The sequence below is a fragment of the Paramormyrops kingsleyae genome, chromosome 18 (genome assembly GCF_048594095.1).
Source record: "Paramormyrops kingsleyae isolate MSU_618 chromosome 18, PKINGS_0.4, whole genome shotgun sequence".
Taxonomy (NCBI): Eukaryota; Metazoa; Chordata; class Actinopteri; order Osteoglossiformes; family Mormyridae; genus Paramormyrops; species Paramormyrops kingsleyae.
In genome coordinates, this window is record NC_132814.1 from 1812926 (window position 1) to 2101283 (window position 288358).

At 42.9% G+C, this 288358-nt stretch overlaps 4 protein-coding genes and 4 long non-coding RNA genes across 11 annotated transcripts; 5 read left to right on the forward strand and 3 right to left on the reverse strand.

The window, feature by feature from the left end:
* Positions 1 to 4451: 4451 nt before the first annotated feature.
* On the forward strand, positions 4452 to 10395 carry LOC111840046 (uncharacterized). Of its 2 annotated transcripts, XM_072702293.1 has the most exons (3): positions 4452 to 4571; positions 4952 to 5105; positions 5295 to 10395. In XM_072702293.1, exon 3 carries the CDS (start codon positions 5358 to 5360, stop codon positions 6228 to 6230), a length of 873 nt encoding a protein of 290 aa, XP_072558394.1. In that variant the 5' UTR covers positions 4452 to 4571; positions 4952 to 5105; positions 5295 to 5357; the 3' UTR covers positions 6231 to 10395. The 2 variants fall into 2 exon arrangements, with proteins under 2 accessions (XP_072558394.1, XP_072558395.1); XM_072702294.1 differs by lacking the exon at positions 4452 to 4571 and having other exon boundaries at positions 4950 to 5105.
* Positions 10396 to 79019: 68624 nt separating this feature from the next.
* On the forward strand, positions 79020 to 83421 carry LOC140579541 (uncharacterized). The gene is made up of 2 exons (XR_011983519.1): positions 79020 to 79827; positions 80142 to 83421. It is a non-coding gene; the product is annotated as an uncharacterized lncRNA (long non-coding RNA).
* An 18200-nt stretch (positions 83422 to 101621) lies between these two features.
* LOC111842963 (uncharacterized) lies at positions 101622 to 196990 on the forward strand. The gene is made up of 22 exons (XM_072701873.1): positions 101622 to 101882; positions 102081 to 102425; positions 120740 to 121090; positions 121929 to 122030; positions 122281 to 122376; positions 125418 to 125510; positions 134034 to 134105; positions 142056 to 142169; positions 143035 to 143154; positions 166780 to 166887; positions 167569 to 167661; positions 168292 to 168372; positions 184487 to 184591; positions 186711 to 186803; positions 187206 to 187295; positions 190033 to 190125; positions 190309 to 190404; positions 190758 to 190776; positions 192085 to 192139; positions 193866 to 193934; positions 194279 to 194347; positions 196161 to 196990. The coding sequence occupies exons 1-22, from the start codon at positions 101822 to 101824 to the stop codon at positions 196251 to 196253; spliced, it is 2418 nt and encodes an 805-aa protein (XP_072557974.1). The 5' UTR covers positions 101622 to 101821; the 3' UTR covers positions 196254 to 196990.
* Positions 156389 to 157632, reverse strand: LOC140579749 (uncharacterized). Its single transcript, XR_011983621.1, has 3 exons — positions 156921 to 157632; positions 156632 to 156747; positions 156389 to 156478 (listed from the first exon to the last, which is right to left on the reverse strand). It is a non-coding gene; the product is annotated as an uncharacterized lncRNA (long non-coding RNA).
* A 12708-nt stretch (positions 196991 to 209698) lies between the features above and the next one.
* Positions 209699 to 214167, reverse strand: LOC111835405 (uncharacterized). The gene is made up of 4 exons (XM_072701905.1): positions 212283 to 214167; positions 211896 to 212063; positions 211705 to 211800; positions 209699 to 210694 (listed from the first exon to the last, which is right to left on the reverse strand). The coding sequence occupies exons 1-4, from the start codon at positions 212382 to 212384 to the stop codon at positions 210377 to 210379; spliced, it is 684 nt and encodes a 227-aa protein (XP_072558006.1). The 5' UTR covers positions 212385 to 214167; the 3' UTR covers positions 209699 to 210376.
* A 736-nt stretch (positions 214168 to 214903) lies between these two features.
* On the forward strand, positions 214904 to 226414 carry LOC140579397 (uncharacterized). Of its 3 annotated transcripts, XM_072701902.1 has the most exons (6): positions 214904 to 215074; positions 215245 to 215406; positions 215740 to 215867; positions 216020 to 216182; positions 216643 to 216936; positions 225397 to 226414. In XM_072701902.1, the coding sequence occupies exons 2-6, from the start codon at positions 215312 to 215314 to the stop codon at positions 225851 to 225853; spliced, it is 1137 nt and encodes a 378-aa protein (XP_072558003.1). In that variant the 5' UTR covers positions 214904 to 215074; positions 215245 to 215311; the 3' UTR covers positions 225854 to 226414. The 3 variants fall into 3 exon arrangements, with proteins under 3 accessions (XP_072558003.1, XP_072558004.1, XP_072558005.1); XM_072701903.1 differs by having other exon boundaries at positions 214905 to 215406; positions 224439 to 226414; XM_072701904.1 differs by lacking the exon at positions 225397 to 226414 and adding an exon at positions 220380 to 220763 and having other exon boundaries at positions 214908 to 215406.
* On the reverse strand, positions 223535 to 224147 carry LOC140579399 (uncharacterized). Its single transcript, XR_011983457.1, has 2 exons — positions 224026 to 224147; positions 223535 to 223843 (listed from the first exon to the last, which is right to left on the reverse strand). It is a non-coding gene; the product is annotated as an uncharacterized lncRNA (long non-coding RNA).
* Positions 226415 to 248640: 22226 nt separating the features above from the next.
* On the forward strand, positions 248641 to 257711 carry LOC140579626 (uncharacterized). The gene is made up of 2 exons (XR_011983559.1): positions 248641 to 249305; positions 256945 to 257711. It is a non-coding gene; the product is annotated as an uncharacterized lncRNA (long non-coding RNA).
* Positions 257712 to 288358: the final 30647 nt, after the last annotated feature.

Below are 288358 nucleotides of genomic sequence, written 5' to 3' on the forward strand. Positions count from 1 at the left end.
GTTCTCCACAGCGTGCACTTTCAGATCTCCCGGGAAAATGAATCCGTTGTCAGACGAAGCTCTCTTCCATCCAGCCAATCAAAATGATTAATGCTAATGTGAGCATGCGCATTGTTAAATTAGCGCGTTGTGTATAATGTCCCGCGCTTGTGTATAATTTCCCGCGCCTGTGTGACGCTGCTTGCAGGGACCATGACAACAGATAGGGGGCAGTGGCAGACACACAAATATACAACATATGTCAGGTTTTTGGTATACAAAGACTTTTTAGAAAACCACTTTTTGGGTATTAAAACATGCTGAGAAAAGGTTTTATAAGGTTTATTTTATGAGGATAGCCAACTGTCCTCCTATACCAGAGGGTCCTCATTGCTCTTTGAAATGTCTTGAAATCTGTCCTTCTATCCCGAAAAACAAACACACACACACAAGACTTAAGTGTTCTTTATGTTTGTTAGGTTGAGTTCAGTTGAAATTTCCTTTCTGGAGGAATTTGCCAGAACCATGGGTCCTGTTATTAAGGTGTATTCCTTATCATACACAATTCAACCCCCTTAAAACTTCATATAGCATACGTGTAGGAAGTTAATGTGTGCCATTAGTAAAATGACTAAAAAGAGGCCTTTATGAACACATTGACCAAGAACACAATAGATGTAAGACCGTCAAATCATATTTAACAATTAAGTATTGGGATGCTTGTTGTTATTGTCATTGTCTCAGTATAAATGCACGCTGTAAATGTTGTGATATTGTACTGTATCAGTTTCTTTCCCCCACCTCTAATTCCAGGTACTGCAAACCTTTGGTGGATGCAGTCCTAGAGGGACTACAAAAGCGCTTTAAAGACATGATGGCAGAACCAGAGTATATTGCTGCTGCCATCCTGCTCCCAAAATTTAAAACAGCGTGGACATCTGGGGGGTATTCCAGAAAGCTTGGTTAACTTACCATTTGGTAAATCTTAACCTCTGGGTTGATATACCCCAAACCCGCATGCCATGAGTATGTCGGTTCCAAAACACCTGAGAAGAGTAAGTTCAATCAACCTCCTATTGGTTACCCAGAGTTAATGCGCGTGCACCGTGCATACATAAAGATGTTTTCAATTGATCGCCGATTTCACGAGTCAGAATGGAAAATCAAAGTGAAAAAAAGAGAGCGGCATACTTCACAGAGGCGGAGTTGGACATTTTAATGCACGCATATGAGGAAGTCAAGCCAATAATAATGAAAAAAAGCAATACGGCTGCAACGGCTAAAGAAAGAGAGTTGGCTTGGCAAAAAATAACGGACAGAGTAAATGCGTGTGTATTAAATTGCAAATTTGACATCACCTCCCCTTTTAGTATAATGCAAAATAATTAAACACGTACCCCTCCGCATCCTTTTGACTGTTAAATCACTATGAAAGCATTTACTTTTCCTGCCATTCATTTCTTTAGGTTAAAATAACAATGTGTATCGACTAGGAATATATGTTTTCTTACATAATCCTTCTGGAGCTAGAAGAACTTTGAGCCAAGTCAAAATGAAACACAAAAACATTCCGCAAAAAGGTCATATTTGATTACACGATCACTGAACTATTTATTAAACACGATTTAGTATATTCTTTCTGTCATGTAGCTAATAGAAAAAAGGCTGAAGCCCATCTAACTGGCGGGGGCCCACCACCACCTCCCCTCACCCCATCTGAGGGCAACCAGTGGTAACCAGCATTGTACTGTCCTGTAATGATTACCTACACTCTTAGAAGGAATGTGTAGAAAAATGACACAAATCATGTGTAGCACTTTAGTTTACACAATTTGTGTTCATGTTTAAGAAAATTGTGTTGGAAAAAGTCAGATCTTTCACACATGTCGTGTGTAGCTTTAAAATCTTCACAGCATTAAACACAATATGTATAGATTTATGTGTTTTACACACAAAGTGTCAGGTTTTGAGATTTTAGGTATTTTTATTTTGCTGAACAGCTGCCAGCCTGTCTCTTACTTTATTGGTGCATAAGGTGAGCAGTCGTCCTGTTTTCCCCAGACATGTCCTCTTTTTGAGACCTGGAAATTGCGTCTGGCCGGGGTTTTAGAATTGTCCGTTTTTTAGCTGCCTAATTATTTTATTCATTAAGGACAACATTGGTCAAAACAAGTTATTATCTGAAAGATTTTGTGGAAAAAAAAGCCAACAAAGCTCGTTTCCCCGGACAAATACTCCAGCTCTACTTAGTGCTGCCCCCTGCCTCTCCCCCTCCCCCTCCCCAACGGTCCGTTTGATTCTGGCGCCGGTTTACTCATGTCGCATACAGCACCTTGTTGAAATCTGTTTCTAAATAATAGTATTAACGGCTTTCATAGACAAAATTTACGTTTAATTCAAAACCTAAGTAGCCTTTTCCGTTTAATATGACACTACGCACGAATGGGTTAATAATGTGAAGAAAGTCTAAGCGGCGGGAAAAGCATCACGACGTTTTTGCTAACAAATTAGCACATGACGCCAAAACGCCAAAGAGAAAATCCACGCTGTTGACCGCTTGCAAGTCTCTTGAGGTGAGTAAAATTCAAACAAACATTTTCTTAACTTATGTGTAGAACATAAAATGAGTATTTTAATAAGTGGAGTTTAGATAACTGTTTTTCTCTGTATTAATAAAAAATATATTTTGCTGCCATTGGTGCAGGCTAACTAGGATTTTGCTAACTTAAGTATGTTACCATTGTTTAACAGCAAACACAAAGTAAAAATATAGCACATGCACAAAAAGTATTTATTTAAAGTATTGTTTAAGAGAAATTACCTTTGTTATGTTTTAAGTGGTTGTAAGCCATTTTTCGGAGAACTTAGTTTGGATATATTGGGGTACTAGTCTGTAATTTGGTATCCTGAGGCAGACTTTTTGCCTTTTATTGTTAACGATTATAATTTGCTCTTTTTATTATTCAGGACCAGAAAATGGACCAGTCTGAAGATGAATCTGGGCATTTTGCCCCAGGACAAATTACCAAAACTGTGCTTGTCAGTATCTATAAGGACAATACAGAAACAATCAAAAAGATTTTCCATATCAGTGATGCCTCTCAGCTTTTGGCAAACTGTTACTCAGAATTTTCCCATCCTGTTCAATTAGAACGTTTTTTGAAATATAACAAGGACTTCAGTGATTATGTTGACTGTGACATTACCACAGTGTTACAAGACTATGACAAATTTCAAGTTCATGTGGCCACTGAAGTCCACTTAAATGTCATCGCTGTTCAGCCTCTCCACACTGAAGATTGTCAGGTGAGCATTACAGTAAAAACTCTCAATCATTCATTCATACTAATTAGACATTTTAAACATGTTTATTGTTGTGATGTTTTATTAGGTTGAAGCCTCTGTGCCATTACAGTCATTTTTGGACAAAAAAAGCACCTGATGTGATGGCTGAATATCAGAGCACTGGTCTGTTATCTACAGAAGGCAGGAAAAAGATAATCACTCTCAGCGTTGGTGATCTTGTGGCAAAACACGGATTGTAAGTTTGGAAAGATGTCATGCACTATGAACTACATTAATTCAGATGTTTATTCTAGTTTCAGTTATGGGTCCCAATTAGTGCTGCACAAATAATCTAATTATTTCGTTTTCTGACTAAACGATTATTTAACTGCAAAAGGCTGCAATTTAATTAAATAAAAGAAGTGCGCACTAACGTGATGAGTTGTAGTACTGGCATTCGCAATATTGCTCACAAAACTCCATTTCATTCAGTCTTACCCTTTATTACAGAGAAAAGTCATATATTGGTTGATCAGTAACAGGCAGCGTTCCACTCACAATAAAAATATCAAGATACACACTTAAGTATATTATTCTCAGAAAGAGAGACTATATGGGGATATATAGTGTGTATCTTGATATTATTTTAATGTTACATTGCCAAACTCTAGTCCTAATGTACTTAAAGCCTATATGGTTATAATCTGCAATTATATTTAAAATTGTATATATTGCATGCTATTTGTTTCTTGCTGACTTTTCTTGTACTTTTTTTTTCAAACAGCTACCCCTCCACTGCAGAAAAGTTAAATTTGGCAAAATGCTTAATTACAGTCTTTCCATCCCTAAATCTAAATGTTTCAGAAGAAAACGAAGGATATGTAAGTATTAAAATAAAATCTGTCATAATGCAGTTCTGCTGAAATATTACTATGGGGAAAGGGTAGATGCTTAACAAAATACAAATATTTTTATAGGAGCATCTGTATGACCCTCTTTCACATAATGGATTCATAGAAATTAAGCTCCGAAATATGAGACGGCATCTAGAAGAAGGTCAGCGTCGCTATCAGCGAAAAAGGAAAGTTCCCAGTGTTTCAACAGGACCATCAACAACTCAGGCAGATGACCCAAATGAATGGTTGACTGTCATCAAGCGAATGAAGCCATCATCTGAGAACATCACCACCATCAGAACTGCCATGGACAAGACTTTTAACCACCGGAGGAACTGGATCAGCGCACAATCCCCAGCAGTCAGTGAAATTGCCCAACAGTACCCCCGTTTCATCGACATGCCATCTCTGGTAAGAATTTGATTTGCATTTCATCAAGTGTTATGATTAGTTGAAAATTTGAATTTAGTTGAAAGTCAGCACTGGACACGACTGCTATTTCTGCTGGTTGGAGGGCCGTTACTTTGTTTACACCAGGCGTGCTTCATGCTATACTGTATTATAGTGTATATTAACAGTGTACTGGTATTTTCGTTTGTAGTCTTTTTGTGGATATTAGCCACTACAGACTTAGTGTCGGAAATGACGGACAATCAGCAACAGCAGACCAATGTTCCCACCTTTTTGTCTGTTAAACCGAGGGTTGAGTGTAGTATAATAGATATTCAACAATATTGAAGTTCTAATTGTTAAAAATACCTCTCCTTCTGCTTCTGTATACTAAACATTAGCTAGATGTAGAATTTGGAAAGATGTTTGAGGGAAAGGGAGAGATGTTGATCCGAAAATGGGAGTCAACAGTTATGCCAAAACTGGAAAGTATTGCTGCTTTGGAGAAAGGAAGTATAACATCTCTGTTACACCAAATTACAGACTGTAATGACAGTAAGTAATAATTAAAATTGTCAATTTCAATTTGCAAAATGTTGCTTTTATATAAAACTAACCTGACATCTTTAAATGAGTTTGAGTTGAATTTTTCTATTCAGTTCAACTAATTTTAATGGGTAGCAATTTGATAGAGAACATTATTTCAACATTCATGGAATTAATAAAATCTTTTTTATTACTCAGATGATCTCTGACCGGAAATGCTGTAAGTGACGTCAGACGCCGGAGACTTGGCGGAAAATCTGAATGAACAGCGAGCTGAGCGAGGACAGCGAGGGGAAGTTGGAATCACTCGAAGAATACATTGACTGGTACTTCGACACTACAGTCATGAAGAAGAACCTCAATACATCTTCCCCGGGAAAAAGCGAGACGCCGTCATCCAAAAGAAGTCGCCCGGCAGACTCCCCCGGAGCAACTTCGCCGACTAGTAAAGACTTCGCCGACATACTGGAGTCAATCGACAAGCGATTGTCCAGCTTCGACGCGAGGTTGTCTCTGGTCGAGATTTTGCATCAGGAGTTCACATCCCTGAGGGAGTCTTTGGAATTCAGCCAGCAACAGGTGGAAACACTCGCTGCTGAAAACGCCTCACTACGGGGCTCGGTCAAGTCTCTAACTGAGAATGTGACCAATCTAAAAGAAGAAAATAAAAAAATAAAAGAGACTGTCATCGATCTCCAAGCCCGTAGTATGAGAGATAACCTGGTGTTTTCAGGCATCCCGGAATCTGCTGAAGAGGACGCAGAAATTATGGTTAAAACATTTATCAAGACCCACCTGAAGCTTCCAGAGGACACTGTGGAAAGCATCTGCTTTGACAGAGTCCATCGGCTGGGAGCTAAGAGGCCTGGTGCCCTGAGACCGCGTCCTATTGTGGCCAAATTCGGGAATTTCAAACAGAAGCAGCAGGTGAAGAGCCGCGGCAGGGAGCTGAAAGGAACGGACTTTGGCGTAAACGACCAGTTCCCCAAAGAGATTCTGGAGCGACGCAAAGTTCTGTTCCCAATCCGACGCAGCTCCATCCAGAAGGGCTCCCGAGCTGTCATCGCCGTGGATCGGCTCTACGTGGATGGACAGCTCTACCGCGACCCTAACATCACTCCCTGGTTATATTAACGCCACCCCAGATAAGAACCTGTTATATTTTTCTTCTTTTCCCAAATCCTCTTCTGTTTAATCTAGCTTATACATGTTAATTCGCTAATTTAATGTTATGTCATAACAAATACACTGCCGTCAGTCTCCGCAGCGCTTCAGTCCTAACAATGTTTTCGTTTCTATGTTTCTTACTTACACCCTTACTCGCGTGCCCCTTTGTATGTCTTTTTCACTTCTCCCTGCTTTCCCTGCACCGATCACCTGCTTTAAATTTCTACTCAATCACACACAACACACTCGATTTTTACACATCTGCACGACATGATAATGTACATATGTACTTAGCTTCACCACAACCACTCCGACCTTATAGTGCACACAGACATATAGGATACACACGCACACAAGCGCTCACACGCTCGTTCGTATCTGACTCATTTGCACGTGCAATATTAGCTACACACACATGTCTATGGGCACACTAAGGTTTGTCTCATGGAATGTGCATGGAGCTGGCTCCAGAGAGAAGAGGTTAAAAATATTTAGCCAGCTTAAAAAACTACAGGCAGACGTTGTTTTATTACAAGAGACTCATAGACCTGCCACAGCTACAGATGAACTTAAAACACCTGAGTTTCCTAATGTGTTCTCAGCCTGTTATAACTCTAGGCAAAGGGGAGTAGCAATTTTAATACATAAAAATGTTAATTTCACATTACTCAACACAATTATAGATCCAGAAGGTAGATTTATAATCATTAAATTGTCTATACTTAACAAGAAGTTATGTATTGTTAGTATATATGGTCCAAATGTTGATAACCCTTCATTCTTCCACGTTTTCTTTACCGCACTCTCTGAACACCTAGATAGCGCACTCGTTCTTGGGGGCGATCTCAATTTCGCACTAAATAAAGAAATGGATAGGCTCAGTACAGCTGCTCAGCGCAATTGGGAATCCATAAATATAGTTAAGCAGTACATGAGTGACTATGGTCTTCGTGATGCATGGCGTTCTCTTCACCCCAACCGTAGGGAATATACTTTCTTCTCACACGTCCATCACTCTTACTCTCGTCTGGATTATTTCCTAATCAGTAGCTCACTGCTGAGTGACATTTCAGACACTGAGATGCACCCTATAGCTGTCAGTGATCATGCTCCTGTATCTTTAACCCTAATAAATAAGAAAGCCATTCCACCAATTAGAAACTGGAGATTTAATACATCATTGCTTAAAGATGGAGATTTTATTAACTATTTCAAAAAAGAGTGGGCTTTATATTTAGACTATAATGACCTGCCTGGAACATCAGCATCTGTTCTCTGGGAAGCAGGCAAAGCTGTGATGAGAGGTAAAATAATCTCATTCTCATCACATAAAAAGAAAAGAGAAAACAAGTATATTCAGGAATTAGAAGAAAACATCAAATCCTTAGAAGAAGCTTATGTATCATCCCAGGAACAGGAAATGCTGAATAAAATACGTAAAGCAAAATTAGAATTAAATGAAATTATTCATAAAAAAACACAATTCTTAGCACAAAGACTTCGCTGGCAAAATTATGAATATGGTAATAAATCAGGTAGATTTTTAGCTAACCAGTTAAAAATAAATAAAGAAAAAACAACTATATGTGCTGTTAAAGACTCAACTGGGGATACAGTATATGACCCTGAAAGAATAAACAACACTTTCAGGGACTTTTACAAATCTTTATACTTACCACAGATTAACCCATCTAAAGACGAAATTGATCAGTTTCTTGATAGTATAACCCTTCCGAAATTATCAGATAATCAAACGATAGAACTGGATTCTCTGCTGACACCAGGTGAACTCCAGGAAGCTTTGAACAGTATGCCCAATAATAAGGCTCCAGGCCCAGATGGATTTCCAGTAGAATTCTATAAAGAATTCTGGACAATTCTGTCACCAACATTCTACAGAATGTTGCAGGAAACCAAGGAAAATGGTAGACTACCACCAAATATGAATTCTGCCAACATTAGTCTCTTGCTAAAACCAGGCAAAGACCCTATATTGCCTACCAGCTATCGTCCAATATCACTTATTAATGTTGACCTTAAAATAATCTGCAAAGCTCTCTCAAAAAGAATAGAGAAGATAACCCCTCACATAATTCATCCTGACCAAACTGGTTTCATAAAAGGGAGGCACTCATCAACAAACACACGTAGATTACTCAATCTGATAGACTATTCGTGCAATAAAAACCTTCAAATCATAATATTGTCTCTAGATGCAGAAAAAGCATTCGATAGAGTTAGTTGGAGTTTTTTATTTGCAACATTACACAAATTTGGTTTTGGAACCTCTTTCATAAACTGGTTAAAAATATTATATAGTTCCCCAACAGCATGTGTTAGGACAAATGACCAAACATCCTCTAGCTTCTGTCTCAAGAGGGGCACCAGGCAGGGATGCCCTCTCTCCCCCTCACTGTTTGCAATTTTTATTGAACCACTAGCAGCAGCAATTAGACAGGCTATAGTGATTAAAGGCATCAAATGCAAGAATGTGGAACATAAGGTCAGTCTTTATGCGGATGATGTGTTACTTTTTCTCCAGCATTCACAAACCACTCTCTCTGAGGTAATTACATTAATAAACTCTTTCTCAAGAGTCTCAGATTATTCAATAAACTGGTTAAAATCTACAGTTCTTCCAATTAACTGCTCCTTTCAGAACTCTTCCTCCACTCCACTGCAATCTGGGGATATTAAATATTTAGGTATTAATGTTTCACCTAGGCTGGCAGACTTAACTAAATTAAACCACATCCCACTTTTAAAGAAGGTAGAGGATGAGCTGGTTAGATGGAAGTCCCTGCCCATATCACTCATGGGAAGGGTTGCATCAATAAAAATGATGGTGTTACCAAGAATTAATTATTTATTTGCAATGATTCCAAGTAAACCATCACCTGACTGGTTTAGATCTCTGGACTCCGCCATCTCTAAATTCCTTTGGAAAGATAAACCACCGCGTATTAGCCTAAAAACGCTGCAAAGGACCAAGGACAAAGGAGGACTAGATCTGCCTAACTTTCACCACTACTTCTTAGCCAACAGGCTTCAAAACATCTCAGGATGGCTAAAACATACCTTCTTAGATGAACCTTGGCTAGACGTAGAACAGGCTCTATGCAATAACATAGACATTTCGGATCTACCATTCATTAGCTCAAACATTAAACGACATGAATGCTTCAAAAGCATCAGTATCAGCTCTTCTCTGACAGCATGGTGGGAGTTTCTTAAAATGACTGAGTCTTCATTAATCCCATGCAAACGTACTCCCATCTGGAACAACCCTGACATACTACTAAACAATAATATCATAAATTTCCCGGATTGGAGTTGTAAAGGTATTAAATACTTGGAACATATATTTGAAGAAATAGACTTTATCCCCTTTGACTTATTAGTTAAAAGACATGGGATTAACAAGAATAGATTTTTAGAATATCAACAAGTTAAATCTATAGTAAAAAGGAAATTCAAGTCTACTCAAATCAAATTACAAATACCACCAAGGGTGGCAGAATTCCTTAATCTCAAAACCCCCAAATTACTGTCTAAAATATACAGGACACTTTCTAAAATGGATGATTCAATATCCCTTCCTATTGCAAAATGGGAGGCAGATTTATCAATCAGCTGGAACCACAATTTCTGGTCTAAGACATGCTTAAAAACCTTTGAACTGATTAGAAGTCCCAATTTACAATTAATACAATACAAAATCCTGCATAGAGTGCACTATACAGGGCATCGGATGTTCAGGATGGGTTTTACATCTTCTAACAACTGCTCACACTGTCAAGGGGATACACCTGACAATTACATCCATGCTCTTTGGTTCTGTCCACCTGTTCAGATGTTTTGGCGCAGGATTTGTGAGGACTTATCAAAGTGTCTGAAATGTACCATTCCAGCCTCTCCTTCAGTCTGCTTGTTGGGTGACTTAGATGGTGTCACTACCGAGATTAACACAACCCACATGGCTTTCACCGCTTTATGCATTGCTAAGAAGACTGTCCTCATGAACTGGAAAAATAAAAATAACCTTAATATCAACCAATATAGAGAGAGTTTGCTGGACCATATTAGTCTTGATACAGCTTCTGCCGCCACATTAGACCAATCTCTCTGGGCTCCTTTGATCAGCTCCATCACCTAGTGGCGGTGGGGGGTCGCAGGTTTGTCCCGCTTCGGTCTTTGTTGTTGGTGTGGGGGGGGGCCTATGGGCTTGGGGTGTCTGGGGGTTCCCTGGGGGGGGGGGGGGTTTCTGGGGGGGTTCGGCGCTGGGACTGCGGTCCTGGCCTGGATGGGGCTTTGGTGGCTCTTGGGTGGCGTCTTTCTGGTGGCTGCATGCAGCGCTGCTGGGGTAGCCTGTGCCGGCGGACGTAGGGTACCAGCCTGGCGGCCGTGCTGCTCCTGGGTGGGTCCGGGGCGGGCTTGGGGTTCTGGGGGCGCTCTGCCTCCGGGCTGGGGTTCCGGCTGGGCTGGGGGGGCTTGGGTCCTGGTGGGTGGGTCGCCGGGGTGTGGGCTGGCGCGTGCACTGGGGCCTGGCCCCGGCGCGGGGACCTTCGGCGCATTGGAGGGGCTGGGGGCCTTTTTAGCTGGTGGGGAGGTTGTTACCATCTGCCCGCAGGTGGTCCCTGCCTTAGGGGTATCCACTCTGCGGGGGTGGGGGGGAATCCAATAGAGTAGGAGAATGGACCAAACCTGGGTGTCTGTTGTCTTATGTAGTCTGGGAGTTGACTGAATGGTGGGGTGGGTGTAGTTTTTCCCTCTGTGGTGGGGTCTGGTTGGCTGCCCCGGGCTCTGTGGTGCCCGGTGGTGCCGCTGCTCTGGGCCCCCGGACTGGATGGGCCTCGGCTCTCCCGCCCTGGGTGGATTTCGGGGAACGGGGGTGCTTATGGGGGTCAGCGGGGGGGCTGGCTCCAGAGGGGGGGTACTTTGCCCCCCCCGATCCTTTCCTCCCCATCCCTAAATGCTTCCCTCCTCCCGCTCCGTCACCCCAACACACATATAGGGCTTTGAGGTGCAGGTGCGTCGCTGGGATGCAGGGGATTCCTCCTCTGTCCTCCCGTGGCCACCTGTGTCTCAATCACACATCACAACTTAGACACTCTCATTACTTACTCTCTCATGACACATATATTTAGGGCCTTGGGGGTGGGCACAAGGAATGGCGTCCAGAGGGCGGTCTGTTCATTCAGCCTTACCTCTGGTGCCAGTGCCCACTTCTCAATTTTAAGTTGCATATAGACATTGAGGGTTCTGGGGAGGGGCCGAGCTGACACCAGCTGCTGATTGGCAGAGGGTGGTTAGCACCATGCCCTTCCCCTGTTTTAAAGCACTTTAGAACAACACGCACCAACACCACATATGAGCGGGCGGAGGGAAGCATGGGGTCTTTTCACACCCCCGTTCTCTGTTCACCATCTGGGGCCGGGGGCTGGGAGGAGCTGGCCGTCCGGTCGGGGTCTGGGCTGGTGGGCTTCTCGGCTGCTGTGGGGTCCGGGGTGGTCTTCTTGTCCCCATGCCAGAGGAAAAAAGGGATCCATCTCCGAGGTCTGGTGGCGGATTGCCCCTCTGGGGGCGGTGGTGCCTAGATCTCGGAGTATAGAGTATATATGGGGAGTGTGACTGTGTGTACGGCGTTCATTTCTGTGTCTTCATGTTGGGCGAATGGGTGAATATTTGTTTATGTGTGCATGAGGGTGGGAACGTATGCTTGTGTATGTGTGTGCCTGTCTGTCTATACGTATGTGTCAGGTTGGGTCTTAGACTCCACCTGAAATAACATCTCAGGCTCTATTACCCCCCGCCACACTCCCTGCTGGTGGATGAGGCCCCCGGCCGCCGATGCGTTGGTGGTTCTCGATGTCTGGGGCTGGATGCTCTGGTGTGTGCTGGCTCACTCTCGGCGGTTGCCTGCCGGGGCCTGGCCCTTCCGGCTCTGTCGGGGCCCTGGCTGGGGGGTGGGGGGTCCCTTGGATCTCTGGGCCCGGGGTCCGGTCTGCCCTGGTGTGGCCGGCCGCCGGCGGGGCCTGCGTGCTCGTCGCCATGGCCCCCTGGGGCTCCTGTGATGTGGCTGCCGGATGGCCCCCCTCCGGAGCGCTCCTCTGCCCTTTTCTCGGTGGGGGCTGCAATTGTCCCTGCGTTGGTCCTCCTGGGGTTCCCGTGCCCTGGGGGGCCTCTGGATATCTGGGGCCCGGGTCTCCCCCGTGTCGACTTCATGTCCTGGGTGGGCGGGGCTGTGGCTCCCCACACACACTACTAGACAATTACTTGGAGAAACCTTAGGAACACCAGCGCGCTGACACACAGGTGTGCACACAGGTGCTCACGGACACGTGCTCACGGACACACACTGTCTTGATCGGCTGTTGTTTCTGGGCATGGGTTGTAAGGCTGGTTGTGTGTGCTGTTCAACAACATTTAACGTTTGATGGTCGTTGTGATTAGTACAGATGTTGTATGTTGTCTTTCTCTTTTCAACAGACATGGAAGCAGATTATCTGTTTTGTTTTTTTCTTGGTTTTTTTGTTTTTTTTTGTTTTTCTTTTGTTTTTTTTTTTTTTTTCTGTTTTCTTTCCATTCCTCTCTCCCTCTCTCTCTCTTCCCTCCTTCTCCTTTGTCCCCCCCCCTCCCTCTCCTTCTTTTGAGGAAGTAAATAAAAATATAAAATTAAATAAAAAATAAATAAATAAATAATGATTAAAAAAAAAAAAAAAAATAGATACAGTCCCCCGCAGAGGGGGGGTGGAGGAGGGAATATAAAAAAAAAAAAAAAAAAAAAAAAAAAAAAAAAAAAAAAGAATTAATAAAATCTTTAATTCATTCATCTTCACTTCTTGTCTTTTGCATTAAATAGATGAGAAGTGCTATACCATGCTGCGGATCCTAACACACTTGCTTCCACCAACTTCAGGAAGAGGTGCTGTGTCAAGCCACTGCAGTGTCAAATCTGCAATTTCATATCTGCTGGACATTGTACCGGTAATTTTTTATTGATGGTTTTTATTCAAATCTTCTATCTTGTAGGGTAATTTAGTAAGAGCCCATGAACTTGTGCAGCATGTAAAAAGTATTTTTTTTATTATTGTTTTTGTGCTTCTGCATTTAGCTGTTCCATCTCTACAATAACTCTCTCTACTCCTTTTATATTAGATTTGTTCCCCTCCTTGTCTACTTACCACTTCATGTACCACAATGTCTTTTGATAATGATACAGTTCTCACCACCTCTTTTTCTTAATTGTTCTTTATAGTGTGGAACCAGCATTTCCTCTCTCTGTGATTCTGGTGACAACGCCACAAAGGGCCAGCAACCACGACTAGTCTGCATTGGAAACCTGACCAGTGGAACTCACCAGTTTGCCATTGTTGCCAGAAATGACAGAGTTGTAATTCCATTGGAAGATGAGAGCCTAACCTGTGCCTTGGATAAACTCTTCAAGTTTTACTGGGTCTTCAACCTTGTGTATCCTGCCCAGCTGACATCAGTTTTCATCTTTCTGGAGTATGTATATGACCTACCAATGTCTAAGATTGCAAGGCGATCTAAAGTCTTGGAGCTCATTAGCAAGCTTCAGGTTTTATCTTAAATCAGCTCGTCATGTACTCTTGTCCAGTATGCAAAATGTCAGTGAGTTCTGAGATTAGGCGACTTCGCTGGCATCTTCGGGCTGTACATTCCCTATCTGATGGACAGGACTACACCATAATTTGCGGCCAAAATGGCTGTCAACGGACATACCATAACATCAACTCCTATTCTAAGCATCTTGCAAGAGAACATTCAACACAGGAAAGCTTACTAAATGTTTCTTCTCAGTTTTCTGAAACATATATGTCAGACAACTGTACAGAGGACAAAGCCAATCCTACTCACACCACGTATTTCACATCTGCCCCAACGTCAGATTGTGTGGAGTTGTGTCCTGCTAAGTCTGAGGATGTATTCTCTGTTAGCCATCATGCAGCTACGTTTGCTGCAAAGATGTACTCTTGCTCTAATATAACATTAACTGATGTACAAAGAAGTATAACTTGCACTAAAGAACTTTTGGACAGAACTATTGACAGTCTTCAAGCATCTACCTCTGCTTTGCTCAAAAATTTGGCTGTCCCAGATGACAATGCAAGGGTATGTTCTTTAATGAAAGAATTTGAGACTGCTAGGGAATCTCTTGACAATATAGAAAACCCTTATAAAATGGCTAAAATATTTGAAACTGAGTATTCTCTTGTTAAACCAACTGAGATTTTCTTAGGTCACAGAGCTGAAACCACTAGAAAAAATGGTATTAGACAACAAACACTTGTAGCTGATACATTCCAATATATTTCCATCCTTGAATCACTAGAGTTTATATTTAGTAATGAGACATTCCAGACTCTGTATTTACAATCTCATAGAAGTACAGATGGTAAGATGCGTGACTACTGTGATGGTGCTCATTTTGCAAAACATGAACTATACAAAACAAATCCCAATGCACTACAAATTCAGATATACTTTGATGACCTGGAGACAGTAAATTCTCTTGGGTCAAAAACCAAGATTCATAAAATGGGAGCAGTGTATTTTTCACTGAGAAACCTAAAACCTGAGTATAACACAAGCCTCGCCAACATTCATCTTTGTCTTCTGTTTAATTCTATTGATAGAGAAAAATATGGCTTTGCAAAAATTTTTCAGCCTCTTTTAGATGACTTAAAAGTCCTAGAGAGTCAAGGCATTGGCATTAAGATAAGAGGAAAAACACACATAGTACATGGGACTGTCTGCCTTTTGACTGCTGACAATCTAGCTTGTCATGCATTGTGTGGATACATGGAAAGTTTTTCAGCTAATAGGTTTTGCCATATTTGCCTTGTTGATAAAACATCTTCACAAAGTATTTACAATGAACATGAACTTGAAAAAAGAGACAGACACAATTACCAGCGGCATGCTATGCTAAATGATGTAAGTGCTACAGGTGTCAAAGAATACTCATGCATGAATACCTTGAAATTCTTTCATGTAGCTGAAAATATAGGGGCTGACATAATGCATGATGTGCTTGAGGGTGTTGCACCTTTAGAAGTCAAACTTTTACTTCGACACTTGATTTACGAAGAAAAACTACTTTCTTTGGAACAGCTGAATGAAAGAATGGCCAGCTTGACTATGGATATTGAAACACAAAAAACAAACCAAGTGTCATCCTTAACTTGAAGTCTGAGACAGCCATCAAACAAACAGCAGCACAGATGTGGTGTCTCATACAAAACTTGTCTTTTCTTTTAGGAGATATTGTCGGTCCTGAAAGTCCTCACTGGCAGTTATTCATTTTGTTATGTGAGATATGCAGCATTATATTTGCTCCTGTTGTAACAAAAGGTCTTGCAGTGTTTCTGAAACAACTCATAATAGATCATCATGAGTTGTTCAAAAAACTTTATCCTTTTCAACACCTCATTCCAAAACACCACTTTATGACACATTATCCTAGCATGTTGATTCAGTTTGGACCTTTGTCAAAACAGTGGTGTATGAGGTTTGAAGCAAAGCATAATCCCCTTAAACGGCATGCACATGCTGTTTGCAATTTCAAGAATATATCAAAGACTCTGGCTTATAAAAACCAGGTGCAACAAATGCATTGTTGGAAATTTGGGGACCCTTTAGGTCTTAAAATAAGTGTGCCAAATGTATATCCTGTTGTTGTTCGTTCATTGGAACATGGTGACCAAATAAGTGAAGAGTTGTGCTGTTATACAGATGAGTCAGCAGAGACAGTTCATGTGTCAAATACAGTCAGTGTAGGTGGACATACATACAGAAACGGAAGTATTTTGTTATTGTCAGCCAGTTCAGAACAGGAACCAAACTTTGGAGAAGTTGTTCATTTATTTCCAAAGGTGGACAGAAACATGGTGTTAGCTTTTGTAAAGAAAGTTATTGTTAAATATTTTGATGATCATCTTTACTCATATGCTGTGGAAAAAAGTGAAGAGTACAGACTTGCACAAATTCCGAATGATTTGTCAGATTCCCGTCCCCATGACATTCAGTCAGGTTTTTCATCTGATCAACTTTACATCAGTCCGAGATACATCATTTTAAATAAATGAATAGTTTATGTAATTTTGCCTGTGCGTTTTAAAATGGTTTTGTCCTATGCTGGACATGTTTTACTGAAATCCTGTAGATTTTCATGAAATTCTTTTATGACATGAAATTCTTTTATGACAATTTTGTATTAATAATTTTTGAAAATTGTCTTATATTAAATGTCTTGATCATATATTGTGTATTTTATTTTTTCACATTTTAAGTAACACTTATTGTGTAGGTTTTAGGTACTTTTTGACACAATATGAGTAACCAAGAACAGCACATTTTGTGTTAACATTACACATGTTTACACATCTTTATGTTACCTTAATTGACACTTTCACCGTGTCAAAAGTGTCAACACAGTAAATGTGTTAAAATTAACACAAGACGTGTTGTCCCAAAACTCACCGATTAATGTGTAAGAATTTAATACAGTTTGTGTCAATTTTAACACATCCTTTCTAAGAGTGTATAGTTAGTGGAAAAAAGTAATGAGTTTGATGATTTTAGGCAAAAAATTAAGGATACAAAATCAAGTTACCTGCACATTGATACTATGAATAGATTTCCTATTAACATAGTCTCCCTCATTTATTGAAGGAGCTTTAATAGGAATGTAGGTGCCATCAATGCACCCAATTATGAATGAATGAATGCCTTTTATTGTCACTATACATGTATTACATGTATTCCAAATTACATTTGGAAACCCTGAAATAGAAAGTCATATATGGAAGTATCAAGTGTGTGTGTGTGCAGGATGAATACAGGTATAGATATAAATAGTATGACTACATATTAAATATGAATCATAGATTTTACTACAAAGGACAAACCTACCACTCTGTGGAATTTCTCTTTAATAACACGCAGAGCTTTATGGACAGGGAACTGTACAAACGTGTGTAAGAAGCGTTAAGTACCAGACATACTGTACGAACGGCTCTACACACAGTTGCCTTTCCCACATGCTCTGCGTCGCCCATATTGTACAAAAAATGCCCTGACGCAAAAAACCGAAGTGCTATGTAAAGAATGTTTTCTGTGCTAAGCGCAGACCCGCGGTTTGGGTTTGTGACATTTGCAATATGCGGTTTCAAGAGATGTTAAGTAAATTAACGATTCTTTTGAAAACTGATAACGTTTTTTCAAATAATCATTAGGAAATGAAAAGATATCAATACGTGGTCTTATAACTCTTGTAGGAATTTAACAGCTCAAATGGGGGTGGTTTTCCACCAATGTTCAGGGGAATTGATTATGAATTAATTAATGATTAATTCATACACAATTAAATAGGGAATATTAGGTTTGAGTTGTTGTTCCGATATCACAGTCTTTATATTAGTCCCACTTGGTAAAGAGCTGGATGATTTAAGTCCAGAATGTGAATGGAATTCATTCGTTGGTATCACTACTCAGTCTAAGATAGCTGCCCGTCCACCGGGTCAGCTTCTCTCTGTAACCTAGCGACTCAGCTCTTGGCCAAAGAGAGAGTCTCGCGATACTTGAGGACGCGAGTGGGACTTCAAAGCTCAGTAACGGGATTCAGACCAATAAAGTGACTTATTGTAAGCACAGAGAGGGAGATTTAAAATGTGAACAGCATGCGTTTGTTCTAATACTACACTAAAACAGGACAAACATTACACATAACCTAATACATACAAACACAATAACGGAATTACGGAAAATGGATTTACAGTAGGAAACAGTGATAAGCTTTGATTAAATACTGTTCTGCAACGGCAAGCCTAGGATCTAAACAGGCAACCCAGATTTCAGTGTAGATCAGCCGGTACTAGTTGCCTATGAGAGAGTTGACGGTGAGTTTACGTGATTGCAGCGGGGATCAGCTTTGTCTTTTGTTGAAACTCGCGGCGAAGAGGCTTCGTAGTTTCGATGGTAGATTTAATCTTCTCCGCGCGTAGTTTCTTCCGCAGTCTTGGATTGGAGGCTTCGTGTTTTCTTCTTCTTTTCTTTTGATGTTTTTTCCTCCTTTTCCGGGTGTGAGGTTTTTATGCCCCGTGGGCTCCATGAATATTCATGACCCCGGGTCCGACTCATATCCAATGAGAATTGGTACCTGGATCCGAAGGGCCGGTTGCAGGCTCCCCGAATGGCACCATAGATTTATGGTGGTCTTTGGCCAAATTTTGTGCTGATTTTAATTAAGTAATTTAGCTTTGGATAGGTTCAATTGTGTAATAATCCGTCCCCGGATTCACATTCGGACATAATTTAGGATGACATCGATACCAAACATGATATTCCACCTTCGATCCAAACCTTTGCTAATTTTCATTGATTAATTTATAATTCCTCTTACGAGGTGCATGCTTATTATTGCCATCAATGTACAGAATACATGGCTAGGTGGCATATCTCACAGCTGTGACAAGTTCAGGTATATTTTACTGAAGCTGTACCCCATTGCATACAGTGTGTCCTAATTAAGGATGGCCTGGGGTAACTTTCTTTACTTCAGTAAAAGAACAGTGTTGATTATACATTGCCAAATTATAAAATGTAGCAAATCGGGCTATTAAAAAGGGTTCAGTACACAAGTTTTCACATACATTGCATAGTCTCTTTCAGACAAAGGGAGGCAGAAAAAGAGCGCGAATCTCTGATTTACGACTGTAAGGCATAGATAAGCAACCGCATTTCTACCCCTTCCCCCCCCCCCTTTTGGTGAGGGGTGGGGGCCTTCCGGAACATTTCTTCCTACTTGGTTACACCACTTAAACTCATTTCCCCTATTCTCTGAGAGAGGTGTGAGCACATGGTTGGATAACCCCAGTGTTTACCTATCTGTGCATATTAATATATATATATATATATATATATATATATATATATAATTGTCCAAGTGGTGAAGATACAATGGGACATTCATAAGAGGAATAGAAGACAATGGTGACTGACACATACACATCCACCAAGTTTACAGTAATGATGCCAAATAATAGTGAGGATAACACACAGTCAAATACACAATAGATGGCATATGATTTTTGCTTTGTCCCACTCCAGAGAGATGCAGGATCTCCCCCCCTTTCCACTATCTGGGTCCTCCGTTTGAGGGCCATAAACATTGGAATGCGGGCTTCGGCTTCCCTGGAGAGGGGCCCTGGGTCAAAGAGGTACGGAGGGAGATCTTAGCATGGCCGACTCACTCCCTCAGCGGCCATAAAATACTGGCTGTGGGGCCTGCGTGATCCTACATATCCCCCCTTTCGGCTGATTATGGCACTGCCATCATTCAGGCGACAAAGAGCTAAAAGGGATCACAATCACGAGACACGACACAGAAACTTCCCGTCTTTTTGACAGCCTGGGTAGTGTGGGAGAAGGGAGTCGACCGTTGGCATCAGGCTTTGGAGACATGAGTGAGTGGGGACAACACCGGTTTATGGCGGTCAGGGATCGCGGCTCTCGAGCGTTGCCTAAGGGTCTATAATGGGCAGGTTCACAAGGAATGCTACTTACCGGAGAATGGGATTAACGTATAATGGTATAGCGCTTCCCAGTGAATAAGCTAAATAACAACAACAACAAATTTATTTTTGTATAGCGCATTATCACAACATTACATTGTCCCAAAGCGCTTTACAGCATCCCCACCCAAAGCCCCCAGTGAGTAAGCCATAGGCGACAGTGGCAAGGAAAAACTCCCTAGAAGGGAGAAAGACTCAAAGGGGGAGCCCATACTCCAGGGGCCGGCAGGGAGAGTCAAATACAGTTTAGTCTGAAACACAAACGGGGAGCAGGGGGGAGATGACAAGCCGGTGCCAACATTTCCTCCAATCGCCAGGCAGCCAGAAGGCAGGGAGCGGGTCATACAAGGAAGATGACACTGGCAGAACGGCGAGCTGGATGCACGGTTGTCATTGGCAGTGGCGACGTCACATGTTGCAGGGTGTGCTGGACATCTTGATAGATTGAAAGCTCCAGGTAGCACCACCCAGGAGAAGGTGGTGGAAATAAATGCAATTAGTGGGAGGTGTTGTCCCCACTCACTCATGTCTCCAAATGGGCTTGTATGGACTGTACAGCTCCCCGCGTGGCCCCGGCCAGGATATCTTGCACTAGGCGCAAGGGCACCAGGTACGGTGGTATTCTACCCATGGCCAAGCTATCCAAAGAGGAACTTATCTCACGAAGCATGTCCCCCATCAACAACGAAACGACTTGCGTGTGCGCATAGTCGTTCTGAAGAACGTGAAAAAGTTGGTTTACGGCCTTCACTGTCTGGTTGAGGATGACACTATGAGTGTTTACCACAACGATGGTGCCCTGCACGGTTTTACCGATAGCTTGGGACGCCTCCTTCTGGGCGCGAATCTGTTTTTGAAGTTTGGGAATTTCGTCCTGCAATTCGCTGACGTGACGCCGTACGGTGGCTAAATTTATGGCATTGACTGTGGTAAACCCAATATTAAAAAGGGTGCCTACAGCTGCGGCAGCCCCTAGCAGCGCCCCCAGGAACCTCTTTGGGCGGGGATTGGAACCGCTTAATTCGGCTTGGGTCACAGTCATCTTTTGTAACTGCTGCAACATATAGGTAGTGTCCGCAGCAGCATGGTGAAGGGCGTCCTGAGTCCACTGGATACCCACCCAACTAGCCTGGGGCTTTTCATTGGGGTAATGGGTTCGGTAGACCTCGTAGGGGTCGAGACGGACAAATACCCTCTGCGTGTGGGTATTGCAGTAGGTAATCAATAGGCCCGGTTGTTCCCTCAAGACGATGCCTGATGGAGGCCCAGGAACAACCGTCTCAGACTGGGTCCTTGCTCTTCCCATCCAGAGTAACGTCAGGAGCAGGGTCAGCACCCTCCTAGTGGCAGGGGGTAGACAATGAAAGGTCGTGTTATGAGGGGCACTGAGCTAGGTCAGAGCCTCGGGTGGTTGAGCTTGCGGAGTAGGGTTAAGGAGTAGTGAAAGAGGGTAGGATAGTGAGAGGATTGTGCACACCGGTGCAGAGGGGACAGAGAGAGTTTGAAAACCCTAACACTCAGCCAGGGAACGACTGAAATCAAATAAACGGGACAAATAAAAATGCATAACCATATCCTCTTCAGTAATTTCCCGGGCACGCGTGAGCCACCCCAGGTCCTTACCAAAAACAACAACCAAATGAAATAAATAGTTAAAAGGAAAAGTTAATGTCACTCAGATACCAGTAGTCAGGCTCACCACCTTAGTCTACCCATCTGAGTTTCCTTGTCCCTTTGAGCTTGGGGACATATTTAAGGTTGAAGGTTGGCTGTGGTTTATTTGGAAAGGCTGGCTTGATCCTGACCACGGTCCACTTGGGAATGATCAGTGGGTCTTCCCAGCCTTCCTTGGGTTCGGTGTTGCCTGATTTGGTTTCGGTGAACCCACTTGAGGCATGTTTCTGGAGTGCCTCGGCTCATTCTAATACGGTAAGCTACAGGGGACAGTTTGTCCATGATTTCATGCGGTCCTGACCAGCGTGGCAGGAGTTGTTTGGAATTCCGACTGCTCGGCTGCACGAAGTTGTAGTACCAGACTTTGTCCCCCACTTGGAGTTCTTCCTGTGAGGTTTCCTGGTCATAGTAGGCTTTCCTGCCTTCTGCTGCCTTCTGCAACTCCTGCTGGGCGAATGCGAAGGAAGCTCTTAGGTGCTTGTGCAGACTGTCCAGATACTGCTGCGTGGTGTAGGCTGTGACAAGGCTGTAGTCACCTGTTTGGTAGAGGAGGTGGAGAGGGAGTGTCATTTGTCGTCCTGTCATTAGTTCGAAGGGTGACACTCCCGTGGACTTGTGGGGTGTGGCCCTGATAGCCATGAGTACCAGAGGTAGCTTTACATCCCAGTCCTTCTGATTTGATGCCACGTATTTCTTGAGCATACCGACTACGGTTCTGTTGGTCCGTTCTACTTGGCCGGATGCCATAGGGTGGTGGCTGATATGGAACTGTGCTTTGATGCCCAGAAGTTTCCAGATGTCCTTCATCACTTCGGCAGTGAAATGGGTGCCTCGGTCTGAGTTGACCTTCAGTGGGAGGCCAAATCTGGAGAACACATGGTTCATGAGCAGGTATGCCGTTGTCTGGGCTGTGTCATTGGGTGCTGGTAGGCATTCTACCCACTTGGTGAACTGGCAGGTGACAGTCAGGAAATACTTGTTTCCCCAGGTCGATCTCGTCAGGGGTCCTACCCAGTCGATCTGCAGATCTGACCACGGGAAGTTGATTCCTCGGCGCTGTAGAGGGGCCTTGTGGTTTGGGTTTGCTGGCTGAAATTGGCAGCAAACCAGACACCCTTTCACGTATTCTGTCACGTCCTGCCGCATGTTAGGCCAGTAAGCTACCTGACTGAGGGCTTGATAGGTTGCTTTGGCATTGCGGTGTCCCGCGCAGGGTGCGTCGTGGGCGTAGAGTAGCATCACCCCCCTTTGGTCCCGAGGGACCACGAGCCTTGGCGAAGTGTGATCCTCGGGGATGTACAGAAGTACGCCCTTGACCAGACACAGAAAGGCGAGGAGTTGGATGAGGACGCGGAGATCTGCGGAGGCGTCGAGATCCGTAGCCGAAATCGGGTTGGTGGCGGGGTCGTGGAGGTGATCGGAGATCTTGCTGAGCACAGCATCAGCAGATTGGAGGGAGACAACGTCTGAGTCAGTAAGCTGAGGGCCGAGGTCCAGGAAGGAAGATACTGGAGCCAAGGCCAGCTCACGAGCTTGGCGGCGAGTGATGGCATGCACAGCAGGGTTGGGTGGGGGGGCTTGAAACTCCCACGGGTCTCCGTTCAACGCTCCAGCTTTGGCGAGCGCATCTGTTTGGTCATTGTAGGTCTTGCCCAGGCCTGGGAGTCTGGAGTGACCACGGACCTTTTTCCAATAAATGTGCATGTCGTGCGACGTTATCAGCGCGTCACACGTCTGCAGCAGTTCCTGGTGTTTGACTGGCTTGTTACCTGATGTCTTGAAGCCATTCTGCTGCCAGTGAGGGAGATGGCATAGGAAGCTGAGTCGTGCATAGTTGGAGTCCGTGCAGATCAGCAAATCCTTTATGCCCTGTTTGGCAGCCAATTCCAAGGCAATCAAAATTGCTGCTAGTTCCGCATACTGTGATGTGCGGGGGCCCAGCTTGAACTGCTGTGGTGGGAGTGGATCGTCTCGGAGCCATGTGAGACCTGCCCCGGCTTTCAGGTTTCCTTGATGGTTGAAAGCACACCCGTCCACATAAACGGTGGCCATGTCCTTACAGACGTTCTCATCAAAGTAGTGATGGTGAGATGGCTCCATCACCGTCTGTGGGTCAGGGACACTGATTGCTGATGGTTCATCCTGAGAGCAGTTTTGGCAGCTAGCTAGTCCTGTCCCAAGGGGTAGCTTTTGGGTTTGGGCATACCGGATGTCGATGTCACGGCCCTGGAGTGTCATCAGCCAGGTGGCTATGCGTGAATTAGTGACCACCCCATCTCTGATGCGCTGGCTGTTGAGGAACGTGACAGGTTGATGGTTAGTTTCAATGATGGTCTTCTGTCCCCCAATGTAGTTGGAGAAATGCGTCATTGCCCAAACGGTGCAGAGTAGTGCCTTTTCACAATCGGAATACTTGTGTTCTGGTGCCAGAAGGGTTTTGCTGGCATAGGCAACTACACGCCTGTCTTGGTCATAGATTTGATACAGCCCTGCGCTCAGACTGCTTCCAAGTGGAACTCCTTGTCCGGGTTTGGGTAAGCCAGGCAGGGTGCTGAGCACAAAAGCTGTTTCAGTTCTGTCATGGCCTCTTCTTGTTCTGTGGTCCACTGAAATGGGATATCCTTCTTCAGAAGGGTGGTCAGTGGTCTGGCAATGTCCACGTAGTTTTCGATAAACTGTCTGGAGTAGTTGCACACCCCTAGGAAACTGCGCAATTCTGACAGGTTAGAGGGCGCCTTGATGTTCTGGATGGCCTGGGTGCGGCTGGACTGGGGCTCAACACCGTTTGGGCCCACCAACAGGCCAACATAATTGACCTTGGTTTTGCACCACTGGCCTTTGTGGAGGGCAATTTTAGCACCTGCTGTAGCCAGTTGTCCTAAAACATGGTCAAGTTCAAGCAGATGAGCGTCCATTGTAGTGCTTCGGACCAGAATGTCATCCACGTAGACGAGGTTTCCTCGAGCTCTTGCATCAGGTAGTGCCTTGTTCAGGAAAATGTTGAACTCAGCCGGCGAGTTGGCATAACCGAAGGGGCACCTGGTGAAGATGTATTGTCTGTTGGCAAAGGTGAACGCCAACTTATGTTGGTCTTCAGGGTGCACTGGGATGGTCCAGAATCCTGAGGCCACATCCATAGTGGAGAAGATTCTGGCACCCCCGACTCTGGGGAGGTCTTGTTCCAGCTGTGTCATGGGCCAACGGGACAGAGGCACTTGCTGGTTCAGTTTCCTGTAGTCGATGGTGGGGCGCCATTTTCCATTCGGTTTGAGAACTGGCCAGATGGGGGCTGAGTATGTGCTGTTGCATGGTCGGATGACCCCCTTTTCCAACATGGCATCGACGATGTCCTGCACAGGCTCGTATGAAGCGATGGGTATCTTGTATCATGTATAGCGATGGGTATGGGTATCAACATTGCTTCACGAATGTTGGTGGGGCCCCTGATCGAGTGGGGATGCGGACCATGTGAATGTCCGTGAGTCCACAGTCCAGAGAATCTTTGGCGAAGAAGTCCTTATACTTATAGATGACTTGACGAAGCTTTTGACGATCTTCATCACAGTCAATAGCGTCGGCGTCTTTGAGGATTTGCCGTACTTCCACCTCAAATCCAGTGTAGGGTTCACTGATTTCCTCTGTGGACTTCGGCATCGACTGATTTGGGGGTTTGACCGCTTCTGAGTCTGTGGTTATGGCACAAATTGTGAGATGTTGCTCATCTGTGAGTTCAACTCTACATACCGCCTCCTTCGTCACCGGTACGGTGGAAGTAATGGCGATGGCGCCGGTCGGTGCTGTGAACAGCCGATCTCTGTCTAGCTGGGCTGTCAGCAAGTTAGTGGGGATCTGACCAATCACCGGAAGTGCTAGGTCAAAATCATGGAACTGTTGGCTGATGAGCCACCCTACCCTGGTGTCCCTGGGTACAGTGATATCGGCTGCCGTGCAGTTATTGACGAGCACATACACTGTCCGACCTGTTACCTCCAGGAGCGGCATGGCCTCCAGGGTGAGTCCCAATTCCGTTGCTTGGGCGGACGGCTGGAAAAAGGCCATGGAGTGGTCTAGCGTTTGGCCTTTCTGCATGTTCAGGCGCATCGAGATGCCTTTCCTGTATGCGGGGAGTGTCACAGTTCGTTCGGTGACCATTGCGCATGCTTCCGGAATGGTCTGTCCTGAAAACAGGTTGTCAAGGTCCACCTCGGATTGGTGCTTTTGTCCCCGGAGGGAGGTCCAAAGGACGTTGTTGATCGTGTCCACTTGGATGGTCATTCTGACCAGTAGATCCGCACCAATGTGGACCGAGTGTGGAAGACTTGGGATGATCGTGAAGTAATGCCTCAGAGATCGCTGGTTCCAGATGAGGTCCAGGGCACAGATGCCTGTGGCTGAGACAGTGGACTCCGGGTCCGTGCTCAGCGGGAACCTCGAGGCTTTACTGGCATGTGGCACGGGAACGTCTCTTTGCCTTAGTTCCTCGTACAGTTTCTGGCTAATAGCGGATTTCTCCACCCCCAAAGTCATCACCACGTCCATGACTTCCATGCCTTGGAGCCGAATGCCGTCCCTGACCTTGGGACGATAGGGTCCCGGCGTAGGATCCAGGCTGCACAGGAAGGAGTCATGTCGCTGGTATGGGTCTCCTGCGTTGAGATGCTTATCTGGAGGGGAGTCTTCTCCTTGGTGCGGAGTGAAGTCTGGGGAGACAGCCAAGGTTTGGCATTCCCCCATGACGGTGTTGGATGCCGGTAAGGGCAGTGGTTCTCGGACCTGAGCCCAGATTTTTAAGCGCTGCAGGTCCAGCAGTGGCTCAAACCGGTTCAGGTTCCAATGAGGAGAGGGATGGATTCGAGTTGGGAAATGTATATGGGGTGCATCACGTTCATTGGGCCAATGGACAAGTTGAGTGGCATCACGTGTTCGATCCTGGTGCCTATTGGTGAATAGGCCTGCACGTCCAGGGAGCACTTCTTGGGCTGGAGGGTTTTGTTCTCCCAAGCAGCTAGGTGTTGCACCTGTAGGAAGAGGCTGGTAGACATGAGCGTGATGTCTGCTGCCGTGTCGATGAGGGCCTCCAAGGTGATCACATCCTCTAGGGTGAGGGATAGATACAGCTTCTTGGCAACCCCCCTTTCCACCAAGTCCCCCAGGAATCGCGGTGCAGGGGCCTGGACGGAGATTGGCGAGGTGTTGCCATCGTCGGGTTGGTGTTCCGAATCACGACACACCACAAGAACAACGCTGTCAGGCACAGGCGAGGGCTCATCTCCCTGGTCGGGTTCTGTGGTGGGGGCAGCAACATCAACTGTGACAACGAGGTGTGAGTCCGCAGGTTTTTCTATTGGAGGCAGGGCTTCTTCCCTGGTTATGATAGGAATGACCGGTGGGGTTCGAATGTTGCCTGGGGTTGAAGGCCAAGGCAATTCACGGGTATGGTCAGGTGCGGGTTCAGGTGACGGCTGGCCCTCTCGTCCTAGTCACTTGGGATCTTTCTCTCGAAAATTCCCGGGACTCTTGGGGGAATTCCGTTCGAAGAAGTCGCGCAGCATTTGAAGCAGGGCGGACTCCTCCTCTTTCTGGGACGGTTTCGGCTTTGCATCCCGTTCCAAATCCCTTGTTCCATCGGACTGGTTCCGTGGTAGGGTTCTTCGCGGTCTCGGGGGAGAGCCGGAGTTAGGACGCCGGTCTTCCTCCTTGTTCCACGAATCCCGTGCTTGTGGCTTGCCCTTGTTATGGTGGCGTTGTTTCTCCCACTGACCTGGCTGGGTCTTTGCCTGCTGAGGGCGTGAGCTGGGGTATCGCTCTCTGGGGCCCGTGGCCTTCCAACCATGGTTACGGGTTGGAGCAGGGGCTTGAGAGTGGCCACCTTCTAAGGGTAGGCTGGGGTCTTGCGTCACCAGGTTCAGCACTGTGGTAGCCTTGGGTGGTTTCTCTGTTGTTGCTGCTCGTTGCTTGTTATAGGCCTTGATTGCCAAGTCTCGCAGCCGCTGGCTGGTCATGGTGTGGGGGCACGCCATGAGCCCAATGTGATGATTCACGGTGGGATGGAGATTCCGGAGGAAGAGAATCTTGAAGTTTACATCTTCTTCCATGCCTGGCTCATTTTTGGACCCGAAGTAGGCTCGCCGTAAGCGGTTGTAGTAGACTTGGGACGTTTCCTGTCTACTCTGTCTGACGTCGAGTGCCGTAGTAAGACCTTGTTCTGACTCTGGATCAGAGAATTCTCGAGTCAGTGCTTCATGTAGCAGCTTGGGGTCCATCTTGACTTGATCTGGCTGTCGATCCAAGAAGCTGCGGACCTCTAGGCTGGAGGTGATCCTGATGAGGTAGAGTCTATCTTCATGGGTCACATTGTCCAGCCTTTGGAGGTGGAAGTTAACATCTTGTAAGTAGGCATGTATGTCGTGGCCGCCCGTAGGGTCAGGGGTGAACTTGTTCACGTTCCGGGCTACCTTATCCAGCTCTTTGGTGGTGAGTCTGTAGTGGTGAGGGACTGGTCTTGGTAGGCTCGTGCTGTCTGGGGAGTCTTCCTTGAAATGGGCCCTCCAGGCGCTTGGTTCCTTGAAGTTGCTGGATAGGTGGGGTGGTCCTTCCACCCTGTGAGTAGTTACTGGAGCCGGATACAACTGCCTTGGGGGCGGCAGTGTGGCAGGAGGGGACCCTGGTGCTCTTGCTGGGTTGTACGGCGTTTCATATTCTGCCTTCGTTGCGCGCGCCCATTCGAGTTCTTGGCTCAACTGGTCAAGTTCCGTAGCATCAGCCTGGTGCTTCCTCTTAGCATCACTGAGCTGTTCTCGGAGGTCCGTCACCTGGTGCCTGAGCTCGCGAACTTGCCTTTGGCCTTCAACCCGATGGTCCTCCAGGGTTTGGATTCGGTTGTTCCTTTCATGGAGCTCTTTGTGGGCTCTATCCAACAGGGTTTCAACCTGGTTGAGTTTGGCCGTGAGGTCCTCTCGGGTGGCTCTGGCTTTCTGTTCTCGTTGATCAGCCTGAACTCGGAGCTCTTCCAGGGCCTGTTGAAGCTCTTCAGTGAGTTTATGTGTGTCATCTTCTATGGTCTCCTCCCCCTCTGGGGATGGGGTCCTCTTTTGCTGGAGTTCTTGCTCCAACTTCTCGATGCGATCTTGTGCTTGGATAGCATCTTGATGACTCTCGGCCAGTAGTCTTCGGGTGTCTCCATCCCGTTGCTTGAGGATTTGCACCTGTTCCTGGAGGCGGGATGTTTCTTCTTCACCCATCATCAGCCTGGCTAGAAGCTTGTGTGCTAGGGAGCCGAGTACTTTGGTTAGCTCTTTGCTCCCGGGCTTCTGAGTAGGTGGTGTGGACATGAGTTCAGCAATGTCCTCATCAATTTGGTCCATGCCTTTTTCCTGTATGAGCTCCGTGTGACCGGGCAGGAAATCACCAGTCATGACGTCCAGCCAGGTGCCTAAGGCTTTCCATTGGTCCAGGGGGCTTTCTCTGTGGGCCATAGTGACTTGATTGACTGAAGGGTGACACTAGAGGTCTGTTGCTCTCAGGCGGGTATGGGCTAGGCGGGTGGCCTGCTACCTGAAACTGAGGTGACAAATCAAAGAAAGTAAAAAAACAAATAGGATTAGGGCCGGTCAATGGGTAACAGGGCGGGTGTATTGAACCACGAAACTGGTTACCCAGACAAAATAAATAAAGAAAAGTTGTTCCCTGCGAGCGTCTGTGGTAGGAAGAAGAAACGACAGCTAAGTCTGGAAGGAGTCACACCACTGGCTGTGGGTGTGACTACTGATGGGCTGTCAGGAGAGAGAAGGGAAGTTGGGGGAACCAGGAGAATTTCCAGCGGCAATAGCAGTGGGACCGCGTTCTAAACCTGGCTTGCTGTTGCAGATCAGATTTAACCAGAAGAGGGAAAATTGGCAGGTTCTGTTCTGCTTGCCTTTATGCGGTGTGTCGCGGTGTTAAGCTATTTACTGGAGTGGAGGGGTTTGAATGCTGTCAGGTGTCTCTTCCGGACAAGGCACGTCCCACAGCGCAATCTTAGCCAAGCAGGCCCGAGCCCGGCTCCCACTCCCCCGATCCCCAGCAATGTCAACTTGGAAAGGGCGTGTTCTGTACGCACAACTGAGACAACCCAGGTGGGGCTCAGCTTATCGGGCGCACTTTTGGCCCTGACTCGAACAAGAGACGGCGCAACGGCACTCGGGTGTCACCCAACCGATTGAGAGTCCAAGCTAGGGCTGTTCTCCTGAACTTCGCCCTAGGCGAGGTCCTGCTCAAACTTGTAATGACCTCCCGAGATACCTGCCAACCTTGCCCTTAATGAGTCAGCGGGTGCAGCCCAGCTGGCACGCTTTTGGGCGTCCAATTGCTGAGAACTTCCCTTTCAGTTCTGACAAACTGTAAGATCGCACGCAGTGACAGCAGCAACTCGGACAAGCTCCACCAACCAGAGCGGATGGTACACCCAGTGCCGGAAGAGCTTGACTGATCACACTCAGAACCCCAACCGCTGCCTGATTTGGTTGGGCAAGTAACTGATTTATTATTATTGATTTTATGTATTTAATTCAAACCCTTGCCTAAGTCCTTGTGTTAGGGAAGGGAGTAATTAAAATCATAAAATGTCAAAAGCCCAAATTAAAATGAAACATGAGATTCTAATTAATTTATCATAAACCTAAGTTGATTGTGTAACAATTAACTAATTAGATGCCACCAAGTTGAATAAAAGTAGTCCTATGGTTGACTTCTGCTCAGAGTACAATGCCTTGGGATCCAATTCAATGTTTTCGGAGCTGACCACTAGAGGCGCAATTTAAATGGCGTGGTACTTCTATGGTTGACCCCTAGAGGCGCAATCCAAAATGGCGTTACTTCTATGGTTGACCCCTAGAGGCGCAATCCAAAATGGCATTACTCCCTCGGTGGGAGACGTTTGTGACCCTTGCAGTGGTGTCGGGGCAGGCCTGTGGCCTTATCCGACCCAGATGTGATTACGGTGGCGTTCGTGGACGGCACTCGTAATCGAGGCGATCGCTAGACAATGCTGGTTTGCCAATGCTAGAAAATCGATCTTTAATGCAAGCACACTATGGTCTGCGCGGTGCACGGCTTAAGACCTCTGAACCTTACTACCACAGCAAGGCGGCGCTTGCCTTTTGGCGACGGATCCAAGCAGCGAGTGTGCTGTCGCGTCACGTCGCGAATGGTGCTTATACCATGGCGGGTTTTCTGCACCAGACTCCCGTTAAATAACACACACACCCTCCGGCTATTTGCCCGTGGTGGCGTTAAGCTTGCTCTTCTCTAAAGCAGGCACAAACGTGTGAGTAAGAGGATAGTTAGCTACGCTATCGGTCTTAACTCAGGGAATCTAAGCACAACAGAATTCAGGTTAGAATCTCGTAACGGGAATTCCTGTTGGCTAATTTAGAGATCTCTGGCAGGATGTTAGAGACGGAGAACCTCGTCCGAATCTATCCTGGAAACAACGCACTATACCTGAGAATCTCGTCAGATATAGGATAAGCGTTTACTGCAGTTAAGAAAACGAAACCTAAAATAAAATGCTGAAATAAAACGCAAAATTTAAACAAACTATTACTAGTAAGGCACAGTAGGGAACCCGCGTAGTTCCGTTCTGATGCCTTTGACTGCGGTTCGCTCAATCGTCAACCAATGCAATCCGTTAACAGTAATGCCTATTCGACTGTTTGCTTGTAAAAAGTTTAAATTTTGTGCTCACAATAAGTTTAAATCGGTACCCGCAATTCTCCACCAATTATGTAGGAATTTAACAGCTCAAATGGGGGTGGTTTTCCACCAATGTTCAGGGGAATTGATCATGAATTAATTAATGATTAATTCATACACAATTAAATAGGGAATATTAGGTTTGAGTTGTTGTTCCGATATCACAGTCTTTATATTAGTCCCACTTGGTAAAGAGCTGGATGATTTAAGTCCAGAATGTGAATGGAATTCATTCGTTGGTATCACTACTCAGTCTAAGATAGCTGCCCGTCCACCGGGTCAGCTTCTCTCTGTAACCTAGCGACTCAGCTCTTGGCCAAAGAGAGAGTCTCGCGATACTTGAGGACGCGAGTGGGACTTCAAAGCTCAGTAACGGGATTCAGACCAATAAAGTGACTTATTGTAAGCACAGAGAGGGAGATTTAAAATGTGAACAGCATGCGTTTATTCTAATACTACACTAAAACAGGACAAACATTACACATAACCTAATACATACAAACACAATAACGGAATTACGGAAAATGGATTTACAGTAGGAAACAGTGATAAGCTTTGATTAAATACTGTTCTGCAACGGCAAGCCTAGGATCTAAACAGGCAACCCAGATTTCAGTGTAGATCAGCCGGTACTAGTTGCCTATGAGAGAGTTGATGGTGAGTTTACGTGATTGCAGCGGGGATCAGCTTTGTCTTTTGTTGAAACTCGCGGCGAAGAGGCTTCGTAGTTTCGATGGTAGATTTAATCTTCTCCGCGCGTAGTTTCTCCCGCAGTCTTGGATTGGAGGCTTCGTGTTTTCTTCTTCTTTTCTTTTGATGTTTTTTCCTCCTTTTCCGGGTGTGAGGTTTTTATGCCCCGTGGGCTCCATGAATATTCATGACCCCGGGTCCGACTCATACCCAATGAGAATTGGTACCTGGATCCGAAGGGCCGGTTGCAGGCTCCCCGAATGGCACCATAGATTTATGGTGGTCTTTGGCCAAATTTTGTGCTGATTTTAATTAAGTAATTTAGCTTTGGATAGGTTCAATTGTGTAATAATCCGTCCCCGGATTCACATTCGGACATAATTTAGGATGACATCGATACCAAACATGATATTCCACCTTCGATCCAAACCTTTGCTAATTTTCATTGATTAATTTATAATTCCTCTTATGAGGTGCATGCTTATTATTGCCATCAATGTACAGAATACATGGCTAGGTGGCATATCTCACAGCTGTGACAAGTTCAGGTATATTTTACTGAAGCTGTACCCCATTGCATACAGTGTGTCCTAATTAAGGATGGCCTGGGGTAATTTTCTTTACTTCAGTAAAAGAACAGTGTTGATTATACATTGCCAAATTATAAAATGTAGCAAATCGGGCTATTAAAAAGGGGTTCAGTACACAAGTTTTCACATACATTGCATAGTCTCTTTCAGACAAAGGGAGGCAGGAAAAGAGCGCGAATCTCTGATTTACGACTGTAAGGCATAGATAAGCAACCGCATTTCTACCCCTTCCCCCCCCCCCCTTTTGGTGAGGGGTGGGGGCCTTCCTTCGTTCTATTAACTAAATAACTATGTGCTCAAACATTTCTTCCTACTTGGTTACACCACTTAAACTCATTTCCCCTATTCTCCGAGAGAGGTGTGAGCACATGGTTGGATAACCCCAGTGTTTACCTATCTGTGCATATTAATATATATATATATATATATATAATTGTCCAAGTGGTGAAGATACAATGGGACATTCATAAGAGGAATAGAAGACAATGGTGACTGACACATACACATCCACCAAGTTTACAGTAATGATGCCAAATAATAGTGAGGATAACACACAGTCAAATACACAATAGATGGCATATGATTTTTGCTTTGTCCCACTCCAGAGAGATGCAGGATCTTCCCCCCTTTCCACTATCTGGGTCCTCCGTTTGAGGGCCATAAACATTGGAATGCGGGCTTCGGCTTCCCTGGAGAGGGGCCCTGGGTCAAAGAGGTACGGAGGGAGATCTTAGCATGGCCGACTCACTCCCTCAGCGGCCATAAAATACTGGCTGTGGGGCCTGCGTGATCCTACACTCTCTCCCGGCGAAAAAAACCTTGTATAATTTGTGCCTCCATGTCCACAGGATCGTCATCAAAAGGGCACGCCATGCTCAGTAACCTTCTGCAACAAACTGACCCTGGAACATAACCTGCTCTGTAGCAGGTTATCTTCAGAGAGTAAGCTGCTATGGTTACGTACATACCCAGAAAGTTAACCTCCGTTTTTGGAACCGAAAGATGAGGTTATCCACTAACTTACCCTTAAACTTACCCGGGTATGTCACATAACCTGCTTTCTGGAATACCCCCATGATGAGAACCTATTAAACCTAGGTATGTATCTATGTATGTACATATGTTTTGTGGCATTTTTATTTCAGATGTCATGCGCTTAGTTCACAAAACAAAAGTAAACAAAAAAACTAAACAAGCACATTTATATAAGTTTATTTACTTAAAAGGGTGGGGGGTGGGAGGTTGTGACCTGGATTCATATATATGCCTAAAAGGCAAGTTTGATGTAGATGGACCCCATAGCCTTATTGTTCAAGGTACTACATGCTGTTCATGTTGTTCAGGAAAAAGAACAAGGACATTTGACACAACCTAGACTGAGTTGTGGCCAGGGAAGTAAAGCTGATCTAATGGGGCATAGAAACTGATCTTTGCCCTCATATGTCAGCTTTAGCTGCCTATCCATAACTGTGCATGTTGCTCCAAATTAGTTAGTTCATTCTTTTTCCTCTGTACTGTACACCGGAATTGCCCTATCATTTATATAACATGATTTCTGGCATCTGTCCCAATATATGTTGTATATTAGGACTTGCCTACATCAAGGACCATCTGGAGGAAGAACGTTCACATCAGTCACCAGCCAATGGATCGAGTGCTTCAGATGACGATGACTTCTTTTCAAGCATGAAAAAAACTCATGGGCAGGAAAGTGTTAAACGGCTAGAAGGGTACCTTGCCTCTAAAGTAGACAATAAAGAGATACTGCAATCTTATCCTGCGGTTTGCAAATTGTCTCTTAAAATCAACACTGCCTTACCAGCTTCTGCTGCATGCAAACGTCTCTTTAGCACTGCTGGATTGATTTTCAGCCCAAGAAGGGCAAGATTGGATGCCAGAAATTTTGAAAATCAGCTCCTTCTCAAACTAAACAAAAAATATTTTAGCTTTAGGTAGGTCATACAGTTAACAGTGCTATTTCTGTTATTCTTCTGTTATAGCACATCACTACTAGTTAGTAGTTCTACATACTACGTAAGTCTTCAGGGAAATCTGGTGGTGTGTTAGTTTCTGTTTTTGTGTGATTTATGCAAACACTAACATTTGTTTATAGAGTGGACATACAGCTGTGTTGTAAGGAGTCATGTTTAGTAAATTGGAAAAAAGACATCCTTTGTAAACTTTGTAAACCTTTGTAAACTTGAGTAAATCCGTTTTTGCAAGTTATTGCACAGCTCAGCTGTGATGTAGTAAAGGAGCAAGGTGCCATGTGATAAAGGAATAAGATTTCTACATTACTTCAAACAATAAATTGTTAAAGAAATACGTGTCTAATGTGGTTTCCCCCCACCCTATTTATTCCTAATCATGTGGTTTCCATTTAGTAGGATGTGCTTATGATAATTTCAAAAGATATCAGTACCAGATATCACAAATAGAAAACATTGTATTTTCAGAGTGGTGTTAGTGGGCTTTTTTTTTTTTTTTTACCTTGTATGACTTGATTGAGTGTATAAAGGACATGACAAGACATTGGAACTACATTACACCAAATTACTTTTACTTTTGATACTTAAGTACATTTGAAGTCGAGTACTTTTATACTTTTACTTATGTCGACGTTTAAAGGGAGCACTTCCACTTTTACTGGAGTAATATTTTACACTAGGTATCTCAACATTTACTCAAGTACATGGTCTGTGTACTTCGTCCATCACTGCTGGAGCGTAGGTGATGTCCACTCCTCAGGCGTCGGGATCCTTTTTGGCGACCGCGCCTTTGAAGAAGTAAGATCGTTTACCGTTCTTCAAGGCAGGGTTTTAGGAGTGGACGCCACATGGAGGGGACAGCGCCTCCGGGCCATATGTGTCTACGCTCCAGTGGAGGCCTCATCCCGTATAACTCTCTTTGAAGAGTTGTCCCCGTTCTGTGTCACAGATCGACACTTGATTTTAGGAGGGGACTTTAACATCGCGTTGGAGGGTAGACAGGATGTCAGCTCAGGGCATTTTCGCCATTTTATTCATTCCTTTAAACTTGTTGATGGTTTTAAAACATGCAACCCCAGCATGCCGGGCTTCACTTGGCATAATAGTCGCGGAGCCAGCAGTTGCATCGACTACATTTTCGCTCCCCCCCCCCGTTGTTTTTAAAAAGGTGTCCCTCTCCCCACAGTGGCCCACTAACCACTTGGCAGTGGAGGCCACTGTTTCCATAGACGCCCCTGTATATGGGGGCGGCTATTGGAAAATGAACCTGCAGATCCTGGAGGAGAGCGATTTTAGACACCTTTTTTTAGATCACTTCTCCGAGTGGCAGAAGAACAAGCCTACCTTCCCCTCCGTGGCCGGATGGTGGGAGAGTGTGAAGGACAGGATCCGAACCTTCTCCATGCAGTATAGCAAGCAGCGCAGGATGGAGAAGAAATTCTCCATTCTGCAGCTGGAGAGAAGGTTGCGGGATGAATACGCCGCTCACAACAACGGGGGCACCATCGATCACGAGCGACTGCTTGATATAAAGGGTGAGCTGAGGCGCCTGCATGCACAGGCTGCCTTGGCCCAAATGCTCCGTGACAGAATGTTCTTCTTGGAAAATAATGAAAAGTGCAATGCTCATTTTTTCCAGAGAGCCAGGGAAGCCCGGGAGGAGAAGAGCTTTGACTCTCTCCGTGCCTTAAACGGTGACAGGGTGTCAAATACATCTGACATGCTGGAGGTTGCTAAACTGTTTTATCTTTATTCCACTTTTTGGGATGTCCTCGGGCCGGAATTACTGCAGGTTGTAGAGGACGTTCAGCGCCGAGGTTTGCTCACTAGGAGCATGAGGTCAGGGGTCCTTTCTTTGTTGCACAAGAAGGGCGATCGGGCCGACCTTGGCAACTGGAGGCCCCTGACCATGCTTTGTGTAGACACAAAGCTCATCGCAAAGACCCTTACCGAATGCCTGAAGAAGGCCATGGCTCATCTGGTTCACAGCGATCAGACGTGTGGAGTACCGGGTCGATCGGCGATGTGGAACCTCCATCTCATCCGCGACGCCATCGCCTGGGTGGAGGACAGGAACCTCCCTCTCCTGCTGGTCAGCTTGGACCAGGAGAAAGCCTTCGACCGGGTAGATCACCGCTTCCTGTTTCAAGTATTGGGTAAGTTTGGCTTTGGACCCAATTACCTGGGGTGGTTACACACTTTGTATAACGAAGTTGGGAGCCATGTTGTTATCAATGGCTTCCTGAGTGATTTGGTGCCCCAGCTGAGTGGAGTGAGGCAGGGATGTCCCCTCTCCCCCCTCCTCTACGCGCTCTATATAGAGCCACTGGCGTGCGCCATTCGCGCCCACCCTGGGGTCGATGGCCTTCTTATCCCAGGAAGTCGGGGGAAAACTGTTAAACTGACCCAGTATGCAGACAACACCACCCTTTTCGTCTGCTCGGATCAGTCTCTCGGTCATGCCATGAGCCTTGTTCATGTGTTCGGTAGGGCCTCCGGCACGATGCTCAACCTCAGTAAGTCGGTGGCCAAGTATTTCAGCAGCTGAAAGGTGAGGGAGTACGTCGCAGGTGGTCTCACCCTCTGTGACGGACCTCTCAAAGTGTTAGGGGTCAACTTCCTCTCGGATGGTGCCGCCCGTTTGAACTGGGAGGAGCGGTTGGCGATCGCCAGGCGGAAGATCAGACTGTGGAAGTCCAGGTCCCTGTCCTTCCAAGGTAAAGTCTTAGCCTTAAAAGTGGATATTCTTCCCACCCTGTTCTACCTTGCACATGTGTACCCTTTGCCCCGCTTCATGCGCAGAGGCCTGACGAGAGACGTTTTCAACCTCGTCTGGGGGGGCAGGTACGAGTACGTGCGTAGGGAAGTGATGTATCTCGGAAAGGACAGTGGGGGGAGGGATGTTATTGACTTTCCTCTCAAGCTTGACTGCCTGTTCTTCTCGCAGCTATGCACGCGCCTGGCAGCTCCCCTCGAGCACCTCCATCAGCACTTTGTGCGTCTGTGGCTGGCTCTCCCCATGAGACGCCTGGTGGCGTCGTGGACCAACCTCGGCTTCAAGGCTGAGACCCTGCCGGCCCACTACAGCCATGCTATTCCGGCAGGTGTCAAGACAGAGGCCCTGACCAAGCATAGAGCGCTTTACAGGGCTTTGCTTGTGATGCACCTTTCTGAATCACACAGGAGGTACTTCGGGTTTTAGGTGAGTGTGCTTTATTTTTTTTGTGCGTGTGTTTTATTCAAAATGTTTTTATCTAACAGCATGTGCATAATTAATTGAGCACGGTTTTTGGTTGATCATTTTTAGCACCTATTTCTTAACATTAACAATAACTGTATTTAGTAACATATTAGTTTGCTTTGTTGTGCTGCTTATTGGGTGATTGACCATGTTTTATTCCCGAGGTGCTGATTTTACGTGTGTGGAAATGTGTATGACCCTGTCGGAGAGGTTGGAGGTCGGCGGGTGTGCTCCTCTTTTAAAGGTTTTAGTTTTTAATAGTCGCCATTTAAGGTGACATTTTATTTGTGTAAATGGCCATTTAATTGTAATTGTGTTTTAATTGATATTGTATTAATATTTATTGGTGGTTTTATAGTTTTGTGTCTTTTTGCAGTTCTGGAGATGTTTTGTTTAATATTGTTTTAATAATGGTCTATTTTGTATGGCATATACTGTATAAGTAGCACTGTGTGTCGAGAACGTTTTAGCCTTTTATAAAGTATTTATGGATATGTACTTATGCTAATTTGTGAACCTAAAAGGCTGTTTTATTATGTTTTGATGACAGTGCTAATTGATGTATATATGCTTTGTGTATTTGTGTGATTTTAATTGTTGCGCAGAACTGTATAATAAAGATCGGGGAAAAAAAAAAAATCTGTTCTTATCAGTGCTTTTCTGGAGGGATTTTTACTACCAGGTTTTTTTAGTGGAGGCAACAGTGAACCTAAGGCGTGACCAGCAGGCGGCCTGACCACCGCTGCCACGGGGCTAGCTGTTGTCTCCTTTTAGCGTTTTTTTAATTTTGGGTAGCCCTTGCAAGCCTAACGTGCAGGTTCGGGTGGCTTGACTGCCGTTCCCGCAGGGTGAGCTTGGGGTTTTATTTCTAGTTTTCATTAGTTTAGGCACCCATCTAGGACACGTCGACTCCCTGCCCGGCTCCCGAGGACTCTCTTGCCCACCATCGCCAGGATGTCCGGGAGCCCAGCCAGGACCGTTGTAGTCATCCAGCATACAGCGGCCTTCAAGTGGACCCACCAGGAGGAACCGGAGAGTTTCCCCGAGAGACTCACCTTCATCCGGGAGGTGCTCTTCGGCCTCCTGGGTCTCACGATGGAGGACATCATTTGTGTGCCGCGTAACCAGTCTTCAGCCTTGTTCTATGTGACTTGCACTACAGAAGAGGGCTACAAGAAGATGTTGGCTGCATGCAGTCGCTTGGAGGAAGAGCTTCGCCGGATGTACTACGACGTGGAGCCACTGTGGAAGCTGGATCGGAGAGTCATCACCGTCCACGTCCTGGATGTCCTGTACCACCATGAAGTGCTGGAGATGCCTGGACGTCGGTCACCAGGCGAAGGACTGCAAGGGCCCCCTCCGGTGTAACCTGTGCAGTGGTGAGGACCATCTGGCTTGGAGCTGCCCTCAGCGCAAACCGTCCTGGGCTGACGCCATTGCCCGGGGTACGGCTGTGGACGGGGCCCGACAGCAGGCACTGCCGGGCTGCGCTGAGATGCACGGGGGAGCCGAGAGGGGGGCTGAGAACAGCGAGGACCAGCCCTTCGCCGGTGCCAATGGGGAGTCCACGGCCTCCAGCGCTCTGGTGGAGTCCCCTGGTAAGGGTCAAGTGGCCGTGGCTGAAAAGCACGCAACCTCTCCCTCCAGATTTGTCCAAAGCAGGAGGAGGAAGAATACTAGGAGCTATACTGTACAGCTTGCAAGCACTCCTGTGAAATATCTACACTATTGTAGAAACGTGGTTGCCACTCTACAAGCCATTTTATCAGAATTAATACACTAAATAAATAAAAGAAAAAGGATATTGCAAAGCATCTGTTATATTGAAACATGGAAGTGCTACGTAGAAATCCTGCCCCGGGACATGTGATAGGAAGCTCGCAATTTGTCCTATACGAAAATGCATGACAGTGGCCGGGGCAGGATTTCTAAATGTGCATTTCACCCTGTACACTGTAACCATGAGGAAGCTGCCATCCATTATCTTAAACTAAAAGTCCATGGAAGTGGCACGTAGAAATCCTGCCCTGGGACATGTGATATACTGCCCGAAAGCTTGCAATTTGTACTATACGAAAATGCATGAAAGTTCCCGGGGCAGGATTTCTAAATGTGCATTTCGCCCTGTACACTGTAACCATGGGGAAGCTGCCATCCATTATCTTAAACTAAAAGTCCATGGAAGTGGCACGTAGAAATCCTGCCCTGGGACATGTGATATACTGCCGGAAAGCTTGCAATTTGTACTATACGAAAATGCATGAAAGTTCCCGGGGCAGGATTTCTAAATGTGCATTTCGCCCTGTACACTGTAACCATGGGGAAGCTGCCATCCATAATCTAAAACTAAAAGTCCACGGAAGTGGCACGTAGAAATCCTGCCCTGGGACATGTGATATATTGCCAGGAAGGTGGAAATTTGTACTTTACGAAATTTCAAGATTGAGGATTCAAGATTCAAAAGGTTTTTTCGTCACGTACTCAGTTGTACACACACAACATGTAGTGGAATGTAACCCTGGTCACTCTGAGCAGCTGTGCATGATAAGAGAGTAAGAAAATATAGAAAAAATAAGAAAAATAATAAGATAAAAAATATATGAAATGTTCAGCTGTACATAATCTATACATAAGTGTTAGGTAAGAGTTATATAAGTGCAATGTGCAAGAGGCCTGAGGTATGTGCCAATGATTTGGACAGTGTGAAGCAGTACCTAGAGGCATTGAGTATTGTCCTGATTTAGGAGCATTATGACCTGGGGGAAAAAGCTCTTCCTTAACCTTTCCATTCTGGGGTGCGTTTCCCAAGACCATAGTTCGAACGAACGTTCGCAAACACTGTCGTTAAGTTGCGTAGTTCGAACAACTCACGAGCTGTAGTTAGAAGCTTAGTCCCGGGTAAATACGTCAGCGATGGTGGAAAATGCATTCTAAGAAGAGTATAGTCAGAGTGTAAGGAAATATTTAATAATCTTTCATAACTAATAGGGAATAATTTTAGGTATGTGAAGAAAAATTTAAAAGTCAACCAAATTAAATGCCAATGGTACCATTGGAAAGAGCTTGAATAAACAAAGACAATGACACCAAAATCACTCAGATATCTTAACAAATAAGGAAAATATTGGCAAAAGAAGTTCGCTAATTAGCCCTATTTTTTAAAATGGAATGTGTGTAGAAAACTGTGACCAAATACCTAACTTTTTATAGAAAAACGCTTGTAGTTTCCTTAATAATCAAGATATCTCAATGAAACTTTCAGGGAAGGTGTATCTCTTTATATTCTTCAATCTGAACGAATAATATATATTCCAAGTATGTCCTTAGTGTGAAATAAAATTGATACAAGGTGAAGACTGGAATGGTGTATCAACAGGCGCCGCTGTTGGTTTAGGTCACGTGACCATGTGAATATCTCATCTTCTGCTTAATATGCTGCCTGTCCTGGTCAGTAAACTTTTTTTCTGATCCATAGAAAGCTATGAAACTGCAGGATTAGAAAGATGAAATGATAAACAATATGTCAATTTAGCTTTCAAAAGCGTCACTTAATCATTTGAAGTGGTTTTTGTATGTTGAAATCGAGTGCATTTTTCAACGTTTCCGGAAAAGGTCTAAATGTACACAGAATTGAACAATTCAAAACGGAGGACGAAGAGGGGTTCCCCATCTATGTTATCAGTGGGAATACCGCGGAATTCCACAATGCGATATAATAAGAATGCGTATTTTCCGGGGTATACCCAGCGCTCAGATGACCCGATGGTGGAACAGGAATCTGGAACAAAAAAGGCGGCCATGTTGGTCGCGCTCTTCACATACCTAATAATTTAGCTCTGTCTGAAAATGTAGTTTGAAACGTAATTGTTGTGTGGGTCTCTGGTCATAAGTACGGTAACTGTCTGTAGTGAGCAATAGGGACACCTTGCTGAGTGATGCGGGAAGAATCCTCTGTGTGACCCATCTGTATGTTGATGTCAAACTTCAACTCACCAGTGGCACCTGCACTCTAGCATATATTGTATGTTCTAGTCACTCTTTGGCTTCTTCTCATGTTTAGAAACATGTTTGAACAGTTTTGAGTCATTGTGTTAAAATGATGACTACTGTATGGTGGCTGTGCTGAACTTCTGCAGCCTGTGTTTTCTATTTTGCATCAAAGTTCACCACGGTGCAAAATGTGTTTTGATGAATGGGAATGTGTTTAGAGTTAAAACACCTTACCAATTGTAAATCCTATTCACAGCCCCCCTCCCGCCGAACACCTACCTCATACAGGTACCCCCCGTATACAATTCCCTATTAGTACCACAACATTTCCCCCCAGCCTTTAACGGAGGCACAGGGCCGGCTACCCTCAACCCATTACATTATAGCGTGCAGGAGGAATACCACGATTCGCCCGCTGGGGGTACCGATGATTACTAGGGTCATTCACTACAGTAAATTCGGGGGGTGACCCAATGCACTCCTTCAGCAAGAGGCTGTACCAACAAATTAGATCCAGAAGCCCGATGTCCACACCCTGGGGATAAAGGGTACCAGCTACAGGGCCAAGTGGTGCCCCCAAAACAGGCGCAGGAGCTAGTTGGTAGGGGGATATGCACTGGGGTGGACCAGTGCCGTTGCGGGGGGGCCAACTTGCTTTAATTCCCCCCCTCCCTTATGTTGAGTCCCCCCTCATCCGTTCTCCCCTAGCCAATCCCCCGGACAAGGCCGCAAATTATTGCGGTGAACTGTTCGAGTTGGGCCTTCCCTACCGTCTGGGCGAATGCTAAAGACTGGTTGACCAGGTCGTGGCTGTGTCACCACGACAAACGGTGTCGGGAGCCACCACGGCGCGAGCTTCCCTTGAGCCCTACGATGGAAATTCCTCACTAACACCCTCTCCCCACCTTGATCACTCAGAATCCACTCTGGACAACCGAAGGGGAGGATGAGTGCGGTCCACAAGGCCTTGGTGGTCGTGGAGGCAGTCTGATCCCGAGCAGGGATGGCCAAAGCATATCGGGAGAACACATCGGTGATCACAAGGACATACGGGTACGTATCATGAGGCCTCCCCAAAGATAAAAAATCCAGTGCCACAATCTCAAAGGGGTAACTAGTAGAAATTGAGCACAATGGTGCCGGCCGATATATTGGGCCGATATTTAGCATTTTTTAATGTATCGGCATCGGCCGATATCCGAGTGCACTACGCCGATTTTCAGACAGGCACGTCTGCGGGCAGCCCAGTGTTATTGTTGCTGTGGAACACGTGACCCATGCTGCTTTGTGCAGGACCACAGCCAGAAGTTTTGGAAGAGTCCTGGGATAAAACGGTAAGGCTTAAATTCTGATCTTTCAATGACCTGTTTATTTAAGTAGTTTGCTATGAAATGTTGCTTTAAAAGAAAACGCGAATTACGCTATTGGGAAATGGGGTAATGATAATGAGCCTTCAACCAACTGTAGCTTACAGGTAACATTAAGGATCATTGATTCTAATAGAGTTCGTTTTGTGCGCTTATTGGTTTTTAATCGTTAAAAATCATTTTAATTGTTAACATTTTAATTATTACCATATCAGCCCGATGTTATCAGTTATGTTTTTTTTCTTGTGTCGGAGAGTTTCACTCTGTGAGTGTGTGGGGCGGAGCAGGCAGCTCTCAAATACTGCGGCGTGTGTGAGAGTTGCGTTACTCTGCCCTGATCACAGACAGCGCCGTCCTCGGAGACACAGAGCTGCTAAGAACAATACATGGTGGAGAAAAGTGTTTGTTCGAAAGCGTGTCATACCATTTACTTGAGCTGATGCTGACAATGGTCCTTCTGTGCAACTTTTTTTCATTTGAGACCGGAGATTCAAACAATTTGTCAGACGTCTAGATAAAAAGTGCATGACTTTGCGCAGTTAGTTTCCTCATTAAACATGTCTATCCTTTATACGGGCTTATACGTAGACAACGTCACAATCACTAGGGGCTTATGTTGTCCTTGCATACAAGGCTGTGCAATACGACAGTTATTTTATTTTATTTTCCGGGATCACTAGATTCTGATTGTGAATTTGGCTTTAAGCTATCTGTCTGCTAACAACAGAAACAACATGTTAGTCAGTATTCAATAAATGCTAAGTTGAGAAATTTTGTGTATCGTTTGTTATTATTAATGTGATATTTTATCATGCAAATAGAGGGAAAAACGTCCAATTTTCGGCCAAAAAATATCGGCAGCATATATCGGCCATCGGCTGACCCTGACTCCTAAATATCGTCATCGGCATCGGCTATTGAAAAACCCATATCGGTCGACCTCTACCTTCGACTGTGCCCCTTGCTTCCCTAATATGCAATTGCGGCACTCAGTTGTCCATGCTCGGGCACTCCGGCTCATCCCCACCCAAAAAAATCTTCTCCGCAGGAGTGAGACCATCCGGTGACCACTAGCATGGCCTACCGCTTTGTGGTACCCCTCCCACACCCTCCCACAGCGATCACCACCTGCTGTACTGGGGCCCCAGTATCTGGTTCCGTAACACAACGTACCAGATGGGGGACTCTGCCATCTGCCAGTGGTAGGGCCCTCATACCCGAACTGCACCCACTAATTTTAATGCATTGTAGACATAAACACACAACTCTCTCACACATATACATGAACACTTCACACCAACATGGGTTGGGGAGCGGATGGGGGCTGAGGGCCCCCCCCTAACTCTGTCTCTGGCCCTGCGCGGGTGGGGTGGCCCGCCAGGTGTAAGATCCATCATGGGGGGGTTCGGGCGGCCTCCTCTCTTGGGCCGCGGTCCGGGTGGTGCTTGGCTCTGCTGCGCCGTGGTGGGGCCCTGGTGGGCAGTCCGGGGAATCTTGGGACGCTCTGGGCCCTGCTAGGCGGATTGGGGAGTTCGGTTTGGGCTGGGAGTCTGCCACTCCCTGGTCGCCGCGGGTCCGCTCCCGGGTGGGGGGGGGGCTCTTTGTATGGGCCCCCCTTGGATCATCCTGCAGTGTTGGGAGGGAGGCATGCCGGGTCGCTGCGGTGGGTGACGGTCCATCCTGCTGGGGGACGGGCTAGGGGAGCTGGGGCCCCTCCGGTGTGCGGGGGGCCGTCTACCAGGGGGGGGGGGTGGTCTGGGGGCTGGGGCTGCGGGTTGGGCTGGGGGCCTCGCCGCCCGTCCTCCCTCTGCGGCCCTCCCTGTACGGGGCTTGGCACCCCCTTAGTTCCTTAAGTTTTTTTTTTTTTCTCCCCCTCTCCCCATGGTGTTTGATGTATGTTATTGTTACGCTTCTTGTTTCTGTATCCCCCCCTGTTTTTCTTTTTTTTTTCCTTTTTCCACAGGACGGGTGAGTTCAGAGCAGCCACACTCTTTGCTCTTGAATGTAATGTAAAATAAAGTTGTCCTCCGAAGAGGGGGGGTGGTGATGGGCAATAAATAAAATAAATAAATAATAATAATAAAAAAAGAACTCCCTCCCGCAATTCCAGACGATCCCATTCCTTCAGCAAACACCACAGCTGCGGAGATAGAGTCAAGGGATCACTCACCCTTGGGGGCTCCCCCTGAGCCTTCCAAACGTGCATTTGCCATAGGTCCAGGTCCTCCTTCTGCTGCCTCCCCCATCCTCCTGGCCCAGCAAGGGCCTCCGGCAACATGGTACCTTCCACCCCATACATTACCACATCGGCGGGGTCTCCCGGTAGTCGAGAGAGGACATCCTCAATTTGGTTCCTCGCTCCTGGCCTGTAACGGATGTCATACGAGTAGTTGGCTAATTGAGCCACCCACTATTGCTCGGTGGCCCCTAGTTTTGCAGTCTCCAAGTGGACCAAGGGGTTGTTATCAGTAAATACAATCACCTGAGCCCCCCACAAACTTTTCGGTGATTGCCCACTTTAGAGCCAACAATTCCAGCTTGAAAGAACTAACGTTTGGGTTGCCGCGTTCCAACCGATGAAGGCTGCGGCTAGCGTATGCAATCACCCATTCCTTTCTGTCCTGGACTTGGGAAAGAACGGCCCCAAGCCCATCGAGGCTTGCATCCGTATATAATCTAAAGGGAAGCTGGAAATTAGCATAGGCCAAAATAGGAGCAGTAAGAAGTGCCTGTTTGAGGGCATCAAAGGTGGCTTGGCACTTGGGTCCACTGGATGACTGAAGAGGGTTGATTGGCATTGCCCTGTAAAAGCTGGTTAAGTGGGGCAGCCACCCTTGAAAATGCTGGAATAAATCACCGATAATACCCAGCAAACCCCAAAAATGAACGAACCTGCCTCACGGTCACAGGGGTTGGCCAGTCCCAGACAGCAGCAGTCTTTTCTGGGTCTGTAGCCACTCCACGCTGACTGACCACATGTCCTAGATAGGTCACTTCGCGCTGGAACAGACAACATTTGCGAGGCTGCAGCTTTAGCTCATGTTCCTGGAGTCTACTAAAGACTCTCTCAATGTGCTGTAGATGGGTGTTAGAATCAGGTGAATCATCCAGGTAAATCAAGAGGGAGTCATACACCTGGGACCCCAAACAACGCTGCATTAATCGCTGAAAAGTGGCAGGGGCATTACAAAGGCCAAACGGCATGCGTTCGAACTGGTATAGGCCAAATGGGGTAGTGAAGGCAGTGTTCTCTTGGTCTACTAGGTCCACCTCCACCTGCCAATAGCCACTGGCTAGGTCAAGAGTCGAATACCACTCGGCCTTAGAAAGGCTAGTGAGAGACTCCTCAATGCGTGGCAATGGAATGGAGTCCTTGTGGGTCACTGCATTCAGCCTCCGATAATCCACACAAAATCTCTATGACCCATCCTTCTTCTTGGCCAGTACAACCGGGGCTGCCCATGGACTTGAACTCTCTTTCACCACCCCACTGTCCAACATTTCCTGCAGTAAGGCTCTCAGATCTGGGTAGAGGTTAGGAGGAACAGGCCGATACTGTTCTCGTACTGGGGGCGCTGTACCTGTAGGGATCTGGTGGGTGACCACTGCAGTCTTCCCGAAGTCCTTGTCATGGGCTGCAAATACATGGGACCACCTCCGCAGCAGCGCAGCCAATTCTTCTTGCTGGTCATCCAGGGCCTCACCCCGCAACGCCAGGGCCGGATGATCCCCGCTTGGGGTCCGTTCAACCTGCTGGACATCCACCTCCACTACTCTAGGCTCAATATTCCGCAACACCAAATGGGACCGCCCCCTTATATCCACCGGGTCAATCTGGGTCACTGTGGCCAAAGGGCATCGCTGGGGCAGCTCTAAGGGAAATGGATTTGGATTGCAGATGCGGAGGGGTACTTTCCCACCCTGAATCACCCCCACAGATTGTGCTACACACCAATCCCGCCCCTGTTCAAGATCCTCTATTAAAACAAACTGAAAAGGTTGGTTAGTGGCTTGAGGCATGGACGCCCAAACAATCATCTTGGCAGCTAGGGGTACCACCACTGGGGACTGTCGCTGTAGCTTGGCTACCCCCTGAAACCCCACTTCGGCCGCTAAGGCTTTTGTCTGTTGGCAGGCTGCATCCCACGCCTTCTCCGCTGAATGAGGAAACACTGACTTAAAGGCTGTGACCCCTGGGTGGCCACCCAACACAATACCGGCCCAACAGTCTGTCACAACGTTCATGCCTAAGGGGCCATATTCGGTGTTAATACAATCATCCTGAACTATAACAACCCCCTTATTTGGCACCTCCACCCCCCCCCACATTGATGTCGAGAACTGCACACCTCACATAAGGGATCCGAAGACCATTAGCGGCCCTCAGCGCTAACCAGGATATCCAACTAGGATCTTGTATACAATCCTCGCTAAAATGGCGATGAAACAGCGCTTCACTAAACAGAGTAACCTGGGACCCAGTATCTACTATACATGGAATCTGTCGCCCTTGTACTAACACCTCAACTACCGGACAACTACCTACCATAGAGGGCCTTTGAAGGGGTGCCGTTAGAGAACCCTCCCGGTTCACTCGCCCTGCTGTGACTGGGGGTGCTGAAAACCCTGCCCAGGGCGCTGCCTCGGGCAGAACCGTTGGATGTGTCCTGCCTCCCCACAATCATGGCAAATAGCTCGCCCCTGGGCATCCCATCTATATGGCTGCAACCCAGGGGGGGCCGATGACGCTAGGGGGCCAAATTAGAATGCTGCCTCTGAGTAGGCGCACCGGCCAAGCCCAGGCCACACTGTTCCCGTACCTCCGCAGAAAGGGATTTCCCCAACTCTACCAATTGCTCCTTTAATTCCTGCTGTAACTCTGTCTGCAGGGCATCCTTCATCTGTTGCCATGCCACTAGTGTTGGCTCCTGTTCCTTTGCCTCTACCGGGGTCACTGCGGGGCTGTAAAAGTTGGACAAACCTGAAACTCCTCTTTTTTTTTTTTTATTTTATTTTTTTTATTTTTGGGACAATGCACATTAATGAACAAACACTACAATGACATAATCAAGTAATGCTTGTAAATGAGCCAGATTGTAGCACAATCGCTAGTTTACATCTGTAGTCCCTACATAAGAAAACATGACATACAAAGACGACATGAAATCATCCAGAAAATTATGACAAACACACAAAAAAAAAAAAAAAATTAAATTAAAATTAAAAATGACAGCACAACTGAGTACTTTTAAGATGTAATTTAAGATGTTTTTTAAAAGTGCTGTAGGTTGGGCATTCTCTAATATTTTTCGGGAGGTTATTCCAGAAATGACTCCCTCTAACTGATAAAACCGTTTGTCCAAAAGTTGTTTTCCTATAAGAGATCTGAAGCTCTCCTCGAGAACCGAATCTAGTTCCATAACCTATATCTGTTTTTTTTTAATATATGTAGTAAATGGGGAAGGAGCTAGTCCATTCAGTACTCTATAAATTAGACAACAGTTTTTAAAATTTATAAAATTTTAAAAATTAAGCAGATCATATTTTTCTAGGATTTTGCAATGATGGAACGACATAGGCTTTTGATCAAGAATTTTTATAGCTTTTTTGAATAATATCTCTAATGGTTTTAACATTGTGTCTTTAGTGAAGGACCAAATTGTAGTACAATAATCTATATGTGAGAATATCATGGACTGTAAAAACATTTTTGCAGAGATTAATGACATTGATGGTGTCACGCCCCACTCCGTCTGCTCCCGATGTGTGCCACGCCCACCTCATTACCTCGTGTTCAGCCCTAATTGTGATCGCCTGGGTCCTGTTAAGTCTAGCTTGTCTTTTGTATTTAGTCCTCGTCTGAGTCAGTCTTCCCCAGACTTGTCATTGTTGTATTGTCTCGTTAGATGTCCGTGCCTGTCCGTCCCTCCTTTAATAAACCCCTTTACCTGAGCTCCTGGCTGCTACTCGCCTGCTTCCTTGCTCGCCTCCCGTCTGACGTTGACAGAATGACAAGTCTCTTGGAAAGCACGAAGCAGCAGTCCGAGCACCACCGGCTCGGACTGCTGCAGGACTTCGTGTACTGGCATTCCCAGCCCGAGGTACAGGAGGACCCGGTAGCCCTGGAGCTGGCTGGCCAGGGCCGGGACCTGCTCCGGAAGGAGCGCCCGTCGGGGCAGGACTACCCGCTTGGCAAAGCCCGGAAATGCCTCCGTCGGCTACAACGCCGGCTCGCCGAGCGAGGGGAGAAGCTGCAGGAGGAGACTCCGTCGCTCTTCCTGGGAGCCTGCTATCTCCTCCCTGCCTGGGATGACACCATCGCTACGAGCCTGGCCAGCTCTCATCCGGAGCAGCCCCCTCCGAGGGAGGCTTATTACTATCGGCCGGAGCGTCTGGGGCAAGGCAGAATTCGCGCCGCAAGAGACGGCGTTCCCCGGGTTCCCAAAGCCCTGAAAGGGAGGGCGCCCACGCGCTCAGCACCCTTCCTGCCGGCTCCGGACCTGTCCGATCCGGACCTGCGTGTTCCGGATCTGCCCGCGGCACCGCCTGCTGCTGATGCCGCCGCTCGGCCCGCGGCCCGCTCGGCACCGCCTGCTGCTGATGCCGCCGCTCAGTGGCATAAAAAACATATAAAATTAACAGCCAATAAAATTAAATTTAATTTGAATAATTTTAGACAAATTAGACCATCTGTCAACGTCAGGCGGGTCAGGCAGGACAGGCGGGTCAAGCAGGTCAGGCAGAGCTGCTGGTAGCGTGGCAGCAGCAGCATCAGGCGGTGCCGCGGACAGAGCGACGGCGGCTGCGCTGCCTGCTGCCGCCGCCGATCTGCCCAGGCAGCGCAGCCGCGAGCAGATCGGCGGCGGCAGCAGGCAGCGCAGCCGCCGTCGCTCTGTCCGCGGCACCGCCTGATGCTGCTGCTGCCACGCTACCAGCAGCTCTGCCTGACCTGCTTGACCCGCCTGTCCTGCCTGACCCGCCTGACGTTGACAGATGGTCTAATTTGTCTAAAATTATTCAAATTAAATTTAATTTTATTGGCTGTTAATTTTATATGTTTTTTATAAGATAATGTCTGATCCAAGGTGATGCCTAAGTACTTAAACTCTCGTACAATGTCCAATTCAAAGATGAGCCAACTCCTGTTCCAACACCTTCGACTCTCTGCATGCATCAGAAAACATCAACATGGGCACCCGTCGTAGTTGCCTTGACAATTCCTGCTTCACGGGGCCTGGTCGCAACCCTGTAGCAAACTGGGTACGCAGCAGCTCATCATCTGTCCCATCAGTAAGGGGATCCCTAGCTCTCCATTTCTGATGCACCTCCCGCAACCGGAGAATAAAAGCCCATACTGCTTCCCCAACCTCCTGCCTACAGTGGAAAAATTGCAGGCGTAACTGAGCCACTGACTGCTGGCCCCCATATAACCCGGCTAGGGCCTCTAAAATCTTAACATCAGTATTATGTTCCCCTCCAGGCAACAGCTACACTTCCCTATTGGCACCCCTTTCCAAAGCACTCAATACAAAATCTACACGCTGTTCCACATTCAACCCCTGGGCCCAAATAAAAGCCTCAATCTGCATTCTCCAGTCCTGAAATCTAGGTGGCTCTTCCTCCCTGCTAAATTTTGGTACCTATGGCCCACCCATAAACCAGGGCATTAATGTACCCACTAATTGAGGCTGCTCCCCGTTGCTCATATTGCCTGTGTATACCAAGGATCCCACCGTCTGCACCAAAAATGTAACGGTACCAGCACAACCCTCCAACCCTTGTAATACACAGGGAATAGGCAAAGGGAGACAGCTCGAAGAGTAAAGTTTATTGGTAAATAAATCACACACACCCAACTACAAGAAAGACAGCTCACGTCCCACTCGTACAGGTTACACCCCCCCCCAGTTAACCAAGTCCTAGTGGACACTCCCTCACAGCCCAGCCTCAACCAGGGTCCCAGGCGAATACCACAACCCACTGGGGCAGCGAATATGAATTAGTCACTCTTTAACACACTCTTGGTAGTTGCACCAATACTGTTATCCCTTAGAGAACGCCTGGCCTTTATCCGGGAGGTGGCCTTCGGGGAGCTGGGCCCCCGCATGGAGGACATCCTTTGCATACAGCGGAATGGGCCCTTCCAGTTCTTTGAGGTCACCCTGTCCACCGACAAGAGCTACAGCAAGGTCCTGGAGCGGAGCAAGGAGAGGGCCCAGTACCCTCTTCTGGGACGGTACACCATCGAGCCACTGTGGTGGTCCGACAAGCGGGTAATAACTGTGCACTGCTTTAACCAGCATGTGACCACCAAGGCCGTCCGCCAGTTCTTGAATAAGTATGTGGACCTTCTTCCTGGCCACAAGGATATTCGGGATGAGCTGGGGATCTGGACTGGCCGACACCAGTTCCAGGCCCGCCTGTGCCCAGACGCTAATGGGGCGGGCGGTTTTAGCCATCCCCCAGCCTATTTTAACTTGCAGGGCAACAAGGCTTACCTGTTTTATTCTGGACAGCCTCCCTTCTGCCGACAGTGTCACAGCTTCGGACACACTCTGGAAGGATGCGCCAACCTGCGCTGCCGCAACTGCCCCTGTCGCTCTATCCACTGCAACGGTGAGGACCATCTGGCGCGTTCCTGCCCACAGAGGAAAATATCATATGCCGACGCTCTGTCTGGCAGCAGAGCAGTTGGCACGGAGAGTGGTGGGGGAGTGAAAGCCCCCATGTCAGGGCAGGAGCAGCTGGCGGCGGGGGCAGGAGGAGAAGCCCTGGCCGAGGTGGAGGAGGCGACAGCGACAGCAATGCAGAAGGGGTCTCCAGGCGTCAGCAGCAGGAGGAGGAAGAGTGGCGCATCCCCCCGGAGGAGGAAGAAGAGCAGAAGGGAGGTAGAACCCGACGCATCCAGCCCTCTGGCTGCCACCTTGCCAGCAGTGGCGGCTGGGGACCAAGGCCGAGAGAGTCCCCAGAATGTCAGGGGTTTGAGGAACGTTTTAAAATGCACGTCTGTTTTTAATCAGCTGGCATCTTCTACCTTCAGCATTTGTTTTCTGCAGGAAGTCCACCTCCGGGACCAGCGGGACGAGGCTCTCTTTTCACAACAATGGAAGAGGGGTAGATCCTACTGGAGCGTACAGTAGGTGGTGTCCACTCCTCAGGCGTCGGGATCCTTTTTAGCGACCGCGCCTTTGAAGAAGTAAGCTCGTTCACCGTTCTTCAAGGTAGGGTTTTGGGAGTGGACGCCACATGGAGGGGACAGCGCCTCCGGGCCATATGCGTCTACGCTCCAGTGGAGGCCTCGTCCCGTATAACTCTCTTTGAAGAGTTGTCCCCGTTCTGTGTCACAGATCGACACTTGATTTTAGGAGGGAACTTTAACATCTCGTTGGAGGGTAGACAGGATGTCAGCTCAGGGCATTTTCACCATTTTATTCGTTCCTTTAAACTTGTGGATGGTTTTAAAACATGCAACCCCAGCATGCCGGGCTTCACCTGGCATAATAGTCGCAGAGCCAGCAGTCGCATCGACTACATTTTAGCTCTCCCCCCCGGTTGTTTTTAAAAAGGTGTCCCTCTCCCCACAGTGGCCCACTGACCACTTGGCAGTGGAGGCCACTGTTTCGAGTATGCTACACGAAATTCAACAAATTAACCTCAGAATAAACAATAGTCACCTTATACATTCATTTCCTTCAGACTAACACTAACGTATGTGCCCTTTTGATGAAAAATAACCTTCTACCTCACTACAATAGCCACTGTATCCTACATGCAGCATTAGCAGCACACACGCGCACACACATGCTAAATGGCAACAGAGGCAACTGCCGTTAGCAACATTAGCATAGCGCGACTCACCAAGACAGTCCGAATCCACAAAACCCACATCCACAGGCTTCGGTTGCCTCGGTCACTCTCGTACGCCTTATAAACAGTTTTTTTTTTATAGTTAGCACCAACTTTTGTGCTATCATCCACAAAAGTTTGTCTTGATCTCTGTCAGTTATGTGGATTTCTCTGGTTGCTCCAGTGTGCACGTATGGGTGCAGTACTCCAACCTGCTACACGAATGAGGGCGGGATTTGCCCCTCCCCGCCTATAGTAGTGATTTGGCCAATTACCATAAAATGACTTGGCAGGCAACTAAATCAACCAAAAAAATAATTCAAATAACCATAGTTTGGTTCATTAGAGATAAAAAACAAATACGTTTTGCATGAAATAAATAAAAAATTCATTGTAAAAATTACTTTCTACTGTGTTACACTCTCCCCTTTTAAATACCATGCATGTCCCGTTGCATGTTCATACACTGCTCAAAAATTAAAGGAACGCTTATTAATCAGATTATAGCATCAAGTAAACTAAACTTCTTGGATATTCATCTCGTCAGTTAAGTAGCAGAGGGGGTTGTTAATCAGTTTGAGCTGCTTTGGTGTTAATGAAATTAACTGACATTTTTCCGTCCTAATTTCTTCTGACTGTTTTTTCACTAGTTTTGCATTTGGCTACAGTCAGTGTCACTACTGGTAGCATGAAGCGATACCTGGACCCTACAGAGGTTGCACAGGCAGTCCAACTCCTCCAGGATGGCGCATATTGATGTGTCATTGGCAGACGTTTTGCTGTGTCTCCCAGCACAGTCTCAAGGGCATGGAGGAGATTCCATGAGACAGGCAGTTACTCTAGGATAGATGGGCAGGGCCATAGAAGGTCCTTAACCCATCAGCAGGATTGGTACAGTATCTGCTCCTTTGTGCAAGGAGGAACAGGATGAGCACTGCCAGAGCCCTACAAAATGACCTCCAGCAGGCCACTGGTGTGCATGTCTCTGACCAAACAATCAGAAACAGACTTCATGAGGGTGGCCTGAGGGCCCGACATCCTCTAGTGGGTCCTGTGCTCACTGCCCGGCACCGTGGAGCTTGATTGGCATTTGCCATAGAATACCAGAATTGGCAGGTCCGTCACTGGCACCCTGTGCTTTTCACAGATGAGAGCAGGTTCACCCTGAGCACATGACGTGAAAGGGTCTGGAGAAACTGCAGAGAACATTATGCTGCCTGTAACATTGTTCAGGAGGTGGGGAGGCATATCCATGGAGGGACGCACAGACCTCTACAGGCTAGACAACAGCACCTTGACTGCCATTAGGTATCGGGATGAAATCTTTGGACCCATTGTCAGACCCTCCTCTGGAGCAGTGGGTCCTGGGCTCCTCCTGGTGCACGACAATGCCCGGCCTCATGTGGTGAGAGTATGCAGGCAGTTCCTGGAACATGAAGGAACTGATACCATTGACTGGCCCCCACGTTCACATGACCTAAATCCAACAGAACACCTCTGGAACATTATGTTTCAGTCGATCCAATGCCACCAGGTTGCACCTCAGACTGTTCAGGAGCTCAGTGATGCTCTGGTCCAAATCTGGGAGGAGATCCCCCAGGACACCATCCATCATCTCATTAGGAGGATGCCCTGACATTGTTAAGCATGCATGCAAGCACATGGGGACCATACAAACTACAGAGTACAATTTTGAGTTGCTGCAATGAATTTTCAGCAAAATGGACTAGCCTGCTGCATCATGTTTTTACTTAGATTTTCGGGGTGTCTTTGAATTCAGCCCTCTGTAGTTTTGTAATTTTCATTTCCATCAAACAATGTGGCATCCTTTCACTCTTAGCACATCACCCAGTTCATATCAGTATAGATATCCAGCAGGATTTTTTCCCCATTGAAATCTGATGCGTGTTCCTTTAATTTTTTTGAGCAGTGTATATGTTGGTGGTGGGGGTGGTGTTGCAAAAGATCTATCATCATTGCTTAGATAGTCAACAAAGGCAGTATTTAATCCTTGGAACAGGGACTTCACCACACTGATTAAGGGATTTCCAAGATCTGGATAGTCAAGTGTAGCCCACCTCAGCTCTCACTATTAATAGTATTGCTAGAGCATACAAGTACCTATGCTACTATGTGTTTACTTCCTGGACCAGCACATCCAAAGTTTAGATTCGCCACTGGAGAAAGGAGCATCAAAATTTTCATTGAGCAGAAGAGTAAGAACGCAAACTACAGGTAAATGTTACATATGTTGTATTAACAGAAAAAAACAAACAAAAGAAATAAATAAAATGTCCTTCAATGCATGAAATATACATATATCTCCCAAACTGATAACAACACAGTTCTTATCTCCAATTAGGTTGGCTCGCCACAACCACTGGGATCTACCTCCACCTCTAAAGAACTGAAGTGATCACAGCGGAAGAGTCCATGTGCAGACTTCGGGCTTCACAGAAGATGGGAAACCATACAAAAGAAAAGACCCGTACAGAGATTCAAATCTTGTACACACATACATGGTCGCTACGATGAACACAGCTCACACCAGTCCAGGTTCCAACCAAACTCTTCCAGTCTCATTACACGAAATCTTCGCGCAATCAATCGGCCAGAATAAATTTTGTTCTGTTGGCACTTATAATAGCAGCATAAAGAAAGCAAAACGACAAATTTTCAAGTGCCAAATCTGCCGCAAACTTCAGCAAGTAGCCGCCTCATTCTCGGTCCGTCAGGAAAGAAGAAAAAAAAAAAAACGCGCCAACTGTGCAATGTCACTGACGACTTCTGATTGGCTCAGCTCGAGCATATGAACTCCATATCACCTACGTCTCTATCACAGTCGGGAAAAGCACTTTAGTCATTTCCCCCCTTTTTTTTATAAAATGAAATGCCCTTTCATGGGAATGTGAATACATATGTGTGTGTGTTTATTCTTTAACTATTTATTGCCATATTTAATATTTTCATCCTATCCAAATTATTCATGTTATAAGGAACCATATGAATTTATCTATTTAGATATATTAAGAGTTCTATCTGTGTCATATGAGCTCAATTATTTAACATATATCCCATAGTCAACTAGACTAATGAATAAACAGTAACCAGGGTTACACCAGTGTCCATGGTGGTTGTCGGTTTCTCTCAGACCTCCTCAGGAGAGGAGATGTTACAGGTTCCCCATTTTGTAGAACATCAGGTTCTTCAATGATCTGGATTTCCATTTCAGATATGCCAGCAGACTGGGCTGGACTTTCAATTATGATGTTTTAGTTTCCATCAGGTTCACCATAGATCTGCAGAGGATCTCCATCCACAATTTCAGCTGAGATATGCCCGTCGGAACCATTCTCTGAAAGTAAATGGTCATCAGCTGTTGTTTCAGGTAATTGAGGTTCCTGTGAAGATTAATTAAAGGTTGCTCCAACAAGACGTCAAGATCAGACTGTAGGTAAGTATTCGCGTCATTCTCTTGTGCAGCTGTTGGATACTCCAAGACAGTAGTTAATCTAGTGGTACTCTGGGCTTGAGGGTCCTCAATCCAAGACACTACATACTCATCCTCAACATCACTTGGATCAACATCATTTGGATTCTCAAGGACTGTCATTTGGCATGTTTGAGGCTGCCGGACAGATTTGGGTGGAGGTGGCTCTCCTTTAGTCTGTTCAGGAAGGAAATCACAGGGAAGCAGGAGATCTCTCTGTAATGTACGGACAGGGCTATCCTTGCCCTCTGGATTTACAGTGTAGATGGGCAGGTTCCCAGCACGTTTGATCACCACATGGATGTCAGTATCCCATGTCTGCTAGCTTATGTTTTCCACGTAGTCACATTTCTTACTAAGACCCTGTCTACAGGTTCCAGATCGGAGATTGTCAAATTTATGTCAAATCTGGTCTTGTTTTTCTCTGCAATTTTCTGTGCATTTCGAGAGGCTAATTTGTAACTTTCTTCCAGGGGGGATTTTAGATCCTGCACATATCGTGAATGAGATTTTTGTTTATCTGTTTTCAAAGGTAGTCCAAAAGCTAGATCTACAGGCAATCTGGGCCTGCGTCCAAACATGAGCTCATAAGGAGTGAACCCTGTAATGTCATTGCGAGTACAATTATAAGCATGTACTAGCGATTTAACAAAGTCTCTCCAATGTGACTTCTGCTTGTTCTCCAGTGTGTCTAGCATGCTCAATAATGTCCTGTTGAACCTTTCCACAGGGTTACTCCATGGGTGGTATGGGGTGGTTCTCATCTTTTGGATCCTGGAAACCTCACACAACTCCTTAATCAACTTGGATTCAAAGTCAAGACCTTGATCACTATGAAGTTGCTCGGGTAGGCCATAATGAACCATGAAGTTGTCCCACAAGCACTTGGAAACAGTCTTTGCTTTCTGATTGGGGGTGGGAATGGCAACTGCATATTTGGTGAAATGATCCGTCATTACGAGAATGTCCTTGGTGTTACTGCTATCAGGTTCAAGGCTTAAGAAGTCCATGCATACTAGTTCTAAGGGTCTTGAAGTCCTGATGTTCATAAGGGCAGCTGCCCTTTCAGGGACAGTTTTTCTGCGTGTGCAGCGATCACATGTTCTCACCTTTCGTTCTACATCACTAGACATTCTAGGCCAATAGAACCTGGTTCTGACAAGATCTAGAGTTCTGTCAATGCCCATGTGCCCCATATCATTATGCAAACTGTGCAGCACTGATGCTCTGAGCTCTTCAGGAAGAACTAATTGGTAGGTGATTCGGTCAGAATCTTGTCTTCTCCGGTATAGCACCTTGTCATGCAACTCCAAGCGATTAAGCTCCCTTAACAGAAGGGGAAGATCAGGGAGTTCCCTTTGGGAAGTAGGAGGTGTCTCTCCAAATTCTGCTTGAGCCATCAGTTCTCTGATAGTAGGATCAGCTCTCTGTTTCTCCCTGAGCTCCTCAAGGGACAAGGAAGGAATGGTCGGTAAGCCATGATGGTTCTCGGAAACATAGCTTGCAGGGATATCATCTGCAGAGATTTCAAGGGACTCCACCAGTGTAACACCACAATCACTTGAACAGGGATATGTGCTCTTGTTTATATTGGTTACAATGGGCGTATTCACATATTTCTTTACCCAATACTAACTGTCGGATTATCATGTTATTATCATGCAAATAGCGCGATTTGCAAGTGGGTGGGTGATCAGAGCCGCTTCGAGACGCAGACGCTTAAGTCAGTCACTCTTGTTAATAAAGCGCCGATAGTAAGCTGAGAAGCCTAAGATAGATCTCAATTCTTTTAGATCCTTGGGTCTTGGCCAGGTTTTTATGGATTCTGTCTTTTCTGGATCTGTCTCGACTCCCTTTTCGGATACCACGTACCCAAGGTAATCGACAGTGGTCTGAAAAAATTTACACTTGTTAAGATACAGCTTGAGGCCATAGTCTTTGAGTCTAGTGAGCACTCTCACCAACCAGGTTTCATGTTCTTCTAAAGTCTTTGATAAGATAAAAGAAGTCCTAGTCTTCCTGGACGATCTTAAGTGCATGTCCCCTACACACTTCTCCATAAGCCTCTGAAAGGTACTACGTGCATTTGTTATGCCTTGAGGCATGCGATTAAACTCCCAGAACCCAAGAGGAGTGACAAAAGCTGTTTTGGCTTTATCTGCTTCATCTACTTCAATCAGGTAATACCCAGATTTGAGGTCAAGCACTGTGAACCACTTGGATCTGGTTAGGGCTGAAAACGTCTTTTCCAGATTAGGTAATGTGTAGGCATCCTTTATTCAGGGTTCTTGCAGGTTTCAGGAAGTTAAATTTAAGACCTTTTTAAGACCTTTTAAGACCATTATGAGTAAAATTGAAGACCAACACGATGCATTGCTAGACACATTCGAATGAACATCAGAAATTCTCATATTTTATGTCACTCACATCCTTAGCCCAACATCCACATATCATATGTGTTTACAAAGTGCGTTTTAATAAGTTCACGTGTTTAAAGCATGTGGGAGTGGTATTTTAAGGCTTAAGCTATAAAAAAAGTTTATGTATATGGTCTTTCTATATCGCCGATTTTTACCTATCGCTGATGGGTCTGGAACGTAACTTCCGCGATTGGTGGGGGATCCAGACCCATCAGCCATAGGTGAAAATCTGCTATATAGAAAGACCATATACATAAAGTTTTTTTAGTTTAAGTCTTAAAATATATAGTAATCCCCCGCCTATCGCGGAAGTTACTTTCCAGACCCATCAGCAATAATGAAAACAACTGGAAACAGCTGATAAACACGGGGAATCCACACGGGGTTAACGAGGGGGCGTGGCACACGGGAGGAGCGGACGAGGGGGCAGGACATACTGTACTTTTAATCAGATTTTTTAGATTTTCTAAGCAATTTTTATTCAAATAAGTTTTTCATCATCTCTATTTTGCTTTTTTGTCTTGGTTTAACTTTTTTAAATCTTGTTTTTATAAAGCACATTAAATAATCCCTGTGTATGATAATAAAAACTTGCCTTGCCCTACCATAAGGACACCGAGAAACTTTCTCCTCAAGATCACACGAACTAAAAACTATATGCTGGATACTAAGACATTCACAAGGTAACTTCAGGAAAAGCTCTGTAAAAGTAGAAATGGTTTTATTTTATGATAAGAAAATAAACTGACTAGTAGTTGCCTAGTCATCAGAGAAAAAAGTTACTAATGCACTACAACAAAACATTTACATTGCAATAATGTATGGCATGAAATAAACTTGTACCTATATCATTCAGTAATACAAATATTAAAACACATGCTGTTCACATTGGCCTCAAGGACTAAGTTAGCGCTTGATTCCCCTGCACTTCCTGTTGTGGATGAGCGTGCACCTCACGTCAGTGACTGAAAGTGCACGTTCTGCAGCCAGACCCTTCTCAAACTCTTTGTTTGCCTAGCTGCAGTGATCACGCGATGGGATGGGACCACGCAGACACCGGTGCAGACCAGAAAACACAACCAACGGATTAGTTTTACAGCGTTTTACTATTTTATTTTCTGCGGACAACACTTTTTGGGAATGAACGGAGGTAAGAATTTTAAGACTTGGGTAAATTAAATTTAAGACCTAGGATGAAAATCTTGGCATTTTAAAGACATTTTAAGGCCTTAAATTGAACTTTCTGAATTTTAGACTTTTTAAGACCCCGCGGGAACCCTGTTTATTGTTTGGAGGTTGAGTTTCCGATAGTCAATGCATAAGTGCATTATTTAGTTTTCTTACAACCACAATTGGGGAGGAAAAAGAAGACTGAGACTACCTTATAACACCCGCAGCCAACAACTCATGGAGATGTTTTCTCACTGCCTCCAAGTCCTAAGGATGTATTTGCCTAGCCCGATGTTTAAAGGGAGTCTCGTTGTGAAGTTTGATGTTATGCTTCACCTTGTCGGTACAACCGAAATCTAGGTCATAGTGTGCAAAGACTTCAGGCATGTCATCGAACCTCTTAGAGATTCGCTCTTTCCTCTCCATTGGTATGGGGAAGTCACCAAACTTAAAGCTCAACTTGGCTGTGTGGGATTTGGTGGTCTCAGATGCGCCGATCACCCTGTGCTGTGACAAGACGCAGTGGAAGGACCCCAGTTCTGCAATGACACAGGTAGGTGGGATTGTGATGTCCTGCTCAGAATCATTTGTGATGACAACAGTAACCTTATACGGTGCATTAGCAGGGAGTGTGATCAGGCAACTTTTGACACAGAGGCCACCAGGCAAAGAGGACTGGCTAGGGTGCTCAATAATGGCACATTGCTTCGCTGTAGAGTGGTAAGCCTTGGCTGCCCCTTCCAGAACAACAGTGCGGTTTGCTGGTTTAACAGCTGCCGCCTTACCCAGCAAAGTGACCAAACCTACCTTGCCATCTCTGGTCTGCTTGTGTCTCAGTTGGAGCATATGCAGTACAGCTCTCAACCCGTAAGGACCAGGTATGTGGTTTGAGCATTTGAAGCTTAAGTATCACTCATAGAGTACATCCAGTGTGTTGTTTCCGATCAACACAGGTGTCTGACTATCAGGGTGAACATCTGGAACCACAAGGGCAAGGGTTGGTATTTCCATGTCAACTTCAAGAAAGTCTTTAGGGAATGTGACAGACATCTCGATGTACCCAACGTAAGGGACAGACTGTCCAGCTGCACCCTCTATCTCTAAGAGATCGTGAAGTGGTTGGATTTCTTGATCAGGAAAGTTTTGCTGAGTATTAATCAATACAAAGGTCTCTTGTTGGACCACATTAGTATGGAGCGAATGTCTGCTTCCTCCAAGAATCAATTAGCCAATTTCAACTCTCTCTGGTCCCCAATAATTGACTCCATCACTTAGTGGGTGTGTGGGGTCATGGCTTTGCTGTTCCTTGTGTCCCTTGGATGGTGGGGGGGCTCTGGGGGGTGTGAAAATCAAAAGAAAATCAAAGAAGCGGTTTTGGACCTCCAGGCGAGAAGCATGAGGGACAACCTCGTTTTTGCAGGCATCCCAGAAGCAGCGGACGAAAATCCCGAAACCACGGTGAAGAACTTCATCCATAAACAGCTCAAACTTCCAGCGGAGACCACAAGTAACATCACCTTCCATCGTGTGCACCGCCTTGGAGGTAAAAGACCCGACGGCCACAGACCACGACCCATCGTGGCAAAATTCGAGCACTACAAGCAAAAGGAGCTGGTTAAAAGCCGAGGCAGGGAACTGAAGGGGACGAACTTTAGTGTCAACGACCAGTTCCCTAAGGAGATCCTGGAGCGACGCCGGGTCCTGTTTCCCGTGAGGAAGCGTCTCATAGACGGAGGTTCGCGAGCGGTCATCACCGTGGACAGGTTGTATGTCAACGGACAACTTTACCGCGACCGGGATACTACCCCCTGGCTATACTAGAGTAAAATAATCCGGGGGAAAAAAAAAAAAAAAAAAAAAAAACCCCGCTAACTTTTCCAAGGTATGTCTCCGTTAATATAATAACTGCTGGTCTCAAAGCATAGCCTGAGGTAAGATGTGCCCACGTCTTAATAGTGACTGCACCCCGCTTTTTCTCTCTCTCTTCTTTAATTCAGCTGTTATTTTCTCTCCTCTTTTCTTCTTCTCTCTTCTCCTATATATAACGTATAACACCATGATTATGCATAAATGCATCGCACATAACGTACGCACACAAGCAGCACATAAACAGACCATACATATAGACACATCACACACATATGTACTTCACACGCACACAGAGGTACATAGGCACTTGTGCGCACATATAAGTACAGGTGAGCATAGGCACGCACATGCACACGCACAGACACACACACCTAGCAAGCTCCGCACACCCGGCGAGTTAGTTTAAACATGAGCACAATAAGGTTTGTCACATGGAATGTACGTGGTGTCGGCTCCAGAGTAAAGAGGCTAAAAGTTTTTAATCACCTGAAAGATTTACAAGCAGACATTGTCCTCCTACAAGAGACACATCTGTCCAAAACAGCTGCAGATGCACTCACCTCACCACAGTTCCCTCATGTATATTCAGCTGGATACAACTCAAAACAGAGAGGAGTGGCCATACTGATTAATAAAAAAATACACTTTACTACCATTAACACTATTACAGACCCAGAAGGTAGATTCATTATAGTCAACTTATCTATCCAAAACATGAACATATGTATCGCTAGTATATATGGCCCAAATGTTGACGACCCCTCCTTTTTTCACACTCTTTTCACCTCACTTTCTGATCATTCTGACACCACACTTCTTATAGGAGGGGACTTCAACCTGATTTTTAACCCTGAAATTGATAGGTTTAGTAATGCAGGTAGCTATAGGAACTGGCAATCCCCAGAAATCCTGAAACAATATATGAGGGACCTTGGTCTATGTGATGTTTGGCGTTCTCATCATCCCACTCTTAGAGAATATACTTTTTTCTCGTCTGTACACCGATCATACTCCCGCCTAGACCACTTTCTAATCAGTAGCTCCAAAATGAGGGACACTTCAGCGGTTCAGATCCACCCTATCACTATCAGCGACCACGCCCCAGTCTCCCTCACTCTGACTAACACAAAGGTCACTCCGCCAATCAAACATTGGAGATTTAATACATCATTGCTTAAAGATCAAAATTTTATAAATTATTTCAACCAGGAGTGGGCACTATACCTGGAGGACAATGACACACCAGGAATCTCAGCTTGTGTTCTTTGGGAGGCAGGGAAAGCAGTCATGCGAGGTAAGATAATCTCTTATTCCTCACATAAGAAAAGAGCAGAGAATTCACTAATATTAGAACTGGAGCAAAAGATTAAAACTTTAGAAAGTGAATATGCAGCCACGTCCCAGGAATTCATTCTGGATGAATTAAGGAAAACAAAACTTAAATTAAACGAGATTAATGATAAAAAAACACAGTTCTTGGTGCAAAGGCTTAGACTGGAAAATTTCGAACAAATCAACAGATCAGGTAGATTTTTAGCCAACCAATTAAAGCTTAACAAGGAAAAAATAACAATCTCTTCCGTAAAAGACCGATTAGGTAACATTACACATGACCCAGATGAAATAAACAATACCTTTAGAAATTTCTATGAAAATTTATATAAGTCACAGATTGATCCACCACAGGCTGATATTGATGAATTCCTTAACAATATAAAGCTTCCAAAATTACAGGAAGATCAGGTAATGGCACTGGAGGCACCCATTTCAGTGGCAGAACTCCATGATGCCCTTCAGCATATGGCCAACAATAAGGCTCCGGGACCAGATGGTTTTCCAGCAGAATTCTATAAAGAATTTTGGACTACGTTAGAGCCCACTTTCCATAGAATGGTATGTCATATTAAAGAAAGCGGCGAATTACCTTTGACTATGAACTCGGCCAATATTAGTTTACTCCTAAAACCAGGTAAGGACCCCACGCTCCCATCTAGTTATCGTCCCATATCTCTAATAAACACAGATCTTAAATTAATATGTAAAGCTTTAGCAAAAAAACTGGAGAAAGTCACCCCTTTCATAATACACCCTGATCAAACAGGCTTCATCAAAGGTAGACAGTCGGCAGCCAACACACGCAGGTTAATTAACTTAATGGATTACTCTACCATCAACAAACTAGAAACTACAATTATTTCTTTAGATGCAGAAAAGGCTTTTGACAGGGTAAATTGGAAATTTCTTATTGCAGCACTAATTAAATTTGGGTTTGGATCATCTTTTATTAACTGGATTAAAATTCTATATAGCTCTCCGAATGCATCAGTCAGGACAAACGACCAAACTTCACCAAGCTTTCTTCTCCAGAGGGGTACTAGACAAGGCTGCCCACTCTCCCCCTCTCTCTTCGCTATTTATATTGAACCTCTAGCAGCCATGATAAGACAAAATAGTGATATTACAGGTATTCAAATTAAAAATGAGCTTCATAAGATAAGTCTTTATGCAGATGATGTATTAATTTTCCTTCCAAACTCTCAATCCTCCCTATCTCACACAATTTCAGTCATAGAAAGATTTTCATCAATCTCTGAGTATTCCATCAACTGGTCAAAATCCACAGTCCTGCCTATAAACTGCGATTTTCAAAATGCACCAAATACTACATTACAATCAGGAAATATCAAATACTTAGGTATAAATATTTCCCCCAGGCTGTCAGACCTGCAAAAATTAAACTTTACTCCACTACTTAAAACAATAGAAGACGATCTTATACGGTGGAAAACCCAGCCCATATCACTCATGGGGAGGGTGGCCTCTATTAAAATGATGGTTCTACCCAAAATTAACTATTTGTTCTCAATGATCCCCTATAAACCCTCTTCTGCCTGGTTCAATTCATTAAATTCACACATTTCCAAATTTCTATGGCAGGATAAACCACCAAGAATTAGTTTAAAAACCTTACAAAAGACTAAACAATGCGGAGGTTTAGATTTGCCAAATTTTTACTACTACTTTCTTGCCAATAGATTACAATATGTTTTGAAATGGATTAATCCAAGCCCGCTAGACAGACTATGGTTAAATGTAGAACAGGAGTTCTGTGATAATTTAGATATCTCCGATTTGCCTTTTATCAGCTCTATTATCAAACACCATAAATGTTTCCTAAGCATTAATATTAGAACATCTCTGACAGCCTGGTGGGACTTTCTTAAATTAAACAAATCCTCGCTAACCCCATGCCAACGAACGCCCATCTGGAACAATCCAGACATCCTACTGAACAAGAAAGTGTTAAATTTCACTGTATGGAGGGATACAGGCATACGGTATCTAGAGCATATTATCCAAAATGGACAATTTATTCCATTTGAAGAACTTGTTTCACAGTACAATATTCAGAGAAGCAAGTTTCTAGAGTACCACCAACTTAAATATATACTGCGGGTTAAATACGGACATGATGAATTAAATCTACAATTACCTACAAAGGTAACCCAACTACTGAGAATCCATGCGCCTAAAACAATGTCAAAAATATACAGATCATTGTCAGATTTAAACGACTCAATATCTCTCCCAACCTCAAAATGGGAAATTGATTTATCGATTAGTATAGACCAGAGCATCTGGACACAAATATGTTTAAATACTTTTAGAATGACCAAAAAACCCAATCTGCAACTCATACAATATAAGACTCTCCATAGAACACACTACACAGGACAAAGGATGTTCAAGATGGGCCTCATAGAATCCGACACCTGCCCTTACTGCACAAATAATGCACCAGACAATTATATGCACGCCATGTGGGAATGCACAGCTGTTCACCTATTTTGGCAGAGGGTATGCGAAGACTTATCTACGTATTTAGGGTATAATATTCCGGCCTCCCCGAGATTATGCTTGCTAGGCGATGTAAGCAATATGGATCTGGAGGGTAGTGCAACACAAATGGTTCTCACCGCCCTGTGCATCGCCAAGAAAACTATTCTTGTGAATTGGAAATCAAAAAACAATTTGAGTATTAATCAATACAAAGGTCTCTTGTTGGACCACATTAGTATGGAGCGAATGTCTGCTTCCTCCAAGAATCAATTAGCCAATTTCAACTCTCTCTGGTCCCCAATAATTGACTCCATCACTTAGTGGGTGTGTGGGGTCATGGCTTTGCTGTTCCTTGTGTCCCTTGGATGGTGGGGGGGCTCTGGGGGGTGTGGGTGCCGGTGGCTCCATGGGGCTGGGGGCCTGCGGTTCCTGGGCTGGGGGTTGTGGGTCGCCCCTGGGCTGGCGGGGTGGGGGGGGCTGGGGGCGTCTACCCGGTGGGCGCGGGGGGGGCCTGGCGGCCTGGGCGGGGGGCGCCGGCCCTGGCCGGGTGGCTAGGGCCTCGTGGGTGCGGGGTGGGGCTCGGGGCTCCGGGGGGCCCGCTAGTGGGGTGGGGACCTCGTCCGTACCGGGGGGGCCGGTCTCCCCCTGGGCGCCCCTTCCCATGTGGGACTGACTGGGGTGTCGCTCTGGGAGCCTCTGGGCATGCTGGCCTCTGGGGGGAGGGCACCGGGGCAGGGTATGGAGGGTATAGGTCCCAGGTCAGTCTGTCTGGTGAGTGTAGGTGTTTGTGTGAGAGCGGCTCGTCAGCGAGGCCTTCGCAGATGAGGCTCCAGATACCCCCCTCGGGTTGGGGCGGGGGTGCTGCGGCGGGGGGGGTAGCACCCCCGTGGGCGTTGGCGCCGCGCATCCGGGCGCGTCGTGCTGGATGCCCGCTGCCCTGCTGCATTACCACCTATTCCCCCACAGCCCCCTACAGCCCACACCCACCTACACCACACTCCATATAGGTACTGGGGGGTGATCAGCTAGTCACCCCCCCATCTCTTTTAATTCCACTTTAGACACCACACCCACAACACCACACTGCATCACACAGAGGGAAGGGGGGGGTGACTAGCCACTCACCCCCCTCTGTATTATTTTAATTGCACTTTAGACATACATTCATGTCACACCACTCTTTCACATAGGGCATTGGAGGGTGGGGGGAGCTGTGCAGGTCCTGGGTCGGCTGCCAAAGCAGCCCACAGCTGGACAGCGCGGCTCCCTTCCCCTCTATTTTAACTCCACTTTAGACATTGAGGGCCTGTGGGGGCTGGGGGGGGAGGACCGCAGCTCTGGCTGGGGTATCCATCCCCCACTTGTGTCCCCTCCACATTTTAACTGCACCCTAGCTCCACACACACACTCATTCCCACTGACCAAGGGGGGTGGTGGGCGGACCGGGGGAGTTGGGGGATGGCGGGGGCGGCGGGTGTTGGCTGGCGGGCCCGGGTGCGGGGCGGCGGCGTCCGCGGGGGGCTGCCGGCCTTCGGCGGGGGGCCGCTAGCCTGCGACCTGGGGGGTGGGGGAACAGCCTCTGGAGCCGTCCACTGGACAATTCCAGGGCATCTGCTGTTGGGCCTCGAGATGAGTGTGTGCGTGTGGGCGTGCGTGTCTATGTGTGTATCTGGTGTGTGGGCGTGCGTGTCTGTGTGTGTATCTGGTGAGGGTGTGCGTGTTGGGCGTGCGTGTTTGTATGTGTGTATCCGGTGAGTATGCATGCTCTGTTTGTCTGCATGTATGGCCTGGGACGGGGGAGCACGTCGGTGTTGGGGTGGTGCGGGTGTGGTGGGGTGCGAGTGTTTGGTAAATGTGGGTATCTGGGTATGAATGGCTCGTCGGCGATGCCGGCGCAGATGAGGCCCCAGACACCTCCTTGGGTTGGGGAGGGGGGGCGCTGCGGCGGGGGGCGGGGGTGTCCCCCTGGGTGTTGGCGCCGCGCGTCCGGGCGTGCCTTGCCTGGCGCCCGCTGCCCTGCGGCACTGTGGGCTGTCGCCGCGCGCCCCCCCCTGCCGGCCCGCATCCACCTACACCACACATAGGTAATGGGGGGTGATCAGCTATTCACCCCCCATCTTACACATTAGACGCCACATCTAGACATCACACCGCACCACACAGAGGGAAGGGGGGGCGATTAGCCACTCATCCCCCCCTCATTATCTTAACTGCATTTTAGACATACATCCACGTCACACCACTCATCCACATAGGGCCTTGGAGGGCGGGGGGAGCTGTGCAGGTCCTGGGTCGGCTGCTTCTGCAGCCCGCAGCTGGACTGCACAGCTCCCTTCCCCTCTATTTTAACTCCACTATAGACACTTAGGGCTTGGGGGGGGCGATGGGTGTCTTTTCCCCATATGCTCCCCCATATCTCAACGACACCTTAGTTCACACACATGTACACCATCAATGATCAAGGTGGGTGGGGGGCGGTTGGGGGGGGGGCGGGGTGAGGGGTCCTGGGTGTGGCGGGGGTGGCGGGCGCCGGCGGGTGGGCTCGGGGGTGGGGCGGCCGCATCTGTGGGGCGCTGCCGGTCTCCGGCGGGGTGCCCGCTCGCCTGCGATCTGGGGGGGTGGGGAACATCCTCTGGGCCGTCCACTGGGCAAGTCCAGGGCATCTGCTGCCGGGCTTCAAAGACGAGCAGGTGTGACTGGGAGTGTGTGTCTGAGTGTGGGTATGAGTGCGTGCATGGATCGGTGTGTCTGCATGTTTGTCCTGGTACGGGGAGCACGTGGATGATGGGGCGGTGTGGGGGCGGCAGTGAGGGGACTTGGGGGAGGGAGGGTGCGGGGGCTGGGGAGGGAGGGTTGGGATCTGGGTGGGGGAGGGGGGGTCGGGGTAGCCAGGGGCGGGTGTGCCAGTGTGCCACTGTCTCAGGGGGGGCCGGCGCGCTACCGCCTGTGGCCGTGGGGTTCCTGCCTCGTGCTTGCCGGTGGGGGGCGCCCGGTGCCTCCTTCCCTGCCTTCCTTGGGTGGGCGCGCAGCCTTCCGGTGGCGGGGGCCCGGGTACCTGGCCACTGTGGGGCGGCTGGGTCCGTGACCCGTCGGGGCTCTCCCGGCCGTCTGGGGGCCCCGGGGCGGCGTTGTTGTGGCCTCGCACACACACTGGGAATCATTCCATGTTAACCTGCACACTCATACATACACTCACAACACACAAACATACACACATACACATATGCGTACACACACACATGCACGTACATATGCACACGCACACACATACACTTAGAACGCACACACACATAGACATGCACGCACACGCACACACACGAGCGCCTGGGGCTCTCTTCCCCTATTTTATCCCTCTTTCCCCTTGTCTGGGTGTGTGTGTGTGTGTGTGTGAGAGTGTGTGTGTGGCTTCCACTCCCTCCTCTCGGATGCGGATGCGGGTACGACAATGTTTGGACGGTGTTCCTGGTGGTCTGCTTGTGCCTACTGTATATATTTATTTTCTTTCGTTGGTATTGACGTGTTTGGTTCCAGGAGCGGATACTGGCACAGGCACGGTCCCATGTCGTGGCGGTACCACTGGTTTCTTTGTGTGTATACTGTTTGTGTGTGTCCCTGGATCTTATCTTTCAGATACAGCAGCTGGTGTGATGATACGGTGTAAAGCAGCAAGATGCAGAAGCTGTCCTCATCACTCTTTCCTTTTTTGTTCTATTGTTTGTTATGTATTATTTCTCTTTCCCTGTCTCTCTCTCTCTCTCTCTGACCCCCCTCCTTATTTTATTTTTATTATGCATTTATTTATTTTACTGTCTCTCACCCCTTTCTCTCCTTTCTCACTTTCTCTCTTTTTTTTTTTTTCCCACTAACCCCCCCTGTCAGCTCCGGCTTTGTGGCGCATTGACATATAACTGATTAATAAAGAGTATACCTCAAGTAACAAGAGGAGCTTAAATCCGAAGCTCCACTTGTTAAAATAAAAGTGTTGGCACAATAAGGCACCCAGACTAACATCCTGCTTGCTTAACTGCCGACACGACAGGGGGAAAAAAAAAAAAAAAAAAAAAAAAAGGAAAGTTTTGTTGGTAAAATGACCTAGAGACAGCAGTTACTTGTGAACCACTATCTAATATACTGTACAGTTACAATCAGAACCTGCTATTCTGACTGAGGCTATGCATTTGGACCCTACTGTAATGTTTAGAAATCATCCGACCTGAACACATACAGATCAGTCACGTACTCGTTCTTTATTATTATTTTTAATCCCGCCTTCTACTCTCCTTTCCCGGTCTTTTTTATCTCTCTTAGCCTAGACCATCGGGACCTCTAGAGGACACTCCAGACTTAACATTCCCCTTCTACCGAAAAGAAGCTTTACACTAACATACTGTAATATAGCCTTGAACATATTTTATTATATTATGAACGTATTAACCCTATTGCCTACCGTTCACCTATTAAGGTAACAAGTATAAACATCACTAACATTTACCTTCTAATGTCCTGGCTATGAACTGAACCCTTTAGTACCACAGAATAGTAACCTATTGTGCATCCATTACATAATCTTCAGTCCACACTGGTGGGTTTCTCTCCCTTATACTCATCCTCAGTGAACTGGGTACCATCTCAGGAGTTTCAGTAATGGGCACCACTGTATTCCTTGGACAGGGTGACAGACGAGCTGCATTCCACCGTCTCCCATCGCTCAACACGAAAGTGCTTGGCCCAATCTGTTTTTGTACCAGCAGTGTATCAGTAAACTGGGACTTCCCCTTCCTTACTCGAAAAGGCTTTAAGACTCTAACTTTGTCTCCAGGTTTTAAGGTTGTGGTGCTTGCATATTACATCTGTAGTCGGTGTAGTGCTTGCTTTTCTGTTGGCGGTGCTTCACCCTCTCCCTGACCATGTGATGCTCGTCTTTCCTCATAGTAGGTAAGACATCCAATTTTGTACGCGTTGGCCGGCCTCGAAGAAGTTGAAAAGGTGACACGTTTGTAGTGGCATGAGCCGTAGCTCGATAACTTTGGAGCATTGTAACTACAGCAGTTTTCCAAGGAATTTGTATTTTTTCAGCAAATTGAATACACTGCTTCAAAACTTTGTTCCACCTTTCTACAGCGCCATTTTTCTGAGGGTGGTAGATGCTATTACGAATGTGTTTGATTCCTCTTTCTACGAGAAAATCTGCAAATGCAGAGGATGTAAACTGCGGCCCATTGTCTGTAGACACTGTACATGGGTCTCCCTCTCTTGCAAAAACGCACCGCAGGAATGACACTACAGTCTCCGTAGTCACATTAGCTGAGAATGCGACTTCTGGCCACTTGCTAAAATAATCAATCATTGTGATCGCAAACCGGCAGTCAGAGGTGCCACAGTCAAATGGTCCCACAATATCCACGGCAATGTGTTCGAATGGTCCATTCGGTAACTCCACTGGTTGCATCAGGGGTGTGTATATTTTTGCAGACTTGTCACTGCTTTGACATTCCACACAAGAGGACAGAATTGAACTCACCAGACTATCCATGCCGGGCCACCAATACAGTTCCCGTAACCTCTGATTGGTGCGCACAATACCCTGATGTCCTTCATGTGAGAGGTGAATAATCCTCGTACGAAGTGAAACTGGCACAATCAGACGGGACCCACGGAAGACAAGGGGGGCTTCCACAGCAAGTTCATTCCTTACCATGAAGTACGGAACCATATCCACAGAAACATCTTTTCTTGCTTGCGGCCAGCCGGTTTGCATTTTGGCCCGCAGCTGTGACAACTGGGCACATGACTCACAATCCCTCGTGAACTCTGCCAGTGGCACCGCAGTATGCAGGGGAGAAACTTCTGCAATGAGAGCAGGTTCTTCAACATGTTCATCCTCTGAAGAGCACAGCGGAATACGTGATAGGTAGTCTGGCCCTGGATTCTTAACTATAGGCCGGTATGTCACATCATACTGAAAGCACATAAGCCGCGCAGACCAGCGGGAAATTCCGCATACCAGCTTGGTTCATGCCCTTGGTGGCCAGCAGTGCAGTAAGAGCCTGGTGGTCCGTTATGAGACTAAATCGCCGCCCCCACAACAGCGTTCTCCACTTTTCCACTGCCCATATGCATGCCAGTGCTTCCTTTTCGACAGTGGAATACTTCCTCTCAACTGGCGTTAGTGAGCGAGAAGCAAATGCAACAATTCTCTCACTATTATCAGGATGTAGCTGAGTTAAAACTCCCCCTAGTCTGTAATCTGAAGCATCTGTAGTTACAAAAGTAGGAAAATCTGGGTCAAAAATAGAGAGAGCTGGGCTATCTATGAGCATAGTTTTCAGTTTTGAGAAACTGCCCTGAGCTTAGTCAGTCCAGGTAAATTTAGCCTGAGCTCCAGCTCGCAGAATATTTCTCAAAGGCTCCACTACTGTAGCATAATATGGAAGAAACTTACTGAACCATGAAGTAAGACCCAAAAAAGAACGTAATACGGGCATGTCTCAAGGTGCTGGCGCGTCTGCAATAGCAGTGATATGATTGGGTGTAGGTCGCAGTCCTTCTTTGGAAATTACATGTCCAAGGTATGTAATACTCTCCTGGCTGAAAAAGCACTTTTTAAGATTAAGCTGACGTCCAAATTCAGTGAAACATTGTAAAACTGCTTTAAGGTGTTTGTCATAATCAGTTTGTGATGCACCATGCACTATGACATCGTCCAAGTAGTTTTGAATTCCTGGAAGGTCCTTAAGTACAGTCTGTATCATTTTCTGAAAGCAAGATGGTGCTGATGCCAGACCAAAAGGTAGCCGGGTATACCTAAACAGGCCATCATGCGTTATGAATGCAGTAAGGTTTCTGCTTTCTTCCTGAAGTGGAAGCTGGTGATATGCTGATGTCAGATCAATCTGTGAAAACACTGTAGCACCACTGAGCTGTGTAAACAGGTCTTCTAAGTGAGGCAGAGGGTGGCAATCCATGTTTACACTTTTGTTACGCTCCCGTAAATCGACACGCAGTCCAATTCCTCGACCCTTTTTGGTTGTCACGACTATGGGAGAAACCCATGGGGAAGCATCTATTCTTTCAATGACTTCAGATTGTAACAACCGCTGAAGCTCACGTGATACTTCGTCCCGTACACAGAGGCCTCACTGTCTCATCCACCTGTACTCATTGAACAAAGCCTTTCGCACAGCTTAAGAGTTTAGTTTGGACACTCTGGTGCTCGGTTCCCATCTCACCCACTGACACGGTAGGTCTCATTATTGTGCCTCCAACAATTTGGCATTTCAGCCCTCTGATCAGGTCCATGCCTAGCAATGGCGACCCATTCTTCACAATATAAAATGTGGTTTAGTATTTCACCTCCTCATGTGAGACGGATGCAGCCAGACAGCCCAAGACAGATAACGGCTCTTTTGCATATTTAACTAACCTAACCTGTGGTTGTGTCAGTGGGCAGGCAGAAAAATGTCTCTTGTAAATTGACTCAGGCAGAATAGATACTGATGAGCCTGTATCCACAATCAGCGTCACCATATGAGATTGTCCAGCTGATGTTTCAATTTGTACATTACAAAGTATTTTATCAACAAGAGAATTGGTTTCCATGAAAAGAACAGTAAGTTCAGGAACAACAACTTTCCTAAAATGTCCCGTTTTCCCACATGAGTTGCAGATGGCGGAAACGGCTGGACAGTTCGTTTCATTAGCAAGATGGTTTGCTGAACCACATCGGAAGCACATGCGTTGATTCTGTCCTGTTTTAACTGAACGGGACCGCTGCTGGCGTGACTTCCCTCGATCGTCGCGGCTGGGTTTAGTGGCAATGGCTTGTATTGAAGCTGCCAGGCTCGCGAGCAAAGTAGCAGATTTTAGATCCAATTCCACCCACGTGGCTAACGCTACTGCTTCATCTAAACCAGGGGTCTCCAACTCCGGTCCTGGAGAGCTACCGTCCAGTAGGTTTTCTATCCTACCTGGCTTCTGATGAGCCACAGCTGTTCTCAGGTTAGGGCTGGACAATAATTCGATATCAATATATATCGCGATATATTTTTTTCCGATAACGGTGATACGATTTTTAAACGCATTTCCGATATTTCGATATACATTTACATGTATCACAAGTGCTAAACAGCGCGTATTCAAATCGCATTTGCATGGTAATTTGCTGAACAACGCAGCTGTGAAACGTGATCCAGGTAAAACTTTTTTAGACAGCATAAATAATATTGAAGCATTTGTTTAAGCAGACTGTTAAAAGCAAAAGCAACAAAGCATTTTAGACTTTGTAAAGAAACCATAGTAACCACGTGTATGATACTTTTCAGAGCTGCGTCAGAGGGAAATGACTCGTGAATTTAATTTTGACACTGGTTAGCTTTTTGTGAAAACGAACTACAGTACACCCCGCAGGTTTTTTGTGATTTTGTGAGCGATATTTGTGTTTTCAATGTTGGAGAATATAATTAAAGGTTTGTATCAAGAAACGACGGTGGTTTTTATTGTATACTGGTAAATCTCTGCTGTTAGTTGGTGGTATGCCTTTTGTTAGCCAACATGTATGTCGGGGCCGGCTCTACGCTGGGGCAACGCCCCCTTAAGCAAACGTCCTGCCCCCTTAAATCAAACTTTTAGAAGTTGAGGAAGAAAATAATAATTACCCACAAACTGAATATGGACAAGATTTACTACAGTAGCTGAAAAATCCACTGAAAAAGGCACAAACGAGATGATAAGTTTCACTTCTTGTTCGCTCTTTCCCTCCGCGTTCTGTTTGTGCGCGGGCTCACACAGCACTCGGCAGATCCCCCACTCACCCTCCCCCCAGCTAAACATCCAATCACTGTTAGTATGCAAATGAGCCAGTTTCTCAGTAGGCAGGGCAAAGCGAAATGAGCTGCGTGATTGCGGAAGGTTTGGAGGAAACAGCAATCTCTCTCGTCAAAATCATAGTGATTAGTGAGATCATGGTTCGAATTATTTTTGTCTGTTTGGGGGGGGTCTTGATCGGGGGGTACTGTACCCCCCAGTACCCCCCGATCAAGACCCCCCCCAAATAGACAAAAATAGCAGTTTGGGGGGGGGGGGGTATTAACATTTTTCTTGTTGTTTTTTTTTTTTTTAAGAAAGAACCTCACCTTGTAGGAAAATTTTATGTAAAACGATTTTAGACACCCCTAGTGTGGATCGTACCATTTGAACCACCTTGGCGCTAGAAGCAGCTTAGCCAGTCGGTTACGTCATTCATTCTCATTGAGCGACTTGTTCGTTGTGATTTCAAGATTCTTTATTCGTCACATACATAGTTATAACAAGTACAACATGTAGTGAAATGAACCCTGACCGATCCTATTTTTCAGTTTTATATTTCAAGACTCGGTGAATTGATTTTTTCTTTTTCATAACTTAGCCTACCCTTTTTAGTTTTGGTAATATTGGCAATAGTGAAAAGTGTTTTGTTGGGTTCAAATATGTTTGATATAGGCCATCCAATTAAGGTAAATGTCTTGTTTTTAATCTGATGAGGAATATTTTATTTTATTTTTTGTTTTACTTTTCAGTTTTCCCCCTGAGGGATTGCCACCTTACTGTGGTCAGGGGCTTTGCGTGCCTCAGTGACCCTAAGAGCTACACCAGCAGAAGCTTAGCCTTCAGGTGGGACACCCAAGTTGGACAGGTCTTAGGGCAGAGGCCTGACAAAGTGCAATCCAATTACATGACAAAAACAGTTATCCAGAGCACCACCCCACCCCTTTCCCGCCTTTGTCGCCACCATGTGCCCCCTTCACATTTCTGTCTGCCCCCTCATATATGCATGTCTAGAACCGGCCCCGATGTATGTACATATTTATAGCATGCCGATCGCGTAAAACAAATCGCGGCAATGCCAAAAACCCGTGCATGTACATTCTCAGTTATTAACGCACATAAATACATTTCAAGCACATGCTAATATATTGCTGCCATATTGGTTTTCGGTTATCTCGATCATCGGTTATCTCGACGCTTTTTGGCAACCCCCTAGGCCGGCGACATAACCGGGTTCGACTGTATATGAATAATCAGCCTGTTCTAGTTTAAATGGAAATATATTATTGTTAATAAGCTGAGTCTGAGAGTTTTATTTATTTGATAGTTTATTTCACATTTCTTGTTTGTAAAGGCTAAATACAAAAAAAAAGTGAACCTTTTTTTTTTTGTACTGTTTTTATTTTAAAAAAAAATTATATAATTTTAATAGGAGGAGCCTGGAGGTATTATAGACTTTGCAAATTCAGTTTGCAGACAACCATTGTGCGTGTCCTCGGCAGTTTTTTCCTGAGGCTTTTTAATATTACCCATATCGATATCGGAATTATATCGTATCGACCAAAATTAAGAAATATATCGTGATATAAATTTTTGCCATATCGTCCAGGCCTATCTCAGGTAAATACCAGGAGCAGGTGTGACTCATCAGAAGCCAAGTGGGACAGAAAACCTACTGGATAGTAGCTCTCCAGGACCGGAGTTGGAGACCCCTGGTCTAAACCAATATCAGTTTTCATAAGTAATTCCTTTTTCACTGCCTGTTCATAAGCTCGCTCTACCAATTGATCTCTCAGCATCTCACCTTCATTGCCACCAAAATTACAGTTCACAGCTAGCTCACGTAGCGCCGTAATGTACTGACTCACCGATTCCTCTGGTCGCTGTGCACGTTGACGAAATGCATGTCGGCTAGCCACCACATTAGTTTTCGGTACAAAGTAATTTTCCAGCGCCCTCCATGCTGCTGCCTAAGTCGTACCTCCATCTGGTAATGTATAGAAAATACGTTGTCCTTCCATGCCCAGACAATGCAGTAGTGTGGCACGAAGCCTAGCATCTGACCAAGTATCACCAGTAGCGTTAATAACAAGCAAGTAGTTCTCAAAGATTTTCCTCCACGTAGCAAACGGAACTGCAGGCTCACCCACACAGGGCAGAAAAGGAGCAGGGGTATGAACCGAAATCGACATGTTGGGGTCTTAAACCTTGTCGCCACTTGTAATGTTTAGAAATCATCCGACTCAAACACATACAGATCAGTCACGTACTCGTTCTTTATTATTATTTTTAATCCCGCCTCCTACTCTCCTTTCCCAGTCTTTTTTTATCTCTCTTAGCCTAGACCATCGGGACCTCTAGAGGACACTCCAGACATAACACCTACTAAGCCTTTAGGCAATCTATGGGTTGGTTTTCTGATGAAGGACCTTTTAAGATTAGCACAGTGCTTGCGCTCTTTTATAGTGGGACATGACTGACCTGCTATAGTCCCTGTTCGCCCCACAACCGAGACTGTCTCTAGTTTAACTGTTTAGTGGTAGCTGTGGGGTTTTCCAACTCCCATTTGTTTAGTTACTCTTTAAACCAGTGGTTCTCAACTGGTGGGGCGTGCCCCCCCGGGGGAGCGCGCAAGTAGGCTACAGGATGGGAGGAAAAAAAACTGAAAAAAAATTGCAAATTTGTGATTTGTTTGGATTCATCGGATCTATTTTCGCTGCTAAAATAGACCAAAACGGTCTATGATGATAATAATAATAATAATAATAACCAGGGGCGATTTTAGCCCATTTTTGGGGGTGCTTCAGCACCCCCAAAATGAATAAAAGCACCCCCAAAGATTTCTAACTTTTTTTTAACAGTTCATGCTGTTTATGTGAGACAGTATTAAAATATGAAAAATCATTCAGATGTAATATTTTAATAACTAGTATAGATGTCCCCCCCCCCCAGCCCCGAAAAATGGTTCGTTCCAGCTTCACTCTCCGCTACTCTGACTGGCTCCAGCAATGGTGGCTGAGACGCATTGGAGTGGTGGTGTGAGTACTTGGCTTAAAACAGGACATGTTAGCTGCATTTAACCTTCAGTAACTCTTTCTTTATATAGTTAGGTAGTAGGAGTCAGACCAGTGGCCTGTACTACGAAGCGGGGTTACTGGCTTATCGGGGTAACTTTGCGAGTAACTTGATGACGTGTGGTGTAACTTCGCGATTAACCCGTACTACGAAAGGTGGGTAGGTTTTAGTCGAGACATGTTGCTATGGCAATTTACCCTAAGTCTCAAAACTGCTCCGAGCAGTTTTTGTTCTTGTTTAAGTCGAGGTTTCTGCGTAAGCCAGTCCTATATGAGCACCGCCCCTCCCACTACAATTTCTCCGAAAACAATGTCGGCGTACCTGGATGATCCGTACCACATTGGCGCGCGAATCGTGAGGGGCTCTCTCTGTTAATATGTATGAAATGGAGCAATGGCATATAATATGCATTCAATGTATTCATTAATAACTGTTACAGAGAAAGTTATTCTGAAAACCCAAGGGGTGTGCATTGTTCCCTGTTGTCCACTGATCAAAGCACATTTCACTAGTCTAGTTTTAATGTTATTAACCCATTCATGTATTGTCGACTGCACAGTATACGGATACAAAAATTAATTAAAATTTGCATGTAAAGCAATCTGGGAAACAAAGGGGTGTGCAACAGTCGCCATGACCCCAAAATACTAAACCACCATATATCATTACAGCTGAAAGGACCTATATTATATTAGCGATTAACATGATTTGGCACAAATCACAAAATGTTTTGAAGCAGAAAAATAATCGGTGTGCATCGATGTCTGTGTACTGGACATCACAATTCTGTCATTAAAAACGGCCACCTTACTTAATTCCGTAAAGATATTAAAGCCAGAAAACTGAATATCGAATATGAGGCTAACTTAATCGCGGTGACAGGTTCCAAGTCGTTTTCTCACTACACATATGCTTCTTTTTTTCGTTTTGTCCTGTTGTAAATCATTTAATTGTTTGTTAAAAGTGGCTCACCTTCTATTAAGTGTCATATTAACAGACACCTTTTATTATTAGCTGTAAAACATAGAAACACGCTATTAGTGAAGGCTAGACACAACAAATCTTTCATAATGAGTAGAAATATAAATACATAGCCCTACCACTTGACATGATGTTTCTATATTTCATCTTGACTTGCTGCGACAAACGCTTTCCACTACTATTGCATTTGAACTCGGATCAGTTATTGTTAACATTAGGTTTCATTATGAGTAACATATAGTAATGGAACTTCAGGGAGCATTATATTACTTAGCAGCATATAATAGGTGACTTCTGAATTGTGTCGCATCTGTTAGTCTCTGTATTTATTAACAGTATTTCAATTCTTTTCAGAAAACACTACATTGTCTAATACTCGGTCGTGGGATATTTTAGACCACGTTTTATTACCGTGAAAATGTACGTATGCATTTTCTTTGTCTTCAATACGTTGCCAACAAGCCTGCCTGCTTTTGTTACCTGCAGTGGTATTGGACTTTCTTTAAAGGGTTGATTTAAACTCTTCATAACGCTGCATAATTAGCATGCAGTCTTCCTCCGTGACACATATGGAGATCGCGCTATGAGTCAAACGGTGCCTTGCGTTGCCGAACGTGCTCCATATATGTGAACGCGCACAAACTCCAATGCAGTTAACACCGATTTAACAAATCAACTTCTTAACTGGCGTAGTACTGATTAGCCCCGATGGAGTCAACATGATATTGTTAACCTCGCGTTCGCAAATTACCTCGGGGTTAAGTCTGATTTGGTTAAACCCCCTTCGTAGTACAGGCCACATGTCTCTTATTAGCTGAAAAACATTACCCTCACAGGTAAACTGCAGTGTTGAAAACACGTTTTCTGACGATGTTTGCTACCCTACAATCCGCCCTACTCTGTAGGAAAATCAGCAACATTTTGACCGTCCTGTTGCTCCCATTGAAGTTTATATAGCCTAAATCTAAAAACTTAAATTGCCAACCGTTTTACCAGTCCTCTTTGAAATGGAACGAGAGAAGCTGGTTATTTTTTCATGTTCCGAATATTAAACCTAAGGTAGCTAACTGACTGGATGCCCATTAACTTTATAACTTCTGGTGTGTGTGTGTGTGTGTGTGTGTGTGTATTTTGCACAGAAAGACAGCCAGGTTCATAATGGATATAAGGAAGTTTTTTCAAAAAAAGGACGGGCATTCAGGTAAAAGTAGAAGATCATGATCTGTCAATCAAGAATAATGTTGGATCAGTGTTTAAATAGTCATATATTTTATTAAATGTACACGTGGTTTGGTTATTTTATTAATCTAGATTAAAATGGTTTATTTGAATTCTGCCAAAGGCATTCAGAATATATATATATATATATATATATATATATAGGCGATATTTTTTTTATCGCCCGATAAGAGTCTCACGTTAACGCAGCATGTTAACGCCGATAACGGCCCACCACTAATATTAATGTAATTTCTTTATCTAATTGAATACAATCTATTTGTGTATGATTGTCAGTTCAAAGAGGGAGAGAGGAAAGAGCAGACCTTGAGGAGAAAGTACAAGGTCAGGAAGAACCAGGTAAGAAAACAAACAGGGAATAGTCAGGTGACAGGCAAAACAGAAACTGTTAAACTGACAGAAAAAGATCCTAATTTTACTCATACAATCTGGAAGTTGTGTTCTCTCTATATTAAAGCTGCTATACAGAATCTGCAAAACAAACTGTGTTGAACAATATTCCAACATAACATTATTATCATTAATTGGGCAGAATAAATTTAATGATATATTTTTATGTGGTTCAGCCACAAATCTACAAAACCTCAGCCAATAGTAGGTAGGTCAACTTTTGGACCATCTAGTCTGTATGACTGCTGCAGTACGTGCCCCCCACATTTGCACACTATCAGAAAGTTCCAAACAGTGTCCTGGTGGAGTGAGGAGTTGTAAAGAGAAGCAGAGTGCTCAGTTTATATATATACTAAGAATGTTTTAAGCTAGTTTATTTCACAGTTTCTGTACAGCAGCTTTAAATGTTTTCCAAAAGCACATAAACTTGCCTTATCAGTGTTTCTCAAACTTTTTACAGCGTGTACCACCTGAGAAAATGTTAAGCTCTCCCAAGTACCACTATGAAAGCATGAAACTCATAAATCTTACAAGACAAAATTCCAATCTGTTCCTAAAATGAAAAGTTACGCTAAAAAGTAAGTGCATTAAGTCAGAATGAGCATCCTAAGAACGTGAAAATTTAGCAGGCTGACATTGAAACAAGAAGAAAAGGGAAGACAATGCTTAGTATATTCGAAATATGAATTTAGTATACTTTAGGTATTTTAATTCAAAGTTTTGTACTTTTTTGATTGAATTGTACATGTTTGAAGTATTTTTATTTTCAAAAAATGCTTATAACTTTCCTCCAAGTACCACAATGGGGAGCTCACGTACCAGGTACCACAGTTTGAGAATCATGATCTTATATCATTAGACTTCATTCTGAAATGTAAACAGGACACCTTCATTACATTTTCCTATTTATCGATATGATTTACTGTTTGGTTAATCTCATTACACAAGGAGGCAAAGAACAGGGAGAGACTCTGAGAAAGCAGACCAGGGAACAAGATGAGGAGAGGCAGAAAGAACTAACCAGGGAAAGAGATGAGTTCCAGTCAGCAATCCAAAGATTTTCAAGATATGGCTCTTGATTTGGGGGATAAGACTACTGGTCCTAAACAGTTAAAACTGTCCCAGTACCCTCTCACTCAGTTTGGCACACAAAAAAGATCCTTCCAAGAAAACTGGTTCAAAAGCTTTAAATGGTTAGAATATTCTTCCAAAAAAAATGCTGCTTTCTGCTACGCTTGTCGAGTCTTTGGCAAAAGTCTTAGGTATGACACATTAGTGAACGATGGAGTCAGTAATTGGCAAAAGGCACTGAGCAAGTTTCAAAAACATGAATCCACTCAGTCACACAAGGACAGTGTAGTTTGTTGGAACAGCTACAAAGCAAGTCTGTCACAAAGCAATATTGTGGAACAGATAGAGGCAGCAAGTGCTGCAGAAGTAAGTGAAAGAAGGGAGTACCTAGAACGTATTGTGGCAGTGACCTGCTTTTTGGGGAAGCAAGGAATATCATTTAGAGGTCATGATGAAACAGAAGAGAGTGACAATAAAGGGAATTTCCGTGAGTGCATAAAACTTTTGGAAAAGTTTGATCCATTCTTGCAGAGGTACACACCCCCATCAAACACAACATACATCTCTTGTAGTAGTCAGAATGAGATGATTGAATGTTGTTCACAAGAGGTAACTGCAGCTATTGTTCATGAGATGACGGAATCACAGATGTATGCCATTATGGCTGATGAGGCCAGAGATGGAAAGACAGAACAGTTGGCCCTCTGTGTGAGGTATGTGTCTGTGGAAGGTGTAGTTAAAGAGAGCTTCCTAGCCCTGACAGAGATGCCAAAGTTTGATGCTGCCTCAATAAATGCTGCTACTGAGAATCAGCTGCAAGAAAAGGGAACTGAGCAGTTGAAATGTGTGGCACAGACCTATGATGGAGCAGCTGTCATGAGCGGAACAGTTGGGGGGGTGCAATCCCATTTTCAAAAGAAGCACCCTGAGGCCATATATGTTCATTGCTATGCACATGAGTTAAATCTCATCCTATGTCACACATGCAGAGCTGTTTCTGAAACTGTAGAGTTCTTTAACATGCTTGAAAGTCTCCATTCCTTCTTTAGTGTGTCTCTTGTAAACCATCATAAGTTCATGGACACTCAGAAGAAATTAGAATTGGAGCAAAGTGAACTTGTGCAACTGTCAAACACACGCTGGGCATGCCAGGTTCGTTCAGTAACGGCTGTGCTTAACAACTTCCCTGCCATAATTGAGTGCCTCTCCACTATCAACACACCTATTGCGGTGGGATTAAAGGCAAAACTCAGTAAATTCTCCTCAGTGTATTTGCTGGATGGATTTGTTGTTGAGTCAACCTGTGGGGCAGGCAGTGAAGTCTGTGGCTCTTCTGTGTCAGAAGAGCTTAAAAGGAAATTGTTGTTTCCTTGTCTGGACAGAATGATCTCTGAACTTGAGAAGCGTTTTTCTGGTGTTAGTCAAGAATTGCTTAATGGGATTCAGGCGTGTAGTCCAACCTCAAACCAATTCTTGTCTGAGCCTCATTTGTCAGCCCTGGCACTGCATTACCATATTGAACTTCAGTTAGAGGAAGTTGCAGTTGCCAAAAACTTTTTGAAGCTCCAGAGTGAGGCTGGTGCCATTCCAGATATGTTAACATTATACAAACTTCTGGATAAGATGATCTTCCCCACACTGAAAACTGTTATTGTTGCCCTAACAATCCCAGTTAGCAGCTGTAGCTGTGAGAGATCTTTCAGTGTCTTGCGTCGGCTCCATACCTGGCTGAGAAGGACCATGGGTCAAAGCAGACTCCAGCACCTGGCTGTGATGTCAGTTGAGAAAGAGATGCTTGAGAGAGTTGACCACCAAAAAGTGATAGACAGATTTGCCAGCCACAAGGTGAGGCGACATAGGTTAAAATAAAAAAACAAATCTGCAGAGTCATAGTAGTATCTGCAGTAAAGATCTTTTCATACATTGCATACTGTACATTGTACCATAGGCAAAGTTGCCTCCATCTTTATAATTTTTTTTATTAATATTTTGTACATTTGTGTATTTCACAGACTGTTCTATTTTTTGAGGGTATTTTTTATGTATCTGTATTATATTATACATACACATTAAAAGTGAATCCCTGTCCAAAAAATGCACTCCGTTTACTTTTTACTCACTATTAGCATCATTCATTACTCTCCTCCGGTAATTAAGGTTAGGATATGTATTTTTTATATTCCAATCCATTCTTCTTTTGCAGTAGTGGTCTTTTGCAGCATTTTAAAAAAACCTTTATCAAATTTGATTCCAAAAAGTGTTTTGCTTTTCTTACACAAATGTTGGAACTAGATTATTAAAATGTACAAAACAGTCATGTCATGTTTTTTGACAAGGACCCAGGCACAGAGAAACTCTTAGGATTTAATAAAGAAATTTGCAGACTTGCACAGAGATGGTAAAATGATGACTGATGACGGAGACGAAGACAACAGACGAAAAGGACAGGGAGGAACAGGGGTTTAAATGCACAAAGGAGACAGTCAGATAGAACTCGGGACAACTGGAGACATTTAAGGATGCGGGGACTGAAAGAGGCAGGGAAAAAGTCTCATTGTGACGAGTAAAGTGTATCTTGCCTTGCTGGGCAGCTCTCTGGGTGCTCAGCACCCCGAAGCTCTGAACCTAGAATCGCCCCTGATAATAACAACAACAATAAAGCATGTAACCTCATTATTATATAGCAATAGCCTAGTAATGATGATAGGCCTACTAATACTCATAATAATAATAATAATGTCTGCAAGCTCACATTAGAAGTCTGGTGCTACTGCCAATTATAACAATAGCCTAGTAATGATAATAGGCCTACCTACTGCTACTGATGATGATAATAATAAATAATAATAATAATAATAATAATGTGGGCCTAAAAATAATAGCCTAGGGCTATCTATCTATCTATCTATCTATCTATGCAAGGTGGTGTTTGGGATGTGAGGGGGAGGGGCACTGGGGCCCCAACTGCAATGAGCCAGCTTTGGGGGGGACCAGCTTGCAAAAGGTTGAGAACCCCTGCTTTAAACAATCTCATTTTCTCTGAGACCAGAGCTAAGTTGGCATCATTTCCACGGTCAGGTTTAATGTGACCATCTTCTCCGCAATGGAAACAGTACCATGGTTTGGGTTTGAAGTTCTGGCTTTTAGTTATTCGGTCTGCAGACCCCTTGTCATGTCTTTCTGATTTCTGTTTTTCTCTCAGTTTGCTACTGTAAGCTCCTTTAGCATTGGGGGCTCTCTTATTTTGCTGCTTAGCGGTTAGTGTTGCTGACTTTGAATGGCTGCTACCTGTTTAGTGAGCTCTTGTGTGGCTGTATTTAAAGCAGCATAAGCATAATTTTCTTCTGCATGGCTGTGAACAGAGTGTACATGTGACATTACTTTGTGTTTTGTGCCAAAATATCTCATGTGGATGGCTTTTGCTGCATGTTGATCCTCCTCGGTTCGCAACACCAACAGCAACTGAGGAAATGAGGGTGGTTTTGATCTCTTTTGCTTCAACTGGAGCTCAGTAAGAAGATAATTGTCCCAACATCCCCTACAGAACTGAGTAAGAAGATGCTTGTCAATGTCATCCTTTGAGGCTCCACCTCTTTTCACAGCTAGATTCAAAGCCACTTGAAGGCCCTGCAGATATGCAGGAGGTTTTTCACCTGCATCCTGGAAGGTGTCAAGGAACTTGGCATACAGCTCGTTGCCATCTTGGACTATTCCATAAGCAGAATCTAACAAGTGATGGTAATCAGCAGGTAAGCTATTGGGACTCAAGTGTCTCACCACATTAGCTGCTGGAGGCAGGACACTTTCAAGAATTCTCCTGGATTGCTGGAGCTCTGACATGGAATGATCATTTATGATCAGTTCGACACTAGAACGCCAAGTCTCATAATCAGGCTCATGTGAAGGTGGAGGGACTTTGCCTGTAAAAGCACTAAGTCTTAGTGAAGATTGTAAATGCAGTGCATTCTCATCCCTTTTCACAATGTGTTCCACCACTAAACGTTGCACTTCTGGGGGGCTTAGATCCTGTGCAGCAAGGGCTGGGATACTTTGAGCTCCACTGCATTGGGCTATGCGGGGTGGCTCATCAACGTCCAATAGGGTTCCATTACCAGGGGAGCCTGTTGCAGAAAGCTGAGATCCTGCTATAGGAATACTAGGTCAGTTATCTTTTAACTCTGGTATCTCTAGCACATCAGTTGAAAGATCTGAAATCGACTCACTAATTTGTGACACCATGTCCGAATATCAGTATACTCCCTTCCACTCAGTTTAGCTAGCTGTTTAAATCTGCTGCAGTATGTTTACTTTGCTCGCAACAGGTGTACAGTCTTTGTACCTTGTCTGTTTGGCATTATCTGCATTATTTGCATGTTTGTATGCACCAGAATTTCCCCAAGTCAATCAAAACCTAAATTGGGTCTTATATCATTTATAGAGATTATTTGTTCCCATGGTTGTGTATTGTTAAAACATAATTTCTGTATTTACATACCATCCGAGTATTGAGTGTGCATAGTTATTAATTAGCTACTGAGGTTAGAATTCTCATCCTATTTAGGTTTGTGTATGTTGAGCAGGTTATAGCAATGGTTTAACTTTTAATTAATTTGTTTAGAACAGAACAGTTGTGCTGGTATGAAAACTGTCCACACACCCCAAACACCTGAAGGCTTGTAGTTTACCAGTTTATTATACAAAAAATAAAAACATACGAATTCAATGCCAAACTAGCAAATGACATAAAACAAGGGAAAGAGTAACGATCCCAATAAAAATCCCTTCACAGTCCACTATTGAGTCAGTGCCACCAGTTGATGTCCATGAGGTAGTTGTTCCGCTTATGGCCCGTTTCTGTCCACCCCGGGCTTATGATGGTGACACAAAGATTCTGCCAGCAGCATGAGAGATAAAATATAAAAACCAAGGTTTTGCAACACAATACTCATTTACCCCTTTAAAACACCTTATAGAGATACCCAGGTTTATGTCACGGCAAAAACCACACTTCATGCACTTCCCACCTCAACAGAGCACTGCAATAACAAATCACACGGAAACACATCTAACCACCCATGCACACTCATTACATCAACAAGCACGGTGTCGAAGTATCTACTAAAGGGAGAATCAACATCCTAATCGCTGCCACCCTTAATTGAGTGACCCCAAAACGAAGCCCAGATCGGGCGCCGATTCAACGTAATGATCTGCCAAGACCAAAGGGCTTTCACTTAACTTGACACAGGGAGAGTGCCCAATTACCCCCCCCCCCCGCTGTATCTCTCAACCTCGCCTCTCTTCCTCTCCCAGCCCCGCCCTCCTGCACCGTAAGATATTTCTTCACACTGGTTGTATTCCGATTGTACTGAGCTCCATCAGGTGATTCCACTGTCACTTGGTTCCCTTTTTTATTAACCATTGTGTGTGGTGTTTTATTAAAGGTTGTGGTGAACTTATCCACTTTGTCTTATCAGGACTTTGTCTCCCACGTCCACATTTGAGTGTCCAGCATTCCTCTGCTCATCTGCGTAGTTTGTATTTTCCTTTCTGTTCGCCTTCTCTGTCTCTTATTTCTAAATCCAAGAGAGTTGGTGTGATTTCAGGCAATTTTCCTCTCATCTTTCTATTGAACAACAACTCAGCAGGACTTTTCCCTGTGGTGTTGTGTGTAATTCCTCAATACACAGTGACATATCTTCTGAGTTCTTTCTGCCAATCCAATCCATCAGACTGCGCAATTCTGATTCGCTTCCATTTACTTGGGCCCATTTTGGTGTTGTTTTAAGATGTACAATTCCATTTTTTGCACAATAGTTCCTAAATTCATCTGACTTGAACTGTGGCCCATTGTCAGATTTCAGGGTCACCGGAAGTCCATGTCGGCTGAAAATATTTTCGAGACTGTCAATTAATTTCGCAGTTGTTGTTGAGGTCATTATGTCGTACTCATAGTACCTACTGTAATAATCCACTACAACAAGGACTGAGTGTTTTGATGGTAGGGGTCTGAGTAAATCCACAGCTAAATCTTGCCATGGACCCTCTGGCAGTGACGTCGGCCTTAGGGGTTCAGGTGTGTCTGGTCGTGATGTAATTTGACACCCATGACACGCTTTGCAGTATTTCTCTGCTGCTTTGTCAATGCCTGGCCACCAGACTTTACTTCTGAGGTGTTGCTTTGTTCCTACAATTCCTAAATGCCCCTCATGTGCAAGCATGAGTGCTTTGATAAGTAAGGCTTTTGGAAGCACAATGCACGTACCCCGTAAAACAATATAGCCTATTACACATAGTTCGTTCACAACAGGAGCATATTCCATGCATTTCTCAAAGTGTCCTGTATCTATAGCAACTCTCAACTCTGACAGCTCTAGGTCAGTCTTTGAAGCTTCTTCCACCTCTTTTGTTGTCAGAGCTTTGGGGGTAGCATTCACAGCGACAAACCGCACATATTCCTCTGATCCATGTGCATGCTTTTCCTGCATGGCCGTCTTCCCCAATAGGCATGATAATGGATCTGCGATGTTTATTTTTCCTGGCACATGAACGACTTTGAAGTTGTATGGCTGCAGACGCAGAACCCATCTTTCTACCCGAGCACAGGGTTTCGATCTGGTGCTGTATATTGACTCTAGCGGTTTATGGTCAGTGACCAGCTCAAATTGTCGGCCATATACATACGGGTGAAGTCTCTCACAGGCCCATACAAGGGCTAAAGCTTCCCTCTCTGTTTGCGAGTATCTTCTCTCACAATCACTCAGACTCCTGCTCACATAACATATAGGAACCATCGAGCCCTGCTGACGCTGAACAAGCACAGCACCAAGACCTACTGGGCTAGCATCTGCAATCACTTGTGTTGTTGCATCTTTATCAAAGTATGCTAAAGTTCCAGCCTTTGCCAAGGCATCTTTCAGTGCATTGAATGCTCTTCTTTGCTCCGGACCGAACACAAACTTAGTGTCCTTTCTTATCAGACGTCTCAATGGCTCAGATACTGTTGCAATATCCATTCCGATTCTCAACACTCCCAGTTTTACTGCCGTTTCTTTTCCTAGCAATGGCTCCCCTCGTCCTCTGATGACAATGAATTCAGCACACTCACTAGCACATCCGATTTTTGCTTCACACTTAAAAGCTCCCTTTACAGAAAGAGGTTGGTTGGATGAGTAAGCATACAATTTCCTGTCAGCATCTAGGACATATGACCTGCATTTGATCTTTTCCTTCTTCAGTGTTTCCCATGTGTTTTCATCAACTATGTTACAGATTGCCCCTGAGTCTATAAGCATTTCTGTGTTCACTCCTCCCAGGCTGTAGGATCACGCAGGCCCCACAGCCAGTATTTTATGGCCGCTGAGGGAGTGAGTCGGCCATGCCAAGATCTCCCTCCGTACCTCTTTGACCCAGGGCCCCTCTCCAGGAAGCCGAAGCCCGCATTCCAATGTTTATGGCCCTCAAACGGAGGACCCAGATAGTGGAAAGGGGGGGAGATCCTGCATCTCTCTGGAGTGGGACAAAGCTAAAATCATATGCCATCTATTGTATATTTGATTGTGTGTTATCCTCACTATTATTTGGCATCATTACTGTAAACTTGGTGGATGTGTATGTGTCAGTCACCATTGTCTTCTATTCCTCTTATGAATGTCCCATTGTATCTTCACCACTTGGACAATTATATACATATATATATACATATATATATATATTAATATGCACAGATAGGTAAACACTGGGGTTATCCAACCACGTGCTCACACCTCTCTCAGAGAATAGGGGAAATGAGTTTAAGTGGTGTAACCAAGTAGGTAGAAATGTTTGAGCACATAGTTATTTAGTTAATAGAACTAAGGAAGGCCCCCACCCCTCACCAAAAGGGGGGGGGAAGGGGTAGAAATGCGGTTGCTTATCTATGCCTTACAGTCGTAAATCAGAGATTCGCGCTCTTTTCCTGCCTCCCTTTGTCTGAAAGAGACTATGCAATGTATGTTAAAACTTGTGTACTGAACCCCTTTTAATAGCCCAATTTGCTACATTTTATAATTTGGCAATGTATAATCAACACTGTTCTTTTACTGAAGTAAAGAAAGTTACCCCAGGCCATCCTTAATTAGGACACACTGTATGCAATGGGGTACAGCTTCAGTAAAATATACCTGAACTTGTCACAGCTGTGAGGTATGCCACCTAGCCATGTATTCTGTACACGGCAGTAGCCTGCTGTGAGGGGGTTTTTGTGGTTTTTCGACCTCCCAAGAGCAACTTCGATTTCGCCTTGTTTTTAGTTCATACTTGGTTCAGGCAGAAGTTCTTCTGGTAAGTAGTAGTAAGTTTATCAGGTTTAAAATTTTTAATAAAATAATAATAAAGTTCCGTTTTAACACAAGTAATAACTTATTTTAGTGTACTCCGCACGTTACTGCATTTATTGTTACGCAAATTAATCTTTATAGTTAAATACACTATATAAATTTACTGGGCTGGGAGTACGGGGTCATAGTGAGTTAGTTAATTATGGGGCCAGCTCAGTGTTGCGTTTGCAAGATGTTTGCCCTTCTGGACGTTAGTGTCCAGTCGGACTTCATCTGCGAGCGATGTAAGCTAGTGGACTCACTCATGGTCAAGGTTCGCGACCTTGAGGAGCAACTGGCTCGCATCCAATGCAACAGTGAGTTAGATGAGCTAGTTGATACGCCGTTTAGGGAGACGGTGTGTACGCCACTAACGGGGGGGAGGGAGAATGAAGAGCAGAGAGGTCGAGAGAGCTGGGTGACCGTAGGTCGTAGACGCAGGAAAAGGCGTACACACGTTACAGAGGCGGCATCACCTGAGGTGTCTGTGTCTAACAGGTTTCAGGTGCTTCCAGCTTTAGAGCCGGAAGGGACTGGGGAAGCAGGTGGGCCCTTGGGCACTGAGGAGCCCCCTCCCCCCAGAAAGAGGGAGGTTGTGGTAGTGGGGGATTCAATTATTAGGGGAGTAGACAGTTATGTGTGCACGCGTGATAGAGGGTCCCGTACGGTGTCTTGCCTGCCTGGTGCCCAGGTAGGAGACCTTCCAGATCGTGTGGACAAGCTTTTGGCCCCAGCTGGGGTGGATCCAGTTGTTGTGGTGCATGTTGGCACCAACGACATAGGCAAGGGTAGAAGGGCTGTTCTGCAGGATAAATTTATAGAAGTCGCCAATAAGCTTAGAAGCAGAACGTCCATGGTGGTATTTTCCGAAATACTCCCCGTGCCACGCGCAAGTGAGGCTAAGTTAGCTGAGATAAGGAGATTAAATGCGTGGCTAAAAGGATGGTGTAGGAAAGAGGGGTTTAGGTTTATGGGGCACTGGAGGACCTTCTGGAACAGGTGGGACCTGTTCAAGCCGGATGGGTTGCATCTGAACCGGAGGGGAACCAGTGTACTGGGAAGGCGTATTTGTAGAGTAGTTGAGGAATGTTTAAACTAGGGACTGGGGGGGCAGGGAGGTTAGTTAAGTATGTAACTGGGGGGAAACGGAAAGCCCAAAAAAATCATATTATAAGTAGGCACTGTAATAAGCCTACCCTTTGTTGTCTGTATTTAAACGCCAGGAGTATTAGGAATAAAATTCATGATTTAGAGGCTCTTATCTCATCGGACTCTTATGATATTATAGCAATAACTGAAACGTGGTTGAGTGATAAGGATGGACAAGAATATAATATGGATGGTTACACATTGTTCCGTAAAGACCGTATAGGTAAGAAGGGAGGTGGTGTTGCAGTATATGTAAAGGAAATCTTGCAGGCAAGGGAGCTTACTGATATAAGTAAAAGTACGGAAGCTATATGGGTAAAATTAGATGCTACAAACTCAAATAGCCTAATTGTCGGTGTTTGTTACAGAGCACCCAATGTAGCTGCTGAGGAAAGCAGATTGTTATACAGTGATATTAGGATTATGAGCAATAAAAATGATGTGGTAGTTATGGGTGATTTTAATCTACCGGGGATACAGTGGGACATTGTTGCTGGCTCTTCTGAAAATGAACTTGAGATGGTGGAATTAGTACAGGATTGTTTTTTTACTCAGTTTGTTAACACCCCTACCAGGGGAGATGCCATTCTTGATCTTGTTTTGTCTAATAACCAGGACAGGATTGGTAAATTAGATGTTTTAGAACCACTTGACAGTAGCGATCATAACATGGTTAAATTTGAGGTTAAGTTTAGTGCCCGAAGAGCAAAGTCCAAATCAAAAATATATAATGTTAGGAAGGCTAACTTCAATTGTATGAGATTAAAACTAGAAACCGTGAACTGGATGGAGTTAAATAACAAAACTGTTGAAGAGGCATGGGAATTTTTTAAAAGCACATTATTGCAAGTACAAGAGGACTTCATACCTGTTTCTAGCAAGAATAAATCTAGGAAATTGCAACCTAGGTGGTTTAATAGGGACATAAAGTATAAAGTAAGGAGGAAAAGGGCTTTGTTCCAGAGATGGAAAATAACTGATGATGACATAATAAAGCAAGAGTATCTAAATCTACAGGCTGAATTAAAAAATGACATTAGACGAGCTAAAAGGAATGTCGAAAGGAAGATCGCATTGGAGGCTAAGGATGACGTTAAAAGTTTCTTCCAGTATTTTAACTCTAAAAGAGCTCTAAAAGCTGAAATTACTAATCTGCAGGATAGTAAGGGTCTTATAATTGAAAACGACATTGACATAGTAAATGAGTTCAATGATAGTTTTGCACGGGTATTCACTGTCGAGGACACTAGTAACTTACCAGTTCTTATTACTAATTCAACATCGTCTATAACTAATATATATATAACTGAAGCTGATGTTTTGCAAAGCCTAGCTAAGCTCAAAATAAATAAATCACAGGGCCCTGATGGCATCTTACCTATAGTGTTAAAAGAGATGAGGGATATTATTTGCCGACCCTTAACATTACTGTTTCAAAAATCCTTATCTGAAGGTGTGGTACCTTCTGATTGGAAGCATGCCAACATAACGCCCATTTTCAAAAAAGGGGATAGAAGTAATTTGTCAAACTATAGGCCAATCAGTCTAACTTGTATAACTGGTAAAGTTATGGAGGCTATAATCAAAGAGAAAATGGTAGATTACCTGGACTCAAATAACATTTTGAGGGATAGCCAGCATGGATTTAGGAGAGGTAGATCCTGTTTAACAAATCTGTTGGAGTTTTTTGAGGAAGCTACTCAGGAAGTTGATGATAAGAAGGCCTATGATGTCATCTATTTAGATTTCCAAAAGGCTTTTGATGTTGTTCCCCACAAGAGGCTCTCACTTAAACTCAAAGCGACAGGTATTTTAGGAACTGTAGCGACTTGGATTGATAACTGGTTAACGGATAGGAAGCAGCGAGTAGTTATAAGAGGCTCGATGTCACAGTGGGCCTGCGTTCATAGTGGGGTACCGCAGGGTTCAATTTTAGGACCACTTTTGTTCCTAATTTACATAAATGATATAGACACCAATATATACAGTAAACTGGTGAAATTTGCAGATGACACCAAGGTGGGTGGTGTAGCAGATACTGAACTAGCGGCTCAGCAGCTACAGCGGGATCTTAATTTAATTAGTGACTGGGCTGACACCTGGCAGATGAAATTTAACATAGACAAATGTAAGGTACTCCATGTAGGGAGCAGAAATATAAAGTACAGGTATTTTATGGGACCTACTGAAATAAAGGTAGCTGATTATGAGAAAGACCTTGGTGTGTATGTTGATGCTTCCATGTCTCATTCTCGCCAGTGTGGGGAAGCAATAAAAAAGGCCAATAGGATGTTGGGGTACATCTCCAGGTGTGTGGAGTTTAAGTCAAGGGAGGTAATGCTAAGATTATACAATTCCTTGGTGAGACCTCACCTAGAATATTGTGTACAGGTTTGGTCACCATATCTTAAAAAGGACATAGCGGCCTTAGAAAAGGTGCAGCGTAGGGCCACAAGAATGATTCCTGGTCTTAGAGGAATGTCATACGAGGAAAGGTTATTTGAGCTAAATCTGTTCAGCCTCAAGCAAAGGAGACTGAGGGGGGACATGATCCAGGTCTATAAGATTCTAACAGGTTTGGATGCTGTTCAACCGAATAGTTACTTCAGCATTAGTTCAAATACAAGAACTCGTGGCCATAGGTGGAAATTAGCGGGAGAACATTTCAAACTGGATTTAAGGAAGCACTTCTTTACACAGCGTGTAGTCAGAGTATGGAATAGTCTTCCTGATAACGTAGTGCAAGCTGAATCCTTGGGTTCCTTTAAATCAGAGCTAGATAAGATTTTAACAACTCTGAGCTATTAGTTAAGTTCTCCCCAAGCGAGCTCGATGGGCCGAATGGCCTCCTCTCGTTTGTATAGTTCTTATGTTCTTATGTTCTTATGTTCTTATTGATGGCAATAATAAGCATGCACCTCATAAGAGGAATTATAAATTAATCAATGAAAATTAGCAAAGGTTTGGATCAAAGGTGGAATATCATGTTTGGTATCAATGTCATCCTAAATTATGTCCGAATATGAATCCGGGGACGGATTATTACACCATTGAACCTATCCAAAGCTAAATTACTTAATTAAAATCAGCACAAAAGTTGGCCAAAGACCACCATAAATCTATGGGGACATTCGGGGAGCCTGCAACCGGCCCCTCGGATCCAGGTACCAATTCTCATTGGGTTTGAGTTGGACCCTGGGTCATGAATATTCATGGAGCCCACGGGGCATAAAAACCTCACACCCGGAGGAGGAGGAAAAAAAGTCATCGAAAAAAAAGTCATCGAAAAAGGAGAAGAAAACGTAAAGCCTCCAATCCAAGACTGCGGGAGAAACTACGCGCGGAGAAGATTAAATCTACCATCGAAACTACGAAGCCTCTTCGCCGCGAGTTTCAACAAAAGATAAAGCTGATCCCCGCTGCAATCACGTAAACTCACCGTCAACTCTCTCATAGGCAACTAGTACCGGCTGATTTACACTGAAATCTGGGTTGCCTGTTTAGATCCTAGGCTTGCCGTTGCAGAACAGTATTTAATCAAAGCTGATCACTGTTTCCTACTGTAAATCCATTTTCCGTAATTTCGTTATTGTGTTTGTATGTATTATGTTATGTTTAATGTTTGTCCTGTTTTAGTGTAGTATTAGAATAAACGCATGCTGTTCACATTTTAAATCTCCCTCTCTGTGCTTACAATAAGTCACTTTATTGGTCTGAATCCCGTTACTGAGCTTTGAAGTCCCACTCGCGTCCTCAAGTATCGCGAGACTCTCTCTTTGGCCAAGAGCTGAGTCGCTAGGTTACAGAGAGAAGCTGACCCGGTGGACGGGCAGCTATCTTAGACTGAGTAGTGATACCAACGAATGAATTCCATTCACATTCTGGACTTAAATCATCCAGATCTTTACCAAGTGGGACCAATATAAAGACTGTGATATCGGAACAACAACTCAAACCTAATATTCCCTATTTAATTGTGTATGAATTAATCATTAATTAATTCATAATCAATTCCCCTGAACATTGGTGGGAAACCATCCCCATTTGAGCTGTTCAATTCCTACACAGGCATACAGTTAGTCTGTTTTGCACTAAGCAGTCTTTTATCACAAAAGCATAATCAGCTTGTTCTTCCACCTTGCGGACTGTTTGTCGTCTTGTGATTTTGGTTTTGCACATTTTAGAAAAATTATCTTTTCCATTGCATTTACGGCATTTTTGACCCCTAGCTGGACAGTTTGGGTCTCTGCCAAAGTGATCAGTGTTTCCACATCTATAACAACGTTGCTGTTCACATTTACTAGGCACTTAAAACACTCGCTCGAGCCGATCGCCGATCACGTCGCCCCTGATGACGTCATCATTTTAAAAAGAGCGTATCGGTAGGATTCTAAAATTTCCTCTTTTTGGGGCTAGCACTGCACGAATTTACGTTAGATGGGCACCATCTTGGACAGGAGAGCCTCGATTTCAAAACAATTTTTATCCGATCAATTTCCGTGGTGTTTTCACAAAGTTCTGTTTATCACAAACTAAAGGTAAGGTTTACCCCTCCCAAAAATAGTCAGTAACCCCCCAGGCAACCCAGATTCACCTCCAGGAGCATTCTTTGGTTTCTAAACTACTTATCTGCAAAGTTTCACAACAAAATTCAAGCGGGATCTTGCATCCCCAGCCCGGGTCTTTTAAGGACACAATGCATTATGCGTGAGCTGCCAGACGAAAATACGGTCAAAAAAAATTTCACTATCTCGATGAAGGGTATGACCAAATATCATAATTACATGTAAGAAAAATACCTTTAGAAGATATTTTGATGTATAATAAGACAGGATGATTTTGGATTTGTGCTTTCGTTCTTCTCTATTGAACAGAGATAATGCATCAATTCAATGATTTTCACCATGGCTGATGGTAAGAAAAAACTCTTACTTAATTTTTTTTTCAGTTCCCATGGCCTGTGGCGGGGCGGGGGTGGGGGTTGTAAAAATAGATGAATATGTATAATAGATTTTACAATTACAATTTGCTTTATTAAGCCAAATAACATATGCGTTAATACATATACAAATTACAATATTTATTTACTAAAGTTTCTTTTTCAGTTTCCATGGCCTGTCAGTGAAATATGCCTTATGCCTACAGACTACTGCTGTAGAACCCCTTGCATGCAGTCTTTTTACATTGTAATAAATATGTTCTCTCTTATTTTGAGCAACAACATCTGCTACTTCACCTCCCTTGAAAACTGCTGCTGACAAGGTCCGATACATAGAATCTTTCGCAAATGATTCAAATACGAGAAGCATTAGAAAAGGATACGTTGTTTGGCTTCATTCGACAAATCATGATCAAAAGGATTTTCTATCCACTACAAAAAAACTTGTTCAAATAGCAGAATCCAATAACATTGCAAATAGGAAGGATATTAACTTTGAAGCCCTGAAACGTAGTGTTCAGCAAACTGTTTCTGATGCCAACAAAAAGATAAACTTATCCAGACAGGGTGAAAATCTGGTTACAAAGTTGCAGGAGGACCTGTGCATCCCTGTTCAGACTTCTTCATCTATTAATGTCAGTACCACTCCACCATCTGTGAACAATCATACAGTGATTCCATCTTGTGAGAGTAGTGCTGTAGAGTTGCCTAAACTTTCACCTTCTGTGGTGATTCAATCTGGTGAGGGAAACGCTTTTGAGTTGTCGAAACCTTCAGCTACTTCAGTGATTGACTCCGGTGATAGTACTGCTGCAAATGTTCAGAAAAGATTCTGGCCAACATCAGACAAATATGACCCTTCTCCTAAAAAGTTCAAAACAGATTGTGGCAAATGCCGTCATAGAAGGAAAACAATTTTAAGTCTTGTCAGGATTAACCAAGAAACGCGGAGAAAATTGGATGATGTTTATGTATCTTCAAATGAGGGACGTACTCTTCGCCAGGCATTACTCAGAAAGAGAGATGTAGAAAAGACACTGAGAACTGATAAGAATAAACTGAAAGATGCTCTTGCAAAGGCTCATAAAAAAATTCAGAAGGAAAAAAGTTTGCCTTCCAGTTGTGAAAAGTGTGTGCGTCAGAAAAAAAAGAAGCGTCGTCGTAAAAGAACATGGGCTGAATTGTGTAAGAAAAAAGACCAGGAATTGAGGAGAATGAAAAGGGAACAAGAAAAACTTGAGCGTGAAAATCAGGGGCTAAGAGATGTAATCTTGTGTGAGGAGAGCCCTAAGGTTATGGTTAAGGAAGGGGGCAAGTTCACAACAAAGTACCGTAAAGCTGCCTATAATTGTTTGATGAACCAAGTTCCTGTGGAAACAGTTGGTGGTGTAATCAAAAATGTTGTAAAGGAAGTGGCAGGCATTGAAGTCAGTGCCATCCCCAGTGCACCAACTGTGAGTCAGATGGCTTACGAGTTAGGGGTGCTAAGTGATTTGCAAGTTGGTGAGTCACTTACCCTTGAAGAAGATATGACATCTCTCCGTGATGACCACATTAATGAGGTCCACTTAATGTTCAAGGGTGAACCACCCAGAGGTTTATCCTTGCAGATAGGTACCCTGCCAGGTGGAACAGCTGCAGATTATGTTCAGCACATTACTACAACTATTCGTGATGTTGTAACAACTTACTCAGAATACCAAAATGAAGATGCCCAAAAGTTAGAAAACACCGTTTTTCAGCGTATCAAAAATACAATAAGTGATCGGGTTTCCGTGAATCACTGTGTCGTAAGAAAACTTGAGGAAGATTTGAATCTAGAACTTCTAGAATTAAAGTGCAATATCCATCCACTGGATGGTATTTCTAATGAATTTAGGAGTATTCTCAGGGAGGTTGAAAAAGATTTGAAAATTAAAACTTGGCATCTTCATGGCAAGGACTGTGGAGCAGCTAACATTGCTTATAATTTGTCAAAAATTAGATACAGGCAAGGAAAGGGGGACCCCAAAGGATTTAAAGTTTTCTTGCTGCAGGAAAAAATTCCTTTGAAGCACTTCATTAGGTACGTAGGAAACCGATTACACGTTCTGTTTCACTTGGCTGGAGTGATCTTTACTTACAGGGAGAAGCTTCTAGTCTATTTGGATAAAGTCTGTAATAATAGGACTGGCCTCATTTCTGCCCTTTCACACAAATCCATCCAGTTGCATCTCAAAGCCCTAGGATTGATAGGCAAATTAGTTTCAGGGCCATGGATGAGGGTTGTTTATGGTAATCCGGAAAAGAAATCAAATTTGGAAATAGTTCCCCAGCTGCAGGAGGCTTTTGATGCATTGCATGACCTGGCAAGTGCTGATGTCCTGGTCTCTGTGCTTCATGCAAAGAAGGATATTTTTGGAGAGACTTTGAACAAGGATGATGAACTTCTCAGGTCCCTGCAGACAGCAGTTTGCAGTCGGGATGAAAACGAATTCAGAGATGTTCTTCAGCAGTTACTTAGGGGTGTCATTTCTGTAATGGAGCGGCAGATGGCTGATTACCTCTCTGGTGATCTCTCTGCACCAACAAAGAAGATATTGGTGCAGGCAAAGTCTGCTCCCCTTCACAGCATTATGAGTGAGCGGATATTGGGAATGACAGATCACCAGACTTGTAGGGCAGCCAATGCCACTATGGGATTTATAGAAGGTAAAGTTAAAGCTGCTACAAACAACACAATTCAGTGGTTGAATGCCAAGGACTCAGAAGAACAGGACAGACTGGTTTCTTTTGCTGTTAAGCGAGCCAGGGATGTGAGAGATATTCGAAAAAAACGTAAGGAAGAAATGGAAAGGGTTTACCAACAGAGACAAAAAATGAAACAACAAATGAGAGATGAAAAGTTCAGGAGAAAAGTAGAAAAAAAAGTTCAATGTCTTATTGCTATATCAGGGGAAATTGATAGTAAGTTCTTAGAAGACTTGGATGTTTTGCTCAGTGATGATAAAGTGAATATTGTCAATCAGGTGATTAGTGACTATAACTGGCTTGTGCATAGAAAAATTGAACATTTCTGGTATGACAGCGAACAACAAGAAGATGTTCTCTACCATGGACGCATCGTTGAACTCAAGCAGGATAAAAACAAAGATATGTCTGTGCTTGTAACATATTGGAAAGAGGGCCAATTAGAAAATGATGATGGGAATGACACAAAAGTGAAGGTTGCAGGGGTCCTTAGTGACTTTCTTCTGGAAGATCTATCATTTTTATAGTTGGGTAGGTCCTACAGTATGCTCTTTACAGACACCTTGCCATTGTTGTATCCCAGTACCCTTGCATATTGGCATATGGTCATTTGGTATGTCTCTCATTTGTGACATGCATGAAACACTCCCTGGTCATGACTATATGTCTATAAAGGGAGGCTTTATGAATATACATAAATGTTTGCATTTTTTCACCCTATTTTTGCATTCTATTCATTGTGCCCTTCGATTTGATATATTACACCACTGATTATCAACTGGCGGCCCGCGGGCCGAATTCGGCCCGCTGAGCCGTTCAATCCGGCCCGCGACTGGATTCCAAAATTGTGAGGATCAAAAAGAAAATAGTGGTCCACACTATTAAAGCAACTAAAAATAACAACAACTGAGTCTCTTGTCAGAATAACCACCATTTATGACTATATTTAGGCTACACTCCGAAATGAGGACAGACTCAGACAGATTATGCGGCGTTAAGCATTTATTGTGATTTTCTTCTTGGGGGTCCGGCCCCCAAGGAGACTGTCTGGTAAAACTCTGGCCCTCTGACAAATATAGTTGATGACCCCTGTATTACACGATAGGTTTGGTGATGTTTTAACTTTTTCCAATATGGCCGCCATTTTCCAATATGGCCGCCATTATGAAACACGGTGTGAGTGTTCAAATATAACTGGTAACCCAAATGCGCCATACCACAGTGAATTCAGTCACAGAAAATGCACATTCATTGCTTTTTCATCATTTCCTCCCTTCAGAATCCATGAGAAGTTGACCCCTAATGACCTTGACCTTGACATCCCACAAAGGTTATCGAAGTGGAATAAGATGCTCCAACCTTCTGACATGGCCCCCTCCAAATTTCATTGCAATTGACTGATGTTTAGTGTACTATATATTGTATCATATTGTTGCAGTGTCTTGAAGACAAACCTCTAATTCTTATCACAATTTTTCTTTGTTCATTAATGGAAATTGCATTATAACAGAAGGCGGCTAAGTGGCACCTTTAAAAAGCTCTAGATCAGGAACTACTAGACCGATCTTGACAAATGAGGTATCAAAATGCTTCTGTTCTCATGCTTTTTGCAATGAACTTATTTGTCAGGCATATAGTGCCTTCTGGCAGAATCCTCTTAAGTGCCTACATTTACTTGTTTGTGTGCTTTGCTTTCTTTTGAATTTTGCTTTGCCATGCTTCTGACCTATGCCATTCACGCTTTCCGCCTTGGGACTTGCAGGTTCCTCTTGTAGCGTCGGTGACATCTCTTCCTCAATCCGCTCACAGAGAGACTCAACATCCAGCGCGCGAACAAGAGTTCTAGCAGTTTTCGGCGCACATAACTTGATAAACACCGTGCAACAACTGCATCACGAATTTGATTGTCCGTGTCTGCACCGAAAGCACAATCCCTGACCGCTTGTCTTAACTTAGTCGCAAACTGTTGCACTGTCTCTCCTTGTTTTTGAGAAAGCGAGTGGAACGCTTGCCGGGCAAAAGCCGTATTAACACGCGATACAAAATAATTATCTAGTGCCCGCACTGCAGCCTCATAGTAGGCTGGTCCGCCAGTGTCCGCTAAAGTAGAAAAAATATCTTGGACATCTGGTCCCGCGTAGTGTAAAAGTAACCCTCTCCTGCGTTGTCAAGTGGAAACAGGAGTATCCTCACCTATTATTAGTCCCTTCCCATCTGCGAAAAGTTCAAAAGACGTCAGCCACCGAGTCCATCTTTGCCCGATCGTAGCCGGGTCTTTGAAGCACTCGAACACAGTGATTCCCACTTTATCCATTTTTAAATAGTTAATATATATGTGTGCATGTGCTCGCACACGTCTCGTCGCCAATGTTATATTTTGTGAATTTACATTCACGTCTTCGGTCTTACTGAATCTAATCACAGACGCAGACACCAAATTCTTTTTTTCACAACACCCCTCTTTACTTTTACTTCCGAGTTACCTTAAACATATTCCCCAACACCTTATCTGTTCAATATGTGGTTCCACTTAAAGTAACAGCATACAATTCAGTATATGACAGATACGACAGTAACTACATTCAGTAATGGCGTTTCTGGTTTGGTTTGTGTTTGCAGTGCTTGTATAGTGTGCGGTGATTAAATGGTGTGTAGTGGCTCCTTGGAGGGTCGCGGGAGTGCCGTGGTTGGTTGCGAGCTTATCTCAATGTGTGATGTAATGAAGCCCCATGTCTGATATGGCTTGTTGCCTCTTCCCTCGCAACCCCTTTCACTCTTTTAATGCAGAAAATACGTTTATGAATTAAAGACTCGATCTTTCTATACATATTTTGGGTTGTGATCATTTACAGGCTCTGGTATTTATAGTAGTTTTCTGCTTCGTTAAAAAAAAATTTATTACAATAATATGGAAATCATGTTTGTCAGCTTCTAGAATGGATATTTTCCATGTTTCAGCTATTGATTAGAAATTCCTCGCTAAACCCGTTTTCCATATTCCCTTGTTTTTGTATATTTTTATACATGTTATAACGAAGTTTTCATTTAAGTTGACAATCAGCCACTTAACCTTCACTTAAGCGATTTGCATTTGATCATGGAGAAACAGCCATGCGATCCACCCTTTGCTGTAATTCAGGTTTTGGGCGTGTTTTAGCTCCAGGTGCAAACTGAAAGTTAAAGTATGGTCAGGAAGACGGCATTTCGTGTAGGGATGTAACTGTGTTAATAAAAGAGCATATTGGCTGTTTACAAAAACGAAAATATACAGCAAAATTTGCATTATAGAAACAGTTCTTTGTAGAAGAATAAAAGTGGCGATGCAGATCAAAATTTTCAGCGCTATTTTGATCATGTTCAAGGTCGTCCTGAAGTCTGATGGTATGTACATTTCGAAGACAGTTCTGTGTATAATATAGAAAACATGTGAGTTCTTGCTTTGGGTGTACTAATTATACAAATATATAATTTTCTTTTTACCAAATATTCAAGTAACTGCATTGTAGCCTAATTCATATTTCGCGCTTATTTAATGCTTTGAGGCATAAAGTGATTTTATATCTCTTATTCCTGTGGTAGGTTTATTGCTACACGGCTCTGCTGGTCCTCTAACAGCCCGGCTGACAGGAGCTGTACTGTTGCCCTGCTTCGTGGACAGACCCCTGCCCTTGGAGGAGCTGGAGGTGGACTGGAGAAGGACTGATTCAGACACCATCGTGCACCTATTCCAGGGGGGTCAGAGCAGACCTGAATCACAGGGGGATGCCTACAGGGGCAGAGCCCACTTCTTCTCTCAGGAAATCCCCAAAGGCAACTTCTCTCTGCTGCTTGAGGATGTGAGGACTGCAGATGCAGGAGTGTACAAGTGTGTGGTTTACACAGAGCAGGAGCACCATGAAACACGGGTGGAAATTCAGGAAGCAGGCAAGTGAGGCTTTCTGTTTTATGGCTTAAGACACATGGAGCCAGGGACGTAGGTTTCTTATTAACATTGGGGGAGGCGAGTATATCGGTGTCCAAGGTGTGACGTCACCTCGGTAGTGGCACTGTGTACAGTTCATTTTTTATTGGTAAAGCATCGCTGCTTTAATCACAATATATAAAGTGATATTCATCTTTTAATTTTTTATATTCATCTTCACCTATCTAAGTTTTTAACTGCGGTCAAGCTATCCGCGCTTCGCCGAACACTGTCAAATCATCCGCGCTTAAAATATGAGGTGCGCGCATAGACACGTCATTACGGTATCAGCCGTACATTACAGTTTAGGAAAATAACAGACTGCAAGCGATCGCGCATAGGAAAAGGGTGAGTACTCGTATGTACAAAGTACAGGATATACTTAAATGCAATTAATGTCTTACTTTCCCATAAAATATGAACAAGTCATGTAGCATCTGAAAGGCAGCGTTCAAGGCTATTTCCTAAACAAATCAGGTCATATTTAACATACCACTTAAAAGAATGCACTATGACATCCATATAATTTTATGTTATGAGCCAGGTTGGACAGCTCATTTCTCAGGATTATCCCATAACGTACAAACATATCTGGTACCGCCTGAAAGGCAAGGGCCTACACTATACCTCCACCAAATTTGGGCAACTTTGGCTGTAGCATTTTAATGTAATTTTGCACTCAATCTCTATGGCATTACAATGGCTGTATTGACAAATATGGTATGTTTGAGGTCATATTTCTCTGCAATTTTAAATACATTTTTAATAATCCCTAAACCACATATGAAAAAGATGTCTGACTAATAAACACACTGACTTTGAGGGATTGTTAATGTTCTGTTGTCAAATGATTTAGTGATGAATACCATTGTTTAAAAATATATATATTATTTGCTATACAGTGGTACCTCGGAACTTGAACTTAATCCGTTCAGAACTCCGGATCGAATCCTAAAAAGTTCGAGATCTGATCGAATTTTTCCCATAAGAAATAATTCCCAGCCCCAAAAAATTACACCTATTTTTTTTTTTTTTTAGCAGTTAAACACAAAATGAACCGAATAAAACAGGAAGAGCATATACTGTACTAAACACATCTAAGTACATTTATCAAAACGGTCATTTGTAAAGTAAGGAAAATGTATCCAAACCATGTGTAAAGTAAAAAAAAAAACGTGTCCTGCCCCGATCATCCACTCGCATGTGCCACACTTCCTCGTTAACCCCGTGTGATCAGCTTTCTGGTTGTTGTCATTAGTCCTCTGCATTAGTCCGAGTTTCAGTTTGTTCCCGCAGTCCGATCATTGTATTGTCAGTCTGTGTTTTGCCTGCCTTACCTGTAATTAAACCCCGTATTCCTCGATACCCAGACGTCTGCGCCTTTGTCTCCGTTCCGTCCCCAATGGGCACAACAATATTATTATAATTCAATGTATTAATGGTTTATTAATATTAAAATAATAAGAAATCTTTATTTTTAAATGTGCTATTATATAATAATTACTGTCTATCATTGTCTAAATGTATTTTTACTGTTATGAGCCCCAGTCTAGGGTTTGGGCGTAACAGAATGGAAGGGAAAGGGGAATGGGAATAAGGGAAACAGGGTGTGGTGCACAAGGGAACACATGTGGACAAAGAGGTACAGTGGGTACGGAAAGTATTCAGACCCCTTTAGGTAGCTCAGCTTGGCCAGACGGCCAGCTCTAGGAAGGGTTCTGGTCATCCCAAACATCTTCCATTTAAGGATTATGGAGGCCACTGTGCTCTTGGGAACCTTAAGTACAGCAGAATTTTTTTTGGAACCTTGGCCAGATCTGTGCCTTGCCACAATTCTGTCTCTGAGCTCTTCAGGCAGTTCCTTTGACCTCATGATTCTCATTTGCTCTGACATGCATTGTGAGCTGTAAGGTCTTATATAGACTGGTGTGTGGCTTTCCTAATCAAGTCCAATCAAGTATAATCAAACACAGCTGGACTCAAATGAATGAATGAAGGATGATCAGAAGAAATGGAAAGCACCTGAGTTAAATATATGAGTGTCACAGCAAAGGGTCTGAATACTTAGGACCATGTGATATTCGTGTGTTTTTCTTTTTTAATAAATCTGCAACAATTTCAAAAGTTCTTTTTTTTGTCTGTCAATATGGGGTGCTGTGTGTACATTAATGAGGAAAAAAAATATTTTAAATGATTTTAGCAAATGGCTGCAATATAACAAAGAGTGAAAAATTGAAGGGGGTCTGAATACTTTCCGTACCCACTGTATATATTCTTATATATTTTTTCTGATTTTATTTACACGCGACAGACACAGAACAAATAAACCCGGTGCAAAAGGACTCAGGAGTGATTATAGCCAAAATAACAAACAGAAAACCCACTACCGAACGCAACCCAAATCTAACTTAACTACGTGCACGAGAAATCAACGAACAGAAACAACAAGTACTACCCCTCACTCCCTAACCAAACAGCATACACAAAAACTTGCAAACAAAAATGGCAATCACTCCCTACGCACCTAACACACACACAGAACATACACAGAGCAAAGCGTCAGAATCCGAGGGGCGTGCGAAGACATAAACCAAAAACCAGGCAAGAGATCGAGAACCAAAAAGCAAACAAACCAGGGCAGAGGTACAGAAAAGGGCAAAGCAAATAATCATAAACCAATAAACCGAAACCGTCATGCACAATAATCCAAATCAAAGAAAACAAGCCAACAATAAACCAAAAATCAAGCAGAGCTCCCGAAGGTTCTTTCTGTCCAGCTTTTCACTTCTGCCGGACGGAAGTGACGGCCGGTCTTTCGGGGAATCGTGGGCGGGGTGCGGACGGGGAGGTGGAGCAAGGGTGGAGCCGAGTGGTCCTGGCCGTGGGTGGAGCCGAACAACAGCGGCGCGTAACATTACTGTCTAAATATATGTATTCGGCTAGTGTAAACATGCACGATGTTATCACAGCGAATGCGAGGCTGAGACTGAAGCGTTACCCTTTGTTTCTGCTGAGAGACGTGCCGTGTGACTCATTTCCCCACGCATACAAGTTATCTTAGGTCGGCGTTCACGGTTTGACTTCTGAGATTCAGATCGAGTTCTGGGTAATTTTTTTTCGAACTGGTTGGTTCGACTTTTAAGAAATTCGAGTTATAATGAGTTTGAGAACTGAGGTACCACTGTATATTTGTTTCTCCAAAATTGTTCATTTTCCTAGTAAAGCCTGAAAGGTCATGCCAGACTTATAATGACTAAAAATATAATGACTTCTCATAATGACTAAAAAATTTTGATACCACAGTTTTAAAAAGTGTGCCTTCCTTAATTACATGTATTTGTTTTTAAATTTCACAAAACATGACATTTAATCTCATATTATTTAATAGGCAAACAAAAAAATACTTAAAATCTACCTTCATTTTAAAGATGTTTTACCTTTATATATGTAAATGGATTACATTTACCACCCTTTGTTTATCATAAAAATATTAGTCTTAAAGGCAACATCATAAATATACTTTCTAAATTTCATAAATTGAGATACGAACATTGGTTAGATTTAAAATATATTAAAACGAAAGGGCCAAAAAAATGTTAAAACTAACAATCCAACAGAGAATTTGTTTTAATTGGTTTATAAAGTGCACTTTTTCTTTCTTTGTGCTAATCTTCAGGCTTAGAAAATCAAAATATATATTTCTGAATAGCCCAGTCAATAAAATACAATAGAAATAGATTTAAACTTGAATTAGAACAATAAAAATACAAGACAAAAAATAAATGTGTTGTAACGGCTTGCGGGCGAGCAGGGAAGCAAGCGAGCCAAGCCGGGGAGTCAAGCAAACGGGGTTTATTCTGGACGGACTGGACAGCACAAGCAGAACAGCAACACAACGTCAATGACCGGACTGGGGAATACTGACTAAATACACTGAATAGGCAGAAAACAATAGGCAACAGGTGATGACGATCGGGTAACGAGGTAACGAGGTGGGCGTGACACACACGAGGATTGAACGAGCAGGTCATGACAGAACCCGCCCCCAAAGGCGCGCACTCTGGGCACACCACAGGGGAGGCGACAAAGGGACCTGAAAAACAAGAGCAAAACAGATCAACGAGAGACGGGGAACAGAACAGAAACACAGAACAAGCAGAGGGGCAGAAACCAAGACAAAACCTGACAACGGACGGGGAACGCGGACAGACAGACCAGAAAGGTAGACACAGGAGGAACACCGACAGGCGGAACAAAAAGGCCAGAAGCGAACGTGGGAGACACCGAGGGACGAGGAGCAAAGACAGGAGGGACAAAGGGACCAGAAGGAAACAGAGGAGACACCGATGGAGGAGGAACCAGGGGAGCCCGAAGGAGCCAAGGCGGGCGACAGGCGGCGGCCGGAGGGGCCGCAGGCGACAGGGAGGCAGGAGCAGGAGGGGACCAAGCAGGGGGCAAGGAGACGGACAGAGGGATCGACAGAGGAGACAAGGAGGGAGCAGGAGGGAACATCAGTGCTGGCAGGCTGGAGGGGGAAGCCGCGGCAGGAGAAGGTGCTGCCGGATCCAGGGAAGCCAGACGCCCAGCCAGAGGAGGGGGGCCCGGAAGCGGCCGACGGAGGGACCGCAGGCGGGCGACGAGGCACCGGAGGCGACAGCTGAACCGGCACCGCAGGACCCGCAGGCAGCCACCGAGCCACAGCCAGGGGACGCACGGGCGAGCCAGGGGGCAGGGCGGGTGGGACCTGGGCCCGTCGTTTGTGGCCCCTCCCCTTATGGGACACAGAAAGGCGGGGACCTCTTTGAGTTCCACCTCGTTGGGGCGTAGATGGAGGAGCCCTAAGGGAGGTCCCCGAGGGATCCCACTCGAGCTCCTCCTCTGCCAAGGAGGAAGGACCTCCTCGGGAACTGGGACCAGGGCTGGGGGGACTGGAACAGGGACCGGGACAGGCAGATACTAGGCCGGGGCATCAAGCGGAGGCTCGAGCTGAGCAGGGGGCAGAGCCAAAGCCGGAGCCGCGGGCGTGGCGGCAGGCGGTGCAGCCGGAGAGACAGGCAGGATGGGCGAGCCGGGCTGGACAGGCGAGCCGGGCTGGACGGGCTGGACGGGCGAGCCGGGCTGAACGGGCTGGACAGGCGAGCCGGGCTGGACGGGCAGGACGGGTTGGACGGGCGCGCCGGTCTGGACAGGCAAGCCGAGCGGTGCCGTGGGCAGAGCGGCGGCGTCAGGCAGGGCCGTGGGCAGAGCGGCGGCGTCAGGCAGGGCCGTGCGGCCAGCAGGGGGCGCCTCAGCAGGCACCTCAGCCGTGCGGCCAACAGGGGGCGCCTCAGCAGGCACCTCGGCTGTGCGGCCAGCAGGGGGCGCCTCAGCAGGCACCTTGGCTGTGCGGCCAGCAGGGGGCGCCACAGCAGCAACCGCTCCAGCAGGAGCCTCGTGTGCGGTAGCAAGAGGCGCAGCAGCAGGCACAGGCAGGTCAGGAACGACGGGCAGGTCAGAAATAGGCGCCAGGATTGGCGCCGGGCATGCAGGGGCTGCCCCTTTAAGGGCCTTGGGGATCCGGGGAATCGCATCTCACACGGCCCTGGCCCCTTTAAGGGCCGGAAGGGGGAAGCTGCCTGCGAAGGTAACTTCACAGTGGATGTGATCTCCGGAGCAATCAGGGACTCTCCCTGATCACTGAAAGGGAGAGAAGCGCAGGAGAGAGAGGTGGCTCCCAGCCGGATGATTGGGGCTTCCTCTGGTGCCTTCTCCTTCCGCCTCTTCTTTTTTCTCCGACTTAGGGTTGGCTGCGACAGAGAAGCCCCGGAGAGAGCGAGCGGTTGGAGCCACTTCACTGTCACCCCTTCCACCAGCTGCCGGAGATTTTTGCGCACGTCGGCTATAACGTGCGCGCCCGTGAGCGAGGTCATCTCCTGAAGGAGGGTCCCGCTCTTGCTGGCTAGGTCCCGTAAGCCAAGGTCCTCACGGACCTCTGGCAGGTTCAGCCAGTAAATCACCTCGTGAAGGAGATTGAGACGCTGGTCTTCAATCTCCTGAGGTGCGTTGGGGAGTCCGGTCATTCTGTCGTAACGGGTTGCGGGCGAGCGGGGAAGCAAGCGAGCCAAGCAAACAGGGTTTATTCTGGACGGATTGGACAGCACAAGCAGAACAGCAACACAATGTCAATGACTGGACTGGGGAATACTGACTAAGACGCGGACTAAATACACAGGATAGGCAGGAAACAATAGGCAACAGGTGATGACGATCGGGAATCAACACGAGGTAATGAGGTGGGCGAGGCACACACGAGGATCGAACGAGCAGGTCATGACAAAATGTTTCAAAGAAATTAAATATATCTGTAATAAACTAATAAATGAAAATAAAATGGACAAAGAATCGTTAAAACTAACAATTCAACAGTTTTACTATTTCTGTTTTTCTGGGTTTTTTTCTGTCTTTGTGCTACTCTTCTGTATTGCAACATGGGCACAGCCACTCTTCTGCTGTATGCAAAGCAATCTTTGAAATGCAGGCACATGTGGGATGAAACTAGCCCTTACACTGTGAGCACTGCACCATTACTTCCCCATTATATGCAGTTCGGCACAAACAGTGAACATTCACTTTTGTCTTCATTGTTTTTTTTCCTTCGTAGGTTTTAGCCTGGGCTTGATGTGAAATTTTGTTTCTTTTTTAGCCAAAGATGCATACAGCTGAGCTCTGATCCGTTTTTCCGGGATATAACATTCCTCTGGCTTGAAACCCCTGCAGATAGCATCAGCAAATGCAAGGGCAAAATACCCACATGTATTTGTCTTGTTGCTGCACATCTGGATGAAGCACAACAAAAAATGGATTTTGAGGCCTCAGCATCCACGAGAATGCCTGTTTAGCATTGTTGTCCAGACTGCGCATTTGGCTATCATAGACACACAATTCATTTTGTGAGAAAACATTGCTGACGGTAACCCATAGTGATTGTCTCCAGTATTTAATATTTGCACAAATGCTTTTTGTGCAGTTCCCACAATTCCACCATTTCGAAGACCACCATAGAGCAAAACAGACTGTAGTCCATCTATTTGCTGATAGTCACAGGCTAAGTAATAGCAGGCCAAATCAATTTCATCACTGGTGAGCCAGTAATCTGCATGAAGAATATTGCTAAGTTCACTAACCATTGATGCTACAGTAAAAGTTGCCCAAATTTGGTGGAGGTATAGTGTAGGCCCTTGCCTTTCAGGGGGTACCAGATATGTTTGTACCTTATGGAATAATCCTGAGAAATGAGCTGTCCAACCTGGCTGATAACATAAAATTATATGGATTTCAAAGTGAATTATTTTAAGTGGTATATTAGATCTGACCAGATTTGTTTAGGAAACAGCCTTGAACGTTGCCTTTCAGATGCTACATGACTTGTTCATTCATTATTTGAAAGTAAGACATTAATTGCATTTAAGTATATCCTGTACTTCGTACGTGATATTACTCACCCCTTTCCTATGCGCGATCGCTTGCAGTCTGTTGTTTTCATAAACTGTAATGTACGGCTGATACCGTAATGACATGTCTATGTGCGCACCTCACATTTTAAGCGCGGATGATTTGACCGTGTTTCGGCAAAGCGCGGATAGCTTGACCGCTGTGAATTCTGATGTCCCGTATTACATACACTGAATTTGCAGAAATTATTAAAATCACGAACAAATCGCGAGATTCCGCCACGAATGTCAGGCCGTGTATTATGGAGAAATTACCTCACCTCAGGGTCCACTATGATACCCCTGTTACTCTCCTGCACCTTCTCTCTCTTCTCTCAGAAACCCATGGTAACTGAAAGAATCACTGGCACAACCACAATTAAATCACATAAAATAGCGAATAGATCTTCTCCTAGAGACCCATATAAGTAAATATAAAGTTTTTTTTGATCTTTGCAATAAAAGGAACTTTCTGGCAGCCCTGTTTATGAACGGAATGATTCTGAGTTTCTGGTAACTGAGTAACTTGCTTTATGGTATTTTACAAATAAATGCCAGGTCTGCCCCCCTTTTTACGGGCTTCTTAAACTTTATATCCTTACAGCAAACACAGTATGATGAGAATTGCAGGGTTGCCAACTTTGGTCAGCTGGCTGGAGTGAGATTTTCAGGTTGAGACAAGTTTGCACACACATGCACATGAATTTACTTGTATGTAGCAGTTCTATTACTCTGTAAATGGTCTGTAGAGTTTGCAAACTGGCCCAACGCACTTAATGTAGCTAATTTTAGGTTTACAATGGAATAATAGATTTTCCGTAAAGATTTAAGTGAGTACGTCCTGCATTAGTCTAAAAGTGTATCACGCCACATGTGTGACTTGGCAACCGTGAAATTTTGAATGCTATTACAGTAACTAACCAGGCTATTTGCAGGCTATTTGTACAATCAAATAAGATAATCTTTATGAAAACTGATCGACAAGAAACTTACATTACACCATTTGAGAGTCTTTTTGTAATTACCCGTTGGTTATGATAAACGAAGTCTTCAGTGAGTTAAGTTTACAGACGAACCCGTTCAATGCGTTTCCACTCGCTGCTCAGAATGTCTCTTTGCTCGACGATGATGATGTTGGCTTCTTATTCGCATATCCTTATTCGGCGCTTTTCCGGTCCACCTTAAATACTGCGCAGCCGAATGCAATGACGCGATTGTGCCTGTAGGGAGACTCAGTTAGCGAGGCATACCTTCAGCACTTAATTTGGCTTTCGATTCGTATTAACTGAACGCGATAAAGTACGTATCTGGGCAGTTTCAGTAATAGTGTGTGTGTGTACTTCATTAGAAAATGAGTCAGTTGAGCCTTGACTTGATGTTACAATTACAAATCCTGGCACTTTCTTGATGTCTTCAATGGGGATGGGATTGTCACTTCATTTGGGTCATCAGGTGTGCACCCTGCTTCATCCGTGTTTCGTTGATGGGCCTGCGACACCTCCACAGGGCTGGCAATTATGGGCGATGCCCACCCAAACTTCTGCTGTGCCCACCCAATTGGTCACCTTTAGCCTGCATTGTCTGAATCTGCCAATCATGTTTATTTCTTTCGTCCCATCAGGTGGTATTCTGCAGAGCGTTTGTAGTCGCCTGTGAAAGTGATGGATGGATGTTACTTCAGAATCAGAATCGGGTTTATTGCCAAGTACGTTCACACATACAAGGAATTTGCTTTGGTGGTTGGTGCCAGAGATGTGGAGGTAGATATATCAGCATATAAATATATAATATAAATAAAATGTACATGGGGTATGTTCAGGGTGGAATATATACATATGTAACATACTTGTGTTAGGATGGGGAAATGGGATTTGAGTGAGTGTTCCTGGCCTTATTGATGAGGCGGGCCGCGGTGGGAAAGAAACTGTTCTTATGCCGTGATGTTTTGGTCCCAATGGACCGCAACCTTCTGCCAGAGGGAAGAGTCCGAAGGAGTTTGTGACCAGGGTGAGAGGAATCGGCCATAATCCTTCCTGCTCTTTTCAGAGCCCTGGACTCGTACAGGTCCTGTAGAGGTGAAAGGTTGCAGCCGATTGTCTTCTCAGCGGAGTGAATGATGCGCTGTAGTCTGCTCTTGTCCTTAGCAGTGGCAGCAGGGTACCAGACAGTGATGGAGGTGGTGAGAATGGACTCAATGATGGCAGTGTAGAAGTGCACCATCATAGACTTAGGCAGACTGAACTTCTTCAGCTGCCTTAGGAAGAACATTCTCTGTTGGGCTTTTTTAGTGAGAGAACAGGTGTTCATCTCCCACTTAAGGTCCTTGCTGATCGTGGTGCCCAGAAAGCGGAAGTACTCCACAGCGGTGACTGGTGAGCCGAGCAGGGAGATGGGTAGAGGTGGGGCAGAGCTTCTCCTGAAGTCCACAGTCATCTCAACTGTCTTCAGGGAGTTGAGCTCAAGGTTATTCCCGTTGCACCAGGACACCAGGTGATCAATCTCCTGCCTATAGGCAGACTCGTCCCCATCAGAGATGAGTCCGATGAGGGTGGTGTCATCTGCAAATTTCAGGAGCTTGACAGACGGGTGGGTGGAGGTGCAGCTGTTGGTGTAGAGGGAGAATAGGAGGGGAGAAAGGACGCAGCCTTGCGGCGATCCGGTGCTGATGGTCTGGGAGATAGAAATATTCTTTCCCATCTTCACGTGTTGCTTCCTGTTGGTCAGGAAGTCTGTGATCCATCTGCAGGTGGAGTCGGGTACATGAAGGTCGGAGAGCTTGTCGTGCAGGAGGTTTGGGATGATGGTGTTGAAGGCGGAGCTAAAATCCACAAAAAGGATTCTAACGTATGTTCCTGGGGAGTCAAGGTGCTGGAGCATGAAGTGTAGGGCCATGTTGACAGCATCGTCTACAGATCTGTTGGCTCTGTAGGCAAACTGCATGGGGTCCAGCAGGTGGTCAGTGGTGGCTTTGAGGTGGCGGAGTACGAGGCGCTCAAAGGACTTCATAACTACAGGCGTCAAAGCAATGGGTCTGTAGTCATTTAGTCCTGTTATCTTAGGTTTTTTTGGTACTGGGATGATGGTAGATGTCTTGAAGCATGCTGGCACATGGCATGACTCCAGTGAGGTGTTGAAGATATCTGTGAGCACAGGAGTCAGCTGGTCAGCACAGTGTTTTAAGGTGAACGGGGAGATTGAGTCTGGACCTGCAGCTTTGCGGGGGTTCAGCTTCTTGAAGACCTTGTTAACGTCCTCTTCATGAATATGAAGAGGTGGGGTGTGAGGCTTCAAAGATGCCACACCATGACTTTATGCTTATTAAAGCTCCTTGTTAAGATGCATCTTTTGTTGCTGTAGTTTGCTGTAATGTTGTGTTGAATAAGGGTCTTTGCTAGTAGGGGTTTAGTTAAATTAGTTAGCTAGCTAACATTACTGTTGGCTAGGAAGCTCACTATAGAACAGTACAGTGGAGCCCCCATATCTGCTGATTTGGTAACCGTGACCCCAATTTATAAATTACACTTTATCATGGGTATTACACAAGTACACATTGGTAAGTACATGAGAAACAAGTCATTTCTAGTGTTCGCTACTATTCATGGTTTCAGAACTACTCTAAAGCTTTGACATGGCTAATTTTAAGTTTGTAACAGAATAATATAGATTTTTCTTAAGACGTCCTGCATAAGAACCTGAAAGTGTGAGTGTACAGATGCATGAAAGTTGGCAACCCTGTCAGTGCTCAGTATAAATATAGTTACCTGTTTAGATAGATTGTGTGCTATAATTCACTTAAATTAGTCATACACAATCATAAACAACATGCAACAATTTTGGTTCCCAAATCTAACCTTGCTACCAGCAGTACAGTTTCAGCTGCTCTTAGCTTGAATAACCAAGCTTGGGGACCGGTGCCATTGAACCAAGTGGGCTGCTACTGCAGGCAGTTCAGGCAGTAATGTTACACCTTCCTTAGCCACTTGGCACCAGCGCAGTGCAGGTCGCTTCCAGCTTTGTTTGCAAAGTCAGTTTGTTCATGGTTTGGAAATGATCTTTTAATGCCTTTTCTCTTAAGGAGCCTCCTTCCGCTATATTACTATTCATGATACATGTTCTGCTCTTATGTTCTTATACCAGTTCATGAGTTTGAGTTCCAACTTTGCCTCTAACATGCCAGTAGATAAGCTTATGTTCATGTTAAGTTTATGCTTGGTTAGCAGACACTTCTATGCAAAGAAGTGTCTGCAAGTGCACCTTACAGAAATCACGTAATAATAATAATAATAATAATAATTTGACTTTCCTGATTGCAGAGATGACCATGAGAACATAATGTAGAGTTCATAAATAGTTCAAACATAAAATATAAAAATGTCCATGTACCCCACCTATCACAAGCCACTACTATTAGGCATTTTGTGAAATGCTGCCCACCCAGAATTTCTAATTGCCCCCCCCCCCCCCCCCCCCCAACCTGAGCAGTCTCGATTCGGGCCTGATTGGGAGTGGAAAAATGTTTGTCTCATTTCCTAATAAAGTACACACATACAGTGCCCGCCACAATTATTGGCATCCCAATAATTTGTAATAAAAAAAATCCAGCCTTTCATTGAAAAACTTATTCCAAGAAAAAAAAAAACCTTCATTAAGAAATTATTTTTAACAAAAACACATTTGCCATGGTTATTGGAACAACTTCTAGCTGGTAGTAAGGCTGTTCTCCTGGCATTGCAGGCAATCTTTGCTTCCATTTGGGAGTCAGGCATCATCCCAACTGACTGGAAAACGGGACTTGTGGTTCCTATCTGGAAAAGGAAGGGTGATCGCTTGGATTGTGGAAACTACAGGGGGATAACATTGTTTTCAGTGCTGGGTAAGCTCCTTGCTAGGGTCATCCTTAACAGGATCCGTGAATACTTGCTTGTCTGTCAGCGACTGGAGCAGTCTGGTTTTACGCCTAAGAAGTCTACCATCGACCGTACCCAGTGCTTGAAGTGGGAAAAAATAAGTGCAGGAACTCTAATTTTCCGACATTTCACATTTGCGCGGTGAAAAAAAAATCAAGTCTTTAGGATGTGTTGGTTCAAAAACTATTTTAATTTAATCATTCTTCCAAGCAATAACCTATAGGCATAGGCTACTTTTTTCTAATTCACAAATGGAATACTGAAAAACCATTAAAACAACTTGAACCAGACCAGTGTGATACTTGTAGGCCTAACAATAGACTAGGGCGAAAGCTGATGCGATTGGTTGGGACTCAGTGGATGCATATGATAGGGCTCTGTCGTGGCTCGTGGGTAATGTAGTCTTTTATCGGTTTCAGTAAGTACCGGAACGCAGAAAAAAGTGGCGGAACCCAAAAGACGAAAATACAGCAGCGTTCCGCTGCGTTCCGGCCCACTTCAAGCACTGACCGTACCTTTGCACTGAGGGTTTTCATCAAGCGCTAGCGCGAGTATTGCCAGAGGTTCTTTGCAGCCTTTGTCAATTTTCGTAAAGCGTTCCCCTCAGTTGATCCAGTTGCCCTGTGGGACATCCTGAGATTTTGCGGGATCCCCCTGAAGTTGTTGGACATCATGGCCAGCCCATACACTGTACTGGTACTGTGAGTGCTGAGCAGAGTGGAGGGAGAACCTCTGAGTTCTTCCCAGTTGATTCTGGGGTACACCAGTGGTGTGTTCTTGCTCCTACTCTGTTCATTGCTTGTATGGACTGGGTGTTGGGCAGGGTTGTGGGGTCTAGCAGCTGTGGGGCATCCGTTGTTGAAGAAAAATGTACAGATCTTGACTTTGCCAACGATGCTGTGATCTTAGTGGAGTCAATGGAGGTTCTGATCGGGGCTCTTGAGAGACTGAGCGAGGAGTCTGAGTGTCTGGGATTGTGGGTGTCCTGGTTAAAGACCAAGATCCAGGCATTTAATGACTTTTTGGGTACAACAAGTACTGTGTCTGTCTGCGAACCTTCTGTTGAACCTTCTGGAGATTTACCTACCTCGGCAGCGACATTCATGTCTCTGGTGACTCTTCCTATGAAGGATTGGAAGAGCATGGGGGGTCATGAGGTCACTGGAAAGGGGTGTGTGACGCTCCCAATATCTTTGCAAGAGGACAAAGGTCCAAGTATTTAGAGTCCTGGTGCTCCCTGTCTTGCTATATGGCTGTGAGACACAGACGCTATCCAGTGATCTGAGACAAAGACTGGACTCCTTCGGTACTGTGTCTCTGGAGAATCCTTGGGTACTGCTGCTTTGACTCGAATGAGCGGTTGCTAGAGGAGTCCCGAATGAGGCACATTACCTGCATTGTAAGGGAGCATCAGTTACAGCACTACGGCCATGTGGCGCATTTCGCTGAGGGTGATCCGGTTCACAAGATCCTTATTGCTGAGGACCCACGCGACTGGCCCAGTCGTAAGACAGGCAAAAAAAATCCCCAAAGGTGACTGTTAGTGAATTACAAGACCAAGTGAAATCTTGGGGTTACCACCTCTGAAAATACTCAGATGTCCCCTTCATGCTAACAGATTATTTGTATTTGTTTGTTTATTTTTTGGTCAGTTATCCACAAACGTAACCACCTGGAGTTTGCGAAACATTACTACAACTTTGACTGTAACCAAATTCAATGGTCTGATGAAACAAAAATGGAGCTGTAAGGAAAAGCAGTAAAGATGCCCCAATGTTCTTGGTTGATCATTTGAATGGAGACAGTGTTAGCTATTAATGATCAAGGGGGAATGATCAAAGGGGAAGTCTTGGAGAGAATAGGGGTTCCATTTGGCACCACTAAGGTGATAAGGAAGATAATTCAATTGACAGAGGCCAGAGAAGTGGCTGAGCTACCATTTGCTCTCACGGGAAATCCCCGTCCTGTCCTGTCCCGTCCCTGTCTCAGGATCCTCACACTCCAGGGGGTCACTCTTTATATGTAAATTCACTCACAACACCTACACACAGCACCTTGGTGGGGAGGGTCTTTTGGGGTATAAAGGGGGGTGAAGAGCTGCCCTTAATTTGTATTTGAGCTGCCTTTCAGTACCCGGTGTATGTCTACACTGTATTACATTATATTATTTTTACTGTTCAATAAACCACCATTTTGCTGAAACTGCGGAGACTCTGCAAGTGGATTCCTTACAGAGCTTTTTGACAAACATAAGGTGGGTTTGGTGTAAAAAGGATGGCTATAATAAAATGAACCTGATCCCAAATGTAAAATATTGTGGAGGTTCTGTGATGATGTGGGGCTGTTTTTCCTCCAAAGGCCCTGGAAACCTTGTTAGGGTACATGGCATTATGGACTCCATGAATACCAGGACAAATCAAAATTTCCTGCCTCTGCCAAGAAACAAAAACTGGGCCGTCATTGGATCTTCCAGCTGGACAGTGATCCTAAGCACATGTCCAAATCAACACAAAAATGGTTAACTGACCATAGAATCAAGCTTCTGCTATGGCCCCTGACCTGAACCCCACTGAAAACCTGTGGGCTGAGCTAAAGAGGAGAGTGCACAAGAGAGGGCCTAGGATCCTGGATGATTTGGAGAGATTCTGTAAAGAGAAATGGACTCTGATGCTCTGGTATTCTCTAACCTTATAAAATGTTATAGTAGAAGACTCAGTGCTGTTATACTGGCAAAGGGAGGTTGTACTAAAATATTAAAAGCAGGGGTGCCATTAATCGTGGCACATGTGTTTTTGTTTATTTCTTGATGGATTTGTTTTTCTTTCAATAAATTAATTTTAAGGAAAGGTTGGATTTTTCTCATTTTTTCAGTGTGATATGAAACTGCCAAAAGGTGGATTTTTACTAACCCTTTTCACAAATCTTTAGAAGGGGTGTCAACAATTGTGGAGGGCGCTGTGCTGTTACTGAAACAGCCCAGATATGTACTTTCCTCAGTGTGGTAAAAAGTCAGTCGAATCGTTTTCAGTTACTACGAATCGAAAGCCAAATGAAGCTCTGAAGGTATGCCTCGCTAAATGAGTCCCCCTACAGGTGCAATTGCAAACAAATTTCTGGTGGACCAGAAAATTCAAATAAGGAGATGCAAATAAAGAACCAACTTCAGCTTAGACTTTGCTCGCAGGTTTGAAAGTGGTTGGTTACATTGCAAACAAAGTAACAAAAGATTGATCTTGCGTATTCGATTGAATTGTTATTCAGAACTGCGTTTTGTCTGTTCTGTCCAATGGCCACATTACTGAAACTTGCAGATCCTGTCTTGGATGGATGGATGGATGGATAACTTAATTTCCCTCTGGGGATTAATAAAGTTGTCAAACCAGGTACATTTAAATTAAACAATAAAATTGGAATACAATACAATATGATAAATGAATAAGATGAGATTAAAATAAAATAGAATACAATAAAATACTGAAATAAGATACTACAATAGACAAGGTGCAAAGATGCAATTAGGATATGCAGGAATCTGAGTTACAAGGTACAGCCAATAGACGTAACTAGTCCAGTTTGGGCACCACAGGTGTGTCATTAAATTATAGAGTTGAATTATAGAGTCTAATAGCACTGGGCATGAATGATTTCCAGTATCGTTCCTTAATGCAGCAGGTTGAATGAGTCAGTTGCTGAAGCTCCTCTTGAGTTTCTCTAGTATTTTATGGAGGGGGTGAGAGGCATTGCCCATAATTACCTGCAGCTTCGACAGTATTCTGCCCTTGCCCCCCTCTCCCCTCCCTAGTGAGTTTGTTCAGTCTGCTGCCTTCCTTTGCTATGATGCTCCCCAGCACATAGCTGTTTGGTAATAATAGTAACTAGGGTTAGAAGCTGACTTAGGAAAAAGCCATTACAGATGAACAGTTCTTAAGTTATTGCTCCTATCCTAACTTAAGACAGGAAATGTGTATTAAGCTTTCTAACTAACGAAATCTTAAACTCTCCTAACTTTAGGATAACTACACAGCCTGGATCATGACATAACGATAAAAATTATATATATTGTACATGTTGCAGTGTAAAAAAAAAAAAAAATCTTGTTCTTATGGGGGAAAAAAACTGGCAGCTGGGTTTGCCAGAATAATTCTGTAAAAAATAATCATTACGGAACAATGTGTAAATTTAACAGTATAAAAATGTACAAAATTAGGTTAAACCAGTAAATTCAACACTATTTCTGCTGAATTAGCATAATTATGTTATAAACCAGTTCTTTCAGTAAGATTTACATCCAATTATCACTTAATGTCCATCGAATACCATTGTTTCACTGAAAAATACCAAACAATATTAGTGAAGTGAAAAATTGTCATTGTTGGCTCACCACAATTAAATGTGTCCTCAGCATTTAAAACAGCATGAACTACTATTATTTAGCACCCAGGGAGCAGTGCATGGGAATGGTACCATGCTGGCTGGAGATTGAAACCAGCAACCTTTCAATCACAAGCACCCAGCCTTAACTGTTAGACCACCACTGCTAATATTTGGTAGCAAAATCCTCATTATGTGACTGTCATTTAACTTAATTTTTCTGTAAATTATCTTCAAAGGTTGTTTATAATGTAATGTTTCGATGCATTAATAATTTCTTACAGTGAAAGCAACCTCTAAATACTGCAATTTAACATAGAGAAAATCCCAGGTAATTCACATTTGCCTAACTGTCTACGTAGTATAGGGGAAGTTGCACATAAAAGTAATCCATTACAGATAGAGGTGGGGAGTTCAGGTCCAGAAAGTACAAATCCAGACCAAGGTTTTGTTTCAGCCAACCACACTGAAAAAAGTCACTTTGAATGAGCTCAGTTGAATCATGTACAGTGATTCCATCCAAACAGAATGAATATCTTGAAAATGAAAGTCTTTTTATAACTTGAAGCATTGACTTTGTGTTCTGAGAACAGAATATTGTTGAATTAATCTCACAATTTTTTTCATGCCTAATTAATCCAAATTAATCACTTTTATTCAATTTAATTAGGCATATAATCTAACAGTAGCCGTGATAAAGGGTAATTGAAGGACAATGCAAAACACTGTGAAGGACTGTTTTTGCAAAGGCGTCTGCTCTGTGGAACCGAATTAAATGAAGCCCAAAACTATCTGCTTTTCTGAGGGAAAAAATTTGGACCAACTTTGAATTACCAAACAACCCACGATGCTGTTATGTCTTGTTATGCAGCGATTGTCACTCATTGGGTGCATTCACCTTCAAGCAGCCGCTTACAGTGCTGGCTTAAAGCAATGCATTCTGGTCCTGACCCAATAGCCCACGACCAATTAACTGGTTTTCAGTTAATTTACCTGGTAAAATAAAGTTTAAATAAATAAAATAAAATAAGTTTAAATAAATGCTCTAATATTAAATGTAAATTAGTTGTTTATTAGTTACTGTAATGTTGCGCTGCTTTATTTGTTTAATCGTCTAGTCTGTGAAGAAGGCATTCAACTAAGAATTGCATTGTTCGCTGTACAGTACATGACAATAAAAACTTTGAGTCCTTGAAGTAAATGTATTTGATCTTTTTCCTGGCAGCTATCTTTTTAAATAGGGCCACTATACACAAGTTTTTTTTCCCACTGCTAATAGTTTGGATCAGGAGCTGGTTATTCTAAAAGAATTAATGTGCCTGCAGGTGATATTTGTATAGATTTATCTACACCCTTCTGGCAGTGCTGCCATTGCAGTCAGGTCCGACTTGGCTGAGGTCAGTTTATGCTCCACCCCTGCAGCCACCGGCAGATCGCGCTCTAAGTCACATCAGCTGCAGACAGACCTAAGCCCAAGTCGAACGCACCCATTTGGTGCCAGATTGTATGATCTTCCTGTTCTTGTTCCAGAGCGGCTGGTGGTGACGGGTGCAGATGAGCCTGTCTATGCACATGCTGGAGAGGATGTGACTCTCAGCTGCTCTGTGGACACCCATGTTAATGTGACAGAGCTTCAGGTGGAATGGAAAAAGACAGACGATGGTGACATCTTGGTGCTTCTGTATGATGATGGAGAGAACAGACCAGAGTCACAGGATGGGAGATACTCTGGAAGAGCTGAATTCTTCACTGAGGAAATTCCCAATGGAAACTTCTCAATGAAACTGAGGAAAGTCAGGACTGAAGACAAAGGAGAGTTCAGGTGTGAAGTCCACACGGATACCGATTCTGCCAGTACTACTGCCAGGATAGCAGCAATGGGTGAGTCACTAGAAGGACTGGTTTTAACATGCATCTCAACATGGTTTTGGGTGATTTTATCACATTTTCAAGTCTCTGGTTCTGCTGCAGACTGACCTTTATGCACATACCATAGGGCAGGGTTATTCAAATCATGGTCCTCGAGGTCCAAGCCCTGCTGGTTTCTAGCCTTCCTTTACCTGTCAGTCAGTTGTGAAGCTTCTGACCAATCAGAGTCAGTAATTATTAAACTAACTACCTTGGAGAACTGAAAACAAGGCCTGGATTTGGAATCAAGGTCCAGATTTGAAGAACCCTGCCATAGGGGTTAATCTGCTCAGTGTAACAGTAGAAATAATGAAATTTAGTTCAGTTTTAAAGACAGAAAATACATTAAATGAATGAATGAATATTTGTTTCAGGCTTCAGCTTTAGTGCAGTTTTCAGCTCTATCATAACAGGTATTTTATTAGAGTGATGCAGTGTAAATGTGTAATTATAGTTTTATTAATATTCACTGAGGAGCTACAGAGACCATGAGTGTAACTGAGAAAAAAAAATGCAGCAATTTTTAACTGTACGTTACATTGTGTGACTGGGTAATACAGTTCAAAAACCCTTTGCAACATGTGTAGATATATCCAAATCATATATGGAAATATGAAAAATCTTATATATTAAATCTAGATGTTTTCAGGCTAGAGACAGTTAGGACACTTACTGTATAGACAAAGATTTGTTCATAAATTTCTGCTCCACTTTGTGAGACTAAATGGTGTGGACGTGTTGATTATGCTGCAGCATGACAAACAGCCTATTTTAGAAAATGACTAATGGAATGTAATTCTGAATATTTTAGGTTATTCATCCCTGCATTGGCTGATTCTGGGGCTGTGCATCGCTGTCACACCTGTAGTCCTACTTACTGGTGCTTTATCTGTCAGGCATTTAATAAGGGGAGGTAAGTGTAGCATCTGCTCTGTCACTTCTAGTAATTTTGATGACATCAGTGGATCCATGTTAAAACTGACTTACCCTGTAGAGGGCATCTCAGCAGACATGGGGCATCAGGCAGGACTGTATCTACACAGGGTGCCTGTCCATTACAGAATGACCATCTGAGGATGGCTGTAGATCATTAAACTTTGCATGAACCATCATCTAACGTTAAAGAGCATGTGGTTAAATTTGGTTCTACTTCCTGTCCATAGATGAAAGCAGACAGGCTCTGTTGAGTCACTGTTCACATGTCATAGTTCCACCAGTCATGGTTTCCGCAGCATTCATCCTGTGGGGTGTAACTGAAGGTGAGCCCATTGAATATAGTTTAAAGAAGCTTTACAAAGAGATTTTATTGTTTTTGTTGTGCAGGCAGTAAGAAATAAACAGCAACCTGCAGGGAATTAATTATAGAAATTAGAGACTGTAATTTGTAACATATACTGTGGTGATTCACTTTCAAGGTGAATAAGTATCCTGTTTTAAGATGATGTGAGGGGGATATATTACGAGTAATACAAAATAACCTTGCATTAAAATCAATACCAAAATATTGGATCAAAGGCAATGCAAAATAATCCCGTATCACAAGTGATATCCAGTAATATTATATATCATTAACAATAATAAAACTGCCAATACAAGAGATTATAGGCATGTATAAAAAGTGACAATTGAAACATTCAATTCAATTCAATTTTATTTATATAGTGCATTATCACAACATTACATTGTCTCAATGCGCTTTACATTTACAAGGGTTTACAAGGACCCCCCATTGAGTAAGCCAAAGGCAACGGTGGCAAGGAAAAACTCCCTAAGAGGAAGAAACCTTGGGAGGAACCAGACCCAAAGGGGGAGCCCATCCTCCAGGGGCCGGCAGATGAGTCAAACAAACAAGATGATATGACTAAGCTAATACAGGGGTTGAAATATATGTCTCAATGCAGCGGCCGACCGGTGCAGGCACGGGGTGCTTGATGCACGATGGCAGGATTAATAGAGGCACAGCCGCAGGGAAGGATGGCGAGGCATCGTGTTGAGCCAAGGGCAGGCAGGTTGGAGGGTAGTTGCCGGAGGTGGAGGTAGTTGTCTTGCAGGCAGCAGAGGCATAAATTCTTCAATGACATTGTGCTCCAGGGAGCACACCCCAGAAGGGGTGAGGGAGGAAGTAAGAAAAATTGTGTATTAGCCAGAGTTGAGGAAACCAGAGGCAGTGCAAGAAAAATGATCGAGTGCAATATTCGTCTAGGCTCCGGCAGATCTGGGTATAGCAGCATGAGAAAGATGGAGAGACAGGCGGGAACACAGGCATGGGGACTCCCTGAACATCAGCACTCTAGTGTAAAGCTAGAGTGACAGCACTGACGCATCAGTTTATCCAAAGCCAATGACACCGATCCCCACCCAGCTCATCACCTCATACTGTTAGTCTGACTGGGAGTGAGCGACTAGCTGGAACCAGAGCTAGGTTTCCTATACGCTAAGCTATACAAGTGCGTTTTTAATCTAGACTTGAAAAGCGAGAGTGTGCCTGAATCCCGCACATCCGCCGGGAGACAATTCCACATCTGCGGAGCTCTGTAAGAGAATGCTCTGCAGCCTGCCGTAGCCCTGTCTACTTTAGGAACTAATATATATCCTGCTCCTTGTGAACGAAGCAGGCGAGAAGGGTTGTAAGGGACCAGAAGATCATTGACATATTGTGGTGCAAGGCCATTCAGAGTTTTGTAGGTCAATAGCAATAATTTTTAGTCAATCCTAAACTTGACCGGTAGACCGGTACATGTATATATAGAGAGTGCAACTTGATATTATGGTTATTGTGATAATTGATTGATTAAAAAAATTGACACTGCAAAGCCATTCACACTCGGACGTGCCGTCATCACCTACCCTCACTCTTAGACCGGGGAGCCCTTTTCAGTCCTGGCAGGAGACCAACGTGAGTCCCGAGAAAGTGCCGGGCGATGCGCGCTCTATCCCATGGCTGAGCTCCCCTTCCCTTAAAACCAATTTTGGGCGCTGCATGCGGGCAGGGGACGAGCTGGCCAGGCTCACCCCTCCCCTTAGGCAATGTGCTGTCTAATTTCCAATTTTGTCCGAGTAAGCAACTCAGTTTCAATCAGAAGTGATAAGACGAGTTCCTGTAAACAATATGCCCCCCCTCCTCCTGAGGATGGGGTGAGCGTCCTACACACACTGACCGCTAGGTGCGGTTTCAATCAAAGATAATTAGACAAGTATCCTTGGGCAATGCTTTCCCCTCTTCCTGCCGTTAGGCACGGCTTCAGTCAAAATAGGAATGAACAGTGCTTTCTCTTCTCTTCTGAAGACTCTTCAAAAGAGAAGACAAGGCAAGTGTCTCATATACCGACCAGTGGTGTGCAAAACATATTGAGCGAGCCCCTCCAGGAACACCTAGTAAGCATCCTTGAATAGGGTAAGCATCCCAAAACAAGGATTCTTTCACATAAGATAAGGATACTCTGAAACCAGTCATTTGTAAAAAACAAGTTATATAAGTGATCAGAAAGAGAGGAAAAAACCATGCTTATGCTGTTTAATACTTAATACAATAATATTACAGGTGAATCATGGACGACGTATCTGAATCTCAGGATGATTAGTCCGTACACGATCAGAATCAATCCACACCTCAACCACCTCATATGTATGACAGTAACAGGACAATGATTAATTCTAGGCAACGTAGTTGTCCAGAAATCTGTCCTAATACACCTTTATAAATTAACTCATAGTTATTTATAATTTGATATGTATTTCCTAAAAGATTGTTTTATTGGCACTGTAAGACTGTGTAGGATCATTTTGTTCATTCAAAATGAGCATATGCTTTTCTGGATTACCTGCAAGTACAAGGAGATGAAACACCCTGTAAAAAAGATATATTTTTTCAGCAGCAGAGGCAGCGCCCCCTGGTGACTAGAATTTTAGATGTTAGCCAACAGGTAACAAGAAATCCAATGTAAAGTTCAGCAGAGTAGAAGGAAGGAAGTTATGAGAAGCTAAGAACTTTAAACAGGAAAAATGGAGATCCTAGTGCTGCATTCAGAACTGAGGAACAATTCTATGGCTGCCCACATAAATACTGTAAGAGGAAAGGATTCCTTCAGTTTTATCAGTGACGCTTCGTGGGGGGTGTGGCTCAGTGGGTTAGGATGTTTTGCCTGCATTTGAAGGGTCGCTGGTTCAAATCTCAGACTCGACAGAGTGATTTTACATATGGGCCCCTGAGCAAGGACCCTAACCCCTAATTGCTCCCAGTATGTTCTGACCCAGCTTGACTCTGCTAAATAAATAAAACTTAATGTTAACTGTTTCCCAGGATCCACAGAAGAGGCTGTTACTTGTCCTGCCGTTAGTCTGCTATATATCCTGGTGCTGTTTCTTATGGCTCCATATGAGAAATCATTCACAGGTATGTTTCCATGTTTTCTCTCGTTTCCTACACTTCATATTAAAGGAGGCTGTCACTGTTTGGAAAGGAAAACTGTAAAATAAATACAGGTGTTTATAATTAGTTTAACCATGTCGGCATTGTGTCAGAGCAATTTGGAGAAGAGCAAGTGAGAGCTTCCAAAGGATCGTATGTAAAGAACCAAAGAGCAGTGAAGAGTCATAGTATCAGGGAGGAGATGAAAACCCTAAGGTCCCAATACAAACAGGCAAATGAAGAGGAGCGCAGTGGCTTGACTCAGTTGATGTACATCCTAAACAAGGGGATCAGGGTCCTCCGCTGGGCAGAGTGACATTGGAGACGATGCCGTGAAAGTAGGGCTGGGCGATATCAAATCGCGATTAAATCGCGCATGCGCAATAATCACTGGGGCCACGCTGCAATATCATTCTTGCCGGAGCAGTGTTGGATCTTGTGTGATGGCAGCCGTAAAAATAGATTAAGTAGCTAACTATTTCAGGCACGTGAACTATACCCCAAAAGACTAGTCAGTTTATGTCTAGTGTTGGACTTACCCCTGCTCCCACTTATGTTTAAATTTCCAAAACAGGCTGGAAGAAGATTAACATCACACCAAAAACAGAGTAGGATTACTCCTGGTATTCACCGGTAATAGTCTGATTGCTGACACTGACCCCTAACTTAAGAGCTATCACCCTGGGCTGCCACATACCTAATAATACATGGGAGAGAGTAATATCTGTGGCATTCCATTTCCAGTTGCGGTGGGTTTATAAATATGGGTTTCCAAAAATCAAGCCTAATAAAAAATTTAAATATTAAATGAGCAAATTGATTTGATTTGTTCTTCTGTCCCAACTTGTGATCTAAAAGCAATGAGGCTGCCACACACTGTAAAAAATCTACTGTAAAATAACAGTCAAAAGTCAGGCAGCAGGGGGGTATTCCAGAAAGCAGGTTATGTGACATACCCGGGTAAGTTTAAGGGTAAGTTAGTGGATAACCTCAACTTTCGGTTCCAAAAACGGAGGTTAACTTTCTGGGTATGTACGTAACCATAGCAGCTTACTCTCTGAAGATAACCTGCTACTGAGCAGGTTATGTTCCAGGGTCAGTTTGTTGCAGAAGGTTACTGAGCATGGCGTGCCCTTTTGATGACGATCCTGTGGACGTGGAGGCATAAATTATACGAGGTTTTTTTCGCCGGGAGAGAGTTATAAGACCACGTATTGATATCTTTTCATTTCCTAATGATTATTTGAAAAAGCGTTATCAGTTTTCAAAAGAATCGTTCATTTACTTAACATCTCTTGAAACCGCACATTGCAAATGTCACAAACCCAAACCGCGGGTCTGCGCTTAGCACAGAAAACATTCTGTACACAGCGCTTCGGTTTTTTGCGTCAGGGCATTTTTTGTGCAATATGGGCGACGCAGAGCATGTAGGAAAGGCAACTGTGTGTAGAGCCGTTCGCACAGTATGTCTGGTACTTAACGCTTCTTACACACGTTTGTACAGTTCCCTGTCCATAAAGCTCTGCGTGTTATTGAAGAGGAATTCCACAGAGTGGTAGGTTTGTCCTTTGTAGTAAAATCTATGATGCATATTTAATATGTAGTCATACTATTTATATCTATAGCCTACATGTATTCATCCTGCACACACACACACTTGATACTTCCATATATGACTTTCTATTTCAGGGTTTCCAAATGTAATTTGTAATTCATGTATAGTGACAATAAAAGGCATTCATTCATTCATTCATTCATAATTGGGTGCATTGATGGCACCTACATTCCTATTAAAGGTCCTTCAATAAATGAGGGAGACTATGTTGATAGATAGATAGATAGATAGATAGATAGATAGATGTCTTTATTGTCACGATACAAGTACAGCGAGATAGCGTAGGAAATCTATTCATAGTATCAATGTGCAGGTAACTTGATTTTGTATCCTTAATTTTTTGCCTTGTTAAAATCATCAAACTCATTACTTTTTTCCACTAACTATAGGTAATCATTACAGGACAGTACAATGCTGGTTACCACTGGTTGTCCTCAGATGGGGTGAGGGGAGGTGGTGGTGGGCCCCCGCCAGTTAGACGGGCTTCAGCCTTTTTTCTATTAGCTATATGACAGAAGGAATATACTAAATCGTGTTTAATAAATAGTTAAGTGATCGTGTAATCAATTACCTTTTTGCAGAATGTTTTTGTGTTTCATTTTGACTTGGCTCAAAGTTCTTCTGGCTCCAGAAGGAATACACCTTATTAAATAAGAAACCATATATTCCTAGTCGATACACATTGTTATTTTAACCTAAAGAAATGAATGGCAGGAAAAGTAAATGCTTTCATAGTGATTTAACAGTCAAAAGGATACGGAAGGGTTACGTGTTTAATTATTTTTCATTATAATAAAAGGGGAGGCGATGTCAAATTTGCAATTTAATACACACGCATTTACTCTGTCCGTTATTTTTTGCCAAGCCAACTCTTTCTTTAGCCGATGCAGCCGTATTGCTTTTTTTCATTATTATTGGCTTGAATTCGTCATATGCGTGCATTAAAACTTCCAACTCCGCCTCTGTGAAGTATGCCGCTCTCTTTTTTTCACTTTGATTTTCCATTCTGACTCGTGAAATCGGCGATCAATTGAAAACGTCTTTATTTATGCACGGTGCACGCGCCTTAACTCTGGGTAACCAATAGGAGGTTGATTGAACTTACTCTTCTCAGGTGTTTTGGAACCGACATACTCATGGTATGCGGGTTTGGCGTATATCAACCCAGAGGTTAAGATTTACCAAATGGTAAGTTAACCAAGCTTTCTGGAATACCCCCCAGGAGTGCTAGACAAAACCTGTGAATGGTGAAAAACATTTTCACCAAATGTACATCAGCACTATTGGTCTTCAGGAGAATAGACAGGTCCAGGAGCTGCAGAGAGTAACAAACTTCATAACCTGCATCAAAACAAGCATTGAGAAATTTTTCACATTAATTGCAATCTTTACGACTGCCAAAGAACAAGATCCTATGAGAATACATTGCTGTAGCAGGAAAGGTTTTTCAGCGTGGCTGTGGAATTTATACTGTGGCCCTATTCAACACCATCATGGTTAAAAGTTTAAACAAAGGCAGTACCCTGTCATGCTATGCAAATATACATCAGCAGTATTGGTCTTCAGGACCTGCCAGACTTTTGACTGACATTTTACAATAGATTTTTTTACAGTGTACGCCAACAGGCGGAAGCAAGCAAAACGTGAGCAAGTTTTATATGGTTGTAGCATAGCAAGTCTATAAAGTAAATTAAAGTATAAAAGCCTATAAAGTAAATATTGGTAATCAAATAAATTCGTTTTGTCATTCAAAGTAGGTCTAATACGACGAATTTCACGTAACGCTGTCAGCAGCATCAACAGAAAAAAATTGAGGAATTTAAAACGTGGATGCTTAGCCTGTATATTCTTTAGGCTATTAAGCCCACTGATTCCTTTATTTTTAAGCCTATTTTTGTGTGGAATGCCATTGCCAAACCTGTCCGTTGTTGCCTATACACTCACCTAAAGGATTATTAGGAACACCTGTTCAATTTCTCATTAATGCAATTATCTAATCAACCAATCACATGGCAGTTGCTTCAATGCATTTAGGGGTGTGGTCCTGGTCAAGACAATCTCCTGAACTCCAAACTGAATGTCAGAATGGGAAAGAAAGGTGATTTAAGCAATTTTGAGCGTGGCATGGTTGTTGGTGCCAGACGGGCCGGTCTGAGTATTTCACAATCTGCTCAGTTACTGGGATTTTCACGCACAACCATTTCTAGGGTTTACAAAGAATGGTGTGCAAAGGGAAAAACATCCAGTATGCGGCAGTCCTGTGGGCGAAAATGCCTTGTTGATGCTAGAGGTCAGAGGAGAATGGTCCGACTGATTCAAGCTGATAGAAGAGCAACTTTGGCTGAAATAACCACTCGTTACAACCAAGGTATGCAGCAAAGCATTTGTGAAGCCACAACACGCACAACCTTGAGGCGGATGGGCTACAACAGCAGAAGACCCCACCGGGTACCACTCATCTCCACTACAAATAGGAAAAAGAGGCTACAATTTGCACGAGCTCACCAAAATTGGACAGTTGAAGACTGGAAAAATGTTGCCTGGTCTGATGAGTCTCGATTTCTGTTGAGACATTCAAATGGTAGAGTCAGAATTTGGCGTAAACAGAATGAGAATCCATCATGCCTTGTTACCACTGTGCAGGCTGGTGGTGGTGGTGTAATGGTGTGGGGGATGTTTTCTTGGCACACTTTAGGCCCCTTAGTGCCAATTGGGCATCGTTTAAATGCCACGGCCTACCTGAGCATTGTTTCTGACCATGTCCATCCCTTTATGACCACCATGTACCCATCCTCTGATGGCTACTTCCAGCAGGATAATGCACCATGTCACAAAGCTCGAATCATTTCAAATTGGTTTCTTAAACATGACAATGAGTTCACTGTACTAAAATGGCCCCCACAGTCACCAGATCTCAACCCAATAGAGCATCTTTGGGATGTGGTGGAACGGGAGCTTCGTGCCCTGGATGTGCATCCCACAAATCTCCATCAACTGCAAGATGCTATCCTATCAATTTGGGCCAACATTTCTAAAGAATGCTTTCAGCACCTTGTTGAATCAATACCACGCAGAATTAAGGCAGTTCTGAAGGCGAAAGGGGGTCAAACACCGTATTAGTATGCTGTTCCTAATAATCCTTTAGGTGAGTGTATGTTGCTTAAAAATAAATATTTTCTGAGTGGCAATGTTGCCGTTGCTCATATTTCTTTATGATATAAGGCTTCGGTTTAAGGTGACATTTGTTAGGCATGCAGATTATTTGTTCCTCTTTTAAATTGGAGCGAGCGTGGAGCGATTTGACTGGAGCGGGAGGAAATTTTAGTGGAGTGAGGAGCGGTGTTGAGCGGAGCGGCTTAGTGCGAATTAGAGCGGAGAAGCGGGCGGAGCCAACAGCCTCGTGGCGAGGAGCGGAAATTCTCACTGCTCCACTCCGCTCACATGCTCTGATACAAAGCCTCATTAATAATTTAGCCATACTAAGCTGCTTAAATTGTGGGCGTAAATAAATGTCCATATATCACAGAAAAGCTGGCGCACTGCCAAATGTTGCACCTGTCATCTGAAGCCCTAGTGAGTATTGCGCATGCGCGATATAATATCGATATGATATCGCCCAGCTCTACGTGAAAGAGCCTGAAAGCACTGCATTCATCACCAAACCCTTCAAGTTCATGAAGGAACTGTTAGGGCAGAAGCATAACAGCAAGCTGGAATGTTCACAAGAGGAGATAGATCATTATCTGAAGCAGTTGTATAGCGACCCAGCAAGAGATCAGGACTTGGGAGAGTGCAGCACACAGATACAGCCGACCGAGGCAGCTCGACACGTCAGACCTGCAGCTGAAAGAGGTTCCTGAGGTAGTCAGGAGAGGATGAGCAAGCTCAGTTCCAGGCCTGAGTGGCACCCATGCAAAGTGAACAAGAATTGGCCTAAACTCTTCCTGCACCCATGGAAGTCTGGAGAAGGGTCTGTATTCCCAGTGGTGGGTTGCTGATGGGGTTTGGATCCCAAAGGAGGAGAACTGAGAATAGACCAGTTCTGTCTCACCTTTCTGTTGAATGTTGAAGCAAAGATCATCTTCAGTGCTGTTTGTAGCCGGCTGTGCACCTTTCTTGTGAAGTTCAGTTACATCGATACATCAGTCCAGAAAGGGGGCATTTCAGGAATGTCTGGATACCTGGAACACATGGGTGTGGTGTCCAGTGATGCGCAGATTGCAGTTATATCCGGTGGGGGGGGGGGGGCACCGCGGTAGGCAGATTCATAAAAATTACTATTCTGATTAATAGCAGAAGGGTTGCATGAGGGTGATATATATCATAAATGAGGAAAATATTATTACATTTTTAAAAATGTGAACATATTTTAAGCTTCATTTTACGTCAGGTACGGATCAGCAGACTAGACTCTTGTTGCGGGTCCGTTTGTCTTAAGCAGCAATGGAGGCAAAAATGATCCGAGTGAAAATCAAATAGATTTAGGAGAATTAAAAACAAATAAAAAGGAAGTTATGTGTGGGAGTGATTTAGTGAAATAGTTACCATGACAAGTCTGGGAAGTGCTGGGAATGTCATATGCAACATAGTATTAGTATTCTTAATGGTCTGTATTTGGGAAGATGCACAGACATGCAGAATTATAGTTTGAAGGCATTAAAAATGTCAGCCTGTGTTCAGGCAGGTGTGTAACTACCTGTCGCCATTTTTATTTTACCAAAAAAGAAGAACTTTTATGTATCCCACTGAAAAATACTGGCTGGGAGAACAAAGGCAATCTGTCAGTCCTGTGGCCCGACCTGGAAAATACATAAGGTTCAATTCCACACAAGCTGGTGCTGCTGCCTTTGATGGAACATCATGTCCCCAGTAGAGTCAGAGATCTCATTGTGGATTACAGCAGCAGTGTCAGGGTGAGAGCCTCCTCAGGAGCTGTTATATCAGGCTGGCGTTAGGCTGAGATCAGGATCATCACAGGGTGGAACAGTCGGGCCTACTGGGGTAATTTAAAGCAGGGCTGTACCAGCTTGGTATTCTTCTAAGTGTCCTGTGCCCACTCCTGGTTTACAAAGTGCGAATCTCAACAGTAGAGACTGTCGCCAGGGCTGGCATAATGGTGAGGACTGGCAGGAAGTGGAGGCCAGAGGAAGCTGTCAAGGCTGCGTCACAAGATAATGGTAGGAGTGGTGATGCAAGGCTGAGCTGGACTAGGATCCTTCTCAAAATCCCACCTTAATCACCCAAGGGAAGCAGGAAAACTTCCTGCTCCAGCAGGAAATGAGAGCTGCAGTGAAAGAGGTGAGATAATGCTGCATAGTGGGAATGAGGGGGCTTAGTCAAGATGGAAAAATGTAGCAAAGAGGAAAGTGACCTGGGCTGAGCTGTGTAAAGCTGAGCCACACGGCATCAAATTCCTATCCAGTAAGGGGGGGAGGCAAGGCAGCCTGTCCTCTGTGCTCCAAGCTAGGAACCCTGCAGCATATCCTGAGATGCTGCCCAAAGGCACTGAGTGAGGGCCGGTGCTGTTGGAGGCGTGACCAGCTCCTGAAGGCCATTGTGAAGGTATCAGCTCAGGAGCGGAATGGCCTAAACATTCCCGGCCGTACAGGCAGGCCATCACCTTCACTAGAGCAGGGGAGCAACGAAGATCTGCAGCAAGAACCTCAGCTGGTATTCGGGACCAAGGTGGATGGAGAGCAAAGTCAAGGTCGGCTGCAGGTGCTTTATAGCCCGATCTTTAACTAAAGTCTTCAGTTGGTCGTGCATTGAAGGTGAGAGGAAGAGAAGTCACAACACCACCGATGCGGCAGAGAAAGCCTCAAGATGGCTGTGGTTCAAGAGAGAGGAGTCCTGGGGGAAGAGTAGCCATTTAGCCACTGGGACACAAGCTGGGGTCTGATCAGCCTCAGCCTGATCACCTGGAGGAGGGTGTATGATGTTGTATGACCCTGTGATTCCAGGAGCATCACTAGATGTACAGTCGAACTTCGTTACAACGTACCTCGGGGGAATTAAGAATTTGTACGTTATAACCATAGTACGTTGTAACCAAGTCCCTCAAAATGAATGATAGAACACAAAATGTATATAAAAAACTTTTAGAAAACACCCCTCAAGTAGACACTATGACATACAGCTTGTGTAGTTTGAAGAATATAATAGGAACTATATTCTTCAAACTAGGTTAATATCAGTTACTCATAGACAGCCGACATAACGCAAAATCCACTGCCGGCTTATCGTTCAAATCGCCTTACTGTAACTTAATGTCAAACCGAAATTATGCACCTGTATATGATTCAATTGGCTGAAATAAATTTCGATACATGTGTTAGACATCTGTCTTTAGTTAATTTCTTTCACTATATGTCACACAATTACCCCAATAACCACACAGTTTCAGAACTTAGTTCGCGTCGGCAGTATAAGGCTGCCATGTATAATTCTGAATTATTTCCACCTTGTCGGTCAGCGAAATCCGTTTCCTATTAGCAGGCATCTTGCTTGATATGCAACAGCATGACACCATGCAAAACCATGAAAAAACGGGGGCTGCATGCAAGGAGTCCGGCCGGCGTGGAATGCTTCGTGAGGATAGGTTCATACAGTTAGGCGTTGCTAAGCGATGTACTGTAGATGGCCGGCAACAGCCGATTCTGAATTGTGCGCGCGCTCGGAAGATGAGGCTGTACGTTGTAACGAGGTTCGACTGTATTTGCAAAGCAACAGAAGAATTTCGGAATGAATATTTGTCTTTGTCCAAATTTCTGTAGTTTACGAAATATGCATTAAAACTGTTTTCTACATTTTAATACAATCTGTCATATAATTATAAATATGATTATAAATCCTTTTTTTTTTAATTTAGAAAATAACTTGTTTTCATTTTGCAGCTACATGGCAGAATGTTCTACTTAACACTCTGACAGCTGCATTTCCCATCATTATGGTTTGTGTCCTAACAGGTAAGTTTAAGTGTAATTAATAGATATGAAACATTAAAGTAAAGCAGGATAAAGCAGCAGCTCCTGGTAAAATATAAAACACACTGTGGTGCATCTTTGAAGATGCCAAACATACTTCAGTGTTTTAGCACAAACTGCTCATTTTTCACCTCATTACTGTACAGAGATTTTGTTTCTCTCAGCACCTCAGGTTTGAAAATACCTTTAAATCTGAGCTTGATTCCCACCTGAATCCCCAACTTACTCCCCTATGCAGTAATCCAGCTAAGAGGGACGGTCCTTAGCAGGGTGGGTAAGACAAGGACCTGTAACCTGAAGTTTTCCAGCCCAAGTCCTGGGAGAAGCTCGGCCTGTTTACCTTTAGACAGGTGCTTAACCTGAACTGCTCCAATGCCTACACTGTAAAAAAGGATACACCACATCTAATTAATAAAATTGAGGCAACAGATTACAAACGATATCATTAATTAAATATAACTATGTATGGTTTTAAGTAAAAATAAATAAAATAAGACATTTTATAACTATGAAATAAATATGAGTAGATTCAAATAGAAAACAAGTGAATGAATTAAAATTTAAACAAAATTCTTTAGTTAATATGAATGAACAGAAACATCAAAATGCGTAAACAGCACTAATAAAAATGTATCAAATTGTCCATATCGCTGATAAATAGTTGGGTAATAATCATCTGCATTTATCAGTGCATTGATTAGAATTTATTGCATTAACATCTAAATATTCTTTACTCTTAGGAATAACAAACTTAAGCATTTATGAAGAACTACTCATTATTTTAAACGTTGCCAAGACAATCTAAAAATGTACAAAGTACACAGCAAATGTGCCAGTGTTAAATTAACACTGCATGGTGTCTATATGTGTCCACACCATTCAGTGTTACCTTTAACACTTTACAGTGTGCAGTAAGTGTTGTTTTTACAATGTTAATGTTCATTAACTTTTATAGTGTTCAATTTACAACCTAGAGTGTTAAGACAATGTGTCTCCACCTCCCAAATTGCAAGCCCATATGGGTGGCACACAAGTACAAAATGGGTGGCCCATATGTGCCCCATTTTAATGTACTCTCATTTGAACTCATTTGGGCATTCAGCTGCTGTGTTTTACTAACCCACCATAATAAGAAAGACTCAGACCAACATAGCCTTTTCTCCTTTTATATAAGCTTTATTGTAGTTCAGCTCTTAATAACCAAAGAACTGTACTGAATTGAATTGTGAATTGAAGACTATTGAAAGACACTCATTATTAATGTATTTATTTAAGCATAAGTAAGAAAAGTTTCTTCTATTGTCATTAGAAAGAACCAGTTCAGCTGAGAACCACCTGTGGTATAAAAGTGCGTGAAATGTATGACACCAGTCATCAAACACAGATTATGAAGTTGGACTGTGTTAGACTGCATAACATAATTATTTAGCAGGGCTGAAAAAGGTGAGAACTATCTTAATGACTGAAGGAGTGTGTTTCTGCTAAAGCAGATATAATGGGTGGTGACTTCATTGCTTTTAGACCACAACTTGCGATAGAAGAACAAATCAAATCACTTTGTCCATTTAATATTCAGATTTTCATTAAGCTTAATTTTTAGAAACCCACCATAACCGAGGATGGTATGGCACTGATATTAGTCTTTACCACATTTCAGTGTTTGTCTTTCTGGGTTGGTGTATGCTAATTGGTCTGAGCAGTGTAGTTTTTATATATGGGCATCATCGAAGAAATCTCAATTGCCAAACTACATACAGGTAAGGTGTGAATGATCATTCTAGGCTTAGAAATGAAACAAAATGGTTGGTTTACCATCGCATTTTTTCCTCCCAGCCAAAGCCTACTCCAGTTAAGCCATAGAGGCTAAACCATCCTGCCTTTTCCCTGGTCAGCACACAAGAGCTGTTTCTGTGGTTTTTCTTCTCTTGCTTTATTCATCACAATCATGGTGGATTAATGAAAAGTCAAGAACAGTACTGTCATGCTATGCAAATATACATACAGCACCATTGGTCTACAGGGGAGTGGGTGGTACCAGGAGCTGCAGAGAAAAGGGTATCCCATCTGTCTTAACACCTTTCCACAAATGTTAATCATCCAAGGGCAGGACTGGCAATCAGACATACCCCACACCATTAAAATATATATCACTCTAGAAACATGTACTGTACATCTCCAAGAGTTTCTCATCTGACTCTGCAGCATCGTGCTATAAAACCACAACTCTTTAAGCTTCAAGATCAGTCAGAAGCGAGCCAGCAAAGCTTTAATATAAAACACTAAAAAGCTGTAAGGTCCTGTTTGGTCAGAGTCTTTCTCATGATGGTGGGTAAATCTGGGATGGCTCTTCTGATCCTCATGACTTGTGCGCATATTAAAATGGGGCAGATATGTGGAGGTGGAGCGTCTCTGACAAGACTCTAGGTTGTAAATTGAACACTATAAAAGTTAATAAACATTAACATTGTAAAAACAACACTCACTGAACACTGTAAAGTGTTAAAGGTAACACTGAATGGTGTGGACACGTATAGAAACCATGCAGTGTTAATTTAACACTGTCACATTTGCTGTGTACTTTGTACATTTTTAGATTGTCTTGGCAACGTTTAAAATAATGAGGAGTTCTTCATAAATGCTTAAGTTTGTTATACTTGAGTAAAGAATATTTAGATTTTAATGACCACAATGAATAAATTCTAATCAATGCACTGATAAATGCAGATGATTATTACTCAACTATTTATCAGTGATATGGACAATTTGATTAATTTTTATTAGTGCTGTTTTGCGCATTTTGATGTTTCTGTTCATTCATATTAACTAAAGAATTTTGTTTAAATTTTTATTAATTCACTTGTTTTCTATTTGAAATTACTGATATTTACTTCATAGTTATACAATGTCTTATTTTATTTATGTCTTAAAACCATACATAGTTATATTTAATTAATTATATCGTTTCTAATCTGTTGCCTTAATTTTATTCATTGATGTGGTGTATCCTTTTTTACAGTGTAGCTGTCTGAAAGGGGACGGATTTATATAACTAAGAAATGGGGAATATTTAAAATTAGGGCTTCATGACTATTGGAAATAAATCACATCACAATGTTTGATATTTTTGTAATAAATGTTGCAATATTTATAAAACAAAAATGAAGCTGGAAATAAGCTAATGCCTAATGTCATATGTCAGTTGTGTTGCCACAAATTATAATGACAAATAACACATTTATAGTTACATTTATAAATATAGTTACATTTATATAGCACCTTTCAAAATCCCAAGGTCACTTTACACAAAAAAAGAAAGAGATCAGTAATCGGTAAAGGAGGAAGAGACAGAAGAGAAATGTTCAAGGAAAAGAAATGTCTAATTCAGATTTGAATGGTGGAAAGTCTGGTGTGTGAAACAGTGAGGTGATTATTAGAGGATCTGAGAGGGTGAGCAGGGAGCCAGTAGTTCACTGAGGTAGTGAGGAGTGAGGTTATGCAGAGCTTTATAAGTGAGAAGCAATATTTTGAATTTGATGTGAGACTGAAGCGGTAACCAGTGTAGCTGAGAGAGGATGGCTGTGATGTGAGCAGCGCGTTTGCTGTGAGTGACAACTCAAGCTGCTGAGTTCTGAATATACTGAAGCTTTTGTATAGATTCTGCAGGGAGCCCAATGAAAAGGGGGCTGCAGTAATCAATATGGGACTTAATAAAAGCATGAACCAGAGTTTGGGCATCAGTACTGGACAGAAATGGGCGCAGACAAGCAATGTTACGGAGGTGAAAGAATGCAATTTTGGAGAGGAATTTTATATGAAGATCAAAGTTAAGTGAGGAGTCAAATAGTACAGTAAGATTTCTGGTAACTGCAGCAGGTTTTATAGGGTCTGGAGCATCGAAACAAACAGAGAAAGTGGGGGATTTAGATACTAATGATTTAAGACCGACCAGTAAGACTTCAGTTTTGTCTGTGTTAAGTTTGAGAAAGTTATCCTGCATCCAATGCTTTAAATATTCGATGTAATCAATAAATGTATTGCGGGGGAATTCCAAAGGGGAGGATGTAGATTAGGAATAGGAGGGACTGGAATGGCTGGTATGGTGCGTTACCATTAAGAAACCCATGTATCTGTGTGGCTACAACTGTTTCCATCACTTTAGCCAGAAAAGGAAGATTTGAGGTATATAGCTTGAGAGAGATGATTGATAAAACTCAGGTTTCTTGAGGAAAGGAGTAACTGCAGCAGCTTTGAGAGAAGAAGAGAGAGAGCTGGAAGGGAGACATGTTTATCAGTGATGCAACTGGAGAACTGATTATAAGAACATAAGAACATAAGAACTATACAAACGAGAGGAGGCCATTCGGCCCATCGAGCTCGCTTGGGGAGAACTTAACTAATAGCTCAGAGTTGTTAAAATCTTATCTAGCTCTGATTTAAAGGAACCCAAGGATTCAGCTTGCACTACGTTATCAGGAAGACTATTCCATACTCTGACTACATGCTGTGTAAAGAAGTGCTTCCTTAAATCCAGTTTGAAGTGTTCTCCCGCTAATTTCCACCTATGGCCACGAGTTCTTGTATTTGAACTAATGCTGAAGTAACTATTCGGTTGAACAGCATCCAAACCTGTTAGAATCTTATAGACCTGGATCATGTCCCCCCTCAGTCTCCTTTGCTTGAGGCTGAACAGATTTAGCTCAAATAACCTTTCCTCGTATGACATTCCTCTAAGACCAGGAATCATTCTTGTGGCCCTACGCTGCACCTTTTCTAAGGCCGCTATGTCCTTTTTAAGATATGGTGACCAAACCTGTACACAATATTCTAGGTGAGGTCTCACCAAGGAATTGTATAATCTTAGCATTACCTCCCTTGACTTAAATTCCACACACCTGGAGATATACCCCAACATCCTATTGGCCTTTTTTATTGCTTCCCCGCACTGGCGAGAACATAAGAACATAAGAACATAAGAAATATACAAACGAGAGGAGGCCATTCGGCCCATCGAGCTCGCTTGGGGAGAACTTAACTAATAGCTCAGAGTTGTTAAAATCTTATCTAGCTCTGATTTAAAGGAACCCAAGGATTCAGCTTGCACTACGTTATCAGGAAGACTATTCCATACTCTGACTACACGCTGTGTAAAGAAGTGCTTCCTTAAATCCAGTTTGAAATGTTCTCCCGCTAATTTCCACCTATGGCCACGAGTTCTTGTATTTGAACTAATGCTGAAGTAACTATTCGGTTGAACAGCATCCAAACCTGTTAGAATCTTATAGACCTGGATCATGTCCCCCCTCAGTCTCCTTTGCTTGAGGCTGAACAGAATTAGCTCAAATAACCTTTCCTCGTATGACATTCCTCTAAGACCAGGAATCATTCTTGTGGCCCTACGCTGCACCTTTTCTAAGGCCGCTATGTCCTTTTTAAGATATGATGACCAAACCTGTACACAATATTCTAGGTGAGGTCTCACCAAGGAATTGTATAATCTTAGCATTACCTCCCTTGACTTAAACTCCACACACCTGGAGATATACCCCAACATCCTATTGGCCTTTTTTATTGCTTCCCCGCACTGGCGAGAATGAGACATGGAAGCATCAACACCAAGGTCTTTCTCATAATCAGCTACCTTTATTTCAGTAGGTCCCATAAAATACCTGTACTTTATATTTCTGCTCCCTACATGGAGTACCTTACATTTGTCTATGTTAAATTTCATCTGCCAGGTGTCAGCCCAGTCACTAATTAAATTAAGATCCCGCTGTAGCTGCTGAGCCGCTAGTTCAGTATCTGCTACACCACCCACCTTGGTGTCATCTGCAAATTTCACCAGTTTACTGTATATATTGGTGTCTATATCATTTATGTAAATTAGGAACAAAAGTGGTCCTAAAATTTAACCCTGCGGTACCCCACTATGAACGCAGGCCCACTGTGACATTGAGCCTCTTATAACTACTCGCTGCTTCCTATCCGTTAACCAGTTATCAATCCAGGTCGCTACAGTTCCTAAAATACCTGTCGCTTTGAGTTTAAGTGAGAGCCTCTTGTGGGGAACAACATCAGAAGCCTTTTGGAAATCTAAGTAGATGACATCATAGGCCTTCTTATCATCAACTTCCTGAGTAGCTTCCTCAAAAAACTCCAACAGATTTGTTAAACAGGATCTACCTCTCCTAAATCCATGCTGGCTATCCCTCAAAATGTTATTTGAGTCCAGGTAATCTACCATTTTCTCTTTGATTATAGCCTCCATAACTTTACCAGTTATACAAGTTAGACTGATTGGCCTATAGTTTGACAAATTACTTCTATCCCCTTTTTTGAAAATGGGCGTTATGTTGGCATGCTTCCAATCAGAAGGTACCACACCTTCAGATAAGGATTTTTGAAACAGTAATGTTAAGGGTCGGCAAATAATATCCCTCATCTCTTTTAACACTATAGGTAAGATGCCATCAGGGCCCTGTGATTTATTTATTTTGAGCTTAGCTAGGCTTTGCAAAACATCAGCTTCAGTTATATATATATTAGTTATAGACGATGTTGGATTAGTAATAAGAACTGGTAAGTTACTAGTGTCCTCAACAGTGAATACCCGTGCAAAACTATCATTGAACTCATTTACTATGTCAATGTCGTTTTCAATTATAAGACCCTTACTATCCTGCAGATTAGTAATTTCAGCTTTTAGAGCTCTTTTAGAGTTAAAATACTGGAAGAAACTTTTAACGTCATCCTTAGCCTCCAATGCGATCTTCCTTTCGACATTCCTTTTAGCTCGTCTAATGTCATTTTTTAATTCAGCCTGTAGATTTAGATACTCTTGCTTTATTATGTCATCATCAGTTATTTTCCATCTCTGGAACAAAGCCCTTTTCCTCCTTACTTTAAAACATGCTTTAAGTAGAGGTGTAGCGGCTGGTCGACCTGACAGGAGGAAAAGAGTCAGTCAACAGGCGTAAAGCAAAGGAGTTTTATAACTGGAGTAGTACAATCAAGGTTAGAGGAGGAGAATGACTGAGCAGTAGGAGGAAAATTATGATAGATTTGGTTAATTTTGACTCCAAATAAATGTATAAATGCCTGGCACTGCTCAGCTGCATTGGGCCATGCTAGTACAGGAGGACTGAGGAGTTTAACAGTCCTAAGAAGTGTCTGTGGCCCAGACTTAGCACCACTTATGATGGAGGAGTAGCAGTTTGAGTGAGCAGTATTTAGGGCGTCCCTGTACTTGTGGATGTGCTCGGCGTATAGAAACACGTGCACGGTGAGCTCAGGGGTGAAACAAGTACAAGAGTGAGTGGCTGGGATCAGCCTAGTCTTTAGAGGAGCTAGATCATGAAGCAGTCCAGAGATAGTATCATTATAGAAGGAAACCATAGTATCAGGAGAAGAGTGTTTATGTAAGTGACACAGGGAAGAAGATAGAAGAGAAACAGCTAAGAGATTAGAACTGACAGACATTTTCTTAGGAGGAGGAGTATTAGTGTGAAAACTGCATTCAGTAAGCTTATGATCAGAAATACCAGAGACAGAAACGTCATTCAAACCAATAGAATAGAATAGCTACTTTATTGTCATTCAGAACACACACTGGTTAGTGTACATCAGAGTGAATATGTCTGAAACAGTGATCTACACTGCTTTTTGCTGCTATAGTGCTGTTAATATATTTTTATGTATATTCTATGTTAATTCCACTCTATTTTCTGTTTAGATTGACTTTTCATGACCCTTATTAGTCTGCTTCCTAACCTGTGTGGCTCTATGGGTTAGAACTTAACTGCAGGCTGATCCTGCTCTCTGATCCTTACTTACATGTTATTTTAGACAAAAGCATCTGCTAAACAAATGAACCACTGAATGCATTTGTTTTTTCTTGTGTCTAACAATTACTTGTTGACTATTACCTAATTTCAGGTTCTTTCATTGAGTTCTCAGCGAAATACTCCCCAACTGCAGCTGAGAAAGCAACATTCAGAGGAATGTCTGGTGGAATCATATTTATTTTCATCTTTTTTGTTATATTCCGAAGTGAGTATGTTTATAAATGGATTTCAGGAATATGGGACTATAATTATGCATAAAGATTTATTTTCTACTTTGTATTTAAACACAGACAGACAAAATTTTTATAATGCAGTATGTTTTGTTCACTGTTAATCTGTATCCAAGGGGCAGCGCGGAGGCTCAGTGGTCAGCTCTGCTGCCTGACACCTCCAGGCTGCTGGTTTGAGTCCCACTTCTCTCTGTCTGTGCAGTCTGCATGTGCTCCCCATGTCATGTGGGTTTGAGTCCCCCTCCACTGTGTCTGTATGCTATCTGCATGTGCTCCCCATGTTATGTGTGTTTGAGTCCCCCTCCTCTGTGCCTGTGTACAGTCTGCATGTGCTCCCCATGTCATGTGAGTCTCCACCAGCTACTCCAGTTTCCTCCAGCAGCCCAGAGTCTCCCTCTCAGGGTAATTGGTGTCTGTAAATTGCCCATAGCATGTGACTGTGTGTGTATGGCCTCCCATCCAAGCTGTACCTCTGCCCTGTGCTGCTTGGGAGAGGCTCCAGGCCCCCTGTGATCCTGCCCACTACTGTTGTCATTAAAGCTGTATTTCTCTGGGTTAGTGGGGGGGAGCTGATCCTTTTTCAGCAAGGGGTCCCTGATTAAGCCTGTGCATTAAAGCCCCCCTGCCCCCCAGCACCCTGGGTTACCTTTTCTTATCCTATTTATATGTTCAAATTAAGTTTTTTTTTTTACCACAGTGTCTGACATTTAACCCCTTATCCCCCAGGTGACAGGGCTGTGCAGAGCAGCGCCTAAAACACAGGACACTCAACACAATTTGTTTTGTATTCTCTGTCTGAAATAAATTTTATGTTTGCTAAATGTTTTATTCTCGTTTCAGTCATCGACATGGTGGTTTGGACAAAATATTCCACAGACAGAGAAAAAAGAGATAAAATACTTGCCTACATAGCAGGAATAACTGGAGTTACATTCCTGGTCATCATGGTTTCATCCATCAGTAAGTCTGTGTATAAGTTCCCATGTGTGCTGTTGGCATGTTCTCCCCGTGTTTGCCCTGGTTCCCTCCATGCAGGGGTGTCATGCACCTTATTGTTTTGTGGGGGTGCTGCTTCATAGGCAACATACACTCACTGGCACTTTATTACTGTAGGTACACCTGCTTATTGATGAAAATATCTAATCAGCCAATCATATGTCATCAGCACATTGTATAAAATCATGTCGATACAGGTCTGGAGCTTCTGGTAATGTTCACATCAAACACCAGAATGGGGAAGAAAGGTGATTTATGTGACTTTGAATGTTTCATTCTGGATTTTCACGTACAACCATTCTAGGGTTTACAGAAAATTGGGCAAAAAAGAAAAAACATCCAGTGAGTGATGATCCCATGTCAGTTTTTGACAAACTTTAGTGCTGAAAAGGACCTTTTATTGCTACAAGAGGTGACTGGCAGAGTGATACTGTAATAGGCTGGTATTGTGAGCCTAAGTCAGGGTGGGCTTGCAGAAAGTTGTTTACACAAGACATGTAAAAAGGCCCAATAAGGTTGGAGGACTTTGTTCCCATTGCTATTTATGTGTGAACAGCTTGTACTCTGTCCTTGCTTGGGTGGTGGACACACCCCCCTGTAATATCCACACATCTGAAGGGGTTGGGGTATTTTCTCCCTTCTGCAGTTTGTGAGGCAGTCTGTCCATCTCAGAAGCTGCAAAGTGTCATGACTGAATATGTCTGTAATGCCCTGTATGCTGAAGTTAATTACTAAAAAATGAATTATTCTAAGTTCATCTTTGTAAGTAACCTTAGTCTGATTCTGCCAGGTTTTGTCTTGCTTCCTTAATAACTTCCTACTCCTCTTCACCTCCCACTGAACATTGATCATTGAGGTTATAGTGCAGGGTTATTCAAATCACAGTCCTCGAGGTCCGAGCACTGCCGGTTTTCCAGCCTTCCTTTACCTGTCAGTCAGGTGTGAAGCCTCTGACCAATCAGAATAAGTAATTATTAAACTATCTACCTGGGAGAACTGAAAACAAGGCCTGGATTTGGAATCAAGGTCAAGATTTGAGGAACCCTGCTATAGTGTCTGTTTCATTCCATATTTCCTCAAACACTTTCCCAGTCCGTAGCTGAGAGCTCCAGTCTGCAGTTCAGTGATGGATGAAGTGCACAGACCATGTACTTGAGTAAAAGTTGAGATACCTAGTGTAAAATATTACTCCAGTAAAAGTGGAAGTGCTCCCTTTAAACGTCGACTTGAGTAAAAGTATAAAAGTACTTGACTTCAAATGTACTTAAGTATCAAAAGTAAAAGTAATTTGGTGTAATGTAGTTCCAATGTCTTGTCATGTCCTTTATACACTCAATCAAGTCATACAAGGTAAAAAAAAAAAAAAAGCCCACTAACACCACTCTGAAAATACAATGTTTTCTATTTGTGATATCTGGTACTGATATCTTTTGAAATTATCATAAGCACATCCTACTAAATGGAAACCACATGATTAGGAATAAATAGGGTGGGGGGAAACCACATTAGACACGTATTTCTTTAACAATTTATTGTTTGAAGTAATGTAGAAATCTTATTCCTTTATCACATGGCACCTTGCTCCTTTACTACATCACAGCTGAGCTGTGCAATAACTTGCAAAAATGGATTTACTCAAGTTTACAAAGGTTTACAAAGTTTACAAAGGATGTCTTTTTTCCAATTTACTAAACATGACTCCTTACAACACAGCTGTATGTCCACTCTATAAACAAATGTTAGTGTTTGCATAAATCACACAAAAACAGAAACTAACACACCACCAGATTTCCCTGAAGACTTACGTAGTATGTAGAACTACTAACTAGTAGTGATGTGCTATAACAGAAGAATAACAGAAATAGCACTGTTAACTGTATGACCTACCTAAAGCTAAAATATTTTTTGTTTAGTTTGAGAAGGAGCTGATTTTCAAAATTTCTGGCATCCAATCTTGCCCTTCTTGGGCTGAAAATCAATCCAGCAGTGCTAAAGAGACGTTCGCATGCAGCAGAAGCTGGTAAGGCAGTGTTGATTTTAAGAGACAATTTGCAAACCGCAGGATAAGATTGCAGTATCTCTTTATTGTCTACTTTAGAGGCAAGGTACCCTTCTAGCCGTTTAACACTTTCCTGCCCATGAGTTTTTTTCATGCTTGAAAAGAAGTCATCGTCATCTGAAGCACTCGATCCATTGGCTGGTGACTGATGTGAACGTTCTTCCTCCAGATGGTCCTTGATGTAGGCAAGTCCTAATATACAACATATATTGGGACAGATGCCAGAAATCATGTTATATAAATGATAGGGCAATTCCGGTGTACAGTACAGAGGAAAAAGAATGAACTAACTAATTTGGAGCAACATGCACAGTTATGGATAGGCAGCTAAAGCTGACATATGAGGGCAAAGATCAGTTTCTATGCCCCATTAGATCAGCTTTACTTCCCTGGCCACAACTCAGTCTAGGATGTGTCAAATTTCCTGAACAACATGAACAGCATGTAGTACCTTGAACAATAAGGCTATGGGGTCCATCTACATCAAACTTGCCTTTTAGGCATTTATATGAATCCAGGTCACAACCTCCCACCCCCCACCCTTTTAAGTAAATAAACTTATATAAATGTGCTTGTTTAGTTTTTTTGTTTACTTTTGTTTTGTGAACTAAGCGCATGACATCTGAAATAAAAATGCCACAAAACATATGTACATACATAGATACATACCTAGGTTTAATAGGTTCTCATCAGATGTCCACGCTGTTTTAAATTTTGGGAGCAGGATGGCAGCAGCAATAAACTCTGGTTCTGCCATCATGTCTTTAAAGCGCTTTTGTAGTCCCTCTAGGACTGCATCCACCAAAGGTTTGCAGTACCTGGAATTAGAGGTGGGGGAGAGAAACTGATACAGTACAATATCACAACATTTACAGCGTGCATTTATACTGAGACAATGACAATAACAACAAGCATCCCAATACTTAATTGTTAAATATGATTTGACGGTCTTACATCTATTGTGTTCTTGGTCAATGTGTACATAAAGGCCTCTTTTTAATCATTTTACTAATGGCACACATTAACTTCCTACACGTATGCTATATGAAGTTTTAAGGGAGTTGAATTGTGTATGATAAGGAATACACCTTAATAACAGGACCCATGGTTCTGGCAAATTCCTCCAGAAAGGAAATTTCAACTGAACTCAACCTAACAAACATAAAGAACACTTAAGTCTTGTGTGTGTGTGTGTGAGAGAGAGTGTGTGTTTGTGTGTCTGTCTGTGAGAGAGTGAGTGATTGTGTGTCTGTCTGTGAGAGAGTGAGTGATTGTGTGTGTGTGTCTGTCTGTGAGAGAGTGAGTGATTGTGTGTGTGTCTGTCTGTGAGAGAGTGTGTGTTTGTGTGTCTGTCTGTGAGAGAGTGAGTGATTGTGTGTGTGTCTGTCTGTGAGAGAGTGTGTGTTTGTGTGTGTGTGTGTCTGTCTGTGAGAGAGTGTGTGTTTGTGTGTGTGTCTGTCTGTCTGTGAGAGAGTGTGTGTGTTTTTGTGTGTCTGTCTGTGAGTGTGTGTGTGTGTGTGTGTGATGAGTGGTGACGCTGCTCGGACTATAATTGTCCTCCATTTCCCCTTACTTAAAGCAACTGAATAGTTAAGCAATATTTTCCAAAATTTCATATTGGAATGAAAGGTATATTTAAAAAACACTTACATTGGCAACTTCAGTGCAGTGCATACAGTTCTCAGGGCCCCTTCTCCTTCATCTTTGATTATTCTCACGATTCTTTCAACAGAGAGAAATAATGAGTTCCATCGTGTGTCGTTTGGCCGGATCAGTTGTATTTTGCATGTTTCCTCTATGATGTCTGAAGCAGTGGAGGATCGAGATGTCTTGTTCCATAAGCCACTGCATTTCGCAAAAGCTGATCGTGACAGTCTTTTATAGGAGTCATTGGAATTGGCCTTGGCTGCATCAACTGTGGCAACAAGGTTTAATAGATGACATGCACAGCGATGATGCTTTGGAAGCTGAAATTGTAAGCCATCATCTTCCATTAAGATCGGTGTTACCTCAATGAAGTCAACATCAACAACTTCCTCTTCCTGTTCATCATCATCACTGCAAGCATCCTCTTCAGTCTCACTGGAGGCACAGTTATTGTTCTCATCTTGTTGTTGTTCTCCATATTCTCTAAATGCCTTTATGAAATTGGACCCATTGTCTGTGGTGGTTCTAACTATTTTTTTCTCTATGCCAAATTCGCAATGGATGTCATTCAATGCACTGCCCAACACATCAAAAGTGTGTGGCCCTTTAATCCCTAGCCGTTTAAAACTTTCCTGCCCATGAGTTTTTTTCATGCTTGAAAAGAAGTCATCGTCATCTGAAGCACTCGATCCATTGGCTGGTGACTGATGTGAAGCAAGTGCCACAGAGCACCTCTTCAATGAATCTGAATCCACCCAGTGGGCAGTGACTCCGAGAAATCCTCTCCTTCTTGCACTCCAACAGTCAGTGGCAATGAATTCAATGGAGGACATTGCTTGTTTAATATTTCTCTTCATTTCTTGGGCACCCTCTTCTACTTTCTGCCGCAATGTAGTTCTGGACATCACACGTGAATTAGGCTGTAGCTCTTGCACTAAAGCATTAAACGCAGGCTGTTCTAGCACAGTAAATGGTTGAAGACTCTGAATTACAAAATGTATGACTACGTTGTCTACCTTTGTTTGATTCACAATTTTCGTTTCTCCTAATTTCAGTTGTCTGGAAGTGGAGGGAACTGGGTTTTCAGCTTTTCTTTTTCGAGGGGCTGTCAGGGCATTCTATCTTTCCAAGTGACTTGAATGCTTTCTCTGGAAAGAAAGGGGGAAAAACATATCATGAACATAATATCTTCACAGCAATATATCTCAATTTCATAAATGAAGTGCACATTTCATGTTTTTTTGCATGTACCAAGTAGGCTGCTGAGAAGGCTAAGTAACTAGCTAGCCTACATCAATCGCAGGCTACTGTTCAAGTAGCTACCAATCAATCATACCTTGCATGTAAACCTAGTCAAATAGAAGCCTAAATGTCAGAAAAATGCATCGGCCTAAATGCATTTTCATTATTTTACATTGAATTTCTTTAGACACACTACACATTCTATGAACGAGCTTGACAAGTAAATGGCATTTTTAGGGGGTAATGTTAGGCTATTTCTAGCCAAGTGTCTTCACTGCAAAAAATGCTTTTCTTACTTAGTATTTTTGTCTTGATTCCAGTCCAAATCTCTAGAAATTATTAAATCAAGATGCATCCACTAAGAAAAATAACCTTAATTCAAACAGAAACAAGATAATTTTTCTTACCCCATTGGCAGATAATTTTGCTTTTTTTAAGCAACAACTCACTTAATTTTGATTTATTTCCCCAGAAAACAAGACATAATATCTTATGGCCTTTTACTACTTTAGTAAATGCATCTTGATTTAAGAATTTTTAGAGATTTGGACTGGAATCAAGACAAAAATACTAAGTAAGAAAAGCATTTTTTGCAGTGTTGGTGTTAATGAGCTTTGCTAACGGTCTGCAGTTTCCTAGCTTAACCTTGCACAATGGAACTGATGTTGTTATGGAAATTTCCTTAGTAACCATCGGACATCATGCTTGGTGGTAATTTTCCACTACAATGTCCACGTTTATTATTAACACAACGTATGAGCGTATTATATCCAGTTTGGGTAAAACGACAGGTATATTAGCCTTTAATTAATTTCACAGTCAATCTGAAAATTACTTACCTCTATGTGTTTCTTTAGATTGGACGGCGAATTCTTGAAAGAAGAAATCGTATGCTTCTGAGGCAGACAGAGAAGGCACTTAAAAATGAATGACTCGTTCTTCCTTTCCAATACTTCAAAAAATTCGCTTAAATATGGCCATGGGTGCTCAATTTCAATGTCTGGCGCTTCTTCCATTATTGCGTTGGCTATAAACGTGACAGCGAAAAGAAGCAGGCAGGCAGCAGCCATAGACAGTAAAGCGCGCAAACTGCACGAAACACGACGTGTTCTGATTGGTACACGTGCTTTACTGTCTATGGCTGCTGCCTGCCTGCTTCTTTTTTTTGACCTGTCACTGGTTACGCATGTATGTTGTGGAACGTAAAAAGAAACATTTTAGGAAAGTAGTGGAGTAAAAAGTAAGGTTTTCCACTTCGAAATGTAGTTGAGTCAAAGTATAAAGTCTCACAAAACAATGATACTCAAGTAAAGTACAGATACGCTAAAAAGTTACTTAAGTACGGTAACGAATTACTTGTACTTCGTTACTGTCCACCACTGCTGCAGTTACACACCAGTCCTACAGCTGTGCTGATGTCCATATTTTCTCTTTGAAGATATTTTGATAGGGAACCAGTCAGTGTGTAGATTCTGTTCAAAGCCACCAGCTGCACCCAAAACTCATTCAGTGGCCTTGCTTAGGGCTAATGCTGTACCTAAGGAGTCACAATGAAACTATTCTTTGTCTGTATTTGATACACGGTCACCACTACAGGAATGATGGACAGAAGAACATTGCAGTTACTAATCTTGGAAGACCATCTTGTCACGCTAAGAACATGCAGAGTTTCTCATTGGTCGTGTCCTGGGTATGACGTTAATCTACATGCAGCAGTATAAGTAGGTCCTCCAACTTACAGGGAATAATTTGGGGGTTGATGGCAGGATTGGCGCTCCAGCCACTGGAAAATACCTCGCACTGGTCCATTCAAACTAGTGTGGTGCTGAGGTGTCTCGTGTCACATGGCTGCACTCAAGTTCTCATCCTTGAGGTGGTTTGTTGTGTGGTGGGTGCGGAAACGCTCTGTAATCAGTGCATGCTCCTTACCTCTCATTGTTCTCCTTTATGACAGCTTCCACACCTCTGTAAATGTCTGAGCAGCACAGACAGTGTAGCCCTGCCTGTTATATTGTTGGTATACAGGCCAAAGTTTATGTCTGGCTAACACATTTGACAAGACCAGCTCCAGTTGTGTCCTTTATATGGAATAAATCGAGAAAACACTCTTCAGTCTTTGCTGTTGTCATAATATCATAAAATTACAGACAGCTGATCCCTTGTGTGTCAGGGCCAGTTCATACTCATGGTATATACAGAGATGTACAGTATTCAGGTGCAAGAATTTGTATAAACAGATCATGCAAACACTGCTGGCTGAGATGGAAATATATTGTTTGATATGTTCTGCACTACAAGAACATTGTATATACACTCACCTAAAGGATTATTAGGAACGCCTGTTCAATTTCTCATTCATGCAATTATCTAATCAACCAATCACATGGCAGTTGCTTCAATGCATTTAGGGGTGTGGTCCTGGTCAAGACAATCTCCTGAACTCCAAACTGAATGTCAGAATGGGAAAGAAAGGTGATTTAAGCAATTTTGAGCGTGGCATGGTTGTTGGTGCCAGACGGGCCGGTCTGAGTATCTCACAATCTGCTCAGTTACTGGGATTTTCACACACAACCATTTCTAGGGTTTACAAAGAATGGTGTACAAATGGAAAAACATCCAGTATGCGGCAGTCCTGTGGGCGAAAATGCCTTGTTGATGCTAGAGGTCAGAGGAGAATGGGCCGACTGATTCAAGCTGATAGAAGAGCAACTTTGACTGAAATAACCACTCGTTACAACCGAGGTATGCAGCAAAGCATTTGTGAAGCCACAACACGCACAACCTTGAGGCGGATGGGCTACAACAGCAGAAGACCCCACCGGGTACCACTTATCTCCACTACAAATAGGAAAAAGAGGCTACAATTTGCACGAGCTCACCAAAATTGGACAGTTGAAGACTGGAAAAATGTTGCCTGGTCTGATGAGTCTCGATTTCTGTTGAGACATTCAAATGGTAGAGTCAGAATTTGGCGTAAACAGAATGAGAACATGGATCCATCATGCCTTGTTACCACTGTGCAGGCTGGTGGTGGTGGTGTAATGGTGTGGGGGATGTTTTCTTGGCACACTTTAGGCCCCTTAGTGCCAATTGGGCATCGTTTAAATGCCACGGCCTACCTGAGCATTGTTTCTGACCATGTCCATTCCTTTATGACCACCATGTACCCATCCTCTGATGGCTACTTCCAGCAGGATAATGCACCATGTCACAAAGCTCAAATCATTTCAAATTGGTTTCTTGAACATGACAATGAGTTCACTGTACTAAAATGGCCCCCACAGTCAGCAGCTCTCAACCCAATAGAGCATCTTTTGGATGTGGTGGAACGGGAGCTTCGTGCCCTGGATGTGCATCCCACAAATCCTATCAATATGGGCCAACATTTCTAAAGAATGCTTTCAGCACCTCTCCACCAATATGTTTGAAATTAATTAAAGTTTAATTAATTATTATTTAATGCTGATTATTAACCAATCGTTATGCCGAATGGTCGGCTCCTCCAAACTCAATTGCGGTATCCCTGTGAGTCTGTTAATGTGAGACTTAAATGGGATTCACTAATTACCAGTATCGCTTAGTAACCTGGGTTAGAAGGCTCGTCCAGCAAGCTGCATCACCAGATAATGTAAACGATTGGTAGCGAAGCTCCCCTCACGGCCGATGAGAGAGAGAGTCTCGCGATGTTTCAGGCGAGTTTGAGGTTCAGAGCGTGTAGCAAGATTGCACAGAGGCAGGAATTAGTGTCAGTACTCAATGACGGAGGCTGAAGTTGTGTAAAAGACATGCATTTATTCCTAGCTAACACTACAACTAACATAAGACAGACATTACACCTAACACAAACAACAAACATGAAATAACGGAATAAAACAAACGATGTATTTATGAAAATGCAATGACCGGATTTTAAATGAGTAACCTTAAATGGGAAATACTGTTCTGCAAAGCAAGCACAGTTTGTGGAAACACGACCCTAAAGTCTTATAGCAGGTTAAACAGAACAGCTTAAGTTGTTAGAATGAAAGGAAGTTGGTTTACTTGGTTGAAGAGTGGGGGGGGGGGTCTTGGCAGTTGATGACAGAGCTGCTGAGCTGATGGCACTCAAGAAGGCGTGGCGTTTGGAGCAGTGGAGTGGAGTCCCTTTAGATTCTCTCTCCTGGTGAAGCTTTGTCTTGGGTGCTGTTCTCTGTTCAGCTGGGCCTTCACCGGAGGGCTTCTTGTGGGCTTCTCTTCTCCCGGGCTGATGGTCTTTCCTCGGGCTGATGGTTGTTCTCTGCCCTTGATGATCTGTTTGCCCCAGCTGATGTTGTTTTCCTTCGGGCTGGCGGTTATTCTCTGCGCACCTTTGTTCTGAGGTGCTAGATTTTTATGGTCTAAAGTTCATGAATAGGGATGACCAGGAATTCGATTCCTGGCCCAATGGCTGGCCATCCATTTGGCGGGCTTTCGGAAGGGGGTCTGTATCAGTCCTTTTGGGCCCGACTGATTCACCCTTTACTGACGATTTTCATTAAGCTGTTATAACTTTTGATACATCCACTTTTATGGTAATCACTGACCAGATTTGGAATCAGGGGTGATTAACAATCAGTTTGACACCAAACATGCCATACCAGCTTCACAGGTACATACCTCATACCATCTGTATTAATTGATTAAACAATTAATTATTTTATCTATGTGACTGATTCACATCAGTATAGGATACAGGTGTTTTGGGTTGCACCTCAACAGATGTTACACTTTGTGCAGACATTACATCAAATATTCATATTACAAACAACACATCTTATCCATAGATAGACGTGGCCATTAGTTTGTGGTAATATCAATATAAGTTGCACATCTGGACACAACATATCTTGGTTGGTGTGGCTTATTCTAATTGATCTTCTCCAAAATGGATAATGTACACCTTAATTCAGTTCTTTTTAATATAGTATATGTCACAATCCGCTCCGTTCGATCCCGATGTGTGCCACGCCCACCTCATTACCTCGTGTTCAGCCCTGATTGTGATCACCTGAGTCCTGTTATGTCTAGCTTGTCTTTTGTATTTAGTCCTCGTCTGAGTCAGTCTTCCCCAGACTTGTCATTGTATTGTCATGTGTTGTTCCTCGTCTGCAAGTCCTATTACTTGAATAAACCCCGTCTGTCCGTCTTAACGGCTCCGTTTGCCTGCTTTCCGGCTCGCCTGCCCGACGATTGTGACAGTATGTTAGAACACAGAAACTTGGTAACGGTCCACCAAGATCAGATAAGGACCACAAAGGAATGTTGGAAGAGAAGGGGGGTTGTTAACAAAGAAGACTCTCTAAAAGATAGGACACATTGGTTACACTCACTTTCCAGATTCTTCTGGTATACCATGAGAACATATATACAACGGTAGCTATACCTATCTATTTAATTAAATTTATATGTGTTCAAGTGCAAAGGGGTAAAATAGGTGATACTCCGTGAACATGGTTATAAGGGTGGCACACAAAACACTAAGATTGTCTAAGGACACATACAAACATAACCTATCTGTATATTGAGACTAGTAGTCGTGAGTAGATCAATATACAGGGTATACAAAAGCCAAACTTAAATGAAATTTCCTTTAGGGTGTTCATCTGTTGGGTGAGTGATATGTAAGGCAGAATGTATGGGGAGGGGGTTGTGTGCCAAGTCGAGGGACCCCTGTCCGTGAAGTCCACTCTGCTTGTCTGTAGGTCCCTAAATCTTTGGGCAATAAAAGTTGGAGTGCTGGCCTCCCTTGTTATCTGTGTGTGTGTGTTTATGTGTGTAACCCCCCTTTGGTGCCTCTCGTACCAGGCTCGGCCTTGTCTCAGGCCACCTGGAATTTAGGCCCTGTGATATGTGCATGTGTGATCCTACACCATGTAGAATTAAGGCAGTTCTGAAGGCGAAAGGGGGTCAAACACCGTATTAGTATGGTGTTCCTAATAATCCTTTAGGTGAGTGTATAGTGCACTTTAGTATTTTTGTGCATTTGTGTGTTTGTTATGAAGTTTATTATTCATTTAGTCAAATTAAAGTTTAACTAAAAAGTAAGCTTGGAGTATATTTAATTTTTCAAACCTCCAGACAATATACTGTAGTATACAATATTTTTAAAAGTATTGCTGTTCTGGAATTTCGAGATCTTGGCGATAAAATTCATTGCGGGGGAGGGGGTCCCGGCTAATTTCAAAATTCCCTGGTATACTGTATTGCCATAATTCCAGCTACGCCTGGTAACTTTAAAACTGTGCATAGAAGTTTACCCATTTCACTACACTGTTTGTATTTCTGTTACTTGCAATACATCTGCCCTTTACTGGCCTGGAGGAGTATCATTGTTGTATGTACAGTATGTGCCGACCCTGACAGTCTGCATCCACAGACAAATGTAGCATGTACATACCCATACGTGGACCATAATGGCACAAGGATAAGTGGAGTATGAACTAGGCCTCAGGGCACACAGACAGATACTTGGCTTTGTTCACTTCCTCACTAATATCCTTCTACCTTGTTTGATACACAGTCTGAGTAGCAGTAATTTCATCTCATTGCTGGTGTAGCAGGACAATCATGCATGTGACAAATAAAAATCTGAATCTTGACCTCATTTATCACCAGTGTTGGGGTCAGCACTCAAAAAAGTAATGTATTACGTATTACTCATTACTTTTTGAAAAAATAATGGATTACTTTACTTTCCATGGGGAGTAATTAAGTAATTAGGTACACTACTGGTTACATTACTTTTGCATTACTTTGCAGTGATACACTGTTTTATTTTGCCAGTTACTAATTACCTATATCATTAAACCTTATATATACCCACTTATCAGCTTCCCAGTTTTAATAAGGATGACATTTAGAAATTCTTTATTTTATGTTCTTTAATAACGTAAAGAAAGGCAACAGAACGGTTTCAGAGGGGATGAACACCAGTCAAAAGAGCACAGAACAAGGTTCAACTGTATGTTTCATGTGTATGTTTCACAGAGATGGAGAATCCACAAGGGGCATCACAGGGAGGGCGGAAAGGACGGAGGGCAGGTAGGAGGCACGGGTAGTTCAGGAAGGGCCAGACAGACAGAACGCAACTATGGGAAGAACAAATGGTTAGATCACTCAATAGTGGTATGCCAACAATACCTCACACCGTACTGCTGCCGGTGCGAGACATACTGTAAGTAGGGAGTTCTACTGATTATCCCTAGCTGTGGTTGCCACCTCCACAAGGTGGGCGTGACACCAGGGTTTGAGTCTCCGCCATGGCTCCATGTGTGTGGAGTTTGCATGTTCTCCCGTGTCATTGTGGGGTTTCCCCCTCCCAGTCCACAAATATGCTGAGGTTAATTGGAGTTGCCAAATTGAATGGTCTGTGAATGGTGTTTGAGTGTGCCCTGCAATGGGTTGGCGTCCCATCCTGGGTTGTTCCCCGCCTTGCACCCATATCCTCCAGAATCGGCTTTGGACCCCCTGCAACCCTGAATAAGATAAAGTTACAAAAATGGATGGATGGAAAATAATAGACTGGCCTTTTTCTAACACTACAAAATAAATACAAACTTAAATGAGGAAAAATGTTTGAATGGCAAACACACTGAATAATCTCAATAAAGTTGCCGATTCATCAGTAAACCAGTGGTTATATCTCATTAGGAGGAGTCTCTCACATCGTTTGTCAGACAGTCTATTTCTCCTTGGAGTTAACACTGGAGTTAACAAACTGAGAAGCCTCTCCATTGGTGCACTAGATGGTGTTGCTGTGAATGGTACAGGACCTCCATCTCTGACCCCTACTTCAAATATTCAATAACTTCAGCATCATAATTAAAACAGTCTGTTTCATCATCAAAAGCAAAGAATTCATTTTCAATGGAACTGATACTGGATGCAGGTTAAGTTTTGCACCGAGCTCATCGTAAGGAAAAGCAGGACATTCGGCAGTCAGCATTGTCCTCAGGGCTGCTCTCCTGTCCTCTTCATGTACCGCTTCAGGCGGTACCCGCAGTATTCAAGTTTTGTCCCGCTCCCGCCCACAAAATCCCGCAGGTAAACATATAAGTAGTTTTATTTTTACTGCTTCTTCCTGCTACTCTGTTATTTGTTTCACTTGCTTCCCTTTTGAGTATATATAAAAAAGAAACAGAAAATAAACAAATGTGTTTCATTTTAAGTTTAATTAAATGGAATGATGAACATGGACATGAACGAGTAGCTTTTCAGAACATGCCATCCCGTCTAAGAACCAGGCTGATACCTTCTTGGGGTGTCCGGTTACGTCCCCCGGCACTCAGAGCGCGGCAATTGTAGTTTCTGTAGACGATTCGCCTGTAAATTGTTATTATTTTAATTTAGTCATTCTTGTTGCTTTTGTGCAGTAGATAAATAATAGACTATTTCTTTTTAATAAATTAATTTTAAGATAATTCCATTTTGTGGGAGACCCGCGATTAATTCTATTCTCCTGCAACCCGCACGTACATGAGGACCTTACCGCCCGCACCCGCATCCACCCATCAATTCTTGTCCCGCGCTGCACTCGGTGCGTTGGGTCCCACGGTACTCCCGCGGGAGTGCAGGTCTCTACTCTGGAGCACCTGTCGTACATGAAACACATGTTGAGGAAGGGTAGGTGAGTAAATTAGGATGTCGTCAATGTAAACTACAACAAACCGATTAATCATTCCATGGAAGACGGTATACATAAAGGCCTGGTAAATGGAGGGGCTATTAGCCAAACCATAAGGCATCACGCAATACTCGAACTTGCCAGTAGAAGTAGCGAAAGAGGTCTTCCATTCGTCCCCTTGGTGAATTTGGATAAGGTTGTAGGCGCTTCTCAGGTCCAGCTTGGTGAAGAAGGCAGCTCTCCGGAGCTGTTCTAGTGCAGATGGGATTAAGGGTAAAGGCTCTCTCCGTTTAACGGTAATAGTGTTGAGGGCCCAATAATCAAGGCATGGATGGAGGCTGCCGTCTTTTTTCTTGACAAAGAAAAACCCAGTGGATATTGGGGATGTGGATGGACGAATAATACCTTGTTGAAGTCCTTCCTGGACGTACATCTCCATGGCTTCCTCTTCCGCAATGGAGAAGGGGGTAAAGGTGACCCTTGGGGAGAGGTGCCCCCTCGACAAGATCAATGGCGCAGTCACAATCCCTGTGAGGTGGCAACTTAAAGGAAAGCGTCTTACTAAAGACATCCATGTAATCAGAATAGTCCTTGGGGATATGGGACAGGTCCTCTGGCTCAGGGCTCTCTATGGATGATGCACAGCAAGGGGCGGTTAAGCATTCTCCCAGACAGCGTTTTGACCAGGTGGTGAGCTCACCCGTCTCCTAATCTATGTTGGGGTTATGCCTCCTCAACAATGGGTGACCGAGGATGATGGGGTCCTTGGCCTCAGGAAGTCCAGGGTCTCCTGGTGCAATAAACTATGTTGATGGTAACTGGCCCAGTGCAGCGATTTACTTGTCCTCCTGGAAGGGGCGCTCCACTAACCCCTAGTACAGTGACGGGGTTGGAAAGGACCTGCAGGGGAATTCCAATCTCGAGCGCCAATGAAAGGCACATAAAGTTCCCCGCAGCCCCAGATCACCAGTTCTCTAACATGGTGCCCTCCCATGGGGCTTTTAATCATAACTGGGACAGCAACTGAAACTAAGGAAACCCCGAGAAATGTGGTTATGCCTACCTTGGTGTGGGGAGTAGGACATGAAGGTCGAATGGGGCAGACTCTCCACAATACAGGCACAACCCTTGGGAGGTGCGTTTGTGTCTTTCATTAGAGGAGAGAGGGTCGCGTCCAAGTTGCATGGGTTCCGTTGGCTCCTCGGAGGTGGTGGACAAGGTTGCTGACAGGTGTGGGCATCGGCGATGTCTCTCACAGATGCTGTTATCTATAGTCACCACGAGTCCAATGAAGTCCTCAAAGGAGAGAGTAGATCCCCGTGACGTCACCTAATCTTGCACTTCTGATTAAGTGCACAACAAAATAAAATCCTTAACACCTCCTCCGGCCAGCGAAGTTCAGCCGCGGCCGTACGGAATTCTAGGGCAAATTCAGCCACTGTGCAAGTTCCCTGTCGCAGGGGCAAATAACCTCTCCCACAGACTGCGACCGACGGTGAGGTGATCGAATATCTCTTTAAATGCACGTTGGAAATTGCGTGCAGAATCCAGTAGAGGGCTGACGTCCCGCCACAGCACGCTGGCCCACTCACGCACCTGTCCAGTGAGAAGGAATATGACAAATCGCACTCGTACTGTATCCTCATGAAAGCATTCCGGGTGCTCCTCCACATACAATCCGCACTGTATTAGAAATGCCTGGCACTGATCTGGGTTGCCGTCATACTTTTCTGTTAATGCAATGGGCACAGACGTGGAAGATCTGGGCAGTGAGTCGAGTAAGGCAATCGGAACGGCGTGAGCCTCCAGGAGCTGCGTTACCAGGCTTGTCAGGTGATCGACCTGCTGTTGTAGCCTCTGATTCTCCGCGGGGTCCAGGGTAAGGCAAAGTATTCTGTAACAGAATGCAATCAGAGAAGAGGCAGACCCCGGAATGCAGGAGAATGGATTATTTAATATAAAGCTGGGTGCGTCAAAAGCCAAAGGGATGGGACAAGTGGATAGTTGGAGCGATCGCAGGAGGTCAGAAGCTGGGTTAGTCAATCCTACAAATACAGACGAGATGGAGAGATTATGGGGCAGACAGGAGAACAAAGGCAGACCAGGGCGATGAAGCAGGGCAGGCAGGATCGGGCAGGCAGGCCGGGACGACCAGGGAAGCAGGGCAGGCAGGACGGCAGGATATGAGAAGGCAGGAGGGCAAGAGACAAGACAGAGAAATGCTCAGTAAGTAGCACTAGCATGGCAACAACAACTTGCAAGTTCTGGGTGCTTGCGTTTGGGTTTAGTAGCTCGTCTTGATTGCAGTTGCTGTGCATCCCCCACTGGAGGCGTGACACTGGGGTATATGAAGAGGGCCTTTCTCCCCTCCTTGCACTTTTTCTTGAGGAGATTAAATACTTTGTGTGCAAATAAGTGAACTCACTAAAGAGCAACAGAAATCGGCACTTTGAGCCGACCTGAACATGCTGAAGATGGATTTTAAGTCAGTCCAAAAAAAAGTCACCTCAGTGAAGTTGGTGACCGATCGGCACTCCAGGAAGCTGGCTGATATCGAAATGGGTCTGCTTTCTCTAGTCAGTAAAATTACTGAGATTGAGGACCAAAGCCGTCGCCTTAACCTCAATCAATCGGGGTTAAATTTGGTTGTGAAGGGAGTGATTTGAGGTCGTTTTTTAGCCAACTCTGTTCAGCTGTTTTCCCTCATATCCCTAACTTTTACCCAGTCATTGACTGTGCTCACAGGCTCATGATTGGCAGACAGTCACACGTGAAGCCCTCAAAATCCAAGAAGTCAGCTTCGAAGGGGGAAGAATTTTTTTTTATCAAAAGGAAAGCGTGGAGCATCCCGATCAGGAGGGCAAAAAGGGAGTTGGGGCTCTCTCCTTTTCTGATCTTTCCTGCACACCTCATGAAGCTTTGGAAGTCAGCATGTTTTGTGTTCAACTCCAGAGGATGCGAATGCTGTCATGGACCATTTCCAGTCTATTGATTCCTTCTCCACCGAGTTTGCCGTACATTTCTTGCAGGTCACTGTACTTGTCTTGGGTTCTCTGTATAGCACCCCTCTTCCACACCGTGTGGGCTAGGCTACACACAAACCTCAAAAGGGGTGCCCCCTGAGTTCTTTTACCTAAATATACTACCCAAATTTACTAACTATAGTCGTCGGGGATTATATGTATACCCATACATATATTACAAACGAAGGCACTCAGAACAAACCGACACGTCACAAGAGCGTATAATAAATTCAACCACTCTTTACTTAAACAAATGTTACTAACTGGAAATAAAAAGAAAGTTAAAGAAAATACCCTGGACTTCTTCGCATTTGCCCGTTAACTTAAAATTAAGTACCTAGCTTTTACACATATTTAAACCAAATTACCAAAATGGATTTTACAGCATTGCACATTCACCATAAATGTGATATTGAGTTCGAACCAGTAACCAGAGTTCTACGTTGCAGGCCTGTTCGTTGCTTGTGATTGTAGAGGCCACAAATTAACACAGCCGCTTCGCTCGATTGAGCCCACAAAAGAATAAAGACTCCAATACCTCGTCGCGTTAGGAGGAAAGCGAGGGGCGGGCGGTGTCCGGCAGCGTGTTGCGCCAACGCAGATTCTTTCCCCTCAGTTTCAGGAGTCGTCGATCCCAACAGAGCTTTCCACGTCCCCCTTCGTCAGGTGAATGATGGTTCTCCTACGTCGAGTAAAGTAGCACAGCAATGTCCTCACCGTAGCCCGTAGCTAACTGCAGGACGTTAGTGGTGGCTTGATGGTTAGGGAAGCGCACTTATAATCGAAAGATTGCAGGTTCGAATCCCCCACCAGCCAGTCACCACTGAGGTACCCTGAGCAAGGTACCGTCCCCAAGCACTGCTCCCCGGGCGCTGAATTAGCTGCCCCCTGCTATGTCACGAAAGTCACATATGGGTCAAATGCAGAGGACACATTTCGTTGTTGCGCACTGTGTGCTGTGCTGTGGTGTGTTAACAATGACCACTGATCACCTAATAAAATAATTAAGCTCGGCCGACTACTTTCTGTCTAGCACGACCTCACCACTATTGACTGCCCCTTTACTTTTGCTCGAGTCTAATACTCTAACTATCTATTGCCTTAGGCTGGGGATAGATGCACAATAAATTCTTTTACGGGTGTTCCGAAAAAGCACGACTCTCCGTCACTCTTCTTTTTTTTTCCCCCCCAAAAGAGCGCGCACCTCTCCTGGAAGTTTCATCCAATCATAATAAATCAAAGGTTACCAGCCCAATCAAGCCAGCCAATTACCTAACAGTCTCCAGGTAAACCACTTTCCACTGAGTCCCCTTCAACCCAATATACATTATAGTGAATGGCATTATAGAAACCCGGTATAACCCTTATATATTAGAAATAAACTAAATATTTTAACCTTGCTACACCTGCATTATACTGCCCTGATGTCTGATGCTTCTGACTGTTTAATTCACCCTTCACATCTGTTTTTGTTAATTTAGTACTTGAGTGTTTGCTGGATTATCACTACTGTCTGGTTAGCTGACGGTACTCTTCCTTGATAGAATGCGGTGGCTATCCAGAGCATGGGGTTGGGGGTTTTTTGGTTTCGTTCCGGGGGTGGGGGGGGTTTCCCTGAGATATATTGCTTAAAGCAGGGGTGTCCAAAGTCCGGCCCGCGGGCCAATCACGGCTCTCGGCCAGATTTCATACGGCCCGCGGCTTCGGTCTCATAATGTGTTATTTATGGCCCGCTAGCTCTGTCAGAATAAATAAATACTTTAAAAATTTTATTCCTCCTTTCACCACACGGTTCCGATGCTATCTGGCTCTGCATTAGAGACCTGCACTCCCGCGGGATCCAACACACCGAGTGCGGCGCGAGACAAGATTTGATGGGTGAATGCGGGTGCGGGCGGTAAGGTCCTCCTGTATGTGCGGGTTGCGGGAGAATAGAATTAATCGCAGGACTCCCGCAAAATGGAATTATCTTAAAATTAATTTATTAAAAACAAATACTCTATTATTTATCTACTGCACAAAAGCAAAAAGAACGACTAAATTAAAATAATAATTTACAGGCACAAGGTCGGAAGCTAATTCATGGTTCGTGGTTCATGCGTGGAACTGTAGGCTATATCTATATCCTCATTCGTGTCCATGTTCATCATTCCATTTAATTAAACTCAAATAAAACGAAACATATTTGTTTGTTTTCTGTTTCTTTTTTATATATACTCAAAAGGGAAGCAAGTGAAACAAATAACAGAGTAGCGGGAAGAAGCGGTAAAAATAAAACTACTTATATGTTTACCTGCGGGATTTTGCGGGCGGGAGCGGGACAAAACTTGAATACTGCGGGTACCGCCTGAAGCGGTACATGAAGAGGACAGGAGAGCAGCCCTGAGGACAATGCTGACTGCCGAATGTCCTGCTTTTCCTTACGATGAGCTCGGTGCAAAACTTAACCTGCATCCAGTATCAGTTCCATTGAAAATGAATTCTTTGCTTTTGATGATGAAACAGACTGTTTTAATTATGATGCTGAAGTTATTGAATATTTGAAGTAGGGGTCAGAGATGGAGGTCCTGTACCATTCACAGCAACACCATCTAGTGCACCAATGGAGAGGCTTCTCAGTTTGTTAACTCCAGTGTTAACTCCAAGGAGAAATAGACTGTCTGACAAACGATGTGAGAGACTCCTCCTAATGAGATATAACCACTGGTTTACTGATGAATCGGCAACTTTATTGAGATTATTCAGTGTGTTTGCCATTCAACCATTTTTCCTCATTTAAGTTTGTATTTATTTTGTAGTGTTAGAAAAAGGCCAGTCTATTATTTTCCATCCATCCATTTTTGTAACTTTATCTTATTCAGGGTTGCAGGGGGTCCAAAGCCGATTCTGGAGGATATGGGTGCAAGGCGGGGAACAACCCAGGATGGGACGCCAACCCATTGCAGGGCACACTCAAACACCATTCACAGACCATTCAATTTGGCAACTCCAATTAACCTCAGCATATTTGTGGACTGGGAGGGGGAAACCAATAATATATATTTTTTGCGGGAGCGGGTGTCATGAATGTGGGCATCTCGGGAACGGGAGCGTGGCATGGTACAGGCACAAAAAAGGGTGGACAACCCACTGGCAGCTCCAGGAACACAAAAACGGGGTTTATTAAACAAAACTGAAAACACTATAAACACAACTAAACCAAAAAGACCACAAGGGGTCAAAAACAGAAAGGGGATTAAACAAGACTAAATAACAAAAACCGAATACACGCAGAACACTGAAAATATCAAAACCAACGACAATCATAGACATAGACAATGAACCACTAGTGAACTAAACACAGGCAGGAACTTAAATAGGAACGCTGAACAGAGTAACGAGGCAGCAGGAGTGAGACAAGCAATTAACCAATTGGGGAAGGTGCAGGACAACGAGCAATCAGGAAAACACACAAGGGCAGGCACAAGAACAGGAAACAGGTGGAACTAATTAACTCAGGGAACTGGGATGGGAAAACTAAGACTGACAAAGAAGGAAACAGCATCTACACTAGGGGAATAACAGACAGGTAGAAACACAAGCAGGGGCACATAGAACTGAACCAAATACAAATCACAGGAACTAGAAAAACTTATACCAAAAAACACTAGGGAATTAAACAGGTAAAAACACAGGCAAGGGCACAAGGAACAAAACCAAAATACAAAAACAGGAGGTGCCGAGATTCGAACACAGGACAGAAGGGTACTCAGACAATCACATGCTCAACACGTTGAGCCATGTGGCTAGACAGTTAACAGGGGAGAACAAAGACTAACACAAATAACGGGATGACCAGCAGCACCTGCTGGTCAAACAGGGAAGGGACACGGAAGGACCACAGCAGGGGCTGACCCTGACAGCGGGACAGAATCTTGTGGGAGCGGGACTGAAAAATGCGGTCACTCGCTAAGAAAATGCTCAGCATATTCGGCTCCACATATTTGTGTGAGCAAACATTCTCAGTCATGAATCTGCACAAGAACCGATTGAGGTCAAGGATGACTGACTCCCACTTACGTGACATTTTACGCATCTCAACCACTGCCCTCAAGCCAGACCTGGTCTCTTTACTGAAATCTAGATCTCAGTATCACCCTTCTCATTAGTATCAGCAAGTTATCTGTTCCTTGTTCAATCTGAAATTGAGTGTTTTTTGAACGGTAACATCTGTCACTATTAACAATGAAAAGCCTAAAGCACAATAATAAACTTAGACTTATGTCACTTATTTTATTAAACTCTAATAAGATTTGGTTATAACTGTTGATGTTATGTTTGGTTACATTGCCATTTAAAAAATAAAGGTAATCGTGACAATGAGAATTGTTTTATAACAGTGTGTATTTTCATGTAACTTTTGTGGTTAAAAAAATGTCAGAAGGAACGAGTGGCCCCCGGACATCTTCACTTTATCAAATTTGACACTCCTTGCAAAAAGTTTGGACACCCCTGGCTTAAAGTCACGGTCAATCAAGTGGCACATTCCGCTTCTAGTGTGTGCGTGCCATTTTGAGATTTTGTTTACATGTTTTTTTTTTCCTTTATACCTTGCTGTCCATTATGTTTAGATCATGACTAATGTAAATATAGCCTCTTGGAATGTCAGAGCCCCGAATACCCCAGAAAAAGGTCCAGTATGCCTGAATATTTGAAAAGGCAGCGTGTTGATCTTGCCTTCTTACTAAAGACCCATTTACTGCGGCGGGATGCATTCTGAGCCTCCAGGTTCTACAGGGTTGGGTTATCGATTCAGGAGGAGATGCTCATGGCAGGTTCTGTTGTATTCTTTCTGACCTGGGGGGCAGGAAGATCTGTTTTTTGCTGCTTGTGCTCCCACCCCCCCTCGTGGCTTATTCTTTCTGGATCTGTCTAACCTTATCCTCAAATTCCAGGAATATGAGCTTGTTATTAGAACTGCCATCCACAACCCTGTCCCGGATAAATGTCCCTCTCTGTTGGGTAGCTGGGTGCCCCCCCTTCATTTGTTTCCTGTGTAAATTTGTGGAGGACCTCAATTTGGTCGTCTCATTCCGTCTAATAAACCACCAGAGAATGCTGTTTATTCTCTCCTCGCTTCAAGTCCCAGTCTCACATAGATTACATCTTTGTTTCTCGCTCTCTCGTACCTGCCATTTCTAATGCTTCTCTACTTTCCTCTTCTTTCTTCTTCTTTATCTGATCAGAAGTGTGCTTTCCTCCAGTTGGCTGTGCCCTCTGTACCTCCTTGTGCCTAACAATGGAGATTTAATACTTTTCTGCTTCAAAACTTCAAATTTATATAATCCATAGACTTGAACAATTTATCTCTATTAACGCAGGCTCAACTGATGACTCAGCCTACTGCGGGATGGCTGATAAGGGCTTGTTTTGTGATGCCAAGACTGCTTTCACTAGCAGCCTGGCTCATGAATGTCATCAGAAGATTTCTGATCTTCAATTAGAAAGTGTGTGCTTTCCTCTGGCGGATCAGAACCATGAGATCTGTATTTCTAACACAAGGGCTGAGCTGAATGCTCTTCTGTCACGCTTCGCCAAATTTGTGGTTCATCACACCAGGTCTCGTTATTATGTATCTGGTGTCAGACCTAGTAAACTATTAGCTCTCAGGCTTAGGCAAGCATCGTCCTACCACATGCAGCTTTCTTGTTTGCCTCCAAAGAGTGTTTTGGCAGAGCATCCTACTTCCACTTGAATAGGGCCTCTCCTAATGTAACTGTCTCCAGTCTCTCTCTCGGAATCACTAGATCAACCTCTTTGTTGATAAACTTAAACACCGTAAATACAGAAAAAAATCTATGACTAGCAATGATAATTAAATGATAGTTATACAGTATGCAGTGTCACTCGAGAAATAGTGTGAAACAGGCTATACATTCTAGAACGGGGGTCTCAAACTCCAGTCCTGGGGGGCCGGAGCCCTACACAGTTTTTGGTTCACCCTCATTTAACACACCTGATTCAACTCCTTGTGCTAATTACCACACAGCTCTTCAACTCAATCATTTGTGGTGGAACAGGGAAAGAGCTAAGCTACACAGGGCTCCGGCCCTTCAGGACTGGAGTTTGAGACTCCTGTTCTAGAACCTAAACCTAAAACTCCGAGGGGCCTCGAGGCCCGTCAGTCTCTATCAGCATGACGCCTCTGCCTGCAGGTGCTCTGGTCCCCCCCCACTACAAACACACACAAAACAGGCATTTACGTAAAATGGGGTCTAAAATGGCCCATTGTGTGTGAGTGGATGTGCCCTGTGATGGACTGGCACCCCACCAGGGTGTACCCTGCTCTGGGCTTTTTAGGGATAGTCTCACCTTGGAACTGTACTTGAGAAATGCTTATGGATGAATGAACATAAGAACATAAGAACATAAGAAATTTACAAACGAGAGGAGGCCATTCGGCCCATCAAGCTCGTTTGGGGAGAACTTAGCTAATATCTCAGAGTTGTTAAAATCTTATCTAGCTCTGATTTAAAGGAACCCATGGTTTTAGCTTCCACTACAATAGCAGGAAGACTATTCCATACTCTGACTACACGCTGTGTAAAGAAGTGCTTCCTCAAATTTGTTTTAAAATGTTCTCCCGCTAATTTCCACTTATGGCCACGAGTTCTAGTATTTAGACTAATATTGAAATAGTCATTTCAATATTATGGAATATGTATGTTAATTTAGATTCTTATGGCTGCTGGGATTTCAGAAATGTACAACATGGATTGTTAAATTATTTTTTCACTATTATTATGTACATTTAGGGATGTGTGATCAAATGACCAATTCAAACACTCTGGGATGTGTTTTTCAAATCACAATGTTCAATAAGGGATTCAAACCCAGAACCCCTAGGTGGCCTGTGCAGGACCAGTGGACACATCTGTGTTTGTACTCTGTCTGACATACATTTCATGGTGACTGACTCTATTATTACTTTATTTTAGTTGCTGTCAGTGTTTATCTGGCAAAATACTCAGCTCTAGCTTGGAAAGAACAACTTGCAACATTTTCCACTTTATTAATGTTGCCAGTCATCATGGTTTTATTCCCAGGTAAGTATGTTTTCAGGTTTTGTAAAGTATGTATTTAATTAAAATTTGTTTTAGACCTTGGAACATCAGGAACATTGAGGCAGAACTTGGTATAGAGGTATTTATTGTCACGCTTTGGGGAGGCACGGAACGGGGAAACAGGAGCAGGAGTTGCAGGATCAGGGAATGAGGGATTTATTAGGAAAATAACACTGAGCACGAGGGAAAAGCAGGCTGTAACATCAATGACAGAACAAGGGAAACATATTCGAACATGGACTGAAATACACAGGATTAATCAACTTGAAACAGCTGATCCACACACAGGGATTCCACACAAGGTTAACAAGGGGGGTGGCACACAGGAGGATCGGACGAGCAGGGCATGACATTTATTTGATACATTGTAGTGAATTAGATACACAAACGTTAAACTGCAGCATTGAAATGATGTTGATATTTAAAAGTGTGCTTTCCGTAATTAAAATCTACACAATTAGGGTGTTATGATACAATAACCAACTGAAACACCTTTTCATAATCCATTTAAATCTGCTGTGCAGTTTTAGCGTCCAATATTGGATACAAACTCAGAACCCCTAGGTGACAAGTGCTCTGCCGGGTTTTAAACACAGGACCACTGAACACATCTGTTTTATTGCTTTGTGTCTGGTGACTGAAACTTATCTTCCCTTTTTTCAGTTGGCCTCGGTCTGTTTCGAATAATACGCTCCCAAAGGATGGGAAGAACAGTACGATTTAGAGACATTTTTGTAATCATGGGTTATTTCCTGTGTAAGTATATTTATGTGGGTTTATTTGTTCATATTAACATTTGTGTCCATTAGCATAATAAGAATTCTGACCAGAGTGAGATTTAGAGCTATTTCATATTCTGTTGCACACAGGCCCAATGGGCAGCACTGCTGCTGCTTACTGTAACTCCAGGGCTGGGGGTTCAAGTCCCACCTCTGCTCTGGAGTTTGCAGGTTATGGTTTTTGACAGATTACACTTGTACCCTGGGCACCTGACATTTTACCTAGTAGAATGTTACTGTGTGGACCTGATGTAAGGTGACATGTAGGGTGTACGGGCTGGGGGGGGGGCACCTGGCTGCCACGTGGGATGATCCGGAATCCACCCCTGGTGACACTTGCTGGTCCCCACCAACATCACGCCACTGGGTTCCAAGGGACCCTCTGACTTGTCGGGGGATTAAACTCCTTGGCCTGTATTTTGACCCCCACTGCCCTCGGATCATGGGCCTTACTGTGCATGACCTCACAGTGCAGTCGGGCCCTGGAAACGGCAGGATTAATCTCAGGGGAAGAAAAGCCCAAGGACGCTTTATTTAATATCACGTTATATCTGTATAGACTAATAAGAGAATGAGGATGTCTGATTTGATCTGTTTGCCCTTACAGATGATCCCGTGCTGTTTAACATGCTGTTCCTTGTTATTCATTCCCAACTCTTTGCCTGGATTAACAACACATTTAAATTAGGTGAGTCTCCCTGCATTTTCATACTTATTATGTGTGTAAATGGAAGTGGGTGTTTCTAATACATTTAATAACTTCTGTGTGGAGGCTCAGTGTGTCACGACCGGGTGTAAGGGGTGGCAGAAAAGGAGGCAGAAATCCTGAGGTAAGGAAAGATGAGAACAGGGTTTAATAAGGGTGAAATCAGGGTATGGGACAAAAACAGCAGGGATAGGGCAACTGGGACACAGCAGAACCAGGTGCAAACAGAGAGAGTAAGGACTAGCACAGGTAGGGAAACACAGGCCAGGGGTTCAAGGTCCAGATGAGGACTGTTGGGGAGCTGAGGCTTAAACAGGCAGAGGGGAAAGGAGGGAACTAGAGGCTGGTGCCCTGATAGGAACCGGTGGAACTGGTCTGGCGAGCTCTAATTGGTGCAGGGAGGAGAGACTGTGAGCGCCCTCTGCTGGTTCTCAGAGGTGTTGTGACACAGTGGGCAGTACTGTAGCTTCACACTGAGGGTTCGATCCCTGGGTCTGTGTGTGTGGGTCTGAGCCCTGATTGGTATAAACCCCCCCTATTCAAATCTGGCCCTCAATTCCAAATCCAGGCCTTGTTTTCAAGTCTCCCAGGTAGTTAGGTTAATAATTTCTGGCTCTAATTGGCCAGAGACTTCACAACTGGTTCTCAGGTAAAGGAAATCTGGAAAAACAGCAGTGCTCAGCCTTAGACCGTGATTTGACTAGCCCTGGTCTAAACCCATTAATTCTGAGTTATGTGTGGGTATGAACAGCAGGATAAAAACATGTCTGTGCTCACAGTGAAAAGTGAGTTTATGACACTGTCTCTTTTATTGTTACTCGTCTGTTTAAGTGTGAGGGTTGAGGGTCACACAGGTTTGGGCAGAATACTATGAGTAAGCACGTAGAGTCTGAATGCTGAATACACAGTCCTGAATGTATTCTCTATTGTATGCTGGTAGGAAACTCAAAATGTACCTTATTTAGAATACCCTTAGACACTGTATAATATATTGTAATGCCAGCAAGGTCCATTAAACTAGTAATTGTGTGGTAATTGTGTGTGTGGTAATGAACAGCCAAAATAATCTGCGCACAAACTTTTGGAGAATGTGAGCATTGACATCCCCAAACCACTACCAGAACGCTTTACATCCAGGTCAGCTGTTCCAGGGTGCGGTGAAACCTCTCCACCAGGCCGTCACTCTAAGCCCACAGGGGGGTGGTGTGGATCTTGTGCACAGCCAGCTGCACAGGGAGTCGAATACAGTAGACTCAGAGTTCCTCCCCAGGTCTCCGTGCAGGGTCTCTTGATCCCCGAACCGGCTAAAAACGCCCTCCACTAGGGCATATGCAACTGTCTCCCCCTCCTGGTGAGGGGTGGTGTAGGTTTCTGGCCACCGGGTGAAGTAATCCATCCCTGTGAACATATGCCTGTTACCCCTGTCAGAAAATAAAACACCCACCGCTGCTCTATCCATTATGACCCCACTGGGAGCTGCTGGAACTGGGTGAGTGACCTGCCCATTCTGAGCAGAACCACTTGCAGGGCCCTGGGGACACCACCTGCCACCTCTCCTCACTGGTGGCAGCTCCTTCCATTCCACGTGGGTAACGACAGTGTGGCCTGGAGGGGGGTGATTGGGAGGAAGAGACTCAAGTGGTGTTCTGTTATTGGACTTCTTTGCAATGCATGGTTTGTCAATAAAGAACACCATGTTCGAACATAAGGGTGTCCATAAGTGGACATAGTATGAATATGCCCTGGGCTACAGGTCGATGATTGGTATCATAATCGTATCATCTGCGGCCTTCTGTCTTGGACACTTGGGTGAAGAGAGGAGCAGAGTTGTCACCTGACCTGGTGGTGAGTTGGCTCAGGTGGCAGGGGAGGAAGCTGGTTGGACCTGATAGGCCCAAGCGCATGGTGAGAGTCTGCTGGGAACGTCTGCCAGAGGCTCCTGTTCGCCAGACCTTTAACTCGCACCTCCGACAGAACTCCAACTGCATACTGGGGGGAGATTGGGGACATTGAGTCTGAATGGACATTGTTCCAGACCTCCATTGTGGAAGTGGCCGTACAGAGCTGTGGCTCCAGGGTGGTAGGTGCCAGTCGTGGCAGAATCCCTTGTACTTGATGGTGGACACCGGAGTTGAGGGGGGCTGTGAAGCTGAAGAAGGAGGCCTACTGGGAATTATTAGCCTGGGGGTCTCCGAAGGCAGCTGACAGGCACCGGCAGGCCAGGCGGAATGCAGCTCGGGCAGTTGCAGAAGCAAAAACCCGGGTGTGGGAGGAGTTTGATGAGGCCATGGAAAGTGACTTTCCGTCAGCCTCAAACAGGTTCTGGAAAACCATCTGGAATATCATGAGGGGGAAGCAGCTCCTGGTTCCTACTATTTATAGTGGGGGGGGGGGGGGGGGGGCTGTTAACCTCACCTGGAGACATCACTCGGAGGTGGAAGGAATAAGAACATAAGAACATAAGAACATAAGAACTATACAAACGAGAGGAGGCCATTCGGCCCATCGAGCTCGCTTGGGGAGAACTTAACTAATAGCTCAGAGTTGTTAAAATCTTATCTAGCTCTGATTTAAAGGAACCCAAGGATTCAGCTTGCACTACGTTATCAGGAAGACTATTCCATACTCTGACTACACGCTGTGTAAAGAAGTGCTTCCTTAAATCCAGTTTGAAATGTTCTCCCGCTAATTTCCACCTATGGCCACGAGTTCTTGTATTTGAACTAATGCTGAAGTAACTATTCGGTTGAACAGCATCCAAACCTGTTAGAATCTTATAGACCTGGATCATGTCCCCCCTCAGTCTCCTTTGCTTGAGGCTGAACAGATTTAGCTCAAATAACCTTTCCTCGTATGACATTCCTCTAAGACCAGGAATCATTCTTGTGGCCCTACGCTGCACCTTTTCTAAGGCCGCTATGTCCTTTTTAAGATATGGTGACCAAACCTGTACACAATATTCTAGGTGAGGTCTCACCAAGGAATTGTATAATCTTAGCATTACCTCCCTTGACTTAAACTCCACACACCTGGAGATGTACCCCAACATCCTATTGGCCTTTTTTATTGCTTCCCCACACTGGCGAGAATGAGACATGGAAGCATCAACATACACACCAAGGTCTTTCTCATAATCAGCTACCTTTATTTCAGTAGGTCCCATAAAATACCTGTACTTTATATTTCTGCTCCCTACATGGAGTACCTTACATTTGTCTATGTTAAATTTCATCTGCCAGGTGTCAGCCCAGTCACTAATTAAATTAAGATCCCGCTGTAGCTGCTGAGCCGCTAGTTCAGTATCTGCTACACCACCCACCTTGGTGTCATCTGCAAATTTCACCAGTTTACTGTATATATTGGTGTCTATATCATTTATGTAAATTAGGAACAAAAGTGGTCCTAAAATTGAACCCTGCGGTACCCCACTATGAACGCAGGCCCACTGTGACATCGAGCCTCTTATAACTACTCGCTGCTTCCTATCCGTTAACCAGTTATCAATCCAGGTCGCTACAGTTCCTAAAATACCTGTCGCTTTGAGTTTAAGTGAGAGCCTCTTGTGGGGAACAACATCAAAAGCCTTTTGGAAATCTAAATAGATGACATCATAGGCCTTCTTATCATCAACTTCCTGAGTAGCTTCCTCAAAAAACTCCAACAGATTTGTTAAACAGGATCTACCTCTCCTAAATCCATGCTGGCTATCCCTCAAAATGTTATTTGAGTCCAGGTAATCTACCATTTTCTCTTTGATTATAGCCTCCATAACTTTACCAGTTATACAAGTTAGACTGATTGGCCTATAGTTTGACAAATTACTTCTATCCCCTTTTTTGAAAATGGGCGTTATGTTGGCATGCTTCCAATCAGAAGGTACCACACCTTCAGATAAGGATTTTTGAAACAGTAATGTTAAGGGTCGGCAAATAATATCCCTCATCTCTTTTAACACTATAGGTAAGATGCCATCAGGGCCCTGTGATTTATTTATTTTGAGCTTAGCTAGGCTTTGCAAAACATCAGCTTCAGTTATATATATATTAGTTATAGACGATGTTGAATTAGTAATAAGAACTGGTAAGTTACTAGTGTCCTCGACAGTGAATACCCGTGCAAAACTATCATTGAACTCATTTACTATGTCAATGTCGTTTTCAATTATAAGACCCTTACTATCCTGCAGATTAGTAATTTCAGCTTTTAGAGCTCTTTTAGAGTTAAAATACTGGAAGAAACTTTTAACGTCATCCTTAGCCTCCAATGCGATCTTCCTTTCGACATTCCTTTTAGCTCGTCTAATGTCATTTTTTAATTCAGCCTGTAGATTTAGATACTCTTGCTTTATTATGTCATCATCAGTTATTTTCCATCTCTGGAACAAAGCCCTTTTCCTCCTTACTTTATACTTTATGTCCCTATTAAACCACCTAGGTTGCAATTTCCTAGATTTATTCTTGCTAGAAACAGGTATGAAGTCCTCTTGTACTTGCAATAATGTGCTTTTAAAAAATTCCCATGCCTCTTCAACAGTTTTGTTATTTAACTCCATCCAGTTCACGGTTTCTAGTTTTAATCTCATACAATTGAAGTTAGCCTTCCTAACATTATATATTTTTGATTTGGACTTTGCTCTTCGGGCACTAAACTTAACCTCAAATTTAACCATGTTATGATCGCTACTGTCAAGTGGTTCTAAAACATCTAATTTACCAATCCTGTCCTGGTTATTAGACAAAACAAGATCAAGAATGGCATCTCCCCTGGTAGGGGTGTTAACAAACTGAGTAAAAAAACAATCCTGTACTAATTCCACCATCTCAAGTTCATTTTCAGAAGAGCCAGCAACAATGTCCCACTGTATCCCCGGTAGATTAAAATCACCCATAACTACCACATCATTTTTATTGCTCATAATCCTAATATCACTGTATAACAATCTGCTTTCCTCAGCAGCTACATTGGGTGCTCTGTAACAAACACCGACAATTAGGCTATTTGAGTTTGTAGCATCTAATTTTACCCATATAGCTTCCGTACTTTTACTTATATCAGTAAGCTCCCTTGCCTGCAAGATTTCCTTTACATATACTGCAACACCACCTCCCTTCTTACCTATACGGTCTTTACGGAACAATGTGTAACCATCCATATTATATTCTTGTCCATCCTTATCACTCAACCACGTTTCAGTTATTGCTATAATATCATAAGAGTCCAATGAGATAAGAGCCTCTAAATCATGAATTTTATTCCTAATACTCCTGGCGTTTAAATACAGACAACAAAGGGTAGGCTTATTACAGTGCCTACTTATAATATGATTTTTTTGGGCTTTCCGTTTCCCCCCAGTTACATACTTAACTAACCTCCCTGCCCCCCCAGTCCCTAGTTTAAACATTCCTCAACTACTCTACAAATACGCCTTCCCAGTACACTGGTTCCCCTCCGGTTCAGATGCAACCCATCCGGCTTGAACAGGTCCCACCTGTTCCAGAAGGTCCTCCAGTGCCCCATAAACCTAAACCCCTCTTTCCTACACCATCCTTTTAGCCACGCATTTAATCTCCTTATCTCAGCTAACTTAGCCTCACTTGCGCGTGGCACGGGGAGTATTTCGGAAAATACCACCATGGACGTTCTGCTTCTAAGCTTATTGGCGACTTCTATAAATTTATCCTGCAGAACAGCCCTTCTACCCTTGCCTATGTCGTTGGTGCCAACATGCACCACGACAACTGGATCCACCCCAGCTGGGGCCAAAAGCTTGTCCACACGATCTGGAAGGTCTCCTACCTGGGCACCAGGCAGGCAAGACACCGTACGGGACCCTCTATCACGCGTGCACACATAACTGTCTACTCCCCTAATAATTGAATCCCCCACTACCACAACCTCCCTCTTTCTGGGGGGAGGGGGCTCCTCAGTGCCCAAGGGCCCACCTGCTTCCCCAGTCCCTTCCGGCTCTAAAGCTGGAAGCACCTGAAACCTGTTAGACACAGACACCTCAGGTGATGCCGCCTCTGTAACGTGTGTACGCCTTTTCCTGCGTCTACGACCTACGGTCAATACTTTGAAGACCTCCTCAACCCTGTCTCAGATACATCTACGCGCACTGCCTTTAAGACATCTGAGGGCACAGAGACCTCAAGGGGGCTGGAGTGGACTTGCCCATCACTGGGGCTGAGGTGGCCTGGTTGGTTAAAGGGCTACATGGTGACCGGGCCATGGGTGTGGACGAGATTTGCCCGGAGTACCTAAAGGCTCTGGATGTTGTGGGCCTGTCATGGCTGACATGCCTTCTCAACAGCGTGTGGAGGTCAGAGACAGTGCTGCTGGATTGGCAGACCGGGGTAGTGGTCCCCTTATTTAAGAAAGGGGACCGGATCACACTTCTCAGCTTTCCTGTGAAAGTCTATTTTGGGGTACTGGAGAGGAGGGTGAGATTGATAGTAGAATCTCGGAATCAGGAGGAACAATGAAGTTTTCGTCCTGGGTGTGGAACACTGGACCAGCTTTATACCCTTGTGAGGGTACTGGAGGGGGCCTGGGAGTTTGCCTATCCAGTCTACATGTGTTTTGTGGATTTGGAAAAGGCTTACGACCGGGTTCCCCGAGGTGCTCTGTGGGGGGTGCTTTGGGAGATGGGGTTCATGGCCAACTACTGTGGGCAATTCGGTCCTTGTATGAACGGAGCAGAAGCTTGGTCCACATTGCCGGTAATAAGTCAGACGTATTCCCAGTGTGGGTTGGGGTCCACCAGGGCTGCCCTTTGTCATCGGTCCTGTTTATAATACTTATGGACAGGATTTCTAGGCGCAGCCAGGGTGTTGAGGGTGTCTAGTTTGGTGGCCTCAGGATTGCGTCGCTGCTTTTTGCGGATGATGTCGTCCTGTTGGCTTCATCTGCTGGGGATCTCCAGCCTGCTCTGGGGCGGTTCACAACCGAGTGTGAAGTGGTGGGGATGAGGATTAGCACCTCCAAGTTCGAGACAATGGTTTTCAGCCGGAAACGTGTGGATCGCCCTCTTCGGGTCAGTGAGAAGATACTGCCTCAACTGGAGGACTCAAGTATCTCGGGGACTCGTTCACGAGTGATAGTAGGCGAGATCGAGAGCTGGACAGACAGATCGGAACGGCATCTGCAGTTTTGCAGGCGCTTAACTGGTTTGTCGTGGCTAAGAAAGAACTGAGCTGGAAAGCAAAGCTCTCGATCTATTGGTCCATCTTTGTCCCTACCCTCACCTATGATCATGAGCTATGGGTAATGACCGAAAGAATGAGATCATGAAATGAGGTTTGTCTGGGCTCTCCCTTAGAGATAGGGTGAGTAGTTGGAGCAGTCTCAGAGTAGAACTGCTGCTTCTCTACGTCGAGAGGAGCCAGTTGAGGTGGTTTGGACATCTGGTGCGGATGCCTCCTGGGTGACTACCCAGAGAGGTTTTCCGTGCATGTTCTACAGGGAGGAGGCCCTACGGCAGACCCAGGATGTGCTGGTGGGATTATATCTCTCGGTTCGCCTGGGAACTCCTCGGCATCCCCCCCGAAGAGCTGGTAGAGGTAGCTGGGGAGAGGGAGGTCTGGGTATCTCTCCTGAAGCTGCTACCCCTGCGACCCGAACCCCGGACAAGTGGAAGCTAATGGATGGATTGATAGAAATTTCATAAAGTGTCTGTATTCTCAAATACTATTTCATAAATAGAAAGTGAGCTGAATACAGAATACAGACGTTGCTCTACTCACGAACTTTCAGACACACGTACGAAGAGGACTGTAAGTCCAAATGGTGTTTACTGGGTTACTGTTTCCTGTCCACAACATCAATTTTTTTTCTGTGCGCCAATTCTGGGTAGTACAAACTCCTGGCCATTACTCCTGCCGCACAGCAGCGTAGCATGTGTACTCCCAGCATCCTAGTTCTTTGTACTTGTGTATACCCTTAAAATGATGTTGAACAATGACTTATGAACATTTCAAGTTACGAATGGCCATTTGGACAGTGTTGGGAAAGTTCATTTTCTACATGAACTAGTTCAAAGTTCAGTTCACACATTTTAAAATGAACTAGTTCAGTTCATAGTTCATAATTCAAATTTTTTTAACTAAGTTCGCAGGTTCCAAAATGAACTAGTTCATAGTTCTTTTATTTTTTCCAGTATGTTGCTGCAAGCTGTTACTGTTACGCTGTGCAGCCAAGGAACAGGCGAACCCCGTAATGCAGGAGACAGGTTTATTTGGAAAGCCGGGTACAATCAGAGCCAAAGGGAGAATCCAAACGGGTAGTCGTAAAACGGGCAGATGTCGATAACCGGGAGAGTCAGTCCTACACGGAGAGATGGGACGGGGAAATGATGAAGGAAGCGGGGTTGAATCGTCAGGGCAGAAGGGCAGGTCGGACGGGATCGGGCAGGTCGAAGAGGGACGAGAAGCAGGCAGGTTAGATGAAACAGCAGGGCAGAACACAGCAGGCAGGATGAACAGGGGAAACAAGAGACGGTCAAAACGCTTACAGTAGTAAGGCACATTCAAAAAATGGCAACAATACCTCGCAACTTCCGGGAAGTTGCGATTGGCTTAAGTAGGTAACGGATCGTCCTGCTGATTAAGCGGCGATTGTCTACCATTGTGTCGCCCTGCCCCTGTGGGCGTGACAGTTACCCTAAGAATACTGGCATTTTCCAGTTGTTGCCCCCCATTCAGTCCACACTCGTATCCAGCTGCAGCTTTCACCCTACAGTATATTCTCAGAAACATGAGGAAGAACGTGCTGCTTGAATGGTTTTTTTAATGAGGAATTAAGAAACAATCTGAGGTAGGAACCAGGCTGAGGTAGGAAACAAGGATGTACCTCAAAGCGCAAAACATTTAAACATTGATTTTCTTCTCAGTAAGTCACTTTTCAATTTTTTGTGAATGTATTTTTTTCTGAGTTGTTTGCCCAAACAAAAAGAACAGATCTAGAACTTGGGTAATAAAAGTGAAATATTTAGTCCAAATGAATGAGAAAAAACTAAACAAAAAAAACCCTCAATAACTTAAAAAGAGTCAATCAGAGTCCAAGGCCATGGACATAAATAATTCAAATAATAATAATAATCATCAATGGGGAAAAAAAAAGTCCAACACGTGCTGGACCAAGGACAGTGTTACTTTCTATCCAGCTTGAAAACCCCTTATATGAATGAAGATCCTCTGTCACTGGTCCCAGTGGTCTCTCCCTGCTAGATCTGCTGTGTCTTGCTTCCTGTAAAAACAAGATATGCTCTGTTATTTTTATGCAGCTCACCTCTGCACACCCACACACTCATCTCCATTGTGCTTCTATAGCCCAATAAATAGGTCAGAACAATATTTAAGATACCTTCAGATCTTTTTGTTGGCATTCAAGATCAGCTGCTTCTCAAAGTTGGCATCTCCCAGTCGGTTTCTCCTGGGCCTGAATGAGACGAAACAAGAAATTTTAACATCATGATTATTGTGCAAAAAATGGTAACAGTAATCTGTATTAAAAGGAATTGTGTACTGAGGCAATCACTGAAATAATTTGACCAAATTTTATATTGAAAACCACAATTACTATTAGCTACATGGGGTCTTTTCACACCCCCGTTCTCTGTTCACCATCTGGGGCCGGGGGCTGGGAGGAGCTGGCCGTCCGGTCGGGGTCTGGGCTGGTGGGCTTCTCGGCTGCTGTGGGGTCCGGGGTGGTCTTCTTGTCCCCATGCCAGAGGAAAAAAGGGATCCATCTCCGAGGTCTGGTGGCGGATTGCCCCTCTGGGGGCGGTGGTGCCTAGATCTCGAAGTATAGAGTATATATGGGGAGTGTGAGTGTGTGTACGGCGTTCATTTCTGTGTCTTCATGTTGGGCGAATGGGTGAATATTTGTTTATGTGTGCATGAGGGTGGGAACGTATGCTTGTGTATGTGTGTGCCTGTCTGTCTATACGTATGTGTCAGGTTGGGTCTTAGACTCCACCTGAAATAACATCTCAGGCTCTATTACCCCCCGCCACACTCCCTGCTGGTGGATGAGGCCCCCGGCCGCCGATGCGTTGGTGGCTCTCGATGTCTGGGGCTGGATGCTCTGGTGTGTGCTGGCTCACTCTCGGCGGTTGCCTGCCGGGGCCTGGCCCTTCCGGCTCTGTCGGGGCCCTGGCTGGGGGGTGGGGGGTCCCTTGGATCTCTGGGCCCGGGGTCCGGTCTGCCCTGGTGTGGCCGGCCGCCGGCGGGGCCTGCGTGCTCGTCGCCACGGCCCCCTGGGGCTCCTGTGATGTGGCTGCCGGATGGCCCCCCTCCGGAGCGCTCCTCTGCCCTTTTCTCGGTGGGGGCTGCAATTGTCCCTGCGTTGGTCCTCCTGGGGTTCCCGTGCCCTGGGGGGCCTCTGGATATCTGGGGCCCGGGTCTCCCCCGTGTCGACTTCATGTCCTGGGTGGGCGGGGCTGTGGCTCCCCACACACACTACTAGACAATTACTTGGAGAAACCTTAGGAACACCAGCGCGCTGACACACAGGTGTGCACACAGGTGCTCACGGACACGTGCTCACGGACACACACTGTCTTGATCGGCTGTTGTTTCTGGGCATGGGTTGTAAGGCTGGTTGTGTGTGCTGTTCAACAACATTTAACGTTTGATGGTCGTTGTGATTAGTACAGATGTTGTATGTTGTCTTTCTCTTTTCAACAGACATGGAAGCAGATTATCTGTTTTGTTTTTTTCTTGGTTTTTTTGTTTTTTTTTTGTTTTTCTTTTGTTTTTTTTTTTTTTTTTTCTGTTTTCTTTCCATTCCTCTCTCTCCCTCTCTCTCTCTTCCCTCCTTCTCCTTTGTCCCCCCCCCCTCCCTCTCCTTCTTTTGAGGAAGTAAATAAAAATATAAAATAAAATAAAAAATAAATAAATAAATAATAATTTAAAAAAAAAAAAAAAAAAAAAAAAAAAAATAGATACAGTCCCCTGCAGAGGGGGGGTGGAGGAGGGAATATAAAAAAAAAAAAAAAAAAAAAAAAAAAAAAAAAAAAAGCTACATGAGCAGCATTAAAATATTATCACCAAGACATGATAGAGGGTAGATATTTACTGTACTTATGACCAAAGCATATTAATTATGGAATATAATCACAGTTTGTCCATACCTGAATATTAGACCACCGATGCTGAAGAGCCTCTCTACTGGAGCGCTTGAGGGCAGTGCAGTGTTGTGTTTTATGAACAGCCTTTTGAGCTTTGAAAACTGCATGTATTCATAAAACCCATATGTGGTTGGAGCATCCAAATAGGTGTCCACTTCAGTTTTTTGAGAAACCGGAGTTTTTCTGTTAAATCTGAAGAATGAAGCTGCAGAATCTTTCTTCTCCATTTTACCACTGGACTGGGGTTGACCTAAGTCTCTTGCAGCTGAGTCATCAGAGCTGAGGGTTTGAAATTCTCTTTTCAGCATCAATCTGTACAGCACACATTTTTCCTCATCTTGGACCCAGTCTAGCTTGAATCTTGGCATCAGCATAGCGGAGAGTATGTGCTCCCTCTTCTCCAGAAGATCTGCCAACCTTGTACTCAGTGACTGCAAGATGCTCTCTATAAGGGGACGGCATGTAATGAGACCCTCTGCAGCAGTGGGCTTCATGCTCTCATCCAACAGGTCATTCATAAGACATTGCAGTTGCACGATGGTTGGAGCCAGGTAGCCAAGAAAGATGTTTTTCTCTGCTTGGAGGATGTTTAATGCAAGTGCTAAAGGCCTCATCACGTCCACAAATTTGTGAATGAAGTTGACTTCATGTGGAGAGAATCGGCGAAAGCCAAACTCATCACTCACAGTGTGCAGAATCAGCTCGTCATGTAGGGGAGTGGCATCATTTGCAGGGGGGACCTCAGCCACATTTATTTCTGCCCTGGTAGTTAATGTTGCTATGTGAGACAGTCTCTCCATGGCAAGAAATACAGAGTTCCATCTTGTGTCATTTGGCACAATAAAGCTAATCCCAAGCTTTTCCTCCACAGTATCAGAAGCCTTTGGACTTCGCTTAACTCGGTTCCACAAAGCAGAAGCTTTTGCAAAAACAGCTCTCGACATTGTTTTGTAACGTGGTTCAGTTACTTTTTCTGTATCTTTGGCCACTAGATTCAAGGTGTGAGCTACAGTATGCACCTTCTATGAGGGGGGAGAGAGGGATGATCCAGACCTGAGAGAGAATGAGGCTCCATCTGGTCATCTTCATCTGAGTTCTCACTGGCAGCAGCAAAGGCTGACTCTGGTTCATTGTCATCTTCACTTTTAGTTTCATCAAAGTGGACCACTGTCTCTGGCTCTTCAGTATCAATAGCAACATCCATCCCAAAACAATTGAACGCCTTGACAAAATTTGAAGCGTTGTCTGTAACTGTACGCACAACCTTGTTGTGGATTTTGAATTCTTTGTTGACATCTGACAATAATTTTGCCAACACATCATGTGTATGTGCTCCTTTAATACGCCGACATGCCAGGACTGCAGAATGTCTCTTAGAAACATCATTTTTGTTCAGCCAGTGGATAGTGATGCCCATAAATGCTTTGTTCACAGCTGACCAGCAATCTGCTGTTGTGCACACAGCATCAATCGCAGAGAGTTTAGTTTTAAGTTCACATATGTTTTCTTCAAATTACTTGTTCAGCAGTGTTTGTACTTTTTTTCTTGATGTCACCTTTTTGGATGGCTGCAACCCCTTTATTAAGTTTATGAAAGCTGGGTTTTCCACTTTCCTCAAAGGCTCCCATCACACTCTGGCACTTGGTACCAAGTCACCCCCAGCACACAGAGCAACCAGTAGATAAACCATAACTCCCAGGACTTCTAAATCCTGATTGGTCATGAAACATCAACAAACTAAGCTGAAACGTATAACAAACACAATTCTCCTGCTCCCTTGGTTCACCTTGGTAGCAAGGTAAAATCCACCCATTATACGCAATTTACTGGAGACAGCCTCGGCTTCTAGATTGGGTGTTCCATTGATTAATGATTAACACATAGACATATTGTCCCTGAATCGCTGAAAATACATGGTTAACATATGATTAGTATGATTAACATAAGTATGATTAACATGATGCAATCAATTGCGTAACATATTATATTGACTACTACAACTACTTTAATAAGCTATAACTCTTTGTGCACCAGTTGGGGCGACTTCGAGTCTCTTCCTGCAAGTGGTTTCTCCCCCCCTTTGCTCCACTGTCTGCCTCTTCAAGGTCCGAGCTTCTGCGGAGCCAACTGCAGGCAGCTATCACAAAGCGAGGTACATAGAACATAAGAACATACTGTAAGAACATAAGAACTATACAAACGAGAGGAGGCCATTCGGCTCATCGAGCTCGCTTGGGGAGAACTTAACTAATAGCTCAGAGTTGTTAAAATCTTATCTAGCTCTGATTTAAAGGAACCCAAGGATTCAGCTTGCACTACGTTATCAGGAAGACTATTCCATACTCTGACTACACGCTGTGTAAAGAAGTGCTTCCTTAAATCCAGTTTGAAATGTTCTCCCGCTAATTTCCACCTATGGCCACGAGTTCTTGTATTTGAACTAATGCTGAAGTAACTATTCGGTTGAACAGCATCCAAACCTGTTAGAATCTTATAGACCTGGATCATGTCCCCCCTCAGTCTCCTTTGCTTGAGGCTGAATAGATTTAGCTCAAATAACCTTTCCTCGTATGACATTCCTCTAAGACCAGGAATCATTCTTGTGGCCCTACGCTGCACCTTTTCTAAGGCCGCTATGTCCTTTTTAAGATATGGTGACCAAACCTGTACACAATATTCTAGGTGAGGTCTCACCAAGGAATTGTATAATCTTAGCATTACCTCCCTTGACTTAAACTCCACACACCTGGAGATATACCCCAACATCCTATTGGCCTTTTTTATTGCTTCCCCGCACTGGCGAGAATGAGACATGGAAGCATCAACATACACACCAAGGTCTTTCTCATAATCAGCTACCTTTATTTCAGTAGGTCCCATAAAATACCTGTACTTTATATTTCTGCTCTCTACATGGAGTCATGGAGTACCTTACATTTGTCTATGTTAAATTTCATCTGCCAGGTGTCAGCCCAGTCACTAATTAAATTAAGATCCCGCTGTAGCTGCTGAGCCACAAAACAATCTCTTCTGGCCTAAGGCCTAAGACATATAGTAACAGACCCAATATGCCTCCCCTCCTGGGCCTACAATGTCCAATTTTACTTCCACACTGCAGGTCTCCAACAATATACTGCAAAACCAGGTTGTCCAGCTGCGGACAACCTGGAGCTGCCGTTACTGTACACCGTTATTTGGTTTTGGGTGGTAGAACAGAATCTGTTTTGGCACACCGTTGCCGTGTCTTTTGATTTTTTTGTGACCTGCACATACCTTAAAAGGTTAGACGGGTGCTTTATTTCAATATGCCGTTTCAAGTTTGCTGTTGACGTTGTTGATGTGCGGAGTTGCTTCTTGAGACCCGGCAGGCACAGTTTACACAAAAAGGTAAGATTTTTCCCACCTGGATCATCACTGACCTTTTCAAAAAATTCTTTTAGGTGGACATATTAAGTTTCATTCATCATTGAGACAGAAGTAGTGCCGCTGCCTTCATCGGATTTTGCCTCCATTCATCCTTCGCAATTTAATGACGCATGCGCGGTGCGACTCTGTGGTGGCTGGTGTTGCCAGATCTGGTCTTTCCCCCTATATAATAAAGCCTGTTTTAGATTGTGTTGTAGCGGTTGTAGCCTAGATATTGTACAGTCAGTGGTTATAGCCGGGATTTTGCCTGGCTCCATGGAAATCTGGCACTCTCTAGAACAAAATTGAACTACGAGAGAACGACGTTCATAAACGCCAGAATGAGCGCGTTCACGTTCACGTTCATCAGGCAGATATACAGCACGTTCAGTTCACGTTCACCCAGAATATGAACGAGTTCATGAACGACCGTTCAATGAACTCGTTCAGGCACAACACTGCATTTGGAACATATCTCATTTGTAAGTAGAGGATCGTCTGTATGCATTTTTGTATTTTGAATATGTAACGCAGGTACCTGTATTCTAGTACAACCCAACCCTGGTGTCATGTGACTGGGAATATGAGAATTGTAACTTTGTAAAGGGAGCTGAAGTAAAGACAGTGATTGTTTAGATGAGGAAAACCTTTTATTTATTAAACATAGACAGTGATGTTACACTTTATATTCATAATAATGATAGGATAGGACACTAGTGTGGATAGGTATACACCTCAGACTACTGTTACATTTTATATCCATAATAATGATAGGATAAGGCACTAGTGAGGATAATTATACACCACTGTCAGGGTCAGCACCTGTCTGTCTGAGTCTTTCGTGTCTTCTTCCCCGTTTGGCCAGCAGGTGTCGCCATTGTCAGTCTTTAGTGTGTTTCCCCTGCTCTCTAGTTGGCCACCTTTGTCTGCTTTGTCTTTGTATTTTTGTAGATTTTGTCCCCTAGTGTTTCATTTGTATCAGTTTTCTAGTTCCTGTGTTTTGTGATTTGTATTTGGTTTCGGTTTTTGGCTTTGTGCCCGTGGTTGTGTTTTACCTGTCTGTTATTCCCCCGGTGTTAGATTCTGTTTCCTAGTTTGAGTTTCATGATGTTAGTTTTAGTTTCAGCTGTTGCCCGTTTTACCAGCCCTTGTTAATTTTTTTCACCTGTCCGGCATTACATTTGCTAGCATTTTGTATTTAAGTTCCTGATCCTGTTCTGTTCTTTTTGGAGTCGTTGTTGCTGTTGCTGATGGTTCTGTTGATTATGGTTTTCCTGATTCTTCTGTTTGCCATGTTTGTGTCCCTGCCAGCTCCTTATTGCCCTGTTCCCTTGACCTTTTGTAGTTAGTCTTGGATTTTTCCCATTTTGCTTTTGACCCCTCATGGTCCGTTTTGTTTTGTAGTGTTCCCTGTGTTTTCTGTTCTATTAATAAACCCCCATGTTCCTGTGAGCCGCCAGTGGATTTTCCATCTTCTTCCCTGCCTTAACAATGCCCCGCCCTCATGAGAGAAACCCTCGAGTCCGTGACAACCACACACTAATGTAATCTCTCTGTTTTCAGAATATACAATTCCAATTACAGTGGCTGCTTTGGCAATATGTGCCTGCATCATTATCAAGGATTATTTATTGTATCATGAAGAAAAGCGCTTGGAGGGATTTTACTGTAAGTATGAAATTTTGTTCTGAACCATATTCAGTCTGTTTGTCACTGGTAATTTATATGAGTCAGTCTTTAAATTGAGTCATCAGAGTGCAATTAAAATCCATGTAGTTCTCAAAATTAAACTCTCCCCTGTTTATATGTAGTTTAAAATAATGCTTTGCATAATAATGCTTATTATATACTCAATTGACAATTATTTTTGAGCAAAATGTAATTAGTTTCCCTATTTTCTAAAACACTTCACACCCTTGAAGAACCTGAAGTCTTATCTATGACCATGTTGATATATTATAAAAGTCTATCATCATTAATGTTTTCCTGGTATTTTACTGGTACGTCCTTGTTCTTTCCCTATTCCCTTTTCCTCATTCTCAAAAGTATACAAATTGACCTACATGGTGCATAAAACACTTCACACCCTTGAAAATGAACCTGAGGCCGATACATTTTTACAGTTTATCATCAAGAATGTTTTCTTGGTATTTTGCTGGTAAGTCCTGGTTATTTGGAGACTCCATGATGAAGCATAATACGCCCTTTATTTATTCAGCAAGATGTTCCTCATGCGACTGAGACTGCAACCTCTCCTAAGTGTCGCCTCTCTCTTGAATTTACAGTTCAGGACAATGTGTTTTTATGAAAATCGATTTTATTACTCATTTTACACGTGAGCGCCAAAAGCGGAACTAATGCGACGCACTGTTCTTCACGGGTAAATTAGCGCGGCACAGCCAAACATTCTAGCAGATTCAGAAACAACACAGCAATGGTTCGGTTTCGCGCCATTGGACACAGACCAAACAAGTCCTCGTTGCAAAGTCTGTTGCAACCAAAGGAAGCAGCACAACAAATTTATTCCAGCATCTAAAGCAGAGGCACACAGCGGAGTGAAAGAAGTGCAGCTCCCAGCGAAATGAAAATAGCCGCAGCACCAGCACAACATCCAAAGTTAAGCAAGCAACCGTCCCTGACAGGTTTTCGAACTGTGTGCCATATGATAAGAATGGGGCACGGTAGAAGGCGCTAACAAACGCTGTCGTGATGTATGTTGCAAAAGACATAGTGCCCATACATACTGTGGAAAAGCCTGGATTCATTAACGTGCTAAAAGTTTTTACAAGTTTCTAAAAGTGTTTACAATGGCGTGGTCTGCCATCTCACTTACAAGCATCTTTTTTGGCTTGTCAGATTGCACTTTAACTCTAAGTAAAAAAATAAAGTGAAGTGAAGTTAAAACTTGTTTTGAAACATTTATTTGCCATCTGTAGTTTGATTTTGAGTAGATGAAAATCTATTAAAATTGAATATCAAATTTATTGTAAAAAATAGGACATATCGCCCAGCTCTAGCAGGGCCTTTGCAACAGTAAAATTACTTGTGCTAAGTATAGTGATACAGATGCAGAGTTTGCTCAGCAGGGCAGTATTGCAGTGCACTCAGTAGTGCAGTATTGCAGAGCGTCTGGATGGGGTTACATTTGGAAAAAGCCAAAGGACGCCATTGGCCCACAGTGCCTGTTGGTGTGGGCAGCCATCTCGTGGGAGTCATTAGGTCTGATGATTCTCTGCATTGTCCTATAACAGCCAAGGAACATGAGGGCTTTTTACAAGACCAGCTGTTCCCTGTGGCTCATACAACGTTCCCTCATGATGTTCCCTTATTCCATGATGATAATGCCCCCATACACCCTGCTAAACAAATTCAGGAGAGGTTTCTTGAGTACCAGGATGAAGTCAGATGCCTTCCTTGGCCTCCCAGCCACCAGATCTAAACACCATTAAAGCTTTATGGGAGGTTCTGGAGCACAGTGTGTGAAGTCGATTTCCACCTTATTCATCTTGCAAAGAACTGGAGGCTTTTCATTCTGAAGATCAGTCCAATGTCCCATGCACACATCAGGATTCCATAACCACACTGTAGGAAGATCTGAACCAGATTCCTGAATTATTGAAGCTAGAAGGGGCCGAACTTATTAGGTCCTTGAAATAAATATACTGATGTTTCCACTATTTTGTCCACCCCTCAAAGATATAACAGCCAAAAGTAAACAGAGATAATGTTTAATGGGGGGCTGTTTTATGTTTGTTTTGTCTATTTTACATGTTTTATTACTTTTCAGATTTTGTTCAGAAAATCCTTTTGGGGATTTTCTTCATGCTTCATCTAATAATAAGTTTCCTATATCTAAGTGCGATTCTAGAAAATGACAAAGGTAAGGAAAACCTTTAACTGTAAGGAAACCATTTGATTGTAATAGAGCTTTAATTGTCAGCAACTTTTGGTAAATGATGTTTGTAAAATGTTGATAAGCCTGAAATAATTTTTGGGATGCAGTTAACAGTAATGCACTGTAACTATTTTTATTAAGTCATTAATGAATTACACCTTACTAATAAAGGCATAGACTGTGATGTAATCAATATAAAACAGTCAGTAATACATTCTGTGTAAACTGTAAAAAGGATACTTCCAACGGTGGAGCAGTTTAGTTTAATTTGTTCTGTGTGTCTTCAGAGATGAATTTACTGATTTTATAGGAACAGGAAGTTGTTCATTTCATGAATATCCCTTGTTGTATTTAACAGAAATTAACTGCAACTATTTCTGACCACAGGACAACCTGTAAAGATCTGCGAGTTTGTGTTTGTCTACATTCTGAGTGTCACAACACTCTTTGTATTCTGGGAGCGGGGACATTTAATTGGTTTGTATTTGTTTTACTATAAAATCATTTTTAAAAAACATTTTCATTGATGAGGTGTTTAAATATTGTTTTATAATTATTTTTTAATATTTTAACTAAAATATTATGATTTCTTTTTTTAATTTGTAAACACAGCATTATTTTTTATTTAATTAAGGAAAATACCCAATGGCTGTTTTATTGTATATACAGTGCTTTGACAAAGTAATTGGTCGCTCAATCAACTAATTAACAAAATCTAAATGGTAATTGGTTAAATTAAACTAGACACACCCAGGCTTGATTGTTGCCAGCCCTGATGAATTTACATATCATAACTTTTTGCACAACCCATTGCACTGTTGCACTTTACACTTAGCTTCTCTTACACATTATCTCTTCTATTGTGTTGCACTGTATTTGCAATGTTTGCACTATTTGCACACTTGCACTTTATGTAGTCCTGTGTTGATGTAGTGTTATACAGTATGTAGCACCATGGTCCTGAAGGAACGTTCTCTCATTTCACTATGTACTGTATCACTGTGTATCATTGAAATGACAATAAAAACCACTTGACTTGACTTGACATCACTTAAATAGAACCATTGCAGCAATGTGGAGCTGGATAAGGGGTCTCAAGAAGCATGACACCATACCTTAATCAGAAGTTCCTGTGAGAACCATCATCTTCAGATGAAAAAACTTGGAAAAATGGCAAATCTGCCCAGGAGTGGCCGGGATAGCAGAATTACTCAAGGAGTGAATAGAAACCTCATCAGGAAAGCTGCAGCAGACCCCTCTGTCAGATCAGTTAATGTCTGCATTCATGATTCCATGATTAGAAAGACACTGGGCAAACATGGGACAGTGGGAGAGTTACAAGGCAGAAACCACAGCTAAATGAGAAGAACATGAAGGCTCGTCAAACATTCATCAAAAAGCACCTTGATTATCTCCAGCACTTTTGAGAGGATGTTCTGTGGGCTGATGAGTCAAAAGTGGAGCTATTTGGAAGGCATGGGTCCTGCTACATCTCGCGTAAAGCTAACACAGCTTCCACACAAAGAACATCATGGCCACAGTCAGACATGGTGGAGGCAGTGTGATGCTGTGGGGATGCTTTGCTGCTGCACTGCTGTAATTGAGGGACGCGTGAATTCAGCTGTCTGCCAGAAAGTACTGAAGGAGAAGGTTCAGTCATCAGTCTGTGATCTGAAGCTCGAACACAATTAAGTTATGCAGCAGGACAATGATCTGAACCACAAGAGCAAGTCCATCTCTGAATGGCGGAAAAGAAAAAAGAACAAAATTAAGGTTTTGGAGTGGCTGAAATACCGAAAATGTTACACCTACCGAAAATGTAACTTCCGCTACTACGCATGCGCACATTCATCACGCAAGCATCCACGAAATTTCCGGCACTTCTTTATTACGCATGCATAATGTACACTTCCACAGGCCCAATACTGCGCATGTATTCACATTTTGCGGCAGACCGTGATTGCGTGATTCAGGGCATGGACGTCGTGTATCATCATTCATTGGTCACGTATTGTGAGATGGGTCATTGATGTTTATATTTGTAGTTCAGCCATCACTTTATTGTGGTATTTAAACCATATTGCTTTGCCGATTGTAATATTTGCATCTGTGTGCGCGTTGCTTTTAGTGCCTGACAGTAATCTTGCATAAGGTTTTTCCCAATGGTATTGCTGAATAGATGCTTTTTCTTTAGAAAAAATAAAATTGGGGTGTATATCAATCTTGTGTACCCATATTGCTTATCAAAGGGCTGTGATATATGTACAGCATTTTCTAAAAAAAAAAAAAAAAAACACAGCATAATAATAGTTAAGAACTTTGACCCAAGATAAAACAATCGGTCGTCTGTCAGAAACAAATATAATTTGATTAATTTAGCACCACAAGACACAGCTGCCATAACTGACACGAGTGTGTGGTAATTACACTGATACAAATAAGAAAAGAAATGACTAAGGAGAAAAAAGCAGGCTTAGTTTAAGTAACTTCACAGCACATCGAACTGGGAGTAATACATAATGGTAACATTAAAGTAATGTCACCTTTGTAAAATTGATGGCCATACCCTGTATTTTACATTGCTCCTTCTGAAGCACATTGGGCATAAAATCTTTTAAAGTCGAAGGACTCCATCATTATCCGGTTAAATCTTCTCTTTCCTCTCGCTGTCGACATTCTCATCAAAAATCTACAGATGATGAAATGTGACGCAATGCCGTAAAAATAGTACGCCTCCTTCCAGAAGTCGCAAGCATGCGCATGCGTAGTAGCGCAAGTTGCATTTTCGGTAGGTGTAACATTTTCGGTAGTGACAGTGGCCTAGTCAAAGTGGTCAAGTTTAACCTCATGACCTTAAATGGGCAGTTTAGATTTAAAAAACCCTCCAATGAGGCTGAATTAAAACAATTCTACAGAGAAGAGTGGGTGAAAAATTCTGCACAGCGATGCAAAAGGGGGGAAATTACTTTGTCACATGGGTGATATGGGTGTTGGTGAATATTTGTTTGTTTTTTTAATTTTTATTGTTTTTCCCTTTCCTTCAGTGAATCAAATAATCATTTAAAAGCCTTGTTGTGCACTTAGAATGTTCTTTGTATTATACTAAATTTGTTTGGTTATGCAACACATTTAATTGCTATGGATGAGCAAAAATGTACTTCATTACAGCCCTGTATGTAGCTGTATGACTAATGCTTTTCTCTGTATCTTTCAGCCAAACCCCGTAAATATGTATATTTCTCAGGGGCTTTTTTTCTCCCCCTCCTGAATTCTGTTGCCCTGGCTGTAGCATTAAAACTCAAAGCAGGTAAATATACTATAGATTTGAGATGTTTCTCCTGCAATTTTACTTTTAGCATGTAAACTTAACCACACAACTAAATTGTACAAACTGTTTAGGACATATATGTATTCCTGTGGTTTAATATGTCACTTACTGCTCATTTATTGACCTCAGTCCTCAGTGATTTTTGTGCTCATGTCATTTCAGACACAGGAAAACAGCCATTGGATCTGCAGCTGATTGTCCTGATTTCTGGGTCTGTCTTCCTCTTCTGCTGGTTTGTTATACAGATGTCTGCATACTGTAAGTATAACAGGTATATGATGTATAACTTACCATAAAGGTTGAATATGTGTACTGGGAATTTTCCAGCATGTTAGCAGCTTTCTGCTCAGCACTAAAGCTGGATGAATATTACATTTATAACCACATTGTTATTTATTCACTATGCGATAAGGTTCAGGATGTAACATTTCATAACAATGCTGCTTTAATTCATTTGGGTTTCCTGGTTTTCCTTTATGATGCTGATGCTATGATGCTTACACGTTATCATTATTAATTACTTATAACCTGGCAGCTACAATAAACTACAAAATCCTATTGAGGTCTTAGTATTTTGAGCTCCAACATATTGTATCTATTTTTAATTACAGGGTTGGATAAAAAAGAAAAGTAAGTAGACATCTACGCAGTACATGTACAAGCCATTTATTTCATAAAGTGGTATCAACGTGCAAAAAAAATCATCCATCCCTTGTGGGGAGTCTGGCACCTGTGATAGGAAGCACAGGGCACAAGGCAGGGGACACCCTGGGCAGGATGCTGGTCCATCACAGAACAAACACACAGTCACATGCGATGGGATATTTAAACCTCATGTTTTGGGACTGTGAGGAAACTGGGGAGTATCTGGGTAAACATGGAGAGAGAATGTAAACTACACAGAGCCCAAGCCGGGAGGTGTGAGGTGCCAGTGTCACCCGCTGAGTCACCACGCAAACTACACAGAGCCCAAGCCGGGAGGTGTGAGGTGCCAGTGTCACCCGCTGAGTCACCACGCAAACTACACAGAGCCCAAGCCGGGAGGTGTGAGGTGCCAGTGTCACCCGCTGTGTCACCACGCAAACTACACAGAGCCCAAGCCGGGAGGTGTGAGGTGCCAGTGTCACCCGCTGAGTCACCACGCCAACTACACAGAGCCCAAGCCGGGAGGTGTGAGGTGCCAGTGTCACCCGCTGAGTCGCCACGCAAACTACACAGAGCCCAAGCCGGGAGGTGTGAGGTGCCAGTGTCACCCGCTGAGTCGCCACGCAAACTACACAGAGCCCAAGCCGGGAGGTGTGAGGTGCCAGTGTCACCCGCTGAGTCGCCACGCAAACTACACAGAGCCCAAGCCGGGAGGTGTGAGGTGCCAGTGTCACCCGCTGTGTCGCCACGCAAACTACACAGAGCCCAAGCCGGGAGGTGTGAGGTGCCAGTGTCACCCGCTGTGTCGCCACGCAAACTACACAGAGCCCAAGCCGGGAGGTGTGAGGTGCCAGTGTCACCCGCTGAGTCGCCACGCAAACTACACAGAGCCCAAGCCGGGAGGTGTGAGGTGCCAGTGTCACCCGCTGAGTCGCCACGCAAACTACACAGAGCCCAAGCCGGGAGGTGTGAGGTGCCAGTGTCACCCGCTGAGTCGCCACGCAAACTACACAGAGCCCAAGCCGGGAGGTGTGAGGTGCCAGTGTCACCCACTGAGTCACCATGCAGCAATGTTACAAGTGAGGGACACCATGTGTTAAACTGTTAAAATGTAGATTCTGCTCCATAATCCAGCTCTTATATAGGAACCAAACGCTTAGTTGAAAATCGAATAACTCCCAGAATTATCTAAATTTAAGGTGTTAATGGGAATTCACAAAATAATCATAAAATTGAACTTAAAATGTGATATTACAAAGCTCCATTGTAATTACTGTATTATAATTTCCTTAGAATAAAAGAAGAGATGGGCTTGATTCAGAGACTCCAAGATACCGAGATGGACCAGGTATGTGTCCGAGATACATCAGCCTCTCTGCTTGGTGTCCTGGGACCTGTTTCTCTATGTCAGTCTGACCATCTTCCCTCAGATTATTATTTGTAGCAAATCTGTGGCCCTTGTGCTCTTCCTCCTTGCCTGTAAGTATGGAGTCTGTTGAGGTAGAGGAAGAGCCCTTATTATGACTCCAGCACACAGAACATGTCAGTACATTCTCCAAGTTCATGGTCCCCTGTTAAACATGGTAGGGAAGGCTATGGCGTTTAATTAGTCTCAAAACTTGAGTACATAAAAACCATGCACACATATGCGTCCCCGAGGAGAAAGCCCATCCTCTCTAAGCGCTTGTGTCTGCACAACACTCACTCGCTCGACAGACAGAGTTTTGAAACTGGAGCTGGGAACAGTGGCTGATTTCATCACTTCATTAATTGGTCACTTTGAATTTCGTGATTGGCAGTTTGCTTTGGAAAAAGATGAATATGACCTTTATCCAGTCGATGAGAGAACCAGTTTCACACACTGTCATGAAGTCTTACAATAATTTCATCTTTCAGAGATCCTATTTTAATATTGCATGTTCAAGGTGGTAATAGAAATGATACATATATGATTCAGAATGTAATACTGTACTTAATTATTTGTTGATACCAGCCAATAAACGCACCAATGTGAAGGAGAGTACTGGCACTGTTTATTCCCACTTCAAGCACTGTATATATACATACACATTTTAATAAATAAACAGCCTTTCAAAACAGGCAAAGCAGCCCCACACCCCCAGCAGAATTTGGAGCCCCAACAGGGGCTGGGAGTGTATTGCCTGGAGCCCAAAACAGCTCAGCCACTTTGGTCACCCATGCAGGCCTTGCCAGCTCTGAGCTGTCACCACATGCCGCCTGTGTAGCAGGTGTGTCCCCTCTAGGGGTGGGGGCAACTCGCATGCAGGGGGCACAGCTGCTCCAGCTGAACATGGACCAGCTGCTTATGGGAGAGAACCCTGATGAGCTGGTCCTTGGCAGGTCTCTCTGTACCAGACCATGTTCAGATGGGGACTTGAGGGAAAAGGCTTTGAGTCTTGCTTCAGATATTGAGCTTTTCCAGCCACACAGAAACCAGTCTGATTACGATGAAGAAACACAGCTGAGGTTTACAGGCCCAAGCCCAGAATGCACAGCATAGAGAGCATGAACGCTGTTTTGGTGACTGTAAAAACATACAGTAACCCCTGCTGATGAGATGCCTGTTCTGCCCTCCACTGTGCTACTGTACTGTATATGCTCTGTCAGGCATTGGCCCATATCAGTGTCACTTTACACCTTTATCCCAGCCCATTTATTCTGTATTGAAAACAGGGGCGCCGTAAGGGGGAGGAAAGCTAGGACGATTCCAAGGGCCCCTGAGCGACAGGGGCCCTAAAAAATTAGGAAAATAACTGGATTGGTTTAGACTGGGGGGCCTAATATGATATGCTTTCATGGGGCCCAAAATCTCTAGCAGCGCCCCTGATTGAAAATATCGACTATGAGTGCCGAGTGTTATTGTACCATTTCATATATCTCTGACATCATCAGTTTTATGAGATCATAAAAAGCAAACGTTACCTAAACCTTATCATGGTGACCTCCAGTTTTTGCTGTAATATGAAAAGTAAAACCATTTCATGGTCACTACTTGTTGTTTAGTGGAACCTGAAAATATTATTTTTTATCAGCGGACACTTTTATTTTTGCAGAGATCACATGACAGTCACAAGACTGAGGCGTCATCATCCACTGATCCCAAAGAACTGAAGGCAGAGGAGGTGAAGCAAAGGACTTTGTGGTTCTCAGGGATAACGTAATGGAGGCTCCCTGGGTCATTAGCTGCAGATTTAGCTGCGGTGTGATTCGGAAATAGGAAGTTGGCTTCTTACCAACAGTCTCCATGCAAAAGCATTGTGAATATTTTAAAAGTTTGAATTCCTAAATAGCTGCTGTAGATGTTGGGTTGTAGGTTGCTGGTAATTCCAACATTTCATTAATGTTTGGTTACATGAAAACTAAAATAATGTAAACTGAAAGGTAAATATCACTTCATGGTTATTGCACTGTGTTTGGTGAAACTCAGTAATATGAAACATTTAAGTTAATATTGTCACTTCTGTAGGGATCACATGACAATGAGGAGACTGAAGCATTGTCCCCCCCTGATCCCAATGGACCAAACACAGAGGAGGTAAACAGAGGAACAAGAACTTTGTGATTCTCAGAGTTCCTGTCATTTACTCCACTCTGGATCTAAGGACACAGTTACTTGTCAGTTTTTTACAGTGTATTTCAAAAGAATAAGGAAGTTAGCTTCTTAATGAAAGTCTGTATGCATCATAGTTTGAGCATTTTATTCATACTATAATTTTTGAGATATTAAATATTTGGTCCCAATAAAATAAGTCCCATAACCTGGTAGGTACAGTCAGGGAAATTTTTTTTTACACCCCTGCTGATTTTGTAAGTTTGCCTAATAACAAAGAAATGACCAGTCTATAATGAGAGACAGAACAATAATTAAAAAATGCATTTCAAAAAAGTTATAAATTAATTCGCATTTGAATGAATGAAATAAGTATTTGATCCCCTATCAATCAGCAAGATTTCTGGCTCCCAGGTGTATTACCTGTATAAAAGACACCTGTCCATAGAAGCAATCAATCTAACCAGATTCCAAACTCTGCACCATGGCCAAGACCAAAGAGCTTTCCAAGGATGTCAAAGACAAGATTGTAGACCTACACAAGGCTGGAATGGGCTACAAGACCATTGCCAAGCAGGTGGGTCAGAAGGTGACAACAGTTGGTGCGATTATTCGCAAATGGAAGAACCATAAAATAACTGCCAATCTCCCTTGGTCTGGAGCTCCACGCAAGATCTCACCTCATGGAGTTTCAGTGATAATGAGAACGGTGTGGAACCAGCCCAGAACTACTTGGAAGGAACTTTTCAATGATCTCAAGGCAGCTGGGACCAAAGTCACCAAGAGAACAGTTGGTAACACACTATGCCGTGAAGGACTGAGATCCTGCAGTGCCCACCAGGTCCCCCTGCTTGAGAAAGCACATGAACAGGCCTGTTTGAAGTTTGCCACTAAACATCTAAATGATTCAGAGGAGGACTGAGTGAAAGTGTTGGTCAGATGTGACCAAAGTCGAGCTCTTTGCCATCAACTCAACTCGCCGTGTTTGGAGGAGGAGGAATACTGCCTATGACTCCAAGACGACCGTCATCACCGTCAAACATGGAGGTGGAAACATTATGCTTTTGGGATGTTTTCTGCCAAGGGGACAGGACAACTGCACTGCATCAAAGGGAGGATGGATGGGGCCATGTACCGTAAAATCTTGGGTGAGAACCTCCTGCCCTCAGCCAGGACATTGAAAATGGGTGGTGGGTGGATATTCCAGCATGACAATGATCCAAAACACATGGCCAAGGCAACAAAGGATTGGCTCAAGAAGAAGCATATTAAGGTCTTGGAGTGGCCTAGTCAGTCTCCAGACCTTAATCCCATAGAAAATCTGTGGAGGGAGCTGAAGGTTCGAGTTGCCAAACATCAGCCATGAAACTTTAATGACTTGGAGAGGATCTGCAAGGAGGAGTGGGACAAAATCCCCTCTGAGATGTGTGCAAAACTTGTGGCCAACTACAAGACACGTCTGACCTCTGTGATTGCCAACAAAGATTTTGCCATGAAGTACTAAAGCACGTTTTGCAAAGGGATCAAATACTTATTTCATTCATGAAAATGCAAATTAATTTATAACTTTTTTTAAATGCATTTTTCTGGATTTTTTGTTATTGTTCTGTCTCTGTTCAAATAAACCTACCATTGAAATTATAGACTGATCATTTCTTTGTTAGTGGGCAAACTTACAAAATCAGCAGGGGTTCAAATAATTTTTTCCCTGACTATAGTAAACAAAATTACGTGTTGGCCACATTACTTGTTTGATGAAAAAAACATATAAAATGTATCAACTAACACACTTTTGCAGGGATCACATGGCAATCAGGCATCGTCACCTGCTGATCACAATGAACCAGACACAAAGGAGGTATTACTGGGGGAGAAGAACACAGAAGTCTGAAGGATCTATAGTGTTTAATTTTATGTGTTTTGCCTGCAGTCCCAAGTTTACCAGGTCCTGTTGGATCAACAAGCTACTCGTGTTAGCAGTCATCAGATAATTGATGATCTTTTATTGTTAACCATCTGAAGACTTGGGGGACTTTGCTGGGTACCAGATAAACATTTCTAAGACAAACTGCACATGCATATAAGCAGATGTTAATCTAAAGAGCAGCACCCTGAGAAGGACCATTGTGCTGTATCTATAGTCAGTCACCTGTGAAGATCAATACAGGGTCCTCCTTCATGTCAACCAATTTCTTCCAAACTGAACTTTGTATATTATGTTGTTGTTACATGGAACTTTTCAACATTTTATGTGTCTCAGAATATCTGCTTAACAAAAAAGCTTGATGACTTCACGTGAAGAGACACTGTTTAGTGAAACAATGTATTTGGAAAGTTACAAGTCATAAGCAAACTGGTTTCAGGACAGAAACCTTCCTGCGTAAATATTTGTACATTATATGATTATCTTACCTTTGCAGTGTTGTTTGCAGTGTTGAAATGTACAGTGTCATTACCAACATTCTGAATAAATCCGAGCTGTCTTCAGCTCCATCATGTTAATTTTGACATGTTATGTTTAAGCTTGACTGCCTGTCACTGTAATTACCCCAGTGAGCTTTGGAATGCCCACTGGGCATTTTTCCTGAATTGAAGAAAAATAAAACTTGACACTAAGGTACCAGCAAAGTGACTGGATGTTTATCACCTGACTTTGCCTTGTGTAACCATAGAAATGGCAGCCTGTCATTCTCTAGGGGTGTAATGATTCTCCAAATCCACAGTTTGGGTCAGATTGGGTTCGGATTATGTGATTTTGTGAGTTTTTTTTTATATATATTTTTATGTTTTTGTGTATGACATGACTGTCATCCCTGTACTCCACTGTATACCCAAAATGTTCCGACACCACTGACTTAAATGCAGTCTCAGGGTTATTATCCATCGTAAACTAATGAACGTAGCCTAGCTTTTACTGCAGGTGTGATCACTCAATCATGATTGGACCAAAATAGTCATGTGACACACCCAGTTGGACAAAAATAGAATAGGTTTAATGTGTAAAACTTACAGTATATACAGATTGTCCATAATTGCAATAGTATAATAATTTTGTGATTCACATGTGTTATAGAGTTAACTGTGTTTAGAAAACTGCGTTTTGTAACATTAGTTACATTATGAGAACTGTACATGGCTGAATGCCATGGCAGAGGGTTGGTTCCACCGCAACACGAAATGCTGAATGCATGATTTCAGTCTGTTTCACCATTAACATTTACATGTATCTGTATGAATGCCCGGCTACTAGAATCAGACTATTATCCTTCTCAGTGCTCGGGTTCCCCCAAGGTGTCCTGCCATCAGGTTAGAGTGACTCACCTGGAATAACACGTCCCAGTTGCTCCTCAACACTCACAGCTGTGTTATCAAGGCTGTGTTTGTGAGAGCAGATGGACAGGTAGCATATCCCCCTGCTCACACTGTACCTGAGAGATATATGGTGTCCCCTGTCCTGTCTCCAGTCAGACCCTGTCCACATCCCGAGTCCAAGACAGCCTGAACTACAGTCCTTGATCACTCACCGGTATCTAGTAGGTCCAGGCTGGAGAGGGGAAGAGCTGCAGGTGGTGGAGATGCAGAGGTCCTAGTGGTGACATCGCCATCCCTGATTTGACACTTCTTCTGGAATGTCATATTCCCACCCTCCTGCTCTGGTGCCTCTGTGGTGCTCGGTGGGGCAATGTGGGTTTGAGGGAAGAGCCGCGTAGGGAGCAGGCAGGTAGTTTCTGGACAGCGGCTCCATCTTCAGCCTGGGACATGCAGGCCTGTGCAGAGTGTCCTGTTGCTGAGATTGCCTGGTTCGAAGAGCCTGCTGCTGGCTGACCTGCAGGGCGGCAAGCTGACGGAGCAGCAGGGAGCCTCCATGGCCTCTCTGGTGTGGGTCTGTTCCTGGGTTTAGACAGTCTGATTGGGATGCAGAGCAAAACCACATGACAGGGGATGGCAGGAAGGAATAGGGAGGGAAGAAAAGTTAACAGGAGCAGGAAAGAAAATGTCATGGAAAGTGTCATGAGGGGGAAATTACAAAAAAGCCAGCTTTGTCACAGATAGGATTATTACTGGGGTTGGGCATCAGGCTCTGGGTTTGATTTACTGCCAGAAAGAACAAAAATTCAAATCTTACTTAAAGACTGGAAATAAGGCACAAGTGACCAGAACATCCTCAGCAGACATCCACATCCCCGCATCTTTAATCTACATTGGTGAGTAACTATAAAATGAAGGGTGACTTTATAAAATGAAAAAACAAAGCATTATTAATTACTAGAGATATTTATATTTTTGCATCACCTCACTATAACTCCAATTTTTCTCATGATTATTTGCCAGGGCTCAGATGTCTGGGGTGGAATGGGAGACTCCCTTACCAACAAGTGAGAGAAGGATGGAGCGGGAGATTGACAGGTGGATGAGTGCAGCGTCAGCAGTGATGTGGGCGCTGCATCGGTCTGTCATGATGAAGAAGGAGCTGAGCCAAAAGGCAAAGCTCTCAATTTACCAGTTGATCTACGTTCCTACTGTCATCTATGGTCATGAGCTGTGGGTAGTGACCGAAAGAACAAGGTTGCGAATACAAGTGGCCGAAATGAGTTTCCTGTGCAGGGTGACTGGACTCTCCCTTAGAGTGAGGAGCTCAGTCATTCGGGAGGTACTCAGAGTAGAGCCGCTGCTCCTCCGCATTGAGAGGAGCCAGATGAGGTGGCTCAGGCATCTGGTCAGGATGCCTCCTGGATGCCTCCCTGGTGAGGTGTTCCGGGAATGTCCCACTGGGAGGAGGCCCCGGGGAAGACCCAGGACACGCTGGAGGGACTATGTCTCTCGGCTAGCCTTGGGACGCCTCGGAATTCCCCCAGAGGAGCTGTACGAAGTGGCCGGGGAGAGGGAAGTCTGGGTTTCCCTGCTTAGACTGCTGCCCCCGCAACCCAACCTGGAGAAGTGGTAGGAGATGGATGGATGGATGGATGAATTCTTCTCCGGTTTTACCCTCTGGGCCAATTTTGACAAAAACACACCAAATATCATCTGTCCATCACTAAACTGTGATGGCCTATCCTATAGAGGCCCAAATTTATAAAAAAGCAAGGAATTTAAAAAAAATCAATAAACCTGACATATTTCCATAAAACTTAAAACAAAATACTACCATTTCTACCCTTTGGATCTTTGCCCATCTCTAAAATATCTGTTGCTATAGATCTGTGTATGGTCTTCAGCAGACCTGGATATGGACTGCTCAGGTTGTGGGGGCAATTAGAAAATTTGGGTGGGCAGCAATGGACTATACTACAGTGCAGTAGGGGCTTGTGACCAAAGAAATTGGGGGGGGGGGGGGGTTACATGGACATTTTCATATTTTACATTTATAAAATATATTTAAATACAGTGGTACCTCAGTTCTCGAACTCATTAGAACTTGAATTTCTTAAAAGTCGAACGAACCAGTTCGAAAAACAATTACCTAGGACTCGATCTGAATCTCAGGAGTCAAACCGTGAACGCCAACCTAAGATGACTTGTACAGTACGCTCGGGGAATTGAGTCACGCGGAACAAACAAAGGGTATCGCTTCAATCTCAGCCTCGCATTCCCTGTGCTAGCATCCTGCATGTTTACACTAGCTGAATACATGTATTTAGACAGTAAAAAATACATTAGACAATGATAGACAGTAACAGTAATAATTATTATATAATAAAATGGCAATGGCAACTTTATTTATAACACACTTTTCACACAACGAAGTTGACCAAAGTGCTACAAGTGCATCAGAATAAGAATAAAAGCCAAAAATAAACTAAAAATCAGATCTAAAATACATTAAAATTAAAATAAATAAAATAAAAAACTAATTAAAAACAAATAAAAAATGTCAACATGTCATGCTGTATCAAAGGCCAAAATACATTTAAAAATAAAGATTTCTTATTAATTATTTTAATATCAATAATAAACCATTAATACATTTAATTATAATGATATATTGTCGTGCCCAGCGGGGACGGAACGGAGACAAAGGTGCAGATGTCAAGGTATCGGGGAATACGGGGTTTAATTACAGGTAAAGCAGGCAAAACGCAGACGGACAATACAATGACCGGACTGGGGAAACAAACTGAAATGCAGACGAAATACAGAGGACTAATGACAACAACCAGAAACAGCTGATCACACAAGGATTCCACACGGGTTAACAAGGGGGTGTGGCACACGGAAGGAGCGGACGATCGGGGCAGGACACTTTGTTTTTTTTAACTTTACACATTGTTTGGATAAATTGGACAAATTACTGTTTTGATGAATCTGCTTAGATGTGTTTAGTACAGTATATGCTTTTGTTTTATCCGGTTCATTTTGTGTTTAAATGCTAAAAAAACACATATTTAGGTGTCATTTTTTGGGGCCTGGAATTAATTGGTCTTCCATTATTTCTTATGAGGAAAATTCAATCAGAACTCGAACTTTTTAGGATTCGATCCGGAGTTCTGAACAGAGTTCTGAGGTATCACTGTATATTATGCTCTCATGGTCATCCCACTAATCAGGAAAGTCAAATTATTATTATTATTATTATTGATTTCTGTAAGGTGCTTTGCATTGAAGTGTCTGCTAACCAAGCATAAACTTAACATAAACATAAGCTTATCTACTGGCATATTACAGGCAAAGTTGGAACTCAAACTCATGAACTGGTATAAGAACAGAGCAGAACATGTATCATGAATAGTAATATAGTGGAAGGAGGATCCTTAAGAGAAAAGGCATTAAAAGATCATTTCCAAACCATGAACAAACTGACTTTGCAAACAAAGCTGGAAGCGACCTGCACTGCGCTGGTGCCAAGTGGCTAAGGAAGGTGTAACATTACTGCCTAAACTGTCTGCAGTAGCAGCCCACTTGGTTCAATGGCACCGGTCCCCAAGCTTGGTTATTCAAGCTAAGAGCAGCTGTAACTGTACTGTTGGTAGCAAGGTTAGATTTGGGACCCAAAATTGTTGCATGTTGTTTATGGTTGTGAATTATAGCACGTAATCTATCTAACCAGGTAACTTTGTTTATACTGAGCTCTGGCAGGGCTGCCAACTCTCACACATCTGGCGTGACACTCACACTTTCAGGTTCTTACACAAGAAGTCTTACAACAAATCATATTATTCCATTATAAACCTAAAATTTGTCACATCAAAAGCTTTAAGGTAGTTTATTATTATTATTATTATTATTATTATTTATTAAGGTAATAAAACTGTTAAATACATGTAAATGCGTGTGCATGTGCGTGCAGACTTGTCTCGAACTGAAAATCTCACTCCAGGCAGCTGACCAACGTTGGCAACCCAGCGCAGATATCAATGTTAGCAAACCGTCATGTTAAATACAGTAGTGCACTCGTATCCGCGTGGATCCGAAACCCTGGATAGCAGTGAACACTATTAATTTTAAGGTCTTGCGTACCAATGATTTCATTTAAAAATTACACTGAGACCGCGGTTACCAAATCAGCAGATATGGGGGTTCCACTGTACTGTTCTAGCGAGCTTCCTAGCCAACAATAATGTTAGCTAGCTAACTATCTAAGAGTTAACTAAACCCCTACTAGCAAAGATCATTATTCAACACAACATTACAGCAAACTACAGCAACAAAAGATTCATTTTAAAAAGGAGTTTTAATAAGCATAAGGTAACATTCCTCCTCCACTTTCACAGGCGACTACAAACACTCCGCAGAAGAATATCTGATGGGACGAATGAAATGAACATAATTGGCAGATTCAGGTGATGAAGTTGACGAATTGGGTGGGCAGAGTAGAAATTTGTGTGTGCATTGCCCCCCCGCCCACTTCTAGATCTGGCTGTGGGCTTGAGATCAGCAGACTTTTGTTATTATAACATAGCCCATGTTAATTACCTTCAACTCCTGCAACTCCAGAGACCCCAGACATTGTTGACATTGCAAAGCAAAGATCAAAAGACACATGGGAGGGTCATATGCAGGAATTAGTGTCAAACCAGATGGCAGCTGCACAACAGGTGGCTGAGGGATTGAGCAGAATTGATTTGGAATAAACTGACAGCACTGATGAAGACTTCAGTGTTGAGAGAGTGAGGAGAGCAATTATGAAACAGAATGAGAAGAGGATTCGCCAGACTCCACAGACCTGGAAAAAAACGCAGTGGAACCTTGTCCTTGTCCTCAGCACCACTTGTGCAGCATGCTTAAGGTAGGATGTCTTCTGAATACATTTTAGAAACAAACCCAGAGCCAACAAGACTTGCCATTTCACAGGCTTCAGGCATTATGTCCACCTTTCCCAGATAGCCTGCGGATGTGGGCCACTTCGGGCAAATGTGTGGCACTGCTGGCCCGGTTCCGGCACCGGCAAACGGATGTATCTTAAAAGTGGCCCACTTGTAATTAGACAAATGTGGCCCAAATGTCAGAAAACAGAGATGGACCACATGTTAAATACTTTATTAAAAAATTGTTATATGGCTTGTGGCTCCGGCCCACTTCTGGCAAAGGTATACACTGTAAAAAAAAAAATCAGTCAAAAAACAGAAAATGTACTGGCAGAAAATTACCGGCACATTTTCCGTTTACGGACTCTTCCTTCAAGTCTCAAGGAAAATATTGTAAATTCACAGTTTTCCACAGGTTGTTGTTCCAAGGGATATTTCTTAAATAATAGTTTATTTTCATTTTTAATTTTTCATTCTGCCAATTCAGATTTGTTTGTTTAATAAATGATGTTACAAAAAGTAATTAGAGAATATAGTAATTCACTACATTCATTATTTTTCATGACTCAAGGGCCCATAAACATGCATTTATCCAACTGCCCAGCCAACACATCCATGTGGGGCCCGCATGGGATGCACTTGGGCTGACATGGGAAACCCAAGTGGGGCCCAGTCAATTTTGTCCACAGTTTCCATAGTGGCCCCACATGGGTTAGCCCACATGGGCTAATGATGGACCCTTGATGGGCTCCATATACACTGAAAAAAAGAACATGTTGGATTTACTTAATTCAATAGTGTACAGTGGTTGTACACAGATGTTTTGCTTTGTCAGCAACTTGAACAATTGAGTTAAAGTATTAATCTTTATTAACTCTAATAGTGTTTAATTTACCCCATAAGGTAAGTCAATGAGTCTCCACCTCCAAACATCTGCCCCATTTTTTTTATTTTTTTTTTAGAACTTAGTTTTTATTGCAGTTTTAACAGGTTATACAAATAACATTTTCAAATGAATTCTTCACCATTTCCAATTCTAAAGTATAACCTGAGAAGATTATCTACACATACAGGGAATAATAATGACAATGGTAAACAGACATAAATGTTAGAGAGAAAAAAATAATAATAAAAAAAAATATATATATATATATATGTATGTATGTATATATATATATATATATATATATTAGGGGTCTGCAAAGCAGCCGGTATTTGTATCTGTATTTGTATTTGTTGAGGGGGGAAAAGTATTTGTATTTGTATTCGTATTCGAGTAAAATTCAAAATAGGCGTAAAAATCCAGTTTTTTTGCGTTGCACTTCTAATTTACGCTATAGTGTAAGTATTCTTTAATTATATCCATTATAATAATTATGGATATGCAGTAGACAGAGTAACTTAAACGTACCATATAACTCCTACAAGTGCATACAATTCGACACAACTACACAAGCATTGTTTTAACCTTTTTAACCAAACGTTAACGTTACTCTGTCAACAGCCTATTGTCTAAATTACCGAGCTAACAGAGCTACGTAAACAGAGCGAACATGAGAGCACCTGATTGCAGACGTCAATAATGCAGCGTAATGGAATAATCTCCCGATCAAACTCTGCTTCCCGAAAGTTATAAACTGCCTCCGGAACCCAGTTAAGGTACAAAAATCTATTCAACAAAAATAGTGATACAGTTAAGTCTTTTTTCGCTCAGCCGAGCCTTCTCTGTTACTGTGTGGAGCAGCCTGTGTCAGTCACCTCTTTTACAACCACCCCCCCGACTCCTGAACTCACTCACTCATCCGGGCATGCACTGCGGTCTCAAGAGGAAACGCAGCTTTTTGATATAAAGTTTTTCTTGTTCCCGAATACAAATATTTTTTTAAGTATTTGTTCGAAATAAGTATTCGTAAAAAACACATTATTTGTGCCTTTCCGAATACCGTATTCGGGTTCGGCTCCACCCCTAATATATATATATATATATATACAGTATATACACTCACCTAAAGGATTATTAGGAACACCATACTAATACGGTGTTTGACCCCCTTCCGCCTTCAGAACTGCCTTAATTCTATGTGGCATTGATTCAACAAGTTGCTGAAAGCATTCTTTAGAAATGTTGGCCCATATTGATAGGATAGCATCTTGCAGTTGATGGAGATTTGTGGGATGCACATCCAGGGCACGAAGCTCCCATTCCACCACATCCCAAAGATGCTCTATTGGGTTGAGATCTGGTGACTGTGGGGGCCATTTTAGTACAGTGAACTCATTGTCATGTTCAAGAAACCAATTTGAAATGATTCGAGCTTTGTGACATGGTGCATTATCCTGCTGGAAGTAGCCATCAGAGGATGGGTACATGGTGGTCATAAAGGGATGGACATGGTCAGAAACAATGCTCAGGTAGGCCGTGGCATTTAAACGATGCCCAATTGGCACTAAGGGGCCTAAAGTGTGCCAAGACAACATCTCCCACACCATTACACCACCACCACCAGCCTGCACAGTGGTAACAAGGCATGATGGATCCATGTTCTCATTCTGTTTACGCCAAATTCTGACTCTACCATTTGAATGTCTCAACAGAAATCGAGACTCATCAGACCAGGCAACATTTTTCCCGTCTTCAACTGTCCAATTTTGGTGAGCTCGTGCAAATTGTAGCCTCTTTTTCCTATTTGTAGTGGAGATGAGTGGTACCCGGTGGGGTCTTCTGCTGTTGTAGCCCATCCGCCTCAAGGTTGTGCGTGTTGTGGCTTCACAAATGCTTTGCTGCATACCTCGGTTGTAACGAGTGGTTATTTCAGTCAAAGTTGCTCTTCTATCAGCTTGAATCAGTCGGCGCATTCTCCTCTGACCTCTAGCATCAACAAGGCATTTTCGCCCACAGGACTGCCGCATACTGGATGTTTTTCCCTTTGCACACCATTCTTTGTAAAACCTAGAAATGGTTGTGCGTGAAAATCCCAGTAACTGAGCAGATTGTGAAATACTCAGACCGGCCCGTCTGGCACCAACAACCATGCCACGCTCAAAATTGCTTAAATCACCTTTCTTTCCCATTCTGACATTCAGTTTGGAGTTCAGGAGATTGTCTTGACCAGGACCACACCCCTAAATGCATTGAAGCAACTGCCATGTGATTGGTTGATTAGATAATTGCATTAATGAGAAATTGAACAGGTATTCCTAATAATCCTTTAGGCGAGTGTACACATCCACATACATATACATAAAATAAATAAATAGATAAAATAATTAATGAATAAATTAATTTATTAGTAATTAGATACCATGTTGTTTTAGTATGGCAGTAGCAGGACTCCACCTTTTAACAAAAACATCCTTTTGAAGCCTCAGGGAATATGTTATTGATTCCATCTGATAGATTTCCCATACCTTCTCAACCCATAAACTATGTGTTGGGGGGTCAGATTGTAACCACTTTAATGTGATACATTTAGTTGCCGCCGTTAGTAGTATTTCTAGTAGGTATTTATCAGATCTTCCCTCAACGCAACTCGGCATTACTCCCAATATTGCCATCTTTGGGTCTCTCATAATATTTCTACAAATTATCTTTCTGAGGGTCTCAAACACTTCATCCCAGAACTTCTGTACTTTAGGGCAAGTCCAAAACACATGGGTATGGTGTGCCATTTACGTGCCACAGTGTCTCCAACATTTATTGGAATTTATTAGGCGCATCTTAGTCATTATTTCCAGAGTATAAAATAATCTCATGATTATCTTCCACTTATACTCTCTCCATATATTCGAGTTAGTAACTACAGTAGATGTGCCTCAGTACATATTTCTTCCCACATGTCCTGAGGTATATATGTATTCATTTCAGATTCCCATTTCTCTTTTACCTTTGTGTTGGTCTGACTCATATCCGAAAATATTTTGTACATACGACATAACTTTATTAGTCACATTCCTTGTTTGCAGTTTTATTAAGAACTCCTCGACCGGGGTAGGATTCAGAACTTTATACCATTCATCATGTTTAGTTAGGAAGTCCCTCAATTGTAGATATCTAAAAAAGTCTGTGCTTTGAATTTTGAATTCCCCCTTTAGTTGGTCAAACGATTTAAGACATCCATCCTTATGGAGATGATATAAATTAGTGAGCCCATTAGCTGACCACTTTCTAAAACCTGCGTCTGTGTGAGGCGGCACGAAGCCTTTCAGATATCCTATATTGCTTAGTGCAGAAAATGCCCTGGGCAGACCAAATGATGATTTTACTTTCCGCCACACTTTTAGCGTAACACGAGTCCATTCACTCATTGGAGTTTTTTGAAGGGGAGTTTCGAGAAATGGTATGGTCTGTAAAGGAGTTGGGGATAAGCTTTTTTCAATATTTAGCCAACGTGTGTCTGTGAGATCCTGTACCCATATTGTCAAAGGTTTTAACTGTGCAGCCCAAAAGTAGTATTTTAAATTTGGAAGTTTGAGCCCACCACGTAATTTAGACAGCTGTAGTGTCTTTAGTCTGACTCTTGGGCGTTTTCCTTGCCATATAAATTTTGAGATTGCCCTATCTAAGTTATCAAATACAGATTTTGGTATTTCAATGGGTAGCATCTGGAATGGGTATAGGAGCTTACTGTAGGTAATACATTCATACGTATACTCTCGATTCGGCCTAATAAAGATAGGGGGAGGGCTGACCATCGATCCAAGTCTTTATTAATTTTTTTAATAGTATGTTTGTAATTAACATCATACAAGCTTTTTAGTGATGGGGGAATGTAAATACCCAGGTATTTAATACCTTCCTTTAGCCATTTAAACCCACTCTGGAGTTTGAACCTTTGTGGAATGTTGCCAGCTATGTCCATAGCCATGGTTTTGTCAATATTTACCTTATAGCCAGAGAAGTAGCCATAGGTAGAGATGAGGCTCTTTAAAACCGGAATTGAGTTCTCTGGGTCCGCTATACTGTATGTAAGAGCACATCATCTGCATATAGTGATAACTTGTGTTGTTTTTTATTTATTGACAAGCCTTTCACATTATTGTCATCTCTGATTAATTGTGCAAGAGGCTCAATGCTGATATCAAATAGCAGTGGCGATAAGGGGCAACCTTGCCTACATCCACGACCTAATGCAAATCGAGTAGAGGTGTGTCCATTTACTTTGACCCTAGCCTGCGGTGTAGAGTACAATGTCTGTATCCACTTTAGAAAGTTAGGGCCAAATCGGAATCGTTTCAGTGCTTGAAATAGGTATTGCCAGGATACACAATCGAATGCTTTCTCAGCATCAAGGGACAGAATCATTGCTGTTTCCTCCCTAGCCTTTGGGTGTGTCATTAGATTTAGTAATCTCCTAATATTGTCTCCAGAGTACCTTCCTACTATAAACCCTGTCTGATCAGGATGAATAATTTTTGGCACAATTTTACTAACACGCTTCGCTAAAATGGCTGTTAATATGCGAAGATCTGTATTCAGCAATGATATGGGTCTATATGACTGGCATTTAGTAGGGTCCCTACCATCTTTAGGTATTACTACAATTGTTGCATCATTCCAGGAGGGAGCCATAACTCCATATTGTAACGCATGATGGTACGCTTCTAGAAGCAGGGGCGAGATAATTTCCTTAAGCGTTTTATAAAATTCATTAATGTAACCATCCGGTCTGGGACTTTTATTATTTTTTAGATTGGAGATAGCATCTTGTATTTCCTGTACTTTATTTGGCTCATCCAACTCATTCGCCATAGTTTCAGTAAGTTCTGTTACTTTGATATCTTTCAAGAAGTGAGCCAATGCGTTGTCATCGGTACAGGCATCCATGTTTCTGTATAGGGACTCATAAAATTTTGCAAACAATTCTGAGATTTCATCAGGTTTTGTGACTGTTGAGTTATCAACCTTTAATTTCTGAATTATATTAGACGCTTGCTGTTTTTTTAGCCTTAATGCCAGCAATCTACTAGCCCCTTGACCATTTTTGTAATATTTTTGTTTGGCAAACCGCAAATTGCCCTCTGTCTTTTCACTGAGTAAGGTATTTAGATCTCTACGAGCTTGTACAAGAGCCTTGGCGGCCTTGGAGTTAGGTGATTTTTTATGTTGGTGTTCTAGCTGCCTTATTTTTTCTTCTAGCTCATTTTGTTTCGCTTCTCTAGTCTTTCTTTTTAGACTCGCAAATGAAATTATTCGTCCTCTAATATATGCTTTAGCACAATCCCACAAGATAATAGGGGATATCTCAGGTGTGACGTTTATATCCAAAAAAAACTTTTCATTCGGTTGCCACAAATGTTCTAAATCCTTTATCATTGAGGAGCGATGCATTAAACCTCCACTGTTTGCTTTTTGGCCTAAGACCTATATCCCATGTCAACGCAAGAGGTGCATGATCAGATATAGTTATTGGTAGAATTTCAATATTTTCTATTCTATGTAATTCTGTCTTTGGGGTAAAAAAAAAAAACTATTCTAGAATAAGATGAATGTCTGTGCGAGTAGTAAGTAAAATCTCTTCCATTTGGGAATTTATTTCTCCAAACGTTTATTAGACCTGATTCCATTAATAGATACTTAAGCATTTTGCTCATTCTGGAGATGGGGTAGGTGGAGACAGGTTGTCTATCCATACACTGTAAAACCCGATAAGTTAATAGAACTCAAAAAAATAGTTGAAACTGATTACATAAAAAACTTTAAGTGAAAGTAACTTAGTTTTTTAAGTAGGTTTAACTGATTATTTTAAATTTACACCAACTCGACTTTCTAAGTTAAAAGAACATTCTTTAATAAGCACTTTTTACATACTGAATCAAGTATAGTTAACTTGTACTTATTAATTACCTGTAACTAAAAGCAATTAGTTGCTGACTAATACATTTTTAATGTGAAATTTACTGAACATATTTAAGTTCACTTAAGCTGTATAAACTCTATTGTGACTTAAAACTTTGCTGACTTTTAACTCAAAAGTGTACAACAGATACTTTAAAAAAAATTTGAAACTGATTACATAAATATTAAGTAGATTTAACTCAAAATCTGTGAATACACACATTAACCAAACATTTAAAGACAGATTAACACAGGCAATTTAAATGCAAGTTACTCATTTATTAAGTAACCATAAAACATTAACCAAACATGAACTTGGTCAAAGTTGTTTGACTGATGGTAATGTATACTTCACAAACAGTGAAACATTGAAACTATATGAAAAATTGCCTCATTTTTTAAATCTTACTTCTAGAACTTTGCAATATGGATAAAACTACTGCACATTATACTACTGTGATTTATTTATTTATTTATTTAACAAAAAAAGTATACAAAAATATACAATACCAGTATTTCTATAAAACATGCTGCTCAATGGTTTACACCACACATAATGACCTAATAAATGCAGCAATATAAAAGCATCTGTCTCAGTTAACAGTATATGGAAAATATTAGACTATCACCAAACCTAATCACTTCTATCCCAGCCATGAAACATTAAATCAAATTATGAGTGACCTAAACATAGTACAAATGCCTAAATGCCCCAGCAGAAGTATGGACAATTGTTTTCCATATCGTTTTACTCTTTCATTATAATAATTCCAGAAGCTGAGCAGTAACTCTCTAATGTGAACAACAACAATAAAATGTAGAAAACGTAAAACAAAGTATAGAAAACCCACAGAAAGTGCAACTTACATTGCATTAAGGTATAACAAAAGTGACTGCAGTGCATGCGCACAAGTAATGAAACAACTTACATTCAGATTACTCCACTGCCAAAAGGTCATTTTTAAGACTTAACACACTGGGCCTCAACTTCCCATCATCTAGTCCCATCAAGACTTTTTGGATAAAGTCAAATGTGTTGGCCAGGTCTTTTGGGTAACTTAGGTGAAGGCCATAAATGAGACTAAAAAGCATGACAAATCCATCAGCCAGGGTGGTGCAATCAATTACTACATTACCCTCTAACACAACCGCAATCCTTTCTGGGCAGAAGAACTTGGCATCTGTTGAACTGGTGTTGATTAAGAGGAGTGCAACTGTTATGTCATCAATGTCAGGTTCATCAGACTGCGCCACCTGTAGACAAGAACAAAGAGGAGTTCTCTACTCCAGATTGCCTAAGCTATCCTTAGGCCAATTTAAATTGCATTGCGAATTGCACTGAGATCTATGACTGCAAAGGCACCATAGGAATCACATTTTTTTCATACCCTATCAATGACCAACTACACAGCATTAACAGATACACCAGATCTCTATAGGGGTCAAAAAATTAAACATTTGATTTGTCACATGTCTGTATAAGCCAGAGATCTGTAGAATTCTAAAACATATTGCGACAAAATTCATGGTCTTTTTACCGTTGTTGCTTGCTGAGAATCAATGTAATATATGCATAACATAAAGTGTATGTATAGAGTAAACTCAATTTAACAAACACATTTCTAGCATTAGTTCACCAGCCTCCACAATTACAACAGCCAACACATTTTAAATAAGATATTTTGTTTAACATGTCCTTTAAATTTTCAAAAAAAGTCAATTTATTGAAGGACTGTTGAATTAGATTTAACCACAGTACATCTCTAATTCATATATTCAGCAGCTGCAACTACAACCTGAATGGCAGCTAAGCAGAAGAGATAGAAGGTCTGATGACATACAGTATCATATCAATCAATAATTGGTGCCAGAACAGTCTTTTAAAACTTTTTTCTATATATTAATTTGTTAACTTCCATCCATCCATTTTCTAACCTGCCAGCCCATTGCTGAGCACACTCAAACGCCATATGGGCAATTTAGTAATGCCGATTAACCTTAGCATGTTTTTGGACCGTGATGGGGAAACCGGAGTACCTGGAGGAAACCCCATGATGACATGGGGAGAACATGCAAACTCCACACACATGTGACCAGGGTGGGATTTGAATCCTGGCCCCAGAGGTGTGAGGCAACAGCGCTAACCACTGCACCACCATGCCACCCCTAATTTGTAAACTTTATAAATAAAATTCTATCAAATATTTTACACAAAAACAGATGAATGATAGACTGCATTAATTCCAAACAATTTATTAACTTACATCCCACAGCTTCAGAAATCTTGAGTCATCCTCATGTAGATATGCAGGGAGTGCACGAAGGACAGCAGCACGTCTCACATGAACGTCAACTTGTTCCTTGAGTGAGAGAGCATACGTATTACAGTTCAACCAAATATCAACCAAAACCCTCCAATAGGTATGTCATCTACCAGAAAGGGTAACAAACATACCTGAAGGTCATAATTCCTGAACAGCTGATCCAGAACCTCAGCTACTCTCCCTGTGTGAGCAGCCTTCTTCCTGAATAAACTCTGAAGACGGGGGGCATGTTGGTCCAACACAGCATAGAAGTGGTTCTTCAGATTCATGTTTGTGATTCTATGGAATTCAGCACAGATCTGTACAAAAAAAATACATTTGTATATAACATTATCAAACATTTATGGAAACTGTAACACCATTGCCTGTTAAAGGAAAACATTAACTTAACAGGTCACAACAAGTTTTAAACCTGTATGTAAATCTGAGTAAAACCAGCCAAGTTACCACTAATACAAAATAATTACATTAATTAATCTAATCTAGTCAAAGAGATATAATAAGGAAAATATTTTCACCTGAGATTCCATTTTAAGGGCAGGCCAACGGTCAAGAATCTCACCAACGGGTAGCTCATCACCGATGACCTTTTTCCGCCGCAGTGCAAAGGTGGTTTGCATCAACTTTGTGATCAGGGGAAGATTTCTCTCATTTATCTCTTTTAATGTTAGTGTGGGAAGCGTGTTTGTCTGGATTGTTTCTGCTTCTCTTTCCAGAATTTACAGCCACCTCGTGAAAGCCAGCCCGACTTAACTTGGTGCGGTAGTTCCCCATCTTAAACTTCAGACTATTTTTCCAACCATACCATCCAGTCCGAGATCCTGGCTCTGTTAGACAAGGATGCTGAGTGACAAGTGCTTCTGCTACCATTGAAACGTCCTTATCATTGGGGTATGCTGTAAAGCTGTGCATTTTAGCTGCAAGGGTCTCGAGGATGTCATGTTTTTGTCCCCTAGATAATTTGAGAGTTTTCCCTGTTCTCTCGTATGCAACATTTCCTTCCAAGTAACTGTACTCGTTTATCAAAGACAGCAGCACAAAGTTTGCACCTCCAAGCCATTGGAAATCACATTTTAGTAACAATATGAAATATACGTATATGAAGAGAACAGATCATCAATCAGTTGCTTCAGTTTTAGCCTGAAGAGAGAATATTAAAAGATTAGCATGACTGATAAATACAAAACACCCTACATATAGCTTACTATACACTACTAAACTATATATTAAAAGTTAATTCTACACTATCAAGTTCAGAATCGAGACAGTCGGAAGAGGTCCGTTAATTTTTGACCGCGCGCTTTTGTTTCACGTATTGATTTTCAGGTTCTTTACTTAGCTGTTTACTATAGCCAAAATGTTTTTAATTAACATGTTTCACAAATATGCAAACACTCCGATTATAACACTGATGTTTTTGCATCAAATTATAGTAAAACCTCTATGCACTAATTAAGTTAGCTACAGTAGTTCTAACAAAACATGCCCGAACATGCATGACAATTAAAGATGCATCAGAATCTGAAATAACAAAAAGTTGAATATATGAGAAGTAGATTCACTCAACAAAATTTCCAGTCTAAGATGTGAATAAAAAAAAATCTATATACAATGCCTTCCACTTTTTAATATACTTTTACGTTTATACAATATGCCTTCATTCACTCGATCTCATATGCGTGAAAATTTAACTGCTGAGACTCTAAATGCATTTGAAAAAGAAAATAATAAAACACTGGATGCGTATCCGCTGCGGTGCGTTTCCGACACGGCAGCCGCAGGCAATCGCCGCCAATAAAGTCAATGCATCTGTAACTATGTAAGTCTCCCTCTACCTGCCTAGGTGGGCCCTAGTACCTATTAAATCACTACTAGTCAAGTCTACTTACTCTGTCCAAGATTCGTACAGGAGGACTGCAGTAGTGAACACTGATTATTGCATTACGCCAACCCACAATAACACAAACACCAATCAGGATTTATAAAAGGGAATCTTGTATTGTTGATTATGGCTCCAGGTCAAAATATGTATGTATATGTGTACATTTCTCACGGTATATTGGGTACTGTCAAAAAAATTAAATAAATAAATAAAATCCCTTAACAGTTCTGAGGTAATATGAACTCCAATTCAGATCACAGTTCACTTCAGACCATATAGAACAGACACAGTATGATATGAGATATCAATGTAAACCATTAATAGGGTAACCACAGTATGGCATGGAATAGCAATATAAATCGCTAACACATTAGAACACAGTATGGCATGGAATAGCAATATAAATCGCTAACACATTAGAACACATTAGAACACGTTAGAACACGTTGGATCCAACAACCCCCCAAAGGGGAGTATATCAGTCTTTAAGGTTCTGCGATCTTAGGAAAAAAAATGGGTGTGTGATGAGTTGAATCAAATATGATTTGTGTGTGTGTGTATGGGAAAAGAGCTGAGTCAAAACAGCAGAAAGAAAAAAACCATTATGGGGAAATGTTCCGCGTTCTGATTTAAAAAAAAAATAAAAAAAATGCATTTCACAGTATTCCAATCCTACCACTCCCTTGTTGGGAATCTATCAGTCCATGGAAGTCAGAGGATAGCGTAGCAGGTGCAGTGGAATCCACGATGATGCACGGGCCTCGAGAAGGGGGGAAAAACCAGCCAGGGTATCTTCAAATAAAAGACAGAATTTCCCAAGAAAATCTGCAGGAAAACCCTCTTAGTGTCCGTGTATGAGGCTGTGTAATGATGTTCGGTGTGTAATCTAAAGTTAACGTCTCCTCGCTTTTCTTTTCCGGGGTGAATTGAGCATGCGGGGGAAAAAAAAGGAAAAAAAAATTCTTCTCTCCCGGGAAAGTACTTAGGGAGTGTCTGCAAATAACCCACCACTACTAATGCGTTTAGGGAGTATCCACTCTGGGTGAATGAACGAAAATCAAGGTGTAAGTATAATAGAATAAGAATTCATTTGAGATGCAGTAATTCCATAGGGGTTACACATCAGTTTACACCAGATCCGCTGCGTTGCGTCTCCGCTACGTCTCTGTTCCGTCACACGTCCGGCAGTACGTCGAGATGCGCATCAAGTCTATTTTTGACGGGTACGGAACGCAACACAGAGCGCATGCGCCAATTCTCCGTCACATCATGGACGAGGAAAAATTAATTTTGGAGGTGGAGAAACACGGAATTGTGTACGACCCCAGACATCCTTTTTACAAGGATAATAGTAGAAAGGAGAAGGCGTGGAGTGAAACTTCAGAAGTTTTGGGATTTGACGATAAGTTGAATCTTCCAATTAACTATGTATATACTTGATTTTTAATGAAAGTAACCTGTACTGTGAAGTACTTGTAAACTCCTAATAAAGTGTTCAGTAACCTATATGGGAGTGACACATTATTTTATCCATAGAAACATAGATACATGTTATGTTAAATGTTATTCTCCCGTGGTCATGTGATCTCGCAAACCAGCGGCGCGCCGGATCAGATACGGACCACAAACGCATCCAGTGTGAATTAGCGGACGGCCTCGGACGGAATGGGAACGCAGCGCATTCGCACCGCAGTGGATACGCATCCAGTGTATATCAGGGGTCAATCAGGGGTAAGAGACAACGCAAGCCTTCGCCGCAGGTACGTATTTCTGCATCACTTTACGTTTTTGATTACGGATTCTTTGCGTGGTCGTGATGAGCCACAGACGTCTGCTTAAAGGAGGTGTGCGTGCCATTAAACTAGATAGAGAACTTGGTTCGGAGCGCAAACTAAAATGGCTCTTAGAAGCTTTCTTTTGAACTGCAATCAAATATTTATGGAATGCACCCGGCTGGCATTGTCTGATAATGTACAAGCTAATGTAGACACGATACTGACGAGGTAATTCATTTTTGCTACTTTAATATAACAGCTGTTATTATGATTTATACCCTTAGCGTGTCCTTGAATATCTCTATTTTGCTATAATAGAATGACTACAATGGAAAGCAGTGTACGTTGGGCAAGTGGGCGATTAATTGAAAATGAATTTGCCGATGAGATGATGAGAACAATTTCGGAGTTTGTTGCCGAGATTCAAACACTCACTCAGCAACAAGGTTTGTTCAGTTTAGCTTTTTTTTTAAATAATAATAATAATAAAAACAATAATGGTCCATAAGCATTTCATGCTTTGGACCCTTAATAATAATATATATATATATTCATTTAACATTTATTTAACCACTATTTCCATATTGTTTATTTGCAGTCAGCCACAGTTACAGCGCTCCGACAATACGGGGTCGATGTGGTCGTCCTCGCTACTTAATCAGCTCAGAACAGCTGCGATTTTTGCTCACCTTCAGTTTCACTACCAGAGAGATTGCTGATATTTTGGGAGTGTCAAAGAGAACAGTAAAACGACGCCTAAGGTAAATTGGTCTTGATTCTTACGTGAGCCAATTTGACCAAATCCAATATCAAACTGGGCAAAATGAATTTAGAAGCATTTAATAATTGTTCCAGGTAAAGTTAAGGCAGCAAACTGGTCTAGGTAATACACTGACAGGTGTTTCTTCTAAATGCTCTACTATATTTTTATTCTATACCTACTCGCCAGAATGTCACCTAAGGATTGATAGTGAAATGAAAGAATGGTGGTAGTGCTGGCATTACAGTAGGGTGTATTTGGACCTCTGACCTCTTGGTCTATAGACATGTATCCTACTACTAGACCACCAACACCTGATACGAGGGTTGATATTTTAAAACAGTGTAATGCAGCGTAATTCAAATTATTTTTTAATTTGCCAGAGCACACGAAAGCATGTTATTCAGATAGAACTATAAGTTTTTATTTGAATTCATTATGCACCTATTCTTTTTCAACAGGCAGTTCAATTTATCACTGCAAAGTCATTACACCAATCTGACAGACTCAGATCTTGATGAAAGAGTGCAAGAAGTTGTCAATGGAAATGATGAACTTGGTGTTGAATCTGTCAGAGCACGACTTATTGGCATCGGTGTTGTTGTGCAACGGCAAAGAGTTTGGCAGAGTTTAAATAGGATTGACCCAGGGGCAGCAGCACACAGAGCAATGTCTCACAGACTGCACAGAAGGACGTATAGTGTTGCAGGACCAAACTCTTTGTGGCACCTTGATGGCAACCACAAGCTGATCAGGTATGTGGTAGGGATGGCACGGTTCATGAAAAAAAACTGAACCGTTCGGTTCGCTTGTCTCGGTTCGGGGCATGCATGCGTCGCACGGTTCGACGGTTCATGACATGCGCAATGTAGCCTCGTGCCCCGTATGTGACGTCAGTGTGTTTCCCTTTCGCGCGAAAGAATAGGCTATATGCACAGAGCGGTGTGACGTAGTTCCGGTAAAAGTTCAGCCAGCTAAGTAATTTCCGGTAGCCTTTCGTTTGCTGCGTTTAGCTCGTGTTTTCGGCGTTACCACCCTGTCTCTGAAGAAAACGTTTAAATTTCAGCCAACCGATAGCACAACATCTGAACACTGTTGTGCGCCTCTGTTGTGTGACTTTATTTAATGTGCGGTTAGGCACTTTGTTAAAGAAAATTAAGTTATCTGTGACAAAGCTCTCCAGAGCAGTGTGAAGCTGGCAAGAATAAGAGGGAGACTTCCGGTCGCTATATCCGCTTATTGTGTCAAAATAAAAGTTCGGTTTTAATAGGCGATTAATCCATTGAATGCTGAATTATGTGCAAGAATAATAATAAGTGCTGTGATATATTATACTTACATCGCCAAATTTGATCATAAATAAAAGTAAATGTATAAAAAGATTGAGAAACTTATAAATTTACCTTATTTTATACCTAAAATACGTAAATTATTTTGTTTATTACACAGGTTTTACACAGCTTTCCTTACTTATTAAGTACATTTTAACCATCCAAGACAAAAACGTAAGAGAACTGCACAAACATTTATACCATATGTTGTTGCATAAAAGTAATTGTCAGGAAAACATTTGCTGGATTTGAAACCTAGTCCCCCCAACGCGCAATTAGGCCTGATTTTACATAGGTAAAATGTACATGCATAAAACACAAATAAAGGATAGTGTCAGCTTCAAACCTAGTTAGGTACATTCTACTAAGGCTCCTTGAATAGGAACAAGTGCCAATTATATCAAATAAGCGTCAGCAAAAAGTTTGCTGGGTTTGGAACATAGTGTCCCCAACGCGCAATTAGGCCTGATTTTACATAGGTCAAATGTACATGCATAAAACACAAATAAAGGATTGTGTCAGCATCAAACCTAGTTAGTTACATTCTACTACGGCTCCTTGAATAGGAACAAGTGTCATTTATATCAAATAAGCGTCAGCAAAAAGTTTGCTGGGTTTGGAACATAGTGTCCCCAACGCGCAATTAGGCCTGATTTTACATAGGTCAAATGTACATGCATAAAACACAAATAAAGGATTGTGTCAGCTTCAAACCTAGTTATTTACATTCTACTAAGGCTCCTTGAATAGGAACAAGTGTCATTTATATCAAATAAGCGTCAGCAAAAAGTTTGCTGGGTTTGGAACATAGTGTCCCCAACGCGCAATTAGGCCTGATTTTACATAGGTCAAATGTACATGCATAAAACACAAATAAAGGATTGTGTCAGCTTCAAACCTAGTTAGTTACATTCTACTAAGGCTTCTTGAATAGGAACAAGTGTCATTTATATCAAATAAGCGTCACCAAAAAGTTTGCTGGGTTTGGAACATAGTGTCCCCAACGCGCAATTAGGCCTGATTTTACATAGGTCAAATGTACATGCATAAAACACAAATAAAGGATTGTGTCAGCTTCAAACCTAGTTAGTTACATTCTACTACGGCTCCTTGAATAGGAACAAGTGTCATTTATATCAAATAAGCGTCAGCAAAAAGTTTGCTGGGTTTGGAACATAGTGTCCCCAACGCGCAATTAGGCCTGATTTTACATAGGTCAAATGTTATTGCCGACTTAAACATGCTACAGCCATGTCACCTTCTAAACACTTGCACAATGCATGTACTGTATTGTTAAATGCTGGATCAATCAAAATTAACAACACTATTCAGCAATATAAAATCTCAGGAAGTTATATCAAGAATGTGATAGGAGGTTTATTTTCACAAACACTGTCTGCAAATTTTCTTTCAGGTGATTTGTTTTATCTTCATATTTATGTACATCTTAGTTGCACAAAATGTAACAACGTTCTGTTTCAGTATAGGCCAGAATATATTGTAACAGCAACAGAAATATCCCAAAAAGGATTTCTCGAGAGTGTCTGCACAAATCTCTGTAATACAGTTTTGTGCCAAAAATGTTTCAACTCTTTGACAGTGAGGACAGCAAACATTGCTCATCTTCCTCAATCGATTTTAGTTAGTTTAAGTTCCAAAAGCAGTGTAGCACCACAACTTTTAAAACTGGCTTCACTTTTTAAAGAACATTTATACACAATAAGAGCTGTGTTGCTGTGTTCTCTGACATATCCATATACTACAATTTATACAATAGATTCAAACAATGAATGGTGCCTGAATGATAATAATATTGTAAAATATTCCTTTGATATTGTCACAAAATTAATCTCCAAAGCACATTTTTGTCTTCTTTCCTATGATGTCAGTGAAGAAGCAGTTTTAGAACAACATTATTCAACAGAGATATGCCATACCTGCACGGCTGACTGTGAACTGCAGTGTTCACTTCCAGTACATATACATATGCCCACAAAAGTCACACATCAAACAGGCAATCTTTCAAAAGAAGACATTGACATTCTTAGAGGTGGGAAATGGCTAAATGATAGAATAATTGATGCATGCATGCAGCTTCTACAGAACAAAGTCATGAGCACTTTAACAGTACCATCTATATTTGTAAGTCAAATATTACAGAGCCTTTACTGCAAAGATGTTGAAGTCTTGCCTAATCCACCTAAACACAAAAGTAACTGGTGGTGTTTTAATAATGTTATTGTCCCTTTTAACATAAAATCATCACATTGGGTTGTTGTGTCCTTTGACATGCAGAATTTTACTAAAAATGGTAAGTGTATAATGATTCGTGCACGCATCGTGGATTCTTTGGACATATACAAAATGGAAATAAAACAAATTCTCAAAGCACTGCAAAAATTCTTAATTGCCCAGTATCTCATACTGTACAATGATGTGATACAGTTACAATTTGAGATAGAAATTTTCCATAATTGTCCATTTTTTAAAAAACAGACAGACAACAGCAGCTGTGGTTTATATGTTTCCTTATTTGCAAAGACATTGTTGTTCGGTGGCAATTATACCATGCTTTCTGCAGAAGACAAGAGGAAAATGATAGAATATGAATTAAGAACACATAGTATTATACTACCTGATTAATACACCACTTCTTTCGTCTTCCATGTTAGACACTGATTCTAAAATTAAAACGGAAACTTTTTGTTCTATTTAAATAGTTATTAACCTTAAAAAACTAAATGACTTGCTTAATGGTTGTTTTTTCAAATAAATGGCTAGACCTATTTGTTACGACCACCAGTATATTGTTCTTACTGTTTGGGTGTTTGTGCTGGTGGTGGGATGGGTGTGTCTTCCCTGTGCAGGTCCTGCCTACTGCCACATGTCCTGCCTCCCAGTAGATGATCACTATATTGTTCTGGCCTCCTGTGTTGGGATGGGTTGGCTGTACATGGGACTACTTCTAAAGCCTCGTCCGACGACACCTCGAGAGAGACCTGTTCCGTTGTTGTTTGTACATCTGTGTGTGAACTGACTTTTTGTGAATGACTTTCTGTTTTTCTCCTGGTTTTGGGTTAGACAGAGAGTGAGGGTGGATGGTGTATATTTCTTTTCTTTGGATTAGCTAAGTTAGTCTATTTTTCTGAATAGGTAGAGGTAGTTTTGTTTATTATTTTGGCCTTGTCGGCTTCTGAAGACTTTAACCACTTGGGACACAAAGAGCACTAATTAAATATACCGTAAACTTATCTCTGGTCTCATCCACTTTTGTATGTTGTGGCCCGGCCAAGACCGGCTCGTAACACTATTTACAATCAAAGCTTGTTGTGATGTTCTTTTAATTTTTTTATTTTGTCCCACTAACATTCCATCAACCACGAACTTACAAAATCACAACTGAGAAATAATACGTTTCTAGTGTGCTCCCAGTGGAACAAAATTAGGGTGTATTAAAATAACATTAACATAAACAAGCCACACTCACACCTGGGACAGGTAAAACTGACCATACTATACAGTAAGCTAAATACATGTGAGAGTGGTGTTCATTAAATTTATTACATATGCAGATGAAATACGACAATTAACAAGAAGCAGACCTGAAACATATTACATAAATCGGGAAGAATGACTTTCTTACACATACATTGTGTTATATCTAAATCCGCATGGTGGCATGGACGTAATTAGACTAAATCTAAGTCGTGCACGATTTAAAAAAAACACAGACTGGAGTAGCATGGAGCACTACTTTACTTGTTGCTATTCAAGGAGCCTTAGTAGAATGTACTTAACTAGGTTTGAAGCTGACACAATCCTTTATTTGTGTTCTATGCATGTACATTTGACCTATGTAAAATCAGCCATAATTTCGCATTGGGGACACTATGTTCCAAACCCAGCAAACTTTTTGCTGACGCTTATTTGATATAAATGACACTTGTTGCTATTCAAGGAGCCTTAGTAGAATGTAACTAACTAGGTTTGAAGCTGACACAATTCTTTATTTGTGTTTTATGCATGTACATTTGACATATGTAAAATCAGGCCTAATTGCGCGTTGGGGACACTATGTTCCAAACCCAGCAAACTTTTTGCTGACGCTTATTTGATATAAATGACACTTGTTGCTATTCAAGGAGCCTTAGTAGAATGTACCTAACTAGGTTTGAAGCTGACACAATCCTTTATTTGTGTTTTATGCATGTACATTCGACCAATGTAAAATCAGGCCTAATTGCGCGTTGGGGACACTATGTTCCAAACCCAGCAAACTTTTTGCTGACGCTTATTTGATATAAATGACACTTGTTCCTATTCAAGGAGCCGTAGTAGAATGTACCTAAGTAGGTTTGAAGCTGACACAATCCTTTATTTGTGTTTTATGCATGTACATTTGACCTATGTAAAATCAGCCATAATTGCGCGTTGGGGACACTATGTTCCAAACCCAGCAAACTTTTTGCTGACGCTTATTTGATATAAATGACACTTGTTCCTATTCAAGGAGCCTTAGTAGAATGTAACTAACTAGGTTTGAAGCTGACACAATCCTTTATTTGTGTTTTATGCATGTACATTTGACCTATGTAAAATCAGGCCTAATTGCGCGTTGGGGACACTATGTTCCAAACCCAGCAAACTTTTTGCTGACGCTTATTTGATATAAATGACACTTGTTCCTATTCAAGGAGCCGTAGTAGAATGTAACTAACTAGGTTTGAAGCTGACACAATCCTTTATTTGTGTTTTATGCATGTACATTTGACCTATGTAAAATCAGACCTAATTGCGCGTTGGGGACACTATGTTCCAAACCCAGCAAACTTTTTGGTGACGCTTATTTGATATAAATGACACTTGTTCCTATTCAAGAAGCCTTAGTAGAATGTAACTAACTAGGTTTGAAGCTGACACAATCCTTTATTTGTGTTTTATGCATGTACATTTGACCTATGTAAAATCAGGCCTAATTGCGCGTTGGGGACACTATGTTCCAAACCCAGCAAACTTTTTGGTGACGCTTATTTGATATAAATGACACTTGTTCCTATTCAAGGAGCCGTAGTAGAATGTAACTAACTAGGTTTGAAGCTGACACAATCCTTTATTTGTGTTTTATGCATGTACATTTGACCTATGTAAAATCAGACCTAATTGCGCGTTGGGGACACTATGTTCCAAACCCAGCAAACTTTTTGCTGATGCTTATTTGATATAAGTGGCACTTGTTCCTATTCAAGAAGCCTTAGTAGAATGTAACTAACTAGGTTTGAAGCTGACACAATCCTTTATTTGTGTTTTATGCATGTACATTTGACCTATGTAAAATCAGACCTAATTGCGCGTTGGGGACACTATGTTCCAAACCCAGCAAACTTTTTGGTGACGCTTATTTGATATAAATGACACTTGTTCCTATTCAAGGAGCCGTAGTAGAATGTAACTAACTAGGTTTGAAGCTGACACAATCCTTTATTTGTGTTTTATGCATGTACATTTGACCTATGTAAGATCAGACCTAATTGCGCGTTGGGGGCACTATGTTCCAAACCCAGCAAACTTTTTGCTGACGCTTATTTGATATAAGTGGCACTTGTTGCTATTCAAGGAGCCTTAGTAGAATGTACCTAACTAGGTTTGTAGCTGACACAATCCTTTAAATTTGTGTTTTAAGCATGTACATTTGACCTATGTAAAATCAGCCATAATTTCTCGTTGGGGACACTATGTTCCAAACCCAGCAAACTTTTTGCTGACGCTTATTTGATATAAGTGGCACTTGTTTCTATTCAAAGAGCATTTGTAGAATGTACCTAACCAGATTTGAAGCTGACACAATCTTTTAGATTTGTGTTATGCATGTAAATTTCACCTAGGCTATTTCAGCTATGTGAAATATATCCTGATATGAAATTTCTGACATTCTTTTAAAATTATAATTACTATAATTCTTATTTCGGGAAGTATAACTGAAACTGCTCATTATATTTTTTCAGAACGAAATTATGTCTTACTATACCACAGAAATTATTTATTTACTTATGGGGAATACCATTTACTGAATGTTTACTTTACAAAAATCAGCTCAAAACTGGCAAATAACAGTATGCGGAAAAGTATAGAAAGTATAAACGTGCTTTACTTAATCATTGATATTAGCTCTGAGGCTCAGGTATTTCTGCTGTAGTTTAGTGGTGAAAGAGACGCTTCACCTTCTTTCCTTCAACAATCTCCGGAATAGAGGTTTTGTGAAAAAAACCCGTTATGGAAGATCGTGGCCACTTCTCCAACTTGTGCCGGAATCCAGTCCCGTAGTCTTCCATCACTGTAGACAATTAGCCCAGAACAATTATATTTAACTTAAAATTTAATTTACAATTCCATAAATCTGTGAAATGCAAAACATTAAAAACGAAATATATTTCTTTATTTTTAATTATTAGGTAATTGTAAACGAATAAGCAAATTTAGATATAAATATGTGAAGTATATCATATAAAATTTTACCTTCAATTCGCACACGAGAAACCAGCAGACTCAATACAAAGCCGCAAGTCCACCTTGATAGCTCGCAGAGCACGCAAGTTTTTAATTTGAAAAATGCTCTGTTATAACCATGACAACGAAAGTACTTCCGGTTCATTATTCTTGCTTATTCTTGCTAGCTTCACGGTACTGCACTCAGCGAGTGTCATGCCTCGATTGTCCGCTCTTTTCGTGTGCCACGCCCCCTCGTTAACCCTGTGTGGATTCCCCGTGTTTACCAGCTGTTCCTGATTGTTGTCAAATTTGTCATTACTCCATTGTATTTAGTCCGCGTTTCCGTTTCTTTCTCCAATCCGGTCATTATATTGTAATTCTGCTTTACCGCTCGTCTGTGTTTCTTTTGCTCATTAAACCCCACATTCCCCCGATCCTAGGTCTCCTCGCCTCTGCTTCCCCGGTCAGCGTTGTAACAGTGAGCCTGCTTCCTTGCTGCAATGTGAACATTTGCCATGTTCCTAAAAATTCTGTTTATTGCACAGTGTCTGATCACACAGACCTACAGGCTATTGCCAGATGATTATACTAGACATATCAACTGGACATATTTTGCACTATTACAGATTGATGTCTTGTACATACACAGAAACTGATTTTATCGATTACTCAAGAACATTCAATATAATTAATACCAATTTTTTTCACGTTATATATATATATATATATATATATATATATATATATATATATATATATATATATATATATATATATAACGAACCGAATCAGGCTTAATCAACATAGGTGATCTATCATTTTAACGATCCCCAATTAAATTAACCCCGTGGACCGGACAAATACAAAACGAATGATTAAACATTATATGCATCTCTTTTTGTATGTTTTCTAAATAAGACCGCGTGCCCATACCCAACTGTAATAGCGATTAAAGCGATCTATTCTTTTAGCATTTATGTTAAGGCAAGACTTTTATTTTATTACTGTTCTGTGATTAATAATGTTTAATAATTTTAATAATGTGCTTTAAGTCAAGTCAAATTCAGTTTATGCATGATTACATGATATAACTTTTTTAATACTGTATCCTAAATTGTGGATAATTAAGCTATATATCATATGCTGAAGTACATTTCTGGAGTGTTAAAGATTAAAAGAAAAAAATAACAAGAACCGTACAGAACCGAAAACCGTGACCCTAAAACCGTGATACAAACCGAACCGTGGGTTTTGTGAACCGTGCCACCCCTAGTATGTGGTAATTTTCCCTGTTTTTACTTTACCAAAATGATGCAATGACTAAATATCGCTGTGGCACCTAAATTTATAGTCCTTTGTCTTTCATGTGTGTAAACTTTATACATTTTTTTTTTTAAGATGGAGAATTGTCATTCATGGCGGGATTGATGGCTACAGCAGGCTTGTCATCTTCCTCAAAGCTTCTACTAATAATTATAGCAGTACAGTTCTGAATAGTTTTGTGGATGCCGTTAGCATATATGGGGTGCCCTCCAGAGTTCGCTGCGATCAAGGTGGAGAGAATAATGCAGTTTGCATGTTTATGGAGGTCTTCAGAGGTTCTTCTAGAGGGAGTGCACTCAGAGGGAGGAGCACCCACAATCAAAGAATTGAGAGACTATGGGGAGATGTTTGGAAAGGACTCACAAACATTTACCATTTGTTATTTACTTTTTTAGAGAATGAAGGAATTCTAGACAGCAACAATGAAATGTACCTGTGGGCTCTCCATTATGTGTACTTGCCAAGAATTAATCGAGATCTTCAATTATTTGTCAATCAGTGGAACCATCATAAAATAAGGACAGCAAGGTAACATGTCTCCATACCAGATATTTATTCAAGGTAGCCTTGCTCAGCAAACCCAGAACCGAACTGCCATCAGAGGTCTTTTTGTGGATCAAGAGGCCAACCCTCCCTCAGAAGTACAGATGGCACCAGCAGCTCCGCCAGAGTTTGACTGGCCAGAAGAAGTTCAAGTTCCTACCACGCAGTTTCATCTAGAGGAAAGATCCATTCAAGAACTTTTCCAACTAGTTAATCCCCTGGCAGGTGCAAGGGATAGCATGGGAACTGACCTTTTAGCACAAGTTCTTGATTTCTTGAGGAACAACTGATATTTTCGATGATAACCTTGGACATACCATTTGGAATACCTACGACAGTTTTTCCATGATCTATGTTTATATTTTTAGCTGTTTCGAACACATCTGATCATAAATCAAAAGTCGAATGCTGTGATTGGTGTCAATTATCATTTACTTTCAATGTATAACAGACAAAACAATGGTTCATTTGTTTTGTTTTCAAAAAAACATCGTCACACATTTTTAAACAAAGATGACATGTTAAAATTGCCATTAAACATTAAAACAAATATGCAATGTGGCCTTGGCATTATATGTAAAACATAAACATGTATATGGAGGGCCAAGAGTGCCAAAATTAAATTAAGTGTGAAACTTAATATTCCTAACCTTAAGCTTGTAATATGCCAGAATTCATCCACTTCTGGAATTCTTCATACGATTGGTGCAGCGGTAACCTAATGCACACTGTACAAGTGTTTGCCTCGGGCAGTGGTCTCCTTTCACCAGAGTCTTGGTGTAGAAACTCCAGGGTGGGAGCAGAAAGAAAGCCCAGTGGTGGCAGCCTGTCCAGGCCAGAAACAAAGATCAGGAGCTTCTCTAGAGTGACTGGTTCACATTGGCCTCCTGAAATGCAGTAGTAGATTGACACGTTTACACATTTAGTAAATGCAACATAATTATCTGTACAAATACAACCACCTAAAACAGAACTCTAACTCATTCATTGCATCATAAATGTGTAGATATGAATTAGCAGATTTATTTTGCCATTACAATTATTAAATTTATTTAGTTAATTCTAAAGAGGTCTTCAAATCTTAATAATAATACACATTGTTTTTATTTAAGCTTACCCTGCAAATTAATGAGCCAATCCCTCCAAAAACAAAGTACTCTGTTCTCTTGCTGTCTCTTGTTACTTCCAGATGGGGACAAAGTGGGTTTAAAAAGCGCCATGAGGTCCTTTGCAGTCAATCTACTTTTATTCTGCAGGAACAGATGTTGAAATTGGACAGGATAGCGTTGAATGGCTTCTGCCAACCCCAGTGTGTTCAGTCCTTCCAGTAATCTGCCATAAACAATAGAAAGAGATACAAACATATTGTTAAATAGGATTATACATTAGCCAGTCATATTTGATCAAGAGAAATAGACTATTCTTACTGTTCAAATGCAGATTTGAGCCTTCTCTCTAAGTAATCCTGAGCTGTTTCTTGAACCAGTTTGTCTCTTTCTGTGAAGTCTGAAATATATCGAACTGCACCAAGAAGAGAAAGGCTTTCTGTAGCCTGAAGAACAGCCTCCCTTACCTCATCAATAGTGGGTGCATTCTGAATCTGTTGGGCGAAAATAAAATATTTTGCATAAAAGAGATGAGTGATATATATACACTATAATTCAAGAGCTTCTCTCATTTGCAGTGTACCTTCTCTAGTCTTCCTCTGAAATCTTCATCATGAAGCTCACTGAGGGATACGGGCCCATTTGGTCTCCTAGCAATTATGTTGAAGGTTCGTAATGAAAAAAAATGTGGTGCCACCCCTCCATGGATGAGACAGACACTAATCATCATCCCAGTGAGTCTATAGAGACCACTTCGTAGAGCTGAATTTACCATTGGAGACAAAAAGAAAGGTATGTTAAAATACTTCACAACACTTGAACAAAGAACGTGGTTGTATGTACAATTCATCAGCACCTTATATAAAATGGTAATGTGCTGGATAACTGTCTGTGTTGGTTTTACATGTATGTTGGTAAAAGTTTACATAGTGGATGCATGTAATCAGGTATGAATCATAGTCATGTATGTATAAATTAAATTCAGTCATATAACCATGATTTATTCACTCATGCTTGCATCAAGTATTCATATAATCATATATTCATCTTCGTTTGCATTATGTAACCATCCATGCATGGAGCAGAGCTAACACCTTTCTTTTTGTGAGCCCTAAGCCAGTGATTTTTTCAACCACTGTGCCGTGCCGTGAGAGATTGTTAGGTGTTCTGTGGGAAATTATCCAATTTCACTTAATTGGTCTAAAAAACTTTTTGGAAAATTAATTATTATTTGCAAATATTATGCCATTGTCGAGTGTAGGTGCTGTAATAGTGATGTATTCTAAACAAACAATGGCAAACCATCCGGAGTATCAGGAAGGGGAAGCAGCTCCTGGTTCCTACTATTTATAGTGGGGGGGGGGGGGGCTGTTGACCTCACCTGGGGACATCATCCGGAGGTGGAAAGAATACTTTGAGGACCTCCTCAACCCTGCCTCAGATACATCTACGCACACTGCCTTTGAGACATCTGAGGGCACAGAGCCCGAGGGTGCTGGGGGGGGCTTGCCCATCACTGGGGCTGAGGTGGCCAGGGTGGTTAAAGAGCTCAGTGGCGCCCGGGCCCCGGGGGTGGACGAGATCCGCCCGGAGTACCTGAAGGCTCTGGATGTTGTGGGGCTGTCGTGGCTGACACGCCTTCTCAACAGTGCGTGGAGGTCAGGGATGGTGCCGCTGGATTGGCAGACCGGGGTGGTGGTCCCCTTATTTAAGAAAGGGGACCAGAGGGTGTATTCCAACTACAGGGGGATCACACTTCTCAGCCTCCCTGGGAAAGTCTATTCCGGGGTACTGGAGAGGAGGGTGAGATCGATAGTCGAATCTCGGATTCAGGAGGAACAATGCGGTTTTCGTCCTGGCCGTGGAACACTGGACCAGCTTTATACCCTTGCAAGGGTACTGGAGGGGGCCTGGGAGTTTGCCTATCCGGTCTACATGTGTTTTGTGGATTTGGAAAAGGCTTACGACCGGGTTCCCCGAGGTGCTCTGTGGGGGGTGCTTCGGGAGTATGGGGTCCGGGGTCCGCTATTGTGGGCGATTCGGTCCCTGTATGAACGGAGCAGAAGCTTGGTCCGCATTGCCGGTAATAAGTCGGACGTGTTCCCGGTGCGGGTTGGGCTCCGCCAGGGCTGCCCTTTGTCATCGGTCCTGTTTATAATATTTATGGACAGGATTTCTAGGCGCAGCCAGGGTGTTGAGGGTGTCCAGTTTGGTGGCCTCAGGATTGCCTCGCTGCTTTTTGCAGACGATGTCGTCCTGTTGGCTTCATCTGCTGGGGATCTCCAGCATGCACTGGGGCGGTTCGCAGCCGAGTGCGAAGCGGCAGGGATGAGGATTAGCACCTCCAAGTCCGAGACCATGGTTCTCAGCCGGAAACGGGTGGTTTGCCCTCTTCGGGTCGGGGAAGACGTACTGCCTCAAGTGGAGGAGTTTAAGTATCTCGGGGTCTTGTTCACGAGTGAGGGTAGGCGAGATCGGGAGCTGGATAGACGAATCGGAGCGGCGTCTACAGTTTTGCAGGCGCTTAACCGGTCCGTCGTGGCTAAGAAAGAACTGAGCCAAAAAGCAAAGCTCTCGATCTATTGGTCCATCTTTGTCCCTACCCTCACCTATGGTCATGAGCTGTGGGTAATGACCGAAAGAATGAGATCGCGAATACAGGCGGCCGAAATGAGGTTTCTCCGCAGGGTGTCTGGGCTTTCCCTTAGGAATAGGGTGAGAAGTTCGGATATCCGGGAGGGCTTCAGAGTAGAACCGCTGCTTCTTCACGTCGAAAGGAGCCAGTTGAGGTGGTTTGGACATCTGGTGCGGATGCCTCCTGGGCGGCTACCCGGAGAGGTTTTCCATGCATGTCCTACAGGGAGGAGACCCCGGGGCAGGCCCAGGACTCGCTGGAGGGATTATATCTCTCGGCTGGCCTGGGAACGCCTCGGTGTCCCCCCCGAGGAGCTGGTAGAGGTAGCTGGGGAGAGGGAGGTCTGGGTGCCTCTCCTGAAGCTGCTGCCCCGCGACCCGAACCCCGGACAAGCGGCAGATGATGATGATGATGATGCCATTGTCGAGTGTATGTGCTGTAATAGTGATGTATTCTAAACAAACAAAGCTATTTCAACATTACTCCCATTTTCCACGACATATCTGTGTGAGCTGAGCTTTTAAAGCCTGACTCATATAAAAACTAAAAACAGACAGAGACTGAGAGCTGTTGAGGAAGAGCTTTGTGTGTCTGTCTTCAGTTCCTGCCAGGATATCAGCTTTATGTTCATCCAAACAAGCTCAGGTTTCACACTGAGTGAGTATAAATAAATTGAGAGACTATTTCTCATTACTAGGCTATAGAATGTCATTTTGTAACATTTTTGGTTGCTGGTGTGCCGTGGGATTTTTTCAGTGTAAAAAATGTGCCGTGGCTCAAAAAAGGTTGAAATACACTGCCCTAAGCAATGGTGATGTTAGGCCTGAGAGCAGGGAGTAGTCCTGAGTCATGAATCTAGATTAGAGGCCAGGACAGCTAGGTCATGTATGTCTCTTGTTAGGCTGTGATCATGACGAAAAAGGGGTGAAAATGTCATAAGGCAGGAGAGGTTGTGCTATTGGTAAAAGGATGCAAATGCAAATTAAATATATAAAAGAATCTAGGTCAGTCGGGGGAGATCTTCGAATTTCAACACAGGTCTATAATGTATGTTTTTTTGCCCAAACTGAAAAATCCTTTGGTACGCTAAGATCAGAACACTTTTTTGCTTGAAGAAAAAAAAAATAGACACTCATATTTCTAAAATATTTTCTGCAATCTCTGGAATTTTCAGTCCGCAACAAAGGATAAGTAGAAACTAGAAAATTTCAAATATAAATAAATTCCCTTTCAATGCACAAAAATACAGTTGTGAGTAGATTAGGAACCCTAACACAAGTTTTGTATGTGTATCGTAATATTATTGATAGTGTTAGGAGGGTTACTTTTAAAATGTATTCCACTACATATTACAAAATACATGCCCTAAAATGTAATTTGTAACATGTTCCTTATGTGTGAAACTTAATATTCCTAACATTAAGCTACTCCAATTTCATAACAGTATGAAGGTGGCAATCACACCATACTTACTTAAGAAGACAATTCTGTTGTGTTCTTCTACTGTAGCAACTGGTTGAATGTATTAAAGTATCACGCCAGACACGTGAGAGTTGGTGAAACCCTGTTGATGGTTTCATTACACTTACTGATTCTAAATAATTGCCCATCATAAATGTACATGAGAAATCCACCACCAGCTATTTAACATGTCCTGTTCATCGCTCAGTGAAAGCACTGCCATAAAGTATTATCCTATATCAGTTTGGTAGCAAAGTGGTATCATTAGACTATACTTTTCAACAAGATGTATATGCATGCATGTATGCATATTAGGGTGCATCAAACCCCCCAAGTGAAAAATATTTTCATGGCTATATAAAAAAAAATGTTCTATCTGTACTAAAAACACACTGTGCAAAATAATTTGAAATTTGGATAAGTTCTACCGGGTCCACAACAGCCATGAAATTCTGAAATAACGGCAATAATTCATACTTTGGAATAGTTATACTGCAAGCATTAATGATTTCATGTTTTAGTATTTAAAGTGGTTAATAGTGGATATCGATGGCACCGGGGAAAAACCGCGTATCCAACAATTTGTCAATTTTACAGGGGAACGTTTTTTCTAAATGGTGGAAGTAAAACGTGACCTAGATTTGAGAGCCCTTGTGAACATACTGAAAATACTGGTGCTAAAATCTGAGCCTCGTCCATGTTCACAAGCTACTCACTTCCAAATCACAGCACAGACTGATGTCCCTTACGCGAAAATTGCATGATATGAAATGGATGTGGTTTTGTTTAGTTGCTTTAGTTTCGTTCCCGCCCATTTTTCACTTACGCGGATTGCGCCATACTATAGTGCACTTACGCGGTTTTTCCCAGGTGCCATCGATATATCAGTCTTCTTGATGTTCACTATCAGTTCTTAAGATAGACATACTATTATACTTGCCCAGAAGTATATTGCTATTATATTGCTGCTGGAAGTATTGCTCTGTAACAGTAGGCCTATGCCCTATACACCTGTACCAACTATATCAGACATGTATCACAATAATTTAATAATTTAATTTGTGCATTTAAAATATATTTGTGAACTTCTGAAGTACCTTCGTTTTTCTTGCGTTTATCATTATTTTTCATATTTTCAATCTAGATGTGGACCCGGTAGATGTTAATCAAAATTAACGAAATTTTGCCCAAATTATTTTTTCATCCGGCAGAACATATTTATTATACAGCCAAAAACATTTTGAAAATCAATGGGGGTTTGATGCACCCTAATGCATATGGAAAAGTATGCAGAAACATTAAATATGTAAACAGCACTACACATGAATGCCAGCAGTAGACAGCCTTTATTGTTTGTAGACTCGAAACTGCATAATACACAAAGCTAACACCATGGATTTTACAGCCTTTGACCTAACGTTTGCTAGACAGCATGGTAAATAGCTATAGTTAGCATATAGCAGATTGTCAATTGGCAGCTTGACTATAACTATAAAGGGCTAGGACAAGCAAGCTAACAAGCTCACTTTAGCCAGACAAAAAAAAAGAACTTAGTTCAAGATGTTTCTTTAGGTTGGAATTGGAGTTTTTGGACGCAGAAAGTAAGTTGGTGGCTGGTAAATAGAGGTTGATGTTTCCGAAAGGGGTAAGTTTTAAGTCGTCGTTTGAAGACATTCAATGACTCAACTGAACGGACATCTAGGGAGAGTTCATTCCACTAATTAGGTGCCAGAGCAGAGAGTTTCTGCATACTTTTTCATATGCATACATGCTCTTGTAGGTGAATTATGTTCCGGTTCCGGTTGAGTGAACGCTGGCGTTCTTGGCTGCCGCTACTCAGCGGTTTACTATTTTAAGTTTGTTTTTAAGTTTTGTTTTTTAAGTTTGTTAAACCTCTAATCGATTACCTAAAGTGTAATCGTACCTTGATATATTTTAATATTTTAATAACATTTGCGGGTGTCTCATGCTCACGCTGCTGCTGTCTGTTTGGACTTTACCACATCGGGACTTTTCAGCCGGCTATATTCCAGCGCTCCGCTGTTGAAGATGTGGATCCACAGGCTGTGTGTGTGGTCTGTGCTCACCGGGGTTTTGTTATCCATTGTTCACCACCCGGCGACAGCTCTGCTGCAGTACTCCGCAAGCGAACTTTTTAGGCTCCGCTTCTACTTGTCTGTCCCTCCACCCATGTCTCTGCACCTCCATCCAGACATCGCTCTTAAGCCCCGTCGCAGGTATATCCACCGAGGGTCCCGGCGAAACTTCAACATCAATGACACTAACTCCATAAGTCCATCTGGTCCAGATCTCGACGTCCTCCCCGCAATACCCACCGTACTGTCAGCCACAACGCGCTAGCACACCCTGCTAGGTCGGCCAAGCCCACTATCAGAAACGGCATCTCCAGCGTCAACTTCGGTCTACTAAACATCCGCTCTCTCACTGGCAAGGGGCAGCTCATCCAGGATCTCCTCTCCGACCGTAAGTTGGACTTTCTTTGCCTGACTGAAACGTGGCAACAGCCTAATGACTTTGTTTTGCTTAATGACTCCACTCCACCTGAGTTTGTTTACGTTTGTCAACCTCGCAACTCAGGGAGGGGTGGTGGTCTCGCGATAATTCACCGGAAGCAGTGGAAAGTCCTCCCTCTCTCAGCCCCACTCTTCCATTCATTTGAATACACAGCAATACAGCTCCCTGGTTCCACTCCCACCATCATATGCACTGTGGAAGTAAAATTGGACATTAGTAGGCCCGGGAGGGGAGGCATATTGGGTCTGTTATGTCTTAGGCCTTAGGCCAGAAGAGATTGTTTTGAATACTGTGTGACCTCGCTTTGTGATAGCTGCCTGCAGTTGGCTCCACAGAAGCTCGGACCTTGGAGGGGCAGACAGTGGAGCAAAGGGGGGGAGAAACCACTTGCAGGAAGAGACTCGAAGCTGCCCCAACTGGTGCACAAAGAGTTATAGCTTAATAGAATAGTAGTAGTCAATATATAATTTGTTATATGCAATTGATCGCATCATGTTAATCATACTAATCATATGTTAACCTAGGGCTGGACAATAATTCGATATCAATATATATCGCGATATAATTTTTTCCGATAACGGTGATACGATTTTTAAACACATTTCCGATATTTCGATATACATTTGAATATTATATATATTCACCGGCTTTTAAAAATGTATCACAAGTGCTAAACAGCGCGTATTCAAATCGCATTCGCATGGTAATTTGCTGAACAACGCAGCTGTGAAACGTGATCCAGGTAAAACTTTTTTAGACAGCATAAATAATATTGAAGCATTTGTTTTCAAGCAGACTGTTAAAAGCAAAAGCAACAAAGCATTTTAGACTTTGTAAAGAAACCATAGTAACCACGTGTATGATACTTTTCAGAGCTGCGTCAGAGGGAAATGACTCGTGAATTTAATTTTGACACTGGTTAGCTTTTTGTGAAAACGAACTACAGTACACCCCGCAGGTTTTTTGTGATTTTGTGAGCGATCTTTGTGTTTTCAATGTTGGAGAATATAATTAAAGGTTTGTATCAAGAAACGACGGTGGTTTTTATTGTATACTGGTAAATCTCTGCTGTTAGTTGGTGGTATGCCTTTTGTTAGCCAACATGTATGTCGGGGCCGGCTCTACGCTGGGGCAACGCCCACTTAAGCAAACGTCCTGCCCCCTTAAATCAAACTTTTAGAAGTTGAGGAAGAAAATAATAATTACCCACAAACTGAATATGGACAAGATTTACTACAGTAGCTGAAAAATCCACTGAAAAAGGCACAAACGAGATGATAAGTTTCACTTCTTGTTCGCTCTTTCCCTCCGCGTTCTGTTTGTGCGCGGACTCACGCAGCACTCGGCAGATCCCCCACTCACCCTCCCCCCAGCTAAACATCCAATCACTGTTAGTATGCAAATTAGCCAGTTTCTCAGTAGGCAGGGCAAAGCGAAATGAGCTGCGTGATTGCGGAAGGTTAGGAGGAAACAGCAATCTCTCTCGTCAAAATCATAGTGACTAGTGAGATCATGGTTCGAATTATTTTTGTCTATTTGGGGGGGTCTTGATCGGGGGGTACTGTACCCCCCGATCAAGACCCCCCCCAAATAGACAAAAATAGCAGTTTGGGGGGGGGGGGTATTAACATTTTTCTTGTTGTTTTTTTTTTTTTAAGAAAGAACCTCACCTTGTAGGAAAATTTTATGTAAAACGATTTTAGACACCCCTAGTGTGGATCGTACCATTTGAACCACCTTGGCGCTAGAAGCAGCTTAGCCAGTCGGTTACGTCATTCATTCTCATTGAGCGACTTGTTCGTTGTGATTTCAAGATTCTTTATTCGTCACATACATAGTTATAACAAGTACAACATGTAGTGAAATGAACCCTGACCGATCCTATTTTTCAGTTTTATATTTCAAGTGTTACGTCCCGGTCTAGGGACGGGGCGTAAACAGCGATATGGTTCGGGAAAAGGGGAACAGGGAGTCGGGAGGTAGAGGAGAAGGAGGTGAGGGAATAATCAACACCCAAGGTGATGAAGATGATAACACTGTGTATTTCAGGGGAAAAGGTGAACTTCAGGAGTGACACCGGCCAAAACAATAAACAAAATCCAGTGAATTAACTAACCGCGTACCGACGAACTTCCCTAACCAAAAACAAAAAGTGAAACAAAAGACAAACGCTATCCTAACCCTCGCTAATCACAAAACAGGAACAAAAACGCCGTACACGCAGAAAACCAAATGGCAGTCACTCCCTACAGCCTTTATCCCCATACACACACACATATAAAAAAAAAGAACATATATATATAATACAAGCAACCAAAACCTATCCGAAATCCTAAGAATAGTCGATAAACAGGCAATAGTCAAAACACGGGTAAATCAATCCAAGCCGAGCAACCAAAACCAAATCAAAAACCAAAAACGCGAAAGTCGAAAGCCAAAACGGGTCGTAACAGTAAATCCAAAAATACAATAGCAAAAGGCAAAGCAAATACAAATCACGAGCAAGAGCTGGGAGATGGGGTGTGCAGGCGTCTTTTATAATCCGGGGCTGTAGAGGCGGGAAACGGGAACGAGGCGATGATAACCAGTAGATCCAGTTTTGGCACGGCTTGTGTAGAGAGATGGAAAATGCGGAACCGGAATCAGCAGCTTGATGGAATGGGATCTGATGGAGAGATGGACTGGACACACACACGCGGACGTAACACCCCCACCCACAAGTGTGGACCCACGCACACAATAACAAAATAAACCACAAAGGGGGTCCACAAATCAATGCGACCTTGACAAAGCATCAGCTACCACATTTTCTGATCCACGCCGATGCACAATAACCAAATTAAAACTCTGCACAATGAGGGACCAACGTAACAAGCGCTGATTGGAGGAGGACATTCGATTTAAAAAAACAAGTGGATTATGGTCAGTATAGACGGTGATCGGGACACTACTCCCACCCAGGTAAACTTCAAAATGTTGGAGGGCCAACAAAAGAGCAAGAGCTTCCTTTTCCACCGTACTATAATTTAGCTGGTGTTTTACGAATTTCTTTGAGAAATAACTGAGGGGATGATCTAACCCCATGTCGTCTTCTTGTACAAGCACAGCCCCGGCACCGGTACCGCTGGCATCCACCTCTAGTTTAAACGGTCTGTTAAAGTTAGGGGTCGATAACACCGGAGTACTGCACAGCAACATCTTCACCGTGTTAAAAGCCTGTTGACACTCTGGGGACCACACAAAAATTGTGTCCTTCCGTAAGAGGCTAGTCAGAGGTAAAACCACATCCGAGAAATTCTTACAAAACCCCCGATAGTAACCGGCCATACCAAGGAACCGCCTGAGGTCACGCTTGCTCTGGGGAGCATGGAACAAATTTATAGCCTCTACTTTCGCCTTAACAGGTTTAACCATGCCTTGCCCTACAGTCTTTCCCAGATAAGTAACCATACCCTTACCAAAATCACATTTCTCTAGATTCAAGACTAAAGAAGCTTCACGCAACTTCCCAAAAACAACGTCTAGCACACGCATGTGTTCTTCCCAGGTATCGGTATAAACCACGATATCGTCTAAATAGACTTCACAATTAGAGACATGTCCCAAGACTTTGTTCATCAGCCGCTGGAACGTAGCAGGTGCATTTTTGAGCCCGAAAGCCATAACGGTATATTGCATAAAGGTGTCCGGAGTTGCAAAAGCAGAAATATCGGAGGCACGCGGAGAAAGAGGAACTTGCCAATAACCCTTTAAAAGATCCAGTTTACTCACATAAGTGGCAGAGCCGATACGATCAATACAATCTTCCATACGGGGGAGTGGAAAAGAATCCGCTTTTGTTACAGCGTTAACCTTTCTATAGTCGGTGCAAAAACGGAACGTGCCATCTGGTTTTGGCACCAAAACACATGGAGAACACCACGGACTAACACTGGGGATGGCTAACCCGTTTTCCTCAAGATAAGCGATTTCTTCACGGAGCACAGCACGCTTCTGGGGATTTACGCGATAAGGATGTTGCTTAATAGGCACCTGACTACCAACATCGATGTCATGACAGAGGACATTCGTACGGGACGGGGTGTCTGAGAATAGATCCAGGTATTTTCTTGTGAGGGACTGAATGTCTTGTCGAGCTAAATTGGGGAGATGGGTTAAACGGTCGGCTAGATTTTCGAGGGCTTCAGAATTTGGCAGGCGAGCACAGGGAAAACACAATTTCCCAAGATGAAGATCATCTTGTTCAGGGGAATACTCCGAAGGAGGCACTGGGACAATCGGGACTGATAAAACAGGCAGGGCAGATGTAGCGTCTATGTCGGGATCTGTACGTGTGCGATAGGGCTTTAGCATGTTTACATGACATACTCGGGACTTGCGCTTGCGGTCGGGAGTGTCCAAAACATAATCCGTATCACTAAGTTTTCTGGAAATCACGTAGGGTCCCGAAAATCGTGCCTGCAGAGAGGAACGAGGCAGAGGCAGTAAAACCAACACGCGATCACCAACCTGAAAAGAGCGTTCGATCGCTTTCAAATCATAGCGAGACTTCATCTCTTTCTGGGAAGCAGTCAAAGAGTCTCGAGCACAATCCCACGCCGCACGCAACCTAGAACGAAGCGATTCAACATAAGTCGATACAGGTTTAGGCTGAGCAGCCGATATAGGTGACAACCATTGCTCCTGTAGCAACTTAAGCGGTCCACGAACAGAGTGACCAAAAACCAACTCAGCAGGACTAAAACCAGTAGATTCCTGCACAGCGTTACGGATGGCAAAAAGCAACAAAGGGACTCCCTCATCCCAGTCCTTGTCAGACTCGAGACAATAAGTACGTAACATACTTTTTAAGGACTGATGGAAGCGTTCCAGTGCACCTTGTGACTCGGGATGGTAAGCACTGGACAATTTATGTTGGACCTGTAACTCCGCAAGAACCTGTTTAAACAGACGAGAGGTAAAGTTAGACCGCTGATCTGACTGAACCGTCTTAGGTAAGCCAAATGTGGTGAAAAACTTAACAAAAGCCTTGACAATCACCCGCGATTTCAAGGAACGAATTGGAATCGCTTCAGGGTAACGAGTTGTCATACACATGAGAGTTAAGAGGTAATTATGTCCTGCACGAGACTTCGGAAGAGGACCCACACAATCAACCAAGATGTATTCGAACGGTTCACCAACCACCGGTATAAGTCGAAGCGGTGCAGGGGGAACCACCTGATTGGGTTTACCAGACACTTGACATTTGTGACAAGTGCGACAATACGAAATAACATTACCTTTAATACCAGGCCAAAAGAAATGTCTTAAGATTCCAGGATTCATGCCCAAAGCTGGACCGGTCATCCCGCTCGCCTCCGCTACGGGTGACTGTGCCATCTGAGGAGCAACACCCGTCGCCTCCTCCCTCTCAGGCAATATACCCCGAGATACCAGGTCATCAAACAGCAGAGCTTTAACCTCCTTTTTGGAAGCAGCTCGAGGCACCGGCACATCAAAGAAAGCAGCGATCTGTAACAGATCGATCTTCCTACAGGCATCAAAGCCTTCCAAGGTGGGACACAGAGTAAAGTGAGTCAGGTCAAAGTCAGCCATTGCCACACCAGTGAGATACTAGCCCACTACCCTAGGTGATGATGATCCCGGACGAGCCCCCAATTCTGTTACGTCCCGGTCTAGGGACGGGGCGTAAACAGCGATATGGTTTGGGAAAAGGGGAACAGGGAGTCGGGAGGTAGAGGAGAAGGAGGTGAGGGAATAATCAACACCCAAGGCGATGAAGATGATAACACTGTGTATTTCAGGGGAAAAGGTGAACTTCAGGAGTGACACCGGCCAAAACAATAAACAAAATCCAGTGAATTAACTAACCGCGTACCGACGAACTTCCCTAACCAAAAACAAAAAGTGAAACAAAAGACAAACGCTATCCTAACCCTCGCTAATCACAAAACAGGAACAAAAACGCCGTACACGCAGAAAACCAAATGGCAGTCACTCCCTACAGCCTTTATCCCCATACACACACACATATAAAAAAAAAGAACATATATATATAATACAAGCAACCAAAACCTATCCGAAATCCTAAGAATAGTCGATAAACAGGCAATAGTCAAAACACGGGTAAATCAATCCAAGCCGAGCAACCAAAACCAAATCAAAAACCAAAAACGCGAAAGTCGAAAGCCAAAACGGGTCGTAACAGTAAATCCAAAAATACAATAGCAAAAGGCAAAGCAAATACAAATCACGAGCAAGAGCTGGGAGATGGGGTGTGCAGGCGTCTTTTATAATCCGGGGCTGTAGAGGCGGGAAACGGGAACGAGGCGATGATAACCAGTAGATCCAGTTTTGGCACGGCTTGTGTAGAGAGATGGAAAATGCGGAACCGGAATCAGCAGCTTGATGGAATGGGATCTGATGGAGAGATGGACTGGACACACACATGCGGACGTAACACAAGACTCGGTGAATTGATTTTTTCTTTTTCATAACTTAGCCTACCCTTTTTAGTTTTGGTAATATTGGCAATAGTGAAAGGTGTTTTGTTGGGTTCAAATATGTTTGATATAGGCCATCCAATTAAGGTAAATGTCTTGTTTTTAATCTGATGAGGAATATTTTATTTTATTTTTTGTTTTACTTTTCAGTTTTCCCCCTGAGGGATTGCCACCTTACTGTGGTCAGGGGCTTTGCGTGCCTCAGTGACCCTAAGAGCTACACCAGCAGAAGCTTAGCCTTCAGGTGGGACACCCAAGTTGGACAGGTCTTAGGGCAGAGGCCTGACAAAGTGCAATCCAATTACATGACAAAAACAGTTATCCAGAGCACCACCCCACCCCTTTCCCGCCTTTGTCGCCACCATATGCCCCCTTCACATTTCTGTCTGCCCCCTCATATATGCATGTCTAGAACCGGCCCCGATGTATGTACATATTTATAGCATGCCGATCGCGTCAAACAAATCGCGCCAATGCCAAAAACCCGTGCATGTACATTCTCAGTTATTAACGCACATAAATACATTTCAAGCACATGCTAATATATTGCTGCCATATTGGTTTTCGGTTATCTCGATCATCGGTTATCTCAACGCTTTTTGGCAACCCCCTAGGCCGGCGACATAACCGGGTTCGACTGTATATGAATAATCAGCCTGTTCTAGTTTAAATGGAAATATATTATTGTTAATAAGCTGAGTCTGAGAGTTTTATTTATTTGATAGTTTATTTCACATTTCTTGTTTGTAAAGGCTAAATACAAATAAAAAGTGAACTTTTTTTTTTTGTACTGTTTTTATTTAAAAAAAAAATTATATAATTTTAATAGGAGGAGTCTGGAGGTATTATAGACTTTGCAAATTCAGTTTGCAGACATCCATTGTGCGTGTCCTCGGCAGTTTTTTCCTGAGGCTTTTTAATATTGTCCATATCGATATCGGAATTATATCGTATCGACCAAAATTAGGAAATATATCGTGATATAAATTTTTGCCATATCGTCCAGGCCTATGTTAACCATGTATTTCCAGTGATTCAGAGACAATACGTCAATGTGTTAATCATTAATCAAACATTAACAGTGATTCAATGTCATATAATTAATATCTATATACATATCTCATGTAGAGTCTAGAAGACGAGGCTGTCTCCAGTAAGTTGCGTATAATGGGTGGATTTTACCTTGCTACCAAGGTGAACCAATGGAGCAGGAGAATTGTGTTTGTTATACGTTTCAGCTCAGTTTGTTGATGTTTCATGACCAATCAGGCCTTAGAAGCCCTGGGAATTATGTTTTATCTACTGGTTGCTCTGTGTGCGGGGTGTGACTTGGTACCAAGTGCCAGAGTGTGATGGGAGCGCTTTGCTGAACTTGCTGGAATAAAAGAGATTTTCTTTACTCACCAAACTAAGAGGTCCAGACTTTTATTCTAAGTCCTTGATTTATAATTTTTCTACCACAGCACTGTTTATCGGCCACCTAAGCCGAACAAGGACTTTTTAAACGACTTTACTGCTCTACTCACTCACTTCTCTGTACTCACTCCAAATATGATAATTGTTGGCGATTTCAATATACTGTACACATGTCATTAACAACCTTCTTTCCAGAGATTTTACTTCCTGTCTGGATAGTTTTGGAATACAACAACACATCAAATTTTCTACGCATTCTAAAGGTCATATCTTGGACTCTGGTGTCACCCCCACAAACTGCAAAGCTAATACTTTTCCTCAATCTGATCACATGTTTATTTCTTTTATTGCTAATGTATCAGCTTCAAAAACCTGCATTCCTCGTGAAATTTCATTTAGGAAAATTAGTAATATTAATCCGGATATTTTCTCATCTGCTATAAATGAACTCTCACCCATCCACAGCTCCTCAACCCCTGAAGAACTTGTTTCACACTATAATGACAACCTCCATAATCTTCTTAACACATTTGCTCCCCTCAAACACCGTTCTGTCTCTTTTTCTCATTCAGCACCATGGTTTACTCCCAACCTGCGCCTTCTCAAAGCCAAAGGACGGCAACTGGAACGTCTTTATAAGAAAACCGGTCTCACCATACACAAAGAAATGTATAGTGATCATATTTTGCTTTATAAGAACAGCATAGTTTTAGCCAAATCCACATACTACTCCGGTTTAATCAGTTCTAGAGAAGTGAACTCCAGATCTCTCTTTTCTCTCTTTAAAAAAATTACAAAACCCCCTGACCCATTCCCCGCTCACATGTACTCAACTGATTTTTGCAACAATATCATGTCCTTTTTTACTCTTAAAATCTCTGATATCCACGAACAACTTAACTCTATAGGAGCTTCTAATTCTATAGCCAACTCCCCACTCACTTCACTGTCTCCCTGTCAATTATTTTCAAAATTCACCATTCCCTCTGTAACTGATGTATCAAATCTCATTCAAAAATCTAGACCATCCACCTGTCAGCTTGACCCCCTCCCTACAGTGTTAGTTAAAGCCTGTTTGCCCTCGTTGGCTCCTCTTATAACCAGTATTATTCACTCTTCCCTTAACACTGGAATTGTTCCTTCATCCTTGAAAACTGCTGCTGTTACTCCAATACTCAAAAAGCCTGGTGCAGATCCCAATAACTTTGACAATCTTCGCCCTATATCGAACCTCCCTTTCATTTCAAAAATCCTAGAGAAAGTTGTTGCCTCCCAGCTCCACTCTCACCTCAATGAATACAATCTTTATGAAAAATTTCAATCTGGCTTCCGCCCCGATCATAGTACTGAAACTGCTTTGTTAAAGGTCACTAACGATCTTCTTATGGCAGCTGACTCTGGCCTTCTCACCATTCTCATTCTACTTGATCTCAGTTCAGCATTTGATACTATTTCCCATGATATCCTCTTAAACAGATTAACATCCATTGGCATTAGTCATATCCCTCTCACCTGGTTCACCTCATATTTCTCAGACCGCACTCAGTTTGTTCAATTTAAATCTCACTCCTCAAGATTGTTTCCTGTTTCTGCAGGTGTACCCCAGGGTTCAGTATTGGGGCCTCTTTTATTCGTCATATACATGCTCCCTCTTGCCCATTTATTCAGGAAATATAACATTAATTTTCATTGTTATGCAGATGACACCCAGCTCTACATCTCTTCGAAACCCAATTCATCCCTTCCCCCATCTCCCTCTCTAACTGCCTTATGGAGATTCGATTATGGTTCTCCTCCAATTTTCTAAAACTTAACAGTAATAAGTCTGAAGTTTTGCTCATTGGTACACCTTCCACTCTAACAAAATCCCATAGTTTTCCTATTGACATAGATAACTCCCTTATCCATCCTTTCCATCAGGTAAAGAGTCTTAATTACATCACCCGGTCTGCATACTTTCACCTACGTAACATTAACCGACTCCGTCCCTTCCTTACTCCCCATGCTGCCGCCATCCTTGTGCATAGTCTCATCACTTCCCGTATCGATTACTGTAACTCCCTCCTATTTGGCCTTCCCAACAAATCTCTCCATAAACTTCAAATTTTACAGAACTCTGCAGCTCGGGTCATAACTCGTTAAGAGATCATATCACACCAGTTCTCCAACAACTTCACTGGTTGCCCATAGATGCTAGGATACACTTTAAAATCCTACTCTTTGCATTTAAGTGCATCCATAACCTCGCCCCTCCCTATCTGTGTGGCTGCCACAGGAAGTCAGTGGAGGGAGTGCAACAAAGGTGTGGTGTGGGAGAACTTGGGAAGGTTGAAAACAAGTCAAGCAGCTACATTCTGAATCAGTTGGAGAGGACGAATGGCACTCAGTGGCAAACCCGCTAGAAGCGAGTTGCAGTAGTCAAGGCGGGAGATGACGAGAGACTGAACGAGTATCTTGATAACAATGTAACTGTATTCTAATTGCCATCTATTTAAATTGTAACTGTATCGGAATACAATTACTCATAATTGTACAATTGTATTATAAATAGGTAAACCCGTTACACGTATTCCTTTTCTCCTCAACACTGATTATTGAACCCTTTCACAATGACCATGTTACAGATGGTGAAACTGCAATGTGATTTGATTTACAAAATGACTGTATTTGTTCAACTTACCACTTGAATCCAAGGTAAGGTTTTTCTCCTCTTCAGGCCCCTCAAAGATGGTACTGTCTTTTATGGCATGCATTAATAGCCTACAGAACTCCCTGGTTGGTCCTCCTTCATCAACAGCACCCTCAGACATTTCCCAGTCATCCACAAACATGACATCAATCCTCTTCAGTGGATCGAACAGAGGGCGTTCCAAAGCCCTCACAGCACATGCCATTATATCATCACGACACACATTTATCAAATTGTGTGTTGGGCAATTTCCCATATCTATTTGAGAGTGTAGATTTCTCAGTAGGACTGACACATCAAGCCTGTTAAAAAGTTGAGAAAAAAATGTAAGTGTGGCAAACATTACAAAGAAATTCATTCAAGGCTACTATCCAGTAAGTTTTCTGTCCTACCTGGTTTCTGATGAGCCACTCCTGCTCCTGGTTTTGCTGTTTCCTGCGTGAGCGAGACTGGTTGCTACCGCGCGAACTTTTAAACTACAACTATAACTATAACCCAAATAATACTTAGAGCTAGAATTAAGCAATCGGATAAATCTTGGCAAGCTTAATAAGTCTCCTGATAATCTTCCAAATCCACGACGGATTAATCGCCTCCGCCCCCGGAGTTTTTCCCCGCTAAACGCAAGTATATCACTATGGCTCTTGTCGTTTGCTCCGAGTGCAGTATGTTTAGTTATTCTTCTCCCGTCATTAGCGGTATGTTTGTCTGCGATAAGTGCCTTCGATTATTTCGAAGGATTTCTCAGGACAGTGCATTTAGGCGCAGGGATTGCTGGGATTGCTGCGAGGATTGCTGGGATTGCTGCGAGAGAGTGGTGTTGAGCTGCAGCGATTGTTTGGGATTGTTTTTTGGAGTGTTTTGAGTGTTTGTGTGCTTTACCTGTTTACGTGGGTGGCTGTTTATTTCTATTTATTGTTCTTATTTCGGTCAGCGTGAGTGCTTGTCTGTCCTGTCTGTTAATTAACAGCGCGATTTTTCTGAGCGGCGTTTTTCTGTCCGCGTTTAAACTCCGTAGCAAACACCCGCGGGGCGATAATAACTAATAATATCTAATGTCGGTATCGCTACCCAGAGTCGGAAAAGGACAGTTGCTCCTGAGCTTTGCTCGGTCGCCAGTCGGGGCCGGGAGGACATTTTCCACTTTTTTCCCGCTCCGGCAGTAGCCTGCTGTGAGGGGGTTTTTGTGGTTTTTCGACCTCCCAAGAGCAACTTCGATTTCGCCTTGTTTTTAGTTCATACTTGGTTCAGGCAGAAGTTCTTCTGGTAAGTAGTAGTAAATTTATCAGGTTTAAAATTTTAAATAAAATAATAATTAAGTTCCGTTTTAACACAAGTAATAACTTATTTTAGTAAATTTTATTAAATTTACTGGGCTGGGAGTACGGGGTCATAGTGAGTTAGTTAATTATGGGGCCGGCTCAGTGTTGCGTTTGCAAGATGTTTGCCCTTCTGGACGTTAGTGTCCAGTCGGACTTCATCTGCGAGCGATGTAAGCTAGTGGACTCACTCATGGTCAAGGTTCGCGACCTTGAGGAGCAACTGGCTCGCATCCAATGCAACAGTGAGTTAGATGAGCTAGTTGATACGCCGTTTAGGGAGATGGTGTGTACGCCACTAGCGGGGGGGAGGGAGAATGAAGAGCAGAGAGGTCGAGAGAGCTGGGTGACCATAGGTCGTAGACGCAGGAAAAGGCGTACACATGTTACAGAGGCGGCATCACCTGAGGTGTCTGTGTCTAACAGGTTTCAGGTGCTTCCAGCTTTAGAGCCGGAAGGGACTGGGGAAGCAGGTGGGCCCTTGGGCACTGAGGAGCCCCCTCCCCCCAGAAAAAGGGAGGTTGTGGTAGTGGGGGATTCAATTATTAGGGGAGTAGACAGTTACAGTATGTGTGCACGCGTGATAGAGGGTCCCGTACGGTGTCTTGCCTGCCTGGTGCCCAGGTAGGAGACCTTCCAGATCGTGTGGACAAGCTTTTGGCCCCAGCTGGGGTGGATCCGGTTGTCGTGGTGCATGTTGGCACCAATGACATAGGCAAGGGTAGAAGGGCTGTTCTGCAGGATAAATTTATAGAAGTCGCCAATAAGCTTAGAAGCAGAACGTCCATGGTGGTATTTTCTGAAATACTCCCCGTGCCACGCGCAAGTCAGGCTAAGTTAACTGAGATAAGGAGTAGGGTTGGGCATCGTTTTGATTTGAACGATTCTGATTTCGATTCCGATTCTTCCTTTCGATTTCGGTTCTTTTCGATTCTCAATTCCGATTCTTTGTGGGCTGGAGTCAAAACATGTCACAGGCTCATTTGATTTCACAGAGGATAATTTTATTTTGATTCAATATGAGTTTTAGTTTTAGGAGCTGCAGCCCATGTAGGAGAAAATTAGGAATGCCTCTGCACCAGACCAAAAAAACAGATTTATATATGCAGAACTTGCACCCTGGTCTGGACTCTCTGTACATGTATAAACTTAATTCATTAAAAACAGTTCTTGTTCAGAAATATGAGCATGTCTGCCTTCTCAGGCTGTATCCGTGAACGTTCAGACCAGCAGTAATATTAGGACTGCTACTAGCGTGGGCAATTTGCATAACGCTACATTCATCTACGAGGGAAAAAAATATTTCAGTAACGTTGTTGTTCACCAAATTTGGTCAAGCGCTTTATTGTTAAACTACAATCACTTACCTGATTGTTGTGACGAGGTAACGTTACTAACGTTGGTTAGCGCAGGGTTGCCCGAGGAGGACGAGACAGTGGACCTGCGCAGCACGTCAAACACGCTACACTCCTTAATTGTTTCGTCATATTCGTAGTGCATCCTCCCGTGCAAGATATCATTTTGTCACATGTGTTGCACTGTGCCGACCCAGGCTTTTTTAGTGTGAAATAAAGCCACACTTTTGAGCGCCGCTTACCGTGCTCCATAGCTGCAACTGAACAAGCGCGCGGCAAGCACTTCCGGAAATACGGTGGCCACAATGGAAACCAAAACTTGCGTGTTTGGAACCGATGATCGGAATCGAAAACAAATTTTATAAACAATTCCAATGGCATCGTTATTTTTTTAACGGTTCGAAGTTGGAACCGGTTCTCGATGCCCAACCCTAATAAGGAGATTAAATGCGTGGCTAAAAGGATGGTGTAGGAAAGAGGGGTTTAGGTTTATGGGGCACTGGAGGACCTTCTGGAACAGGTGGGACCTGTTCAAGCCGGATGGGTTGCATCTGAACCGGAGGGGAACCAGTGTACTGGGAAGGCGTATTTGTAGAGTAGTTGAGGAATGTTTAAACTAGGGACTGGGGGGGCAGGGAGGTTAGTTAAGTATGTAACTGGGGGGAAACGGAAAGCCCCAAAAAATCATATTATAAGTAGGCACTGTAATAGGCCTACCCTTTGTTGTCTGTATTTAAACGCCAGGAGTATTAGGAATAAAATTCATGATTTAGAGGCTCTTATCTCATCAGACTCTTATGATATTATAGCAATAACTGAAACGTGGTTGAGTGATAAGGATGGACAAGAATATAATATGGATGGTTACACATTGTTCCGTAAAGACCGTATAGGTAAGAAGGGAGGTGGTGTTGCAGTATATGTAAAGGAAAACTTGCAGGCAAGGGAGTTTACTGATATAAGTAAAAGTACGGAAGCTATATGGGTAAAATTAGATGCTACAAACTCAAATAGCCTAATTGTCGGTGTTTGTTACAGAGCACCCAATGTAGCTGCTGAGGAAAGCAGATTGTTATACAGTGATATTAGGATTATGAGCAATAAAAATGATGTGGTAGTTATGGGTGATTTTAATCTACCGGGGATGCAGTGGGACATTGTTGCTGGCTCTTCTGAAAATGAACTTGACATGGTGGAATTAGTACAGGATTGTTTTTTTACTCAGTTTGTTAACACCCCTACCAGGGGAGATGCCATTCTTGATCTTGTTTTGTCTAATAACCAGGACAGGATTGGTAAATTAGATGTTTTAGAACCACTTGACAGTAGCGATCATAACATGGTTAAATTTGAGGTTAAGTTTACTGCCCGAAGAGCAAAGTCCAAATCAAAAATATATAATGTTAGGAAGGCTAACTTCAATTGTATGAGATTAAAACTAGAAACTGTGAACTGGATGGAGTTAATTAACAAAACTGTTGAAGAGGCATGGGGATTTTTTAAAAGCACATTATTGCAAGTACAAGAGGACTTCATACCTGTTTCTAGCAAGAATAAATCAAGGAAATTGCAACCTAGGTGGTTTAATAGGGACATAAAGTATAAAGTAAGGAGGAAAAGGGCTTTGTTCCAGAGATGGAAAATAACTGATGATGACATAATAAAGCAAGATGTAACCTATATGAAAATGACTTTATATAAATTAGCGAATTAATATTTGAATACAATTAAATAAATAAATAAGTGAATAAATATGTTGAATAAGAATTTATTATTTATGTTATAAAAGAAAAAAAGTAGTGATTAAATTAGGAACCTAAGAATTAAATCAGATTTTCAGGTTTTTTCTATTAAATTAGTCTAGGCATTAAAATAAGCCCTATTGCTTTAAGCTGTCGGAGTTGTCAGCCAATAAAAACGTCTCCTGTCGGAAAAGAAAAAAGTTGAAAGGTGAAGGTGGGCTAGCGAAGTTCGGCTAGTGAGTGAACGAAGAGGGAGGAAAAAAATAAGTGTGTTTTGTTTTATTTTTCCATTTCATAAGTATTTTCTGTTACATTTCTGTCTATAATGATAGGCTGTGGTTATGTTGGATATTTTTTTCCTTAAGTTGAGCAAGTGTTGCTTGAGCAGCGAAACATTTGGAGGGCCTGCTAAACGCAGGGACTAAGATCAAGATGGCGAGCCACCCATGTGAGAGTACTTGGATCATTACGTCGCACCGACAGGGATTCCAGCACTTTGGATGACCAGGTTCTCATTCAGTGAAGCTGGGAGTTGGTCGACTACCGCCTTGGACATTTTTTTGCTAGAAGTGGATTCGCGGCGCGGTAAGCAAGGATCCATTATAAACTGCGCCATATTTTTTTCTTCTTGCTTTGGATTGTGTGGACTCCGAGTGGACTGCCTAACTCGGACGCTGGTAAAGATAAATTTGTACTTGTGTTGGAGAACCTAGAAACTGGATTTATATCCAATGCTGTAATTCGATGTATTGTGTACATTGTGATGATTGACTTCTGATCCTAAAATAGCCCTAAAATAAGTTAAAACCAATTAATCTATTATAGTACTAACATAAGAACTAAAGACTAAGATAAAATAAACTAAACCTAGAATTTAAATGGAGCTCGAATTAGATTTTGAAACTAAATAGGCTACGGAAAGTTTATAACAGTAAACTGGTTATTTCCTTATCTAAAAGAGAAAGGGGTAAAACCTGAGCTTCTTTACAATTAAATGTAAATGTTTGTGTATGTCATGTTAAATGTTTATGTGAAGGCCTTGCCTGGTACCGAGCTTATATCCTCATTGCTTTAGTTTTTATTTTGATTGTCCCTCATTTCCCTTATAAATAAGCCGGCAGTTTACAGCTAACTTTTGGGTTGTGGTGTGTGATTATTATCTAATTAACTATAACTGCTCCCCGAACCTAGAGACTGGTCCTATTTGTGGCAAGTGCTACATAAACTTGGCGAGCCAGCCAGGAGCAGTTGCATGTTAAATTGGAAAAAAATTATATATATATATATAAGAAAAAAAACCTAATTTAACCACCTAGACCTAAAATAGAACAAGTCCGGCTAATATGGAAGTTGTAGATAGAGAAAACATTAAGGTGCCTAACTCAGTCATTGTTAGTGGAATAACAGAAACAGAGCTAGATGAGGAAGTAATTGACTTCTTGAATAAATATGGGCGCCTAACAAGAGTTATCAGGATAGATAATCCCGAATCTCCATACCACAAAAATGTCATTGTAGAGTATGAGAGTGGGGCTGCAGTGAATGCTCTTCAGCCTCTACTCCCACATAGCTATGAGAGTCCTGGCAAAGTCACCTATCAAATTAGAGCCCTGTCAAGTGAATATGTTCCCACTGTAACTGACAGTGTCACACAAAGCTTTTTGAGTGAGCTGCAAAGGATTGCGAAACTTGGTGGTAAGTCCTTTGAAGAGATCCTACAAGAAGAAATGTTCAAATGCAGGAGAATAGCAGCTGCTGCAGCAGAGCTTGTGAATGAGCCTGAAAGTGAATCTTCAAGCACAGAGGTCCAAAGTGAAATAGCACACTCAGCAGTGACCCAGACGGAGGTGGCTGAGGAGGTCTTCCCTGCTAAGACAAGGGAACAGGGTAAATCATCTCAAAGTCCCTCTGGGTCCATAGTACTCTGCCATGCTAAAGGGAATGAAGTCCCTATCACTGCCATGAGCTATGCTAATCCTCCTGAAGTGCAACGGATGGTTGTAGAACATGTGGTGAGAAGTGAGGCACCAGTGTCACTGATGAGTGCATCATTTAGACTCAGACAGTTCTCTGGCAAAACCCCTTGCCCCACTCATGAAGCAGACTTTGACACGTGGCGAAATAGTGTTGAACTTATTCTTAGGGATCCGGCTCTGTCTGACTTACAGCGATCAAGGAAGATTTTAGACAGCTTAGTACCACCAGCGGCTAATGTAGTAAAACCATTAGGTCCAGATGCTTTGCCAACAGCTTACCTTAACTTATTAGACTCAGCCTATGGAATTGTAGAAGATGGTGATGAGCTTTTTGCTGTGTTCCTCAACACACTCCAAGATTCTGGAGAGAAGCCATCTCAGTACCTACACAGGCTACAGACAGTCCTTACCAAAGTACTGAAAAGAGGTGGTGTGTCTGCTAATGAAGTCGATCGGCATCTCCTACGTCAATTCTGTCGTGGATGCTGGGATAATGTGTTGATAGCTGACCTCCAGCTTGAACGTAAGAGAGACAACCCCCCTCCATTTTATGAATTATTGTTGCAACTTCGTGTAGAAGAGGATAAACAGAGTGCAAAGGAGACCCGCAGGAAGAAGCACCTTAGCACATCAAAGCAGAGGACCAATGCACATCTGTTAGCTGCAAACTCTCTTGAACGTGACACCTCATTAGGGAGTGACGTTGCTGAGCTGAGGGGGCAAGTCACCGAGTTGCAGGGTCAACTTGCTCGAATTAAGATACAGAAACTAGGATCAAGTGATCCTTCCCCTGATGTCGTCGCTGAATTAAAGAAACAAGTCGCAGAGCTCCAAAGCCAGCTCACAAGTCGAAAAGCACAAAGACTACTAAAGGCAAAGAACAATGTGATAAAATCTAGTGCAACGCGTCAAACTAAGGGCCAGGAACCTGAATGCCCCCCAGCTACAGGCCAAAGACATAGTAACAGACCGAGGCCATGGTACTGTTTTCAGTGTGGCGAAGATGGCCATATTGCCTCTGTATGCCCAAATGAGCCAAACCCATCATTGGTAGCTGAAAAAAAGACACAACTGAAGGAGAAACAGTCTTTTTGGGACAGTCAAAATGGCTCAGCTTTTTCTCAGCCTTTAAACTGAATTCGGCCCTCATTACGGGACAAATGAGAGCCAGAAGAAAGGGTCCCATCCTTGGCACGGGATGCAAAGGGAACCGAAGATTTTCTTCTGCAAGATATAATAATGTGGGGTTACCAAAGGGATTGATAGGAGCGAAGTACACTGCTTCTGTATTCATTAATGGGCAGACCTGTAGTTGTCTACTTGATACAGGGTCTCAAGTGACTACTGTGTCACAGTCATTTTATGAGGACAACCTCCCTCACTTGAGCATCCACCCATTGGATGAGCTGCTCGAGGTAGAGGCTGCAAATGGTCAAACTGTGCCTTATTCTGGTTTCATAGAAGTCGACATAACCTTTCCAAAGTCCTGCTTTGGCTCTGAAATCACTGTGTCCACCCTTGCATTAGTTGTCCCAACCACAGGGTCAAGTGCGCGGTCTATGCCCTTGATAGGCACCAACACTTTAGATCTGGTGTATGAGGACTACTGCAGAGTTAATACAGATCTTCAAACTCTTCCGTATGGTTGCAGAGTTGTCCTGAAAGTGATGCAGCAGAGAAATAAGCAAAAGAAAAACAGTAGCTTAGGGCTAGTGAGGCTACCAGGAAGGGAACCTAGACTTGTCCCTGCTGGGGAGAGTTGTGTTGTAGAAGGATTGGCTCATGTCAATAGCCAAGCATTAGACCGGTGGGTTGTGATCGAACCCCCTTCATCGTCTTCTATGCCCGGGGGAATGCTAGTCATAAGCTGTTTGCTCAGTCTCCCCAATAATCCATCTAAGAGAATACCAGTGGTGCTGCACAACGAGAGTAAGCATGACATAATTATTCCAGCAAAGGGTGTCATAGCTGAGGCACATGCCTTGCAGGAAGTAGTTTCATGTAAATCAAGCCCTGCTGATTCAGAACACTCAAGTAATTCCCCAAGGTCCTCTGAGAATGTAAAGCTGAACTTCAGCTTTGGTGACTCTCCACTTCCAGCTGAATGGAAGGAGAGAATAGAGAGAAAGCTGTGCGGTATGCCCGAAGTGTTCGCTTTACATGATTCAGACTTTGGTCGAACCGATAAAGTCAAGCACCAGATTAGACTGAGCGATGAGACCCCCTTTAAGTACCGCCCTCGACCAATCCGTCCGCAAGACCTTGATGCAGTGAGGAGACACCTGAAAGAGCTGAGTGAGGCAGGAGTAATCCGTGAGTCAGAGTCGCCCTTTTCCTCACCCATAGTGGTGGTTAGAAAGAAGAACGGAGATGTAAGACTCTGTGTTGATTACAGGAGGCTAAACCTCCAAACCATCAAGGACGCGTACGCTCTGCCTAATCTGGAGGAGGCTTTCTCTGCGCTCACAGGCTCAAAGTGGTTCTCTGTCCTGGACCTTAAGTCAGGATATTATCAGGTTGACGTAGAGGAAGCAGACAAACCTAAGACGGCCTTTGTATGTCCATTGGGGTTTTGGGAGTTTAATAGGATGCCTCAGGGTGTGACTAACGCGCCCAGTACATTCCAAAGGCTGATGGAAAAGTGTATGGCGGATATTAACCTCAAAGAAGTCCTTGTGTTTTTGGACGATCTAATAGTTTTCTCAGAAACTGTGGAGGAACATGAAGTTCGCCTTTTGCGTGTCCTAACCCGTCTGAAGGAATATGGATTAAAGTTGTCTTTGGAGAAATGCAAATTTTTCCAGACATCAGTGAGGTATTTGGGACATATAGTATCACAGTACGGTGTTGAAACAGACCCTGAGAAGATTGAGGCCTTGAAAGCATGGCCTAGCCCGAGGAACCTGAAAGAGCTACGCTCATTTCTAGGATTCGCCGGATATTACCGACGATTTATTCGGAATTTCTCCAAGATAGTAAAGCCGTTAAATGACCTCACTGCTGGGTATCCACCACCTAGAAAGCATGACAAGCCGAGAGAGAGCAGTGGCAAGTATTTCAAGCCGAGAGAGCCTTTTGGGAAAAGGTGGACGCCTAGTTGCCAAGAAGCTTTCGAAACCATAATTGACAAACTCACCACTGCACCTGTGTTAGGATTTGCTAACCCCAAGCTACCATATGTATTACATACAGATGCAAGCACAACTGGTCTGGGGGCAGTGCTCTACCAGGAGCAGGAGGGAGTTATGCGTGTTATAGCTTATGCTAGTCGTGGGCTGTCAAAGAGTGAATCCCGTTACCCAGCTCACAAACTTGAATTCTTGGCACTCAAGTGGGCCGTAACAGAGAAGTTTGCTGATTATTTGTATGGAGTCTCTTTCACAGTGGTCACGGATAGCAATCCATTAACTTACCTGCTTACCACAGCTAAGTTAGATGCAGCTAGTTATCGTTGGCTGTCTGCTCTCTCCACCTTCAAATTCCAACTTCAATACCGAGCAGGGAAATGCGGTCTAGATGCGGATGGCCTCTCGCGACGCCCGCATGCTGCGCCTGTCAATGATTTAGTGTCTCAGAAAGAGGAGGAGCGAATTCGTCAGTTCCTACACTACCACCTACCTGAGTCTGGCGAGTTTGCTAGTATCTCTCCCAAAACGGTGGATGCAATTTGTGAGAAACATCTAGTTTGCCCACCCGGGAACATCAGTGAGAATGGTGCCATCATCCCACTTGTCACATCTCTTGCCATGTCTGCCAAAGCTATTCCAGACAGTTTTGAAAATTGCGATGGATTTCCTGTCATTCCCCGTGTGACAGGGGAAGAATTGAAACAGCAACAGAGAGCTGATCCTGCTGTGTGTGAGATCATCCACCTGATGGAGACTGGGGAGACCCCTACTCCAGCTGTTAAGAAGGAGTTGCCAGACCTTTCCATCTTTCTGCGAGAGATGAACAAACTAGAGTTGAAGGATGACATTCTCTACAGGAAGAGACGAACTGATGAAGGGACTCAACACCAGATAGTCTTACCTGAGACATTCAGAGACATGGTAATGAGATGTCTTCACGATGATATGGGTCATCTAGGTTTTGATCGGACCCTTGACCTCACTCGATCCAGATTCTTTTGGCCAAGAATGGCCACTGATATAGAGAAGAAGGTAAAGAGCTGCAGCCGTTGTGTTTGCCGAAAAGCACTACCAGAGAAGGCAGCGCCTCTAGTGAACATTCATGTCACCAGACCGCTTGAATTAGTCTGCATGGACTTTCTCTCAATTGAGCCAGACCGAAGCAATACAAAAAATGTACTTGTGATCACCGATTTTTTTACCAAGTATGCATTGGCAATCCCAACCCCAAATCAGAAAGCTAGGACAGTAGCCAAGTGCCTATGGGAAAACTTTATAGTACATTATGGGTTCCCTGAAAAGTTGCACAGCGACCAGGGTCCGGACTTTGAGTCCAGAACAATTAAAGAGCTTTGTGATCTTGCAGGGATACGGAAAGTTAGGACAACACCGTATCATCCCAGGGGAAACCCTGTGGAAAGGTTTAATAGGACACTCCTAAGCATGCTTGGTACACTCAAAGCAAAGGACAAGTCCCGCTGGCGAGACTTTGTGAAGCCATTAGTACATGCATATAACTGTACTAAACATGAGACAACTGGGTTCACACCCTATGAACTAATGTTTGGACGGCAGCCCCGGTTGCCTGTTGATCTTGTTTTCAATGTCCCATTGAACAATAGTGGACAGAAGTCTCACTCCCAGTATATTCAAGCCCTGAAAGCTCATCTTCAGGAGAGCTACCAAGTTGCAAGGAAGAATGCTGCTAAAACAGCTAAACGGAACAAGGTTAGGTACGACAGACGTGTGACTGAATCCACTTTGGGTGTGGGTGATCGGGTCCTAGTCAGAAATGTGCACCTAAGAGGAAGACACAAGTTGGCGGACAAGTGGGGAGAAACTGTGCATGTTGTTGTTAACCGGAAAGGAGATCTTCCAGTTTACACCGTTAAGCCGGAGAACAAAGATGGTCCCCTAAGAACGCTGCACAGAGATCTCCTGCTACCCTGCGGGTTCTTGCCCGTCTTAGAAGATGACCCTCCTGTTGTGCTTAAGCCTCGGAAGCCAAGTACCCGTCAGCATCCGAAATCTAACCATGACCAGAATGAGCCAGAGTTTTGCTCTGATGAGGATGATGACTTTGTTTATTCATATCGAAGTCCTGTCTTTAGGACCATGAGGTCCATTGATGGATATGACATGTCAATTCCTCCTAGAGAACAGACCCATTCTTCTGCTGAATATACCTTCTCAGATCCTGCAGTTTCCAGCAACGTTCCAGAAGAGTCTGGAGGAGCTTCCTCTGGAAGTTCACCATCACTGGGAACAAGGCACTTTGTGTATTCTGAGGTGGAACCCATAACCACAATTGACCAGCCTGAAAAGGAAAACTTACTTGAACAAGCAACCCGTGGAAGTGATAACCCTGTGGAAGAAACAGAATCTGAAATAGTTACAGCTGGTGATGAGAGTTTACCTGAGAATCAGAGTGGGGAAAGTATACAGAGACGTAGTGAATCTGAAGCTGTGGGGAGTAGTGAAGTCATGGATCGGAGTGAGATAGAGATTGATGATGGAAATTGTGAGGATGAAGATAAGAACCAGAGTACACTGAGAAGATCTTCAAGGCAGAGAGAACCGATGAGACGGCTGACCTATCCTGAGCTAGGGAACCCCTTAGTGACTATTGTCCAAACATTATTCCAAAGCTTGAGTTCTGCCATCACTAATTCCCTTGGAAGTGAAGTTAGCTTGACACCACTACCCAAACCCAAAGTGATATAGTCCACTAATACAGTTTATGCAAAGGGACTTGCATAGATTTAAGAAGGGAGGGTGTAACCTATATGAAAATGACTTTATATAAATTAGCGAATTAATATTTGAATACAATTAAATAAATAAATAAGTGAATAAATATGTTGAATAAGAATTTATTATTTATGTTATAAAAGAAAAAAAGTAGTGATTAAATTAGGAACCTAAGAATTAAATCAGATTTTCAGGTTTTTTCTATTAAATTAGTCTAGGCATTAAAATAAGCCCTATTGCTTTAAGCTGTCGGAGTTGTCAGCCAATAAAAACGTCTCCTGTCGGAAAAGAAAAAAGTTGAAAGGTGAAGGTGGGCTAGCGAAGTTCGGCTAGTGAGTGAACGAAGAGGGAGGAAAAAAATAAGTGTGTTTTGTTTTATTTTTCCATTTCATAAGTATTTTCTGTTACATTTCTGTCTATAATGATAGGCTGTGGTTATGTTGGATATTTTTTTCCTTAAGTTGAGCAAGTGTTGCTTGAGCAGCGAAACATTTGGAGGGCCTGCTAAACGCAGGGACTAAGATCAAGATGGCGAGCCACCCATGTGAGAGTACTTGGATCATTACGTCGCACCGACAGGGATTCCAGCACTTTGGATGACCAGGTTCTCATTCAGTGAAGCTGGGAGTTGGTCGACTACCGCCTTGGACATTTTTTTGCTAGAAGTGGATTCGCGGCGCGGTAAGCAAGGATCCATTATAAACTGCGCCATATTTTTTTCTTCTTGCTTTGGATTGTGTGGACTCCGAGTGGACTGCCTAACTCGGACGCTGGTAAAGATAAATTTGTACTTGTGTTGGAGAACCTAGAAACTGGATTTATATCCAATGCTGTAATTCGATGTATTGTGTACATTGTGATGATTGACTTCTGATCCTAAAATAGCCCTAAAATAAGTTAAAACCAATTAATCTATTATAGTACTAACATAAGAACTAAAGACTAAGATAAAATAAACTAAACCTAGAATTTAAATGGAGCTCGAATTAGATTTTGAAACTAAATAGGCTACGGAAAGTTTATAACAGTAAACTGGTTATTTCCTTATCTAAAAGAGAAAGGGGTAAAACCTGAGCTTCTTTACAATTAAATGTAAATGTTTGTGTATGTCATGTTAAATGTTTATGTGAAGGCCTTGCCTGGTACCGAGCTTATATCCTCATTGCTTTAGTTTTTATTTTGATTGTCCCTCATTTCCCTTATAAATAAGCCGGCAGTTTACAGCTAACTTTTGGGTTGTGGTGTGTGATTATTATCTAATTAACTATAACTGCTCCCCGAACCTAGAGACTGGTCCTATTTGTGGCAAGTGCTACAAAGAGTATCTAAATCTACAGGCTGAATTAAAAAATGACATTAGACGAGCTAAAAGGAATGTCGAAAGGAAGATCGCATTGGAGGCTAAGGATGACGTTAAAAGTTTCTTCCAGTATTTTAACTCTAAAAGAGCTCTAAAAGCTGAAATCACTAATCTGCAGGATAGTAAGGGTCTTATAATTGAAAACGACATTGACATAGTAAATGAGTTCAATGATAGTTTTGCACGGGTATTCACTGTTGAGGACACTAGTAACTTACCAGTTCTTATTACTAATCCAACATCGTCTATAACTAATATATATATAACTGAAGCTGATGTTTTGCAAAGCCTAGCTAAGCTCAAAATAAATAAATCACAGGGCCCTGATGGCATCTTACCTATAGTGTTAAAAGAGATGAGGGATATTATTTGCCAACCCTTAACATTACTGTTTCAAAAATCCTTATCTGAAGGTGTGGTACCTTCTGATTGGAAGCATGCCAACATAACGCCCATTTTCAAAAAAGGGGATAGAAGTAATTTGTCAAACTATAGGCCAATCAGTCTAACTTGTATAACTGGTAAAGTTATGGAGGCTATAATCAAAGAGAAAATGGTAGATTACCTGGACTCAAATAACATTTTGAGGGATAGCCAGCATGGATTTAGGAGAGGTAGATCCTGTTTAACAAATCTGTTGGAGTTTTTTGAGGAAGCTACTCAGGAAGTTGATGATAAGAAGGCCTATGATGTCATCTATTTAGATTTCCAAAAGGCTTTTGATGTTGTTCCCCACAAGAGGCTCTCACTTAAACTCAAAGCGACAGGTATTTTAGGAACTGTAGCGACTTGGATTGATAACTGGTTAACGGATAGGAAGCAGCGAGTAGTTATAAGAGGCTCGATGTCACAGTGGGCCTGCGTTCATAGTGGGGTACCGCAGGGTTCAATTTTAGGACCACTTTTGTTCCTTATTTACATAAATGATATAGACACCAATATATACAGTAAACTGGTGAAATTTGCAGATGACACCAAGGTGGGTGGTGTAGCAGATACTGAACTAGCGGCTCAGCAGCTACAGCGGGATCTTAATTTAATTAGTGACTGGGCTGACACCTGGCAGATGAAATTTAACATAGACAAATGTAAGGTACTCCATGTAGGGAGCAGAAATATAAAGTACAGGTATTTTATGGGACCTACTGAAATAAAGGTAGCTGATTATGAGAAAGACCTTGGTGTGTATGTTGATGCTTCCATGTCTCATTCTCGCCAGTGCGGGGAAGCAATAAAAAAGGCCAATAGGATGTTGGGGTATATCTCCAGGTGTGTGGAGTTTAAGTCAAGGGAGGTAATGCTAAGATTATACAATTCCTTGGTGAGACCTCACCTAGAATATTGTGTACAGGTTTGGTCACCATATCTTAAAAAGGACATAGCGGCCTTAGAAAAGGTGCAGCGTAGGGCCACAAGAATGATTCCTGGTCTTAGAGGAATGGCATACGAGGAAAGGTTATTTGAGCTAAATCTGTTCAGCCTCAAGCAAAGGAGACTGAGGGGGGACATGATCCAGGTCTATAAGATTCTAACAGGTTTGGATGCTGTTCAACCGAATAGTTACTTCAGCATTAGTTCAAATACAAGAACTCGTGGCCATAGGTGGAAATTAGCGGGAGAACATTTCAAACTGGATTTAAGGAAGCACTTCTTTACACAGCGTGTAGTCAGAGTATGGAATAGTCTTCCTGATAACGTAGTGCAAGCTGAATCCTTGGGTTCCTTTAAATCAGAGCTAGATAAGATTTTAACAACTCTGAGCTATTAGTTAAGTTCTCCCCAAGCGAGCTCGATGGGCCGAATGGCCTCCTCTCGTTTGTATATTTCTTATGTTCTTATGTTCTTATGTTCTAAGTGTAAGCTAGTTGCCAGGCTGACGGAGAAGATCGCAGACTTAGAGGGACGCATCCGGACGTTACGGGAGATTCAGGAGAGTGAGAGTTTTATTGATGCAGTGTTAGCGGCTCCGGATATGTCCGCTATAGTGAGCCAGTCTCCCCCCGCTCCGGCAGCAGGGCCTTCGCAGCAAGGTGAGTGGGTGACGACCCGGCGGCATAGCCGTAAGTCCAAACAGGACTCACACCGGCACCATTCACCCATTCGCGTTTCCAACAGGTTCTCCCCACTCAGTGAAACACCCACTGAGCCGCCTGTTGAAAGCGCTCTGGTAATCGGCGATTCTATGCTAAGAAACGTGAGAGTAGCGACTCCAGCGGCCGTAGTTAATTGTCTCCCTGGTGCCAGAGCGACCGACATCTTATCAAACTTAAAAGTGCTGGCTAAGAGTAAACGTAAGTATTCGCATATTGTTATCCACGTCGGCACAAATGATGTCCGATTGAGGCAATCGGAGATCACTAAAGCAAATTTCATAGCGGTGTGCAGCCTTGCGAGGAAGATGTCCGCGTCAGTAACATGCTCTGGCCCTATCCCTGCTAGACGTGGCGACGAAATGTACAGCAGATTATCGTCGCTGCATCGCTGGCTGTCAGAATGGTGCCCGATAAATGGTGTGGGTTATATAGACCATTGGTGGACATTCTGGGGTAGGCCTTGGCTTTTGAAGAGGGACGGTATTCACCCCACGTGGGCTGGTGCCGATCTCCTGTCAAAAAGCATAGCTCACAGTCTTAGGGCAGATTGCTGACTAACCAGAGCCAAGCCAAGGCGGCAGGTAAAACGGCTTAACCGACCGCCTGCTAGTCACTTAGAGTCGTCACCCAGGCTTCATATTATTGAGACTGTGTCTGTTCCCCGCGGTTTTAATCGTGGGGGGTCATTCCATCGTAGTTCGTGTCTTGCAAACCTTAGAGAAATTAGACCTATTTCAACTCTGGATAGTAGGTGTAATGCAAACCTAAAACTTGGACTCCTGAACATTAGATCGCTGGCTCCTAAGACATTGCTCGTAAATGAAATCATTACTGATTGTAATCTTAGTGCCCTATGTCTTACTGAGACTTGGCTAAAACCGAATGAGTTCTTGGCACTAAATGAATCCACTCCAGCTGAGTATAGCTATAAGCATACTCCTCGACCCGATCGCAAAGGTGGCGGAGTTGCTGCAATATTTAAGACTGACCTAGGAGTGCGTGAAAATACTGCTTATAGCTTTAGTACGTTTGAATTTATTATTCTAAATCTTGCAAGCACATCTAAGTGTAGTTCTACACCTCCAATCACCATTGCCATTGTGTATAGACCGCCAGGCCCCTATAGCAATTTCCTTAAGGAATTTGCAGATTTCTTAACAGGCTTGGTGGTTACTACCGACAAGGCCTTGATTGTAGGTGATTTTAATATTCATATGGAAAATGAAAGTGATCCAGTAACAAAAGCATTTACTGCCATTCTTGACTCTGTCGGTGTACATCAGAATGTAACTGGGCCAACTCATGCCTGTAACCACACCCTAGACCTGATTCTTAGTCATGGTGTCCTGGTAGAACACATATCAATTATCCCTCAGAATCCTCTACTTTCAGATCATTACCTTTTAACATTTCAAATACAACATAACTCCCCTAAGGCCCCAGACCAGAGGTACGATACTAGACGTTCCATAGCCTCATTATCCACTGCAACTTTTCTGGAACAGCTCCCACAGTCCTTTAACCTAACCTCTGAAGTGTCATGTGTAAATGAACTTGAACAGGTAACTGTCAACATGGTAGAATCGTTTCGTACCACTCTTGATCATGTAGCACCACTCAAGAAAATAAAACATAGAGATAAGAAACCTGCCCCCTGGTACTCTAACCGTACACATGAACTTAAACAAGCTTCACGAAAGCTAGAACGCAAATGGCGGTCAACAAAATTAGAAGTTTTTAGATTTGCCTGGAAAGAGAGCCTGTCTAAGTATAGACATGCACTAATGACTGCTAGGTCTATGTATCTCTCTAAACTAATAGAAAATAACAAAACCAATCCTAAATTCATATTTGAAACTGTATCTAGGTTAACAAAGAATCGTTCAATGTTAAACTCACAAGTCCCAGAAGCTCTTGGTAGTGATGCCTTTATTGCGTTTTTTAATAATAAAATAACCACGATTAGACATACCATCACGAGCACGCCCACGGTTGCACACAACCACCAATCCTCTGCTAGTGCTAGTGTTATTAGTACTAATGATAACATCTTGGAATGTTTCACTCCTGTAGTGCAGACAGAACTCCTTCAGTTAATTTCCTTTTGCAAACCCTCCACTAGCCTTGTTGACCCAATACCCACCAATCTACTTAAGGAAATTGCACCACTGATTAGCACTACATTGTTACACTTGTTAAACTCATCTCTTAGTCTTGGATATGTTCCTAAATCTTTTAAAATGGCTGTTATTAGACCTATCCTAAAGAAACCAAATCTTGAACCTAGTGACTTAGGAAACTGTAGACCCATCTCAAATCTTCCCTTCATTTCTAAAATTCTTGAGAAAGTTGTTGCTCACCAGCTGTCCTCCTTTCTTCAAGATAATAATGCTAACGAGCTATATCAGTCTGGTTTCAGACCCAATCATAGCACAGAAACGGCCTTAGTCAAAGTGATAAACGACTTGCTTATGGCTTCCGACCGTGGCTGTATATCGCTATTATTCTTACTGGATCTAACTGCAGCATTCGATACTGTAGACCATAATATTCTTTTGGACCGGTTGGAAACATTGATTGGCATTAAAGGGACAGCACTACTGTGGTTTCGTTCGTATTTAACTGATCGTTACCAGTTTGTCCATGTAAACAATGAGTCATCCATAGCCACTAAAGTAAGATATGGTGTCCCGCAGGGATCAGTGCTGGGCCCCCTACTGTTCAATCTATATATGCTACCGCTTGGTAACATAATTAGAAATTACAGTGTTAATTTTCATTGTTATGCTGATGATACACAATTGTATATATCTGTTAAACCTAGTGACGCATCCCAGCTCTCTTCTTTAGCCGACTGTCTGCTAGACATCCGTTGTTGGATGGCAAGGAATTTCCTCATGTTAAATACTGAAAAAACTGAGGTTCTTTTAATCGGTCCTAAGGAGGCCCGCAATAAGTTTGTAAACCCCAACCCTAGCGACCTCCCTACTCAATTTAAAACAGTGGTCAGAAATCTTGGTGTCCTGGTAGACTCCGACCTCTGCTTCAGTGCTCACATAAATAGCATTACCAGTACGGCATTTTATCATCTACGGAACATAGCCAAGCTTCGGAAGTTGCTGTCCTTTCAAGATGCAGAAAAACTAATACATGCCTTTATAACTTCTAGATTGGACTACTGCAATGCCCTCCATTCGGGTTGTCCATCTGGATCCCTACATAAACTTCAGTTAGTACAAAATGCAGCTGCCAGAGTTCTAACAAAAACTAAAAAATTTGATCACATTAGCCCTATCCTGTCTTCCCTGCACTGGCTACCGGTCAAGTTTAGGATTGACTACAAATTATTACTATTGACTTACAAAACTCTGAATGGCCTTGCACCACAATATCTCAATGATCTTCTGGTCCCTTACAACCCTTCTCGCCTGCTTCGTTCACAAGGAGCAGGATATCTATTAGTTCCTAAAGTAGACAGGGCTACGGCAGGCTGCAGAGCATTCTCTTACAGAGCTCCGCAGCTGTGGAATGGTCTCCCGGCGGATGTGCGGGATTCAGGCACACTCTCTCTTTTCAAGTCTAGATTAAAAACGCACTTGTATAGCTTAGCGTATAGGAAACCTAGTTCTGGTTCCAGCTAGTCCCTCACTCCCAGTCAGACTAACAGTATGAGGTGATGAGCTGGGTGGGGATCGGTGTCATTGGCTTTGGATAAACTGAGGCGTCAGTGCTGTCACTCTGGCTCTACACTAGAGTGCTGATGTTCAGGGAGTCCCCATGCCTGTGTTTCCGCCTGTCTCTCCCTCTTTCTCATGCTGCTATACTCAGACCTGCCGGAGCCTAGACGAATATTGCACTCGATCATTTTGCTTGCACTGCCTCTGATTTCCTCAACTCTGGCTAATACACAATTATTCTTACTTCCTCCCTCACCCCTTCTGGGGTGTGCTCCATGGAGCACAATGTCGTTGAAGAGTTTATGCCTCTGCGGCCTGCAAGACAACTACCTCAACCTCCGGCAACTACCCTCCAACCTGCCTGCCCTTGGCTCAACACGATGCCTCGCCATCCATCCTGCGGCTGTGTGTCTATTAATCCTGCCATCGTGCATCAAGCACCACGTGCCTGCACCGGTCGGCCGCTGCATTGAGACATATATTTCAACCCCTGTATTAGCTTAGTCATTTCATCTTGTCTGTATTAGCTTAGTCATATCATCTTGTTTGTTTGACTCATCTGCCGGCCCCTGGAGGATGGGCTCCCCCTTTGGGTCTGGTTCCTCCCAAGGTTTCTTCCTCTTAGGGAGTTTTTCCTTGCCACCGTTGCCTTTGGCTTACTCAATGGGGGGTCCTTACGAGGCAGAAATGTAAAGCACATTGAGACAATGTAATGTTGTGATAATGCGCTATATAAATAAAATTGAATTGAATTGAAAATTTTGTAGCTGTATGTGTTATGTTAAACTCCACTCCAATATACAATGAATTAAGGCTTAAAATATGCAAGTACGCTGGTCATACATTAATGAAATAAATTCATGGCTTACTCTTCTTATGTGGATGGACTTTCCATTGTAGAACCTCCTTCTGCTGCAAGTGTAAGAGCAGGAGGTCCCAATAAGGGCAAACTAACTTGGTTGAAATTATGTAAAGTAGATGAGGACAGACTGTCAGGGTGGGGAGAATTACTCCGAATAGTAGAGGGAGAGGACAGACTGTCAGGGAGGGGAGAATTACTCCGAGTAGGAGAGGGAGAGGACAGACTAAAAGATATGGGAATTGTGATGTGGGCTGTGGAATTAATGCTCTGTTCATATGAAATTTGAGGGACAGAAGGAATATCATGAGAAGAAGCAGATGGTGGAGACGTTCTATCATCTGTAATGGCCACAGTAGAAGGCAAATTTGGAGTAAAGGAGGTTAGACTGGACGAATAAAATTGTTCAGAGGTAGTTTTCTCTTGCTCCGTCAACATTTGCTGTTAAAAAAGAAAATTATAACACACTTCATTTTCCGAAAGATATAAATTCAGAGGATATTAAAGAGGAACTGTACATACCAGTACTTCATCACCAGACATCCAAAGCACAAACAGGGTTTGTGGACTGCTAATACCTTGGTCCAAAATAGTACCTGACAAGGTGCTAAGTAATGGATTTGATGAGATGGCTGGCTGTAATGAAAATATTTCACTAGCCATCTCATCCATACCTGCAAAGGCCACCAAATCCTAAAAAAAGGAACATGTTAATACCAAAAATATTGTGCTTTTAAGAATAAAAAATGTGATCATATTGTCTCTCTGATTAGGCAAGTTAACTGATTTGTCAGCATGTAAATTTTTGTCCCGCTAATCAAGAATTTATTTGACCACTGTCTTTGCTTAATAAATGTATTTATCACTTGGATCATGAAGCTAGTGAGATTTCCAAGTGGTGTTGTGGACAACGTAATTTGAAATTTAAGAGATCAGTAAAAGCATACCTGAAAAGGCTGTGACGATGAAAACCTCCTCTTTTGAATCCTTCCATCTGAGTACTTCAGCTGGATTATGAACCCATCTTCTATCTCAGGCACTGCATTTATGTAATTCCTTCTGTCTGCTATTTTCTAAAATGAGCATTTAATTAGTTGATAAGAAATGCCTGTGAAGAAATTACATTTCTTCTGACAGAATGCAATAGAGAAACTACTACATCTGTGATAATGGAAAAATAATGTACCTCTCTGCGTCTTCGCTCCAGCTCAAATTCTTATCTTCTTCTAATTTCCTATAAATGTTTAAATTCACTTAACTAAAATACACACAAAACTCATAAAAATATAATCAAAACAGAGCCTATATGTTCCTACCCTGGCTCTATCCACTTCAAGGGAGTAGCTGTACTCATCATCCTGCGCTGCTATCAGAGCTCTCCTGGCCATCAACTCCTAACGACGTAACAATGATATTTTAGTTTTGTTATAATTATATTCATGTGATAATAAGAATGGCCCAATAGTCTACCAAAAGATTAAATTCTAAAAGAAATCTAAATATAATACACAAATATAAATATAATATGAAAATAATAATCATAAATACACTGTTGTTTGTGGCTGCTGTTGTGGCCTCTGGGTCTGCTTGGACTAGCACCTAAAACAAAGATTAGCACACAATTATGGTAACATTTAATGAGCACTGTTTTTTTATCAGACATGATAAGGAATGGGACATCGATTGTAATATTGAATTAGGAAACATTTTAATATCAGTTTAAAGGATTATTCATAGTTTCATGCCCAGATCTCAGTTATGGCATATAATTCTACTGTAACAGTCAATTACCTCATTGCTTACTGACTGCACTTCAATTGAAGATGACTGGGTATCCTGCAAAGAAACAGACAAATAACTCTAGAGCACTAGGACATATTACTGTGAAAAAAAAGTGATATTACTGTGATGTTTTACAATGCAAACAATTGTTTACTCACTAACAATTGTTTACTCACTTGGTCACTGTAGACTGGATGATTATCAAGTGTTGCTGAGTCAACTTCAGTCTAATAACAAATGAATCATTATGGAGTTGTATTATTAATTTGAGCATCTCCGGAGAGATGATTTTAAATCATACCTTAACACGGATGTACACTGCTGAACGTGAAAGCTCTGGGCATGCCTTAATGACAGAAGGACACTGAGCACAAATATCAACTCTGTGAATTCTACGGCGTTGATCAACTCTGCATAATTCAAATTCTCTATGGTCAAGTTCAGGAAATGTGTCCCAAACCGTCTCTTGGAAGGCACGTTCTGACATTGCATAGGGCACAACAATCTTTTTAATTCCACTCATGTCTGTTTTGAGAAAAATAGCAAACACTAAATCAGTTTTTACAAGCAACGTAAAGCACTTATTTCATATATATACTTCAGACAGTGTTTCATATATATACTTAAGACAAAAATCATGCCTATGTTCCTACACTAAAAAATATCTTGCCTAATCATCGAGAAAACTTAAAGATGACGTAAACAAACTGTGTTAAGCGTTTTGGAGTTTTAACCAAATTTACTGATTATACACTTTACTACTGTTTGAGGTTTTAGGATAATAATGGCCCTGTCTGTGAACGTCTCGTTAGTTTTTTGGGAGATCGCGTTGTTGCATTATCGATTCGCAGAAAACTCTGATTACTTTGAAAGAAAGTATTATTATTAGGATTATTAGGAACACCCGTTCAATTTCTCATTAATGCAATTATCTAATCAACCAATCACATGGCAGTTGCTTCAATGCATTTAGGGGTATGGTCCTGGTCAAGACAATCTCCTGAACTCCAAACTGAATGTCAGAATGGGAAAGAAAGGTGATTTAAGCAATTTTGAGCGTGGCATGGTTGTTGGTGCCAGACGGGCCGGTCTGAGTATTTCACAATCTGCTCAGTTACTGGGATTTTCACGCACAACCATTTCTAGGATTTACAAAGAATGGTGTGCAAAGGGAAAAACATCCAGTATGCGGCAGTCCTGTGGGCGAAAATGCCTTGTTGATGCTAGAGGTCAGAGGAGAATGGGCCGACTGATTCAAGCTGATAGAAGAGCAACTTTGACTGAAATAACCACTAGTTACAACCGAGGTATGCAGCAAAGCATTTGTGAAGCCACAACACGCACAACCTTGAGGCGGATGGGCTACAACAGCAGAAGACCCCACCGGGTACCACTCATCTCCACTACAAATAGGAAAAAGAGGCTACAATTTGCACAAGCTCACCAAAATTGGACAGTTGAAGACTGGAAAAATGTTGCCTGGTCTGATGAGTCTCGATTTCTGTTGAGACATTCAAATGGTAGAGTCAGAATTTGGCGTAAACAGAATGAGAACATGGATCCATCATGCCTTGTTACCACTGTGCAGGCTGGTGGTGGTGGTGTAATGGTGTGGGGGATGTTTTCTTGGCACATTTTAGGCCCCTTAGTGCCAATTGGGCATCGTTTAAATGCCACGGCCTACCTGAGCATTGTTTCTGACCATGTCCATCCCTTTATGACCACCATGTACCCATCCTCTGATGGCTACTTCCAGCAGGATAATGCACCATGTCACAAAGCTCGAATCATTTCAAATTGGTTTCTTGAACATGCCAATGAGTTCACTGTACTAAAATGGCCCCCACAGTCACCAGATCTCAACCCAATAGAGCATCTTTGGGATGTGGTGGAACGGGAGCTTCGTGCCCTGGATGTGCATCCCACAAATCTCCATCAACTGCAAGATGCTATCCTATCAATATGGGCCAACATTTCTAAAGAATGCTTTCAGCACCTTGTTGAATCAATCCCACGTAGAATTAAGGCAGTTCTGAAGGCGAAAGGGGGTCAAACACCGTATTAGTATGGTGTTCCTAATAATCCTTTAGGTGAGTGTATATATATATATATATATATATATATATATACGTATACATACTCTAGATCTATAAAGTCTATGAGTCTAGATGAAGTGGTGTGGCCTGTTGAATATTCAAGTACCTAGGAATCCGTATCTCAGAGGGGCTGACATGGGCCGAGCAACAAGGATTGTAAAAAACTAATCTCATCCCAGGAATGGACTGTTTCAGCTTCTGCAATCAGGCAGAAGGTTCTGCACCATTATGGGGAAAACAGAGAGACTTGTGAGGAGTTTTTATCCTCAGGCCATTCAGCTTCTCAACTGAGACATGTCTAACCCCTCCTTTTTGTAGTATTACATTCTTGATCACTGCAGAGTAGGGTTGCAAAATTCCCGGAATTTTCAAAGATGGAAACTTTCCATGGGAATTAACGGGAATTTATGGGAATAAACTGGGAATTTTCAAAATTGAAGGTTGGCTCTTCTTAGGGAACTTAAATATAGTTGAGCAAAGTATATTTTAGCATAATATTGACAAAAACAAACAAATGCAATTCAAATACACTTGAATATCCATGCCATTCCTTAATCACATGTACAGAGCACATGCTTGCTGCATGGCTATTGAGACCACCTACTGGCACTGTGCATGCCTCCATCACATGTACACATGGACCACACTTTTGAGCCTGAAGGACAAAGAGTATTGAAGGCACACATTTGAGCCTGTGGACTTAACAAATGAGGTAAGTTTTGATGATATTATGTGAAAATATATTCATTAAATGTTTAAATTGTGAATATCACATAAAATGTATTAATCTGGTAGATAGCAATCTGATAAGATGCTAAATAAAATGCTAGCATCTGTTAGATGCTAAATAAGCCATAGCTAGTATAACATAAAGAAGATGCTAGCTTCCTCATTTGGCTGTTTTGTTTTGAAGATCATTCCAGGGGCTCGTTCTTCGTACGTCGCTAACTCAGTTAACCTTTTGAATGGGACTTTGTGGAGATTTTTGGACAGGGGGCATTTTTGAATGAGCGGGGTTAGGGGATGGTAATATTGAACTCAACATTTCTGTTTTTATTCATCCATGAAACAAGTTATTGAAACGTGTTCTATTCTACTGTACTTACAAATAAATCTGTTGAAAACATTTTGCATGGAGGTTTTCTTATGATTTCTGTTTATATTTATGCTTGGAAATAATATATTCCCAGTTAGTTCTCCTAAATTCCCATTAATTTCCATAATTCCCATTATTTCCATGGAAAGTTTCCAATATGGAATATTTCCAAAATTCCCAAGCTTAACTTACCATGGAAATTTACCGGAAACTTTCCGGAAATTTACCGGAAATTTTCCGCCCCTTTGCAACCCTACTGCAGAGCAGCCTAATTTTTGTCTGTATTAATAATAATTGTCTGTCATTCCATAGTCTCTATCATTTATTACTGTACATGCACTGTTCATGCTGCTACACTATTACAAGGGTGTCTAAGCTGTTCACACTGTTGTGCAGACATTGCAAAATGCACTTTAACTTTATAACTTGCACATATGTAAATCTGTCTCAGACTTGTTCAATCTATTTCAAAGTTTTACTATTTTCCTACATTGCTTTACAAATTTTATCTTTTTGACTTGTGTTCTTTGTTTGATTTTTTGTTTAATTATTTAATGGAGGCACAGTCAAAAAGAGCGGTTCACTATACATTTCACTGCATGTTGTACCTGTATGACTATGCATGTGACAAATAAAGAATCTTGAATCTTGAATCACCTTCCTTCACTCTGACTGTTCTCTATATCTGTGTGTGCCAATAGAGGTGAAGTGGGCATACGTGTTATACAGTATAAAACTTGACAAGATTGTAAACAGAATGCTATGACATAGCTATGAGGAAGGGGCTGACTTACTGATTTATGAATTAAAAGAAAACATGTTTTAGTTTTTTTATTGATTAAATAGACAAATGATGACATTGTACAAACATTTTGAATATTTAAAAAAATATTTTCAAATATTTTCCCCTCCTGTTGACAGGCTATCCCCCAGTAATAACTGGGTACTGTACCTTGCTCATGACTGCTACCGGCACAGTGCTTGTCAGCTGCCCACTGTTCCTTCACGGATGGGTCACATGCAGAGGTCATATTTAGTTGTGGTGCACTGTGCTGTGGTGACAAATAATTACTCACTTTAATAATAATAATAATATGAAGAAGAAGAGTAGTAAGAATTTCTTAAATACAACTACTAGTACCAACGAATTGTAATTAAGAATATTAACAATATAGGCATACATGCACATATTTTATTATATTTTAAAATAATTAAGTGTATGTCCTCATTTAAAAAGAGAGAAATTCTGCCTGTTTTTGACGTCTGAAGGCGTAAAAAAATACGTCTTTAGCCGGGAAAAATCGACGTGTTGATTTTTTGCATGTAAAAAATCGACGTGTTTTTTAAGACGTTTTGGCCCCGTTGGCCTTCCATATCCTCTTCTGCTTTAGCTTCGAAAATTATCCGAGTTGTTCACAGGTGAAAAACTTTTATCCGTGTTTCTCATTCGACGCGAGCAGATCAGACATGGCCGACTTTCTCCACCAACTCCCGCGTTCAAAGTGCGTGACGTCAGACGAATGTTATGAAAATATTTGAGTACTATGACAAAAAAGACAGTTGATCACTGTAAACTTAAAATTAAAAAATAGTACAGATGACTCAAAATATTAGAGGTGAATTAAATTTTTCAAATATTTTAGTTTACAAAGCCTAGTTTATTTGACAAGCTTTTACTGTTCGGTCTTACAGTGTAGTTTGGGACATGACACAACTGAGGTCCCCCCCTAATAACAGAATACCAGAACTGTGCCTCAATATTATGCGAAATATAGTACTAATGAAACTTGGATCATCTTCGTTTGGGGCATAGATATTCATAAGCTGAAACCTGTATTTCATCAATTTGCCCATTTATTATAATGTATCTCCCCCCAGAATCTTTATTGATTGCGGTTGGTGTAAAATTAACAAGCCTGTGTATCAAAATAGAAACCCCCCTCTTGTACCTGACTGATGTGATGAATAGAATACTTTGTCTGGCCAGGATTTTTTTAAGTTTTTCGTGTTCTATTTCCGTAAGGTGGGTCTCCTGTAGAAATGCAATCTGGCAGTTTTCTCTTTTTAGCTGATTAAGAATTTTCTTCCTCTTTACAGGACTGTGAAGGCCTTTGACATTATAGCTTATAACCTTAAGAGCTCCCATAGCTCAGACTAGAATTACAATGATTTTTTATTTTTTTTTTCCCTTTCCCCTCCCCTTTTCTTTTTCCTTTCTCCCTTTTCCCCTTCTTCCCTTTCCTTTTCTCTTTTCTGAGATCAGACCACCGGACAATCTTGGCTGTATGAGGCTTGCAATCATGGGCGTAAATCCCGGGGGGGACGGAGGGGACATGTCCCCCCCTATCCAAGGGTTGTCCCCCCCCAAAAAAAAAAAATATATATAAAAAAATCGCACTCTCTGTTGTGAAAAATATATGTATGCATATCTAAAATAATTCTGTAAGTAGAAAAAAAAACAAACGCAAAAAATGCATTTAGAAACAGTTAAGTTCCCCCTCCCCTTCCTCACAGTGGTTTGGCCAACTGCCTGCTTTCCCAGTTCATATCGCCTACTCCACGCACACGAGTCAGGGGTGTGGCTCAATTAATGTTGAACTCCAGTAAGTAGGGTATTTTATTCACTTTAAATAAAGCGATTCTCTTTAATGTAGTTGATGCAGACTCATTCATAAATTAGTTGCGGCAAAAATGCTGATTACCGATGTAATTTTCCATGAATCTGCTATATTAGTGATTAAAATATTACTTATCTAGTTAACGTTAGCTTGTTTACAATAGCTTGTTGCATAGTGCACTGCAAATAACACGCCAAAGCCGTTTCCCATGCATTGTTTTATTTGTGACGACTTGGCATAATGTTAACTACAATTAGCATATTGTTTAGCTGTGCATTTACTAAATGAGCACTGTGCTACGTCCGAACTGACCCCACTGTATTTTTTTGTATAATCAATTTCTATTATGCATTTAAAGTCATGTTTAAATTTTATTGTATGTTGATGGCTTGACTGTAAACAATATAACAAACAATGCAATAAATAGTTTTGAAGAAAAATCTGCTTTGTCATTGAACCTGAGAAAACCTTTGAAAATAAGTATAATGACGCAGTCTCCATGCTACAATGATAATGATAGAAGCAAAGTTTTTCATTGTGGGGACATATCTTCATAAGTACAATTTGACTGTATTATTTGTGTCCCCTTCAAAAATTGCTCATGAGAAATTTTATATTTATTGTCCCCCCCTACTGTTAAATGAAATTTACGCCCATGCTTGCAATAATAATGAAAGCAAAAAATAAATAAAGAAATAAATAACATTTAAAAGACAAGAAAGGAACAAAAACAACAATGCACAGTAGCGTAAGAAAAACGAGACATTTCCCCGTAATTCCTGTAACGAGATCCCTAAAGAACAGAGGGATCTGAACTGCATAATCTAAACAAAACAGTAGGTGCGCAATGAACACAGCATTTACTAGTATACAATGCTTTTATCGGGACATAGTCCCCTACTTCGTGTCAGAACAGACTATAGTGCGAACAGCACTAAAAGTGCTCGCCACCGCTGGGGTGCGACCCCCAATAAGTTGACTAAGATTACTACTCCACATTTCAGACTCCTGCAGAAACACACATTAAACTCAAAGAGATGAAAGAGCAAGCGCTTACCTTATTATATCCGTAATATCTATTATTTAAATAATTACATACTGTGAGGAACATAATACGGATTAATTTAGAGAAGTGCAAAATATTACCGAGTACGTTTTCCAGTGTAATTTCACACCCCGTGGAAAACGAAGGTACAGACGGTCAGGTCTCTACCTCTGCTGTCGGAATGACGTTCTTTTTTACGTAGTCCATGGCTTTAGCGGCATCCATAAACATTTTCTCTTCATTGTTGTGAGAAATACGAAATCTGGCTGGGAAGAGAATTCCAAAACGGACTCCGGGTCTGCCCTGGAGCATCTTTCTGACGTCAGTGAAGGCCGCTCTGGCTTTGGCAACCGCGGCCGTGTAGTCTGGGAATATTGCGATTGGATGACCGTTATATGTAAGGCGACCGCGGCTCTCTCGGGCTCTCCTCAAAATGTCCATAGCGTCCCCATCGCTGTGTAGTCTAGCGATAATTGCACGTGATTTGTCTCCTGGTTTTCTTTGTATTAGACTGCAATGTGAACGTTCACTCCGCACCTCTTTATCCATCTGGAACACCTCCTTGAGAAGTTTGGAGATTGCTGTGGGAGAGCTCGAGCCCGGTCTCTCATCAACCCCCACGATCCGAATGTTAGCTCTCCTCATCCTGCCCTCCATGTCCTCGCATTTTTCTTTTAATTCTTCTACTTGTTTCTTAAGATCTGTTACGGAGCTTTGAGTACAGACTAGTTCGTCCGACCATGACGACAATCCGTCCTCTACCGCCTTCATGTTAGCATTAGCGTGAGCAATCTCTGCGCGCATTGCGTTTACATTATTGGCGACTTCAGATCTTACTGCCTGTATTTCCTTCTTTACAGTATATCATCAAATTCATCTGCTAAGGCTCCCTTCAACTCCTCTCTTATTATAGTAGATATATCCTTTCTCAACGTGGTGAGGACATCAGCTGTGTTCAATGCGGTGTCCATGGTCGGGCTAGCCGCAGAATCAGTTGGAATTTCGTCGGAACTTCTCGTACTTTTCGCCGGTGGTGTGCTACTTGAATTTTCGTAAATTCTGCGCCATATAGGAGAATTGTACTACACTTTGGTCGATGAAAGTTTATTTCTGAAATTGCGATTGCAATTTTAAAGGTAAGTGTGCACTGAAGCACTGAAAAATACGTCTTACTCCATGCGTTGCTCTCTAGCGCCCCCCTGCCCCATTTTAATATGCACACAAGTCATGAGGATCAGAAGAGCCAGCCCAGATTTACCCACCATCATGAGAAAGATTCAGACCAACATAGCCTTTTCTCTTTTTATGCAAGTCCCCCCCCCAGTTCAGCTCTTTATACCCAAAGAACTGTGCTCGTGTAAGTTGGAGTATATTGAAAAGCTGTTGTTATAAATGTATTTATTCAAGCATCAATAAGGTGTCTTCAGTTAGGGTATGAAAGAACCAGCTTTCTTGAGAACCATCTCTGGTATATAAGGGCTGAGGAAAGGTGAGAGCTATCTTAATGGTCGAAGGAGTGTATTTCTGCTAAAGCATATATAATGTGTGGTGGCCTTATTGCTTTTAGACCACAGCTTGGGATAGAAGAACGAATCTAATCACTTTGCTCATTTAATATTCAGATCTTCATTAAGCTTCATTTTTAGAAACCCACCATGATTGAGGATGGTATGGCACTGATATTTAATCTTTACCACATTTTATTAATAGTTGTTCTGGGTTATCTGTGTATGCTAATTTGTACTACTTATCTATGTGCATCCCCAAAGAAACCTCAATTGTAGATGTACAAATGTCCTTTCTAGAGACCCTACAAACAAAACAACTGATTTTTCATAGTAACATGCATTCTCTAGTTAAGCCATAGAGGCAAAAACCATTTAGTCTAGTCACCAAGTAGCACACATGAGCCATTCCTGTGGCTTTTATTCTCTTGCCCTATTCATTGCAATCGTGGTGGGTTAAAAAAAAAAAAAAAACTCTATTCACTCAAAGACAGTACTGTATCATGCTATGCAAATATACACCCAGCACCATTGGTCTACAGGGGAGTAGGCGGTTCCAGGAACTCTACAGAAAGGGTATTACAAATGTCCTGACACCTTTCTGCATATGTTAATCATCTAAGGGCAGGACCAGCAACCATATACACACCTATCCCTTTAAACTATATGCCACTCAGGAGACGTGCCCAGGACGTTTCCTAAAGTTTTTCCCCAATATGCGATAAAACCACACATCAGGGGGAAAAAATCACCAGGACCACAGCTTTCTAATCTCCAAGAACAATCAGAACTGAACCAACAAAGCTTCAAAATAAAACAAGAAAAAGCTGTAAGGTCCTTTTTGGTCAGAGTCTTTCTCATGATGATGGGTAAATCTGGGCTGGCTCTTCTGATCCTCATGACTTGTGTGCATATTAAAATGGGGCAGATGTTTGGAGGTGGAGACTCATTGACTTACCCTATGTTGTAAATTAAACACTATTAGAGTTAATAAAGATTAATACTTTAACTCAATTGTTCAAGTTGCTGCCAAAGCAAAACATCTGTGCAACCACTGTCCACTATTGAATTATGTAAATCCAACATGTTCTTTTTTTCAGTGTATATGGAGCCCATCAAGGGCTCATCATTAGCCCATGTGGGCTAACCCATGTGGGGCCACCATGGAAACTGTGGATAAAATTGACTGGGCCCCACTTGGGTTTCCCATGTCAGCCCAAGTGCATCCCATGCGGGCCCCACATGGATGTGTTGGCTGGGTGAAGCTGGATTCATTTGCAAGTTATTAAGACCCTTAACCCCAAATTGAAAATGGAAGTTATTCTGGATACAAGTGTCTTTTTTTTTTTTTTGTTATTTGTTTTTTTCCTCAAATTCAAAATCCTTGAAGACATTGGACTTTTGTTGTTTCTAAACACATTTGAAGCCTGATCAGGGAGTGTATACAGTTCCTGTTGAAAAGTAGCTCTTACGAGGTTAACATCTGTGAGGTTCAGAAACTGGTAATGGGCCATAATATGGCCAGATCTCAGACAGAGCCTGGCCACTCGTGGCTAACATCAGGCCCTGCTCTGGCCCAGATGTTAACCTGATGCGGCAACCGAGAGCGGTCCGCTCAATCGCCGTCATTCCATGCAGTATGTGGGCCAGATGATTATGCGTGATGTGGGCCACATCCGGGCCAGAAAGATTTTGCTATCTGGGTTCTGCTTGTCTTCTCAGCCAAAATGGAGAATATTGTCATTGAAATGACAAATATTGAAGGGAAGTGGAGGCGGAGTGATAACTGGCAGATGGTGGACACTGTTGAACTGGTCTTCTGGTCCTGAGCGCTGTTTTTAGGTCAAGGAATGAGTCTGTTCGCAGTCAATGGAACATGGAGCCTGGAAGTCCTGATTTTCCAGTGACGATTCCCCTGAACAGATTCCATTACCTCTCAGCGGTCCTGAGATTCGACAACCGTGAAACATGGGCCAAGCGCAGGGCCAGAGACAAGCTGGCCACCTGTAGGACCATTTGAGAGAAGAGGGCAGGCAGATTACCTCTCTTCTACAACCCAGGACATCATGTGATGAGGGATAAGAAACTCATTCCATTGAGAGGTAACTAATATATGTTGTTCATTGCTAAAAATGTAAAAGAATAATTGTCATCCAATGCAGTCAGTCAGACAAAAGGTTTACAGAAATTTATAGTTTTATGTGGAAAGTAATTTTATATTCTGCATTTTGGAGATGTTCTGAAAATATGTCTGTTTCTCTTTTTGACTTCCTGCAGGCCGGTGTCCTTTTCGGCAATATGTTCCCAGTAAGCCAGCAAAATACGGGATAAAAATCTTGGTGGTCTGCAATGCCAGGTCCAGTTACATCAGGGGAATGCAGATTTTTATCGTGAAAGGTGGCAGGAGCAGCACCGGAACGCCATCTGGGGATGAGAGTAGTACTGGACCTCAAAGAGGGGCTCGCTGGTCACAGGGTAACATGCGACAATGTTTTTTTATACCATATTAGCTGGGACAGGAACTTCTAAAAAGCAACATGACCATGGTGGGCATAAGTAGACGAAAGCGAGAAATGCCACCGTCCATGATGACAACAGATAGAAGGGTGTTTTCCTCACTCTTCACATTCACCCCAAACACTACACTGGTTTTTTATGTTCCAAAAAGAAACAAAACTGTACTCCTTATGAGTACATACCAACAGAGGGCTGAAGTATCTGGGCAGGGGGTCAAAAAGCCCCAAATAATTTTAAACAATAACTCTAGTAAAGGACGGTTGGACAGTTTGGACAAGGTGACCCCCAGCTACTCATGTCAGCGAAAAATGCCACACTGGCTGATCGATGCCAAGCCCTTCAATGCTTACCTCTTCTGGAAGGTGGTAAGTCCAACATGGAGGGTCCAGAGATGCAACTTTAGAAGATTGTTCCTGGAAGAGTTGGGGAGAGCACTGAAAACACCACACATGGAGGCACGGAATTTGGTTTTTGCTGTGAACTTTGCATTGTAATTTGCTGTACTGTTTGAATCACAGATTTGGGGGTGGTGGGGTGGTTAGTGCTGCTGCTTCACAGCTAGAAGGTTCTGGATTTGATCCCCGGGTCAGGTGTAGGACCTTTCTGTGTGGAGCTTGCTTGCTCTCTTCGTGTTCCGCCAGCGGCTCCATTTTCCTCCCACAGTCCAAAAGTATACACTTGTAAGTGTTGGCACCTGGCCAGGGTTGGCTCCCACGGTCGCACGTCTACATTTCTCCTTTGCTCTCTGTATCGCGCGTGGCGGAGTCCCACCCTGATACGTGCGCGCGCACACAGGTGAGCACACTCCCACCAGCGGACAGAGCGCGTGTCGGAAAATATGTCGCGTCAACCACCTGAAAAGCAGACAAAATTATCTGCGTTCATCAACGCTTCATTAAAAGAAATACATGAACACCATGAATCCTGTCCGTCTGCCCCCTCCCCCAAAGCTGTAAACTTAGGGGAAACACTGAAATGTAATAATGTCGTAGTATATTTGTTATAAATAATGATGACAATGCTTACATACAAATACATGGCTATATTTCACACAGAATTAGCAGACTCAAATGCTTGCTTTTTTAAACTCATGAAATTTAGCATTTAGTCACGTTTTCATTTTTGTACAATATAAAAAAATCACAGCGTAATTTTTAAAAATTATCATTTTCAGCAGCGTTCAGAGGGTAAAAGTGGCTTTTAAGCATATTGCTGAGGTCTTATGCCACCCTATGTCAAAAATGGTATTGCATGGTTTTTCTCAAACGGCCTTAGAAAAATTTAATGGTCAGGAATGTGTCATTGTCTGATAAAATTAATGACAGGAAACAGGAAACTGTGGGAAAATATGACCCGAAGTGTAATATAGCTGAATTATTGTGTTGGTAAGGTGAGGAATGATAATCTCAGAGTATGCCTGTATGCCCCTGAGGTTAAATATCTGCTATATGGACGACACATTGGCATTTGTATTGTAGACAGAAGTTGAAGGTTATGTGATTAACACTAGAAAATCTTAAATATAATTATTTCTTTGACAGATAAATATGGTGCCTAAATGATAGCTAGATTAGTTACATAATTACATGACAATTTGTTGAGTATTGTTTCTTAGTGTGTTTCCACAGCTCCCCAAACTGCAGCATGGCTCTATGGGCTGAGCATGTGACTATCTGTAAACTCCTCAGTCATGTGATCCAGTCCAGCCACTTCTATTTTTGTCTTTAGTAGCTTTTGTTCCTTATTGTTTCTGTTGTATTAGTTTTTCTACTTCATCAGTTTTGTAGTTTGCGTATTGTTCTGGGTTTTGCTTGGTGCCTGTGTTGGTGATTATGTATTACTTGTCTTTGGTATATTCTACTGTTTCTTAGTTTCTCTGTTGGTCTCATAGTTCCTTGATTTATTTATTAGTTTCACCTGTTGCCTGTTTTCTTGTGCCAGTCCTTGTGTGTTCCACTTGATTGCTCATCGTCCTGCACCCTCCCTGATTGGTCAGTTGTTTCATGTCTCACTCATCCTGCGTTGTTACGCCGTTCAGTTTGTGTATTTATGTTTCTGCCTTAGCTCAGTTCCTGAGTTGGTCATTGTGCCAGAAGATTAGCAGATACTCTGGGGGTATTTTCCATACGTCACTTAAATCATCTGAGATTAGATGCCTTATCCTGAATAAGTTAATGCCATTGAAACTCGTCCGAGATAAGTCGGTTTTTCAAACGCAGTAGTAGATTAGTCTAGCTGGATCCAATCATCCGAGATGATTGCGTGCACCTACGCTGCTTAAAAAACCCATATATATCGCTTCTAGAAAACTTGATCAAGTCTTTAATAGGCTGCAACAAGATGACGAAAGGAAGGTTGCACCTTTTCACACAAGCGGAGCAGGACCTCGTATTAAAAAGGATATGAAGAATTTCAAGAACTAACATGCACAAGGGGAAACACGGCAAAAGCAGCCCAAACCAGAAAAGACAGCTGGCAAAAAGTGGCCGACAAATTAAATGTAGTGTTCATTGTACTTACTGAATGCAGCGTTTCATTTCCTATGTTAGGGTGACCAGATAATCCATGTCAGGGAGGACACTTTGAGCTACTTCGGGTTTTACAAACTAATTTAAAACTGAAAGGCTCCAGTCCTCGGCTAAATAGTTCAACTGTTCTTCTGCTTTGACTGGTTTGTTTCCTTGACTGAAAGACTCATCCAGCTGTTTCACATTAACATTAGTGACAGATGCACGATTATAAGAGACTGACCAATTGGCACACAGCCAGAGCTCAGTGCTCAAGTGTAATCCAGGTCCTTTTAATTGAAATGGTAATTTACAATTCCTGTCCTAGCTCAGGCTGTCCTCCCTGACATGGCTTATCTGGTCACCTTATTCTATGTATCAGATGAATTATTATTTAATACAGTAAAATCCAGTTATAACGGACTTCAAGGGACCTAGCAAAACAGTCTGTTATATCCAAAGTCTGTTATATCCAGAGTTGCTGTATGCCCAGAACACAACTACAGGGCACCATTTACTCATGCCACACCTCAGCAGACACATTTGGTATAGATTATTATATTGTACATGTAGTAAACCAACATCACCTGACCAGATGCGTGACTATTAATAATCTCGACTACGTATCTGCGCTGGATATCACCGGCACGCCACACACCTTGTAGTGTGCATGTCTGTTATAGCCGACCAAATTGTCTAGCAAAATTCCGTTATATGCGAGTCCACTATGACACGATTTTACTGTATGTCATAATTCCAGATCAAACATAAGCACAATGAGAACATGGGAACAGATCAAAGTGAAGTACAAGAATATACTTCAAATTGGTGAATATTGGTGTAAATATATACTATTCAAAGAATTGTTGACATAAAAATCATATATATATATATTTATATATACGTATATATAGTTTGCCTGGTTTGACTTTGAATATCAGGTGCTAATAAATCTTTGAGATACAATATTCCCCCTTGGTAGCGTGTGGCTCAGTGGGCTGAGCCTGTGTGCTTGTAATCACAAGGTCGCTGGTTCAGATCCAATCTCAGCATATCTGTGAGTCCTTGAACAAGGCCCTTAACTCCCAGCTCCCTGGGTGCCCCAACAGGTGACAGTTTGTTCTACAAAGAGCAAGTTGAGGGAGGTGTAAAAAGAATTTCCCCATGAGGAACAATAAAGGATAATTATTATTAAAGCTTTCGAAAAAAAATTCCTCTGGGAGCAATAAAGCATCTTGGCGATCGCGCAAAACCCTCTCTGTATGAAATTCTCTTCTTATAATTTGCACACCGATATCAATTGGTCACTCATTCATGAATGGTGAGGCCATGACTGGTTGGATTTCAACACACGGACACTGATTACGCATGTGAGCTAATCCTTGTTTACATAGAACAAACCTGGGGTCCGTTCTTCGTACGTCGCTAACTCAGTTAGCTGGATTTGATTGTTGTGGATTTGTCCTGATCTTGGATAGTTTCGTTCTTCGATGAGCATCTCGGACTTGCTGTCATAGCAACAGGTCCGTAAGCTTAAACCTGCTCAGGAGCAGGTTTATTTCATGTAAACAGGATTTAGGCTGCGCTCCTGGCGGGTTATGATTGGTTGAAATGTTGAGGTCACATCTGATTGGTTAAAGAGCACGACTGACGCGGACTGACTCAAGTGGGAGAAGTATCTTGCATATATATATGGATGGATGTATTTAAACATACATACAGTATATGTATACATGTGTGTGTGGCTGTTGTCATCATTTGTGTGTTAATCGCCGTGTGTGTCTAATAATATGTCACATTCTATCCCCCGATTGCATCTATATAAGTGGAGGTAATTTTCTCAAATCTGTCGCAGCCATGTCTTGTCCGTTTAAGGGAGATCAACCGGTTACTGAAGGTGCGAGGATTATACGCAGAGTTTTTCAAAGTCCTCGTGTATTGCATGATAAACAGGACCCTTGGGCGCAGCATGACAATATACTTCTTGAGAGATACCGCTTTTCTCGTGAGGGTATCATTTATATAATTTCTTTGCTAAACCCCCATGAGAAATGTTCAACTTACCGGAGTCGAGCGTTAACAACCGCACAAACTGTGTGTATTGCCCTGAGGTTCTTTGCGAGTGGCACTTTCCTTTACACCATTGGAGACGCGGAGAAAGTGGCGAAAAGTGTTGTCTGCCATGCCATTCGCAAAGTTTACTTGGCACTCAAACAGTTTTTGAGGGTATTTGTGTTATTTCCAAGCCACTTAAGTTTTTTGCCATTGCACAGGTACGGTATAGATATTGCTGATGAAAATAATGCAATTATGATCATTCCAATAAGTATGAAGTGTGTCCCCAGGCTTCCCTAATGTGATTGGTGCCATAGACTGCACCCACATTCCTATCAAGGCCCCATCAGGCCCCAATGAAGGGGATTTTGTGAATCGAAAGGGTGTTCACAGTGTTAATGTGCAGGTAAGTTAATACTGTATAAGAACTATTTTAATGTAATGGAATGAAAAAGCATGCATTTGACTGACTCAGTATGTATTTGACTGATTTCTAAGATGGTGTGTGATTCTTTGTGCCATATTACGAATGTGGAAGCCAAATGGCCTGGTTTAGTGCACGACTCCAGAATTTTCAGAGAGTCACATTTGTTCCAAAGATTTGAACGTGGTAAGGGAAATAGAAAATGTGAAGCTCAATGTTTTACTTACACTAACAGTAAACTGGGCCTAACATAATTGCCTTTTCCCATAAAACAGGTGATTACGATGGGGTTCTTATTGGAGACAGGGGTTATGCCTGCAGGCAGTATTTCATGACTCCATTCCCAGACCCAGACCCAGGTCCACAAGCCCGATACAATGCAGCTCTAACTAGGACAAGGGCACGCATTGAAATGACGTATGGGCAACTGAAGGGAAGATTTCAGTGTCTGAAAAGTCTGAGGGTTGCACCTGACAGGGCCTGTGACATTACTGTTGCATGTTCTGTCTTACACAACATTGCCACCATCAGAAAGGAGAGGACCCCAGTGGTGGAGGTGCATCCTGATGATGACCTCCAGCCAGTGCACTTGGATCAACCTAGTGGCAAAACTGCACGGGACAGAATTGTGGAATACCATTTCACATAATTATTAACAGAATAAAAGAACAACACTACACAAATACGGTTATTTTCTTGTGTTTTATTTGAAATTAAGCACATCTTTCATCTTTTGGCTGCAATAAGAGAGAGAGAGAGTGTTATTCAAGGTCAACAATAGTAGGGTACTATGTGTGAAAGTCACATTAATTACTGTGAAGTTCCTTTTGAAGCAACTGAATCTCAAGTGATAATTTCTGTTTTTTTAAATTATCCACTTCAATTTGTGCTTCCACTCTCCGTTTCATCAATACCAAGTAGTCATTTTTAAGCTGAAGGTTTCTTCGGTACAAAGAACGGATGTCACTCTGTGCCAGTTGTGAAGGAGAAAAAGAAAATGTAAAAAAAAAAAAAAAAGACCGAAAAACAAAAGGGGGGACACCTCAATATGTGCCTCACAACAAAATTCAATGACAAGTATAACACTAGCCACCTCAGTTTCACTTCTGTGTGCGGAGTCTTCTGGAGCCCTTTCTATAGGCCTCTCTGGAGCCCTATCTGTAGACCTCTCTGGAGGTGGGGACTCCGGCAACTCACAAATAATAAAATACCGTCATATTACATACACATAAAGACACATACGCCTGTATCATACATTCTTACAGGTAATTCCTCCGGACACTCATCAGAAAGGGTTTCTTCACTGTCCTCTGCAATGGAAACAAATAGGTAATTACAAAAAGGTGCACTCTTACCTCATTTTCTACAGTAAAGTTTAAAAGGAAAAAAAAGCACAAAAAAAAAACAGTAAATACTTGACTTACTACACATGGCTTCAGGCATCACTTGTGGGACAGGTAAAAATGTGGGCATGTTGTTTCGAACTGCACATAAGTGGCCAAACAGCATTACATGAACTACACTGTATGTCATCCATAACTCATGTACAAATGTAGTATTAATATACAGTAGCTGTCCTTTATGTCCAGGTGTGAGAGGGTGAGGGGGAGGGCAGTGGAAATAGCATCATCTGTGGTCCGGGTTGGGCAATCGGGAAACCTTTTTACTAAAAACAGTGACTAAAAGGCACCTAAAACTTTTCATTGACTAAAACTATGAATGATATAAATGATTCAAATGTGACTAAAACTAATAAGCATTTCTTCTGAAGATGAAAACTAAGACTAAATTTAAAGTAACTGCCAAACTGTTCCCTGTTCTGTGCCTCATAACATGCATAAAAGTCATTCAGCCTCACTGGAAGTCATGGAAGCCTAACTGCTGCAGGTCTGAGGTGTTGGCTTGTAGTCAATGATGGACTGAATTCCCTGCCACATGCCGTGTGAGTCCATGAAGTGGCTGTTGATTTTCCCTGTACTGAGCACTGACTGGCTCTCTAAAGGCTGGGACTGTTTGGCTCTGGCTGTAGTGTAAGCCTCTCTGTCTCCAGACCTGTAGGTAGCATTTGAATCTCCCCAGGGTGCACAGCTCTGCATGTATGATGACAGTTTGGGAGACAGTAACATCCTTAATGCATTTACTGATATAGCCAGTCACTGAAGCTGTGTACTCCTCCAGGTCTAATGAGCTTCCCTGAAGATTCCCAATCTGTGTAGTCGAAGCAGTTTTGTAGTGCAGCTTCAGCACCCTGAGGCCAGGCTCTCACCTCCTGCGGGGCTGGTCTGATCAGGCTCTGCATAGATCTGTAGGCTAGAGTCAGGATGGAAATGTTGTCTGAGTGTCCAATGTGGAGGAAGGGTGTGGCCTTGTGCGCACGGTGGATGTTTGAATATACTAGGTTTCCTGTTTTCCTGTCATGTGGCAAATGTTCTGGTGAAATCTGAGTAAACATGTCTTTAATGATGCATTATTGAAGGTCCAAGCGACAATGAAGTAGCCGTTAGGGTGAGTCTGAAGCTCACTGATAATCCCACAGAGTTCACCCAGGGCCACGCCAGCATTAGCATTAGCACTTGTGCTAGGGGGATGTAAACAGCAATGATGACTGTTGTGAATGCAATGCGGATGCAGAATGGTCTGTATCTGACTGCCAAAGCAGTACACAGAGATGATCGCCGCATTAGTATACCAGCTGTTGTTGACGTAAACACACTGGCCACCTCTATGATTCTTACTTGACAAAGAAGCATTCCTATCGGCACAGAAGGTAGCCAGCATGTCCAGCTGGATCACAGAGCTGACGATGTAGCCACGTCTCGGAAGAGCACTGCAGTGTCCTGCCTCCTTCCAGGAGGTCAACAGCAGTCTTAAGGCCAATTCATATTTCAGTGTTCCATGTACAGTACGCTTTCAGTCCGCGCAACGTTGAGTGACATATATTTCATCATTTGGGGTTTGCACTGGATATAGTAGCCTGGATTTTTATGTCTGGCAAAAATCACATGTGTAGACGCATGTCAACTGCACATGTTCATGGAAGTTGACTATTGTAGGTGTTTCCAATAAATGGCAGACCAAGTACAAATGGAGACTTGAAGGAAAGGGCTTTGACTCGTTCTTCAGATATCAAGCTTTTCCAGCCACAGAGAAACCAGTCTTATTATGATGAAGAATCACAGGGGGCAGTGAGTGGCTCACCAAGCTAAGCCTCTGTGTCTGTGATTAGAAGGTTGCTGATTCACTCCTGTAGTGGCCTTAGCAGAATAGACACATGTCTGTGGGCCCCTGAGCAAGGTCCTTGACCCCCAGCTCCTGGATGTGGCACACTAGCTGACCCTGTGCTGTGACTCCCAAGCTTGCTTTTACCTGTATATGTGTCTGTGTGTCTCATGGAGAGCAAGATGGAGTAGGCAAATAGCATAATTCCAATATACTTAAGCAAATGGCAAATAAAGGAGTGTTTCATTTCACACAGAGGTTTGCTGGCCCAGGACGAAAATCCATGGCATTGAGAGCATGAATGCTATTTTGGTGACTGCAAAGAACAGTGACCCTGCTAATGAAATCATCGTTCTGTCCCCCTTTCCCATGGCTCCATGCAGCTCCAGCAGCCGATTCCCCCAGCCACCATTCCGGGCCCCCTAGCCGACCTGGGGAAACACAAGCTGATCTGGGAGCAGCTGTTGCTCCTGCTGCATGCCCGCATGTGCCAGCAACACAAGCAGACCAACTGGGAGGAGTGGTTATGCTCCAGGCCCCAGTGCCGCACCATGAGGAAGGTCCTGAAGCACATGGACAGCTGTCAGGCCGGCATGTCCTGCCAGGGTGAGTGCAAGACCGCACTTCGTTTTCACTGGTGTGGATGGATTCAGGTTGGAGGAGGATTAATTTACCTTTGTCTCATGCCATGGTTGTGCAAAAAGTTTATGATTTGTGCCCCATTCCATTCATGAACTAGGATTTGAATGGGAATGACAGGAAGAAGAATTTAATTAATTTCACTTCAAAGCAATTCAGTGCAAATACGGAATGTCATTTAACTTAGTAAAACATAAATAATTATATAATTAATTTACTTTCTAGATGGAATACACTATATGGACAAAAGTATTGAGACACACATCTTGATCATTGAGTTTGGGTGTTTCATTTAGACCCATTGCCACAGTTGTATAAAATCAAGCACCTAACCATGCAGTCAGGTTTACAAACATTGTGAAAGAATGCTTCAAGAATGCCTGAAGGCCTCAGTGAATTCAAGCATGGCACTGTCATAGGATGCCTTCTTTGCAATAAGTCAATTTCTCCCCTGCAAGATATTTCATGGTTAATTGTAAATGGTATTATTGCAAAGTGGAAGCATTTAGGAACAACAGAATCTCAGCCCCAAAGTGGCAGATCATGTAATGTAACAGAGTGGGGTTGCTGAGTACTGAGGCACATAGTGCATAAATGTCACCAACCCTCTGCTAATTCAATAACTGCAGAGTTCATTATTTCATTTTGGTGCTCCTATTTTCGTATGTTTAGAAAAATAAGTTTTGTCTTTCAGTTCAACCATAGTGCTACAGCAAAAAGCAAAACATGGTAGATGAAATTGTGTTTTATTCTAGTACACTTGGCTACATTTGATCAGCAGAAAATATTTAAAGGTTTTATGATTTAGATTGCAACATTCTGACCTGATTTTTATTTCCTGCCACACTGAAGGTTCCCTCAATAGGTAGAGAAAAATCTGGTATTACAAGGTATTTGCAGGCATGTTGCTCTCGCTCAGGGAAGCTGGTTTAGTTTGTTTTCCAGTCGGCCAATGGGTTGGCATCCCTCTGCTAAACATGGGTGACTCAGGTATACAGTGACATTATGTGAAGCTTTGCTGACAGGTGAGGGAGTAGTTTGACTTTCAGTGAAAAAAAAAAAAGTTTGGAACATTTCTTTGATTGGGCACTGCAGTCATTGTAGCCAGCGCTGAGTTTTGGGCAGAGACACGCAACTTATTCTCTAGGTGACACTAGGGTTGCAGGGATTAACCAGTTTGACTATTAACCACGGTGTGAAACATTGCGGTTAACCCACCGTTAAGACTTCTCCAACACCGCCAAAAAAAAAAAATCCACCGGAACCAAAGACATAAAATAACACGACCTGCACGGACGAAAACTATACAAAGTGAAGCACACACAAAATACCCCTAGCAGATCATAACAGAAGGAGAACGAGAGACAACCAAAAATGGGACTACTCTATATCCACCTAGGAAGCGCTTGACGTCTCCTGTGTGGGAGTATTTTGGATACCCAAAAGATGCTAAAGGAGAAATCCAGGACGATGGGTCACCCATTTGCAGAGCTTGCAGAAAAAAAAGTTGCGGCAGTGGTTATGAAAGAAAAAAAGTTTCACGAAATGTAGCGTCTCATTTTAATAAGGTGAAATTTTACTTGTCCTTCCCTGCAGTTAGTGTACAGACAGTGACCCACTGGTTTGGTGGAGTGCACATGCAGAGGAGCTCCCAGTGCTGTCAGCAGTAGCAAAAAAGTACTTGTGCATTCCAGCTACTAGTGTCCCCTCTGAGAGAGCAATAGTGGCAATATTCTCTCACCTCATCATTCAAGGCTGAGCTCAGAAAATGTGAACATGCTCACTTTTTTGCACTTCAACTTGAACTGATGTTGTGAACTGTTAAAGCTCTTATGTAGACAGGTTTTACATTATTTTCTTGTTTTTCTTTTATTGTCACTGCATTTAAGTTAAGTATTTTAGCAGCAACAAATGAGCTGTGCTACCTATAGATGCCTATAGTTAAACAGTGCAATTTATGTTCAAGTCATCAGGTTGGTCTGAGTTAATTTCTCTTGCTAAAAAGACATACAAACTGAAAATATAAAAAATGTGTGGTTCATCAAAGGAGCTGGATGTATTTACAGAGCAAGTTTACTTGAATTTAAATACAAATTTTCTGTTCCATGAGTGTGTTAAAATACAGCTTTAAATATCATCTGTTTGCCCAGAGATTACTTGATTTTTTTTTTTACTTTAACTTTTTTGACTGTGGTGTATTCAAAAGGCAGCAATAACCTTTTTCTGTGCAGCTTACAGATTTTTTCAGTCTTACAGTTGGTTACAGAGATTACTTTTATTTTACAAATTAATTTTTCTAACTATGCAGTATCTCTGAAAAGCAGCAATAAATAATAAATAGCTTCTGAAGTTCAAAACCTTTATAGAATGTGTTTGTGTGATT

Coding starts and splice junctions, on each gene's coding strand:
- LOC111840046 (XM_072702293.1), top strand. CDS start 5,358: ATGAACAGCGAGCTGAGCGAGGACAGCGAGGGGAAGTTGGAATCACTC.
- LOC111842963 (XM_072701873.1), top strand. CDS start 101,822: ATGCAGATCAAAATTTTCAGCGCTATTTTGATCATGTTCAAGGTCGTC. Junction 122,031..122,280: donor CAGGCATTTAATAAGGGGAG/GTAAGTGTAGCA, acceptor TCCTGTCCATAG/ATGAAAGCAGACAGGCTCTG. Junction 142,170..143,034: donor CTTTTTTGTTATATTCCGAA/GTGAGTATGTTT, acceptor TTCTCGTTTCAG/TCATCGACATGGTGGTTTGG.
- LOC111835405 (XM_072701905.1), bottom strand. CDS start 212,384: ATGCAAACCACCTTTGCACTGCGGCGGAAAAAGGTCATCGGTGATGAG. Junction 212,064..212,282: donor CCCTTAAAATGGAATCTCAG/GTGAAAATATTT, acceptor TTTTTTGTACAG/ATCTGTGCTGAATTCCATAG. Junction 210,695..211,704: donor GATTTCTGAAGCTGTGGGAT/GTAAGTTAATAA, acceptor TCTTGTCTACAG/GTGGCGCAGTCTGATGAACC.
- LOC140579397 (XM_072701902.1), top strand. CDS start 215,312: ATGGGAACGCAGCGCATTCGCACCGCAGTGGATACGCATCCAGTGTAT. Junction 215,407..215,739: donor AACGCAAGCCTTCGCCGCAG/GTACGTATTTCT, acceptor TTGCTATAATAG/AATGACTACAATGGAAAGCA. Junction 216,937..225,396: donor GGCAACCACAAGCTGATCAG/GTATGTGGTAGG, acceptor TTTTTTTTTAAG/ATGGAGAATTGTCATTCATG.